This window comes from Populus nigra, chromosome 6 (assembly GCF_951802175.1).
Source record: "Populus nigra chromosome 6, ddPopNigr1.1, whole genome shotgun sequence".
NCBI classification, from domain to species: domain Eukaryota; kingdom Viridiplantae; phylum Streptophyta; class Magnoliopsida; order Malpighiales; family Salicaceae; genus Populus; species Populus nigra.
Window position 1 is genome coordinate 7,947,166 of NC_084857.1, and position 283,284 is coordinate 8,230,449.

Genomic DNA, 283,284 nt, shown 5'->3' on the forward strand with positions numbered 1-283,284 from the left:
TTTAGCTAGTAACAAAAACACGTCGTTTAGTTCGTTGCAACATTCCAGGCCACGCTAGAAAAATAACAACTAATTGTCCGATCATTTCCTTTTTGTTTTTTAATTAATATAGATATTCGAATGAGTTTATATATATCTTAATTAATTTTATAAATTTTTAAATTAATAATTATATAAATTTTTAATAACTACTCGTGTCTTTTAAATATTGCACGAGCAAAGTGGGAGGGATATGAAATTTAGAAGTGTTCAAGTTGTTCCGATCACTTCACTCTTGATTTTTCAAAATATGAAAAGCAATGGCTTGATTTTTCAGCATTTTTGGTTCATTTTCTGTACTCCCGAGTTTGGTGGTTATTAATTGTTTGAGTTTATTGCTGGAAAGGAATGTAACCCTTCTTTTTTTTTTAATCAAGTGATGTATTCATAGAGTAGCTAATTAGGCGCACCAAGGAGTTTAATTTTAGCTCCGGGTCTTAATTTTTTATTTTTTTTCTTTTATGATTCATTGATCTCGAATTGACAGTATGGTTCATTTTCTCCATGGTGTCTGAAATCTGCAACTCTTCAGAACAACAGGGCCTTAAACTCCAGAATTTGTGCTTCCCTAGGCCGAGAGCTATAAATGCAATCAAAACTTTTGCATGTGAAGTTGGGCCCTTGAGGCCCAAATGTTGCTACAGAGAGCATGCTATTGCCATCAAAAGCCACCATGGCAAAATTCCTTCTTTAAATGCTGACGTGGTATTCCAGACTCCAGCCTCCATTACAATCCCAAGGTGTTGGTTCCACTGAGTTTATTTCCCAGATCTTTCCCTGAAAGTTTGAATGAAAGCAATTGCCAAGCCCTTGAATGCTCTAGGTCTCTCATCTCTCAATACTCAATGGCCTGTAAACTCAACTCCAGAAAATTGTAACCGGCCCAATAAAATCTATATTTGTTATTAAATTTCTTAACATTGTTATTAAATTTGATGTAATAGTTTAAACTTTAAAAATCTCATTCTAATTATTTGATTTGATTAGTCTGGATTTTAAATAAAATTGTATGAAAATTGCGTGACATAACCTCATCTAGGTTTGAATAAAAAAAAAATTTAAAAAAATATTAGGTGTACTTGAGTTAACTTACTAAATTCATTAACTGGAATTATAATGAATTAATGTTTATATTTTACTTTATAAAAAAAATAAAAAAAAATCTTGGGCTGTTACAATAAAGCCTGAGATAAAAATATTGGCATTAATTTTTTTAATTTTTCAGCTAGGCCTGTATTAATTTTTCAGGGGAGATCTAATACAAAACATTGGCATTGCCAGTGTTCGAACTCGCAACCTTCAGACTCAAAACTCACACACAAACCAACAGAATTACGATAAAAATACGGTGGTTATATTAATTGTTAATAAAAACACTGTCATAAACACTTGTAAATAGAACTTTCATTCAGCATTTTTTTCATGAGTTTAAATATGGTTTAGTATGTCTTTCTTGAAAAAATGCTGTTTAATACTGTGTGAAACCGAAGATCCCAGCAATGAAGTTTTTGTTCGTGTTGTTTATTTCATACCCCTCCTCTTTCAATTTACTAGTGAACTCTGGCTAACAAATCAAATAGCTTCTATTTTTCATGGACTGGGAGGACCAAGATACTTAACAACATCAAACAAGTTTCAGTTCCCATCTTGCAAAACTCTGTCAGCTGGTTCTCCACAATCCTTTTCTCAATTGGCTTCAATACTTCCTCCTCCATCAAGCTTTGGTGACCGAAACTTTTTCAAGAAACAAGTGAACGGGGGTGGGTTCAAGGTAGAAAGCAAGAGGGTTGCTCATTTGAGACCTAAAAATCGCACCATGGAAAAGGAGGTTGCAAGTGTGGAGGCCACCGTGCCCAGAGTTGGTGTGGTGGTGTTCGTTTTGAAGGGCAAATCTGTGCTCTTGGGCCGCCGGCGCGCCAACATTTGTGACTCTGCTTTTGCTCTCCCTGGTGGCCACCTCGAGTTCGGCAAGTCTTTCCATCAGTAATAGAATTTGGTGAGGCATTCATATCTTATATTCGTTCAAAAACTGGCAAACTAATTCACAGATACTCTGTGGAAAACCATCTAATTAGCTCATCTTTTAGGTCTTGATGAAATGCCAAGAGTACTTCACATTGCAATGCATCTATTTACATCGAGAATATCAATGCATCTTGTTCTCGGAACATGTTCAGCAATAAAATCATTTACACTATCAATTTGTATGGTTTAATTTTAAAGTGAGAGCTTTGAAGCGTGTGCTGCAAGAGAAGTGAAGGAGGAAACAAACATGTTTGGATATCAACAACATGGAGATCCTTAAAGTTACCAACAAACTTCTCCATAAAAAACCAAAGTCGTCACATTATATTATAATTCTTTTGTGAGCAGTCCTGGCCAATTGCCTCAAAATATTGAGCCTAACAAGTGTGATGGTTGGGATTGGTACGAATAAGATAGCCTCTCTAAGCCATTGTTTTGGCCATTAGAAAAGTTGTTGCCAGATGGCTTCAATCCGTTCCCGATTGGATAGTTTTTATTAGAGACACACTCACTTGCTATTGGCTTGAGTATTTGGATTTGAATCCTCTAGCACTGGTCATAACGTAATTCAAGTGAAATTGTCAAAGATATATTTACTTTAAAAAATATTAAATTAATATTTTTTAAAATATTTTTTTATTATTATTTTAATATACTAATTTCAAAATAATAAAAAATATTTTAAAAAATTTTAAAATAAAAAAAAAACTCTGCATCACAGTATCAAATACAACAAAAAAACTGATAGCATTGTTGGAAATGGGTGAAAACTTGTTTGAATCAAAGCTACTAAAAAAGCCATTTCTTCCTGCCAATTGGAGTTTCATCTATCATAAATCTACTAGTATAGCTGAACTCAGATTTCAGATCAAACTCAAAACGAGGGACTACCATATATGTTTCTTAAGGTCGGTTAGTGCTGGATATGCAATCCTATGCACTGTGAAAGTACTTGACATGTTTCAGGGGTTGCAGATTAAGCTAAATGATTCTATTTTCCAATATTTGTTTTTGATGGTGAAGTTAGACTGTTTATTTGCATAAACTTTTGATAATTCAGTGCAGACTGTTAGATGGATTCAAGAAATTTCAATAATGTCAATAGTTGGAGTGTTTTTTTTCCTGGTTTCTCACATATTTGCTATTTATATCAATGCTCGCTGTTGCTTTGTTCAGTACTCATCACCATGTTCAACGTTTAATCAGATTTAAAAGGTGGGGTTTAACGAAAAAAATAAAATAAAATAAAAGACGGGGACCAAATTAACCTTCTTGGGTTATGATATGTACTAATAAAAAAAACCTGCCGGAGACCGGGACATGACATGTATTAATTTAGACAACCAGATCCAGCGGAGGAAATTTAATGGATGTTGAGTATCTGGTATCCATGCATTCATTCCAGAAAATTCCGACAAGTGCTTGCCCACAAGGGTGATCTGTGGAGGGTGATAAAGCAAACATGGAAATCTTGGGATGCCACTAGCCAGATTACTGCACAAGTGCTTGCCCCCGCCATTGTTGATTACTCGCTCGGATGCGATCACCTTGATGGTTATTCTGCAAGTAAATAGCAGACTAGGACATGGGTTGGTTCAGTACTGTAGTGTAATGTGATTGAAACTATAATTTATTTCAATTATAATTTTAATTAAAGGTGTTAAATTAATTAATATAAATTATAGTTTTACATGAATTTACTTTTCTTGAAAAACATTATTTTCGAAATCATAAATGTAAAGTTATTACAATGCAAAACACCCATGTAATATTCCAATGCCAGGCGCAGGCAGCACGAGTTTTGAAAGGTCACTTTCTGATAACTTGGTTGGTCCTTCAGATGCACAGAGAGTTTTCATTTTCGTAGTCACCATAGCTTTTAGACATGCTTGCATATCTGCATTCGTTCAATTTACAAGATTATCAGTTACGCCTGAGTCTGTGAAATCAAGATTGCCTGAGTACGTTGGTTGATTGTTATTAGAAAATAATATAAATTATATTATGAGATTTTACCTAAAAGTTTAAGCTTATAGATTAAGATGGTTTTTTGACATGGTATCAGAGTCTTGATAACTAAGCGGTCACGAGTTCGAATCTCATCATCCCTATTTATTTGATAAAAATTAAGCACAAGGTAAAGTAAGTTTGTGCAAGTTTCAAGTCCAAAGAGTTTTAATTTGAGAGGGTATGTTAGAGAATAATATAAATTTTATTATAAGACCTCACCTAACAGTTTAAGCTTTTAGATTGAGATGGTTCTTTGACAATTATGATCTCTGCTCGTGTTTGTTTTTATTATTATAAAACAATTAGTTAATTAGTCGGATTTAAAACCTCCACGCTAGAATCTTTGTATCTTTTTGAAATCTATGAGTCTAACCTACAAGATAATAAAAAACAGTGGGCTAAATTAAAATTCTCTCCAACCCGTATTAAATATTTTAAGGGAGCAAAGCACAGGCACAGAGACTGAAACACCAATGGAAGAAGGCAATCAAATCACCAGTTTATCAGGCCAGTCTATTTGGCATTAATTCATATATAATCTATGTCCCGTAATGTTTTGGTTGTTTAGCTATATTCTTTTGTTTATACCAGTATCAGTTATTTTATTCTACTCGAGTCCATCCTGGGACAACCAAACCCTGCTTTTAAACGATAGATGGTTATTATAAGGAAATTGTGATTAAGGATCTAAATCTTTATTAGATTTCGTTCAAGCTGTTGGGTTATAGATCATGGTTAGTTGATCCGTGGCTCCGGTCGGTCCCATGAAATCGAAACAAAACAAAAGACGGGAAATTGCTATATCAAACCATAAAACTGAAGGTCCAGTGCTATTAATCCCGCAGAGAAAAAAGAAAAACCTAGGCATGTGGTTTTGCAAAATGTTCAACGTGCATGATCGGTGGACTAATCATGCAACCTAAAAATTCAACAAGATTTGACTTTGAAAATACTCTACTTCACATGTGGAACATATCGTGCAAGTATGTGAGACAAAATTCTCAGGTGTCTTTATGCAGCGCCGAGGGATCTTCTTACACCCCAATCCCAAAATTCGACGCCGAAAGATAATCGTGGAAGCCACCCTAGCTAGCTATCGCATTCTTTATTGGCCCGGCGGCTATCGCCATGATATTAGATGATCTTTGACAACGATACTTAATAACGCTAGCTCTTGGTGAATGCACAATTAATCATCATCATCATGTGAAGGTACTTGGTGGATTCTAGTTGGATCTTATGCAAGTCTGTTTGTATAAAGCTGAATCTGTGATTTTATTATGCTGCCTTCTGTACTGTCCCATTTTTGCAGACAATATTATTCCATAACACTCCAATTCTCTAAAGAATGCATGTGAGCTATCATTGACTCAGCGTTCTGCATCATTGTAAATAATGTATATTGTATACAGAATTAACAACCCTTGCCAATTATTTACGTTTTCTTTTAAAGCTGACGGCAAAAGCATAGGTTTAACGGTGGCATACACCTTCCAAAATGAAAATTCTAAAATTGAAAAAAAAAAAGAGAGGTTTAGTTCTCACAAACCTTCTACATTCTTTAATTTGTTCCGAACTTATGCAATCAAAATTCAAAAGTTTTAGTGATATATTTCCCGGGATTTTATAAAAAAAACAAGAAAAAATATTAATTTTATATTTTTTCCAAGTAAAATGCTTTGAAAAAATAAATAAAAAAAGCTACAGCCTCTCAAGAGCTCACTAAAACCATCAAATCAACTGGAAAAGCACTTCTTTTGCACCGAAAACGCCACACCAAACCAATACCGTTTGACAACAGTACATTGTATAGTTTGGCAATTGATCAGGGAGAGCTGTACTTCTCGGTTTATAGGCGGTATCAAAGAGTCAGGGTAAAAAAAAAAAGGCTTCATTAAACCTTAGAAACTCTTTAGCTAACAAAAGTTACTGCTTGTTACATGGCCAGCTACCACTACACGTCTGACTTAAATAGTCATTTCCTCCAGCCTAAAGACCGAGAGAAAAAAGAGATTAGGATACAGAAAACACAATGGTGGCTAGTAGTGGCTGGCTCTCATGGGTATGTGTGCATCGTGCCTTGGTGCGAGTGGTAGCAGCAGAAAGGACTAAAGCCGCATGGTTGGGAATTGGGATGGTCCTGGTGGGTACGGTAGGTGTGGCTTTGCCTGTCCTTAAAAAACTGTTTCCAACACAATTCAGAGTAATCAGCCGAGCCCCCCTCTCTATCTACCCCACACTCCCTCCTTATTTCTAGCTTCAACATCCACGCATTGATTAAGAAATAACACGAACCATTGTCTCCTCACGGTTCCACTATTTTCCCCTACCAATTTCAAAATCTTCTCTCATGTCCATCTCCATCTCCCCTTTCACCCTGTTCTTGTCTCCAAGCTCCTCCATTTCTTTGTTTCCTGCTCTTGTTAGGTGGGGCTGTTCACCTTCCCTTTGTCAGGATTCTCTTTGCTAGTCCCTCTTAGTCCAACGAGGCTGACAAAAATAAAGATATGAAATACAAAGTAAACAAATAAATCACCCTACATAACCACTAGATAGAAGCAAACTTATGCCAAAATCTAGTGTCTCTTCTTTTTATCTTTACCTCTTTCTCTCCTTAGTCCATACTGATCTTTCCTTGTTCTTTAGCTTTTCTTTCCCAGATGAAGACAATAATGGCCAAGACTCCACATGACTCTTCTTTCTCTTTCTCCAGGAGACACTTCAACTGGAGAAAGAAAGTTGTTGAGGATGAAGAAGATGATGAGGAAATCTTAACTTTCAACTCCTCCTCGCATTGTGAGGAGTTGGAAAATGACCAGGAGCTTAGAATCACAATGCCTGCTGCAGGTACAACTCAATCAGTACTGAGGAAAAAAACACTTCCGATTTTGGCATTTTCTAAGCTCCGATCAGCTCTTACTGTTTTCAGTAAGAGCCGGTCAGCCTATCACTCAGGTTTAGGCACCAGAGTTGTAGGTACCCTTTTCGGGTATCGTCGTGGACATGTTCATTTTGCGTTTCAAGAAGATGCAAAACAGAATCCAGCTCTCTTGATTGAGCTAGCAACACCAACAAGTGTACTGGTCCGAGAAATGGCTTCTGGGTTGGTTAGGATTGCATTAGAATGCGAAAAGAAGGCGGGGAAGAAAGCAGGAAAGTTGCTAGAGGAGCCTTTATGGAGGACTTACTGTAACGGTAAGAAATGTGGGTATGCATCGAGACGTGAATGTAGGCCTGAAGATTGGAAGGTTTTGAAGGCCGTGGAGCCAGTTTCAATGGGAGCTGGTGTTTTACCAGGGAATGGAGCAGCAGGGTCCGAAATAGGGGAGCTCATGTACATGAGAGCCAGGTTTGAGAGAGTTGTGGGGTCAAAAGACTCGGAGGCATTTTACATGATGAATCCTGATGGGTCTGGAGGTCCTGAACTTAGTATTTATTTGCTTAGAGTTTAATTAGGCTGTGCCTGTGGATCTTATTGGTAGTATCAGCATCGACTTGGTATCCTTAAGCTCTCTGTTGTTTTAGTTTATCAAGTCGGTGAAAAAAAATACGGAGGGTTTCCGCTCCTTGCGTTTTTTTTCTCATTTTCTACATTTTGGGAAGGGGAAATGTTACACATGTATCATGCTTTAGAGATCCTAAGCGATGAGAGCAGAGCGGTGGTATGGTAGGTGTTGCTGGGTATATCCATGTATAGATTTTTCTCTTTTTGAACTCTTTTTTTTTTTGTTTTTATGGTGGAAACAAGATGCAAATGAAGGTTGTGGTTTTTCCTTTTCGAAGCACCCGTTACATACCATCTTCCACTTCGCAGAATACAGGGCACTACCCCTGTTCGGTCGGAATATAACCTTGGTTAATTAGTTTTGTTACGCATTAATTGTAAAATTGTTTCATTAGGGTACAGCATTTTGCTTGTTTGAAGAATTTAAGTTTAGCCGTAGGATGTCATCATCTAATAATAATTTACGTTTCTTTTGTTAGGAAGGTAAAACATTGAAAGATACTGGCTTCCTTCGAAACAGTTTTGGGTGAACTTTTGAAAATGCAACTCCTTGCCCTGTTTAATGTCCAGGGAGAGAGTGCATCTGCTAGCATTAAAGGCTCGACAACATGTTGGGTGGTTGGGAAACTCGGTCCGTTGAAGCCACTGATTATGAAAGGGGGGGTCTTGACTATTAGAAGTATTTGTAAGCGCCCATGAAACTGAGCTTGTAGCTAGATAACCAATGAGCTTGTGGTATTCTTGCAGAGTAAGAGAAGAGAGGTCATTGGCGAGTTCCATCTTCCTAATATATAGAAGAAAGTGAGCTTATATAGATGCCAAGGGCGTAGCTTAAAACAAAAGGGAAATGGTATTCGAGTTCGCCCAATTTTGAATGAAAATATTATTCTTGCTTTGAATTGGATCAAGAAGAACATATAGAAAGCAAAGCCTTGATACAGATCCGTTTTAAAAATCTTGGAATCATGAAAATGACTTTGTTTCCGAGCCCATGGGATATTATATATCATCAATGGGAATCTACATTTGCAAGATATTTCTACTTGGCTAATCCCATTGGCTTTGTGAATCTTGAGCCATGCTGAGTAGCCTGAATCTCATCTAATGGGTGTAGTCAAAGGAATTGAACATATTCGTGTCCAAATATATTCATAGGTTGTGTATTTCGAGGGCGAAATGCTGGAAAGCCAGCATAATACCAAATGTTCTTCATGTTTTACCTAATGCAATGTGATTAAACCGAAATCAAAACCAAAGCAAAACACTTACCTCGGGAAGCGTACATAAAATCTTGGAATGTAGAGAAGGGTGCCCGGTTTAGAAGAACTTGTTTTTAAAAATAAAGGATTTGGTGTTTCGAAACATGGCAACATTTCAAATGGTCTCCTTTGTCTCTAGGAACGGTCAATAACACACGGGGTGGTCCTTGGACATGGATCTGCTGAAATGAAGCCCTCATGTCTTGCTTTACGTGAGGATTTTTCAGACTGTCTGGGCCTCAGAGTCTATCCAGATTATGATAGCGTGGGCTTTAGGGTCTGAAGCCTATTCTGTTTACCCGGGCTAACAAGTAGATACAGTCCACATAAAACGGGCCCGTTTCTTCTTCTTCTTCTTCTTGTTTATTTTAATTTTACCACTTATTATATATGTAAATTTATATTCAAACAAATTTAATAGATAATGCGTTTGTTGAAACGAAATGCAGATAATTCTTCCAGGAGGTAGAAGCCATATAATAAAATCGCCATATACTTCCCATCGCTCAATTCCCAAGAATGTTCACCTTCGCATGAATATGCCATGATAGAATCAATTTCAAGCTCTTTTCAAATACATGTTAGATGCCTCTTTCCCTGCCCACGCAGCTACCTCCTCCGTCTTGGCCTCTTCTAAAGAATATATATGTGTGTGTGTTTGTGAATCACAATCAGACTCAGAGAGAGAGAAAAAAAAAAGAGTGCTCGTGTGGCATTAATTACAACAAGTATCAACGGGGAGAATTTCAAAAATCACTCTTGCAGATTGTTGGAAAAGAGCTCAATAGTTTTCCAGGTTTCTTATGACAATTATACTCGAACACAAGCACTTTAACGTCTCCTGGAACAAATGATGATGGTGCTTAGGCTCTTATGACTTTGTCCATTTTTCCATGGTCAGTCAAAGGAGCTAATTAAGCTCTAAAAACCTTGCATGTTGCTCTCGTATATTTTTGTTGGAGGGAGAGTTGTGTTTGAATGGACAAGACTCACATGCAAGAAGGAGACTGGTCAGTACACATAAATATATTTATTTTTTCATTAATTATAATCAGCTTAGCCTCTTCAGTGCCAGTGGTCATGTAGCTCAACTTGTAATAGAATCCTCGCTCGTGTTCACGCTTCTTCTTTGTAATAATAATATAAAAAAAAAAACTTGGCCTCTTCAGTCAAAAATCTAGTATGCTCTACAGGTGTTGTCACATGTGCAAATCAACATTGAATTATGTGAAATTTAATTACAACCGGAGACACGGGAACTAATGTCGCCATTAATGTTGTTGTTCATGACAAACATGGATTGAACATCTGAAAGGCAACTTAGCACAATCTTTGGCTTTTTTTTCCAAAATTCATGATTGTTATGACCCTCAATTTCAATAAATTGTGGCTGATGTCAGCTCCAGCCTTCCTCTCGTAAACATGTTTCCTTGCAAGAACACTTTAAATACCCACTTTTTGTAATTTAAAAAGTATTTTTAAAAAAATTTAAATTTTTTTATTTTTTTAAATTAATATTTTTTTAATATTTTCAAATCATTTTGATACTGGTGTAAAAAATAATTTTTTAAAAATAAAAAAATATTATTTAAAAATATTTTTAAGTGAAAAATATTTTAAAAAAACAACCGCAGTCATTCTTTTAAAGACGCTTGAAGCACTAATTAAATTACCTTGCTGTGACCAAGTTTGCACCTCCACAAAACAATATTACTTAGGCACCGTTTGGGAACGCGGCTGCGGCGGCGTTCCCAAAAAATTTGAATTTTTTGTTTTTTTTTTTACTAAAATTTAATATGGTTTATGCGTTTTGGATCGTTTTGATGTGCTGATGTCAAAAATAATTTTTAAAAAATAAAAAAACATCGTTGGTATGCATTTTGACAAGAAAAGTTATTTGAAAAGCACCCGCAACCACACTGCCAAACACGCTCTTAGCTGGAAAGAAATAGATTCATAAAAAGTAATTAAAAAAAAAGGGGTTGGAATTCGGTTTGCATATTTAATTGTATATGGAGATCTGGGTTTTGCTTCAAAGCTGTAAAAGTGCAGACAATTTCCTAATGTCAAGCAAACCTTGTTGCAAGAACTGCATTTAAATTATATTTCTTTAATTAGTTTAACAATGAACCCGTTTGTACACTTGGAATTGGGATACATGCTTCATTCCTTGGATAATTGTTAGTGGCCAAGTGCACTCCATTTATCTGTTTTCTGGACCCGAAGGAAGCTAGAAACACATATTTGATCAATCATGATCTAAACCTTTGGACAATTTAGATACCCAGTACCATTAATTGAAAAACTATTCTCAGATATATTCATAATGATTACATATGAAACATTATTATATATATATAATTGTTGGATTGTCAAATATGGTCTTGGTTGCATGCTCTCAAGCGGCCCCGACTAATTAAGTTAGATTGTCAGTAGCCTCGGTTGCTCTCAAGCCTCAACTTGATGGTTGCCTGCAAGTAACAGATTCATGCATGTGACATACACGAGAGATATTAGAGATCATTGGAAAAGTAATGCTCTTTCATTTTTTACAGAAATCACGACTGATCAGGAATGGTGAAAAGCTGAGAAAGGTTGTGAATGCAAATTGAAAATTGGATAACATGGTAGGCCCAAGTTAAAATTGAAAAGGAAGCCAAGATAAATTAAACTATAAAAACTTGTCTCCTTGTGCTGAAAAGTTGAAACTAGCTAGCTTCAAAACACCCCTTTCTCTCAAGGCATTGACAAATTGCTGTCTCCCTAGCTTTTCGTGAATTTAGACCCACGACTTCACGGGCCACACAAGGTCAACCGTGGAAATTTCCATGGTTATCTCGATCTGGCCATATTTTAAGAACAAATCGGAAAACAAGAAAATATTTTCATATGTAGTTGGTGACCTCGCATTACATGTCTTATTTGGATTTACATTGCAAATGGCTTGATACGTGTTAATTTCATTTGGATGGCCATGGATATTGCAATGCTTTATGGAATTTTTTTTTCAGTTTAATATGAGTGTCCGGACTAGTTTACGTGCATCTCGATTAATTTCACAGACTCTGAAGCTAATGATCATGTAAGCCTCCAGTAGTCATTATATAAGTAATCACAGAATTCAAACCTAAAATCACAAAAAGAATAAATCTTTTAATCCCAAACTCGTATTATTGTGCCACCATCTAGACAGTTGCTTTATGGGTTGTTACTCGGCACAGGAAGTGGCTTCTTGTCCCACTCTTCTTCTTCTTTTTTTTTTTTGTTTCATTCTATCTGACAGTCATCTTTTTTGGGTCTAATTAAGTTCCCTTTATTTTAGTATCATGGAATGCAGAGGCGGCATTCCGTGCAATAATTTGTGTATCTGCTCTTCATTTTAATAAGAGCTGGTCAGAAATTTAAATACTATATATCATAATATATTATGCTGAAGGTGACAAACTAGTATACCTTGGGAGAGACTCTTATATTCATTAGACGGGGATTATTGGCTTCGAAGATTGAATTTCAAGGCAGTGCCTTGCACGAGACATTTTAATTTGAGGATATTAAGACGCAAGAATCTTATTGAATGATTAAAAATACGAAGCAATTGATCATGTCACTGGCATGATCAGATCCATATATACACAGTACTATGCTTCAAATGGCAAAATCAAAGCCATAAACATGACATCAAAAAGCAAGGGATTGATTGTTAGCTAAATATGAGCCCAACATCGGGATCTTTTACCCCATAATGTTGGTTCTTATTGCTTTAATTAATCAAAACCTCTAAAATTAATTAGTACCTAAACTTTGTTAATAAAATGATTAGGAAGCTTAGCTTTCCACATTGAACAGGGGAGTCAAGAGATGTGGACCATGCCCACGCGGTATTATCTTAAAGACTGTTTTTTTAAAAAAATATATAAATAACAAAGCGACTTTCAATTAATTTTAGGTAGCGTTTGAGGACTTCTTCATCTGCAGTTTACCCAGTAAGTAAAGCAGCTAGCTCAAATTAGGGGGAGAAAAAGGAGCTAGATCCAATTTCTGGCTTTTGTGAATGACAGGGAGTCGGTGAGAGAGAGATCCCATGAACAGTTTGACCCAGACTACGTAACCAAGTCTAAAGAAGTTGCAGAAAACAACTTCAACAAAAACCAGAACATACTGAAATCATCCCACTTTTATAAATTACAAAACTAACAAACTTGAAAAAGAAAGGTAAACTATTTTCTTGATTCATATTGAAATGAATACTACATGTCAACAAATAAATAATTTTCTTCTGTATTATAAATTCAGCCTATACAGTATAAAACTAACTAGATTTTTTTCTATATATAAAAAAAAAACATTAAGAATCAGCTCCCTTATGGCCTGATCATCTTATTAGGCTTCCTATCCCACATCCAAAAACCTTTACAACCCTGTAACCAAGACAATTTCAAGAACCCAAGAAGAAGAAGAGGAGGAGGAGGACGAAGAAGAAGAAGAATAAGAATTACTAAGAATAAAAAATTACCGGCTGCAGGTTACTTAATTATGTATTGAATTGTGTCTCTTGGATGGACCAGAAGGTGGAATAGGGACACCTTTAGGCAAGAAGTTGAATACATGGTTCCGGTGTCCAAAACTTGTCTCGTACAATCTCCGGTAAGGCTTTACATTCTCCGATTCCTTCAACGTATCTTTGTCCCCCATTAGAGTAGCGCCCGGTCTTGTGGCGGAACAAGAAGTAACAAGAAGGAAAATGATAAAGAGAAGATATGTGATGCTAACAAATGAAAGATGTTTAGCTTGAAAAGAAGAAGAAAGGAAACCCATCGAAGGTGCTTTTTTTTTTAAAAAAAAATCTACTATGTAGGGTTTTAGCAAGGAAGGGAAGATGAGTTGCGATATGTTTTCACCTTGAGAGGATTATATAGAGAGAGAGATGGAGAAATTCTCCTTAATATGGCGCGTGTATCAAATTTATATGGCGCGTGTATCAAAATTTCACCTAACACACATGTGTACGAACACACGCGGGAAAGGTAGGGAATATTGTACAGGGTAGGAAAGAGAGCTCAGCTAGCTAGCTCGACAGGAGAAGTGAAATGCACGCTAACGACTAAGGGACTTTTCACTTTTGATTTTTTGAATGTCAACGGTTTAAAATAAATAATATTCAAAAATACTTGGATAAAAGATCTTGCTTTTGCAATTTGTAAAGGTAGATGTTTATTTATTCTTAATTAATATCATGGCAAATAGAAACACTTTAATTAATCTCTTTGGAGTTAGTTATGGGCTGCAATAAAATTATTTATCTCCACATATCCTCTAGCCAGTCACAATGATAGCATTGCTTTGGAAGGGAATTAATGATAGCATTGCTTAATTTATATGGCGCGTGTATCAAAATTTCCCCACCTTCTATTGATTTGGTTCGATGAATTTAATCCTCAAATAGTATACTGACAGTATAATTTAGGTTATATTCAGAGAGATTTGTGATGGGATGGACAGCTTTATGGATATATATATATATATATATATATATATATGGTAGTCATAATAAAATCCTTATTGCTGCCTACTTCCGTTGATAAGTACTTGACAGAAGCTCGTACAGAACAAATCAAGAGTTTTTTTTGTTTGTTTTATAGGAGATGAAGCAATCCATCGGAAATTAAATTAAATTAAATATCACCTGTCCATCTATCCTCTGTATGTTTGTGTCCCACGAAAGCCACTTTGGAATTGCTGGTGAATTATTAATTTCTCGTTTTAAATTCTTAGTCATATATAGTAAATAAAAAAACCATGATTTATTAAATTAAAAATCATGTTTGTGTCCCACGAAAGCCACGAAAACCGTACGTTCATGCAGCAAGCGCGTTTAATTAAGGTCTCCCTAAAGAAATGGGTTGTTGATTAATTCATCATTTAATTAATTTCTTTAATAATGCAAGTGAATAAGTTAATGATTAATTGTCAATAAATACAGAGTGACTTGTAATCTTTTGCGTGCGAAACTCTTGTAAGAAAACACCGTCAAATGTCAATGGGGTCCATTCTAATCCTCCAGTAAACCACCGTATTCAATCTGAAAATGATATACGTACAGGCATCTGTACATTTTTTTATATAAAATCTCAGTGCCAGCTGTTCACAGCATACTATTATTGACACTTAAACATTATTAAATCAATATAGTTAAGTCCAAAGGAGCACAATTTGTGTTGATTTAACTTGTTTTGACAAAAAAAAAAAAACTCTAGTCTGGTAATTAAGTCATACGGGGAACAAAATTAAGTACCACGAAGACAAGAACGTGACGTGGAACGCCCACTGAAGAGTTCAACGTGTATATATGGCATGATATTGTCAAGTTTAGCAGGCCAAATCCTATATATTTCAAAAATTAATTCGAAGTCTAATGTTGAGTGTCAACGTGATCGAGCTGATTATGCCGAATCAGAGAAAAAAAAAAGGTAAAAAAGTACACTGCATGGCCGACTGAGACCGACATGTACACAACACAGGGCAGGCAGGTAAACGTTAACGTAGTCATAAGATTATGGGTATTGAGTTGTTGAATATTGAAATATATTCTAAACAAGTGTCAAGTTTTTATGGTTTGGTGAGTGCTGTGACCTTCAAGGCGGCGGCGGCGGCTGCTGCCTCTGCCTTTCTCTTTCTAGTACGTGAAGCCACACAGACGACGGTCATGTAGATGTATGTCTCTTGAAGCAGCCGTATAAATTGGGCACTGATTTCCTAGATTTTTTAGTTTTTAGTTTTTTGGCTATATATTTTCGAATGAGCTTTTCCGTCGTCTTTCTGTAGACCGTTTATGAGCATTATGTAAATTGTATTTTTAAAAATTTTAATTTTTTTATTAAAATTTAATATAAATTATATATTTTTAATTGTTTTAATATACTGATGTTAAAAATAATTTTTAAAAAATAAAAAAAATTATTTACATACATTTGAACAAGAAAAGTTATTTGAAAAGCAATCGCTACCACACTACGAAACATACTCTAAATCCATCTTTTCAATCTCACGAGCCACGAAGGTAAAATACTCCGCGAGGTTAATTATATTATATTTATAGTAGTTCTATATTATATTTTTTAAAAGTTTTTTTAATTAAAATATTTTTCTATTCTTAAAATCCTTAACATCAACTATCAAAACAATTAAAAAAATATTAATTTTTTATATTTCAAAGCAAAACATAATTTAAAAAAACATATTGGACTAAAAAAAACTCTCTTGATATATAGTTCAATCTAGATCCTGTAGGCTGGTTGTTTTTTAATCATGCGACGCGTTCGTGTATGTTGGACAGTTGGAGACTTGGAGTCTATAAAAACGAGTAATTATGAGTGACCGTTAGGGTACCCACTTCGTGACCAAATTTCCTAGAAGAATGAAGATCGAGTTCTCGATCAATTGATCAGTTTCCAGGAAAAACATTTAAGAGAAAATAAGGATAATTGACGAGAGGGCGATTTATGATGTCATTCTTGCTGATAAATTGCAGCATTTAAGATGTACAGATGATCTGATTCCATGCGGGGACCAAAATCCCATCAAGACCGCATGCCACGAGGCTTGATGTACAAATTATGATGTGCCTAGGTCGCATGCAGTACATTGTTTTTTCTATTAATTTACACTAATCAATCTAATTAATAAGCTTTTAAAAGAATTATAAGTGGATGTCATTAATTAATCTAATAATTAGAATACATTATTTCTCTATGTTCAACAATATTACTATTGCTGGTCGCATGGCATGAAATTTAATGTCATTTAAGGATGAACTTGGAGAGTTCTATTTATTTTATTTTATTTTATTTTTAGAATAATCAACGTATGAACTTCAGTTTCAAAGAATGTGGTTCAGCAGGGACTAGAAGGAAAATTCTCAATTACTCTTATCCCTTTGAGTCTAGTTATCAAAACAGATTTCTTTCCTTTTTGGTAACCGACTCATCAGAAAGCCACTGCGGCTTTGGGCGAACCGACTTTTGAGCTGAGCCTAAGCCAAGCCAAGTAGTTCGGCAATGCAGAAAATTCGTGGCTTTTCCTTTGCATAGTCAAAAATTCTCTGCTAAACTTCAAAGGTCAAAACTGAAAATTTCTTAGGCAAACCTTGTGCTGACCAGGAGTGACACGCAGTTTCGGACCCTGGAATTAATGGTAGCTTGCGTGGGTCTCGTAGAGAGCAAGTTGCTGTGCAAATTGACCTGTTTTTGGATTTTTTTTCTGTGTTTTCAAAGTTTTTTTGAAATTTTTTTTTGAAATAATTTTTTTATTGTTTTAATATGTTGATATTAAAAATAAAATTTAAAAATAAAAAATATTATTTTAATATATTTCCAAATAAAAAAACTTTTAAAAAACAATCATTATTTTAATTTCATTAAATTAATGTTTAATGAAGTAATTAATTGCCTTGGAGATACACGGCATGCATGTTTATCCTCCAAGCAGCATCAATTTTTTTTTCTTTGTTTTTTTTTTCCTTGCGGCAAATTCCAGGAAAGGAAAGCAGAGTGCAAAATGCCTATCCTCTAATTCCAGCAAGGAGACAAACTCTAAAGTTACATGGTGTTTTTGTTTACAGAGTACTTCGGTGGAACCAGAAGTACTAATTAAAATAGAATAAAATATTATCTTTTAATTTGATCATTTTGATGATTAATTTTCAAATATTAACTTTTTAGAATCTCGTCAGTGACCTGCGGATTATTCCATTTGCGTTTTGATTTATTTTTTTTGGTTAATTTTAAGTTTTCAGTGATGTCCTTTAATTTCTGCAATTGATCAAATTTCTGCTACTTTGACTTCAAACTTGAGAATTGAAAATATTTGTGATGAACCACCTAATTCACAAAATTTAAAGTTTGGTGAAAGCAGTGTAAATGGGCCAAACTACAAGTTGCATTCCCCCCTGATACTTAATTATTATTATTCAGATGACATCATGTCATAGGAAAGGGAACCAGGACTTGCTGAATTAATGGTTTAAGCTATAGTTGGCTTGACTGTCGACTCCAAGCGGTCAATAAAAAAAATCAAAAATGAGTTTTGCGGCTTTGAATTTAACATAAATTGAAAAGTGATGAACATGATTCATCACTATGTTTTAATATTGAATTACAAAATATTTATTTTTAAAAATTATAATAGTCACGTAATCGATTACTCGATTTATATCAAGCACCTTTTAAACTTGGATAACGTATCTCAAGTCTAGATGTTAGGCAAGCACCTAACACCTTGTGGGCTCGGGTTGCGTAACTGAGCCTAGATGGTGGGCTCAAGTAGGACATTGAGCCTGAGTGTTGGGTGAGTGCCTAGCAACCTTTGAGATTGGATGGTGCACCTGAGCCTCGCTACTAGAGTTGTGCCCGGCCTCCATAAACCCTAACTTTTTTTTAGCCCACTAATATGGTTCAATGTTCATGGGCTCAACTGGTGTTTTAAGTCCAACCACTTTTTTCCTCGTTAATGCACATGTAAAAAATATTTTTTCTTATCAATTCATCAACAAGACATATCTTTCCTCACCAATGCATTTGTAAGGGATTTTGTTTTTTTGTTAATTTTACGGGTAAAATGACTATTTAGCTCTTCTACTCAAGAAAAAAAAAAGGTTAATTGGCTATAAAATATCACTTCAACTATCTAGGTAAAAAAATCAAAATTTTACATTAAAAAATACATCTATATTGACTTGACTCTCCAAGGGTCCTCAAATCCCTCAAAAAATGATTTTTTTATAGGTATTTAGAATCACTTATTAAAGATATTTTTATTATTTTAAAGAAGAGAGTTATTTGAATAAATATTTTGATTAACCCATAATTCAATCGCTAGAAAAACCTTAAACTAAACATATTAAATTTTAAAACATAAAAAAATCAATATTAAAAAAAACTCTCTCAAAGTCCGTAATAAAAAAACGATTCTAATTAATTGATGTCAAAAATCCATTCGTGAATGTCTTGATAGTTAAATATGCCATGTGGATCACTTGGTTGCACCTAGTTAACTAATTAAGATGAAAGTTAACGAGGTAGTGTTCGTCCAATAATGCCTCGGAGAACTTAAGGAAAGATGAAGTGCAAATGTCCTCATCGCATTATCAACAACGGGATTACTGCAAGTTTTGTTTACATTTCAAGCATGGAACCTATCTGATCTCCCTATGCAATTTCTTTTTCTACTTGTGATAAGAATGTACTTGAGTTTGTTATGTTTCACCGTTTGAGCACGGAATCTTGTAGCCCCATAGATGCTAGAAGGAAGACATCTGCTCAGCAACATCAACTCTTGACAAGTCTGCTGATTTTGAACCAGAGATTCAGATGAACTTCGGAATCTCACATGTCAAGCCCATGCTGAAGAGGTCCAAGACCACTAAGTTTTGCAGGCCATGCCACTCTAGGCCCTCAAGGGCTCTTCCAATTGGGTTGTTAGACAAGACCATTTCTTCCCAATAATACATCTCCTGAAGTGACTTGGTCAATCCATGAGAAAACCCATTGTTTATCGTTGGTAGGTTCCCTTCGAGCTGATTGTTGCTCAAATCTAGCTTTAGGAGTGGAGTCAGATCCCCAAGAGGCAAAGGGAAAGGCAAAGGCAAAGACCACTAAAATTATCAGAAATCCTCCCATGAAACCAGTTTGCAGCAAAGACTAGCCTCTTCAACTTGATCAAGTTACCAACAGTTCTTGGTAATTCACCACTCAAATTATTTTCTAGTAGCCCTAAAGACTGGAGCCTAATTAGGCTACCGAGGCTGGTCGGAACTTTTCCAATGAGACCAGGGTTTGTACGAAACTCTAGTGTTTCCAAGTTTCCTGCAAGTTTTTCCCAGTTCTTGCCGAGGATAGTTATTAGATGTTTGTGGGGGGAGAAACAAAGCATTTTAAAGAAAGTTAAGAGACTTTAGGTGCGTTTTAAAAAGATTTTAAAAAATATTATTTTAATATATTTTTAAATAAAAAATATTTTAAAAACTGGTTTGGGCACTTACCTGAATAGAAACTATTCCATCCCACCAAAAATGTACACAATGACAAATCCAAACACTACCGTGGGCCTCTCTCATTGGTCACCATATAAAACCCCAGCAAAATTACCAAAAAACCGCACAAATCAAAACTGTAGAGATATTATTATTATTATTTTTATTATTATCCGCTCGAACCCGATTATCATCACAATCAAAAACCTAAAAACCCTAGTCCCTCTCTCCTCCCTGGAGTTCAAAAAATTCGGGCCTTTTCTCTCAAATAGATAGATACATGCGCGGGTTCACGTAAAGGTGGGAATTGTAAGTGGAAAAAAGAAAAAAAAGAGACAAATTGAATCGATTAGATTATGGAAGCAGCAGAGAACAGTAACAACACAGCGTCAACGTCGAGATCCAGTTCGACGGCGGATTCTTATATAGGTAGTTTGATTAGCCTGACATCAAAGAGCGAGATCAGATACGAGGGTATTCTTTACAATATCAACACTGATGAGTCCAGTATTGGATTGAAAAACGGTACCGTTTTCTAATCTTGTCTGGCAAGATTTTTGGGGGTTTTATTTTTATTTAATTTTAGTGATATTTTGTGGGTTCTAAATATTCTGCTGATTTGGTAGCTGATTTGACTTGGTCTCACTGTTTGACCAGTGGTTCTTTTTATTTTTTGGATGCAAAAAACATATAAAAAAAATTGAGTTGTTAACGATGTTGTGTTAGATTTTATAGTAAGTTGCTAGCGGTAATTCTATCAATTAAACTTATGTATTAGCTTCGATGGATCTTCGTCAGGCCGAGAAAAAAAGAAAGAGAAGCTTGCGATTTGATGGGTGTTTGGGTCAATTTATGTAGGTTCGTGTGAATCATGCACCGAAACACATTTTTTTTTTTGTTTTTTTACAATGCCGTGAAATGTTTGCTGTAGGGTAGTTGTGTAAACAAAAGTTACTGCAGGTGGTAATAATGTGTTTTGGTTTTTGTTTCCCTAAGTTTACCAGGGAGATAGTTTTTGGGTGATCATTTTGATGTTGCAACCTGTTTCGTTTATATATATGGTTATTTTGATGTTGCTTTGTTGTGGTGCATGTAAATTGTTCTGTTTTCATGTTGGCAGTGCGGTCGTTTGGAACAGAAGGGCGGAAAAAGGATGGTCCACAAATCCTTCCCAGTGATAAAGTTTATGAATACATATTGTTCCGCGGAAGTGACATCAAGGTATCTAATATTGTAAATACATGTGAGAGTGACTATTAACAAAATTTCAATCAAGCTTGAGAAAGAAACATTACTGTTCTGTGTCTTGGTTGTGTGGCTGTCATTAAAGATCCGTTCTTTTATTCTTGGTGAAATAAAATTACAGCAAAGTTCTTTATGTTTTGATTACCTGTCCGATGATGTTATAGCCAAATAGTTATCGCTGCTTTTTATTGGTGATACCTGCGTGTAATGAAAATCTCAAGTTTGTGTTTAATGACTGTTTAGTTTCTAAATTGTAAGTATCGTTGCACCATTGCTCCAATCACTGATGGCACTAGCTGTTTATGCCTTTATGGTCCTATGTGCTCACTGTTTCTACCTCAAGTAATATGGCTTGATCACGAGGGATGTCTACTATTTGATGGGTTGGAGTGGGATTTACAAGTTGGCATCCCATGTATTATGTTAGGAATTGATAATAGATTGAAAGATGATGCTGAAGTCTGTAGGGACTTAGTTTTTTTTCGAGTTGGTTGCCCAATTCTGTTCCACTTAGACTGATTCTTCATCGATAATTACTGTTTTGTCAAGATCCTAACCGACTCTAATAGGTACTCTTGGATCTCGGATGAGTAATCCTGTTAAAGAATTTCACTACTGTTTTCAAGTAATACTGTTCCTAGTTTATATCCTGGGAAAGGTCTTAACGTAACTTCCAGTTAAAATGAAAACTGTCACCTTTCATATAAAAAATCACGTGTCCAGTGATCAAAGGTTAAATAAAAGTTTCATTTTTATCTTTGATGAATTGTGAAAGTATTCAAATGGTGAGAAAGCTTTCCATATCATCTGTCCTTGCAATTGTCGGGTTGATATGTGGGTCTCCCTTTCATGAAAAGAACATGATACTCAAAAGATTTTTTCAGTTATCTCTCATGTAGCAACTCACAACTGGCTGTCTCTGCTATTTGGGGAAATATAAAAGAAAAAAGGGTTTTACATTCTTGTCCTTTATGGTTTTCTGGATCACTTAAAGGCTGACATGTTTCTTTGATTTGATAGAGCTTCCGTATCGCTTTGATGAGCAATATTTGCTGTTTTTAAACCTGGATGTTTACTTTTTATGTTAATTGCAGGACTTACAGGTCAAGTCTTCACCACCAGTTCAGCCTGCACCACATATAAACAATGACCCAGCAATCATACAGGTAAATGGAAGTGAGATTTTAAGTTGTGATGCATCAATCCTATCCCTCTCTCTTGAAAAGCTTTGTCTCTTTTGCAGTCTCATTATCCTCGTCCTTTCGCCACCTCCACTGGTTTTCCTTCAGCTGTTAGTGGGTCTTTAACTGATCTTGGATCCCATAATGGACCAGGGGGACAACCTGCTACGAATTTCCAAGGCGGGATGCCTTTATATCAACCTGGAGGGAGCTTAGGAACTTGGGGAGCTTCACCTCCTCCTCCAAATGCAAATGGTAGTGGCCTTGCTATGCCAATGTATTGGCCAGGTTTCTATGCCCCCCCAAATGGGCTTCCACATTTACACCAACAATCTTTGCTTCGACCACCACCTGGACTGGCAATGCCTTCTTCCATGCAGCAACCGATGCAATACCCCAATTTCAATACTTCTTTACTCACTGGAGTCTCAAATTTACCTGGTCCGAACTTGCCAGTCTCAACCTTGCCATCTTCAAACTTACCGATTTCAACCTTGCCAGCTTCTTTGCCAGATGTTCTACCTCCTCTACTTCCTGGCATCGCTAGTTCCCTTAATTTCACATCCCATTCTGCAGTGCCATCAACTTTGCCTTCATCTGTACCTCTAATGCCCTCTGCCTCTCTGCCTTCTGAAACATTACCCAGTTTGATGCCTGATAAGATTCCTAGTTCTGCACTTCCTACAACCAATTTAGGCGCTAGTTTGCCAGTGCTATCTCCTTTGACAACTTCCAGCCCAGATTTAAACACCATCGCACCACCAATCTCCAACAAGCTTAGTTCAATTCCTGGCCCAACAATGCCTTATCAAAGCACTGCACAATCTGCACCCTCTGGTGTTTTGGCATCCAATTCTCTTCGCACAGAAATACCAACACCAATTCCTTCTTTGGTAACCCCTGGCCAGCTATTGCAGTCAGGATCACCGATTGTTCCTTCTACTCAGCCTGTGCAAACAGCCCATAAAGATGTGGAGGTTGTTAAAGTATCACCAGTACCAGAACCATCTGTACCAGTCACCACAGAAGCTCAGCCACCAATACTCCCATTGCCTTTTCCTACACGTGCTAGCCATAAGGTGCGCTTCCCGTACATGCATTCATACAGAAATACAATTACTGTAGATATTAATATATATATGTGCATGCATGCCAATTAACTTTATATGCTCCACAGTTGATACATGTGTAACCAACTCCACTCTGAAGTTTCTAGTTAAGCTTCTTGTTTTGGAGGTGATGTCAATGCTTTTATCTATGAATATTTGAATGAGATCAACTTATCATATGGAAGGATTTGCTGCAACAGTTCAAAGTGCTATAACCTTTCATCCTTACTGGAACAAGTTGTTTATGAACCCCATAGTTTTGGGGAAGTCAAGTTAATGAGCACCGCAGAATAATTTTCATACCCTTCCATTAGCTATAAAGAATCCTCTAAAGCACCTCATCTTGTTGAATTCCTTCATCATCTTCACAGTTTGCAAATGGTTTTCAGTAGGCTAGTTGTATGGCCTGTTACATTAGAATTTTATTAATTACAGGTTTCTTTGGAGACCTAACTATATGCTTGATCATTACATATTGTGTTGGCTCTTTTTGGGAGTGCTTTGTTTCCTTTGGATGCAATAGCTTAACTGCTTGAATTAGGGGGTTCTAACACATCTCTACTCTGTTTTCTTTCCTAGCCAAATGGGGCTACTTTTCATGCCCGCCATGGTTACCATGGACGCGGAAGAGGAAGAGGATATGGGGTAATTCTTGATTTATATTTCCTTTCATTCCTGAAGAGCAATATACCTTTCCAGATTTTTGTGGTCATGACATAAGGTCTTTTATTGTTCGGCTGATTGACTCTTTTTGCGAGGACAATGTCTTCATAGTGAATTTTTAGTTGATGTCATCAATGTACCAAGCGTTTGACTTCATGGAATTTGAACATCTCTTGTGCAGAGTTCACGACCACTGACAAAATTCACTGAGGATTTTGATTTTATGGCAATGAATGAGAAGTTCAAGAAGGATGAAGTTTGGGGCCACCTTGGCAAGAATAACAACAAATCTCATTCAAAGGATAGAGAAGATGGGGATGTCAGTGGTGAAGATGATTTTCAAGATGAAGATGAGGATGAACTAGCTAAGGTTGAGGCTAAGGTAATACTGCATTCTCATGTGTTGCACTTATGCTGAATATATCTTTTGTTTAAGAAAGTTATTACTCCACCCACACTTTATTATACTTTGTTCCTGCAGCCTGTGTATAACAAGGATGACTTTTTTGATACCATCTCATGTAATGCGCGCGATCTTGAATCGCAAAATGGAAGGACAAGATTCTCGGAGCAAATGAAATTAGACACAGAGGTGAATTGATCTTGGTTCCTGACCCTTACAAGAATTTGCGGAGTCTTATTCTAAATTTTGTTTGTTTGATTATGCAGACATTTGGTGACTTTTCAAGGTATCGGGGAGGACGAGGTGGTCGTGGTCCTCCACGTGGTGGTCGTTTTCATGGATCTTATTATGGAAGGGGGAATGGGTATGGCTATGTTGGGAGGGGCAGGGGCCGGGGCTGGGGCCGGGCCGGGCCTGATCGTGCTTCTTAGTTAGCATTTGGTATTTTGAAATGTTATAGCCAGGTCCTTGTGCTCATGAAGCAACAAAACTAATTTAGGGCTATGCTCTAGGGATTGTGGTTTTCCTTATTGTTTAGAGAATAAGAAGGTAGGATATGCTCGATGTCTATTGGTGTTCCCATTGCCTAACAGTCCTTTAGTGAAAGCTAATTAAACAGCAGTTTATATTAACTTTGAAGGTCACTTAGTTTAACTTTTGGGGATACCTTGTGCTTGTTTAATTTGCGTTTGCATTATTAATGGCTCTCTAATGGTCTTGATTATTGATAAGCCCTTTTTTTGTTTCGTTTTTCCTAAATGAAAGCTCACATGTTTATAATTTGGGTTTAAGCCTACAGATCAGTCAGTTTTGTGAGCAATAGTGATGAACAGAACAATGAACAAAAGAAATCTCTTAAGCCTATAGCAGCGGTAAGCTATATTTTAGTTTCGTTTATAAAGGTGATATATTTCTTAAGCTGGTGACATCTGAAGATTAAGAAGGACCACATTGAGGAGTGCTGAGTTTACTTCATGGTTCAAGCAGGAGCCAGGGCGGACAACATTTTAGCTTGCTTGGGCAATTCGCTTGCTTGGGCAATTCACTCGCTGCTAAGCCAGGGCAGGTCTGACTTAAACGACACTTTCATCTAGTGGTGTCGTCTTTCCATGCCTTGAAAGTTGCAAGGCATGGATCGGCATTCAACCTGTACACGTGTGGTTGAGTCATTCAACCTTTGTACATGTTTTACCAACCGTCTAAATAGCATTTGTGCTTGGTAGAGATTTGTCTAACCTGGTCACATGCATCTTGTTCTCTTTTTTCTTTCCCTTTTTTTTTTTAATAAAAAACGTTAGACGTTAATTAAGTGTGTTTTTGACTTTGTGATTGTATTTGTGGCTGTGGCTAAAAAAAAAATAGGTTAAAAAAATATTTTTGGTTGTGGTTTTTTTAAAAAGTAGGTTTAAAAAAATATATTTTATTAAATCTATTGATATATTGATTTTTGCATACAAAATAAATAAAAGCATCTCTCCAGTTTATTTTAATCACAAAATTATGATTTGAAATGTAATTATGTGAATTTCATTATAAAAAATAAAAGTAATTTGATTAACTAAACTAATTTTTGACATGGTTAGAGAACAAAAAAGAGCTTTTACAATACTCCTAGCTCGTTGAACATCATGCATGCGTGTTTCCATCCATGCTGTCTATATTTTAATTAAATTTTAGTTAAAATAATTAAAAAATATTATTACATTCATGCTCTTTTAAAATTATTTTAGCTAACTAAAAAAAAAAATGTTGTTGTTGTAAATCAACATCAACAATACTCCCTAAAATTAACAACGGTCAATGCAAGAGAGAAATGATAGCCTTCAAATTAACATCAGTGCTTGTACTTGGATTGTCAGCACAAACTGCAATAATTTTTTGTCTTTACTCCGTGTTAAAATGATGAGGTGATTTAATTGCTTGCTGAAGAAAAGAATTATCAATGGTACAAAACCTGAAACTTTCAAGTATCAGTGATTCAATTTGCTTCACAATTCCAGGAGATTACCTGGTCAATCATAGGCACAAGTCCACTGGCCTTGGCCGGCAGAAAACAACCAGGAAGGACAAGCTCCTACTCAGATCAAAAACACAGTTGGACCATAATTTGGGAAATTCAAAGCAATCAGGTTCAGAAGAAAAAAACATCGAGCGGAACCTAGGATTTAAGATTAATAAATATCAAACAGAAATCGAGTCACCAACATGAATACTAAAACATCCAAGAGAGCAAAGGACATTGAGCTCTAACAATCAAGAAACCTTGTGTATGTCCATCTGGACCCTAGGATCCTTAAATCCAGAACAACCTGCAATTGCTAAAATGAGATCTTTCAAAAAAAATTTGGACTTTAAAGTACTTGTCTAAGGCTCTAAAATAGATGTACACTTACCACAAATGAACTTAGCTTAGCGGGTTAAGCACATAAGTAGAACAAGAGAAACATATAGTAGTGAACTCAGGATCGGATTTTTGTTTCTGTAGGACCAAGAACATGGAATTAGACATGGGGAGCAGGTTCCATAGGAGCCTAAAATTGCTGAGTTTAGAAATATTTCTTTTAACAGGTCGACATGCCTCGTGATTAGATAGTCCTCCCTGAAACGTCATCATAAAAACTTTGTCAAGAGGGGAAACTATGACACAATTTGCAGTTACAAATTTGTTTTTCATCGTATATGTTTCGGACTGCCATGATGGAATCATTTGGGAACAGTCTAAAAATCAGCATTTATTCACCAAACAAGCTCCAAGTAACAATACAATTTGCTGGGTCTCAAAGGAAATGCGAAAAACTAGTGCTCGTTAATGTTTCTCAAAAAGAGACGCCCATGGATGTCTAGCTGAGGAGTTGTGGGATCCTCGTTTAGACCTCTGAAGAAAAAGTCCATATTTGTCAGAAATCAAGGTTACCTGCACAAAGAGAGGAAAGAGCATAAAGATAAACGCCTTCATCATCTTATGAACAAGAAAAGATAAACTTCCAAATATGAAATCAAACTCTTGAATTGTCTTTACCCAGAAAAAAATATAACCCATTTGACTTCTAGAGAACCCCATTACCGTGGGCCTTTCATTTGCCTGCCATCTTGTCCAATATTTGCCGAGCAAGTGCGACTGCGCTATCACCACGGATCCAGATGAACTGTACGATCGCCATCGTTGAACTGTTGATGTTGATTGGTAGGAAACTTGAAGCCAAGAACAAAAGAGAAAACCCAGATGCAATGTACATTTTTTCCCCGCAATCTTCTCCTCTCTCGCGCTTTCTCTAAAAGTCAATTGAGGAGTGCTACAGTACTCGCTATATATAGCGAGTACTGTTCATTTTGCTAGTATAACTAGCCAAATAGAGAGCAACAATGTTCAACTTTTTTCCACTGTCACTAGCTATTAGAGCTAAGGATTGGGTTTAGCTAGCAAGGGTGTGGATGCTCCAGTGAGTTATTATCCAGAGTTTTTGGCTGTTGGAAGAAGCTGCCAAGGACATAAGCCAGATAAATGCAAAGCCGGCCCAAAGCAGATCCTATCCTAGGGTGTGTACAAAGAAACACACTCGGCCGTTTTGACTTCCGTTCCTCTTTTGTCTGTTACAAAATTCTAGTGCGATGCAATAACATTTTCTTGGCAAATGAACAAGAATTTAAGGTATAGTTTATAACTATTTTGCTGTTTTATTGAAGGATTGGCGTGTGGAGAATCATCAGCAGCCAACGTTTTATTTTCAATTACAATAACCAAAGGAAAAATAAAAAAGAAGGTATTACATGGATGTAATCTGACGTTCCCTCTCTTCCAGTTATTCCATAAAACAGAATAAATGCTAATTACTATGCATGGAGCGATTTTGCAGTAGTATTTTAGCACACCACACAATTATTATAGCTAGCAGCTATGCTGAAGCTACTTGCAAGTAGCAACAAGGACTTTTCTAGGTGGCAAAGATGGCCTCCTTCCATGAAGCAAAGCCATGTTATCAAGGAAAAGGACATCACCCTTTTCCCACTTGAATTGGATGCTCTCTTCTTCAATGATTTGCCCACACCTTTTCACAAAATTTTCTGGTATCTCTGTTCCATCTGCTAACATAGCCGAGCTGGACTCCTTACCATGCATGCCAACGACTGTGTTGAACCACATTCTCCTCCCTTTTCTTCCATCAAACACTTTCGTTAATGATCGAGGACCCAGTATTGTCTTCACTCCTCCATTAGGCAGCCACTCCATGTCCATCCCTAGAGCCTTAGCCCTGTCACACATTTTTTATGATCGTGTTCCGAGTGTATTACACAAAACGGTATCATTTGGAAATTTGTTAAGAAAATAACAAAGATAATGTAGATGTGCATACCTTCTCTCAGCCTCTGCCTTGTCTGATGTTCCGAAAGCATCCTCCCAACCTCTACCTCTCATCGATGATGTATCGTCTTTGCTAAGAGCTGTGAAAGTGTACTTCAGTCCTTTTGCCTCAACTTCTTCCACTGCTTCAGGGAACTCTTCTAGCATCCTTTCTGTAACTCTAAAGCTTGGAACAAAGGGTGTCTGTCCACCTTCTGGTGGGGGTATTTCACAGAAAAGCACCACTTTCTTCGGAGATTCTTTTATCTGTCAAAGTTAGACATGGTAAATGTCGAAAACACAGCACAAGATTCCAATGATACAATTCATATAGATAGTCATGGAAAATTTCTCCTTGGATTTATTGTGTTTAGTGTTTACAAAACCAAAAGACATTGAGGGAGTCGGGATAAGGTTGAGTTTGGCTAGGATGGATCAAAGTGGAGTAACTGTTAATCTTATATAAAACCTTTCCTAAACTGTGGCAATATTTAACTTACCAAAACCATTTCATGGTGGTAGTATATGAATTCCGACAGGGGTCCCTCATTGGCAGTCCATATGCGTTTGTACACTTGTGTCCGTGGCGCAGGCCCTATGTAACGAATGTCATCCCAGCCAAAGGCCTCAATAATATCATTGAAGTCCTCAGCATTCTTCACATCAAAACCTCGAAGCAGAACAGCACTGTTTTTTATGAGCATTTGCTCAAACCAGTCCTTGTTCTGCTTTAGAGCTGAGATTAATGACTCTGTGTCACTCTTGTTGGGTTCCGGGGGTTGCAGCACTAGTGGCATGGTTTCACCATCCACCACTTTCTGGCCCTCACATTTTCCTACCTTGAAGTCCTTGTAAGAGATTTCCATTTTTTTCTCTCTTCTCCTGTTCTTTGTTAATTTGCTTCCTCTTAATTAATCTTCACTTCAAAATGGGGCGCTTATATATAGCATCATGCTGGAGTTGTATTAATCGTAATGTTGTACAGGGAATCACGATTAGTTGGCAGTTTCCCAACTAATGGAGATTCTTTCATGTCGTTTTGCGAGTGAAAGCTATCTTATTATTGGAGAAAAACTTATGGCTTTAGTCCTACATTAGTTGTTCAATTCCTGAGATTCATTTGGTCTTCTTACCCGTATGATTGTTTCTTGGAGTTTCCGTTTTGTTTTGGAATACAGACAATCAATGTTGTAAATACCTCGAAGACAACAATGTTCTAGCATTCAGGAATCTACAGATTGGTTAGATATACATGGGAGCAGACAACAACGTAATTATAACGATGAAAACAATGAAGATCCCCATCTGAATGGAAATACCGTCCTTCCATTCCATGTAAAAAACAAGCGATATGCTTCTTGCATTTTACTTGGAAGAACAAGGTTTAAGTGCTAAAATGTGGCCACCTGGAATCTGGGGTCCATTAACCATTAATCTTCACATATGGTTTGTGAGCATACTAAAATTCCTGTCTCGCCAGATCTGATTGGCCATTCTTTTTCTTTCCTTCACATCCCTTCTGGTAAGGAGGGTCAAAATTGAAAAAGAAGAGCACAAAGTGTAAAGAAGAGCGGCATTTTAAAAAATATGGCAAAAGATTCTACTTCTAAAAAACACTAACTTTGATTTTTCTCCCATCACTATGGTTAAAATCTCCGGAATAACAAGCAACGTATCACCTTTTTCTTAGGAAAAATTAGGGTAGATCTAATTAAAAAAAAAGAAGAGCACACACAGATATGTTTGGTATTATAATGGGTGTTACGATTGTGATTTGAAAAAAGTTATTTGATAAAAAAGTACTATTTGGTTAAAACTGTGATTGAAATTGAGGTTAAACAAAAAGTAGTTTAATGTATTTGGTTAAAAGAATACTTTTTAAATTGAGGTTATATATATATTGATGGTTTTTAATTTAAATATGATAAATTTAACTAATACTATTACATCATGAAATAAATAATATTGATATCAAATATTTTTATTGTTCTATTAAACTATGTGCAATTTCATCACGTACGCAATCTATCCAATAAAGACTATATTTTCCATGGTTTCTTAAGCGCACAACAACATCAGGTAAAATATCATCAAGAATAAAATTGAAATTGCGATCAAATTCTGCAAATGCTACGTTATCAAATGATCTTCTTCTAATTTTTTTTAAATAAAACATAATTAAAAATAAAAATAAAAATTGAATTTTTTTTAACTGGATCAGACCCGACAAGAACAAAATTGGGATTGCGATCAAATTCTGTAAATGCTACATCATCAAGCGATCTCCTTCTAATTTTTCAAATAAAACATAATTCAAAAAAATAATTTTTTTTTATTGGGTCAGATCTGGTTCAATACATTTAGTTTTAGACCGGACCTGGTCGAACTGGAAACACTCTACTGTTCACGTGAACAGCGAAGAGCCACACACCACTTTCATATGAACAATGGAGTGCACTCTCAACTGTTCACTTATGTGAACAGTGAAAAGTGCAGCTCTTCACTTTAAAAAAATACAGCAAGAAGCATGAAAACATTGCTTGCGTAAAACTGCAGGTGAGACATTAGATTTTCGTGGGTCCCATGGCCAAAACACAGCTGCTGAAGATAACCAAACATTATGTTATTGAGTTTGACAAAAAACACAGAAGCTAACGCAGAGCCAAACACTCTCTAAGAATATTTTTCAAATTGAGGTTATAAAATAATTAAAAAGATATTTATTAATATTGATGATTTTTAATTTAAATATTGTAGATTTAATTACTGCTATTACATTATGAAATAAATAATACTTATATAAAATATTTTTTATTGTTCCATTAAACTATCTACAATTCCATCACGTACAAAATCCATCCGACAAGGACTACAGTTTCCTTGGTTTCTTAAGCGCGTAAGAACACCAGGTAAAATATCATCAAGAACAAAATTGGGATTGCGATCAAATTCTTCAAATGTTACGTCATAAAGCGATCTCCTTTTAATTTATGTAGTGTCATTAAATAATATTAAACACTAGTTTTTTTTGAATAAAACACAATTAAAAATAAAAATAACAATTCATTTTTTTTTAATTGGGTCGCACCCAGTTCAATGCATTTAGCTTTGAACCGGACCCGATCCAGTCGGAACATTGAAGAGTATCTCTACTGTTCACGTGAACAGTGAAGAGTGAATTTTCACTCTTCACTGTGGAGGCAGAAAGGAGAACACGGGCACGAAGCAATTGTAAATAACTTTTCACAAACTGAGGTTCGACCTCAGTTTTCGAGTGGGATCCACAAGAAAAAAAGTATGGTTAGTATTAACCAAGTATTTTAAATCAATGTTCGCTTTCAACCGCTACCGTAGCCGTAGTGCCCAACTGTCACTTACTCTTATACTCTTATAGGCCACACATAGGCTTGATTTTCTGATGTAATAGTTGTCATTAGGTCTTAGAAGAATACTAATTCAACATCAAATTCTGGGGTTATATCCCTAAGGATCAAATTGCACCAATTCTTGTTCGTACATGAAGCAAACAGTATCAAGAACCAGGTTGGTTGACAAATGAATTTTGGCATCAACAACACTTTCATACCTATTAGAAACTCTATCGAAAGCTATCAGAATAGTATAATAAACAAGGCCTGAATAAGTTTTTGGGTTTAGTAGCAGTCAACAAACAACATAACAAAACTTTGATTAAAAAAATGCAAGTTTTAATCTTGTAATGAGTAGAGGAAAAATAAAATAAAATTAATTGAAGTTATAAGACAAGAAAAAAGAGGCTAGTTCTAGTATTGTTTGTCCTGCTCTAAAAGCATACCAGGTTTGCATTGCACCGTCAAGTTTTCCTGAAAGGTAAAACAACAATTAGTTGAAAAAATACATATTATTAGAGATAGAGAAAGGATACAATAAATACATGGAGGAGGAGGATTGCTCCTCACCAGAGTGGTCTTTTTTTTGTTTTGTAAGAGGGAGTCGCCACCTAGTATTATGGTCACTAGGAAACCTAACTGGTCTTTTAGAGATTCTAAGGTAAGGGACTGGTTGCGTAAAGGGATTAGCACCCCTAGTACGCCCTACCTAAGGTAAGCTACTTAGTGTTTGGTTTGCTTTATAATCTGCTATGGTGTTGGTGTTTTCTAATCCCATCAGTTTTTCTAGGTTTGATTCAAACTAAATTTATTAAGATAGAAATCCAAGGAAGTTCCATGTGCTTTAAAAGCTCATTTTCCCCTTAGTTTTTCAAGAGTTTGCAACTCATAAATCGCAAGGAGGAGGGATAAAAATTTAGAAATCTAGGGTGCTTTAAAAACCTATTTTTTTTGTCTTAGTGTTTTATAATCTCACAGCTCGTAAACCGTGGAGTAAAAAATTGAAATGTCCTCGATTATAATCAAGGCTTCTTTCAAGGATTTGTGCGGATTTATTATTCCTAGAAAATTATTTTGGATATTTATCACTCCGGGTTTCTTTATCCAAATATTAACAGTGAATAATAACAAATTATTCTCAATAATATTTTGGATATTCGTCCTTTAGGGATTTCTTTATCCAAACATTAGGGGTGAATAATAGATGAATTCCCCCCTTTAAAATAAGATTTTTTATATTTTTTGGAATATTGGTCAATACCCTTTGAAGTTTTACAAACATGTTGTAAAATCCAGAAATGCAAGAAAATAATTTTTGTTGTGTTTAAGAAATCCATGCGAAAACACATTTTCAAAACTTCCAATATTTTTTGTATAAAAAAAAGAACGTTCAAAACATGTTAGGGTATTGGCCGTATGCAACACACAAGAAAACATTTTTTAAAAAAAAACCACAAGCATCGCAACTAAATACAAGAATTGCAATAAAAGGTAACCAATCATCACATATATTCTAAAATTTACAAGAAAGCTTAAAGCAATTAAAAAAAAATCATAACTGGAAAGAAATAAAATTGAATTTAGTGACAGTGTTCATTCCCATAAACCCATTTTAGTGACAGTGTTCATACCCACAAATCCCTTTCTTTGACAAAACTAAAACCTGCTTTAAATCCCCCATGCAGACAGCAAGAAAGAAAGAAAGAAAGAAAAAGCATGCTCTATTCATGTACATAGAAAAAAAAAAAACCATGGCCGGCTAATCTCTCAAGAAGCGGGAAAAAAAAACAAACATAAAAGGGAGCTGATGATGAAGAAACAACAGCTCCCCTCCCACGGTTTCTTATGAACTAGAAAGAAAAAACGAAACAAGGAACCCGCAACTCTAACACAAAAAAATCTAAACTCACAGCCATGGGAAGAAACAGAAGACAAGCATTCATTTTATGGCAAAAAGGAAATAGAAAACAAAAGTGAAAAGCCAGAAGACAAAACAGTTGTTTAAACATCAAAACAAATACCTGCAGGTCTCGCTGAAATGGTTTACTGCAACAACTGAAATAAAAACCAAGCGCACGTTGCTTTCAAAGTTTATAGCAAAACCCCCTCTCCGTCTTGTCTTTTTTTCTCCTCTTCCCTCACAGTAACTCAAGAATGCAAGAAAGAAACTCTCTCTGTTTTTCTGCGTTTTTTTTCTACTGCCTCTCTCTTGCATTTTTCTTGTCTATCTTTTCCTATCCTCTGTCCCGTTCTCTCCTTTTCTCTTATTTTTCTGCTCCCTTTTTTTGCTCTCTTTCTGCTACCTCTTGCTAGGTCATTAGAGGGGTTTATATATAGTCTAACATATCTCTATTTAGGAAAAATCCAATGCATTAATTCTAGGATGCAAATCCCTGCTGATGTGCAGTAAAAAAAACGCAAAAAGGAAACTGAAATATTCTTATTCCTATTCTGATTTTCAACACTTAATTTCCATTGATCAAAGGGTGGTACATCTCCTTTCTTTCCTTCCATAGTTGGGACCATAAGGCACCAGTTGTTTCCTTTGAAATGAATCAATAAAACGTGGTCTCAAGCTCTCCAATCAGCAAGACAAACATGGAAATAGCAGGAAATTTGCAGAGGAAAAAAAGGAAAGAAATCAGATGGGTAAGGGTGAATGCAGGGTCTTATTTTCCTTATTCGGTGTGGTAAAAATCCTGTCATTTATGATGATTCAACCCCCCTTTCCAACTTTCAATATCATTTTTCAATTCAATCCCTCATTTTAACACTTTTCGATTCAGTCCTTGGTAAAAAAAAAATCCTTCAAATCAGTCCCGCGAACTTGGGCTATATCCTTCCCGCGGCAGAATTTTCTGCCCTCACGTTAGATATTCAAATGGGAGTATCTTGAGCTTCTAATATCGAAATCAAGTGATTCAAAAGCCCAAATTCATCTACGCGTCTAGGAATAAAACTTTGATGAAGAAGTCGAAGTGAGATAAAATCTTTTTATAGAACAGAATCTAGCAGTAATTTGGTTGGTCAAAAGGTTTTTGATCTGACAATATTGAGCATCCAAATCTGCTCTAAGAAAAATGATCCCTAGGACCTAATAAAGGTGTACGCCAATTTTTCAACATGTAATGAGTGACAGGGTATACCTAGGATGGTCAGATATCGTACGAAACTGAGTCAGAATCAGAGCCTAAGTTGGAACAAAAAAATTGCGACAACAGCAGAACTATTTTTTTAGTGCAAATTCTGAGGGATTTATTCAACCTTAAAGATCAGATAAAAAGAACGAATTTAGCATTATGAAGACTCCTGATCAACCTAAGAAAACCTGATGATTTTGGTAGTAAAGGGGAAGGATAAAAAAAGAAGAAAACAGCTCAAACAAGGTTTCAAAACACAAAATATTTCTTTATGTGCGTTTTGTCAATCTTCTGGCGAATATGAGCTAAACTCTTACACTCTGTTCAAAAGAGGTATACATCGTCTCCAACACGTAAGGTCCAAAATTGAGTAACAACACTCCACTGTTCCAGTCGAATTGAGTTTTGTCCAAAGCTAAATGTATTGAACCGGGTCCGACCCAGTTAAAAAAAAGTTCAATTTTTATTTTTATTTTTAATTGTGTTTTATTCGAAAAATTAGAAGGAGATCGCTGATGACGTAACAATTGCAGAATTTTATCGCAAACCCAATTTTGTTCTTGATGATATTTTACCTGATGTTGTTGCGCGCTTAAGAAACCAAGAAAACTGTAGTTCTTGTCGGATGAATTTCGTACGTGATGAAATTGTAGATCGTTTAATGGAACAATAAAAAATATTTGATATCAGTATTATTTATTTCATGATGTAATAGCAGTAGTTAAATCTACAATATTAATTATTTTATAACCTCAATTTGAAAAGAATTTTTTTAACCAAATACATTAAACTACTTTTTGTTCAACCTTAATTTCAACTATAGTTTTAACCAAGTATATATAAATACCAAACCAACCTCAACCAAAAATACTTTTTTGTAAAACAATTTTTTTCAAACTATAATCACAAAAACTATCATAGTACCAAACACACTTGAACCTCAAGGGACGCAGTTAAACGTGTTTCTTCATAGAGCTTTACAAAATCGTCTTCATTCTAAACAGGTCATAAATTGCAGCAGTGTTTCGACTAATATTGTATATATATATATTTTTGGATTCGAGGAAATCCCATCTTCCGGAAAGCGTACTTTGTGGGTCCAAGTGAGCGAGTAAAATCCCGGCTATTCCAGGCTCTTACAAGAGCCAATATTGTATATTGTTAATACATTAATCAAAACCAAACCATTTGACCATGGAAATCTTTGCAAGAAGACCTTACGAAAATATAGGAACTTGACCTTGAACTTTCCATCAATATGAATGGAACTCATGCATACATGGCTCAGAGAGAAAAACTCGAGCCATCACTGTTTCTTTCTTTCCTTCTCTTTTTTTCTTTTTTTGTTTGTTGACGATTATTCAGCTTCTATTATTCTTCAGAATTAACATTTTATGGACTTTTATACAAGGTTTCCATAGTTGAAAATATGGATTGTGGAAAAATGATACCACATTAATGGAGGAAATTGATGCTGGTCTTTCCTTTAGGCCATTCGTCAGAAATTACTGATCTTTGAACGTTTGACAAACCTCATATTAGTCCTGCAACCATGTAGAGCTTCTCGTGATTAGATAGCCCTCCCTTGAAACGTCATCATAAAAACTTTGTCAATAGTGGAAACTATGACACAATTTACAGTTACAAATTTGTTTTTCATCGTATATGTTTCGGACTTCCATGATGGAATCATTTGGGAACAGTCTAAAAATCAGCATTTATTCACCAAACAAGCTCCAAGTAACAATACAATTTGCTGGGTCTCAAAGGAAATGCGAAAAACTAGTGCTCGTTAATGTTTCTCAAAAAGGGATTCCCATGGATGTGTAGCTGAGAAGTTGCCAAGGACATAAGCCAGAGAAATGCGAAGCCGGCCCAAAGCAGATCCTATCCTAGGGTGTGTACAAAGAAACACACTCGGCCGTTTTGACTTCCGTTCCTCTTTTGTCTGTTACAAAATTGTAGTGCGATGCAATACCATTTTCTTGGCAAATGAACAAGAATTTAAGGTATAGTTTATAACTCTTTTGCTGTTTTATTGAAGGATTGGCGTGTGGAGAATCATCAGCAGCAAACGTTTTATTTTCAATTACAATAACCAAAGGAAAAAGAAAAATGAAGGAATTACATGGACGTAATCTTACGTTCCTTCTCTTCCAGTTATTCCATAAAGCAGAATAAATGCTAATTACTATGCATGGGGCGATTTTGCAGTAGTATTTTAGCGCACCACACAATTACTATAGCTAGCAGCTAAGCTGAAGCTACTTGCAAATAGCAACAAGGACTTTTCTAGGTGGCAAAGACGGCCTCCTTCCATGAAGCAAAGCCATGTTATCAAGGAAAAGGACATCACCTTTTTCCCACTTGAATTGGATGCTCTCTTCTTCAATGATTTGCCCACACCTTTTCACAAAATTTTCTGGTATCTCTGTTCCATCTGCTAACATAGCCGAGCTGGACTCCTTACCATGCATGCCAACGACTGTGTTGAACCACATTCTCCTCCCTTTTCTTCCATCAAACACTTTCGTTAATGATGGAGGACCCAGTATTGTCTTCACTCCTCCATTAGGCAGCCACTCCATGTCCATCCCTACAGCCTTAGCCCTGTCACACATTTTTTATGATCGTGTTCCGAGTGTATTACACAAAACGGTATCATTTGGAAATTTGTTAAGAAAATAACAAAGATAATGTAGATGTGCATACCTTCTCTCAGCCTCTGCCTTGTCTGATGTTCCGAAAGCATCCTCCCAACCTCTACCTCTCATCGATGATGTATCGTCTTTGCTAGGAGCTGTGAAAGTGTACTTCAGTCCTTTTGCCTCAACTTCTTCCACTGCTTCAGGGAACTCTTCTAGCATCCTTTCTGTAACTCTAAAGCTTGGAACAAAGGGTGTCTGTCCACCTTCTGGTGGGGGTATTTCACAGAAAAACACCACTTTCTTCGGAGATTCTTTTATCTGTCAAAGTTAGACATGGTAAATGTAGAAAACACAGCACAAGATTCCAATGATACAATTCATATAGATAGTCATGGAAAATTTCTCCTTGGATTTATTGTGTTTAGTGTTTACAAAACCAAAAGACATTGAGGGAGTCAGGAGATTAGATTGAGTTTGGCTAGATGGATCAAAGTTGGGTAACTTTTAATCTTATACAAAACCTTTCCTAAACTGTGGCAATATTTAACTTACATGAACCATTTCATGGTGGTAGAATATGAATTCCGACAGGGGTCCCTCATTGGCAGTCCATATGCGTTTGTACACTTGTGTCCGTGGCGCAGGCCCTATGTAACGCATGTCATCCCAGCCAAAGGCCTCAATAATATCATTGAAGTCCTCAGCATTCTTCACATCAAAACCTCGAAGCAGAACAGCACTGTTTTTTATGAGCATTTGCTCAAACCAGTGCTTGTTCTGCTTTAGAACTGAGATTAATGACTCTGTGTCACTCTTGTTGGGTTCTGGGGGTTGCAGCACTAGTGGCATGGTTTCACCATCCACCACTTTCTGGCCCTCACATTTTCCTACCTTGAAGTCCTTGTAAGAGATTTCCATTTTTTTCTCTCTTCTCCTGTTCTTTGTTAATTTGCTTCCTCTTAATTAATCTTCACTTCAAAATGGGGCGCTTATATATAGCATCATGCTGGAGTTGTATTAATCGTAATGTTGTACAGGGAATCACGATTAGTTGGCAGTTTCCCAACTAATGGAGATTCTTTCATGTCGTTTTGCGAGTGAAAGCTATCTTATTATTGGAGAAAAACCTATGGCTTTAGTCCTACATGAGTTGTTCAATTCCTGATATTCATTTGGTCTTCTAACCCGTATGATCTAAGATCAAGAATTGTTTTAGTTTCGAGTTTATTTTGTGTTTATAAACTGATTTTTGGATAATTTAAGATTATACACAAGGTTTTTTAAGGTGTTAATGATGTTTTAATTATGGGTATTCTGGATAAATAAATGGATTGAAAATTAGGTTTCTACATTCAAAAAACACTAACTTTGATTTTTCTCTCATCACTGTGATTAAAAATCTCCGGAATAACAAGCAACGAGTCACCTTTTTCTTAGAAAAAATTAAGGTAGATCTAATTAAAAAAACGCTTAGGCTTGATTTCCTGATGCTAATAGTTGTCATTAGGTCATAGAAGAATACTAATTAAGCATCAAATTCTGGGGTTATATCCCTAAGGATCAAATTGTACCAAATCTTGTTCGTACATAAGCAAACGATGTCAAGAAGCTGGTTGACCAACGAATTTTGGCATCAACAATACTTGCACACCCTTTAGAACCTCTATCGAAAGCTATCAGAATAGTATAATGAACAAGGTCTGAATAAGTTTCTGGGTTTAGTAGCAGACAACAAACAACAGAACAAAACTTTGATTAAAAAAATGCAAGTTTTAATCTTATGGTGAGAAGAGGCAAAAAATAAAATAAAAATTAATTGAAGTTATAAGACAAGAAAGAAGAGGCTAGTTCTAGGATTGTTTGTCCTGCTCTGAAAGCATACCAGGTTTGCATTGCACCGTCAAGTTTTCCTGAAAGGTAAAACAACAATTAGTTTAAAAAATAGAGGTCAACTGTTCTTCTTCATGATCTACATGCGTCGATTAATGCCGGCTGTCCTTGTATGCAATTTCTGTCTCGAGCATTTGGCACCATTTGAATGGATATAGCAGGTGGCATCTCCATCGTCTTCGTCACTAGGATCCTTGATTTAACCCGCCAGGCAATGCTCCTGTCACAGAAACTATGTCCCCACCTCAAAGCCTGGCCCTTTCTTTTTCTTGGTTAATTAAACCCATGTCTTGTCATAAGCTGAAAGGGTAGCTTAGCTTCATTAGCAAATAGCTTTTAACATCCACTTCCGGTTGTAAATTTGATTACCTTAGTTAATTATAAGAGGGGAGAGCATCCATCGGTTTCAGCCCCAAATATACAATTAAACCGCGCCTTGCAAGGTTGTAATTTTTAGTAACGGATATTTATATTTTTTAGAGTATTTTTTTTAGAAATATATTAGAATAATATTTTTTATTTTAAAAAATTTATTTTTAATATCATCATATTAAAATAATCTAAAGCTAAAAATTATTTTTTTTAAAAAAATAAAACACTACCTTCGAGACCAACGGCACAGACGTGATGTTAATTGCGACTGGGACAGTTCAACTTCAATATATTAATTATTTTAGGTTATCTGTTGAAATAAAAAATTAAAATTGAAGCGGATATCTTTTTAAGAAAAAATTAATAAACCAACCTTTCTAGTCCCAAGGTCGTCTATATTTTTTGTTCTTATTTTTTATTATTTTTTTACAGTTAAATTAATACCCTCACTCTTATTTTTTAAATTATTAAATTTTACTTTTTTAAAATAGTAATTGATGTTTTTTTTTTAATTTTAAAGAGATTGTTGTGATTTATCTTTAAATTTTATCCTCTTATATTTGATATAGATAAGTTGCTTTTGTATGATGCTTTTATAAGAAGAAAAATCATTTATTCTTAGTAATCAAAATTAACCTTTAAGATAATATAAATAAAAAAATATAAGATAAAAATGACAATCAAAGTAAAATATTGCATTCGTGTTCATCTTTTGCTTTTACTTAGAATATCATCCTTTTGTTTTAATATTTGATTAGTGTTAATAACTCTTATTTGTTTATTGGTATATATATTATTTAGTTTATTTTATCAAGTATAAATACCATCTTTATCTTTTTTAATTTAAAAAAACTATGATATAAAAAAATTAACATTTATGTATTTTTTTCTTACATTAAGAATTAACCTAAATTCTAATATGCATTATATTGTGCAAGTCATGCCATTAGTATGAACAAGTAATTTTATGGTGTTAATGAGTAACCAATATCTTCTTATTAGTTATTTCATTAGACATATTTGAAATAGCAGCTACCCAAGCCTGCGTGTTAAGAAGACTACTATACTTATATTATATTATATGTGTATTTCTTGAATATCTATATCATGAAATTATTTTATATAATTTAAGTATGATAAGTTATGTAAATTTTATTTTTAGTATTATTAAAAAAAAGTTTTTAAAATCAATTTTAATACAAATTGATTAATATATAATATATTTAACTAGCAAAATTGGGAGTTAAGATTTTTTTATATCTCATCAATATTTTAATATCTTTAAAGAGTTTTATATAAGTTAGATATCATTAATTATGTATGTGTTATTTTAAAACGCAAGATTTTATAATATAAATATATTTGAATATTTGAATTTATTATATATATATATATATATATATATATATATATATATATATATATATATATATATAAAACACGGCAGCGTAATCGGCTAATGTTTTACTAATAAATTAAAACATAAACAAGGCCGCGAGTCATAACAACTACATTTAAATTACAATCATTGATGTTAAGCAAGATCCTACATTTAATATCCGATAATTGCCTTTGAATTTGACCTTTATATATATATATATATATATATATATATATATATATATATATATATATATGAAATTATCATCAGGACAGTTGCCAGGTTTCTGTTCAGCAAAATTAAGCAAGATCCTATATCAAGCAAAAACAGAATTGAAAACATCCCCTCATTTCTAATCTATTCATCATACGGTAAATTCTTGTGCTTGCAAGCTGCAACAAGTTTCGATTTTCCATAATGTCTAAGAATTTTGTATCCAACAGCCAGCCACTGAGATAAACTCTAATACACTTATACTAAATGTTTATATGTATATCAACAAGTTTTTGATTTTCCATAATACTTTTAAGAATTTTTTTCAGTCCTTTTAGAAGGGAAAAGACTGGAAAAAGAAGAAGCCATGTGAGACAAATATCATGAAACTCCTACACTTACTGACATTGGTGTTTCGTCCAAGCCTATGGACTTGGATGGGTGCGAGAAATCCTTTGAATTCACTGGCAACGAACTTGCTCTTGAGTTAAAGTTTAATGAATGATTGGCTTGAAACTTGTGCAGGATTTGAGTGGCAGCAGCAGCAGGCGCTTCCACAAAGCCACTACATGGATCATAACGAATCCCAGGAGATATTGCTGTGCATCTTGTTTAAGTTATCCACAAGTTCCGAGACCATGGGCTACAGATGGGCCGATTTCACCGTTCGTATAAATAACTTCGGAAATCTCTGATTTCTTCTGCTCTAGGTAATAGGACAGCAGAATATAAGTCGACAACCTAGGCCACTTTCAAATGCAGCACTAACAGCAGCCATTTTCCCATGCTTCTGAGTCCATCGTGCAATCACAGTTGCTTTGGTAACCTAATAGGAGTATAGGACTGTAAAACAAATTTAAATCAGGGCCAGGGTTGCACCAACAAATTAACTACCTCCAGCTTATTGCTGAGAATTCTGAGAAAGATACCCGTAAAGAATAAAACTCTGATATGAGAAGAGAGTTTGTTGGCTACTTTTTGTCTTCTGAGGATTTATCAGTGCATTGATCTGAATCAAGTGGTTTTGGTTCCGGATATATATGCCAAAAGTAGTAAAAAATTTAATTCTCAACAGCAGATACTCATAATTATTTAGAAACCAGTGGTGATGAAATGACGAGAACCGCTATTCAGAAAACAAAGATAATGGACGGCAACAAGTCTAGAAAACCAGAATGCTTTCAGACTGCCGGCAGCCAGTCTTTCAAAGTACTTGGCCATTTAGCCATCACAAGCTGATTTAACCTGTAACTGATACTTTAAAAAATATTACCAATTGATATGAATTATAAAGTGCTCTCTCATGACCATCAAACACAGCTGACTAGGTTAATTTCATGTCTAGAAAATTAGGAATCTACTGCCAAAACTTATAAGAGTGAGTGTTTCGTCTCAGTAAAGCAATGCATGCATAAGCTACCAGAATCTCTACTGCCACATGAATGCTGATAAAAGAAAAATAAAGTGACTATTCAGCACCGCTCACAACCAGGGGCGGAACCAGGGGGAGGCGGGTAGGGCCCGGGCCCCTGCAAAATATTTTATATTTTTATATTTTTGTGTTTAAATATAGAAAAAGCAGTTGACAGATTAAATGTCTACTGTAGACTTAGAACGAGGCCTTCAACTGCTTATATTTTTAACCTTTTCTATTATATAATTCCAGCTCCGTCCCTGGTCACGCCCCCTAATTATTTGTTCTTGCTCCGCCCCTGCTCACAACAGCAACCGTTCTGGGGTGATCAGTACTATACTTTGAAAGCATGTAATTAGGGCGCGTTTGTTAACGTGGTGCACGTTGCCAAACGCATCCTAAGACAGCGCTCTTGAACTTGTCGATGGTTTTCATCAAGGGATGCAGTTAAACGTGTTTCTTCACAGAGCTTTACAATATCGTCTTCATCCTAAACAGGTTCCTAAAAAGAAGAAAAATTATATTGTATCAAAAACAAATATTGTAGCTTCTTCAGAGGTCAATTTTCTGTAGGCATCACAAAGAATTCAACATGCAGACCAACCTCCTCTCGTACTTTAATTGCATATATATGTATAACTGCAGCATCTTGAATGGGATCTTCGTTACGTGAAATATATAATTCCAAGCTTGTAAATTAACTAGTGATTGTCTAAATTGAAATATCTTATCTTTGAAAAAAATTAAAGCTATCAACTATACAGTACTGCTGTAATGATCTTTATAGGATGAACACATAATTTATGAAAATCAAATATTTCTCTAATTGTACATGTCCAGCAATGCATATGACATTTTTGGCGAGGACTTGACAATTTGTGGTTACGGATACGTTAAATTCATTATCTAAAACTATTTATTCATTCTTTTAATATTCAAATGAGTAAAAAATATTGTGCAAATTTGATTTTAAATTATAAACTTCAAAGTATATATTATTAATCATTAAATCTTAATATTTATTCTTAAAAAATTTCATAGTTCTGATATTTTCAATGGAATGTGAATGTTCTATTTTATTAAAACTAGTTAACGATGCAATGTAAGATTAGAGAAACTCATGTGCAAGATAGAAGATAACAAAATAAAACTTTAATTATAACGATTAGAGAACCATAGATATTTAAACACCAGCTTTTTGGTCAATGAAATAAGAGAGTACAAAAAAACATCAACTTTTTTAAGCAACAAATAATTCCGAACAGTCTCAAGATTCAAGTAGTGTTTGAATTAATGATGAAGAGATTTGAGTTGAAATGTGTTTTTTTAAATTTTAATTTTTTTTTGTTAAAAATTATTTTTTTATGTTTTAAAATTATTTTGATGTGTTGATTTTAAAAATAATTTTTAAAAAAATAAAAAAAATCATTATAATGCATTTCTAATCGAAAGTACTTTGAACCACAACTGCTATCACAATCTCAAACAGACTATTATTAAAAATCAACTAGTCAGTTGTGGCTCGCTGACTTAAAATAAAATAAAATAAAATAATAATCATTAATATTTAAAAAACCAAAAGATAATTCTCTCATAACAAAATATTATTAAGTGTTTTTTTCCTTTTTTTTTTTCAAATTATATATATTTTTTATTTCAATTGCATCCTTCAACGTTATATTTATTGGAGATTAAACTTTATAATTTTTTTTTTAATTTTTTTATGATGTTATCACAATCTTATGATTCATACTATGAGTCTCACTAGTTAATTCGATTGATTAAAGTTTTTCTTTTATGTTTTTTCTAATTGACTTTTTTTTTAATTTTATATTTTAATATTAGGTTGATTTAAATTTAGACTTCATAATTTATTTCAATTTGTTTTCTATAAGGTTATCATCATTTCATAACTCAAGTAACGAATTTAGTAAATTAATCCAGATTTATTCGTGTTTTTTTTATCCTTTTTTAATTTATTTTTCAATTTCAATTACATTTTTTAATATTAAGTTTATTGGGGATTACATTTTTTATCCTTTTTTAATTGTTTTCTATAAGGTTATCATCATTTCATAACTCAAGTAACGAATTTGGTAAATTAATCCAGATTCATTCATGTTTTTTTATCTTTTTTTAATTGATTTTTCAATTTCAATTACATTTTTTAATATTAAGTTTATTGGGGATTGTTCTTTATAATTTGTTTTAATTCTTCATTAATTTATCTCGATTTCATGATCTGGATCATAATTTTAACATGTTAACTCAAGTTGATCTAAATAATTTTATTATTATTATTTCATCATCCAATTATATTTACTATAAATTAAGTTTTATAATTTGTTTTGATTTATTTTTTATATACTTGTTATAATCAAATGACGTGACATGCAAATTAACATGTTAACCAAAATCAATTTAATATATTGTAATCTTAATATTTATAAAAAATATTATTTTAAATATTTATTTTAAATCAAATTAAATTTTCACTAATAATTTAAATTGTTTTGAACCATTCAAATAAAAAAAAAATATATCATTTCAATCACCACATAAATAGTTTTTTTCAATGCAACCGCAGAATGGTGGATTTCAATAGGCTCCTAGGTCCCAAATTCCAAGTCAGTAAATGTTTCTCCAGTTCCAACGGCTATTCCATTAATAAGTAAAGTGCAAATTTACCTTATCCAAATCAACGTATTAATGATCATATTTGTTAAACCTGACATTTTATCTTATCTGAAAAATTCATCAAAACTGATTTAAATTAAATTAAAAAAATATTAATTTCATGCAATCCACTGATATTAGATTTACTCGTAACTAAGTTCAAACCTAATTGAATAAACATTAAAATAAAATTTAGTAAAAAATAAAGCAATATCACTTTAATAAAAATAATTAACCATTACTCAATAATTCAGAATATTGGTCTCGCAACTCTCGGCAAGCTATCTAGGGAATGTTTGGAAACGCGGGATGTGACTGTGTTTTAAAAAATTTTGATTTTTTTTATATTAAAATTTAATATAAATTATATGTTTTGGATCGTTTTGATAAGTTGATGTTAAAAATAATTTTTAAAAAATAAAAAAAAATCATTAACATATATTTTAGCATAAAAAATTATTTAACAAGCACCTATAACCATACTGCCGTACATGCTATTAATAATATTATATCCAAATTTTGTTTTAAAAAAAATAGTATACCTTTGGCCTCTTTCTAATAGAGAAATACAAAGGGCATGCCAGTAACACTATAGATCCAGTACTCAAGTGTCGGTGGAGACTTCTGTCTCTGAATGTTCGAAAATGGCAACCTCAGTTTCTTCATCGCTAGTCCCACTTCTCTTCTTTGCAAGAATCTCGGGTCTTTTGGCTGCAGCTTTAGTCATTTATTGGGCTCTTGTTTTCAAGTCTAGCTTTCTACCTCAATCTACCTCTCAAGAAGACCTCGTTTATGCAGTATGCACTTTCCTTCCTTCATCCTGTCTCACATTTCTTAACCACAGAGAAAAAGCATTTCTTGAACTTCAGTTATATTGATGGCTTTCTTTCTTTTCTTATGTTCTTTTTACAGGTTCTCCATCCTTTGCTAATGGTGATTGGTTTCATTCTCATCAGTGGAGAAGGTAATTTTGGCATTAATTTACCCATGATCTGTACTAATTGATGGATAGAAGCTTAATTAGCTTGACTTATTATAATATGGAAGTGGTCTACAAAATGGAGGTTGATTCTTGCTTTTGTTGCTCCTTCCTCTTCCTCTTCTTTTTTGGTACTTTCAGCAATCTTGGTACATAGATGGTTGCCTGGTTCAAGGGGTTTCAAGAAATCAGTGCATTTGTGTCTTCAAGGACTGGCTTTGGCTTGTGGGATTTTTGGGATATGGACAAAGTTTCATGGCAACGATGGGATTGTGGCAAATTTCTTTAGTTTGCATTCCTGGATGGGTTTAATCTGCATATCCTTGTTCGGAGCTCAGGTTTGTTCTTCACTCCTGAATTTTTTACTCTTTTTTTTTTTTTTCCTTTTCTTGCTCATTTGGAAATTGAATTATTAGTGATGTTGTTTGTGGTGAGGGTCGTCATTTCCTGTAATCATCACTAGATAAGGTCATTGTCGCCGTGGACCCTCACGTGTACATTCCCTTAATTCAAATTGGAAAAGCAACTAAGCTACATTATTATTGATGATTCAGTTATTTATTAGTATAAGCAATGTTATTATGTTTTACTAACTAATGACAAAGCATTTTGTAATTCAATAACGTTACCCTTTCGGAAATGGATGCTTTTGAGGGAGAAGCATGCGGTGGAATCATTGTCTTTTTATGCTTTTGGGCTACGAGAAACTCAGTGATTTTGGACCAGAAGGAAGCCCAATAATTGTCCCACCATGACAGCCAGACGAAGTACCTATGTTTATTTTCTTCTTGAAGAACGTCAGTCTTCTCCTAATACTGCTTTTGACCGCCTTTGACTGGACAAAAGAGGTGTCCGAAGTCTGATCTGAGAATACTCTTGATCATAAAATTAAAAAAGAAGAGAAAAATCCCAGTTAAAATCCTTGGACTTTAAGTGGATTGAAGTTTGGCCAAATAGTTTCAAATCTTGATTGGTTCTGCAGCAGTGAACATCAGAAATGCAGCAAAACGAGGGATGAAAATGGCCCCAATGAGTCAGTCATAAGAGTAACTATTGACTAATGATTGTTTCGTGGCGTCGTTGTTTCGATTTGTTCAAGAATGAAATTGGTGCGCGGAACCATCCAGGGCCTGCTTTCATGTATTGGAAATACTATTCATTTAGTTGGCTAATGTTGTGAATTAAAGATTTTCTGCTGGTTTCAATATGCAGTGGTTGATGGGTTTCATGAGCTTTTGGCACCGAGGCGAAATGCGAACAGTGAGGATAAGAGTGTTACCATGGCACGTCTTTCTGGGTCTCTACACATATGGGTTAGCCGTGGCAACAGCAGAAACAGGACTACTAGAAAAGATTACATTCTTGCAAACAAAGAAAGATGCATCCAAACACTCCTCGGAATCCATGGTTGTCAATAGCTTAGGACTGAGTTTAGCTTTGCTGAGTGGCATTATAATATTAGCCGCAGTTTCTCCCAAGTTTCAAAGGGAACTCGTGTACTCTGAATCAAAGAAAATGATGACAATATGATGTGCTGGGCGCTTAGTGATGTTTTATGTACATAGTGCAAATTAAGTGCCTGTTATTGATAGCGGTGAAGATAATGTCTTGCATCTATTTTCTAATTACGGAATAATAAAGTGAAACAAATTGAGTGCAAACACTGATACAACGTTGTGGATCACCACATTGCTTTTTTTTGTTTCCCGGTTGTGCACAAAAACTAAGTGAATAAAGGAGAAGAGGGGGGAGCAAAGAAAATTTCGTTGGAGCCACGCCATGATTTCACCGGTGGCATGCGCTACCATAAAAGGAAGGACTCAATGAGATGATTTTGGCAGCCCAGGCAGGGCCTGCACGCGCCACCTCAATACTTTGGCCTTTTTGCTCGTTGACGTGTGTAACTTACACGTCAAATAATATTTTTTTGCTCCCGTTTCATTTATTTCATTTTAATTTAGTCCTATATTTCACATAATTGTTTTATTTGGTCTCCAATTCTTTGATAACTCTTTAATTTAATCCCAAATTTCTTCTTACTCTAGGCTAATTAAGGCTGTACCAAGTAAAAGAAGGAGATATATTGTACCAAGTAAAAGAAGGAGATATATTGCAAACCAAGGTTAACCAGCAGTATCGATACAATATGATTTTTTTTAAAAAAAATATATCCCTAATTCTTTTATCGCTTTTCAATTTAGTTTCTTTGATAACTTTTTAATTTGATCCCAAATTTTATCCCAGCGGAGGTTCATTAAAACCCAAGAAAAATAAGAGATAAGAAAAGTTTGTTTAATTGAGTTTGGATCGTGAATTTCACGGTTAATCTAGATTGACTAGGTCGATATAATATGATAATTTTTTAAAAAAAATTTATCCCCAACTCTTCAATTTGATATATTTAATAACTTTTCAATTTAGTTATAAATTTCATCTAACACAATGCTAATTAAGGTCCAACTAGAAAAAAAATAAAGGATATAATTAGAAAATGACATATTGATTAACTAGATTATCTTTTTAGATTGTAAATTTCACGATGATATTTAAAAAAAAATTATTTTTAATTTTTTTAAAACTTTTCAATTTAATTTTTAAATTTCATTAAATATGAAGCCAATTAAGGCTCAACAAGGGAGAAACAAGAAAAAGAAGAAGAAAAAGAAAAATGGTGTAATTGAGGAGCTCATTGTAGCTGTGTTTGATATACTTGATTTGATATAATATATTGTCGGAGCCAGATTTGTCGGAGCCAGATTGCTATTTGAACGGGGCTACTGGTTTACCTTTTAACACGCTAGATGAAACGAAAGACACCAACGTTTTTTTATTTTTGCATTTATTAAATATATGGTGTTTGAATAATTTTATCCAACACTCGGGTCAAGTTTTTAATTCGGATGTCAAAATTTTTCATGGCATGCATCAAAAAAGGAAAGGTAAAAGACAGAGGGCAGGTAAATTTTTGTTTGGTGCTATATTACTGGGCCGATGCTGTTGCTGTTGCTGTTGCTGTTGCTGATAAAAGAAGAGAGAGACGCAGACCTACCAAAGCAGTACAGTTAAAAGAAGAGGAAGGAACTCCAGCATCCAATTTCGCAAACTTATCTAATGCTTTGATCATTTCATTTCCAGCATTAAAAAAAAATGTTCTATTCTACTGCTACTGCTACTGCTACTGCTACTGCTACTGCTACGGGCGCTCCTTCCTCTCTCTTCCTCCGCACAGCCGTCGCTCCGTCACTCCTACTCCTACGACGCCGTAATCTTTCAGTTCTGAGATCCGAAAACCCTATCAAACACCTCCGCCTCTCCGCTTCACTCACCGACACGCACCCCCACTTCTCCTGGTCCTCTCCTCCACCTCCAACTGACGATGACTACTTCAGAGGCTGGGCCTTTCCCGAATCCCCTCCACAAAGCAACAACAACAAGAAAGGTTTTTCTCCTCTTCTTTTTACCTTTTTGCTTTTCCTTCAATTTCACTTTAGTTTAAGTTTTTATTCAATATGGATTTCTAGGGTTGCCGAAAATTGTAATTATTGCTGGGATTGGGACCTGTGTTACTGTTCTGTTTGCTGCCATTGCATATTTCTTGCTCTCTAGAAAAGGTCGGCCTCCTCACTGCTTATATTATGCCAATTTCGTGTTGCTTCGGTGCTTTATATATATATATATATTAATATAATCTACTGTTATTACAGGATTCGAGTTCCGATTTCATAGTCCAAGTTCAACTGAGACCACCGTATATGATAAAATTGAAACTAATATGTCTGACGAAAATGCTGCTGCTGCTTCTGACGCAGCCATGGAGGGTGTATCTGATGCCACCGGCATAACTCTCCATAAGGGTACATTAAATCATGTCTCCTCTCGAGTGTTTCGTTGCTCTTCAGTTCTGTTAATGGCATTGCTCATTTCTAGGGTTTTGCGAACTTTATTTTAGTAGAAAAGAAGCAAGCGTTATCTGCAATATACAAATTGGTTTGTGTTGTTATCATAATGGGTCTATAATTGAAGCTTATTGTGAAGATATTTCTCCTTTCATGTCTTTCCATTGTCTTTTATTTCCTTTTTCTAAAACGAAAATGTTGCAATGTTGGTCAAATTCCTCTGAAATGTTTTGATTTTGGTTCTTGAATGTATCCATTTGTCTTGTACTTCAGAACCTGCAGAGAAGCTTGAACGTGTGAAAGTGTCGGTTTATGTGGATTCTAACCAACTGGAAACTCTATTGGCGTTAAAGAAACTGAAGGTTTGTTTTCAGAGACTTTTTATGCAATTAGAAAAGCTTGTTTCTTACAAAGACTCGTTGTGTTATTCTCAATTTAACATATGAAGTTGTACAAAGTCATTTGATTTACTTCAATCTTGCTGTCTCTACTTCGAATGCCTAAACAAACCTTGAGAGGCATATGCCAAACCCTTTAAAAATTCTATCTCCTGGCTGATTGGGAGGAGTGTAGGGATAGAACTTATGGATGTGCACCTCAGATGAATACCATAGAGATATATGATCTGCCAGAGTTGGATAGAAAATTACTTCATTGTCAAGTAGATGTCCACAATTGCTAAAGCATATTTCTACTATATTATAATCGTTGTAATCTTGTGATTCTGGTAATCTATGGATTGTATTCTTTCAACCCTAAGTTCTGCAACTTCATTGCGGTTTTTTATTTTTTTAAATCTTCGAGGCCTTATGTCCAGTTCTGAGCATGAATTTCTTGACTGTAATTAAGGTACACAGATCATTGAAGATGATGTAGCGGCTGATGAATTATGCACTAGGAGGGAATATGCAAGATGGTTACTCCGTCTAAATTCAATGTTGGAAAGGTAGCAACCTGTCTATGCGTCTGATGGAATTATAATTGTGAATGCTTTTTGCAAGTCTGCCTCAGCAGCTTTTTTTTGGTTTTAGGAATCAGAAGCATAGAATTGTTCCATCCATATCACTTTCTGGTTCAGTAATAGCTGCATTTGATGATTTGGGCGTTGAAGATCCAGATTTTGAATCCATCCAAGGTAAGGCTTAATCTTGATTTTTGTTTCTAATCAAAGATTGATTTTGTTGTTAAGGAGTTCTAAAACACTTGTTTCTGGGTTGCAAAAAGCCCTTGCTGAGTCTGGCATCATACCCAGCAAGCTATCAGGGACGAATTCCTGTGCTGACAGTTCTGATGATAGAAGCTTCTGCTTTTACCCCGAGAGGTATGGAACATGCACTAAACCATACATTTTTCCATCTTTTCCACATGAGTCTTCTCTTCTTCCTCTTCTAAGAACTGGTCCTTTTCTTTTACCCTTTCTTCTTAATATAACGTGTCTGGAGGTGCAGGTTTATTTCTCGGCAGGATCTGATCAACTGGAAAGCTCAATTAGAGTATGGTTTTTTACCAGGAATAACAGAACAGGTTTCAAATTTGATTCTTAGATTTATTAAATTGCTTAAAACGAAGTAAAAATGAGCTTGGTATTTTCACCAGCCTTTCATGTCTATTAAAACCTGACTTGTCTACAGTCCAGATGTCAAAGACTAAAGTATATTATATGGATGTAAAGGAGATAAGCTCAGATGCAACACCTGAACTTCTTACCGACATGTTGGCCGGGGACAAGAGCATCATCAGAAAAGTTTTTGGTATCTTCCCCGTCTCTTTCCCCTCCCCTTATTTCTGTTCCTGTGACTATAATTAGAGTTTTTTTAGCCTTCTAACTTTTTGACAACATAAAACTCAAGTTATTAAATGCATTCTGTTGAGTACCTTATACAAGACCCACATGCACGTGTATATTTAACTCCTCCCCTGTGGATTACCACCACACAGAAAAAGAAACCTTAGGCTTGTACAAGTCTCTGTAGGATTCAGAGTTTAGCGATTTCAAAGCAAATGCTCATGTCATAGAATTACATATGAAGATTATGATTCCTTGTTCAAATCTGCACAGGACAGAGCAGGCGGTTTCAACCAAATAAACCTTTAACAAAGGCACAAGCAGCAGTTGCTCTGATAAGTGGCAGGATGTCTGAAGCAGTTTACAATGAAATATTGAGGCTGGAAGCAGAGAAGTCTTTAAGGCAAGCTGCAGTGAAAGAAATTAGTAATGAATTTCTTGAGAGAGGAGATATAAAAGGGTTTTGGGATGAGAAGATGAATGAAGAAAAAATCCGAGGTTTTGAGGTTGAGAAGCTTTATATTGCCGCTTTACATGATTTGGAAGAGGAGAAAATTGTACAGGTGAAAACTTACGAAGAGTATTTGAAGGAGAAGGCAGCTATGGATTGTCAGAGGCAACTGCTGCTCCATCTGAAGGAAGAGGTTGATGAGATGTCAGAAAGGCTTGCATCTGAGAGGTCTGTGTATGTAGCTGAGCAGTGTAATCTGCAGGAATTGCTTAGTAAATTACAGTTTAAGCAGGAAGTGATGCTTGATACAAAATCTATACTGGAAGCTGAAATTGAAGCTCTTCGAATCCTCAGGTAAGTACTACAATTCAGTCTTCATCTTGATTGTCTTTATACTCATTTGCTGTATGGCTGTTGTTGTAATAATTTTCTGAAGCTGTTCTGGATTTATAGCTTCTCTTTTTAACACAGAACTAATTCTTCTACTAGAGGATATAATCAATGCTATCATTATTCACCACTGATTTGGTTGTTTTCAACTTGGAATTTGCTCTGTCAGTATGAGAAGTAATGGCATCTGTGATGAATTGGAAGTCTGCTTTCCATCATGGCATGCAGAGCTGGAAGTGGATGTCTAAGAAATCTATTGATAAACATGATGTATTTTCTACTATTTCAAACAATAATCAGTTGCTAACCTTAACTGATACCTGTTTTCATCTTGGATCTGATGCTATATTCAATGAAGATCGTCTAAGAAATCATGCTATTCCAAATTATTCTATTTTTTGTGATGGCATAATTTTGCACTGAATAAACCTTTTTTTTTCTTTTCCCGTGTTTGGTAATCTCCCTTTCTGTTAATTTTATGATATGTTCACGGTTCTCCTTTTCTAATGACTGGAAGCAATTAGTGCAGATCTTGGGTAGAAGATGAGGCAAGGAAAAGCCAAGCCCGAGCTAGAGTTCTGGAGGAGGTTGGACGAAGGTGGAAATGGGACAATCAAGACTGAACATACCAGTGCCTTGGCAGGACTTCCAATAATTACCCCCATGTATTTTCATGTAGGGTTGTATAAGATACCGCGGATGTGAAAATTGATTGGTGAATTGTTATGGGGGATTTTGGTTTCTCTTCTTCTTTGTAATATAGTCACCATGTATGTTGCTACTTCTGGATGAATTAATCAAGCAATTTGAGAATAGATGAGATACTAGGGGATATATCAGGAGCATTTCTTCCTCCAATTTGTTTCCATTTGGTGGCTAGCCTTTAATAGTTTGTTTAACCCGAGAGTCGATGCCAGTTAGAGATGTAGTGATAAATGCCTCAGGTTGGGACGGCCGCTGTTTCCATGCTTGTCTGTATGATGACTGTTCTTGATGAATGAATTCAAAATGTATTCTCTATCTGCTCTTCGAGAATACCAAATTGAAACGAAAGGTTGGAAGAGTGTTTTCATCAATGGTGTTCATCTGAAGAATATGCAGAAAAACAAGTTTTCATAATACACCTTTCGTAGTTCCATGTATGGGGAAGGCTAGGAAATCTCCAGGACAATTAGTAATGTGCCATAGAAAGTTTCCAACGAAACCCTTTAAGTTGAAGATGCTGCAAGCTCCTATCAATTCTTTGGACGGCGAACGAATCATGGAAATGCTATGATTACAGGAAGAAAGTTGACATCAGGACAGGAGCTCACATCTCTGTGCTCACTGCCCTGGCTGTGCTCGACTTCACATTCTTGTCAATTTACCCCAAGCATGCCCACCAAGAAAGTGCTGGCATCAAGTGATTAAGCCATCAAGTTAGGGCAAACTAGTAATTTGGGGAAGATGAGTGCTTTTGCATGACTTACTGAACTCAATTACCGAAAGCTTTCCAAAAAAGTCATTGCTGCCCATGCACTTGAGTTGGCGCTGCAAATTGCAATGCTATCCACTCCACTTTCCCTTGTCTATGTGCGTGTTTCCACCATAAGGCAAAAGCCAAGATTTGTGGTTCAATCTGGGCTTCACTCATGCTCAGCTCTTCAGTATTCAACCATGCTTTGGCTCCAGTTTCTTTGCCCATTTTCTTCATAACACCATACCTGGTATGCCTTCTTTTACCCCGCCCTCAATTTTGTTTTTTCCTCTGTAAATGCAAATGTAGATTTTTCCTTTTTCCTTTTTGTTAGTAAGAGACTACTTAATTTGTCTTCTCCAGAATGAGGTGCCTAAACAGACCCCATGTGGTTATAATTATATTATTTTCAGGAGACCACAAAAAAAAAAAAAGCAAAAATAATGAGAGCCCATTCTTCTGGATTGGCTTGGTCTTTTTGGATGATAATTTGGCTGCTACAGTGTTAGACAGTGGTGACCACTCATTTCTCATGCTGCAGAAAAGGGATATTTGCTCGTGTTTTTGTTTTGCTTCATTTTTTTTTTGGGCTTCTTCGATTTACACCAACAAATTCCTCGGCCAACAATGGATATTGATGAGTGCTAGCGTTTCTGTCAAATTTGTCTGCTCCTGAATTTGCCAGCTCACCCTCTTGATAGAATTTTGTTTTGTTGGATTCATTTGCATTATTTTGTCAATGGTGCTTAATTCATGACTAGAAAGCGAAGACAAATAGATTGCTGTACGAAGATGTTGCTTTGTGAGCTTATCATATCCCGGAGTTTCCCCCAAATATGCCATAAAAAAAAATCCAAAATGAGAGTAAAAGGTCGAAGGAACCCATGAATTTCACCAAATAAACCAAAACTTTTTAGCTAGAGATAAGAAATTCTAGAGAAAAGCCAAAAAAGGGCAAAGTGTGAAATGATCAATCATTCACAAAAAAGTTTGCCTCACTTTTTATATGCTTGGCTAACTTCTTACATATGCTCCAGTCCATTAAGCAAACAGATGGGAATTAAATTTCAACCTTGCTTCTACAAACCCACTTGTTCTATCTTTCCCCTTCCTCCTGTTTCAATCCCAAGAAGAGGAGATCCACCGATCTCCATGCCCTTTGAACTAGACCCGCTTCTTAATATTATGTCCTTACTCCACTCCTAAGTACCTGTGCTGATCCCTTGCCTTAAATCAAAGATTTTTACTTTCTGCCAACGAAGCATCCAATGTCTAGGAAGCATGGCTTTATCTGGAGTAAATCCATCTTTCTTAAATTACACCAATTAAACTGTGGTCACTCCTCCAATGAAAGCGACTATCCAGAAAAGGTCAAGTTCAATCGGATGGTTAGGATTTTCTGATGCATAGTTTGATCTTTGAGTTTTGATCAACTTGAAGCTAGCTAGGGTTTTTAACTGGACAGACAAACACCTAAGTATTGCCTGCTAATAGCAGCCAACAGAATCATTTATTAGGAGGCTTGAAAAAAAAAAAAAAAAAGACCCCACAGCTCTCTTCATATTTAACATCTTTTTTCTTTTTTAAACTTATACAACAATTAGATGTGATACGTAGGTAAGAAACTAGATGCGTTAGGGGTGGGCTCAAGTAGTTGCTAAAAAATTTACAGTGGTGGTTGTCTCTTTCAGGTTGTTTTCTGGTTTTCTTAACTCTATATATATTCCTATGAAACGAAATGGTAAAATGATATACCAACCAAATTTTTGCGATTTGTTAACATCCTTCTGGAGCAAAACTGGCCACTAGTTATACTGGTGGTTGCTGTAGCTCTTAGCAAGACAGTTGGATGGAATTCTGCTTATCAGGAACTCTTCGTGGACAAACAAGTCGTTGTTTGAGAGGTCCGTAAACCTGATAAGATGATAATGCAGATTTTCCTAGAAACTATATAGATAAAGCCACTGAATTTGCAAATAATTATAAGTTTGGTAATCTGGGTTTTATACAGGCTTTGCACTGGTGTTTCTTATTAAGCGCTATTGGCTGTTGCAGAGTCTGGGTAGCTCTTGGTGCATTTCCGGAGACATGATGGCTTGAATTCTCAGTTATGGAGATAGGGAGACATGGGTGGAGAGTTGCTTTGGGATTGGTTTGTTTCTATAGATGAGTGGAAGGTTAGGATTCTGCTACCGACAATACCTACATGATAGTCAGGTTAGGCTTCCTGGTTGCTGCTTCAGTTGCAGCCTTTGCAGCTAAACAGCTTCATGTAAAAACTGCAAAGTCAACAGACTCTTCAGCCAAGCGTTCAGGTAACAAATTCTACAAGTTTTAGTCATAATTTTGTCTTTTATCAGAAAGCTGAAAGAGTGCATCTATGCTGATATCTACATAAACACATAATATAAGACATGAAGTTAATGTATTGTAGATAGAAAAACTTAAAAGACTTCTTTTCTATGCTGATATGCTTACATGCTTCTTGCATTTCGTGGTTACTCTCTGGTCGAATTGAAACTCAGAAAATGGTGAAGCAAGCATTGAGCAACATCAAATCAAAGGAGATGACAGAGAACAGTTTACATATTTTGATGATAGCATTAAAGAGAAGGATGTAAGTGTATACACAAACTTAAATCAATTTTTTATCTCAATTTAGACCACATAAGTATGTGAGGTGATGTTTTCCATTATTTTCTTTGAATTAATGTGCAATATATATTGCAGGTGGAGGAAGAAGAAGAGGAAGAAGAGGTCAAATTGATTAATAGCATATTTAACCATGCTCAAGGTACTCCACCTGGTATGGAAGATGAAGATATTCTACCTGAATTCGAAGATCTTCTGTCTGGGGAAATCGATTATCCATTACCTGGGGAAAAGTTTGACCAAGCAGAGAAGGACAAAATTTATGAAACTGAGATGGCAAACAATGCAAGTGAGCTGGAATGTTTGCGCAACCTAGTAAGAGAATTGGAGGAGAGAGAGGTAAAGCTTGAAGGTGAATTGCTCGAGTACTATGGGTTGAAGGAACAGGAATCAGACGTCGTTGAATTGCAAAGGCAGCTCAAAATTAAGACCGTTGAGATTGACATGCTAAATATTACCATCAATTCCCTGCAAGCTGAGAGGAAGAAGCTTCAAGAAGAGATTTCGCATGGAGCTTCTTCCAAGAAGGAATTGGAATTGGCAAGGAACAAGATAAAGGAGTTTCAGAGGCAAATTCAGCTTGATGCTAACCAGACGAAGGGCCAGTTGTTATTGCTCAAACAACAAGTTTCTGGTCTTCAGGCAAAAGAGCAAGAAGCTGTGAAAAAGGATGCAGAGGTTGAAAAGAGGCTGAAGGCTGTGAAGGAGTTGGAGGTAGAAGTTGTGGAACTTAAGAGGAAGAACAAAGAGCTTCAACATGAAAAGAGAGAGTTGATTATTAAGCTGGGTGCTGCTGAAGCTAAATTAACATCCCTCTCCAATTTGTCAGAGGTAAGAGCCGTAGTTTTCGCTCAAGAAATTCTTAAGCACATTCTTGAGGTTTTTCCATCTTTTTTACTCGGTACATTCTGAGGGTGGATGGTGGCGTATTGTTTATGCTCGCCTTTCATTTCAAGAGAGATGCTGCCGTCTTATCCAATCTGTAAAGCGCAACATGTTTCCTTTTGACAATGGGTTCAGTAGTGCATAAATATTCTGGAGAATTGAGGAACAATTAAACATGCTAGGTGTTTGGGCTATATTTTCTCCTAATCACCTTTGTAGTTAACATCTTTTCTCTAGTAACTGCTACGCAGTAAAGGATATTTAGTTTCGGCAAGTTTGAGATACGAAGTAGAACAAAATATAGTATTCATAGATATTTTGGAAAAGCTTATTTCTAGAATATAGTTAAACATATTCAGTGGACAGAATAATTAAGTTTTTGTTTTATATCTTAAACTTATGATCTGCGTTTGTTTAAATGATTACTTGAATTTTCCTCTCTGTGCTTTGTCTAATGGTGCTGCAGACAGAAATGGTTGCCAAGGTAAGAGAGGAGGTCAATAATTTAAAGCACGCAAATGAAGACCTGTTAAAACAAGTGGAAGGACTTCAAATGAACAGGTTTAGTGAAGTTGAAGAGCTAGTGTACCTTCGTTGGGTCAATGCATGCTTGAGGTATGAGCTCCGGAACTACCAAACACCTTCAGGAAAAGTTTCAGCTCGTGATCTCAATAAAAGTCTGAGCCCCAAGTCCCAAGAGAGGGCTAAACAACTACTGTTAGAATATGCCGGATCAGAACGAGGACAAGGAGACACAGATATGGAAAGCAACTATTCTCACCCATCTTCTCCTGGAAGTGAGGACTTTGACAATACTTCCATTGACAGTTCTTCTAGCAGATACAGTTTCAGTAAGAAACCTAATTTAATTCAAAAACTGAAGAAATGGGGCAGAAGCAAGGATGATTCAAGTGCCTTTTCTTCACCGTCCAGATCCTTCTCAGGAGTATCTCCAAGCAGGTCTAGCATGAGCCACCGACCAAGGGGTCCGTTGGAATCCTTGATGATAAGGAATGCAAGTGATACTGTAGCCATCACTTCATTTGGAAAGATGGATCAGGATGCTCCTGACTCTCCTGGTGACTCACTAAATTCCGTTGCTTCATCTTTCCAAGTAATGTCTAAATCGGTGGAAGGAGTTTTAGATGAGAAGTATCCTGCCTATAAAGACAGACACAAGTTGGCCTTAGAAAGGGAGAAGCATATTAAGGAAAAAGCAGAAAAAGCAAGAGCAGTGAAGTTTAGTGACAGTTCAAATTTTCAGTTTGGAACCAAGGGGGAGAAAGTTATACCCATAACTTTGCCAGCTAAACTTTCCCAAATAAAAGAGAAACCAGTTGCCTCTGGTGAGTCAAGTGAACAATCTAGTGATGGTAAGGATGTTGATTTGCAGACAGTAAGCAAGATGAAACTTGCCCACACCGAGAAGAGGGCTCCTAGGGTGCCGCGGCCTCCTCCTAAATCATCTGCTGGTGCTCCAGTTGCTACAAATGCCAATCCTTCAGGTGGAGTGCCACCTTCACCACCTCCTCCACCAGGTGCACCACCACCACCACCTCCTCCACCTGGTGGACCACCTCGTCCACCGCCTCCACCTGGAAGCTTGCCAAGAGGAGCAGGAAGTGGTGATAAAGTTCACCGGGCTCCGGAACTAGTAGAATTTTATCAGAGTTTGATGAAACGCGAGGCAAAGAAGGATACATCATCTTTGATTTCTTCAACATCTAATGTATCAGATGCTCGCAGCAACATGATAGGGGAAATTGAGAACAGATCGTCTTTCCTGTTGGCTGTGCGTTAAATATTTGCCTTTATTTTTGTTTTCCTTCTTATTTTTCTCATAAAATAGTCTCACTGCCCTGATCTGCTAATGCAAAATTCCATGTGCTGGATCCAGGTGAAAGCAGATGTAGAAACTCAAGGTGATTTCGTCCAGTCATTGGCAACTGAAGTTCGAGCAGCTTCCTTCTCCACCATAGATGACTTGGTGGCCTTTGTAAACTGGCTCGATGAGGAATTATCTTTCTTGGTATGTCGTTTACTTCCTAGTGGCAAAAATTTGGTAGTTATCTATCAGAGCTAACGACTTTTTAAAATAAGAAAAGGGATGAGGGATCTCATGCGGTTCAAGCGCAAAGATATTTTCAGGAAATATGGAACACATATACATGCCACATTCAAATCATCACGCTGAACCCTTAGTAATATAGCTTTTAATACTATTATCTCATTCAGAATTTTCTTTTAGCAATAACTCACCTCCAGAAAAGCTACGAACTCTTTGCTTCCTTCAGTGCTTTAACTGGCACAATGGAAGAATAAAGAGAAACTTCACCTGCCAAATAGTTCAAGACTCTGATCATATCAATTCATTTTTTTATTTTTTTATTTCTTTAGGTTGATGAACGAGCAGTTCTCAAGCACTTTGATTGGCCTGAAAGTAAAGCTGATGCATTGAGAGAAGCAGCTTTTGAGTACCAGGATCTCATGAAATTGGAGAGGCAAGTAACCTCTTTTGTTGATGATCCCAACCTCCCATGTGAAGCTGCTTTAAAAAAGATGTACAAATTGCTCGAAAAGTAAGTACATTCTTCTTCTCATGCTTGTTAAATAGATTATAGAACTCTTGAGAAGATTGGAAACTTACTACCATATTTTGTGTATGGCATTTCAAATAATAAATAGTATTCCCCTAGGAGTTGTCGTGGTGGCCTGATATCTTCTACCATAATAAACTGTTAGGAGATAGTTTCTTCTTTCAACTGGCCTAATTTCCCGTCTTATTTTTCTTTTATTCTTTGCCAGAGTGGAAAACAGCGTATATGCACTATTGCGTACAAGAGACATGGCTGTTTCACGATACAGAGAGTTTGGGATCCCAACTAATTGGTTATTAGATTCAGGAGTTGTTGGCAAGGTATGCTTAAAACGAGAAGATATAAATTTTGATGTATGTATACATGGAATTAGTTACGAAAATGTTTGTGTTCTCTCTATCTTTTGGCTCATAGAATCACGTTTTCCTCAACAGTTGCATATTTAACAGGTTATATTTTATTTATCTGTTGATAGATATGATGAGCAAGTTTAAGACCAAAACTCATATATGCCGATGATTCAGCAAGACACATTTTGTCTTGTTAAAAATATGGCCTTGAAGACAGCTTTATGCCATTGCTGTGACAGCCTTTTTTTTAGCGATGGATACAAAATTTACTCGTGATACGAGAATAATTTATGTTTGTATCAAGTATCCATAAAAATGCAGATCATTCAAGGGAAAAACTTCCATTGTTTTAATACCGAAGTTGGTCACGTAACATCTTTCTCATTGCAGATCAAGCTCTCATCCGTGCAGTTGGCAAGAAAGTACATGAAGCGTGTTGCATCAGAACTAGATACAATGAGTGGACCTGAGAAAGAACCAAACAGAGAGTTTTTGGTGCTGCAAGGTGTTCGTTTCGCTTTCCGTGTTCATCAGGTATATTTTATCTCCATGTTAAAATTGAATACTAGAATGCAAATTATCCGGATGGTGATTAGATGGAAACTGTATGGTACTGCCAGGGTGGTAGCAAATTATCTCTGGTGTCTATATTTCCATAGCATTTAATCACAGGTTAACCTTATAACATTGAAATGCAAGTTTCTTATCAATCTGCAAATTTGTCTCTTGACGTGGATCTATTTCCAGTTTGCTGGAGGCTTTGATGCAGAGAGCATGAAGGCTTTTGAAGAACTGAGGAGCCGTGTACGTTCACAAATGGGAGAAGAGAATAAGATGGAAGGGTCATAATTTTCTGTTGTATATTGCGTCATCTCATTTCATGTCCTCTTAGAACATCATATAGATTGGATATTGTAGAAAAAACCAGTCCAGCTTGAGCCAACAAAGGTTAAAGTTACTTTATACAGGGAAATATTTATAAATTTTATTGTCCTTCGACCGTCTCAAGTTTAGTTTGGGGAAAAAAAACGCAGGAAAACGGATTTCAGGGTAGCATAGCGTTGTTAAGATGCTATGAAGTCGACATGGGCTGAATAGCTGGAAGTAGTAAAAAAGGATTTGTAATTGCTCAAGACTTTTGGCAAGTGAATAATCACAGTTTCAACTTCACCTCGTTACAGAAACTTGAAACCAAAAAATATAAGCACCAGTGTATCCTGGGCATTAGACTTGTTTGGTTAAATTTTCAGTTAACGAGGGAGTGATATTTGTTAATGGTTTCTCAGTCGAGACTCACATAAGATTTCTGTTTTCTGTACTGCGAGTTTATCAATTAACATTGTCCTGCTTTAGAAGCTAAGGTAATGAACTCTATGGCGTCTCAAAGACATTGAAAATCCACGGTAATGAAATATTAGGTGCAAGTTCGCATCTCGGTGGGAAGTAAAGAGGCGATATTGTGTACTTTGCTCTCCGAGGAAGGAAACTGTTACAGAGAATCCCTCGTAAACCCTGTGAGGTATTTTTTTACCTCTTCAAATATGACCGTCATGCAAAATATCGTATAAAAAGATTTTGGTTTGGATTCATAGATAATTGGCAAAATGGGTAACGGGTAAATTTCTCTTTGAGTTTTAAAATTCAAGATGCTTATAAATAAGACAAGTGTATTATTTAATTAATTAATCTCTTAATTTAAGTAATTTGATCTATTTTTTATAATCAAAGTATCTAGTAACTTGATATGAAAAGACCAGAGGATTGGTAACTAGTAGCAAGTGATGTCTGGTAAGTCAAGTAACCGGTAGCTAGTATTTACAAAATGTATCATTTGATAAGCGTAAGGATTTTCCGATGATAAAGTCAATAACTTTATTGAAAGAGAAAATGCAATAATATTTTAAAGAGAGATGCTCTGAAAATATATATATGCAGTAGAGAATGGATGCTCTGAAAATATATATGCAGTAGAGAATGAAAAAATTATGAACCTTTAACTTGAAGGATTCATGGTGTATTTATAGCTCATGAATTTTGTCCTTTTATGGAGAGAATGAGTTAGAGTGTAATTTTATTTTTGTGATATTTTAAATTGTATTCTACTCAAAATAATACATATTAGAACAATAGAAAATATTAAGGGACCTGCATGGGGTTTCGAAAAAATCTCTAACAAATATTGGGCTCGAGCCAATTAGAGGTGAGAAACATGTCCAGATGAACTGCCTGGACCCAAGCATGCTGAGCTCGGGGCGATTCCACAGGGTGCTAGGGTGCACGCCCAGCATGGGATCGGGCTTCATGCCCGAGCCCATGTCCCTCTAGGGATTTGGGCTCGGGCAGGAGTCAGATCCCAAGCTCCTTAGGTGTTGGGTTCAAGCTACCACACTCGAGCCTGCTTATTTATCCCTCTGCTGTACTTTGGGTTCGGAATATTAAGCCTAAGCCTAAAGAGTGCTCATGTTGGGTTTATTTTGAGGAAATTTTTTTGGTCCATCTTAGAGGTGTTTGAATTCATTTTATTTAAATCCACCAGCAGACCCTAACTTTTTGTGGTATTAATCCATAAAAACTTATAAAATTACCTTATTACCATGACGTGTTCATCGAATTTTCTTTATATAAGAATAGGAGTTGAAACCTCGAGTAATAAACTAGAGAACCCGTGTGTGGATATGCATCATATTTTAAAAAATTTCTAAGTATGTAGAAGGGAATCATGGAAGAACTCATACTTGGAAAAAAATTTAAGAAGGTGAGTTAAGATATAAAAGACTTCATACTTAGAAAAAAATTTAAGTGGTTGGTGGAAACCTATGGAAGATAAGCCTATACTTAGAAAAAATTTTAAAGAGCTGAGGAGAACTTAAGAAGAGTGGTGGAAATCCATGGAGGGTAACTCTTGGTTATACCCATACTTAGAAGAATTTCTAAATAGGGAAGAGGACAAATCCATTGAAGATGGTATTATTGCACTAGAAAAACCAAGTTCATCCCTTGAAAAGTGGTTGCACTCGAGTATGAGAGGTATGTGGCTTCTCTAGATGGCATGAGGCATGAAAGCCCTTAATTAAAGAAAGAAAGATCTCACCAAATAGTAAAAGATTTGTAGCCTCTCTTATGATGGCGTGGGGGTTTGAGAGCTCATAAAAGGTTTGAGACCTCCCTTGTGATGGTGTGGGAGCTTAAGAGCCCCTCATTGAAGAATGATCAATGGTGTATAAAAGATATATAACCATTCTAGGATGGCATGAGACATGAGAGCTCCAAACCGGAGAGTGGTGCCAGTTTGAGACTGTATTGAAGAAGCGGAAGATCCAAAATCAACCCCTTGTGAATTGGTGAGAGGCCCTTAGACATCACCTAGAGAATAGGGATCCAAGATCAACCCCTAGCGAATTGGTGAGAGGCCTCTAAGAATCATTTAGAGAATGAGAGATCCCATTTTAACCCCTAACAAATTGGTGAGAGGTGTCTAGGCATCACGTGAAGAATAGGGGATTCTAAATCAACCCCTAACGAATTGGTGAGAGGCCTCCAAGCATCACCTGGAGAATAGAAATCTTAGATCAACCCCTGACGAGTTGATGAGAGACCCCTAAGGAGATCAAGTCAATCCCTTCCTTAGAAAGTATCCGGAAGCCCCTACTGAAAATCAGTAGATATGGAATATATGTCAAAGATACATTATTTTTATTTCAAAAATAAACTTACATTCCTATTGAGGATTATGCATCCTAAGATGATCTGAGTAATATGTACAAGGAAGGTTCTTAGAAGTAACATGTCTTGGAGGTGGCATCAAGGTGTTTGCTTTAACTGCCCTAATAACTTCAAATGAGTGATTCATAGGATACATCAAATGACCATGAGTTAATCTCTCATGGTTTTTCCTATAACTTTCATTTCTATTAAGAGAATGATTTCACCTTGAAGGTTATTGGTTATCCATGTAATAAGAGGGGGCTCATGTCATACAAAATCAACCTCTTCCACCAGTATATAATTTTTCATAACTTGTTTCACCTTGAGCAAACTTTTGACTGGTAAGGCATAAACTTTTATCCAAAAAGTATTTCTCTTTTATCCCTTTTATCAAAGTCTTTAAAGCTACTGGCTCAAGCAATTCTCTCACCTTGAGTATTTCCTCATTAAACCTTTTTAAATATGCACATGTATTCTCGCCTTCTTGTTAGGTAACATCAAATAGTTTTGTGGAGCTTTTCTTGGTGGGTAAGTTGGTGCTAAGGCGTGCCACTAGCTTAGCACATAGGTCATTGAACCCATCAATAGAACTTAGCTCTAAATTATTGTACCATATGTGCAGACCTCCAAAAAGTTATGGGGAGGATTTTGTATATTGAGTCCCTGACAAACTCTACAACTGTTGGTTGAATGATGAATTTAAATGTTGTTTTCAAAGGCTACAACTGTTGATGTACACTTTCATGCACTCAAAGCTGGACCCAATGTGCAATAGTTGTAGGTAAAGAGCAATAATCAGATTTATTCCAAAGGGTAAATGACCCCGAAACCAATAGCCACCATCAGATAAAATCTGTTATCGATGCTCCACACATCAATCTTGGACAGTCAAGAACAAAAGCAAGAATACATGACAAGTAGTCTTTTGCAGTCACACTATCGCATTGTGATTACAAGACTTCTGTCAAAGAACTTTGCACCTCCCACCTTACCTTGAATTTTTGTTGGGAGACAGATTACACGTCTCTGGTCCCCTGCTTCAACCAACAATTCAGATCCTCCTCTATACTGCATTTATCAGGAAAGCATAAAAAATTATGTTAATGTTACTAAACAAACTGATTAAACAAAAAAGGAGCAAAAAGATCTTTTTGCAACTATCCCACCAAAAAAAACAGGATACACTGTTGATGATGCCTAAATCAGCGAATTGAGTAAAATTTGTGAATTTTTCGCAATAAAACAATGAATTCATACTTTTCATTATTGGAATTAAAGCTACTTAACACTTGTGCAATAAATCTGCAGTTCAAATAAGGATCTTCTTTTCCATTTTAAAGGCTCATGGCTTTTATTCAAGGCGCCAATCAAATCTGCTAACTACAATTGCAGAACTAACATGAATTCAATTTACAAAACTAAGCTCAGATTATTATTATATTTCAAGAGATACAAGTAGATTTCTGTATCCTCTTAATTACAATGACTTAAATGCCAGAATATCGTACTAATTCTAAGAGATTAATCCATCCTAGGAGTTCATTCTATTTATCCTCTTAATTACAATGACTTAAATGCCATAATATCTAACAAATTCTGGAAGTGCATGAAGCTACTCGTGTCTCCCTTGGAATAATTTCCCAGGCATATGAATTTCTCTTTTTTCGACCAAGACTCAAAAGAACTGCAATTATAGAAAACACTTTCTGAACTATGATAAAAGATTTCACAAGGACCTTCCGACCTATAATATGGAAAAAAAAGGGAGGTTTTTCCAGCCATTTAACTACTATTGCAAACTGAAGTAACAAACAAATTTGGACAGTTTGTGAAACATGATAAAGATCTTTGGAAAAAAAAACATATGAAGGAAAGGGATATACTTGGTATAGCTTGATCTCTGACTTGTCAAAACCTGGCATGAAAAGCGTAACTGATTTTTCAGCTGCGTCAAACTTTACTGGTGGTGCCATGCTATTGCTGTGACTTGCTGGCAAGGAAAATAAAGTTCTTGCATCATGACCAACAGTGTTTAGCATGACTGAATTCCATTCAGGAGGGTAACCTATTGAGAGATGTGGAATGAAAGCAAAAGGCAAGGGCAAAAAGTTTTTCTTGACTCCTTCCAATGATTCTTCATTGAAACGTGGTGAAGAAATTCCAATTGCACCAGAAACTTGCGCACCAGCTTGGAGGGTACAGCCCCAATAACGCAAAGCAGCATTCACTGATGTTGGAATGTTAGGGTCCATCACAAGATAGCATCCAAATCTAGATGGTTCATAAAAAGCAGAAGATCCTTGCTGCAGTATAATCAACACAAAATGCTATCAAGTTTGTGTAGAAATGGAGAAGCAAGAAGCGTGAATCACATTTACCATTAACATTGTTTCCAAACTGTCCCATATTTCAGCACTCGTTTTCCTGTTCAAATTATATTTGCTACCACTTAAACTCAATGCTTCATCAACAAGGCTCACGAGTGAAGGACCAGCCAATCTCCCAAGATCAGTCTTCTCGGCCAAATTCCTCAGATATTTCAAATACAATCTGAGCACAGTTATGTTGTTCAATACAGACAGAAATATGAGAGAGAGTTGAGTTGGGGAGGTTAGAAATTCAACTAACCTTGCTTTACTAGCTGCTCCTATCACTCGAAGAGTTTCATCAGTGCTGACTCCATCATATACTATTATGTCAAATTTATCTCTGTTGGTCTGGTTAACATTTAATGATCCTACAAGCCCTGCAAGAGCATATACTGCAAAAATAGAATCCATTGCAGGAAGCACACCAAGCTCTTCTCCAACCACCTTCACATTATGATAAAAGATACAGAACATTCAGTGGGAAGAGCACTATTTGATGACTATGATACAGCACAAGCATATTGAGAGAGCCACTACATACCTACCCCTTCGAGAACTCCTTGAGTCATCTTAAGACGAGAATCGGCTTGCTTCAGCCGATCAAGAGGCTCAAGAAGCATCTGCAGATATCAGAGCAATTATCAATGCACCTGCACCATTTACATTAAAAGTTTGAAGTTCCATAAAGAAACAAGAAAAAAGAAGTGAAAAAACACACTTTACTGGTTTCCAGCCTAACAGCCCAAAGGTTGTCACTGCACTCGGTAGGAGAAGTTCCAATCTTATAGTTCAGTAGATATTCAGCAGAGGGATCTTGGGTCTGTATCACCAAGCATGTCCGAAGCCCAGACATTGCATAATGCTGAATGAAAATGGGCAAAACAAAGCAAAAAAAAAGAAAAAGAAAATTAAGAGCCCACCATAACTTGCACAAATTGCGTAAAAAATAAAAACAAAAACTATGCAAAGAAAATAAAACCAATGTTTAAACTTCTACATTCCCATCATACTATCCAGTCTAAACTAGTAAGAAGAAATACGGTGTATTAACTATCTTCAAATTAATCTACAGTAGAAAACAGTGACCAAAAGGAAATTCCATCTGGAAAAAACTTTGGTTTATTTTTCTTAAAGTCTCCTAGATATCATTCATCTACTTTGATTCAATCACATTACATTCCAGTCTACCACATCACAAGCATGCATTTGATTCAGACAGTTCAAAATCATAAAAGTATTGTCTCTTCGATAAATTATTAAAAACTGCGAACAGATATCATAAGGCCATAGTTCCATCATAATGCCCTTCCCTTAACTATAAATTTCAGACTTTTAACCCATGAAAAAAACACTAAGTAAATTTTAACAAAACTGATTGAATACGGCAAAAGAGATTGAAACAAATTGACTTAAGTTGAATAGCAAGAATTCAAGGAAAGAAGAACCTGGGCAGCGAAAATTGCAGAGGTAGTCTTTCCAGAGCCACCTTTGCCTATAAAAGTGACCAACTTTGATGAAGAATTTTGATCATCATTATCATTCAAAGAAGCAGCAGTAATGGATGGAGGAGTAGCTGTTGTTCTTCTAAGCATCTTGATTTTACAAGTTCGTTCTAAAAGAGAGAAACCAGAATCTGGGTTTGCAAATAGCAAAGGTGAGGAAGAAAAAGTAGCCATCTTTTGCAAATTCTGGGCAAATTTCAGCGGGTCTTATCGAATGGGTCAGTGACTCGGTGTTTTTGAAGGTGGAGGAGCCGGTATCTTGTCCTGTTTGGCTTTCGTTGTTAATTAGTTAGTGAGGTAGCTAGGCATTTCATCGTATTTTTTCTTATAAATATATAAAAATGGTATTTTTAAAAAATAATTATTTTTACCATAAAAAATCTAAACTATTTAAAAACACTAAAAAAAATAATTTTAAGTAAATAAATAATACAAAAAATCACAAAACACAATTTCAACTTAAAAAACAAACATGTAACACTTTTATATTTAGGTGTTGAAATGGGATAAGAAAATAATATAAAAAATTGATTGTAAGAAACATGTTAATTGGTACTGAGTCAATTGAAATAACTGTCAAATTCATGATCATGATAAACATGTAAGAAAGTTAATTGATTTCTTGTTATTTAAATAACCTGATAAAAAAAACTATAAAGCTTTTTTTATATAAAAAACAGTGTTAGTTTTTTGAACCTGTAATCCAAGTCACTAGACCCAAAGCATTTAATTTGAAAAAATCATGAAATTCAATTCTTAATCAATTAAATATTGAAGGATAAAATTAAAAAATAAAATTTTAATTATACAAAAATATTTAAAAATAACAATTAAAAGAATGAGAATCAAATTAAAATACAAAATAAATTTTATATTTAACTAAATGATAAAAAAAAATAACTTAGTAAAAGGATAAAAAAAACTAAGGATCAAAATTGATATAAAAAATAATATTGTAATTAAAGGGTTAAATTGAAAAGAATAATAATTTTTACAAAAGAACAGAGAAAAAAATAAAAATAAAAACAATAAATATCGAATTGAAAAACATAATACGATCAATTTGAGTTGAAAAATGAAATTGAAAACCACTAAAATTTTTACAAGAAGGCCAAGAAAAAAAATAGAAATTCAAAGAAAAAGGACTGCATTGAAAGATATAATATCCGGTAAAGTAGAATTGAATGATGAACCTGGAAATAAATAAAAGTTTTATAAAAAATCCAAGACTAAAAATTAGAAATAAAAAAATAATAAAAACCAGAGTTGAAATACCAACAACAAAAAGGATCATATTATAATTTTGGGAGAAGATAGAGAGAAAAAAGAAAAGTTCACCAGCAATATATGTCGCACCAACAAAAAAAGAATACAATTATACTTTCAATGACATGATAGAATTGCATTTTTGGATGTTGAGAGACTTCGCACGCGTCGCTCGAAGGACATGAACGCCTCCCACTCGCCTGTCTTTCTGTTTTTTATTTACTTAACTAAATATTGTATTGTTCATAAGTAGACATGATAATTACAGCAACAAAAAAAACATTTAAAAGAAGAAAAAGAAGAAGAAAACACCCTTTTTCTTGGTCTTAAATATTTTACTATTTTATGTATATTTTAATTGTTTATTATTTTTATATTTTATCAAATATCAAATTATCTCTCAGTTTAAATTAAAATAATTAATAAAATCATTATAAAAATACTAAAAATATCTCTTTACACCAAATTTATTCAAGATGTTATGCCCAGCATCATTCTCCATCTAGCCATCGATTTGAATGACGTGACATTTTTTTCTTAACAGTTACATATGTTTATTAATTATACTTTATTTGATTTTAAGTTTTAACTAACTATTAATTCATATAAAACAAAAATAAAAAACTTTCTTTCGTGTCATATTTTATTTGGAAAAATTACATTGAGCACTCCAATGTTTAATATTTTTTTTCCTATGCAATCAATTTTTTAAATATTAATATTTTTTCCTGGATCAAAGTAAATTTTTTAAATAAACAAAATAATATTAATATCTCCTTATATATTAAAACCTTAAAATTAATCATTTCCATACCACTTATCGTCCCTCTTCCACCTCACCTTTTTCTCCCTGAAAAAAACTCATCCCCTCATCTCACTATCCAAAAATTGATTTTCTCCTTGTTTCTCACTCATAGTCAAGAACCAACTTGTAGTGTAGTTCGTATTTTTCTCAAACGATGTTTTGATGTTTTAAATCGAAAAAACAAATACTTGAATTGTAGCCCTGATAGGCTTAATAAGTTGATACAAAAAATTAACAACGATATTAAATAAAAAATTAAATTAAAAAATCACGATAACTCTAAAAAAAAATTAAAAATATATAATTGGATAAAAAACAGACAAAAAAAATCAGAATCAAGTAAATCTAAGGTAGTGTTATATATATAAAAAGCTAACTCATGTTAACCTGTAAAATACATGACTTGGGTCATGAGATTGGGTTAATATGATAGAAAATAAATTTAAAAAAACCACAAAACCCTTTTTTTATTTTAAAAAACTAATATTGAACAATGAAATCTAGAAAAAAAATAATAAAATAAAAAATAAATAAGAAAATCGGTTTTCATTAACTTTTCAAACTCGTAATCTAGTTTATTAAACCGGAAATACCATAATCCAACACATAAGTGGATTCAATTAAAATCATGAAAATATTTTCATTGAAGATAATTGAATAGAAATCGAAACTAAATCATTATCAAAAAGAAAATACAAAAAAAAACCCTAATTCTAATTATTATAGAGAGACATTATCGTACCATTTTAGATTTTAGTTATAGAAATCAAGATCGACTTGTCTAGGCTTTCTATCAGGAATTTGTTTTTTCCTTTTTGCAAAACATTCGATCCTCTCTGTGCGTATTAACGTGATAGTTTATTTATTATTTATTGTACATTCTGTTGGGTTCGTACGCGGTTAAGAATCATATTTCAGGTCAGTTTTTGGTTTGGGTCAACACGTATCGGCCCAATAACTCTGGAACACGGGCTGGGACATAGTCTAGCTTTGTTTTTGTTTTTTTTTTTTGAATTCCTAGTGTTATTTTTTGGGTGAGGTAATTAGGTGATATTCAATTTAGATTAGATAGTTCCTCCTAGAAAATGTAAAATAAAATAAATTGGGTTGAAAAATTGATGGACAACATCCCACCTTATATTGGATCTCACTGTAATAACATTATATATGTCATGTGCATGTAAATTGTCTCATCGTACTAGATAGGTGGCTTGCAGGTTAAAAACAAATGCCTATGTAATGATAATACTTTTAAAACAATAAGAAAACTTTGGGATTTAAATAATTAATTCAAATAAATTTAATAAACTTAATTAATTTAATAACATGATTATAAAAAAATTAATAAAAAAATGACTAATAAAAAAATATAACTCTGCCAATATTATGAAAAGAGAACTTATAAATAATCTTAAAATATCTTAATGATATTATTTGATAACAAAGAAAAAATTAAAAAGAAATGAGATAACCTCATAAAAAAAAGTTAAAAATTTTGAAGCTCAATTATTAGTAAATCAAACGATGATAAGGTAGTTGATAAAAATTCAATTTTAAAAGAGGATAAAAAACCTGATTTGAGTCAGCATGGCAAATTCATAGCTTAATTATGAGATCGAGATAACCTTATACAAAGTAAATTGAAAAAAACAATGAAATTGATTGGAAAAAAAATCGATAAAGAACATAAAAAAACCTTGACTTAATCAACCTGAGTTAACTTGACTAACCCGTGATCTATGATATAAGATCGAGACAATTTCAAAAAAAAGGAAGCTGCGAAAATTACAAAGATGAAGGTCCAATAACTTAAAGTTAAATGATGAAAACAAATCAACTTTAAAAAAAGAACCTAAAAATAAGACCGTGGTCAAACTGAGTTAATCTTCAAAGTTCATGGCTTGAGTTATGAGACCGGTTTACCTTGTAGTAGACATACCCAAAAAAATCACGAAACAAAATTTTCAATTATCCTAAATTAAAAAATAAAATAAATAAGAATTAAAAGAATATGGATCAAATTTGGTATAAAAATTAAATGGAATAAAAAAATGAGAGATACAATTGAAAAATAAAATAAAACAAGAGAAGGATAAAAAAAATAAAAAAATAGCAATTGAAATAATGAGGACCAAATTGAATATAAAAATAAAATGAAATAAAATGTTGAGGCATGAAATTGAAATAAATAAATAAATCAATAAAATAATATAAAAATAACAATAAAAAATAAGGACCAAATTAGATACAAAAATTAAATTAAATTAAATATTAATGGACAAAATTGAAAAAAAAATCAACTTTAAAAGGCATTAAAAATAAAATAAATAACAATTAAAAAATATAAATATAAACTGATATGATATATTTAATTTTTAAAAAGAATGGTATGAAATATGAGATGAGAGGGAAGAAAAAATAAAAGATCCACCAAAGCCTAACCACAACTCCTCCATACACACACACACACACACACACACACACACACACACATGATCATCGGGAAAGAAGGTGACACTACGCTTTCAAAGTCATCGTTGGATGCGACTTTTGATTGCCAGGAAATGCAGCACTTCAAAAATACATGTGCCTCCATCTTGCTGCTTGTGTTATGCACGTGACAGCTATTTTTTATTTTTAATTATATTTATATTTGTTAAAAAACTGTATTGTTTCTTATTTAAATTAATTATAATTAAAAATCATCAGGGAAACACAAAAATGTCTCTTAATGTCAGTTTTATTTTTAATGGTAGTTTTGTTATTATATTATGCAACCAAAGCATAAAAAATCTTATATCCGTGTTAAAAAACCTCTGACCCAATTTTATTTTTTATGCTTCTAAAAATACTTAAGTCATTGCAGTGCGTGTTAAAAATACAAAAAGAATAATATATCCGTGTTCAACATCACAGTGACAAATAAACCTTATAGAAAAGATAATTTTGCTCCCAACGACCAATTCTTTGTTGTAAAGGTAAACTATTATAATCCACATTCAGGTCACAAGACACGCACGGAGCACTTAATTTTTTTTTTAATACGTGCGATGCAGTTTTTTTATTTTGTCAACACTCTAAACTCCATTGCCTCCTATATTTTAAAAATATTTTAAACAATATTATATTTTTTAATTTTAAATTAATATTTTTTAGTATTTTTAAATTATTTTAATGCATTAATATCAAAAATAATTTTTAAAAAATAATAATAATAAATATTATTTTAATATATTTTCAAATAAAAATTACTTTAAAAAGTAATTATAAACATACTTTTAAAATACACTCAAAAAATTAGGTTAACACACCATCAAGAAATTATGGTTGAAATTGGGATGAAAATTATAGAGTCGGGTAAACATATCCCGACCACCCTTGATTGCCTGAAAACAATATCTCGCTAGATTGGTAGCCAAAGAGACAATTCTAACTAAAATCGACAGGAAATAAGGGAGAGCCCAAACGAGATTTCACCATCTCTGAGTCTTCTTTTTTTAAAAACCACCAAACGCCGTCCAATTCCGCAGGATCTTTGCCATCCTTTTCACTCCGGATCATCTCCATCAATCACCCACAAACATGAAAGATATGTTATGGTAGATGTACCACCATACAGTCAATGTTTTAGCATGTACGATTTTATTTTGAACTCTTAGATTAATATGTCATAAAAAATAAATTATACACATAATTTCCAGACCATGCATATATCTACCTGGGGACATATAATTGGATGCCTCTAGCTAATTGGCATCTTTGACAGCCGGAAATGAAATACTTGGCAAGGGACTGGCCCTAGGTGACCTTGGCATCTGAGACAGTTGATTCCCATGACCATCATAGAATATCACACCTGAAAATTCCGGTGGCTGACATTTCTCTCCCATCAAGATTGATTTTTGCCACAGCCCACCTTCTTCCAATCCCCCAGCTTCCTCTTTAATTCCAATTCCGGGTACCGTAGCGTCTTCATCATCAGCACCATCTTTTTTCCTGTCCATGAATGGAATTGCCTTGTTACTAATTTTTGGCCCGAGTTTCTTAGGCGATGCTAATGGTGATTTATTAGGCGTTGCACATTTGGAATTGCTTGTTGCAGCGCATGAGTACTGATGCTTCTGCTGGGTGCGCCATATGCTATGTTTGGCACATAGTGCCACAAGAACAGAAACTGAGATAAACAAGCCAATTGCAAGTGGGACGGACCCTTCTATGTGATGACCGACATGATCAGCCATGAGTACACGTACCATGTTTCATAGAAATGGTTGTGGAAAAATGAAAATGGCTCCTAGCTTGCTAGAGTTGTTGCATGTTCTTGTTGGCGATGATGATTGGCATATATATACACATAGAGAGAGGGAGGCGAAGTAAACTATTATTAGCCGGTGGAAGGTGAGGAGAGACGACTTTTTAATATTTCGTAGTGCCATAAATGTCTTTAAACCTACAAAGGCTTGTCTACGTGTTTGTTGGGAGTCTTAGCACACTAATAATTAATATGTATGAAAAGTCATCTTGCATATTCATATTCAGATGATTCACATTGGCAGCTTGGTTATTTATTAATTGCAAGTGAAGGTTCATATATATCATTTATCACTGAATATATCTTATAAATTGCCCACTATCTAGTGCATTTAATTACTTCTTGCAATATTGTAAGGGAGTAGTTCAGTCAGCGCTAACGTATGAGGCCGACTTGCAAAGAAATGAAAGCTATGTGGGTACTGACCATTTCTGCTTCTTGATTTAAAGTCGACGTTATAGGAAAAAAAATTTGTTAGGGATCATTTAATTAGGAAATCAATAGGAAGGGCTTCAAAAATTAATTAATGTCTCTTACATGCATGTCAAATTAAGTCAAATATACATTGATTCATGTTTATATCCATTACACTCACCTTATCTATTAGGTTCGAGTCTTCTGATTGCTAATATAATAATCACTGAAAGTTTACATGGTCATTAATTTTAGAGCTCGTGGGATTAGTCGAGGTGCGCGTAAACTGACCCGAAAACCCACGCTAATAAAAAAACAAAAAACTACACAATTTGAATGTAAATGCCCTTTAACGAGTAAGACATAAAATGATTGAGTTTAATGCTTTTTCATTAAAATTATAAATTCTGGAGATTTAACAATACAGAGAAGCAATATTATTTTAAGCACCTACAAAACAGTTGTTTTTTTTTAAAAAAAAAAACCAATCATAAAAACATTATGTAAAGAGGATCACTGAAAGATGGTTCTATTTCTTAGTCTTTCTTACTATAACAAAATCAAGAGATCAAATTTTTTTTTAAAAAAAAAAACTCAATTATTCAAGATTGATTAGTCAAATACTATAAATTTACTAATAATTGATTGAGCCACACCACAATACCGTTTCCTTGTTTCCAAATAAACTGTGGTTTATAATCTATATGCATCTACTGATCGCAGATAGAATTAGTCAAATGCTCCTCTATTGTATTAAAGACGTGTTCGTCATGCCATTGGCAGCTAGCTAGACAATTAAATGAATTAATTGGAACGAAGATTAATTATGATAAATATCGTGCGTATGATCATTAATATCATTATCATTTGATTGATCATCACCATATTATATAATTAAATTTCAGTTCTTTTAAGTTCCGAACCTGTGTGGCAAACAAGATGTCACGTATGATTAGTCGTCACCTTCTATATATATGTCAGGCGTGGTGTTCCATGCATGTATCAAAATATGGTGTTGGTATCTCAAAAAAATTCTTGATGTTTTAAGTTTCTAGATGAATGTTACGTGGGCAGCCGATTTCTATATACTGGTTTGTGCTATGGGGTTAGTGCACCTTCAACTTCATGCTTAACTTACAAAACCTGTGGGCTAACCATCTGTTATACAAAGTGATATCATTTTCAATTTGTGCTTCTACTTTTTGTGTCTATTTTCATTTGAGACATAGTTTTTAATCTTGATTTGATTTGCCTCTAGCTAGTGTGGCATCCAATTTATGTGTAATTGGGTGTATTTTTCTCCAAAAAAAAAAAACAATTCAATCAAATATCCCAACTCAGTTTTCCATATATAAAATCTTAGTTATTAGATAGTTGGTTTCTTGTAAATTCATTCAATGTTATCAGTGATCGATAGTTTTGGAATTAATATTTCATAACGAATAACATTACTTTGGACGTCCAATTAAGTGTTTCATAATTTAATTTATAGTTTCAATCAACTATTCATTAATGAGTTAGGTAGCCTATTATTCCATTAATGTAATGAAGAATTACCTGTGTATTGATGACTTGCTTGACAGTGGACCTGGATTCTGTACCTCAACAGTTTCTGTCCTGCCAACACTTGTGAAAGCACTGTGTTGTCGAAAAAACAATAAAGCAAATCAATATGGTTTTTTAAAATGTTTTTTTATTTAAAAATATATTAAAATAATATTTTTTATTTTTAAAATTTATTTTTTATATTATTGTATTAAAACTATTTGAAAATATTAAAAAATTTAATTTGAAATAGGGAAAAAATTAAAACATATATATTTTTAAAATACTTTCAAAATATAAAAATTAATAGACTCTAACTAAATTAAAATACTTTATAATTGTGTTTCGCAAACATGGAAGCCAGAATCCTGATAATAATTTTGTCTATCTTACTTGCAAAGGAATATAATTTTGCATATATGGGAACGAACAAATGCATGAAACTCATGTTGATTAGTTTAGATTATGCCAATTTGCTTGTGAATTTTGCCAATAGCATCAATGAAAAACATTATATTAAAAAATCATCTTAATAAAATAAAATTTTAAATAATATAAATATAGTTTTTTTGTTTATATGCATTCCAATAATAAAAAAACTATTTAGAAGAGTCAATTATTTTTTATTATATTTTAAATTAAATTAATTTTAATATAATTATATAATATTGGCCAACGGATATAAAACAAATAAACAAAATGTTGGCCAATAGAAAAAGTGTACTTTTATTTATTTTTGTTTTTTCTACATAAAAATATAGAAATCACAATTCTTATATTAAATAACTATTTTAGCTATTTATTTATTTGACTGGTTAAAATATTTAAAAACAAATATAACAGTTAAAAATATAATTTTTTTTATTTTATCTATATTTTTTAGTTGTCCCGTTAAAGATGCTCTAAGGTCCTGATCAATTTTATAGTTAAGTGATGTTATATATTCTCGTAATTTAGATGGAGTTATCAATATTTCAAATTGTTGTTAAGTACAATGTTATGGAGTTTCCATTCCTTAAAGGAAACACCCGTACAAAAGCAGGCTGCATTCCTTTCTCATTTTTTATAACTACGATAGATGTTGTTTTTAAAAAAGTTGTTTGTTTTAAAAAATATTAACATAATATTTTTTTATTAAAATATTAAAATAATCTAAAATATTAAAAAAAAATATAATTAAACCACGATGCTAAAAAAAAAATCAGAGTATTTCATCATTAAGTACACTTTACATCCTTTTCTTTTTGTTGGCTATTTTGACCTTTTAGCCTTTACGTTTTTTTTTCTTTGATTGGCTTATTGCCACTTCTCCTTTTAAGGTTTTTCACACTTTATGTTTATTAAAATGTTCTTTTGGTTAATTTATTTTTTTCATTCTAGATTAGAGTATTTTTGAAGTACTGAGATTAAAAATATCTTTTTAATTCAATCAAATATTGGCTAGGATTGATAAAAAAAAAATTACTTCTTATAATATAACTTAATATATCAAAGGTTTTTTTATAGTTAAGGGTTATAACCTTAGTGCTTGAAAAGCCTAGTTTCTTTCTTTATAGTTTAGAGCTATAAACTTTAGAAATTAAGGAATCCTAATTTTTTACTCATGTTATATGTTGCATCAATTAGAATCAAATCATGTTGGCATGTTTGATATATATAATCAGGTAAATATTTTATCTTTATAATTTTTTTTAATTATTATTGTTAATGACTTTTTTTATTTACATAAATGATTATTAATTTATTTAATTAGATGATTGCATAAGCTATATATATCAACTCTAAAAACCCATGATTTAAACGATAAATACAAAAAAAAAAAACTGAATAAACACACACCATAAAAAATATTATGAAATGCCGAACATATCAAGAAAATATAAGAAATGAACACTTGCCAATATGATGGAAACATATATAAAAAAAGATTAAAAAAAAAGTTTTGAGTGAATCCGGTTGCCATTCTAGGTGAACAAATTAAACACATGACATAACACATGAAATTGGGATGACCCCATAAATAGTAAAGCGGAAAAATTCCGGCAAAAAAAATATTTGAAAACAAATGCTTTGAAAAAAGACCAAAGTCAACTTGGGTTAATCTTTCAGATCTATGACCCAGGTGATGAGACCAGGGTGACACCATTAAAAGTAAACCTGAAAAAAAAAATAAGCAAGATTCTTGACCAAACAAATATTAGCAGATAAAATTGAGAAAAAAAGTCAATAAAAAAAATGTAAAACTAGCAATTAAAAGGATTAAGACTGAATTCAATACAAAAACAAACTGAAATTAAATGTTAATGAAAAATTTAAATGAAATTAAATGTTTAGGGATGTAATTGAAAAAAATAAATCAATTAAGAAAATGATTTTAAAAAATAACAATTAAAAAAATTGGCACCAAACTTGACATAAAAATTCAATGAAAAGAAATGCTCAAGGATGGTGTTATTACCCATTTTTGGATCCCCATAAAAAAAGATTAAATATCAAAAGTAAAAATATATATATATTTAGAAGAAAACAAAAAAATAATAGCAGTGAGAAGAGGATGCCGGGGCGCTCAAAAAATAGTTAAAGATTGGTTAAGAAAGTTCAAAAATAAAAATAAAAATAAAAATTGACAATATATTTTTGGCTGATAAAGGCTTTATTGATAAAATAATTTAATTTGAGAAAGAAAAATCCAAAATCAGATATTTAAGAACTCAATTAAATTTTGTTGAAAGATTATTTGAGTTTATGAAGGATTTGATTGTAATAAAAATTGATTTTTAAGGCTTTAATTGGAAGAAATTAAACTTGAAAGTCAATTTGGTCAAACATTGAAAGAATTAATAGTTTGGGGACTTAATTGAACTTAAAATTAGTTTAATTAATGAAATAAGGGGCTTAATTGAAGAAATACCAAAGTTTGGGGCTGATTTGGGTAAAAATTGAAAAAATTAAAGTACAAGGATCATTTTTTACATGGCGCCGAAATTCAGGGGCCAATTGTATTTGATCCAGGAGCACAATTGCAAATAGCCATTTTAGTCAAGAAAACGGCGCCGTTTCAAAGGACACTATTCGTCTTCTTCAGCGGACCAGAGCAGGAAGAAGACAAGCAGCCCCGCGCCCCACGATGCATCTCCATTACCATTGTAACGGTCCTGCGAGTCCTTTCATTTGCCGGGCGATCGCATGGCATTCTCTGGCTTTATAAAAAGCCAGAGAAAGGCCACGCGAGGGAGAGGAACAAAAAACAGGGGGGGAACGAACAACAGAAAAACAGAGGAGACACACACAGAAAGAATGAACAGAGGAATCAACAAAAAAAAACAGAAGGAGAGGGAGAACGAGAAAAAAAACGGAGGCAGAAAAACAGGGGAAAGCACACAGACAGAGGCCATTTCACACAAAAACGAACAACACGGGAGACACACAGGAGGAAGCGAAAACGCAACAAGGGGGGTTTTCCAGAAGAACGAAGACACAGAGCAAAACCCAGGGGGGACGAGCGTACTGGACCAGGAAGAAGAACAACGAAACAGAGGAAACCAAAAAAAAAAAAATAGTAAACCCAGAAAAAGGATAGAGACACGAACAGAGGACCAACAAAACACCAGTGCATTCGGCTTCGTCTCCAGGTAAGTCTCTACTTCTCTTCTTTGCATTATAACAAACCAGGCTGGTTGGGTCTGTATATATATATAATTTAAATTTATTTTATTAGTTTATTCATTGACGTAGAGTTATGAATATTAAAAAAAAATTTAGGCTACATAATATCTACTAATAACTAATTAAAAATATTCGTAATTAAATATGCACTGACGCCAGAGTCAGAAATATTACAAGCAAACTATCATAACATAAACCAATAAACTTTTAGCAATTTAAAACAAAACTAGCAATGTAGCCTGTCATAGGCAGGACATTTAAGAGGTCATGATATCTTTCATTTTGCGTAACCAGTCTCATACCATAAAATCTCTGTTGACCAGTTAGGGTTTTTAATGATCATAATACTAGATGACAACTCTTTAAACAAAACATTTTTCTATTTAAGAACATGATGCTAAAAATCTGTTCTTTAACATTGATTTTTTAAAGATCGCTGCGATGTTGGGTGCGACAGATGAAATTGAAGAAAAAAAATATATCAAAAAAATAATTGAAAATAAAAGCAATTAAAAAAATAATGACAATAATTGATAAAAAAACTAACAAAAGCAAACAACCAGGGATGAAAATGAAAATAAAAACCAATTAAAAACAATCAAAGTAAATAAAACAATTCCAATTAAAAGAAGAATGATTGAATCAAAAGAAAAAAGAAATTCAAGGGTAGGTATAATTTTTGCATGATCAATATGAAATCTAAAGAAGAAAGAGAAGGAAATGAAAGAAAGAAAAAAAGTCAATTGGCGCCAAATCAGATCTCACTACTATACAAACATCACTCAGGGAGGAAGATGACGTTGAAATACATCAAATGATGTGGCGAAAGCTTGATTTCAACCATCGTCATCAGAGAGTAACAAATTTGCATAGTAAGGGTACTTGCGTAATTTAACTGTTCATGGTAAAATTAAAATTACCATACGATCCTTGGACCAAAGGTTTATGATAAAAGGATAATTTCATTGTAGCTTTAGACATGTTTCATTATGGATGAGCTATAGTGAAAAACCCACGTGGTTTAGTATTTTACTTAATTTTTAAAAATGTAGAAGAGCCACAATTATTTCTATTCTTAGGGGAATAACTTGAAGTTACTAAATATGCTGAAAAATTAGAGAAATATGAATTATATGTGAAATCTAAATGACAACATGAAGTCCATGAACATGTTGAGATTAAATTAACTAAAGAAAAACTAGAACAAGTTGCTAGAATTACTCAGGAGGCTAAAGTTGATATCAAAAAAGAATTAAGTGTGGATATATTTTCCAAACCAAAAGTATCCATGTTGAATCAATCTTCTAAAACTACCAATTTAATTGGTGGTAAAGACTTTGTTGTTAGGGATGACTAGACATGTCAACTAAAGTTTTTATCATCTCAAAAAAATGATTTCATATGACCTTGATTTCTTAGATCTCAAGGAGTTTTGTTTGGATTTTAAAATTCTACATGAATATATCTTTGTTGAAATTGGATATAAGGTATATGAAGTAAGCTACCCCATGAACAAATTGGTTACAAAGTTACATTTGACATATTTATTTCTTTAGCACGGTTGAGTTCAATTATTAATAGTTAAATTGAAAGCGAGTTTTTTACAAGTAGAAGGGACTAAATAGGATATTTATTCATTATTTTTGACTTACTTATTTTTATTATATTATTTCCTTGATTGTTAAGATTTTTCAGATCTCAAAGAGTTCTAAAAGAGTTCAACGTACAATTAAAAAAATAAATATAACTTTTGATCTGATTATTAGATTAAGCTAATATTTTAATAAAAGATTCTAAAATCTGTTTTTCCTACCCAAATACAATTTCATAATCATCAAAAGGTCAAAAAGATCTTAAAATAAGTCAAGGTGTTTTTTAATTATAATATTTTTCTTCTATTTAAACAGCCTTATAAACTCTTTTTTTTTGGATCGAAGATTATTAAATTAAATATTTTTTTGAATATATCAAAGTTTTTTCTATTAATTTAGAGCGTTAGAAACAATTTTGTTTCTCTGTAATCTAGAACTATAAAGAATAAGGAACTATAGTTTTTTAGGCAGTGTTTGGGAACGCGACTGCGGCTGCATTCCTAAAAAATTAAAAGTTTTTTTTTGCTAAAATTTAATATGATCTGTACATTTTGGATCGTTTTGATGTGCTGATATCAAAAATAATTTTTTAAAAATAAAAAAATATCATTGGCATGTATTTTAATATAAAAAATTATTTAAAAAACACCCACAATCACACTACCAAACACGCTCCTACTCCTACTCATGGTATACGGTCGCGTCACTTGTTCACTTCAAGATATAACAGCCTGATTAGCTGTCGTATAACTCTATTATGTCCCTGCACGATTGAGAGAGTCCAAAACTCCACTACTAAAACAACTTTGTTTGGCTTATAAAGTTTTCAAGGTATTAAATGCTTTAATTATAGATTTTGTAATATTTGTTTTCCTTACAAACCTTAGCTTTGTTATCTATTTAAAGGTATATATTCATGTAACCCACAAGTTAATTAAATTTTGAATTATTACCATATAAATTAGTATAATTATTAATTATCTTCATTAACTTTCATTTAATTTGAAATTACCTTTAATATTAAAATGTACAATTTCTTATTGAAAGTAATTTTTCAGAATTGTATGTATGGGAAATTGTGACTTTCTTTAATCCCAGTCCTTTTTATCTGCTGGTCTTGCGAGGAGCGAGGTTGAAGGCTCGAAACCTTGGAGGCTGGAACCCTTGTGGGAGATTTGAAACTGTGATTCATTGCGCGCATTGGATGAGAGGCCACTGCTAATCCCATCAAAAAGCTGGATTTATCTATCCCATTTATTTTAAAATAATATAAAAATGCAAGTTCTGGTTACCGCGAATCAAATAATTGTGTATATATATGCATGGCTACATGGAAGTAGATGGAGTAAATTCTCCTGTTCGTGCTCAATATATCTCCAGGAAGTACTCTAACCTTGTAGATTTTAGTGTCATCCAATTTTATGCTTGCAAACTGACTGATATATAAGTGTCTACATTAAGATTATACTGAAACAAATTCTAAAAAAAGAGAAAGATTACATTGAAAACGTAATGTTTTTTGATTGAATAAAGGTATTGAAAGTTTATTTGCTTGAATTATACACGATGGTGGAAAAATTGATTGCATGTGATATACTACAAGCGTGAAACACAAAATCTTTGGAGTTCTCAATCCGATGAGATGAGATTTGAGTTAATAAGTCACTTTGCACTTTTCTCCTTTTGAGGGGAAAAAAATCACTATTAGCTCGCAATTCTAAATTAAACAAGTATTTGCATGAACTCTAAGTAACTTTGGGAGGACGATCCAACCGTAAGAAAAAGACTCATTAATCGTGATGTTGTTTCTAATTTTTTTAAAAAAGTGATACATCTTTATTTGATGATTAATCCTATATATTTATGATGATATCTGAAATTTAAATCTCAATATATACATGACAAAGATTTTTGTAAAATTGTATATGTCATGTCTACGCGTGAAAGATGCAATTAATGTTTATATAAAAAATCAAACGACTCTACACTCATGTTCTAACCATCAAAAAGAAAACATACGAAGCTGCACTAATTCCCTTGCCTCAAGTTGGGCTGTAAAGCTCACATAATAAAGCTCTGGTCATCGGGAGCAGGAATAGTCGTCACTGCATAATGGTCTCTTCATGGGGTGCTCATGATTTATTTTTTTTTTGTATTTGTTAATCGACCGTGGACGTGGAGTGCTTTTTTTCTCTTTCTTTTTTTGAATAAAGATGATGTACATTTGGTTATGGTTACACCTCCATGGATGTGGAAAATCCAAATTGTGTGCGCAAATGATTAGCCACATAATTCTCGATGCATATTCCATGGATGTGAAAAATCAAGCTTGACTTACGTGGATGGAAGTGTTAGAGAATAATATAAATTATATTATGAGACCTCACCTAACAGCTTAAGCTTTTAGATGAGATGGTTCTTTGATATGGTATCAGAGCCTTGATGACCAAGTGGTCACGAGTTCGAATCTCACCATCCCTATTTATTTGATAAAAATTAAGCATAAGGTAAAGTGGGCATGTGCAAGTTGAAAGCCCAAAGGGCTTTCACTTGAGGGTGTGTGTTAGAGAATAATATAAATCATATCCTGAAAACTCATATAATAACTTAAACTTTTAGGTGAGATGGTTCTTTGACAGCAAGTGGATCCAACTAATATTAGGGAGTGAAGCACAGACCATATATATACAAAGAAACATATCCAAGATGCCTATAACATATACCCTGGAACTGGAAGAAATTAACGCGCAGGACTGGTTCTTGGCGATGATGACTGAGCGGTGTGGATTTTAAGAAATTTGAATTAAATAAAAGGAATGTTTTTTTTTACGATGATAACAAGAGATCCAATTCGGTATTGCAATTTGCACATATAGGTCCAAAATTATTCAGTTGTGAACCAAGCTCCTCCCATCGAGCTTGGAGTATGACAAATATGCAAAGAAAATCAAAGAAAAATAAAGGGTAACAAAAAGAATTTTTCTAGAAGATATCTTTGTCTGCGTATCCTTTTCAATCATCAAATCATGTAAGAACCACAATTCGTTTGTAAATTTTGGAATTATCTATATAATAATTTGTGATTTCCAATTGTATCCTCATCACTGCCAATATGAATGCTTTCCATTGACAAGTTACCCTCCCGGACTCCCAATTAAGCAAGCACCCAGACAATTAAGTCGGCTCCTCTTCCATTGCTTCATAGGCCTCGAGAGTCGAGAACATATATAGAACACATGCAAGCTGGAGAATAGTCATCGAACCTATTTACTCTAAATTTCGACGTTGTTGCAGTAATTACAATTAACTTCCACCAAATGGAAATAGAGCAACCCGAGTACACACACACATTACTTTTAGGTTCCTTTAAGTAAAAGAAAAAAAAAGAGAGATAGAGACTAAAAGTTGATCAGTCGGGAGTACTTAACAGTTGGAGCAGTACAATTCAATGGGAAAAGGAAAAAAAAATCTAATAATTAGTAATAATGGCCTATGATACTTACATAGGTACTATTTCGGAACTCCATCACACAATCAGTTATGTTTTCTTATTTGAAAAGAAAAGAAAAGGAAAGGAAAAGAAGAAAAAGGAATCTCGGGTGCTCTCATTTTACATATCCTTGCCTTTCTTCACCACTGATTTTTACAAACAAACATATATATATATATATATATATATATATATATATATATATATATGTATGTATGTATGTATATATATATATATATATGTATGTATGTATGTATATATATATATGTATGTATGTATATATATATATATGTATGTATGTATATACATACATATATATAAATGTATGTATGTATATATATGTATATACATATATATATATATGTATGTATATACATACATATATATATATATAGAGAGAGAGAGAGAGAGAGGAATAAGAGGATTAGAATATTGATATGTAGTGTATATATACATTAGGTTTTTTTTTAATGGTATTTGAGAGTATAATAGTTGTTGTGTTTTAAAATATTTTTTTATTCGGAAAAATATCAAAATAATATATTTTTATTTTTTAAAAAATATTTTTGATATTAGCATATTAAAATAATTTAAAAATACTAAAAAAATAAATTTAAAATAAAATAATTTTTTTTTTTTAAAATACTTTTAAAACATAAACATAAAAAGGTAAAAACAAACTATATCTTAATCTTCAAGGAAAAGAAAGGAAAGCTTTAAGCAAATTACCAATCCCGTTAATAAGATAGTATCATTATCATTATGGTGTCGAACTACTTTAGGTTAATATCTTCTTCTCCCATGCCGTGCCGTCACAGCTACTCGTGTTTCCTACTTTCCTTGATATCTCATAAAACAAACAATTAATAGATATAATAATTAGTTGTCACTTTTATCAAATCGAGCATCATCATGGCAATCATGAACTTAAACCTACAAAATCTCTGTATCATCCCTTTCTGGAGATATAATGATAATATACTTAATACATGTACAAGCTCGAATTCACAATATCATACACCATGATCCATGAAATCTGCAATTTTATGGCTTCATGAGTGATCACAAGAAAATCAGGTGAAGCAGCAAAAGTTATAACAAGTAATTACATCATACAAGTACTCATGAAACCTCTCTCAAACCATCAATGGTGCAATGGGTTAGGACCGCTGGGGACGAGGCGCTTTTCGACACCATAACGTGGATCAATCTCACTTCGAGCTCGTTTCTTGTGCCCCTCTTCCTCAGGCATAGGTTGTTGGTGATGTTTTTGAAATGGGGTGAAGTCGAATTTCCTAGCAACAACTTTTCTGTTGAGGAAAGGGCGATAAGAGAATGTTGATGATTTGCTTATGCTGTTGATTTGGTCTTTGGTGCTGTTGATCTTGGACTTGAAATTACACAATTCATGAAACACTAGCAAGAGAAGGGAGAGCCAAAAAACGACGCATAGAGTGTGAAAAATTCTCAAGGCCATGGAGGAAGAGTAGGAGGAGAAGGGTTTGAAGAGGAAGCATGGAGCAAGAAATGATCAGGAGCGAAAGGGAGGAAAGAATTAGTTTCTAGATGAGGAAATTCTAGAAATTTGACAGCTTGAAAATGTAGGAGAGCACTGAAAGTTTTGCGTGTTCTTTTTTCACCTTTCATGAGAGATTTGCTTGCACCTTTTCATGCTAATTTATTGCTGAAAGAGAAAGGAGAGGAGGGGTAGACCCTTTCTCAATGAGAGTTCCTTATAAATCAAGCATCAAAAAGGAGTCATTATAAGTACAATTGTCAAACCGCGAATTATATCACGTTTGATTATGTTTGTCTTTCAACCGCTTAAAACCAAATATAGAGCTAGTGTATATATATATATATATATATATATATATGCGCTAGGACCTGTCTAGCTAGTCTCGCTCTCTCTCTAGAAGCATGATTGTGTGGAAGGGAAGATCCACACGGGGTTTGAGTGAATTGCAACTAAATAAAGGGGTGGGGAATATGCAATCCACATTTTCCATGGCTAAAGCAATGTGGGTACTGTTTGCAAAAAGTAAGGGACAAAGCAACAGATATCGAACTGTGTACAATAATGTTATGTTCAAATTCCATGTGTATACAATTAAGTTCTCAAAAAATAAAATAAATAATACATGTATAAATATGAGCGTAAATTAGTATAATCTTACAATCTAAAAAATTGGAAATCTATTCTATATTCTGCCAAAAAAATAAAAAACATGCTGGGACATTAGCAAAATTTGGTAATGCTTGTTTTCTAGGTGATGTTTGGCATTGCAATTTTCAAACCATGTTTTTAATTTTAAAATAATTTTGTGTTTTTTTGAATCACTTTAATATGTTCATGTAAAAAATAAATTTTAAAATTATTATTTTAATTTATTTTTAAATAAAAAATATTTAAAAAATTAACCTTTACTAATTCCAAAAGAGATAGTAACTTGGTCATGTGGCTGGAAAATAGGAAGATACCCAGTGATCTGTGCCTTTCAATTATTAATTAGTGGAAGTTCAACACAATATTGAGGTTCATTTTTGTATTACAGTTCAATTGAATTTTTAAAATCTTTTGAATTTTTTTAATTTTAAATTATTTTTTTATATGATTATTTTGATATCAAAAATAATTTTTTTAAAATAATTTTTTAATATATTTCAAAACAATGCTTTAAAAAACAATAAAAAATACACTAAAAAAATAAAAAATCCTTTACTTTCTTCCTCGCAATCAAAATCCTCACAGTATATGTGGGGTACTTGCCAATTGCTACATGGCAACAGCAGTTGCTGCCTCCCTGTGGATAACAGGAATTGCAATATTAATTCTACAGGACAGTTTTTAAATTGGAGGAGCCTAGCCCCTTTTAAAATTATTATGACATGAACTTAACATTTTGATTGTACACTTATCCCAATTGAAATCAATTCATTAATTTATATATCATTTATCATATCATGAGTTAGTAAAATGAATTCCGTAATATTAAAACAAAGAATTCGGCAAACTTATTATTTCTAGCATTATTTGAAAACCCTCAAAGGATCAAGTGGGATCGAATGATAAAACAAAGATTTATTTAGCTCGATGTATAAAGCTTAAAATTAATCTATTATAATTTTGAAGGATGTAGTTTAATTGGTTAGACTCTAAGTTTGTTTTCTAAACATCATCAATTCTAGTTTCACAAACCTTATAACTACTGGAGGCTTATATGAACATTAACTTCAAGGTCTGTGGGATTAGTCAATGTACACGCAAGCTGGTTCAAACATCCTTGTTAATAAAAAAAACCTATTATTAGTTTTTTCTTTTATTAAGATAACATACACACACGTACATGTCTTATTCATAAAAATTTCTAAAATTTTATTTTTGATATAAGCGTGATAAAGATCATTATGTTTATAGATGAGAAAAGCATAATATTTTTTTTATTGGGTGTGTGAAAACAGATAATTAAACCAATATATGCCAATTTATAAAAAATAGAAGAAGCATAAATCTTAAAGCATTAATTAATCTTATGTTAGTGAACTAAGATAACTAAATTAATTTAAGGTTTTTATATGTTATAATAAGGTAATTTTACATTTTTTTTTCACATGGACATATGGAGCCAGGTTAAAAATATTCCACGTACGCAACAAGATTTCAGTTAGGAAAAATTGGGTCTTTTCACTAAGATTTGGACAAAAAAACGTCAAATATAATTTAGCCTGAGGTAATATCACCGGCGATGAGAGGAAGGTAACTTTTTGTCCGGGAAACCACAAAATAAAATGTGATTCAAGCAATGTTTGACATGTGAACTCACATGTGGTAACTTTTAAGGGTTTTCAATGTTGATATAATTTAGTTTATTATTTTTACTCTTTTATCCTAAAAAGTGGAGATTTTTATTCTTTTCTTTTCTTTTCAACAGTGATAATTAACTATAATTAGGTGAATCTAAATTTGTGAATATTTTCATTAACCAGAACCCATATTTTTTTTTTCAAAAAAGTTTATGAAATCACATCCAACGCATATCATGGAAAACTGCTACTGAGCTATTTGAACTAAAGATTAATTTTATGTTGCGCTGTTATATAATTTAAATTCATCGATGTAAATAAAATAAAATGATATTTTATATTAATTTAAAATGAGAAATCGTTACTTTCTTCCCATCCATTATGATAACTATTCATAATAAAACCTTTTTTTCCATGAATAGAGAAGCAATTCACCGAAAATATTTAAAAATCTTATCACTAAAAAACTTTAAAATTTGTCATCGTAAGTATTTACATGCACGTGACATATATAATGTTATTACAGTGAGATCCAATATTATTAGGTGGGAGGTTGTCCATCAATTTTTCAACCCAATTAATTTTATTTTATTTTATTTTTTCTAAGAGGAATTATCTAATCTAAATTGAATATCACCTAATTACCTCACCCAAAAAATAACACTAGGAATTCAAAAAAAGAAAAAGAAAAAAAAAAAACAAAGCTAGACTATGTCCCAGCCCGTGTTCCAGAGTTATTGGGCCGACACGTGTTGACCCAAACCAAAAACCGACCTGAAATATGATTCTTAACCGCGTACGAACCCAACAGAATGTACAATAAATAGTAAATAAACTACCGCGTTTACACACACAGAGAGGATCGAATGTTTTGCAAAAAGGAAAAAACAAATTCCTGATAGAAAGCCTAGACAAGTCGATCTTGATTTCTATAACCAAAATCTAAAATGGTACGCTAATGTCTCTCTATAATACTCAGAATTAGGGTTTCTTTTTGTATTTTCTTTTCGTTAATGATTTGAATTTAGGGTTTCGATTTCTATTCTATCATTGTAAACTCGTTCCTCGATGAAAAAATTTTCATGATTTTAATTGAATTCACTTATGAGCTTGATTTTTTTTTCCTTACGATTCTAACTTGTTTTTTGTTGATCTATTGCAGTCTTCGCTTGCGGCAGCTAGAGCAGATAATTTTTACTACCCGCCGGAATGGTCCCCGAAGAAGGTACCGAAACCGGGCTCTATCGTATTGTAAATTAGTTAATTTCTGAGCAGAGAGGGATTCTGACATTGATTTTTCTTTTTTTTCCCCTTTCAGGGTGGGTTGAACAAATTTCATGGGCAACATGCTTTGAGAGAGAGAGCAAGAAAGCTGGACCAGGGTATTTTGATTATAAGGTATGCATTGTGGTTTTGTCTCGAATTTTCATATTTTATGCACACATTTAGCAGAGGAAGTTGCCGATTCTAGTACGGGTTAGGATTGAAGAAATTCCATCAGTAAAAGATGTAATTTGACTGGAAAATGGAGAATATGTATGCTAAATCAAATGTTAGTTGTTTCTCTGCTCTAGTAACAGATCATGGGGTTAACTGAATAACTGAGGAAAGCATGGATATAGAGCATTTCAGGTTAAAGAAATAATCTTGATTGGAAAATCCCCTTTTTTGTGTTGTTATCGCAATATATTCAAGATTTTTTCTTAGTCTAAATTCATCTAACTTGATGAAAGTTTGACAATGTTTCATATGAAATACGGAATTTTTGTAACCGTGAAAAGTAATAAATATATGGTGATGTTTGATTTGGGTTTATGGTGATGACTGGAGAGGGTGAAAATGAGAGCAAAACATAAAAAAAGATACTGTTGCCGAAGTTCTTTTTCAACAGTTTTTAACTGCTGATCACAAATTGATCACTATGCAGATGAAAAGCCTATATAAGAGGTATTTTAAATGTTTCTTAACTAGCTGCCCAATTTCCACTACCTTTAATTGTATGGCGTAATTTTCTTGCTTTTCAGGTTTGAAATGCCCTTCAATATATGGTGTGGTGGTTGCAATTCTATGATTGCAAAGGGTGTTCGGTTCAACGCAGAGAAAAAGCAAGTGGGAAATTATTATTCTACAAAGGTAACTCTTAACAACTGATTCCAAATGCTTCTGATAATTTTGCATGGAAAACTAGAAGCACAACAAAGGAGCACAGTCTATGATCTGCACGTGTGCAACATACACACTTGCAATCATTAGCACACATATGTTCCTGCATCTGTACACACACACACACACACACACACACACACACACACACACACAGACCCTGCTGATATGTTATTCTCGCATACGCTTGATTTTAGTCCACGAAGGACATGCCATCTCCTAGCACCAAACAAGTTTATTCCATGGTGGTGTCTTGTATGTGTGAAAATGGTTCATTTACTTGCTTGTGCACTCCTGCATGTGTGCTTGTACCACACACATAGGATACCGAGTCTGTTGGCATGCTGTCCTGTTTATAGTTGTTTTTAAATCCTCAGAAAAGCTCATCTTCCAATCAATTTTGAAAGCTGCTGGTCGACTTGATTCTGTGTGTTATTTTTATATAATTTTTATAAATCTCTTTTCTTAATGGCTTGTTCTTGCTTTCTTCAGATATGGAGCTTTACCATGAAATCTGCATGCTGCAAACATGAAATTGTTATCCAGACAGATCCAAAAAATTGTGAGTATGTGATTCTTAGCGGGGCTCAACGAAAAAATGAGGAGTTTGATATTGAGGATGCAGAAACATTTGCTCTCCCTGCTGATGAAGGTTGGTATTTACTCTGATGAAATTACAATACTGCTTTGCAAGTCTGCATGGAATACCAGTCCGTCATTTCTTATTGGCCATGCAAACATAAACCTTTTTTCCTTGACCCAACATCTTGACTTCATTCTTTTTTTCCAGAGAGAGGCAAGCTTGCTGATCCATTTTACCGTCTTGAACATCAGGAAGAGGATTTGCAGAAGAAGAAAGAAGCTGAACCCATTCTAGTTCGTCTTCAGCGAGTATCAGATGCCAGGCATTTAGATGACTATTCCCTCAACAAGGCTCTTCGTGCCCAAATGAGGAGTCAAAAGAAAAGAGTTGCTGAAGAAGAGGCCACTTCCAAGAAAATGGGTCTTGGGATACGCTTGCTTCCGACAACTGAAGAAGATGCTGCCTCTGCAGCTCATGTGAAGTTCTCTTCCAAGTTTGACAAAAATAGGAAGGATAAGCGAGCATTGATCAGTGCTGATTCAATTTTTTCTGGGTCATCTGGTTCTTCCATGTCCAATAAGAAACGTTTGGAGCTAGAATCCAAGAGAAGGAAAATCAGTGCCTCTGCAGCCTCTAATTTGCTAACGGGGGGATTCAAGCCATCATCGTGGTCACAGGGTACTGTTTCTGGCAGCAGGCATAAGCAAAATTCCGTGAGTGCCAGACTTTTTTAGCGATGGTTCCCCGATGTTATGAAAGAGCCGATTCTTTTCATCTTAAGGCTTTAGATCACCTTGTTTGGATAGGACTTTTATTTTTTGGGCCATCCTTTGCCTGGTGTAAATGGCTCTGGATCTTTGTACATACGAACTTACTGCCTGGCTTGTCTTTTTCCCTCCCCTGGCCCCTCTTGTCTAGGGATCCGTATATTGGATGTATAACCAGTGTCGTGTGCACTTGTTTCAATAGTGAAATGAAATGACAGTGTTATCAAAAGATTTCTGGCTGTCTTCCCTCTCCCACCTCATTTGTTTTACGATCAACTAGCGTATATTTCATTTTTATTGCATTTCTAATGGTTATTAATCCGTGTCATCCTTCCCAAAATGATTCGTTGTATACCTGTAAATTGTAATTTGAGGCCATTGTCATATTCTTTCTTCATTTGTCTTGGAAAGGGTAGGGAAGCCAATGTAGTAAGAGATTTTGAAACTCTTGCTTACTTCATTGGTTCATTTAATTGGCCATCTCCGTGCCTCAAAATGTTTAAAAGCTTTCTCTCTCCCCTGTTTGTGTTCAGTTGTGGGCACACCTGAACATGTTTCAAACAAACAGCTGCTCTGGGGTAGATCATGTCAAAAAGAGTAATCGGCCATTGATAAAATACGCAGTCAATACTTTTCACTGATTTGGAGGGTAAGTTAAAATCTAAAAGAATCTAGGAAACCACAAAACATGAGATCACGCACAGAGCCATTTCATACCATTCCTTTTCCTGCATGCCACGCCCGAAGGCCCATATTTTAGTAGAATTTCTTCCATTTCCTCTCAATGAAATAAGTTAGCAAAGAAAACTAAAAATCAAACAGGGACGATGACTTCCTTCTATCATCCAATACATACTACTCTCCCTGTGCACTACCCTATAATTGACAAAGGAAGATTTTTTGTCAGGCAGCAGTGTAGGGATACTTTCAAACAACAGTTTCTGTCCAGTTTTCTGTGCGCTTTTATTCCCTCCAAGATTTGGTAACTGTATAGTTTACAGAATCCCTAAATGCAGATGTGCGTAGACACCGGATCAGGACAATAAACACTGCACGGACTCAATTCATAAATTCCGGATCATCAACTTTGCACAGTAGTGCTGCAAAAATAAAAGAAGCAAGCAAACGAAGCAGACAGATATCATCATTTTAAATCTCTCCATCCATAATCTACTCTGCACACTTCTTTTTGGCTTATTTACCCACTCTCCCCCTCAACCAAAAGAAAGAAAAGAAATGATCCTGCACAAGCACGATTCTTTGTCACAGAACAGCAATTAATGCAGCTTTAGCACCGTAACCGGCAACAAGGCTATGCTACACGGACTGTAAGCAGTGCACCTAACACTACTATAAGATCACGCAACTGAGCCAAAAGAATCAGATAAAATCAAGTGACCCTTATAAAAAAAATACTCCATACAGTGATATGCCAGGTACGTGCTGTCAGTGATTGCTGTTGACTTTACTAGCCTATCATTCGTCTCCAATTCAATTTAACAGAATGAGGAGGCTTCTTTCTTTTTGGCTTCACGCATAAACAACACCACATACTTTCTCTTCTCACAGTTCTCTCCAATAATGGATGCTTATGGATAATGGAATTTGCAGATGGCAGAGGTCCTCTCTTTTCCGGGCTTTTTGCTTCAACAGGATCGCCTGATGAGCTGTCTCTTTCCTTGGCGTGCTTATTCGATCAATATTATGGTGCACCACTTTTCATCGTTAGTAATTTTTCATGTTTGATTTATACATTTATTTAATTATATTACTCCATTCTAATTATATGATCATCTTTGTTTTTGTAGAGTTTTCCCATATACTAGTATGGTTTAATTTATAACTATGTTAAACTCCCAGAAGAATATTGTCAGGAGATCAACCAGCAGCTTACAGAAGTACTTCAGGTTGGTTCGATCGATCTTCATTGTTTATTAGTTTGTCTATCTCTCCCTTCTCTCATGTTTCATGTTTAATTTTACATGCAATTAGATAATAGCTTTTGAAGTAGCAGGGATTAATTAATTGCAGAAATGATAACATCACCAATAAATTATGTTAATTGATTTAATATCATGATTTTATTGCATTTTGCACGAATCAGATTTATTATTAATTATCGTATTGTTTAAATCTTGAATTTAAAAATAGACGTGTAATATGATGTTTGCCTCACATATTAGATACTTGAATACCCATGGTTCCTTGCAATTTATATGGTATTTTTAATCTAGGATTAATAAAATTTCACCGTGTATAATATGGAAGTATTAAAAAAAACGAATTAATAAAAAATGATTGATTTCATAATTTAAATATAATCCAACCATGAGTGGTACTGTCAAATTATAATTAAGCCATGTTATCCTTAGTCTCAATTGACATACAAACTAATCCAAAGTTAATTTAACTATCAAACAAAAAAAATCATAGATTAGTTATGTTAATTCATTTTTAGAGTCTCCATGTTATCCTTTTCAAATACATTTTTAATAGATGGAATCGGGAAAAAAAATTATAAGAAAGAAAAACATAAACATAAATATTATTAAATTAAATACAAACAAATAATTGTTTTCGTACTCCATTCCAAGAAATTATAGCTCAGAACACCAACAGTGTAAAAAATCTTCCAAACAATAATCGATTCTTTCAATAATATAAATCAATAAAGAAGCAAGTTGTATTACCATTTCTCATTAATAAATTATTCAAGATTGTCAATTAATATCAGTCTTCTCCGACCAATTAAAAATTAACAGCCTTCCGATCTTTATTAAAAAAAAAAACAATTATGAAGGGAATAAAAAAATATCAATAAACAAACACCTGGATGGGAGCAAAATTAGATAATCTAAAACCATAAAGATCCATTAAATAGCTAGACAATTTTTCTTATTATCAATCTTTCAGTAGACAAGCAAAGAAACTGTGGAGGACGGAGAGTTACCGCATGCATCTTGACCAGTCGTTATTATTATTATTATTATATTAACTACTAGCTAGCTAGATAGCAGCCAATGAACAGGCAACTAACTGCATCCTCGCAATATTTAGCAGCAGGCTTTTAATTTATTAGTCGTGGTAGCTGGTACGCGTACGGGAGCCACCCGCTGCCAATACCGCTTACACAACACTATTTGCTACCTTTAATGATAATCTGAGGAGACGACGACGGCGTAACAATTACTGCTTTAAATGCTCTGATCTGGGCAACCTGAATTCACTTTTCCTAATTTGTCACTTGTTTACTCTCTCGAACTAAACGTGGATATTATATTACTGTTCATAATTTCACTAGCACTCTCGCTATCATTGTCATTACACACACTCAAGCCAGTTTAAATGACTTCGATTAATTCTGTTTATATATATATATATATATATATATATATATATATATATATATATATATATCCTCCAAGTAAAAGTTATTGAGAACTATAAAGAACATATATCCATCCATGGGATTCCAAGTGACTGGATCAATGAAAGTTTAAGATCTATTAAATGATATCTATATTTTTCACAAACATTCATTTTCTATTTGAATTTTCTTATATAATTTAATTCATAATAAATTTTACATCGAACTCACAAATGCTTGTATTTTTTAATTATGCCAAGATCATTAAAGGAAAATTAAAGCGAAATCGTTGTCTTTCGTTATCTGGAGATTTAATTGGTATGAGCTACTACTTTACCTTTTCTGCTATTGGTTTAAGCCTGTATGGTGTTCGTTATAGGAGTTCTTTGTTCAGGCAAAAATGTTTCTTGAACTGCAACTATCTGCATAATTGCTTGTTGTGTCCTTTATTTTTATTTTTATTTTATTTTATAATAATCAAGTGTATTAATTAAAAAATAGTCATTTAAAAGATAATTTCTGAAAAATTAAATCATTGTTTAGAGGAAAATGAAATGATTGCATTACAAATTAGAGAAGAGTAGAACAAAAAAAAGCATAGATAAATTAAATTAGTTATGTATATTTGTCCATATTCGAATACTATATGTCCTACGAATGAGATTGTTACTAGTTTAGCTAAAATTAGACTCACTATACTTTAGCCAAAACAACAGTCCATGCAAGATCAAATAGAAACTGAAATCTCAATTTGACTGCACATTGTTAAAAACTAGATCAATTTTTATGAGTCAAACACTCTACGCTATGCAAATAAAAAAGATATTTCAAGCCTGAAACTGAAATCTATCTTTCACTAAAAAAACCACTAATATATTAATAAATTCAGAGTCGGAGGGATGCACAGTTTACTCCCCACCATTATAAGAATTTGCCCAAAATTACCAAGTACTAGAACAATTGAATAACAAATGATTTTAAGTCTCTCGTTCTACAGCACAAAATGAAAATCTGTATTGCTCTACTGGTAAAAACCAGCGTCTAGGAAGAAAGTCACATGTAGAAAGTTAATTTTGAACGATCACCACATAACTATCTGTATTTTGGGTGGATCTATTTTAAGCTATGCAATAAATTTAAAATGACTAGACCCTCCAAAAACAAGTTTGTCAATAAAAAAACTATACAATTTGAATTTGAACGAGTAGTTATCATCCTTGTTTGAATCTTCCGATTTGAAAGGTGCATTCCTTCTAGAATAATATATAAACTTTCTGCCTGTTCCTACTAAAAAAAGAATAATCCCCGATGCAAATAAAGCTTTCATGTCCATATTCCATTTAACTAATACTGAAATAGACATGAGAATTATAATTTTAAAAGCCCATCTCCCACCCAAAAATCCTCTCAGGAAAGATGTAGTCTTATCATCTCCCACCTTAAATCTGACACAATTTGTAATTGCATCTGATACTATTTTATTATCAGAGAATGGTAATCCATTCGCAAAACTGTCTATGTTGCCTCTGCCTCTGCGTAGCTTGCTGCTGCTGTTTTGGTGCAGTACTGTTCCTCTTTTCTCCTCGCTGGATATTTCATTCTTTAGAGCTTTTAAATGGTATCGATCTCCTGGCACCCCTGCTGCTGTTTTGATGCAGTACTGTTCCTCTTTTCTCCTTTAGAGCTTTTAAATGGTATCGATCTCCTGGCATATCGGGGGTGGGGTGTGTGTGTGTGTGTGTGTGTGGGGGGGGGGGGGGCTCGGGGGGGTATAATTGAGTTTTCACCAAGTTGGTAACCTATAATATATGGATTATGTTGTGTGAATTTGTGTTGACTAAAGTAACATATTTCACTGTGAAAATGATATATAGTTAATGTATTTATCATGACTACTTGATTTACTTGAGCATTGTTGTGCTAGCCTTGGACAGTAAACAAGTCTTCCTCAAGTGTACTTAATGCTCGAATGTGTGTGATTTTAGAGCTTCGTTACTTTATCATTCATCAGCTATGATACATATGTTGAATCATGAATTATTGATTGTTAGTAGTTAGTCGAAATATCTATATACATAGTTACAGTATCATTCTAAATGATGTGCAACCAAAATTCTGGCCAGTAAGGCTCCATTTTGTACTTTTCTATTTTCTTCAAACAATATGCATTATATATAGATCAACAAACTCATTATTTGTAGAACCCAGATCATGTCGTGCCATTCCAAGCTCATCTAGCATGAACATTGATGATCTATCTATACATAACAACTGAAGAATTGCATAATTCAAGTAAACATTAAGCTCTGAACAGCTGTGTCTACCAATTAATGAGATATTACTTTCATGTCAGTGGAAAGAACACTATGTTGCTTGTTTATATGATTCAATAGTTTAGATTTCTTCATGTTGCACTATAAGCAAGATCCAGATACAAAAGGTCATAAAGTTACTGGTTTCAGTAATCGCATCTAAGTAAGACCTTTTTTGATATGGAATTTAAAATCCATTTCTTCACAGTTCTGCTTCTTTCAATCATACTACTAGTCATGATACTGATCGCTGGAGCCTAATTGCTGAAAGAAATGGAAATCTGGCAAGGTACAAATGAAAATATATTTACCTAGGAGCCATTTGGCCGTGTTAAATTATTAATGCACTTGATGAAATGGTTCTAGAATAGAAGCTCTATGAAGATGCTGGATATATGCAGACTTCGAAGAGATGGAATTCTAATCTAGAGTGAGTCGACCGGTGAAAATTGTGGCTGATATTAGCTTTGTACAGAAGTAACAAACGATCTAGAATATTTATCTAGATATGGAGGTAGTAAATCTAGAATGATAGGCAGCTGTTAAACACTTGTGCAAGAGTGCCTTAAGTCGGTGAAACCTTGCTACAAACAGCCCGGGCACCCATTAGTTATAAATAAAAGCTTCTGCCTTGTATACTACAAAGTCGTAGTAACTTGAGTTCTTCTTTCTATCCCACGGTTCTTCAATTTATTTCTCAATCCTTTTTATTCACAACTAAATTAACTAAACACCTAAACTATCACACTACTTTCAACTTAACCCATAAACACTAAAATCTTTCTACTAAATCCCCCAACTACTCCCTAAGATCCTGAAGAGCAACTCTGCTCATTCTACACTATAAAATCCTATCAGGCTGTACCCCATATTGCTTCCTGGAAATTGCAAGATCCCGAAATAAACACCATATAAAGGCTTTTGGTTACCTGGGAACCACACTTGAGGTTTTCTCTTACCCGTGAACCAATGCTGCTCTCCAAAAAAGCTTTCGTTAGACCACTATATATGCGCGCCTTTTTCATTCCCAGCAAAAAAATAAATGCTGCCTCGTTCTTTAACTAGCTAGTATATATATAGAAGATAATAAATAGGTAATGTATCTAATTTAGTGTTTAGTGGCAATTGGTGTTTTGTCAAAATCTCCAGTTACTGAGAGAATTCTTTGGGGGATAAATCGTCACCATTTGTTACTCTAAGAAACATCAAAGTCCAAAAATGGACAACATTATTGAACATTGTGTTTAGCCCAGCTATGTAAGTTGAAATTTGTGGGAATTCTATCTTTACAGATGATTCCATTTCACCCCAGATTAGACATAAATATATAGAATAAAAAGCGTCTGAAATATTTACGCATGCATGCTTATTCAACTTTTCCCTGGATTTTTCTCTCTCGGCAACTGCTATTTGTCAACTTCATAACTTTGAAGTGATTTAAATTTTTGTACAAGAGAAAAGCAGGATCTACGTTGCGATTTTGCTGTAAATATTGTCGTCTTCACGAACATAGAAATTATGCTGATAAAAATCCCCCGAAAAATATCATGTATTCTATAGGCTGAACTTTCATGTAGCCTTTGCTTATTTTCTGATTCTAGCTATACTTGATTTCTGATTCGAGCTATATATAGTTCAACTATGCTGAACTCGTTTAGCACTGTTTAGTAGCCTTTTTGGACAATTATCTCATAGCTGCAGGAAGATTAACAAAATATAGCAAATACAATGAATACTGACACGAAATACACAAACACGTTGCTAACAAAAACGAATGTGAAGACTTACACCTACATCTGTTAAAAAAAATTAGGGGAAGAGGTATTAGGGGAAGAGGTGGGTAGGGAAGCATGGTGGAAGACTATTCATTATATCATATTACTCTTTCAAGAGAAGAAATCTTATGGACTTGTACTTAGATTATAATGCTTTTCATAACACATTTATATTGTTTATAAAAAGTTCTAGATATTGAATAATCATATCATTGATTTTCTACAAACCTAAAATAACCAAAACCTAAAATAACTAAAATCACTTTGAATGTAGGTTTCAAAATTAATTCTAACACAAAATGCACATACACATTGCTAACAAAAACGAAAGTGAAGACTTACTCATACATCAACCCAATTTGTAGAAATGCTTACGATCTCTGAAAGAAATTATAAAGTTTTTCATTCTCCTTCCACCATTTAGAAAAGGATTCAATGGACATGAGTTCAACTCTCTAAGCAAACCTTGTCGGTTCAACTAACACAAGGTTTTAGATACTTCAATATAAGCGATCATAGTCTCTGGCAAAAATGTGACTGGAGGAGAATTGGTTTCCATTGTCAATTGTGGTGGTGGTCTTGAGAATTGAAATGGGATTTTGCTCATTGGGATTTGGCATGTTCATGAAAGCTGAATTAGGGCTTTCCTCAACATGGGCGTTTAATGTTGTCATGATCATTGTACTTAAGTTTGGTTCTAGGGCATGCGGGGTGGTCATGAAATTTGCATTAGGGTTTTGTGCTTGAACATTACCTGATGGTAGCTTCATGTTTGGCAGTGCATTATATTTATACTGGACTCTACCATTTGTCACGTCCCACTTCAGAGGAAACCCTGAAAACTCATCCTTCAAAGTAGCCCCACTTGGAACCTCAACACTCTCAGAAAAATCGAAAATCGAAGATGATCTTGGTGAATTTGTGATCCCAAAAAATTTGTCAATGATGCTGACATGATCCATTTGATGTGGCAGCAAGTGATGATGATTGTTGGATTCTTCTTCTTCATCAACTACCTTCACAGAAGAATTAATTTCTTGGCGTCCAGAAGCCAAATTTTCACCATATTCGAGGGTACTAGAGTACCCAAACTTTTCCAAATTGTCAGGGTTTGCTTGAGAAGACTGACTTGACTTGTTTATGCCTTTGTTCTTCATTTTCTCTCTTGTTCGATCCCTTGCCCTTGCTCTTGCTTTCTCCCTAGAATCTCTATCAACAGGATTAAAAACTGGTTTGTGCACTTTTTTGCTCCTTTTCTCTTTAGGTTTGCTCACTAATGAGTCACTCTTTGCCTCCATCACTCTCCTGTCTCCATTAGTGTCAGGTGTCAGCTTGATACCTGATACAACTTCACTCTCAGAAGTGGAAGAAACACTCTTGCCAGCACTAGTACTACTGCATTTTCTCACTTTTGGAACAGTATCTGTGAGCTCCTTGATCGCGGCCTTTGATTTTGTAAATAGCCACTCGATAGTTTTGCTTGCTTTATCGAAGCCGAGCATGTCTTGGAGATCAAAGAACTTTCTGGCAATTTGAAGTGATAACCTCATCCTTCGGTCTCTCGGCCCTTGAGCAGTATGGATCTTACTATGCCTGTCCTTCTTCCCTGTTCGCCGTTGACGAATTGGCTGCTTTGAAGTATTAACATTACCTTTCATCTTGCTATTAGTGAACTTTCTTGTACTTTCATCGTTTGAAGCTACTGGGTTAATCTCCTGAGTCTCAACTGCCAAAACATGAGTATTAGACCCAAAAACTCCCGGCTGCTGCTGCTGCTGCTGTTGTTGTGATAAGAGCTCACCTACCAGCAAATCATCATCATCGAGAAAGAGATCAGGGAAGTGCTGCAAGAACGACGTTGGAGAATAGTCTTCTATTGAGCTAGGGTTTTCTGGGTCAGCTAAAGTGCTTGCTATCATGGTAGGGTTTTCGTATTGAAAGGGATTGAAACTGCTACTTGAAGAAAACATAGCAGAACAGTACTATTTCTTTTGAAGAGCTATTTTTGGAGTGCTTTTAGCGTTTCTAAAATTGGAGCAAGATTGAAGGAAAATTAGCCCAAGGAACCTCTGTTTATGGGTGATAAAACTTTATCTTCATCTCTTTCCGAAATATAGAACAGTAGAAGTAGTAGTAGTGCAATTTGTGATTGTTGCTACGGTACACAGAAATGATACAGATAATAGGAGCTAGCTTTGATAGTGATTAAGTGTACGAAACTGAAGAGCCAGCCCACATTTCATTGGCAACAATTCACGTGGGCACAGGTGGTTGCCTGATAGGAACCGTTCTTGTTCTTTCTTTTTCAGAGAAAGATAAAAATAGATTGAAAGGTGAGGAAGTTTTTTGAGGAGCTTATGAGAGTAGCAGAGTAGAGTAGACAATAGACATGGCCACCTCTAGGAAACCTAGCTAGGGAGAGAGAGGGAAGAAGGACAAGTAATGATATCTGTGAAGCAGCAGAGTGAGAGCTAGGCATGTAAAAATGAGCCAAAGTTACTTTTACCACCATGGATGGGCAAAATTTTCTTTTGACTGGGAGACCAAATGTCACTTTCATTTCTCTGACTGTATCTTGTATTGTTGAATTTATTTTTTTTAAGAAAAAAAAGACCAAAAACAAGGTACGATTCTTTTGTGATTATTTACCTGAGCTTATCCCAGCTATTTTAATTTGTTTCCAAATGTTAATCCACAATTATCTTGTTCTTCAATTGTCAAGCGCCTTCCACCTGCCAAAGAATAATCTTGAAATTACTTAGGTTTGTTTAAACAGTATACAAACAAATACCAACCAGGCATCAATTGTTATGGATCTTTTAACATCATTTGGTTCTATCATATACCAAATTTGTTCAATATCAGAGAGATTTTAAATCCTATGATACCACTCCCATCCAGATCTCCTCCAACCCTTTTTTGTTATCCTTCCTTACAAACAACTCAATCACTTCTTCTAACAAGAATCTAATCTATGATGTCTTATAAATCATCTTAAATATCATTTTATTACTGATATATCAACATGTTTTATATATATTATTTTTGTTTAAAAATTATGTTTAAAAAAATCAAAAGTAGAATGATAACTTGATATTTTTGGGCTCAACGACTACACATTGAGCCCACACATATACATGTTTGGCTTGTTAAGCCTGACATCTTATGATCAGCAACTCGCCAAGCCCAAGTGGATACTAAACTGTTGATTTTTTTAGGTCCTGTATTGGGCCAAAAGACTCCGCTTGTCTTTTTTTTCTTGTGACCCTTAATATAAAATATTATGGTCAAGGATACTCATCTCTCTATATCTCTAAGTGTATAAAAATCTTCAAAATAACATATTAATTATCCCTCATTAATGATGGATCTTAGAGAATAGAAATAAATGAGAAATTTACCACAACAGAAGTAAATCATATACAAATACTTGAAAAAAAAACTATTGGATCATAAAAATATGTAATTTAATGTCTCAAGGATGGTCAACTTAAGTGCAACTCCAAAATAATGGACCAGCTGCTCTATGGTGGTGCCAAACCATTCCAATCTTCTATTTGGATAAAACTAAGCCCACCAAAAATGCAACTTTTTCTTTGGCTCCTTGTCCAAGACAAAGTAACCACAAGAGATTTTCTATTTCAGCATGACTACCTAACCCTTCAAGAGTCAAGATGCGCTTTCTGTAATAAAAGCCTGGAATCTACAAGTAACCTCTTTATTCACTGCCACTTCACTTGGAATATATGGATGAAATTGCTTGCTAATCGGGGTGTTTGTAGTGTTTTTCCAAAATCTTTTGATGATATGTGCTACCAATGATCCTCTATGGTTAAAGGCGAGCAGCAGAATCTCTCATGGGAGCTTCTTTTCTCTTGTGTTGTTTGGAATCTTTGGCTTCACCAAAATGATGTTATTTTTAATGACACTGCCCCAACTTTCAAATCTGTTTCTCCATGGTGCGCCAAAGTATTGCTTTATGGTTGAGGCTTGATTCCAACTCTTTAAACCTTAATTTAGAGAATGTTTAGTCGGGAGAAGTTGGTTTCTTAGGTTTTTGTTTTGTTCCTATTTTGTTGCTCTCCCTTGTTTCATGCAACAGTTTTAATGCTTTCCTTTTCTCTACTTGTTCATCTAATGTAAGTTAAGCTATTATCTTTGTAGTTTTTTTTCTTAATAAAATTTCGACTATTAAAAAAAAAAAAAAGGATGGTCAACTTAATATTCACCATTATGATCATAAATAATTCAATCTTCACATTATTAAAACTACCTTCACAACGTGGGGTCTTTCCTTACACAGTGTAAAGTGAAACGTGCTCCTTTCTTTACGCGTCTTTGATTTTATAAGTCGGCCTTAGGTTACTTAAAGCCACCCCAAGCAGCTTGATCAAATAAGCCAAGAAATTGTACTGGAAGGGGAAAAAAAAGCTAAATGTTAGAACTTATTAAATCTAATCCTTCAAGGAAACGGTGAAAGAAAAAAGACAATACTAAACTATGCATATAGCATGGTCGACTATTCTATTTCTCGAAAAGAAATTAAAGGCTGTGGTCAAATATTCATATATGATTTATATCAGGGTTTCGTGCCTACTGTAATCGTTTCGCATGACAGGATCAAATTAATTGAAACGTTGTAGATGGAGAAAGAATCCTTGAAATATTAACTTCTGGACATTAAAATTTTTTTTATAAGCAATAGATTGAATTAAAACGTCAAAAAAAGAGGCAAAAAAGAGACAAAAGCAAATATTGTGCAAAATCTAAGAATAAAAAAAATCATCTTGCGAAAAAATAGTTGTTAAAAAGTCATAGTTAGCAACTCAATTTCATTTGAGTCCCTTTAATCCCAACAAGAGCATAGAAAAAACTCGGCACCAAGTCTTTAGGATTGCGAACCGTCAACATTTCATTTCATCATATGAGATTCAGGGGGAGATCAAGAAATGAGAGTTCTAGCACTCTTGTTATTTGACCATGAAACCAAACCATCAATAAAGATTAAAAAATCAATAGCACAATAAAAAAAATCAGAGAATAAAGTTTTTATCCACGCACATAATCTAGTTAGAATTAGAAGAAAGATGGCATCATAATTATGTTGTTTATGATTGAAGAGTGTAATTGATTTTGAAGAAGCCAAATATAAACCAAAGTACTTTCCTGAACAGGAGAGATTCCCATTGATGAAATAAGGCTACTATATTTTTTGGGCAGCACCAAGATAAACCTCATCAATCAATAAATTTCGACCAAATGCACCATAAATTATGGCAATAAATAAATAGGTGATCCACAGATTCCTCGGACGCCAAACAAAGCGGACAAAGTGCATCACTAGCTTCAAGAATGCCTCGTCTAACCAAGATTACTTCTCTAGTATTTTGAAGGAACCAATTCTTTCCATACACCATGAAAAGAATTACATGAATAATAGGCCTTCACATCGATGTATGAGATGAAGATGCTCCAGCAGGCATACCTAAGTACTTAAATGGCAGCCCCTCTTTTCTACACTAGATTGTTTGTAGTGGAAGAAATAATAGCATCATCAACATCAATTTTAATAATTAATCTTTTATGGAAATTAACCTTCAGTCCATAGATTAATTCAAAACATTGTGGAACTCTTTTCATGCTTTGAAGGGAAGAAAAATTGTATGCACTAGAGATGAGTGTGTTATCAACAAATTAAAGATGAGTAGTATTCATTTGATCCTAACCAAAACAGATATCCTCAATCAGTCCCAAATCACAACCTTTTTTTAGCATTTTGTTGAGTTCCTCAACAGCTTTATTGAAATGAAACAACAATCAGGAGTCTCTTTATCGCAAGCCTTCTTTCCATATAGAGTTCTTCCATTGGAGAGCCATTCATAAGAATATAATTTTTTTATGTCAAAATATATTGGTGGATCCATTTCTTTTTAGCATAAACCAAATCCTAAACATGTCATAACATAATCTTGAAAGGATTAAGACCCCTGATTAGTTTTATCTATCATCAAATGAGTAGGTATTATGATCAAAAATGAATTTAAAAAGATTACATAAGGAGTAAAAAAGAGATTTGTTCAGAAAGCCCTAGCAATACGACTAGTCAAGTTTCTCCTAAACAAGGTGACTTTTTTACCTAATAAAAATAATTTTAGCAAATCACAATCACTTATACAGTTACCAGACACTTTCATATGACATGTGAGGTGTCTTGCCATTACGATCATAAGGAAAAATAGTTTCGCTAAAGTCTTTAATGCCTAATAAGACACCATAGTCTTGAAATGCTGGCTTTGAATTCCTCTTTGCATTAATTTATTATGATCAATTGACTCCTCATTTATTCGCACTATCATGCATGTTAACTCAAAAAAAAAAAAAAAACAAATTGTTTCCAAAAAGGTGAACACATGAATGACTTAAGATATAATGGAAAATGATGTGTCCACTTGTAAGAGGAAGGAAAAGGAGTCATTTCTCTTCCTTTCATTCACCATCATAACACATCTCTATTTATAATTTATATTTCTGCGCAGCCTCCCATGGCCGGCCCTAGGCAGAATACAAGAAGGAGACGCTAGCTACATATATACGACTTATTTTTTGTGGATACATTTCCGCAAGTACATTATCTGTTTTCTTTTTGTTAAAACCGGAAATGATTTATTTGTTTTTGTTTTTGTTCTTCAACATGTAAGAAATTGATGACCAGCTGTCAAAATAAAAATAGTATAATGGTTTTTAAGAATTGTGATAGTGATTTTGGTTATGATTTTTTAATTAAAAAATCAAAAACAAATAAATTAATTCTATGCCTTTTGTTTCTAGACATTCAAAACTAAGCATCCGAAAACAAAACAGAAGAGCTGGAACCATAAATACTGCTGAGGGAACGCCGAGTGTTTCCAGTTTTTTTTATTTATTTATTTCTCCCCAGCTAGTTTACGAGTCCACATCACTGAATGACCTGAAGGCATATAAACTCCACTAATCACTATTGCTTCCACACACTCACAAAGACACCAACTATTAATCAATAAGTGAAGCACCTCTCTAGACTCTAGCTATATAACTTGGATTGGCTCTTGGAATTGCATATAATATGAATCCTGTTTGTGATTTGACCACTTTTATATATATATATATCGATTGGGACTGATGAATTCAAAGTGAGTCGCTAGGTTTCTTTCTTCGCATGATGGCTAGTTAATTGGATAAGATTTCTGTAACATTTATTTAGGTACCAGTTACTATCATTTCTGTTTTTTATTTTTTTATTTATTTTCTTGAATTTTTAAATTCTTTTAAAAAATGAGAGTTTGTTTGATTGCAAGTTTTTTATTGTAGTTTTTTTAAAATGCATCTAATTTCAATCAAATGTTTGAGTTATTTTGAGTTCGTGTCTAATCCTTAGATTTCTCAAGCTCAAGATTTAGGTGTCCACGACCCGACCTCTGGAAACCATAGACTTAATCTCAGTACAATACCATAAAATTAATTTTGTATTTAGTCTCAACTGATCAATCCTCAAAGTTCTGAACTTGACCCCTTGGCTTGATTGTGTGCTCTTTGAACTCAGTCTCAGTCCTTGGTGGCCCGAACCATGTCCCATTCTTAAATCTTTGACGCCCCAGGCATGATTCACATCTATTTTCCAACTCTTGAACCCGATCTAACTTCGAAAACATGTGCTAAAAGAGTATAAACTAGTTTTGAAAAAATTTTAAAACCCTTTTTTTTCAGAACTTCTTGTTATTTTTTTTTTTTTGAAAACAGAAAACAAAAATAAATAAGTTTTCATTTCTTGTTTTGAAAATTTAAAAAAAAAATGGAGAACGATATCAAATAAGCCCTTAGTTCTTCTGTTTTATTATTATTATTAATTGTTTGACCTTTTGATCTATGGAATCCTACTCTCTTTAGCAATCATGCTCTGCCCAGGAGGCTAGCACAAAAACCACTGAAAATCAAGCTTTGCAGTAAATCTCCATCACAACCCCACAGTTAAAGGTAGCAGGCTGAAAACCCTTTTTGATTTTAGAATAACTCATGGATCCCTTAGAACACAAGACGTCAGCCCTCTGTTTTCCCGATCGAGAAGCAATAAGATACACAGCTAAAAGAGGATATGAGCAGATCAAATTCTAGTTATAAAGGTCATTTGAGCAAAGTATTTCTTAATTAAGCTCTAGCCCGAAAAAAGAAAAACAAAGAAAGAACGAAAGAAAGAAAGGTCTAGCTAGCTGCAGCTTTTATGGTGTGCATATTCTGCAATAATTAGTCCACCCCAGAAATTCCCCACCGAAGTTCAAAGACCACGACACCACGCACACCATTCCTTACTCCAGCCCCTCCCAGATGCTCACAAAAATAGCAGTTCCAGCTTGATTTCCACGTGGCAATTCCCTGTGGGCTGGTAAAATGGCCAGGAAAAAATCATTTTGTCCAAATATCGTACTCACAAATTTGCGCGCGCAGGTAGATGACTAGTCGGATGGTAAATCCAAATCATGATTTCCTAACCAGTTTAATCCCACAAATTGATTGTCACGCGAAACAATGTAAAAAAAAAAAGAAGGCATCTGGCGCCCCCCCACCTCCCATGAGCTCTCTAGTCTCTCCTCTCTCTTCAACTTTGTACATCCCCCGTTTACAATAGAGTTAAATATAGATATAATCCTTGTAATTAACAAAAGTAATCAATTATTACTTGAAGTATTATTAACATGTTGATTGGCAGGAAAAAAATAGAAATTTTGATAAGAATCGAATGAATTTTTAGAGCAAAAAACTAAATCGAGGATATTTCAATATGGAGTAAATATTTATTTTTAATATTATATAAACTAATTTTATTATTTAAAAAAACATAATTAACAGTTCATTTGGTATTATGAAATATTTTAATATTATTTTGATTGTTTTTTAAAATATTTTTTACTTAAAAATAAATTGAAATAATATTTTTTTTATTTTTAAAAAATTATTTTTAACATCAACATATCAAAATAATATAAAAATACACAGAAAATAATTTAAAATGAAAAACAAATCAAATCTTTACAAAAACTATTTTTTAACTACGAAAACAAATAAGGTATAAATATTATCAATGCCATAAAACTTTCCATCACTAAGAAAAAAAAACACAAATGCCATTTTAATTACAGTATAAGCCCATTTAAAGCCAAATTTAATTGAACTAGGTAATATATGGTTATTATCTTAAAATAGAAGACATGAAGACAAAAAAAAAACAGATATAAAATTATGTTTGATAGTAATGTACAGAACTAAATAATTGTTTATGTATTATGTTTGCTATTGGTGGGCAAAACAAAATAAAATATAAAAAAAAATTAATTTACTCTTAATATGTATTGTTATCAAACTTATATATTTTAAAAAAATAATTAGATATTATTTTTTCTATTTTATTTTTATATTGAGTGTTGAAATTAATAATATTATAATAAACCTAGTTATAAAATTAGGACTAACTTGACTAGTTGATCTCAAGCTTAGACTAATCCGAGTTTAAGAAAAAAATAGAGAAATGATTAACTCAACCTGACTTGGTAAAAAACCTAGGTCAACCCGGGATAAAACACAAGTCAAAAACCTGTGGACTTTTTTGGGAAAAAAATTGGTCAAAACAACGCTGCTTTGATTATTTTTTAACAAAAATTTAGGTCAGTCGGGTTGACTTTCCTAACTCGTGATCTGAACCTTACCTCGGGTTGATTTCTAAATTGAGTTTTAAAACTATAATAATGATTATTTTTATCCACATACTGACTCAAGTCAACCCGTGTTGAGCCTCTCGGCCTATGACCTAAACCTTGTCTCAGTCGACTCCTGAATCAAGTTTTAAAACTATGATAATAACAATTTTTATTATTAAATTAACCTTCTTGATCCGTAACCCGGGTCTTATCTTGGGTTGACTTCTCGAATCAAGTTTTAAAATTGTGATAATAACCATTTTTATTTTATGTTGACCCAAGTCTACCCTTGAGTCGGGTTTTAAAATTATGATAATAAATATTTTTTTCATTTCGTTAACTTGGGTCAACGATCAACCCCCCTTATAACATAGACCTTGCCCCGATTCTATTTTCAAATCGAATTTAAAATTATGATAAAAATAATTTTGATTCTTATACCGACTTAGATCAACTCAACCCATGATTTAGAGTTTGATAAGTAACTCGAGCTTTATTTCGGATCAATCTCTAAGATGAGTTTTAAAACTATAATAATAACAATTTTTATCCTGAATAATTTTAAAATTATAAGTTTTTTATAATAATATTTTAAAAATAATAAATAATAAATATTATTAGTTGAAACACATCACCTCTTATATCATGTATTAAAAATATAAAGTTATTTTAAAAACATATTTATAAAAAGTTAAAATATAAAAACAAAAAGGATTGGGGAGGCGAGGAAAATTAAGAAAACTTTTCCAAATTTAAAAACAATTTCAAATTTCAAATTAAAATTTTTTTTCCCATATTTAATTTTCGAAATAGAAATTAATCCGAAGTAAAGCTCGAGTTACAATTTTAAAAATAGATTTATATCACTGTCTCTATCTCCGAAACAGTAACGGAACGACACCTTGCAGTACGGCCATTTAATTCTTCTCTCTCTCACGGACACAACACACAGAGTTACAGAACATAATGTTGTCTCTCGCCCTCTTCTTCCTTCCCTTCCTCGCCTTCGTAGATCTCTCCACCTCTACTACAGAATACCTAAAACTCTCTTTGCACAACAAAACACCATTTTCTACCCCACTCAAATCCCTCTCTTCAGACATCCACCATCTATCTCTTCTCCACCAACGCCGCTGCCACGACCACCACCGCACCTTCCTCAAATCCCCCTTAATATCCGGAGCTTCCTCCGGTTCTGGCCAATACTTCCTGTCCCTCCGCCTCGGCTCTCCACCTCAAACCCTCCTTCTCGTTGCAGATACCAGCAGCGACCTCACTTGGGTTACATGCTCTGCTTGCAAAACTAACTGCTCCTCCCACAAACCCGGATCCACATTCCTCGCTCGCCACTCCCCACATTCTCCCCGTCTCACTGTCTCAGCTCTCTGTGTCAACTCGTCCCTCAACCTGACCCCAATCCCTGCAACCACACTAGCCTTCACAGCTCTTGTAGATACGAGTACGTCTACTCTGATGGGTCCAAAACTTCTGGGTTTCTCTCTAAAGAAACCACCACCTTGAATACAAGCTCCGGGAGAGCAATGAAGCTCAGGAGCCTAGCATTCGGGTGCGGGTTTCATGTCTCGGGTCCGAGTGTACCGGGTCGAGTTTTAATGGAGCCCATGAAGTGATGGGCTTGGTCAGTGGGCTGATTTCGTTCTCTTCTCAGTTAGGCCGTCTTTTTTGTCACAGTTTTTCTTATTGCCTTATGGATTACACACTCTCTCCTCTTCCAACCAGCTATCTCACGATCGCGACGTCGTTTCCTTGAAGAAGGATAACCAAAGCAGAATAAGGCTATAAGCTACACGCCGTTGTTGACTAACCCTGTAGTAGCCCCCACTTCTTACTACATTGCCGTCAAGGGAGTGTTTAACGGTGTGAAATTAACTATTGACCCTCCTGTTTGGTTAATCGATGGGTTAGGTAACGGCGGGACGGTTATAAGATTAGGAAATGAGAATAGATGGATCATCAAATCTAAAAAGGAAAAGTGATTAGGATAATTGGAGAAAAAAATATTTTTTTAAATAAGATAAATAATATATCTCAATTTTATGAAAAAACAAAATAGGGTAAAAAATAATTTTAAAAAAATCATTATCAATCCGAGTTAACATAATAAATTTCTAATCTTAGTAATTAAGGCTGAGCAAACTTAAGATATCATGTCAAACTTATGGTTCAGATTATAAAATTAGAATAACTTGATAAAAAAAAATAAAGGTAATTGTAAAGTATTTTTTTAATAAAAAAATTATGTTAACTTTTTCAATTTGTAATCGGAGTCAATAGACCCGCAATACCCTATTTAAAAGACTCTTAAAATCCAATTCTCAATCAATCAAATATTGAATGATGGAATTGAAGAATAAATTTTAATTAAAAAAAAAAATAGCAATTGAAAAAATAATTATCAAAATTGCAATATAAAATAAAATTTATATTTGAATAAAGGGTGAAATGGAAAAGAAAAATCAATTTAGCTAGAGGACAAAAAAAATCAAAATAACAAGTAAAGAATTAACATAAAAAAATAAAAATAATTTTTTGATTGAAAGGGTGGAATTGAAAGAATAATAACTTTTACAAAAGATTTAGAAAAAAAATTAAAATCAAAACAATAAGGATCAAATTGAAAAACATGATAACATCAATTTGGAATGAAAAATGAGATTAAAATCACCAAAACTTTTACAGAAGAGTAAATGAAAGAAAATTAGAAATAAAAAAAATAAGGATAAAATTATATATATATATATATATATATATAAAACAAATTGAAATGGAATGATGAAATTAAAAACAAATAAAATTTCTACAAAAAAGCTAAGAAAAAAATTAAAAATTAAAAAAAATAAGAACTAAAGTTGAAATATCAAAAACAAAAAGGGTTAAACTATAATTTTCAAGGGAGGAGAGAGAAATTAAAATTTTTTTTTCCAAATTTAAAAACAATATCACTAAGTTTAGAACTACAATATTTTCCAAGGTCATTTAGTATTTTTAATGTGCTTCACTTCGAAAAAAGAAAAGTTTTTAAAACATAACAATACCAAACAAACTCATAATATATAAACTTTGAGTTAAAGAATGTGTTTATAATAATTTCAGTTAAAATTATTTTTTTATTGTAACTTATTTTTAACCCCTAGTTTTTCTGTATTTTTAAAAATTATATTTTCAGTCCAATTTAATTTTTAATATTTAATTTAATTATGATAATAAAAAATAAAAAGAGTTCAAGGAGTGAATTGGGACGTAAGAGACAACAAGGGACAAAAAGATAATAAGGAAAGAATATACAAAAGAGGAAAAGAAAAGAAAAATCAAAGAATCAAGAAAAAATTAGAAAAATATTGAAAGAGATCAAACAAGTTAAGAAGATGTAATTTAATTATTTAGAAGTCCAAAATCAAGAAGGAAATAATATAATTTCCTAACAATATTGAAAGAGATTTTTTCTACCTCTTTTATTTCGTTGTAATGTCCCCTCTACAGTTTACATTTTGATTCATTACAAACATCAATGGGAAAAAAAATAAAAAAATATCTTATGCTATCTATTTAGATTTTTTTCTCCGTTTATATTAACTCATTAAGAAATGGATGTGTTATTCGAAATTTAATAAAAAAAATTAATATTGAATGGTTAAAGAAATTGAATGTATTATTAGTAGTACATGAAATATCTATATCTCTATGTTTTTTTTGAAGGCACCAAGAACAGCATTCCTGGTTAAATCTTGTCAACTCTGCTAACCAGGATGACTACCACGACCATCACCACCATAAGATAGAGTGATAAAAGTTATTTTTTTGATTTATATAGGTGTTCGGGTCAATTTGCGCGCACCACAACTAATCTCACGGTCCACTGAACATCCTGTAAACCCAGTGAGTATGTAAGATATCGCGGGGGTAACAGGCATGCACAGTAAAATTCAAACCCAGGTGCAGAGGAAGAGAACAAGCTCCTACCACCGCTAGGCCAAGACCTCAAGTGTTAGAGGTTACCTTTTAAGTTAACACTTTTGCACCCTTGTTTAGATTTTTTTTTATTCTTTTGAGCACACTAAACTAATATAAAAAAGTATTTTTTTTAAGATTATTAAAAATAATCTGATCTAAATTAAAACATAAACCGGGTGTAAAAGTATCATTTATTATCAACAAAAAACATATATATATATATATATATATATATATATATATATATATATATATATATATATATATATATATATATTCACCGACAAAAAATCACTCATATACTTATATATAATTTCTATTCAAAATCACTTTTAATATAAATTTCACCAAATACTCTTTGTTTATTTTTTAAACTCAGCATCACATAAATAATAATCATAACCAAATACCCATCAATTTTTATTAATACAATTGAATCCGATTAAGGACTGCATCGATAAGCTAGATCAATGATTAACAATTTGAACCAATCCAAATGCCACGCAGTTAGTTTTTTTTTAAAAATAAAAATAAAATTGATTTGGTGCTAAACCATAACCATCTAAAAGCATAAAAATATTTATAAATTTAATATTCGAGATGGTATGAAAACCTGGAATATATATAAAAAAATCATATGAGAAAATCTGATTATTTTTACGTATAAGCATAATTTAAGCACTGACTATAAAATATGTTGCCAATTTATAGTTTTGGAGGGGATGCTGTGTCATTCAACTAAAAGGAGCCAGTGAAGATGAGTGTGAATGATATGTCGTTTACTGGACCGGACTTATACTTGGCGGGGCCGCTGGCCTATTCTGTATACTGGACCTTCGCTCTTTTTATGGGCTTCCAGCTTGGTTATGGATTTCTGTTTTTACCGTGTTTCTTCTTTCGTTGTTTTATCTTTACATGACACTAGAACTTAATGAACTGAAGTCTCTCTATCTCTCTGAATAATAATTCAAGCTAATTAAAGCAATATATTTTTACTACTTTTTTTTTAAAAAAAAAAACGATATGGAGAAATAGTTTAATCTACAGAAACTAGCACAGTTTCATATGAATTTCTAAGCAAAAAAAAAGAGTTGAAGAATTTTTTATTTTATTTTATTTTTTTTGCGCGCGCGCGATTGCAGGTTTGACTCAAGAGTTCCAACCCATTGCATGCAACAGGTCGTCGTAGATCCATTTTTTAAAGTAGATGATGAAAGCCGAACAAACTAAGCTCTCAGGTGAGCTATTCCAAACGCATCAGCTAGGAGATCAAGGCGTAAATCCGTTGAGGGATTTTGCCAAAATGACAGTACTATCATATGAAGAGCATGGCAAGGAAATATAATATATAATCATTTTACAAAAAGATTCATGCAACCATAGCTCTGTGCACACTTAAAAAAGAAAATTAAGAGGGAGATTTCTAATCAGAGAAATAATAAATAATGGCAGAAGAATAATTCTTTGGAAGTTCAAATTCAAACACCTTAATTTTCATATATATATCTAGCTAGAGAGGATACCGAGCATAACTTAATTTTGGTAGATTAACGATAATTGTATAGTTCCCAGAATTTGTAGTTCTAACCTTTTAGTTAGTGTTTTTCGTTTTCTTTTTCTTTCAGTCACTCATTTATTATATATAATGATGAGAGGAAGGATAAATTAAGGTCTTAACAGTTGGTTTTTTTTTTTATATCAAAACTAAATATATTTTTAGACCAATTTTCACCTCAACTAATATTGAATATAAGATTGAAAAAACACCCCCACATCAGCGTTGAAATGAATTTTCATGAATGCTAGTTCAAGATTTAAATTTATAAAATAAAATAAAAATTCTTTAACCATTAAATTAACCCCTTGAGATCGATTTCTTAACAACGCTTATAAAATACGCATTGATTTTTGATGCAAGAGACACGCCGCGCATGCGGACTCTGTGATTAGGTTAACGTAATGTAAAGATTGTATATTAATTTAAACAAAAAATATGATGATTTTGCATAAAAAGAAATGGAAGGAAAAAATTGTTAAGCGGCGTGACCCTTGTAATTTCCGCATCCAGGTTCAGGGACGCCCGCATCAATATCCCTTGTTGCAGATAAAGCGACAGCAAGGCCTCATTGTTAATAAACCCACAACTAACCACAGGAAGTTTTCCTGTTCCAGCAGTATTTAGACTCTTTTTGTTATTAATTCAGGCTGGGTCCAGCTTAATCTCATTAATGGTGGATAAAAGAGAACGTTCAACAGGGGATGATGATGATAATGAAATGATTACTCAATTGCTAATTCTTATTCAACAATCAAAGGAAAAGGTTTCGAAATGCTTTCCCAACACACGAGAATTTGGTTTAGTCAACATGCTCATCTACTTGCTTAATTAAAGCTTATATTGTTAATAACCAGTTTGATTCCCACATCTTAAGTACTGGCTAGATCATTAATATTATTTTGTACCTTGCTTCAAGCTTCTTCCATTTGAGCTCATTCGATTTAGTGGGACTGATCAGCTCACCTTTCGGCTCTGGGAAAATGATAATCAGGCCATTTGTTTTTGTTCTTACGTTTGGCGGTGGAAGGTATAATTGGATGGAGATGCGCACTGTCCCACTTTGAGGACACATTCCTTGGCAATATGGGTATGATTTTTGACTCTGGAAAAGAAATGGGACTTGTAAAATATCTCCTACCAGACACTGGAAAACACCTTGTTCATCCATGATTAAGACAGCTTGTGCTGTTAAGGGATGCTAAAGAAGTTTGAATTTTGTGAGATTTTGAGAAAGAACGCTTTAATTAGATTCTATTTGGTCCCATGGAAAGATCTTCTTGACTCAAAGCCAAAAACTGTTGTTGGGTTATTTTTTATGCAGCAGACTACTTTGATTTTTTTTTCCTTACACTTTTTCAAGGACATAAGAATCTAATGACCTGTGCCATTGCGATTCCTTCCACTAATACTGTTCTTTGATGTCTTTTTACTTTTTAGGCTGCTTTAAATTGACATTTTCGCCGCTGTCTTTTTTTTAAAAAAAAAACGATGAAAATCTCTGTTATATTGTTTGGTAATGGTACTGCTTTTAGTAGTCTCAATTTCAAAGGTGCTGGAATGCGAGTCCGAACTTGTCTGTTTGGATATTGAATACGTGGATGGAGTTGTTTTTTATTTGGAAATAAATTAAAATATATATTTTTTAATTTTTTAAAAATTATTTTTATATCAATTTATCGCAATGATTTAAAAATATAAAAAAATAATTAAAAATTAAAAATTAAAAAAAATTTTAAAATATTTTTGAAACTAAAAACAAACTACAATAACCGATGCTCACATGAAGCTATAGTAGCATAGGTTCGTGGCAGTGGACTTTATGAAAAAGTTGACAGATAAATTTGAAAGCTGAATTTTTTTTAACAGCATGGAACCAGGCTTTGAGTCGCCTCATTGTGTTTCCTGCTCTAATTACTCTCATGGAACCTCTCTGAGCTATGTATATGCAATTGTACAGACATATACTTTTACATGCATGAAAGTGCTTTTCGGAACGTCTGACTCTTTAGCTCAACACTAGTAGCTTGGCTTGTGATGTTGTCGCTGCTTTAGCGAGTGGAAATATTTAATTTCAGAAAATTAATCACCCCACCCAAAAAAAATAAAATCAAGTGAATTTGAATAGAGAAAAGGCAAGATTTTTAGGGTTGAATTTTACGACCTTATCTGCTTGCGGCTCTAGCGATAAGAGGGACTGTACGTTACCTTTCGAAGATCCCAAATGAGTTTTTGCTGAGAGTTCGAAAGGGGAAACGGACCAAGTTGGACTGCAAAGTGAGTTCACTAGCTGAGTAAAGTTATGTTTAATATATTTTTCTAAATTGATTTAAGTTGTTTTTCATCTTTTAATTCAAAGAAAAAGTATGAATATGTTTAGATGGACGTACATTATTTTTTAGCTTGAATCAAAAGTTTGTTAGGAATTTTGTCAAAGTTTTTAATTTAATAAAAAATTTAAATCTCTAACTCTTAACTTATATTATAACTTAATACTCGATTCATTATTTAAAAAATTGTCTTGAATCATTTTAAAAAAAAATATTTCTAATTTAAGGTCTTAATTTTAACTTAATTATTTTTATCATATAAATTATTTATGAAGAATAACTTTTAGATTATAATTCAAAATCAAAAGTTATAATTCAAGAATCATGTTAAATGGACTCTAAATCAACCATGCACAAGAGTTCTAACTAGGAATGGAAAGGAAGAGAATACACATCTATAAGAGTTGGAGAGCATTATTGTGTGCTAAAGATTAATTTGTTGTTGGAATATACATTTTCAATTCCATCGCACCACAAACTAGGGAGGCTCTAAAGAGCAAGCCGGAGCTTGCCCACCTGTTCAGATTTCTCCTGGAACCTAGGGTCAATAAAAAAAAAGAAAAAGAAAGAAAGAAAAGAAACTTATTCATTAACTTGGTGCCGGACATTAACCCGACCCGGAATTAGCTGGAGCAGACTTATTGATGTTTAAAAAATTGGATTTGAAATTGCTCTACCCTACTTAACCCGACCCGGAATACATTGATAACCTTACAATTTTAAAAAAACTACATCTATACATATATATAAACACTCCTGGCATCTCCTTCCTCTAAACCCTCTCACTCTCCGCGTCATAACAGTTGCAGCTCCAGCGACGCAGCAACTCCAATGTAGCTACTCCAGCTCCAACAGTAGGAGATCCAGTTCTAGCATCAACAGAACTAGTAGCAATCCACTGATTTTGTTCGATTTTATATAATAATTTTGGGTTTGGATTCAAGTTCAACCATAAATAGTTGAAAACCCTATCATGAATACCATTACCATTAAGTATAACTCCGAAAAGCACAAGTTTTTAACTCTGCAAAGCTCCCCTCTTCGTGCTTATAGGCTGTGCAAGAGTTTTTATTTTTTTTTAATATGGTTCTTAAACTTTTTATTTATTTATTATTAATTAAAGATTAATTAATTTTAATTTCTTATGAGAGGATAGGATTAAAAAAAAAAGACCGAAATGAAAAATATGCCAAGCATGGATAGAGTGCTATAAGTTTCGTAAAATATACACTTTGATCCTTGAACTTTAAAAATCATGCAAATTATTTAATTTTAGCATCTCAATATTTTTTCAATTTAATTTTGATATGAGAGTTTATTTTTTTTATTTTTTAATTCCTAGTTGAGATAAGTTACCAGATTCCAACGACAAAGAGAGAAAAGTATCGTTAATATAGATTTAGACTACCAGAAAGGATGATATTTGTGTCAAATGGTTCTATTTGATGAGAGGAGTTCATATTATATGTTTTTTTAACTTATTTTTTTTATATATTAATGATTTTTTTATGGTTTTTTTCTCTATTTTTTTAATCTATGTTGAAATTAATACCCCTTCTCATTTTTATTTTGTTTGGAGAGCCTATTTTAAATGACAATTATTCTTTTAGTTGTGCATTTAAATTAAAAGAGTTTTTCTGATTTATCTATAATTTTTTTATATCTTATATGGATGAACTTTATTTTTTAGAATAAAAAATTTATTTTCAAATAATATTTCTAATTATATATGCAGCCTTGCATGATGTTATTTTTTATTTGATTAGTTTAATTTGTGTCTCTATTTCTATTATTATTTGCTTGAATTAAAAAATATTTTAATAAATAAATTTAGTAAATACAACCGGATAAATATCTTGTCTTTTAAAATTAAATATCTTGATCCAAACCTATATCTTGATTTTTCAAGTTTTATTTTTAGTTATCATTAATGATTATTTATTTATTTATTTGTACACAATTCTCGATTTATTTGATTACATAAATATATATAAAAAATTATTTATTAGAAAGATGATTGTGTTTGACTCAAATATAAATTTCACACCCGCTGGCCGCTGCCCTCCATTTGATGGACCACTCATCTTGGACCATAACGATAGAACAGTCGAGGATATTATAGCATCTTTGTGAACCTGAGCATCCAATTATTGCTGTGATTCTTGACTCTCCAACTCCTTGTGAGCAATGGTCCACAAGAGATGGTTTAATTGATGGGTGTATGATTAGTTTCATAAAAATATAATTTGGCCTAGGCTGTTCCGATACCATAATATTAGAGTCGAGTTCTTGATTCTCTACTCCATGGGTTATGGGCCTCATGGCTCATTAGCCATATGTGTTTCGTAGCTCTCATTTCACCATGTTGCACAACACACACACACACACTTTTTCAATATTTGAGGATGCCATTATTTAAAAAGAAATAAAACTTCGAGGGAACTATTATTTATACAAATATAACAAGTTGAATTTGGATAAATATGTTAACAGCAATGTTTAAAATTGAAGTAGGGAGGAATTTAGTCATGAAATGTGAAATCAGTGTGAGAATACTTTATTATTAACAGAAAAAAAAAAAGAAAAACCATATCAATTTACTTAGGGAAAACAACAATGTCGTCCCTGATTTATTACCCACTCCTCAGTTTCATCCCAAAACAAAATATTTATCAACTGAGTCCTTAATTAATGTTTCATACATTTCTCAATTGAGTTTCCCTGTTAGTGCTTGTTAGTATCTCCCATCTAATACTACATGCATTTCATGCAATAAAACTTATTTTAGCAGAGAAATTGAAAGAAAGATTACTGGACACACGAATAGAAGTATCCATTATTAGGAATTCAATCAATATATAAAAACTCTTATTTTGGGATGGAATTAATTAAAATTACATAACACGATAATGATTAATTTGAGATTAATTTCTACAGATTTTTAACATTTAATTAATTAAAACTCTTCTAATGACTACGTACTGAATGGAGATAGATTAATCGATGGTACTATATAAACTATTAAAATAAAATTAATCAAATATCGTGTTCTAAAAATAAAATAAAATCCAGCCAGGTGGCTGTAAAACTAATTGAATATCGCATTCCTTCCAATTTAATTACCAACTTAACATTAGAAATGGAGGTGACTATTACTAGCAGTCATTTACCACAAAGGCGAACTTCGCGAGAAGCTCCAAGGAATTTGGGAAACGGAAAACCGTCTTTCTTCAACACTTGATGAGGACAATATTGTACATGCCTTCAGATTTTATGTAGACCAAGAATACACAAATTATATATATGCAGTCATGATGAGCATGAAATCAAAATCTTCTTGAAGAAAATATTGTTACGACTAGTCGTGGAAAGAACTCAAAGTTTTCTTGTGTCTTGTGACAAAAAATTATGGCGCATGCACGCAAAATATTTTCACCACTTCAAAGTGTTGTGGAGCTGTGTTCGAGTTTGCTACCTACTTGATCTCAATTTGACTATTTGGACCACTTTAGAGGGATTTATGATCATGATCTGTAGCCAGCTGCTTAGTGGAGTGCAAGCATGTATGATCCTTGCGCACAATTTGGTTATATACTACCCCTTTGTTGTAATTTAAAGGGTTCGCTTTAATTCGATGTTAATTTCCTTCCAAGTTCCTAACTATTCTTACCGAACAATTAAACTCGAAAACTTCGAATGAACTATATATACTAGCTACTTAGGGCTTTTTATTACAACCCACGTTTCTTAATTTCATTGCATGGGGGGGATTAAAGCGTTGCTTCATCGTCAATCAAGGGTATCTAACTGTCTAGCCCAAGCTCGTCAACTTATTAAAAAAAAAATTGAGGAGTTTAGACTGGTTAATTATATTTAAAGATGGCAATATTGCCTCGTGTTGAAGTCATATTTTGCTCCACCTACATCCAATTCAAACATCTAAATACATTACTTGCCTTCAATTTTAACCCAGTCATGTCGGATAGATGAAGGACTGTCTCTATCCAACGGGTTTCAACTAGATAGTAGATCCTAGTCAATTTTACAAAAAATCAAATTTAAGCTTAAAAATCAAATTATATCCCCATCTGTAGTCATAGATTAGATTCTAAGTTTTAAATCTATTCATAAAACTATAAAAAAACCTCAAAGCATCATGAGATAAAAAGTCCAACACCATGAAAAAATTAAAAAAATGAGGTGAGATGATGGGTGAGTGAACCCCTCACATGCCTCTGTATATGACTCCAATCAAATCAAGTTGGATTTTATCTGTCTTCAAATCAAATTGAATGTAATTGAATTGGATGATAATTAGTAAATGCTTGATGGATGAGATGAAATTATCATTAATTAATTAGGATAGATACAAAAATAATATTCAATAATTATCTTGGTAATTACTAGTTTGATTATACGTGTTAGCTGCAGGATGGAGCATTTTTTGTCTCAATACAAAAGAATATGTGGGCACTGGGTAACGTTTCAATGAAAAAATTTAATTGCAAACTAAAATAATAATAATTGCATTCAATAATATAAATCAAAAATTATATATACCAACAAATTATAAAAATATGTTGATTATAACTAAGAAATTATGTAAAGTGAGATAAATATATTATTTATTAGAAAAAAAGTTAAATTATATTATTTAAATTTAAAATTGGGTTTCAAAAGTTTTAATTAACTTGAATAAATAAAATTAAATGTGATCTTATCTTAGTATTAACTCAATGTTAAAATTTATTTTTAACATTACAAGAACGCATATAAAGTTAATCAAGATAAAATAATTGATTTTATATCAACTTAATAAAATATTTAATTGGAAATAAAAAATTACAAACCCAGACTAAATTTAACTCTTGGCTAGTTCATTCAAATCAAATATGATGTCAAAATTAGAGAATTCATATATATAAAGTTTTACTTTTCACAATAGGAAATTTAAATACAGCCAATTGAGTGAGCATAGATACCACCTTGATCAAATTATTCAATTGAAAAACTAAATACATCTATTAATTCAAGAAATTGCCCTTCGTGGCTAGCCAATAAATATCCTTTTTTTTTTTTTTTTTTTGCTTTGATTGCGTACATGTTGCAAATATTGGAAAAGATATTATAACTAAGGTTTTAATTTTTCTCCTTTAGTTTTGGTTGGTATATTGGTATGATATGCTAATAGACGGGTGAATCATTGGTGCCAGATGTGAATGAATTCAAACAACACTCATCATCATAAACCAAAAGGCCCTTCTACGCTAAGGCAAAGATGGAGGAGAAGCACGAGCACTAATGTCTTGAGGGACAAACGTCATGATAGGGTGGGATTGATGTCATCATAAACCCCACGCAAAGGGGCGTCTCATGGGTTGTGTGTTAGTGCGTGGTGCAGCTATCATCGAATGTTTGAATGGGCTACTTAAAAAAATACCACATCATTTTAAAAAATATACGGGTTCTTACAAAAGATGAAGAGTATATAAAGGAAATGGGGACCAGAGCAGCCATGCGTGTGACCACACTGGGTCCAAAAATACTAAAAACCCTTCTCCAAGCTTTCCTTGCCCTAGCGAATTGTAACACAATATGAAAGGGAGAGTAGTGGCTGCTGCCTGGTGACTAAAGGAGTAGCCAGAGAAAGAAGATAAAGCAGTTAACCAAAAGAGGCATTAGGAAAGATCAGCTTGCTGGTAGTTGGTCTGCAATGGGATTTATTCGTTTTTTTTTTAACATATATGTGTTTTTTAACTCTGTAATTAACCAAAAGCCAATTTTAAATTGAAATAAAAGTTAATCTAAAAGAATGATCTTTTCCTCGATATCTTGCTCAGACTATTATTGTGTTGAAAAAGGAAATAAAAGGAAGGTTGGTTAAATGATTTTTGCTCTACTTTTTATTAGCCAGGCTACTTATTTGACTGTGTAATTACCCCAGCCTTCCAGGTCGACTGCATTGAACCATTACATTTTGTGTTTGCATTCGTGCTCTTTTTTACATGAACCCATGATGGTCCAAAAGAAGTATTGAACTTGTTTAGGCCCAACCAGCTGAAACCAGTGGCTGCAAAAATTAGAGCTCGTGGCATAGGATAAAGACACAACAGTGAGTGATTAGAAGCTGATCTAGATAGCTGTGCCCACACATCTCAAAAGTGATTAGAAACATCTATTATTCCATCGTGCTTTTGGCATTTGAAAGTTGTAATTGAGAAATGTTACCAACAACATATAATTACAAAGTTTTATCTTTGTACTCCAAGCAAACAAATCGCATTTTGAGACATAAAATGGGATTAATTTTCGACAATGGACAGTGATGATATCAAGCACTCACTCAACCAATACACCTCCAGAATTAAAATAAAGAAATTAAACCATCTAACTCATGAGTAGCCTCAGCAATGCCAAACAAAATCTTTTATCCAACTAGCTAGTTTATAACAAACTCGAGGCCTGAGATTCCCTATATGTATAATGGACTTTGTGTAAATGAAACCTAGAAAAGAAAAGGCACTATTTCGGCTGGTATTATTTTCTCAGAACTGAAATCCTTGTAGTATAAATATATACGGTACTGTGTTTTTTTTTGTCTTAAACAAAACAGTAATGTGGATGCGTTGTACATGTATATGAAAAGGAAAAGAAGCTGCAGCCACTCAAGACTGTAAGAAGGGAAAATTGAAGCTCATAAGTCATAGCTATAGAAACTTTCTTTCCAAAACGCCCAAGTGAAAAGGAGCCACCCTGCCCGGCCCCATTGATCACTATCAAAATATACAGGCGCTCTAATATTCTCCTACACCTACCAAAACTGAAAAGGGCACCTCTAAATTCCAAAAGGACCGGTGAGAGCCATGAATACATGTAACTGAAACCAAAAACCTTATGGAGTGGAGAGCAAACCTAGCTAGACAGAGAGAGAAAGAGGTGGAGTGTGTTCCAAGACACAATGATTACATGGCCTCGGGGAAGCAGAAAGGGTGGGGTGGAAATAGCGAAGAGTATGGAAGGGCGTGGGGCTTGACCGATCGAGGTAATTAATCAGAAAATTAAGTGGGATAGCCTTAAAAAATCACTGCTCCTAATTGAGTAGTACTGCTAGTAGTAAAGTTAATTTCCATAAAAATTAAAAATCATGAAAAAAAGCAAAGGGTTTATATATAGAGCTAGCTAAGCCTTTTATCATGATGATACTATCAGGCTTTTCGGTTTTTGGTCGGTCGACAATCTGTGTGTTGTGTGTTTGTTTTTGTGTTTCCCATCTCCCCCCACTCTCTCTCACTGCGCTCACAGAGTGTAATAATACAGTTTGAACCAATCACAAAGCAACCAAACAATGGTATTTTTCATGGGCTGGAGGGGTGTGTGTGTGTCTATATATATATATATATATATATATATATATATATATATATATATATATATTACATACTTTGTGTATAAAACAAACAAAAAGATATCCCCACCCCCACCCCTGATAGCTACAGAGATGGATGGATGAATAGAGAATGCCGTAAGAAGAAAGGAAAGGAGACTAGCAGTACTTACAGACTCTATATATTTAGAGTGGTGGGAGAGAGAAAAATGTTAAGAGAGGTGCAGATCAGCACAGAAGTAGAGCATAAAACAACAAAGGAACCAAAAAGATACCCATCAAAGCACCAAAGAAAAAGAAAGCTTATATAGTTGAAGCTTAGGATAGAAAGGGTCATCACCACATCCTTCTCACAAAGCCTGTGCCATCAAAAAGAAAACTTACCCAAGTGAGAGATATTGAGCGATTCATTCATTTGATAGAGAGAGAAGCCTGAAACTTTCTTTCTTTGCCTTTTCTTACCTTCTCCACCACCACAAGAGATAAGAGTTTAGAGCACTGAAAAGGATCCATATATCCATCTCAGTACACCATAAAATATCAAAGAGATTATAATTAAGGTCTGTCTCTCCTTGTGTTATCTTTTGCTTCTTGTTTCTCTTTCACTTCTTCTCCCTATTGAAAGTATATATAACCCATTACTCTCCATCTCCTCTTTAACCTATATCTCCACAGCAACAAGGAAGTGACCCATATGATTACAACTTCAAAGCAATAGAATTCTCAATCTTTTTTCTTCCTCTATAGAGTGAAAAGGAGAGAGATATGTGTGGACTTAAAGAGGAAGATCAAGGAGAGTGTTCTCAAACCATCCATAACCTACAAAACTACCAAGAGCAGCTACTTCTACAATACCACCAACAAATGCAACAGCACCAACAACAACAAAGCAGTGATATCTATGGAGGAGCTAGAGGATCAGGATTTATTTTCCCTGAAGTTTCACCTATCTTACCATGGCCTCTCCCCCCTGTTCACTCTTTCAACCAGGCGCACTTCACGCCAAACCACCCAGTTCGTGATCATGACCCATTTCTTATCCCTCCTCCAGTACCATCCTCATACGGGGGTTTATTCAATAGAAGAGCTCCTTCCCTTCAGTTTGCTTATGATGGTACCCCAAGTGATCATCTTCGGATCATATCTGACACTCTTGGACCGGTGGTTCAACCCGGTTCAGCTCCTTTCGGTTTACAAGCTGAGTTGAGCAAGATGACTGCTCAAGAAATTATGGATGCTAAGGCTCTTGCTGCTTCTAAGAGTCACAGTGAAGCTGAGAGGAGAAGAAGAGAGAGAATCAACAACCACCTAGCTAAGCTACGCAGTTTGCTACCCAGCACCACCAAAGTAAGTGCCGTAGTGGATCATCGTCAAATTTTGAAAACCTACGCAAAATGTTACGTTGACGATGAAATATCGGACCCTATCTCTCTCTCTCTCTCTCTCTCTCTCTATATATATATATATATATATATATATATATATATATATATATATATATCAAACCCTTAAATAAAACTATATGCTCTTTATTTATATTAAATGCAGAAATATGGAGTGTCAATTATCTATTTCCTGTTTGTTTTGCAGTACAACTAATAGTAGTTTTTTTTTTTTTGAAGATCTCTGTCAAACTTGCTAAAGATTCTAGTTAGATGACTGGTCTGATAATATGCCCACCAGAACATGTGTGGAACTCACTTTAGATATAAGAAAGGCAGTTACATTTTTTCTTGGTTAGCTTATCCTTTTGTTTTCATCTTTAGAACACTGCTACTATTGTTTTTTCTTTTCTCTGTGTATTCCGCTTCTGGGACTTGCGCTAGTTCCGAGGAAAGAAAAAGCAAAACTAAAAGGGAATAAACGTTAATGTCGCTAAATTGATATGATAAAGAGGAACAAAAGAGCAGTTGAAAAGCTTCCATGGAAATTTCTTGCCGGTTACCAGTCAAAGTAATTAAGTAGAGAATGAAAAGATATAAAGACAGACAAAACTAGCATTCTTGTCAGTCACTTATAGATAGCCCGTGCCCTAATCCTCTTTCAAAACCCCACCATTAGAAAAACCTACTTTCATGCCTGCCTGAATCATCCTAAGAGAATAAAAACTTCATAACCACATCTCTTCTTTTCAAACACCGAAAGACAGTTTTTGCATGTAATAATTTATTTTTACTACTTTCTCTTTTAAGTTTTAACCTACAAAAGATCGTTAATTATAGCTTGATTTCGTGCTTTAATTTTTTGTTTGTTTTTGATGAGTACCAACTTTACCATGCATGAAACGTCTGATTATGTTCCCTTGCTTGTCACAGACAGACAAAGCTTCACTGCTAGCAGAAGTGATCCAACATGTTAAAGAACTAAAACGCCAGACTACTTTGATAGCCGAAACAAGTCCAGTACCAACAGAAATGGATGAGCTAACAGTGGATACGGCTGATGAAGATGGTAAGTTTGTGATCAAAGCATCACTTTGCTGTGAAGACAGGCCTGATCTCTTGCCTGACCTAATAAAGACCTTGAAAGCTTTACGTTTAAGAACATTAAAAGCTGAGATCACAACACTTGGTGGACGTGTAAAGAATGTTTTGTTTATTAGTGGTGAAGAAGATTCATCAAGTGATAGCAATGATCAACATCAGCAGCAGGAACCACTACAATATTCTATAAGTTCGATTCAGGAAGCATTGAAAGCAGTTATGGAGAAGACTGGAGGTGATGAGTCTTCCTCGGGAAGTGTTAAGAGACAGAGAACCAATATCAATCTCCTTGAACAACAACAACAACAACAACAGCACAGGTCTCTATAATTTTACTAAGAGATCAGTACCTTACTCTTCTAATGCCTCTCCCTTCTTTTTTTCTTTGCTTGTGGGTGTGTTTTTTTGGTGTGTTTGGTGTAGTTTTTGCCAGTTAACAAAGAAGGCAATGATGGTATATTGGTGTGTGTTTTTGGACTTACATCACTACAAAATATAGTATACGTAGATAGTGAGAGAATTAAAGAGGGCGTGGATTATATGGGTTGGTACGTTCTTGGTGGGGTTACCTTCCCATTTTGCTGTCGGGTGGTTGTGCTGAGAAAAAGGAATGGGAGAGAAATCACACAGAGAGGATCGAGAAGGGCAAGCACTAGCCAACAAAGAAAATATTGGCAGAGAGGAGGATGCATGTACTAAAAGTTGTATTCAAACCATGGGATCAAAGGAAGCTATATATGGTCCATATATATTTTTCCTTGTTAGGATTTAATATAAGGTTTCTCTTCCAACGAAAAAGATCTTTTGGTTGCTAACAAATTAAATTAACCAGTTTATATTCTTTCTTTCTGTCGTCAGTTTCGTGGAATTTATGGATCGTCATATATATAAATGATGGATGGGTGACGATTTTGTTCCCGCCATGCTCTACGGACGTCCCTCCTGACAGCCACCACAACCTTCTTCTTCTTCCTGTCAGTACATTGTCGCATCAGTCTTCCCCCGATCTTGTTTAAATTTCTCAAGTGGAAGGGGAAAATAAAACGGAAAAAATTGAAAAACCCTAGCTAGTGCGGCATTCATGTCCTGTGGGTTACAAGATGAGTAGTAAGTTAATGAACTTATCATTTAGCCATATATGTAGGGAAAAGTACATGCACTTGGTACGTAATACTAACGTGTTTGACTTCCATCTATCTTCTCCTACTGTGTTTTTCTTTCAACTCTTCAACTGTTGTTGTTAATTTAATGAAGTTTATGAAACTACTTGTGCTAGTTACAATGGTCGAATGGTTTGTCTCCAATTATGGCTAATTAAGCTCAACTACTTGAATGGGTAATGGAGGAATTAATGTAGAGAGTTTTTGTTGCCCCCCTTTTCTATAACTTTTGCTACCACATCCAATATCAAAGAGTCTATATATATGACGTAAGAGTGTTAGTCCACATGTATAGAGTTTCAGTTTCAAATATTATAATTTCGAATTTTCTATATGAGCATTACTAGCGAAAACATGCATAGCTCAAGAATCATTGCCCTAATAAGCAAGGCATGCAAGAATAATAGTTACATACCGTAATAATTTGTTGGGTTGGCTCCCCTTATGTATGATCGATTTATCATCTGTGAAATCTAAGTCATTGGTTTTGAGTATCGATGGTTAAGAGATTTCAGTCCTATAAACTACTTAATGTTTCTTTTAATTGATTTTTTTTCCATAAACACGTACGGTACATCTCATGCATGAAAGAGATAAACACAAAAAGGGAAAAAAATGTCACTTTGAAGAGAGAAAGGGAAACACCTCGTTTTTTTTCATTAGAAGATATCCCCGGCCGTTTGAATGATCAGAGCTTAAAAACATATTAAAAAAAAACATAAATCATATGGGGATCCATAAAATTATAGAAAGAAGCTTAAGTAACATAAAATTGCATGTTAGAAGAGTTTAGAGAGATTGAGAGAGAGATTTATTAGGTCATTTTCTCTTACTAAATTAAATTCACTTCCTTTTATATATCAAAATTAACCAAATCCACCTTTTATACACTATCAGAATTGAGGCATGTTTTGTAAGTATAATTAGATTTCTTTTTCAGAGAACCCTATATATATATATATATCTCTATAAACGGGCACTTTTGTGAAATGGTGTTACTGTAAATTTTCTCGTTTTTGTGTGTAACTAAATTATGATGTAACCCATTTAATATAATTATAAATAAAAATCTAACCCATATGCACCAATGTTGTTTTGCAGCTGTGTGGAAATTAAGTGGCTTTTTCACGAAGTAAAATGCTGTGGGTCTGATCCATTTTTCAACATAATTAGAAGTTAGATTATTTAACCTTGGAGATTTTAAAGATGGCATAATATATAGCTATATATGAACAGCCAAAAAAATTAACTATTAAAATGGCTTTTTCTCTATTAATTTTGGGTCTTCAATGGAATAAATATATGGAATACTAAAATTTTCTTTGTCAAAATAAAAATGCATTTCTATGTGTTTTTCGAGGAAAGCTATAAAATAATGGAAATTTTACTATTCAAAATTCTATATTTAGCTCTTTCAAATAACAATTTTATTCAAAATTCTATCTCGTTGGGGCAAGAGCCGGGTTGAACGCCCGCACAAGAAGACAGTTCATTATCCAATTTAAACAGCAATAACATAAATAATTATCACAAGAATAATTTTTTAAATGTGTAAAATGATTTTCAATTAGGATATTTAGTCTGTTAATAAATTGAGAGGTAAATTGTTAGTAAAGAAGAGAAAATAACTAGCATACTAGCCGCGATCAAATTATTTAGATATGGTTTTTGAGAATGAAAAAGGGAAAAAAAATGAATGGGAGGTTAAATTAATTTCATCCCCCAAAGGGTAAAATTAATTAATTTAACAATCTACTTGTTGGCATTTGGAGGATAAACATTACGTACCTGCATATTTAAGGGAATTAGCCCCTACCAATCCAAGTGTTAAACAAGACAGCAACATAGAATATGAATGCAGCTTAATTTGCATATTAAAAAGAAAATCATGTCAATGGTGGGAAGACATTGTACAGGCAAAGACACTTGCAAAACACCAACATAGCAATCGATTATACTTCCTTTTTCATGTCTTGACGGTCCAAAATTGTAAATTAGTGACCCAGTCGTCCAAGCTTATAAGAATTAATTAACAATGCACGTTTTATAAGTTAAAATGCGATTTTGATAACACTAATGACTAATTAGGGTTAAACCTGCTCGCTTGTAAATCTTATTACTGTAGATGTGAACAAAAGTTTAGTATTCCACTATTTCTATTTTAGCTAACCTTTTATGTCTGTTTTTTTTCCCTGCTACAAATAGAGTTTCGGATCTGTACATGAACACGAATAAATTAAAAGGAGATCATTAAGTTTTATGGAGATTAAAGGATTCTTGGGTTATCAATCACTTCACTAGATTTTAGGATTATTGTATTAATAACTTTTAAAAATATTTTTTTATAAAAATATTTTTACAACCAGTATATCAAAACAATTTAAAATTATAAAAAATATATTTTTTAAATACGAAAACAAATATACCTGTACAATTGTTTCTTGCTACAAACAAGATGTGTTCAGAAGACCCAGGTTGAACTTGGAGCCCTGTTCTGTTTGTTTTGGTATAGCTTGCCCACCAGAGTAAGGTGAAAATTGAAAATAGTTAACTATGGCCCATGCAGGTTTCGAACCTGCGACCTTCGCGTTATTAGCACGACGCTCTAACCAACTGAGCTAATAGGCCTTGTCGAAGTTAATTTGGATATATACATATATATAATTATTTTATAAATGAGAGAGTGGTTATTTAATCAGCCAATTGACAGTCATAGCTGAGGGGGAGGTGCTTTGGCGGTAAAAGGATCTGATCATCTGCATGGGAGGAGTTGATTCCGGGATCGAGTTAAAATGTTGCTTCAAGTTGTAGTTTGAGCCCCCCACACGCACAGAAGTACCCCTTAGTAAGCATTTTTTTTTCTTCTTCTTCTTCTTTTTAATGATTTTGTATTTTAGGATGTGTGGAGCTTTAATGACTGGAGATGAAGAAAGCACAGAAGTTCTACCATGTTGTGTTGTATTCAATTTTTTATCAAATTTTGTTTGCTACTTGCAGGTGATTTGGTAGTTCTTGGTTGGTGGGGCTTGTTTTCAAATTACAGGTATCATCACCCCTTTCTGTTTACAGAAACCTCAATAGTTTGAAGTTGGTATTGATTTTTCATGTTATTGCTTATTGTAAGAATCGAACGACTCCCCTTACAGTATTGCAGAGCGCTTTGCCTTTCTAGTCTGCACAAAGTGGTATAATCCAGTAATTCATAAGCATTCTTGATTTCTTTTAATGGAGGACCAAGTTCATCATGAAGATGAGCATCGGATCAGTGGAATATGCAACCCTTAGGACATCGGTGGACACTTATGAAAGCTCCTGTTATTGGTTTCCAGATCTTGCTTTTCATGCGCCTGGAGGTATCATAGGTATTAAAAGAGTGCCTTGTGATGTATTATTAATCTAATTTTTCCAAGTTAGGCTCGCATTAAAATCATCTTTCCTTTTTATCCCCTTCATTTTCAGGGAACATCACCTGGTGCTGAACATTTTCCATGTCTGATCCTTTGCTCCACCTTTTTTGATTCAAGGAGCTGGGGTTTTGCTGTATATAGATTGGTGGAGAAAATTGTTTTCTTGCTAAACAATGGAGCTGGTTCTGGTAGATACTTCGCCGTCACATCAAATGCTCAAGATTATTTTGGATTTTTTCACAATGGATCCAGGTAAGGTTTTTCTTGGTAAACGTAAAATTTGAATGGCCCTGGTGAACCAGTAATTGCCAGCACTGAATTGCTGGATTTATGAAGCAGTAATCATTGCTTATGACAGGTTACTCGGGTGGTGGTCAATCGATGAAGGTAGTAGGAAGGAGCGGGCTAGAATTTATTGTGCTGGAGGTTCAGGGTATGTTTTCTATGCTACAACCTAGTGTCTTTTTATTAGAATTTTTTACATTCATTGGCGCAACCAGAGAGGCATAATAATTTCTCTGAAGTTTCCAAGGACATCTATGTCCAGTATTGCCTGCCCTTCCTTTTACCTTATAGGTCTTGAGATGAATTCATTGAAACCCCATTTAACATATTCAGAGTGGCATCATAAACGGGACACACTTTGTATCACATGAACAAAGCTGGACATGCACACACATATCTCGAGATAATGGAAGATATGGTCATGAAATATGCTAAAAGAATGAGGAGAAATTGCATTAGCAATTGTTTTATGAACAGCACAATCACGAGGAGTACAGAAGATATCTGTTGCATACATTCTCTTGTTGCTAGCTAGTTAAATGTCAAGAACACTTGCAGTGTTTTTAACTTTTAAGGGTTTGCTAAGCTAGGCAGTTAAATTCTAACTCCTACTCTCACGGGTCTTTTCCTCTTCCAGTCTTTCAAGGTTTCAAAATGTGCATTGGTATGTCAAAGGATATGTTAGTCCAACCAATCGACTTTTGGTATCAGTGCTCTGTATTATGCTATGGAAATGAATGCTTTCATCTGTGGCGCAATAGGATTGGAAGGTCCCATTCCATCATCTGGTGATACGGGGCCATGATCCTGGAATCACACCATTACACTCGAAAATATTCAAATCTTTTAAGGGTTTCTTTTTACAAAAGATTGTTACAATCTCTTCTTTTGTGCATTATTATGCTAGATTGCTAAAATGCTGATCACATACTGAGATAACACGCACCGCATTTTTCATTCATACAGGCTATTTATTCAATTAAAGGTTTTTTGTTGTCATTTGTAGTAAAACCATTTAAAATCTGTATGTGAAGACAATTTGCTAAAATCTGCCAACGTGTGGTTGCCGGGCTTGGTGGTGAATAATGTGTATGGTGGGGGGTGGGTGGCTCTGGGAGGGTTGTCCCTTCCCAGACCCAACCACCACCACAGGTATAGTCGTCCCACAACTACCCAAGCCCTGCAATCATTCTTTGTGACCATTATGTGAAACCTTCAAAATTAAATTTGCAACTGTGACTTAAAACCATGAGTGCATTTTCCATGCAGGCAAGTTCTGCACTGCCCTTTGCAAAAGTTTTGAAGGCACCGCCTTCATACTAGTTCAGATTCAACCAGATGTCAACTGACATTCGGTCACAAGCACTGTTTGACCATGGAAAATTGGCTTGGCCAAATGTCAGCCATGAGCTGCCGGCGCTCAGGTCACCCCTAACTAAATGTTGGTCACTCTTGACTGGCATCCATATAAAGGCCGGTGCCGTTTCTTACTAGAGAAGCTGCCTTGCCTTGCAATTTCTTAACATAATTTGTGCTTCCAGTAGATAATTAATATAGTGCAGTGTACATACTGTGCATACTTTATTTGTAGGTCACAGAAGTTATGGCAAGTTATATCTTTTATAACCTTTCCTTCTATCTTTATTACTCGGATACAACACTTTCCCAGCAGAAATTGTGAAGAAGCAGCCCAAATCTGAACTTGTTCATGAGGTTCAAACAGTTTTGCCTGTTCAATAAGGCCCAAGTTTAAGATTGTTTGTATCTATCCACGCTCTGCTGCAACTTAATTCTGCTCTTTCTTCATAAAAAATACAACTTTAACTCTTCAATTCTTTTGTATCATCATATTCGGAGATTACAAGCTTTACTCATTGAGCAAACAGAAATTACAGAATTTAGCCAGAAGTATAGAAGGCTTCAATTAGTTTTTAGAACAGTCTAGTTGTCTTTTATGCTCACACTAATCTTTGTTGTGCCATCCATGCTCTCAATGCTGTATTTTGGCTTTCCCTGTGCTGATTTAATGAATCTATCAGGACAAAATTCTATGTAGAATTTGTTTCAAAGGACAAATTAATGTCGTCCTGCTTCCAAGCAGGCATCGTGCCCTTTTCAGGTATGGGGATCCACCTTTCTCTTACCAATATTTGTTGATACTTCAAACAGTACACTTCTCTGAATGAAAAATAAAAAGAAATAAGATTATTGATGAGAAAGCTTTTCATTGAGGATGAAGCTTTGCCTTCAAAATTGTTATTCATGCCATGCACAGGTAAAAGAACTCTGAATTGCTTGTTTAAAAAAAAAGAACGAAAGACCTGTTTATATGTATTTATTCCTTTTGTTAATATCTTCTTGAATTTGTGTTCAGCACATGCTGCCAGAAGAGTAAAAGTTCCCCAATCTGCCTCGTCACCAATGAGGTGCAGTTGTCTGTATATGACGTGTAGTTCCAATTGTATCCATGACATGTGTATATGTGAAGGAAAGATTCCTTGCTGCTTGTGGTTTTAGATGAAGCACGCACTGAGAAGCTACAATTTTGGCGTCCTCTATTCACATGTAACAGTAGTTGTCTCATTTTCCAGGAACTGTAAATATTCTGACAGATTTGATGAACTATGAAAGTAAATTTTTTTAGAGCCTTTTTCTTGTTTTTGGGTGTGGTATAAGGTGCTCCAAATGGATGCCGTATGTATGTCTGAATACATGTAGTTGCTTTAGCTGTAACATCTCCAACTGAAAATCATCACCAGAAGTAAATCAAGAGAAGCATAGATCATGATTCATGTGAATCAAGTATTATTCAGTTTTTGGTCCGTCTAGTTTTCTGCAATTACATTCAGGTGAATGGCACAGCAATTGAAAACTCACCTGCAGATTTCACTTCTGCACTGCCAGTATGCTTGTTTAAAGGATATTTGATGAGTCGGGAAAAACATAGTTTCGAGGAGAAATTTTACTCTTTTTTTTTTTCCTGGGGTTACAAGGAGACTCGAATCCTTGTCAGTTTATGTTTTTGTGTGCCAGTTGCTGCCACAAAATGACAGAAATGACACTTTGAAAAAACCAACAGAGCATGCCAATTTATCTATAAAAAATCACCTGATCTGACCCGCTACATCATTTGAATGCGATGCCACTTGAATAAAAGATAATAATAGGTAAATAGAGGTTAATCCATTACTGTTTGAGCAAATCATGGGAAATCCAGGTGAAACAGACAATCAAAGGGTATTGACGCACAACATTATTGAATCACTTCTCTTCACACACAAGTATCTGTGCCATTCTTCTACAAGACCCTATATTCCAGCAAAAAGACTGATCTTTTCGTCACACAAACAAACACGAGGTTCTGATATAGCCAGCGATTCAATCACATGATTTGGAGTAGCATTTCCATTGCTGCCTACATCCTTATTACTGTCCTTCAATTTGAGAGCAAAATCATTGAAACATTCATCCAAGGTACGGAAAGGTTCATCGGGATATAGAGTGCCCACTTCAACATCATCAAGGCCATTGATTGAAAAATTAAACTGACAACCCTTGATGAATATATCGTGTGTGAATGATGCAACTACACTTTCTGGTATGATATTCTCTGTCAAATGAAAAAAAAAATTATAACTTCTAGCACCATTTTATTACTTGTAATATTTAAAATTAAATATGTATATACTAATAAGATCATGGAAATTCAGAAACAGAAAATTAGAAGAAAGACCTGCAGCAATAGCAAGGAGGTCATGTTCAGTGACTGTAACTCGAGGGAGGGTTCTTCCAATTTTCTTTTCCCACAAAGAAGCAAGCTCATTCATGTTATAGAAATTGTTGGAAGGTCGAAAATGGACTGACTTGTTGATAGTTCTCACATCATCCACAGTTTTCATTGTAAATTTCCCAATATCAGTGCCAGCAACAAAGTAAGCTGCAAGAATCATGATACATAGTTATTCTTATTTCATTACTGAACACAAGCCCCCGTATTTTATTTTCATGAAATCCACTACAACTATTAGATTTATTTTTCGCCATTACAAGCTCTTAGTCAAATTCTATTTATCATTTTTTTTTGGCTTATTTCACGAAAAGTGGGTAATTGCATTTTGCCGAGCTCCATAAAAAAATCTTGTGAACTCTCACCTAAATAACATCGTTGTTAGGTTTTTATTGTCATCATGACATATCCCTTGAGGGTTTTTAAAAAAAAACATTAATGTCAGGTTAGTTTGTGTATATTTCAATTAATTTTATGGATTCTGAAATTAACAATTATATAAACCTTCAGTAGCCCTAAAATTTATAAAACCGGCTCCGGTGAACTCTAAAAAATAAATATAGAATCTATCCAGTTGAGTTAAATCTTTTTTTAGAAATTTCTAGAGGGTTTAATACCACTAATAAGTGAATATATTTTTCATGTTATCATTGCAGATCTGAAGAAACGTAGTAAGATTTTGAATCTAATTGTATGTACGAGTGCATCAGGGAATAGATAGTTTCCTTAAGATATGGTTTTGAGAATAATTATTGATGACAAGTTATAGTAGATTTTTTTATTGTTGTTATTGGCTTTAATGATAAGTTAGGCGAGGCTTTTTTAGCTGTTCTATATTAGTCGTCAGAATATCCTCGCCAAGAAAGGAAACTAAATCCATTCCGGTGGCCGGAAAAACAAAAGTCGCAGACCGACGTACCTTTAACGGTACCATCTCCGTAGATCTTGAAGTGTTCCAAAGGAGGCAGAGCATGAGCAGGGTGTTTGTTATCATAGTAAGGCCAAGAAGCAATTGAATTGCAACAGATATAGGTGTAGGGAATGCCATACTCCTCGACCAACCGTCTAATTTCACGTTTCTCTTTGTACATTTGCAGCCCTGGCTCCACTGGATCAGCCCTCACCACATCATGCCCAAATTCTGATGGCAAAAATCTCTGCAACATGAATAAACACCCGATTAGTAATGAATTTTACTCCTTATATTTTCCTCTCTCGAAATTATTTTTATTCTATATATCATAATGAAAACTGGATCACCTTAGATAAATATTATTTCTACCTTGATGGTGCCGACGGCCTTGATAGCTTCTACCAGGGCAAGTTGGTCCAGTACATTCCCCCCTCCTACTGCTGATATTACAACATCAATCTCGTGAACTTTAAGTATTTTCTCCATGTATTTCCTGTCACTAATCAGCCCCTGTGATCAAAAGAAGAAAAATAAGCAGAGAGGTATAAGATAATTAATCAAAGAAATTTAATATTTTTCACTTTAAATGGAACCTATGAGACATACCTGCAAGATGATGGCTCCTTTGTCATGAAGAGATCTGAGAACTTCGGCCTTGGAAGGGCATGTAGCAACACCTGGCCGGACAAGAACATAGGTTGGTCGATCGGAGTCTAAGCTGGCTTCGGCCACGAATTGACCGATAAAACCGGTTGCTCCGGCAATGAGGACTCGACTCTTGATTGGAGGGGAAGCTGCTGAAACAGTCATGCTTGCTTCTTTTTATATAAATAATCTCTTCTCTTTTTTTTTACTATCAGAGATTTATAAACATAAAAGAAGGGTTTTAATTGACCCCTGTGGTCTGTAGAGAAACACAGAAAGGAATAATTCCTGGTCTCTGATAAACAGAAGGTCTGTCAATGTTGTGACATGAGAATGCACCTGCTATGATACATTTATATAGGGAAGTGGCTGGCGGGGCTCTATTTTTTTATATTAAAAAAAAAAAAGGGCATGGTAATATAATTAAAAATGATTCCTGTTTTCTTGGAATCTTTGGTTCAGCTACTACTCAACCGTCCATCTTAGCCTGATTTTTTATGGAATGTTGTAGGTAGATTTTTTTCATGAGATGAAATTAAAAATAAATTTTAAAAAATAAAAGAAATATTATTTTTTTATTTATAAATATATTAAAATAATATTTTTTATTTTTTAAAATTTATTTTTGATATTATTACACAAAAATTAATTTAAAATAAAAAATAATAATATTTTTCAAAAACGGTGCCTGCTGACTTTTCAAATGATGGCAAGCACCTCACCAAGGCCCATTAGTATCCTCGAAGCGTGGTTGACTATTAGCTAGTGAGTGATCATCTCTTCTTTGAGTCTTGACTGGTAGCGAAACATGTGCATGGAGTGATCTGGTGCAGGTGGACTCCAGCCCTCGGTCTTGGAAACGTCGGTTGCTTTCAGGCAATCGCTGAGAACAGAGTTTAAAACCAATCAAAGGCTTCCACGACAAATTTGCAAAAAAAAAAAAAAACTTATCAAGTTTTAAGTAAAAGTGAAGTATCATTGTATCATTACAATGTAGCAAGTATTAATTTTATTTTTTACTCAGTTTTATTTTTAAATGTGAGATTAGTTTTGTTTGGAGTTTCTAACTATTCTTTTTAATAAATATATTTTTGGAGAATCAAATTTGTATTTTTATCCTTATAAAAATATAATAATATTTTAATCACTAAACCACTATTGATACGTTATAACTAGATTCTAATCCACTGGTAATAATTCTTACTAATTTCTAATCACTGACTAACTATTATCGTTGATGCCGCTAGTGATTTTCCCTTCACATTTTACGGCAGACTCTTTTTTATTTTTTTAACGTGGCAATCATCATAGAATCATTTTTCTATGACAGAAATTAGTTGAGTCCGTCTTTTTTATTTAGTCCAAGACAGACAAACTATCCATGTTGGAACTAATTAAGGAACTAAGGATAATCATAGTCATTAAGTTTTTATCTTGTCTGATTTTATTTTATTTTATTTTTGTACATTCCATAGTGGTGCTACTCGTTGGTACTTTGTTAGTAATAAACGTTGATTTACATGGAAAAAAAGAAGAAAGTAATCATGATACCATACGAGGATGTACGTTTTCTTTGGGTTTTCCTTCCTTTTCAGCTGGGAAAAGTGCAAATATACTTCCTTTGGAACTAAAATACTGTATGCTCGCCATGCCAATAAAATATTGCTCGGGATAGCATGATATTTAACTTGTTGCCATGTATGATTTTGTCCTTAATTTCCTCGTTTGTCAGTTTCGTGGACAGTTGTTTTCAATCAAGCTTTGGTTGGTGATTAGATAGCTCTCTACGACAGCGATAAAGCTGATAAATTTTTTTTTTTAGGTGTATGTTATTTAAAAATATATTAAAATGATATTTTTGTTTTATTTTTAAAATTATTATTTTATATTAATACATCAAAATAATTTAAAATAAAAATAAAATTTTTAATAACATAAGTAAACCGCAATGACAAAAAGTGCCATGACACTTCAACAGTTCAACAGCCGCGGCTGCTCACCGAGGGGGGTTCTTCCTTAATCTCCTTGAAAAAGGGAATTCCAAATGCGTAGAGACCAAATTCCCGGTGAGGACAAGTGATGACAGGCAAATGATTAATTAATGTAATTTTATATAAAATCACTTGAAATCAAATTCTCAGCAACTTTGTTGATTATGTATTCATGATGTAATCATGATGATTCCATCAAAATCAAAACATGGTTTTTCTATTAAGGGTATGTTTGGTAGTCCAATTAAATATTATTTTTGAAAATTTTTGATTTTTTTGATTTTATTATTTTGATGCATTAAGAATAAATTTAAAAAATAAAAAATATATTTTTATGTATTTCTAAAACAAAAATATTAAAAAATATCATCTACAACACTCTCAAACAAACCTTGAGAGCATGCTTATTTTTGCAACCTCATTACGCTTCTTAAAAATCTTGAATTTTATTTTTGTTTTAAATTATTTTTTTGTGTGGATATTATTTTGAAAAGTAACGGATATCACAGTAATAAACAATATAAAAGTGTGTGTTTGTTACCGTGGCACAAGATGTTTTTTATAGGTATTTTCACTTAAAAATATATTTAAATAGTTTTTTTATATTTGTTATTACTGATATTAGTACATTAAGATCATTAAAAAATACAAAAAATAACACTAATTTAATACTTTTTAAAAATTAACACACGTTAAATCACATCCAATCATAATTTCAAATATAAAAACAAACATCACTTGCAACCAAGAATCTAGAAATATACACGAAGACTGAGACTTTATATCCAACAAACTAAGTTAGGCATGGTTTTTCGTCCTTTAATTTCACATATTTTTGTTAGGCCTGCATCGGTTGAAGGTGCTGGATGAAATTTCAGTATAAATTCAAAGAACTCTCATCCTAGTTCAAAAATACATGTAATCTTGACAGTGTATAGTCTATTCAATAAAGAGACGGAACACGTATCAACTGGGCGATGCATGTCTCTGGCTGGATATAACATACAAGTCATGCTCAACATTTTCTCCGTACATATATCAATTATTCTCCCCTCGGATGCCTGTCCTGTTAACACCTCTAGTGGGGTCGAGTGAATTGTGATATTTTATTATTATTATTATTAATATGAGTTTATATATATTTTAATTAATTTTTTAAGTGTTGAAATAAACTTTTAATAATTTTAAAATTTTCAATAGATATAAAATACAAGTCTTGTATTTTGATTGTGTTATATTCAACATTAAAAAATATTAAAAAACATTTGTTTTAATAAATTAGCTTTCGTGTTTATAATTAATGATTGATTTTTTAATATTTATTCTAGTAAGAAGATAGATTTGATTTATCACAAATCGTTTTCTTGTATGTTTGATGTGAAGTAGTTGTGTTTGAAAAGAGTTTTTAATAAAAATATAAATGACTTGGTATTAGCAATAACAATTACGTGCTAAGATAAAAATAAATAAAAAGAATAATTAATATAAAATGCTTCCATGTACATCTATTTTTTATTTATACTATGAAGATTTTTATATTTTAATTTTTAATTAAACATGTTTTGAATTTATCAGTTCACGTATTTTTATGATTTATTATACAAAACATAAAAAAAATATTATAATTATTTCATTATTTCTACTTTAGAAATTAACTTAAAATTCTATTTATGGAGCAGTACAAGCAAGTTGCTCCAGTATCTGGATAGCTCTTTAAAATTTATTTATTCATATATTTATTTTAACTTGTTTTATTAGGTGTAAATAAAGATCACATACATTAAAATTTAACTTGATATCTTGCCTGTGTACATGCGGGTTTTAAAAAGCTAGCAAGACATAAAAGAATTTTATTTTAAAAAAAAGAAAAACAACGCAGGATGGTTGCCGTCTCAGACCACGCGCAATAAAAGTATGGTGAGCCAAGCATTCACCTGGTCACATGTGTCCTGGAGCCTGGACCACTCACGTGACACGAGTCCTTATTTAAATCGATCATCGTATCTACACAGCGAATATGGCTGACGACCGTAGATGGGTTTCTAATTCACACCACAAAACAAAAAAAAAAAGGGACCCATTTCTAATTACGAAGATGCCAGTGTTGAATGTACAAAATTGATTTGGACCTGTTTAATTAAAGCTGATACGGTCACCGTCACCCGCAAAAACAAACCATTTCAAGCCGGCTTCTAAACTTGTAATTGAACATGCGTTCCCTTGCTGACTTGCATTGATGAAGGTTTTATCCCACGATGACTGCCATATAATATTTAACGTGTTTGGCAGTATGGTTGTGAGTGCTTTTCAAATAGCTTTTCGTGCTAAAATACATGTCAATGATGTTTTTTCATTTTTTAAAAATTATTTTTGACATCAGCACATCAAAACGATCCAAAAAGTACAAACCGCACTCAATTTTAACAAAAAAAAATTCAAAATTTGATAAAACACAATTACAAACGCAATGTCAAACGGTGTCTTAATATACAACATCCAATGACACTGGAACAATACCGGTACCGGGTGTCATTTTTCTCACTAGTCATCATACTCTTTTTCTTTTCAATCACATCCTACATATCAAAGTGCTTGATTAAGTATAAAAAACAATTGAAAAGAGGAGCAATCCTTCTTTTCTTTTTTTAATAATGGTCCTTTTCATTTTCACGTGTAAAAATTCATTTCGGTCCTTAAAGATTCAACTTATTAATATCTTGTCACTTTTGATCCTGAAGTTTACCTGTGTAGAGTTTTAGTACAGGAGTTTAAAAGAGGAAAGAGAAAGTCACAAAAAAATAAGTCAAAGAAGTCGATTTGTCAGTTTCCAATTAAAAAAAATTTGATATTGATGTTAGTGGATTCACCTCTCCGACAAAAAATAAAGGTCATTTTCATTTTCACGTGAGAAAAATCAACTTGGTCCAGGAAGATTCAATTTACAATCAATTTAGTCAATGAATTTTAGAGAGGGATAGAGAAAGTTGTTAAAAAAAAACAAGAAAGAAAGAGGTTGGTTTGCCACATCTCTTTCAAGAAAAGTGACGTTAAAGTGGTTTACAATTTTTTTTTTACTTAAAAAAATAAATAAATAAAGTTTGTAAATAGATTTCTAAAAAGTTTTTTTTTTCAATATCATGTAGTATTATGAAAAAAGATTGAAAAACACTTTTTAGTATTTCGTTATGTCATAAAAAATTAGCTGGAAAATAACTTATTAATATTTTTTTTCAAGTTTATTAAAATAATAAGGAATAAATCTTACAAATTAAAAAATTAAATGAGAAAGAAATTGAAAGAAATTCTAATTTCATAAATTATCTCAAATAAAATAAATAACAATCAAAATAATAGAGATTAAATCTAACAGATAATAAAGTTGAAAGATAATGAAATTAAAAAAATATTATTTCATAAATTATTTCAAATAAAATAAATAACAATCAAAATAATAAGAACTAAATCTGATAGATAGAAAATTTCAATTAAGAAAATAATAAAAGGAAAGCAAATAACAATCATAAAAATAAGGATCAAAGTTGATATAAAAATTAAATTAAATCAAATTCTAATTGATAAAATTAAAAAAAAAAGATTCAAAACAAAATATATAACTATCAAAAGTTTAAGATTAAATTTGATATAGTTACCAAATAACATTATATTTTTAATTTTTTCACAACTTATAAAAAATGTTTTCCGTTAAAAATAAAAAAAAACACTTTCTATCAACTAAGTTAATTTTGTTTTTGGTTAAAAAATATTTTTTATTGGTTAATTTTTTTAATAATAAATAAATACAAAAAAATTTAGAAAGGAATTTTCGGTAAACAAATTTACATGAAACGTCACCTAAACGCTACATGTATATCTATACGTACGTACGGTGTCTGTCATATCCCCTTGGCTGCACTGCAGCAGGCCTACACGATGACAAAAGTCTGATGTGATGGTTGCCGCATCCCATTCATTCGCGCTCCATACGATTCAGATCAAAACCCACATCTCACCGGCTGATAAACCACAACAAGTAAATGAAGTGAACTCAAAGCCATCCCCTACACCTGAGTTGCACTGAATTCATTTTAGTGCAATAATTTAAAAAACCGGCGCTTCATTTTTACAGCGAGAAATGCGATAAAAATTGTTTTTTTGAGGTGTTCGTTATTTAAAAATAAATTAAAATTATTTTATTTTATTTTTAAAATTATTTTTTTATATTAATACATAAAAATAATTTTAAAAAAAAATTAATAACATAATTAAACCACGATGACAAAAGGTGTCATGGGGTATATTTGACAGTGCAATAAAAAAAATTGAAAAATTTTGATTTATTATTTTGATTTTTTTTTATTTTGATATATTGATATTAAAAATGAATTTTAAAAAATAAAAAATATATATTTTTATGCATTTCTAAACAAAAAAATATATTAAAAAATATCATCTACCACACTTTCAAACTTGAGAGCATGTTTATTTTTGCAGCCCAGCCACACTTCTCAAAAATATTAAATTTTATTTTTATTTTAAATTATTTTTTGTATGGATATTATTTTAAAAATCAACAACTACCATAATAATACACATTAAAATTTAACTTGATATCTTATTGCATATTGATTATGTTTGGCTTGAAGATGTTGTGTTTTTTTTTAAGATACAATATTTTTTTATCACAAATTAAATTTTAAAAGCTACAAAAATATATTTTTTATCTGAAAAAATAAAAACTATCTCTCATCCAAACACGTACCAAGAAGGGTTTTAATTTTTTAAAAAGCTAGCAAGATATAAAAGAATTTTATTTTTAAAAAAAGAAATAAAAACAACGCAGGATGGTTGTCGTCTCGAACCACGCGCAATAAAAGTAGCTGATAAAAACAATCAGACACAATAAGACTACGCTTTTGATTAGGCAATAGAGTATGGTGGGCCAAGCATTCACCTGCTCACATGTGTCCTGGAGCGTGCACTATTCATGTGACACGAGTCCTTATTTAAATCGATCATCATATCTACACAGCGGATATGGTTGGCGACGGTAGATGTAGATCAATTTCTGATTCACACCAAAAAAAAACTATCAATTTCTAATTACCAAGATGCCAAAGATATGTGGAATGTACAAAATTGATTCGGACCTGTTTAAGTAAATAAGCCGGTAAGGTCATTGTCGCCCGCAAGAACAAACTATTTCAAGAAAAGATGGCTTTGAATAGCTTAGTAATAAAAGTTTGGGATTAAAAAATTTGTTTTCTTTGTGGTTTTAGATTCGAGTCATGTAGTTGTTCATATGATAATAACTGAAAGTTTACATAGTCATTAATTTTAGAGCTTGTAAAATTAAGTAAGGTATGCATAAACTGCTTCGAACATTCATGTTAAACTAAAAAAATAAGACAGTGTCTAGACTTGTAATTGCACATTCATCCCCTCCCCTTGTTGACCTGCATGAATGAAGGTTTTATCCCCCTGTCCCACGATGGCTGCCATGTAATATGAAACAATACTCTGTAGCTTTCATTATTCCCCACGCCTTTTGTTTGCATTATACTAATATTTTATTTTCCTTTTCTCGTGATTTACTTGTATTTTTTTAAAAAAATAAATGGTTTTTTAAAAAATTATTTTAACTGTTTTTTTAATATTAAACTAGTTAAGAATTTAACTTTATTATTTTAAAAAGTACTGTAAATTATTACAATATTTTTCTATATAATTTTTTATGATTTTTTTTCAAAATAGTTATTTTTCAGGTTTTTTATATTGAACTGGTTGAAAATTTAGTTTTATAGTTTTTTAATAAAAAAACATTGCAGATTATTACAGTATTTTTCCCACATGGTTTTTCTTTTGATACAATATTTCTCCACATGTTTTTTTTTCAATTATCTTTGTTGAATTGTTTTTTAATACTGAGCTGATTAAGATTTAACTTTAGCTTTCTCTACGTGTTTTTTTTTTCTCAAAATTATTTTTTTTTGTGTTTTTCATAATTATTTTTGTCAATTTTATTTTTTTAATATTGAGCTGATTGAGAATTTAGCTCTGTAGTTTTTTCTTTTAAACACTATTGATTGCTACAGTGTTTCCCCGCATAGTTTTTTTTTCATTTTTTTTTCTATAATTATCTTTGTCAATTTTAGTTTTTTTCATATTGCGCTGGTTGATAATTTAGTTTTGTAGCTTTTTTCTTGGAAAAAAACATTGTGAATTGCTACAGTGTTTCCCCACAATTCTTTTTATCGATTTTTTTCCAAAATTATCTTTGTCGAATTTATTTTTTTTATACTGAACTTGTTGAAAATCTAACTTTGTAGTTTTTTTCTTTAAAACAGCGTTGATTGCTAAAGTGTTTTCCCACGTGATTTTTTTTGTTATAATTTTTTTCAAAACTGTCTTTATCGATTTTATTATTTTTAATATTGAGCTGGTTGAAAATCTCATGAAACACTATAGATTGCTACAGTGTTTTCCTGCGTTGTTTTTTTTTCTTTCGTTTTTTATGATTTTTCTAAAATTATCTTTACTGAATTTATTTTTTTAATATTGAGTTGATTGAGAATTACAATTGTATATTTCATTACAAAACACTATAGATTGTTGCAGTGTTTCCTTACACGATTTTTTTTCCTTTTGTTTTTTATGATTTTTTCTCAAAATTATCCCTGTCTATTTTATTTTTTTAATATTCAGCTGATTGAGAATTCAGCTTTGTAGTTTAATTATTCTTGAAAACATTGTGGGTTGTAATAGTATTTCTCAAAGTATTTTTTTTAAAATTATGATTTTATTTATAAATCCATGACAACGTACAAGTATATCATAAGCATGCGGCAACGTGTAGGCATAGCAACTAGTATCGTTCTATACCGATTGTCATTTTTCTCACTGGTCATCAAACTCTTGTTTTTTTTCCGATCACATCCTAACATATCAAAGTGCTTGATTACAGTATAACAAACAATTGAAAAGAGGAACGATTCTTTTTTTTTTTTTTTTTAAATAATGGTCCTTTTCATTTTCATGTGAAAAACATCATTTCGGTCCGTAAAGATTTAACTACCAATGTCTGGTCACTTTTCGATCCTGAACTTCACTTGCATAAAGTTTTAGTACACGAGTCCGAGAAAGGAAAAGGAAACTCGCTAAAAAAAAAAAAGAAGGTGAAAGAAGTTTTTTTCTCGGTTTAATTTTAGATTTTTGGACTAATTGAATACTAGTGAGTTTAATATGGTTTACAGGATATCTAACTTGTATCCGAAGAGAAATTTCAATGGAGTTTAATGGGAGAAGACTTGAATCAAAGCGAGTTTTTTTTTTTTTGAATCTAGACCCTATTTTACTTACTGAAAAATAATTTTATTTTAAAAAATGATTTTTTTAAAAATAAATTCTTGAAAGAGAGATTATTTTTTGATGTTTGGTAATATCATTAAAAAAACTAAAAAATATTTTCCAGTATTTGGTTATATCATAAAAAAATAGTTGAAAAATAACTTATTAATATTTTTTCATGTTTATTAAAATAATAAGAAACAAATCTTACAAATTAAAAAGTTAAATGAAAAAGAAATTGAAAAAAAAATCTAATTTTATAAACTATCTTAAATAAAATAAATAATAATTAAAATAATAGAGATTAAACCTAACAAATAAAAAAGTTGAAAAAGTTGAAAAATAATAAAATTTATAAATTATTTCAAATAAAATAAATGAGATTTAAAAAAATAAGAATAAAATCTAATAGATAAAAAATTTCAATTAAGAAAATAATAAGAAAAAATAAATAAAAATTATAAAAATAAAAACCAAAGTTGATATAAAAAATAAATTAAATCAAATTTTAAGAAATAAAATAAAATAAAATTCAAAACAAAATCTATAGTAATTAAAAATTTAAGAATTAAATTTGATATAATCAATAAATAACATGACATTTTTATTTTTTCATAACTTCTAAAATATATTTTCCACTCAAAATAATTTTTTTTCCATAAATACTAAACTACTTTTATTTTTAATTAAAAAATATTTTTCATTAGCTAACTTTTATAATAACATTTCCAGGAAATCACATGAAACGTAACCTAAACGCTACATGTATATCTATACGTACGTACGGTGTCTGTCACATCCCCTTGGCTGCACTGCAGCAGGCCTTCACGATGACAAAAGTCTGATGTGATTGTTGCAGCATCCCATTCATTCGCGCTCCCAACGATTCAGATCAAGACCCACATCTCACCGTTGATAAAGTGGGACAACAGCAAGTACTGAAGTGAACTCAAAGCCATCCCCTATACCTGAGTTACACTGAATTCATTTTAGTGCAATAATTAAAAAAACCGGTGCTTCATTTTTATTGCAATTTCAAAAGACAAACCTCTTACCAGTAATCAAGTAATGTTTCTTTTTTCTAATTCCCTCTCTTTTTTTTTTACTTACATCGTACATAAACTACAGTAGAAGCACGGTTTCATATCTCAATCGACGCAAACTATCATTAAATTTTTTTTTGAAAAATTAAAATTAGCAGTAAGAAACAGGAGTACCTCTGAAATGCCCTTCTTTTGTTTCCAATAATAATAATAATAAAAAAAGCAGACAGAGAGAGAAGCAAAACAGAGAAAAGAAAGACCGTTCCCTTGTGATCTTGAATCTCTCTTGATTATCCGATTATTCTTGTACTGCTCTCTCATGGCCGGGTAATTTCCTTTTTACCTCTTTTTGATGCAAGAATCGCATTAAAGATTCATAACCTCTGTGCTACTTCTTGTTTCTGACTTGGGTTGGTTTTTTATAGAGTTACGAGTCAATGGCATTTTTAGTGATTTTCTTATTTTGTTGATATTGATCGGTTGTTTGGTATATAAGATCACCTTGGTTCTGTCAATATAGGTCTTTGTATGTGGTGTGATGTCGATTTGGTTGGTTTGTTTCTAGCCTTCTAGGTTTTTTGGCTGGTGGAGCTGACTATTACAGCTCACCGAGTTTATCTGAACTTAATAATTAGTTTAATTTGACGAAGGGATTCAAATGGAAATCTTTTTCTTTTTACTGTCAGTTGTTATCCGTGTTTGCGTCGTGGGTGAATGCAGTTTAATTACAACTGCTGTGTGTGTATTACGACCCCTTTTTTAGTTAATCGTGATTATTATTGTGTGTTGAGTGTTGGTGTCCATTGATGGCGGGGTTATAGAAATTACATTTTTATTTTTGTTAATAACGAAGCTGGGAAGAGAAAAAAAGTAATCTTGGTGCTAAGATTATTTCAGCTGAACAAGTCCTTTTCTTTTCTTTTCAATTTTGTCTGCTTCGCTGATTGTTTCAGTACTTGTATGCTAACTGCACTTGCAGCTAAGATTAGCCAGTATCTTACCAGGTTATAATTTATTATAGGTTCAGAGACTAGTGCATGTTCTCAATAATCTTTGGTTTCAGCATTTTGCTACTGCTCTTGGTTTTGATTCATTTTCTTTAATTTATCCAGGCCATGGCTGGTGGATGGTAATAGATTTGCTACAAAAATCAAGAGTGCATCAGGTGCAAGTAATCTTGAAAGAGTTGAATGGAAGAGTGATCCTTGCAAGACGTGTCCTAATTGTCATCACGTTATTGACAACAGTGATGTATGTTCCTAATTACTCTCATACCTCTTTATGGTTATGTAATGATAATATATAGAGCTTCACCATTAAGAACATGTCTTTTTGGTGATATTGATTCTAATAAGGTGGACTAGATCTATTATCACATATTCTACATATGGAAATATTGCTCAAATTGTATAAATTTTTGAAGCACTTGATAGCTTATAATTCATTTATTGCAATGCTTTTTAAGTCATGAATCTCTTATATATATATATATATATGCTCAGTGTTGTCAGAAATTAGAATGCACTCTATGTGTAGCTGGAAACATTATTTTCTTTTCACGCAGACACAATATATCATGTAGTACCCATCAATATTCTAATTTATCATTTCTTGTAATTGTGTTTCTTCTCTCATGTTTTGTTAAGTTAGTCTGCCTCAATGAAGTGATTTGACACATACATGTTTATTGTAGACGGACTTGACATTCTCTTGTTTTAGAAGCTCAACTGGATTTTTATTTGATTACAAGTAATTAAAACACGTGAATAGTGTGGGTGAAGTTAACCTTCCAAATTCTTGAAATAAAATTGTTTCACAGTAATTTTTTCTTTCAATTTTTCACCTTTCAACGTTATATCAAATTCATATTTTACATGTTTGGATATTATTTTTTCCAATGTTAGAAGTTAAAAGTGTTCATAGGTGCTTGTATGCCTAGAAACTAAAGTTTCACTAATGTTTGTGCATATGTATGAAAAAATTATATCTCAGTGAAATTGACATTTTTTTTTGGGGGGGTGCATAGCCCTTGTTCTTGGATTATAAATCCGAATTGATACGAGGACTTTCTTCTTCTCCATAAGGGTGTCAATGCAACACCACCAGTAGCAACCATCCACAAAAAAAGCAATAATATGCACCATTTTATGGCAATTTGATCATATTATTAATGATGCACTGGGTTTAAGTTTTGCATGAAACTTCAAACTCTTATACACATGAAAAAACAAGTTTTCTGAATTGGGAGTAGGTTGGTCAGGGTTCAGGATTTACCGTGGTGTGATTCTACATTAAATGAATGGAATAGCACAAGATGCTCAGAATGGATTTGTAAAGTTAAATTGAATCCATGATGTTTCTCATACAAATTTTTATGCTCTGTCTATCACTCTCTGTTTGTTTTCCATGTTTTTCCTTGGTGTTACTGATTATAGCTAGTGTCCAGAATATTCTTTCTTTGCAACTTTTTTTTTTTTTCATAAAGTTAATTTGTGTCAAACTACCTCGAAACCTTTCTAAACATGTAGAATGACTGAATGTTTGCAGGTTGTTCAAGAGTGGCCTGGATTACCCAGAGGGGTGAAATTTGATCCATCCGATCAAGAAGTTATTTGGCATTTACTTGCAAAAGTTAGTGATGGTGGCATAAAACCTCATCCTTTTATAAAAGAATTCATCCCAACTGTTGATAATGATGATGGAATCTGCTATACCCATCCTCAGAATCTTCCAGGTTGGTGTGATGCTAGCTTGATTTTCAACTTTGATCCTTTAAGTCTTACCAGTTTTAGCTCTAAAAAAAAATAAAAAAAAATTCAGGTGTTAAGCAAGATGGCAGTATATCCCACTTCTTTCATAGAGCAATCAAAGCATACAATACTGGGACTCGAAAGCGTCGAAAGATTCAAGGTGATAATTTTGGTGATGTCCGCTGGCACAAGACTGGCAGGACCAAACCAGTGATCTTGGATGGCATTCAGAAAGGGTGTAAAAAGATTATGGTTCTTTACACGAGTACTGTCAGAGGAGGCAAAGCTGAGAAAACTAATTGGGTGATGCATCAATATCACCTTGGAACAGGTGAGGATGAGAGGGATGGGGAGTATGTAGTTTCCAAAATATTTTATCAGCAACAACAAGCGAACAAGGGAGAAAAACCTGAAGAAGATTTATCTGAAATTGTTGATGACGTGGTTGCAAAAGTAGATCCAGTCACTCCCAAGTCTGTAACTCCTGACCCTCCTCGTGCTGAAAGGCGACGTCAAGATTTTGAGATGGGACAAGAATCTACTAACATATGCACAGATCCCTGTGCTCAGGTAAAGTGTACCCTTTTGATCTCTTTTATCCAGTACCTAGAGGCTTAAAGGTATCTTTTTTGGTTTCTTTTCCATGAAAAAGTTCAGATTTGAACACTCTGAATTTTGGAGCATAAGCTCTGCTGTCTGCATTTTGTTTTTCACAATGAAGAAATGCAGGCTTGAGGAATTCATATTCTGGGTGCATGCTTTTTGCAACACTGCAACTGGCCTGTCACAATAATTTTAGTTGCATGATTAAATTGTGCCAGTTGATTATCCTTTGGATATTTTAGCCAGATTCGCTGTGATACTAGACAACTTTTCCCTACAGCAATGCGAGAAAGATAAATTTCACAAAGGCACAAATACACAACTAGACTCACCAAAGAAAAAAGTCAACATGTTGAATTAAATTACAAAACCTGCTGTTGTTTGTACTTGTTAAATTCATGACATGCAGCAGTACTCAAAGAAATATGGTGTCCAGTGACTGATAGACTTGGAGAGTTTTCAATAAGCATTTTGCAATCACAGGAAGTGATTTCCCTTGCACTTTAAAACAGTTGTTCACGAGATAAAGGTATTCTGACATATGTTCCTTGTGTTTCTCCTTAGCAACCTGGGATTGAATGTTTAGAAGAAGAGGTTAATCTTCTACATGAAAACCCCAGTTACGTTGACCAACTAGAGACAGAAAATAATGTTAATCACATGGTGGGTGATAATGATAATTGTGCTGGGGAAGAACGAAAATGGTGGGACAGCGAGTCACAACAGTTGTTGGATTCACAACAACTTGTGGAAGGGCTATCTTTGTGCGCTGAGTTTCTTCAGAGCCAATCTCCAGATAGGGGTGGACATGGGACTGAAGCAAATGGCAAAACCGGTCTTTCTGATTATGCCCTGTTAGGGCCAGAGTATTTAAAGAAAGATCTAGTGGAGTGCCAGAATCTGGAACTTGATCAAGCAAACATAGAACTTGATACGCCTCCAGAATTCAGACTAAGCCAGCTTGTATGTTTTCTTCTCCACTGTTTTCTCTTGTCTTCTGTTTGAAATAATATATCTTGTTATTGCTTCAGAATTTTCGGTAATGGTGATGTGGTTCTTAAATGCTTTCTGAAGGAATTTGGATCACAGGATAGCTTTACTGCGTGGGGTTGAACGGTAATGGTGATGTGGTTCTTAAATGCTTTCTGAAGGAATTTGGATCACAGGATAGCTTTACTGCGTGGGGTTGAAGTCAAGGTGGCTGACTAAACATTGCTGTGCAATTTCAATCCCGATCGTGGAAGGGGGATCATTCTATGCTTGACTTTTTTTTATACTTTGCCCTTTAACTCTACAAGGGTGCATTTTGAAGCTATAATATTTTGCAGGATGACTTCACTGTCATTCATGTTGGCGAAATTAGTGTTATTATAACCTATGCTGTAACTGTAACCACATAGTTTCTATGAGGTAGATTAAAGTTATTCTCTCTTTTTTAAGAGCTTGGAGCAGAAGTCTTAGCACTCTCAATCTGAATCTAGTTCCAAGGCTTGACGCTAATGAATTCAAATACCCGTTAGAAAATTAAATCGTCAAAGGGTAATCAACATGCACCACTGGTGACCTTTGCATGGGTTTCATTCTAGATAATGGTTCTGATTTTGCAGCCTTGTTTTGCATGTTGGTGGTGTCGACTCGTCGCCTGTGTTGAATACAGTGCTGAACTAAGTGTTACTTTAAAGGCATGATAAGTTGCGTCCACTAAGCTGGAAAGGAACTAAAATGTCAATCTGAAAGTGAGGGTACAAACCCGGCCTGCATCAAAACTTTTATATTTATATATAAAAGTTTTAAGTAAAATAAATAAATAAATTAATTTTGGAACTGAGTCCATCAAGTCCAAAGGGAAACTGGTCTATCAAGTGCAATGAAGCCTAGTTCATAAAAACTCGACAAGTTTGTGGTAGTGGATGGACAATTGGACACTGGGCAGCTGGACATGGCATTTTGCTGCAGGCTAGTCTGTCAAGATCCTGTTTTTTAGTTTTTATTGTTTGGATGGTGGTGCTGTTTTGAGCTACTAAGGTGCAAAAGTCGAAAACGAGTGGACCATAAAATTGTTGGAGGGTTTCGTGGCGTGTAAACACCAAGGAAAACACAAATGTTATGATTGAACGAGTCAATGAGAGTGAAACAGGTTGGAATACATTCATGAACTTGTTAAAGCATTACAGATTGTACAAGGTTGGCCTGAAAATGGCTTGAGAGAGACTGCCGGGCCAAACCTTATCATCTGTTTAAAGCTCATCGGCACAGTTGTTTTGTATACGGGCAGCATGGATGGTTGCTTGTGGGGAAGCTGGAAAGAGACCCATCCAAACAACTGCCTTGGCAGGCAGCTTGGCAGTATGTTGTGGGGGAACTGGTATATATTGCCGCTTTAAGTAGGGTACCTGCCTGTTTAGTATAGAAGCCAAAACTGCTCGTGGAAAAAGCATGAGAAATAGGGCACAGGTGTTCTTCTGAGGGTCCAGTGCTTGTGTTAGGGTTTACTCTCTCTTCTGGTGATCAAAGAAAAAGACAGATAGCTAGGGCCTCCACACCCTGGCCAGTTTGGGGCGCAAATGCATGCCATTTATTTCGTCTAGAACCATGTCTGTACCTTGCACGTTCATGCATTTGGTTCCAGCTACATTAATTACAAATTTGAAGCAAGAGCACATTAATTATGATGATATTGTTGGGTATACGACCAAAGTCCCACATTGGCTAGAAATGGGGAGGATCATGGGTATATAAGGATGGACAAATATCTCTATTGGTATGAGGCCTTTTGGGTATAGCCCAAGAGCAAATCCATGAGGGCTTAGGCCCAAAGTGGACAATATCATACCAATGTGGAGAAAAGTGGTGTCCATAGTCCTTACAAGTGGTATCAGAGCCAGGCCCCGGAGTTAGCCATGATGGATGAATCCTCGGAATGCCGAACAGAAGGTGGTGGGCCCCCAATCACGATGTAATCCATGGATCAGCTCTATTGGATAGGCGTGGTGCTCTCTTCATGGACGTGTCCTGATCCCAACACGGTGAAGAGGAGTTGACCTAGAAAGAGCAAACTCTCAAGTCAGGTAGTGCTCTCCGGATGCTTCATGGACGTGTCCTGACCCCAACACGGTGAAGTAGAGAATGAAGAATCCTGGTTGGTTGAGAGTGGACGGATGAATGATCGGTTTGAGGGGAGGCTCGGTGGTCCTTTGTTCGAGGGGAGGATTGTTGGGTATACGACCAAAGTCCCACATTGGCTAGAAATGGGGAGGATCATGGGCATATAAGGATGGACAAATATCTTCATTGGTATGAGGCCTTTTGGGTATAGCCCAAGAGCAAATCCATGAGGGCTTAGGCCTAAAGTGGACAATATCATACCAATGTGGAGATAAGTGGTGTCCATAGTCCTTTCAAGGCTTGATATTGAATAGATATTGAATTTATACAATATTTTAAATATAGAAAATCTTTTTTTAAGACAAAACTGTAAGAACACATGGTCAAATTTGATACAACACTGACACCAAATACAAGTACAAGCACAATCTCACGTTGATAATAACAATCATTGCGAGACATTTTATGGTGGTATAAAAATAATTAATAGTATTTTATTAGTTATCTCATAAACTTTATTTAATTTTAAGAAAAAATTAAACACAAAAAAGATAGAAAAAATAAAATACTTGACACAAAAAAAAAATTAAGAATATAAAATTCATAACCCAATAAAATAATAAGAATATATTTATATGAAGTTTTTCTCTTCTTTTTATATTTATATTTTTCTTTAAAATAAATAATAAAAAACAACTAATAAAATATCACTTATTACTTCCATATTATATAGAGAACGATAAAATGTCAGGTAGCAAGGTCTTCCAGTTTGTTCTAAAAACGAATGCACCCAAGAATAGCTCCTGTTTTTCTGAGCGATCTGTCGTCTAGAAACCCAACTACACAAGTGGACGACAGGAAAACGACTTACAATTAATTTGCCAGTCAATCTATCCGAAGGACAAAATGTTTGGTAATTGGCAATGCACCGTGTAAATTCCCCTGACTTGTTCGTAGTTAATTGATAGCATGAGCTCAAAATGGACTTTCTAAACTGAGTTGAGGGGCCTTACGACTTTATTTGAATAATTTCAAAATGGCCCGCCACTCATAGTGTAGGAGCCCTGAGGGGGGGCGAGAGAGGCAGACCAAGAGCTAGGCTTCATTCAAGAGAAGAACTGCCGCTAACACCGAAAAAACCGGGGGCGGCGGCTGTCCCCTGGCCCGGTCCGGCCCTAGCTAAGCTAGCTTTCTTTGAATTGGTGACTGGTGATTGAAAAAGAATCGGACATGGAAGGTGGAGGTGGGGTTTAAGATTAGGAGGGTGCACGTGGGCTTCATAAAAGCTGCTTTATGACCAATCAACCTGGTGTCCTCTCTCTCTCTCTCTCTCTCTCTCTCTCTCACGGAGTGAGGGGTGGCTCCTCCTTATGTGGCCGCTTTGGAACAATATTTTTTTTTATACCACTTCCAAAGCCCCCTTCGTGATACCACTTCCAGCTTTGGAACGACGATGCATTGGCTGGTTAAAAAGTTTGACCTTTTATTGAGTTTGATTTTAACTTTAACAGAAATGGGTAAAAGAACACGTAAAGGAAACGGATTGCAAACTAAAATAACATTTTTTTTTAATTTCAAATCCGAAAAGAAGGGCTGTTGAAATTATGTTTTTTTTTTAAAAAAATTAATTTATATTTTCATGTTCTTAAATTATTTTAATGTGGTGACGTAAAAGATAATTTTTAAAAAATAAATAAATAATTTTTTTAATATATTTATAAATTAAAAAACATAAAAATATGATAAACAATCTCACACGTCACTTATCAAACTCAATGCCACAAAAAATGCATTTCTCTTACACGTGTTATCCACCTCATGATAATCGTACACAGGTTACAGTTTCTGTGCATCTGAGCAGTGAGCTGAGAGAGGCTGAACAAAATCCAGCCTTCACTCGTACCGTTACTGTTGGATGCAACCACTCCTCATCTTTTACCGTACACGTGTCGCACGTGAGTATGGGCTGTACCCCAACAATGAGTTTTGACCACAAAGCACCGTTTGTTTTCTCGGCCAATCGCATTTTTGTTTATTTTTTAATTCTTAAATTATTTTAGTATATTAATATCAAAAATAAAATTTAAAAATAAATTTTTTTATAAAAAGCAACCTTACAATAATCTCAAGAAACTACAAAAATACCCGTTCATTTTATAATAATAGTGGTGGTTTTTTTTTTTCAAAAGAGCTAAACTAAATAAATAGTTTATTTATTCTATCATATACACCACTGTTGTCTGGTTGTAGACAAGAAAATCAAAGGCAAGATCAGGACAGAGACAGGTGAACAAACTTCAATAATTATATAAAAATGGGTTACTATCAGTTATCACAACTTCTCATAAAAAAAAGGGACTCGTTGGTTTTTTTTTTTTTTGAAAAAATAATGAGATTTAATTTTAAAATACACAAAGAGATACAAGTTTTGGATCAGAATCAATTATGAGTCATTTTTTTTAATGTTTAATTAAACAATTGCTGGGCTACGTGACATTGTTTTGTATATACAATAATAGAAGAAAACAAGTCAAATAATACATGATGATTAAATAGGAAGGCCTACCATCACAGCTAAACCTCACTTCCAATGGTTAATGGACCTACTACATCTACCAGCTGATTGCATCTGAAGTTGCTTTATCTTGGACCGTCCAAAGCTACAAAAAGATGTGTATCTTTTTTTGTGCTTGAAGATGTGAGAGTAACTCTCAAATCTAATCATTTTTTTTTTTTTAAAAAAAGTAAAAGTCAAATTGACGTCCAATCTCTTTAAATATAACCCTTTCGCTAATTACTCGATATTAATTCCACACCCCCGTCATCTTTATTATAACGAAGTTTTGGTTGTGGATTACGTACGTGTTCATACACTTTGGGACACGAGGAATACAACTTCAGGTGCATCATATCTCCTTCATCTGAATTATGAACTTTACACGATCTTAAGTTACATATTCTAGCATCAGCTGCCTAATTCTAACATGTGTGTGTGTGTAGGTAATAGTAATTATGGTTAAGACAAGAAAATATATAGAGAGGATCCCGGCCCCCACTCTCCTTCTCCAGAGATGCATACGGAGCAACTCTTCTTACACGAATCTATCTGTGCCTCAAGAGATTCAGACGCATGAAGTGTCAAGCATGAGAAAGGAAGTAATTGGGTTAATCAAAGAAAATAAAACTTGAGAAAGAACACGTATCTGAAGTGGCTGTGTCATTCATGCCAAAGCAAAAGGAAAATATATAAAGAGCAAAAGAAAGGGAACTAAAAGGATTAGCCAGACCAGTACTAAATTATAAGGCAAAGCTGATCAAGAACATGCATGCTAATTGCCACGAGGAAAAATAATAGTACAAGACTAAGAAATTAAACTAAAAAGAATAGAGAAACAACATCAAGAATTGCAATAATTTGTTAGATGATATACCAAAGCTTTGATCCATACTATCCCATGTATACATTATCTATGCCTCATAATTAAGGCCAAGCCATAAGAAAATTTGTCAAGAACTCTCCCATAAGAATGGCAGCCCTGCCGCAGCTATTTACACTCCACCAAGAAAAAAAAAGAGAGATCCCCACCAAAACTATGGCTAGCTAGGAGCAGTTGACAGTGTTAATCATGCCAGCATACTAACATGACCACACATCTCCTTATTATGTAAAGCCTAGCCCTTTGTTCTCTAAGGACAGCACCTAGTCCTTTGCTTGATATCCTTCTCTTCGAGCTTCCCATGCTAGCACTATTAATCTTCATCTCCACTGAACTTTATTTATTTTTTCTTTTTTTTTTGGAGGGGGGCACTGAATTGAATGGCAAATGATTTTTTGAGCTGCAAGTTTGTGAGTTGGCTTGAAATGGAAGTGCAAGAAGGGGAGATTGTTTATATAGTAAGATGGGTGTGGTCCTAGCTAACACTGGTCTAGTAAAGAGCCAACGATGGGGCATGAAAGGGCTCGCTGTGCCCCTGAACCCTCCAGACAATAATACCATACATCTAGGCCCCGCAGCCCCAGTTGGGACCATATCCAAAGACTCCCTAGTAAAATGATAACAAGAATCCAAACAAGTCCTTTCTCTCTTTCCTCTTCTCTTGCCTTGCCATGCATGCTCCATAATCTACACTATATCCTAACCTGTGTAGGCAAAGAGGCACCACCCACCTGCTTCAGTAAGGTGACAAATTTCTTAGCTGACGGGCTGCTTTTCAATTTGTAAATGATGATGTGATCATAGTTTGACAAAGAATTCTACTACTCCTACTTAATTTCTCTTTTATAAATTGTATTTTGTTGTTGTTGTTGTTGGATCCACCTAAAAAGGTAATAGAAGAGAGTTGAATCGTACATCACAATGCAGTATAAAGTGCCCTTTCAGCATGTTTAAAGGCTATAACGAGCTCATTTTTGAGACTCGTTTCAGTATAACAATATAATTTAAGAATTTCACGGCAAACACAAATTCAACGACTTATGAATAGAAACAATGTAATAATTATTTTACCGTTCCAAGATAAAATTATTGAACTAGTAAGGTGGTAATTTCTTTTTATAATATTTATTAATTATTATTATATTGATAAATAATAAGTTAATTTATTAATATTTTCAAGTACAATGAAATGACTAATTTGTTCTTAAAAAAATTTAAACTTACATCCAAAAGTTTTTTATATTTTTTCATCCTCGTTTTTTTAGTTATAATCAAATTGATTAAGAGATAATTTAACATTTTAATAAAAATAATATATAATTTATTAACTAAAAATAGTTGATGTGTATAAAGCATGCACTAACATGCGGATAGCCTCAATCTTTAGACTGTTCTTGAGGTCTCATAAAATGGAAAAATTTCACCTTTAAGGTGGCATTGAAAGCATCCCGATATACTATTCCTGGTGGTTAGGTGCATCGGTTTGACTTTAGCAGGTTTTTTTTTCTTCCTCTCTCTTTTCTCTTTATTCTTCTTGAGTTTTGTGACGAATGCGAAAACATAAAGGTGTTATGTCATTTGTATTTTTTTTATCTAATTTAATCATTATTATTTTAATTGCTATTTATTTTTTATATATATATTTTTCAATTCCATTTCTCATTATCTGGTTTCATTTAATTTTTATATCAAATTTAGTTTTTATTCTTTTGGTTGTTTTTTTTATCTTTTTATTAATTGAATTGTATTTTTAATTTCATCATTTAATATTTGATTTTAATTTTTTATGTTAAATTTGGTCTCTATTTTTTTCATTTCTATTTGTTTTTTTAATCTTCTTTTAATTGCATTTTTTTTCAATTCAATCCCTCGGTATTTTATTGATTAAGAATTTTGCTTCGTTATTTTTTAGAGTTTATTTTCTATGAGTTTATTTTTGAGCTCATAATTAACTTAGATCACAAGTTTTAAAAGTTAACACAAGTTGACTTTGGTTTTTTGGGTAATTTTTAAAATTATTTTTTTTTAATTTTGTTCTTCAATATTTAATTTATTAAGAATTGATCTTCGTGCTCTTTTTTTTGTATTTTTCTTTCAATGAGGTTATCTCAATCCTATGTCTATAATAGCGAGGTTAATGAGTTAACCTGAGTTAACTCTTGTAGTTTTTCTTCAATCCTTTTTTTTATTTTATTTTTTTAGCTTCGCTTTTCAATATTAAATTGTTTGATAATTGAGTTTTATAATTTTATTTAATTTGCTTTCGAAGAGATTACCCTGATGTTACAACTAGAACCAAATTACGAATTTAGCATTCTAACTCAAATGGGACCGGGTAGGTTTTTTTATTGGTTTTATTTTTTTGTATTATTAAACCGAGTTGAGTCAATGAATCAAGTCTCAAATTTCTTTTGCCTTTTAAAACATTTATATAATTTTAACCTTTTTTTTACATTAAAAAAAAAATTTGAATCGAACTTGTAACATAGCACGAGCATAAATGTCTAAATCCTCTCATACGTGGACATGGGAACATATGATACACGGGTGTTGTCACCCTCCATGGATAATTTAACGCATTAAATTTTTTTTTCTCTCTTTCGATGTTTACCTAAATTAATGTTAGTTCTGGACCTTTCTTGCATTATCTAGAGGATTTTGGATGAGGGATGAGAGACTTGTCTGCTTATATCTACGTGTTTTGGCTGTACGTCCATGTGTACGAGGGATGGCCATACGCTTCCTTTTACATGCAATGAAGAACCATTACGGTATTTCATCAGAGAGAAGGAGTAGAACTCAATTGAATCGAGTCCTTTTTTCTTTCAGTACAAAATAGTGTTAAGTATGCTTTGATTTTAATTTTATTTTTCTCGGTAGGGGGAAGGGGTGTGGAGCTGCTGTGCTCGTGATTATCATGCGCGTTACTGTTGTTAAATGAAAGGGTAGCATTGCATCAAACATTGTAGATCAACGGTTTAATTGAAAGAATGCTAGATAGAGGACTAATGTAGCACTTTGCCTGAATAGAATTACCAGTGAATTGAATAACGGCCACACATATATGTTTTTTTTTATTTTTTTGTAATAGTTGAAATCATGTTAGGTTGTTAACCTTGCAGGAGACCAGATGAGAATAGGATCTCACCGACATTTTAAGTCCAGATATCTGATGGGAATTTGAATCCAATTCTCATACCTGGTTTGAAATCTTGCTCAAATATTTGACAGGGTGGTCGTATTGGGTGCATGGAAAACCAACTAGCTAGCTAAATAAATAGCTGTAGTGCTCACACTTGCATGGGCATCCAAATCACATGATTCCATTTTGCTGTGAAATAAAATCAAGGAGGACAAATTCAAAATCTCCCAGGAACCTCCAATCCCCAGTAAAAAGCAAAAAGAAGCAAGAGCAAGTCAAGAAACTGAGATTTCAAGGTTATATGGCCAAGATTCCACCATAAGCATACACTGCCAGCCTTGATAAAATTAATGTAATTAGATCGCACAAAACCCAATTGAGTGAATGATTAAATTAAGGACTAAGTTAGACTTGAAATCCAAAAGCAAGCCACCGCTCGCTCTTGGTGATCTCGTGTTCCTCCCATTTTTCACTAAGGCACACCAACTTCCATTAACCCTCATATATTCTGATAAATATCATAACTCTAATCTCTGATCTCTTTGAACAGCTAGAAGTTGTCGATGTCGATTTAAGAGCCCATCAGTAAGTTGTTGGTTCTTACAAACTCTCCTTAGAACCTGGACAAGATCATATTTAGATGCTATATGTAGTGCTTATCTTGGATATACAACACATGAGCCTAGTTGTTTCAATGATTTGGGTGATCATAGGATGATTAGTAAATATGTCATAAATATCTTTTGAGATTCCTCAGTCCAACTGTAAATATTTGTGTCTCGTCATATCAGTTGAGTTCATGTTTTAGACAAGGTATCATCAACATACTAAACCTTGCAGGTTCGAAATATTCTGCACACCATATACACTCATAATCTTTATATAATATGTATGTGATAGTCCGTTATGTCATGACTGCATGCAATGAAAACAGCTATTTAAAACCATGGACTCAACTAAATTAGATACAATTATTAATGGTGATTGATTAAATATTCTAATTGCACTGTAAACAAAGAGTTACAGGTGTTGTTTAAGTGTTTTTTGCTGGGCTTGTTGTACTATATACATACATAAAAACAGCCTTGTTGTGCTGAACAAGGTGGTCAGATTTGCACGTGAAGGTCTCGTGATTTACAATAACATTGCCTGTGATGGACTCAACATCAATATTATTTCTTATCTTCGTTCAATAAGCTTTGAAACCATAGTACTACTTTATATTAATATCTGGTCCACCACCATATGTATTATTCTACTTTGACGTGCTTATTTATTTATTTATTTATCAAGCAACTTTCTTCTCCCTCATGTTGCTGTACGTACTTGATTTCTCCTCACCTTGAAGTTAGTTTAATTCCTTCAATCAATCATTCAAATGGCCATAACTTAGCATGGACTCAACAATATACTCCAATTTAAACAAAACAAGAAATAAAAATAAAAACCGATCATATGTAATGGTTGTATTTTCTCGAGCAATTCAAATTCTGACGTAAACTTAGGAAGTTTGCAAGAAACCCTCTGTGTAATTATAAGCCAAATATCATTGAATCAATTATGTACGAACATGTATTTAACATGCGATAGCTAGTGTCTTTGCTTAGTTGACTAACCAGGCCAGCCAGGTTATTGCTGTCCGTTCTAAAATTAGATGATTTTAGCATGTTGGATGACTCAATTGCCTGCCCAGTCTTAGCTAGCCAATGCCACTATCACGTAAGAATATTTAGGGAAATGTTTCCGATCACAACTGGAAATTAAATCTCATATTGCTTGAAGAATGAACAAATTAAGAGCTAAAGTTGAAGAATAATGTTCGAACAGTATAGACATGAATAACTTAATCAAGTGATGCTACCATTAATACATGCAGCTACATAGATTTTCATAAGTTTACTTATTATTAGTGTCTATTAATTTGAAGTTGTGTTGTGATTTTTACTTGTATGTTTTTTGGTAAATAATTTGTGAACCTTTTTTCTTTTTTTTATCCCATGCAAAAAACCTTCTTCGACTGGCAGCATGCATGTGACCTGAAAAACAAATGAGGAATCTTATTCTTTTAAAAAGTTCATATACAGATGATTCGACTCGGAACGATGTTAGTGGGCTAAGGAGTGGGAGCATAGCAATGTGATCAAGTGCCAGTGGCAATATATGTGCCATCAAGAAACTAAATTTGTGGACCTTTTCTCCTCAGCTTCTCTCTCTGTTTTTTTTTATTATTATTCGCAGCAGCTGTCGTTGACCGGGACTTCTGAGTTCGATCTGTTCTGGGAGAGTCAGTGCTGTTCAACATGGATGAGCATAGCCCCAGTATTCTTTGCAGGCCTTGGTGTCTTCAAGCTGCGAAAAGGTAAGGCCCATAAAAAGCCAGCTTGAGTACAGAACCCTTTCAGTAAAGGAGCTAAAAGTTAGTCAAACTCGAGAATGAAAACTTTTAATTGAATGTTTCTTATTTTACTAGGAGCTGGGAGCTAACTGTTCCTAATTTCCTACACAACGTAGTACTCAAAATCCCATAAAAACAATAATTTGACGAACCTTAACAGAATTGGCATAGGCCCGATCTGAAGCTGTCAAAAGCGGTGATAAAAGAAAGAAATTGAAAAGGTCGATGCTCAATAGCAGTATCTACTTTTCTCTATAATCATCAATACTGAGAACGCACGTTCACTTCCCATTTCTTTAAACTATAAAGCAAGCATCATGATTCAGTTTTTCTATGGAAAAATACATTCAAAATGCCGTGCCCAGATCGTGTCTGAATATTCAAGTACTTGAGCAGGTATAGTGAAGACTTTAGAATGCTTCACAGCAGTTGCACTTCATTTAATCAAATCCTTTCTATAAAATTTATCATTCCCGAAGGAGCTTACACGTGCGGTCAAAAGATTACAAGTACGTTTCTCCAAAGATTCCAGCTAAGTTCATCTTTGAACTTGATTTTCTATTTCACCAAAGTAGTCACATATAATAATGCAGATACAAGGTTTAATTAAAAATCTATGTACAGTTCTCATTCTTCTGTTGGAATCCACCGGTTCCACCATGGGCTCTTCCTTCGTTGGTTAAGCTCATCCATGCTCTCATTCAATGTTTTTAAGATCTTCCTTTGCAGCCGAAGAACCTAAGCAAGAGCATTCTTTTTAGGGCTTGCCTTCTTTTTCGGCTCTTGTATTTCCTAAAAATAAAGAACTGCAATTGTCAAAGGTTTTTCAGTGAACAATCAAGTTGAGATTAATTTTTCTTTTAGTTCAGAAACAAACTCTGAGTTCTTGAAGTTGAGCTTCTGTGAAGCCGCCCTCCTTCTCTGTTCCCGATTTTGCCATTAGCTGAATAACCCACCTGGCAGCTTCTCCATAATCCTGTTGGGTTGCTCGAAATAATTGCAGCCTGAGATTCTGCATGAGGGACAAAATTAATAGTCCTTCCCTATCAAAGTAAGGATGAGCTAAACCTCCTTTTGCACTTATTCTTTGTCCTGCTTTATATCGGACCATCAAAGTTAGAAGTTCCCATCCTATCCCACCATCTAAATCCAATAACTCAAAACCCCTTCGAAGATCAGAGCTGGCACGTGTCTCTAAGCTTTTCCTCCATGCAATTAGGTCAAAATCACATCGTTTTAAATGACGGTTGAACTGTATGAGCCACTATCAGAACGTAGTCCAGGAAAAGCCTGTAAGAAGAGGTGTTAAAAGTTGAAAACAGCTAAAAATTCGATCACAATTAGTCCAAACTGGCCATATGTTATGATTGACCAAATTAACCACACGAAGAAGCATGAATTGCTAATATTTTTCTATTTCAAGGGCTAATGCTTAAAGGAGAGTTTCTCACAAGCAGTTTGACCAGCTGAAAATTTGAATATTTCACAAGCAGCTTCTTCAATTTTGATCAATTGAAAGTGGCATTATAAATAAGAACATTTCAAACAGTTTCTTGTTGTCATATTTTAAAATAGTAAATCAATGCAACACTGAACCAATGCTAACCTAAATGCAAAATTCGTTTCCCTTTCCCTCAGAGACAGCATCCACTAAGTTTTATTTTTACCCATCATTTACGGTTCCAGTACTCTTGTTGCAAATGTCTGTGCATGGATCTGCAGTTCTTGAACTGTTTATATGAAAGTCACTGCTTAATGACTCTAGGTACAAACTGATGCGTGGTAATCAAAGTATTCAGCACTTGAACATGGTAACTATAATTTCTCAGCAATTTTCACTCACCATTTGTAGGAAGATCAGACCATATCAAATCTATCAGGCAAGTTCATCTGTTTATCAAAAGCATCAGAAGACAGATTAATTCACTGAGAGAGGATTCCAGGCTCATGACAATCAAATTAGGGGATATTGTGGTTGGTATTTGCACCTGCCAAAGCACTGGGGAAAGTGCAGTTGCCACTGGAGCTGAGGGTGCGGATGGAGTTTGTGTGCTCATGATGTATTGCTCTGGTACAGCGTATCTGAGAAAGGATGGATCGTGAATAAAATATGATAACCAGGAGAGATTGGAAAGCAGAAATCATGTGAAGAAATTAGATGCTGTATGTCAATTGCACCTATGGATATCAAACAATGATGCAAAATTGAAGAACCATCTGAACATTAAAAAAATTAGTTAACAATGCCTGTTTCTGATTGTGAAGTGTCGTGGCGATAGACAGAAAGAGTACATAAAGGAATTCAAATGTTACATAAAACATGAGAAAAGGAAAGCTCCTCTTGGGAATTTGAAGAATGAAATTCCAGAAATATGAAATGGACGACAAGCATGATTCAGACTGAATTGATCAACAAATGAGTCTCTGTACAAATTCCAGTTACTCATGAAGAAGTTGGAGATTCAACCTATCATATAGTTAACCTTCATAAAATTATCAACAAATTATCTTGTAGCTGTTGTTGCATTGCGAGAAAGAATTGTAGCTCATTGTGAGAAAGAAAGTACCTCCGGTCCAAAAGAAATTCTTTTGGAATATAATTGATTCCCACTCGCAAATCCGCTGCAGCTCCAAGATCAATGGTCTTAAATGTACGAGACCCTGCTCCAGTTTTACATGAAAATATGAATCATTTGATCTTAGATTTAATTTGACCTTTTATGTTTAGAAGAAATCTTGATGTCATTACGTTCAGAAAAAATAATGTTCTGCGGTTTAATATCCCTATGCACAATTCCTGTTGAGTGAAGACCATCCAGCACAAATAAAAGTTGTGTCATGATAGTTTGAATGATTCTGTTATCCCTCTCCAGCCCCTTAGGCAAGTCCTGAGCCTCTCCTAGTATCATTGTTTCTACCTGACCATGTACGTAATATTACTTAAATTGGTGCTGATTATCTGAATAAGCTACGATTTAAAATTGAAGCACCTTAGTGCAATCAAGTCCAAACCAACTATATCCAAGAATCAGTTAAGAGGAGAAAACATGATAATTTTCCTTTTCAGGATGCGAAATACAATGATATTAAACCCCGGTTATGACATTACATCAACAATAGGAAAACCTTATACCAACTAAAGACTGAGAGTTGTTGCGGGTCAATGGGAAGGATCAGTCTTTGACTTAGGCAATTGCAACTACAAAGTTCTCAAAGACAGCCCTCCAAAGCATAAAACATTAAAATCTAAGTGATGAGTTAATAAATGAAGAAGGCAACTGAGAGAATGTACCAACATTATAGGGGAACTCTTTACTCTGCATAAAATCATAAAGTGTGGCCTCTCCTTCATACCGCCATATGAGCCAATTTTCAGCTCCTTTCTTTGAAGAACTCTGAAAGCAGTTCCATATTGGCAATTCAAGTCACCAGAAAAGAAACAGAATGTAAAACAGCACGAGCTATCAGCTTGATTTTCTTAATTCTTGAGATAAAGATACCGTTAATTTATATGGTAGTAGCAGTCGTAATAGAGCAACACCTCAAGAAATCCGTACACAAAAACAGCACAGCCGTTTGCACAAGCTCTTCAAACTCGTTCATTCATCCAAATTTCCACTGCCCCGTATTCAGTAGCCTTTTTCAATACTTTAAGTCACCTTCCTTCTGATAAGGCAACTTAAAAACCACAAATTAATGTGCTATGTTCATTTCCTTGAGGCATTCTTAAACATTGACAGCTAAGGTGCATATGCAGCACTCACAAACCATTAGCAAAACATCAAAAGCACCAAAAGAATTGATTTATTAGTTTTCCCTTTTAATCATCCGATCGTCTCAAGAAACAATCAGTGGAAAAACCCTCTACAAACATCTGATGTTTGCAGAGGGTTTGAAGGTATGAATATATTAGCTTAGACAGGATAACTAATAAAGAAGGGGCAGAAATTGGTTAAATTAATGTGATGGAACAATTTTGTAATATCTAACCACTACAATTTTAGTCAAAATACCAAATTAGACACAATGAGACAATTTATTCCAGAGTCAATTTCTGTAAAAAACAAATAAATCAAAGTAAGTTGTTGACAACAAAGAACAATTTCATTAAACACTTTATACCTTGGAAGAAGGCTTCTTTGTCAACGAAGCCCTATAAAGTATAAACTACTCCAAAAGCTCCCTCGCCCAACTTCTTCCCCAAAACGAAGTCATCCTGTCACCACAAACCAACCCAATAACCACAAGTTACATGCAATCAGAAAAACACAACAATCATCCAGAAAAAGCAGCAAAACCAATCACAACTTGCACTAACCTTCTTAAAAGTGGGCCTAAACAATCTCTCAGCAAAAGCAAGAAAAAACATGTCAAAGAACCCAGGCGCCACACCAGGAGTGGCCCAAAGGTAAGACAAAGTACCCAGAGCCAAAGCAGCACCAGGAACTGTAAGTGTCAACCCACTTGGCTTTGGCAAAGTGCTTCTGTATATGATATCACCACACTCCATAACTGTACATGGTAATCCGACATCTACACCCAAAAAAAGAATGTGAACTGCATCCAAGAACTCACCTCCTGATGATGCAACAACTGCAAGTGTTTTCGGTTTTGAAGTTATGGTTGTTATTGAATAGGGTTTGAGGTTAAGTTTTTTCCCAAGAAATGGAGATGGGGGTTTTGGCTTGTGAGTGCTGTGGAGTTTGATGGGCACACTGTACTTCCTGATGCCACAGTGGCCATGACTGTACAGAGAAAAGGTTTTACTTGAGTCTCTGCATCAAGTATCGAGTCACTGGTTTCCCTTGAATCATCTTCTTCAAATTTTGACCACTGGTCTCTCTCCTTTCTTTCTTCATTTTTTTTACCTTCGATTTTTTGAGCTTGCTTTTATAGTGACAAGTATCAGAGGTATTTTTGTGTGGATAGTAAGTTAGTAACGGTTTGGTGTGGGAGGATGGAAAAGGCAGAAGGGCAACCTACACCACAGATGACACGTGGAAAATCCTCAATTTAGAAGTGGATCGACTATGTTTATTTCATGTAAAATATGTTTCAGTAATTTATTTTTCTTATTTTCTTGTACTTGGTCCCCTTGAAAACATTTGATTATTAAAAAATCATTTATTTTATCATCAAAGGAGAAAATAAATTGAAACAAAAGAAAGCAGCTTATAGTTATCAGAGATGAAAACATTTTATGAAATTATCTTTGCCCATGGACTCCACCATTAGTTAATTATTGTTTTTTTTCCCCTTTGTAACTCTTATTTTCATATAGATAAACTATCAAATAATTATTTTCAAGTAGCTTTTATTTGCATGGTTAAGAAATTAAATGTAATATATTTTTTAAAACAAATTATTTTTATATAAAAAATATTTTTAAAACAAATTATTTTACATGAAGTAAGTCATAGTTAACTCGAAAATACCAGAAAAAGATATTTGGTTTCTACAAGGCTGGTGAAAGACAAGCCCAACCCCTGGCGTTTCTCCTTGTCCTTTTGGGTCTATCTACCTGAGCAGTCCAAGTCTGCTAGGGTGCCAGAGAAGATCGAGGCCTAATTTACTAAAGGGCCGAGCCCATATATAAAGGGCAAAGCAAGAAATAAGCCCACGTCCATGAAAACTGAAACGAGCCCGGTTCAAAGTATGGTTGAATTCTTTGTTACATCGGCATCGTGATTGGTCTTATTTTTTGAGACTAGGAAAACGAGAGTTCAGAGTTGCGTAGGCACGGAGTATGTCGAAGGATTGCAGGGTGGGGCGGTGCCAATCTGTTTGCTTCCATATTCTAAACCTTTTATATCAATATTTGGGGTCCATTATTGCCTTTGAATTGCCCTTTTGTGCTGTTCTCAGAACTGATCCGTGCCAATTGCCATTTCTTTGATTAATCCTCTTCAACCACACACGTTCAATTCCCTATATAGCAAGATCCCCACTGTAATGTTTTTTCTAGCAAAATGCAGCAGCGTCCATCAATGGTGGAGGTAAACTTACGTGAACCTCAAATTCAATCCACGTGAATTCAAACATTTTTCTTTTTCCCATGTCTCTAATTACCAGTACAATGCGCGGCTGCCTGCATCGAGAGTAGAAGGTATACACTCATCCTGCATACTTTTAACCTGTTCATTCAGAGCTTCTAGAAGAACAAATCAATAACCGTATGGTACGCCTGGGCTCGAATGAAAATCCGGATGGAAGCCAATTTTATTTACGCGCTGGATAGTTGATTGAGCATGACGACCTCTCATAACTTTGATCTTATATACCCCGTGAGCCTCATTTCAAGCATTGCGGGATGGGCGGTGCACAAGTGATATAAACCCCGTGGTCATTATATTCTCAATAAAAAAGAAAAAGAAAAAATAGAGTAGTTCAAACAATCTGACCTCTGCGTACTAGATTCACTGTTTAACATGTTAAACAAATAGGAAAACCCTGCCCGGAATCAATTAGAGACAGCAGGAAAAGGAGGGTTCAATTTCTCTTTATTTTCCTTGCCTGAAACTGGAAAGCTTTGGTTGATCAGCAAATCAACAAAAAGAAGAAAAGAAAAGGTTCCAAAAACTGGTTTTAAATTAAACAACTTAAAGATTCTAGCCAAAACAATGCCATCCATTACCTACGACAGTCTAAGGCCCACATCGATGGTGACAATTTTTATCAGCGGACAAACATTAATCAAACACTGTAGAAAGTGGACACATCTTATTGGTATTTAGCAATACCTCTTTCACTTTCCACTCCTATTATCCTATACAAAAAGCAATAATTCCAAAACCCCCTTGAAAACCATTTTCCATGATAAAACCCACCGCAACCGCAACCGCAACCGCCACCGCCACCTTTCCCTAACCATGCAACCAACCACCACCGGCCATTAATCCCCATGACATCCAACCAAAGATCTCACTTTTCCTCTACAATTTTTAAAGCAATCCAACACTCCTTTTTCCACAAAATCACAGCCGTTAACTTCCCCTTAACGGCCGTAACCCCCCAATGGTCTTAACTCTTGCATAGACCAGACAAAAATTCCCTCGTAAACTTTTGTCCTGACACCCTGACAATGAATACTCTCCCTCTCTCAAACACACACAAACATAAATCCTCAACCTCTGATCAAGATTTCAGCACCATCTCTAGCTATCACAAAACAATGTTGAATGACGATAAAGATCATAAGGGGCCCATAAATAATCCAATGGACACGGTCTTTTAGAGTCCAGCCTAAGCCACGGCTTGCCCTTACCACTCCAATGTAACAAACTAACCGGGCCAGGATGCAAATCCCTACACAACCCTTCAAGATTATCACCGCCTAGCCCGTGTTGATTCCATCTATGCTCAACACCCTCCACGTCACCAGCAAAAACAAGCAGAAAAGGAGGCAACGAACCCAGCTCGTAAATCCTATACTTCTTCTGTACTTTCATCCAGTACTCTAATCTTTCCGTGTATTTCCCTTCTCTCCATTTCCCTAAATCTATCACCATCACCCCCGTGTTGAAATAGCACGCTCTCCTCCCTCTCAACGACGCCGCACACGCTGAATTGGACCAAAATCGAGAATTAAAATAATTCGTAAAATTCGCGTGGCAGTATTCTGGTGCACCAAGTACGTGTGCACCTAAATTGATGTTCCATAACTTTGCCACGTCATCAACCAAGATTAAATCAGAATCGAAGTAAATGATTCTCCGCACGGACATCGGTAAAAGATCTGCGAGGTAGATACGCGCGTAATTCAACGGTTGATCGAGGGCCCGGCGAATGGAGGAGGAGATTTTACCTTTGACTAGGTCAGTGTTGAAGTGGTAGAGGTGGAAGGTTTGGTAAGGGAATGTGGAGGTGATTGTGCGTCGGAGGTCTGCACGACGGTGAGTGGCGATGAAGTGGAAGACTACATTTTCAGGACAGGCGGCGTGTTGGAGGACCGATAGGACTCCAGCGACTGAGCCGCGGAGATAGGTGGCATCGAGTGTCATTGCAATGTGAATAATGGAAGGATCGTGGTGGTTGTTGAGTGATGAAAGCCACGTCGTTTTGGGACATTCTCTGCCGTTTCGAAATGCTGGTGCTTCTCTAAAAGCGGGGAGTTCTGCGCTTGGTAAGCCGTGTACGGAAAAGACGACGGCGTTTAGGAAGAGAAAGATGGAGAGGAGTGACATGGTGTTTGAAACTTTGAATCTTGGTTGATAATAGTAGAGTATAGTTGGAAGAGGAGATGGTGATATGAGAGAGTGGTTCGGGGGTAGTTTAGGTATCTTCAGTGAGAATGTAGGATGTGTGGGCTAAAGCCAGGCTGGCAAAGACGCGTCTCCCTTGTTTTTGTTTGTGATTGAGGGTCAGGGACCAGGGGTTTTCATCCCGTGCTAGTTATGGCACCGTATGGACTAGCTGCCTTATTTTGAAAGCCGTATCATTTGATGGATATTTGATCTTGAATTCTTGATATCCTTCACCCTTTATTTATTTAATCAGCCTTGCATGCTGAGAGAATCTACTTCGTGGACATGTTAGATTGAAAAGAAAGCTAGATGTATGTATGGATGGATGGGCATTAAGAAATTCTTTAAAATTAGAATTCGACTAAACATAAAAAAAAAAAATCAAACGAACCCATCATTATTTAATTTATTTATTTATTTGGTATTCGATTTCTTTGTTTATATGTTTTTAATTTTTGTTAGGTCTGAAAATGAATTTGTATAATTCAATCTTGATTTGTATCATTTGTATTAACCAAATCTAACAAATTACAGATTGCATATATACTTAGTCATCATGTAAATATAAATGAATATCAAAACCACATTAAAGATGTGTTTGTTTTTAAAAACTGATTTCCAAAAAATTACATTCCAAAAATTATTGTATTGTTTGTTATTAAAAAAGTTGATTATAGAAAAATACTTTTCAATCAAAAGAAAATTTGGCTTGATTTTCAGGAAACTGTTTTCATTTTATTTTGGACGGAAAACACTTTCCGGAAGTTGTGAAAATTTTAAAAATGTCATATTATTTGTTGATTATATCAAATTTGGTCCTCAAACTTTTGATTGTTATATATATTTTGTTTTGAATATTTGTTTTTCAATTTCATCCCTTATAATTTAATTTTTATATTAATTTTGGTCCTTATTTTTATAATTGTTATTTACTTTTCCCTTATTATTTTTTAATTTAAATTTTTTATCTATCAAATTTGGTCCTCATTCTTTTGATTATTACTTATTTTATTTGAAATAATTTATGAAATGTTAATTATTATAATTTCATTTTTTATTTTTTAGATTTGATCTCTGATATTTTGATTATTATTTATTTTATTTGAGATAATTTATGAAATTATATTATTTTTTTCAATTTTATTCTCATTTAACTTTTTAATTTGTAAGATTTGTTACTCATTATTTTAATAAACTTAAAAAAAATAAAACATTAATAAGTTATTTTCGAGCTCATTTTTCATGACATAACCAAACACTGGAAAGTGTTTTCCAACTTATTTTCTATTACACTACCAAACATCGAAAAATAATTTACTTTTACAGAATTCACTTTCTTAAAATTTATTTTTTAAAAAAAAATTATTTTCCAGTAAATAAATATAGCTTAAAAAATACCAGAAATACATGGGTTAGATATTCTATTAACCCTCCTTTGATATGAATCGGGTTTTTTTGGTTCGTTTGGGCGTTGCTGTCCTTTGATACTCATCGGATTACATGGGCTGTAAATAGACGGTGAAGATTTATGATGTTTGTGGGACTTAAGTACTAGGCTGTAAAGTAAAATTAGGCATCCAAACCAAGACATAAGGTTGTACGAGAGATGTTATATTGTTTGTTTTTTAAAATGTTTTTTATTTAAAAATTTATTAGAATATTTTTTTATTTTTAAAAATTATTTTTAATATTAATATATTAAACCAATTTAAATAAAATATTTTAAATAAAACAAAATTCAATTTTTCAATGAAACGGGTGTTACGATTACAAACGGCTCCGGAAATTACTCAAATCAGTTACCGTTTGTTTATTTTAATATCAATAATCCACGTTAATTTATTGGACAGTGACTTCACATGATGTCTCAGGAGTAGTGAGCCGTGGGTAGGTCAATCTAGGCTGTGTATAGGGATAGAAGCACAAGCCTAATCCAAGGATACTTGCCCGAAGAGTTTCTTACTGGACTTTATTAGACCATTAGATTTTTATTTCTTTTGAGACCTGAGAGGGAAAACGTTGTTGGATCCTGAGAATCATACCTTCATCGATTTGATCCGGTGAATTTAATGCCTTTTAATGCTTCTGGATTCTAGCTTCTGATGCTATTTTACCCCGCTATCCCTCGACCTGGGGTTTTTTTAATAAATAAATTAAATATATAAAATTAATGGAATAAAATCGAAGTAAAACAAATATCTTGCAATGTTGCTTTTATTATAAAAAATATATAAGAATAAATATTTAGAACAACCACCATTTAAAAATAAAATTCAATTATATAAAGCATGAATTAGAGAAATATCTTTAGAAATTAAATACATACAAAATATTTAAAAAATAACCACTATTTTTTAAAAAATAAACTAAACAAAAAGTGAGAGAAATTAGATATTAATTTAAATATAAATTACAAGTTATTTTAAAAACCACGTATAAAAAAATAATTTTCTTAAAAACACCAAAATTATAAAAAAAAAACTAGGGTTCGTTGGGTCCAGCTCATTTCTAAGAGCCCACACGGAGGCTATAATATTTTTTTAAAAAAATAAGTCTAGTCGCTTGACTTTTGCCCAAATTCAAGATGATATCATAGCTAAAAAATCATGGCTAAAGTGTTTTTTTATCTAAAAACTCATTTTCAATCTATTTTTTACCACGAATACATGGAAAATACCCTGAGTACCTTAATAAATCCATCAATAACTTTAAAAAATCATCCCAAAACTCAAAATCAATCCTGAAGTTGAAATCTTCTCGAGTTCAAATATGTTTTTTAAGCACTTTCATGATAAAAAAAAAAAAACACCTACATTAAACTTCTATTGTCAAATAAAATCATTTAACACAAAGATCGACTATTTTGGTTGTCGGAATCGGTGTCGATGATATTTTTATCTATGTACCACATTCAGCGATCTCATTATTCTCTTTCAAACCATGGACTAGAAAAATATAAATTAAATTAATTTTTGTACTAAAATTGAATTGAATAAATATTGAGGAACTGGAAAAGTATAACATGTAAAGTTTGAGTGCTAGAGTGAATCTTTTATGGTAATTTTAAAATCATCATCCATTTATACAGTATTTTTCACTTTAGTTCCTTGTCTTTTAATTTTATCATTGGCCAATATATTTGATTTAATTGTCTTTTAATTTGACCAGGAAAAGATGCAATAGTGTAAAAAAAATGTTAGCGGCCAAACAAAAACATAATAAGTCCATAGTAAAATGTAATAGGATGAACAATACACATATACAATAAAAACTCCATATCATTTAATGTTTTTTATAATACAATTAGAAGATAGTTAATGAATGATATAAAAGATGTTTAAGAGTGTAGTTATGATTACAGTATCTTTACAAGGTGTTTTTTATTTAGAAATATATGAAATTATTTTTTTTTACTTTTTTTAATACTAACATGTCAAAATAAAAAAAAACACTAAAAAAATAATTTAAAGTAAAAAAAAATTATAAATTTATAAATCATGGTTTTCACTGAAAAAAAAAACACGTACATGGCAGTCTTAACACTGCTTGGACAATAAATGAGTTAGATTTGCAAATTAAATACCAACTTAGAGTGGGTGGTGGAAATTATAACATTGCCCCCTCTCTTCAGTTTTTTTTTTTTTTTCCAATAAACTTAAAAATGTACATGCTTCGCGCGTGTATTTCAATACCGACATATTTATCTCATGCATGCATGTGTGTGATACAAAAGTATAAATTTATGGTTATGTTCAGATTGAGTTGAGGTCAATTTTTTAAATATTTATATTATATTTATTATCTAATAAATAAAATAATCATTCAAAAAACTCTTTTTTTAAAAAAATTTAATGTCTTTAAAAAGTATTTCTTTTTCATTTCAGGAGGAGGGCATAGACTTCGAGCAAATGTGAAACTTTCTTACTACCTAATCTCCAAGATAATTTCTTGACGTTGATCTAATTAATTTTTTAATCAAGTTTGACTAGGTGTGTTTTAAAACTCAATTAAATACTTTTGATCTTTGAATCATGTGTTTTCTAAATTAATCAGAAGAATGGATGGAGTTTGATAACTATACCGTAGGTTTTTTGTATTGTTTTAAATTTATTGATCGAGCCTGTGCTATAAAAAATATTTAAACTTTAAATATAACATTTCTTGTCTCGATAAAACTACACTAAATTTAGCAAACACGTATTCACGTGTGGTTTGTCCATTTAGATGGATCGTACTTGCAAGGCGACGACTTGAAGTGGAAGAACTGTTAATGGCAACTATACATGTGTGTGGGGGCCTCAGCTTCTGTATTCGACGTAAAATTGGATTTCCAGCGTATAAAATATCTTTCAATTGGATCCGGGCCTCCCATCCGTATCTATTAGTGTTTTTTCTTTCTAATTTACTTAGCTTTCTGTATTAAGTCACTAAACATTCACAATAATGTTAGACGGAAAAGGACCGGTGTTGAGGATTAAATTTGTTCAGGACTACAATTGAAGAATGATACATAGGCTGGGGACTTGTATGAAATTCCTTCTTTTAACTTTCTAAAGCATGATTTGATGACTAGATTGCTTTTTTTTTAAAAAAAATGACATCCAGGTTTTTATTTTTTTATTTTTCTATCTTTGTTTTTTAATTATTATCAAATTATTTAAAAAGTAACTTGGTATTTAAATAAATATAAAATATTATTTAAAAACTAAAAGTAGCTAGCATGTGTAATGCTTGTGCTAGAAAGTACGACACGCTCGTGTTTTTTAGGCGGCGTGTGAGGTGCCTTCTAGCGGCTAAATGCTATTTTTTTGCAACAATATTAGAAGTATTCCAGTATCTTTTTTCTACTTGTCAAACGCATTTACACGACAATACGGTAGTTGAATTTCAATGAATTTTCTTATTTTTCCTCCCCCCTCTCTCCCCCCTTAGGGTTTGTGTCTACTCTTCAAAAAAAAAAAAATATCTCCTATCAATTTATATTTGTATTGATTTTGGTATTAATTTTTTTTATTGATATTTATTTTTATTTTAATACGTTTTAAAGTTGATTCTATAATTATATTTTTTTTGTTCATTTAAAAATATTATCATCACTTAGGTTTTTTTTTTTTTTCATGCCAGGAAACCTTTAACTTAGCCTGCGATGTAGCTAGAGTCTTATCTAATATATATATATATATATATATATATATATATATATATATATATATATATATATATTTATAACAAATGAGTCCCTGAGAAAATAATTGCCTATTTTAAAAGTAATGATATGCATATTGAAACTAAACATCAATTAAAAAGCCGCGGGGATGTCTGTTTGTGCGTGGTTTCCGAATGATTCCATGTCTAGTGATGGGTCTGATCAACCACCGCCAAACGAACAGAGGAGACAAATTAATCGACGCTTGTCAGTCACGAGTGGAACAGTAGTAGAAACATAAACACGCCACCAGAAGAGACAGCGATTGAACACATCATCCATCACCCAAGCATCACTCGTGAACACATGGAATGAATAAGACATAATTTGTTTTCTCAAAAATATTTTTTATAAATTTTTTTTATATAAAATATTATTTTTTTGAGGTTTTATAATATCATGAAAAATAAATTAAAAAAATATTTTTTATTTTTTAATTATATCATGAAAAATAAGCTATAATTTAATAATATTTTTTTTCAAGTCTATTAAAATAATAAAAAATAAATTTTACAAATTTAAAAGTTCAATGAAAATGAAATTAAAAAAAAATTAATTCATAAATTATCTCAAATAAAATAAATAACAATTAAGATAATAGAGATTAAATCTAACAGATAAAAAAAATTAAAAGATGATAAAATTAAAATAACAATAATTACAATTTCATAAATTATTTCAAATAAAAATAAGTAACAATCAAAAGAACAAGGACCAAATTTAATAGATAAAAAAATTCAATTAAAATAATAATAAGAGAAAAGTAAATAACAATCATGAAAATAAAAACCAAAATTAATATAAAAATCAAATTAAATCAAATTCTAAAGGGTGAAATTAAAAAAAAAAGAATTCAAAATAAAAAATATAACAATCAAAAATTTTAAAACTAAATTTTTTTATAATCAGCAAATAATATGATATTTCTAGATTTTTTACACTTGAAAGTGTTTTTTTTATTGATCAATTTGTTTAATAACAAATAAATTTAAAAAAATTTAAAAATAATTTCTAAAAAGTTACAAACGATTTATAAATAATAAATTCAATTCGAAATCACGAAGCGGCACTTGCACTGCAGGATGCTTCTTTTATTACTCTCTACAAACAGTATTAAATACACAAAAGTACAAGACTTTGACGAAGGAGAGTTTAAGCTGATTGGTTAAGAAAATTTATAATGCACCATGTTGGCGTAACTAATATTGATACAGAGAGTACATTTTAAAAATTACTTGAAAAAATTAATTTGTTTAACAGGGTTTTATTTATACAGGATCAATGTATTTCAAATAATAATTAAAGCTCCATTTTGGGGCGGGGATGAGGTGGGCTTTAACGCCCACATTCACCCATCCTTGTTTGGTTTGGTTGGCCCAGTTTTGTTTTTGCGAGAGACTGGCAGATTTTTTATTTTTTTTTAATTTTAAATTAATATTTTTTTTGGTATTTTCATATCATTTTGATGTACTGATATAAAAAATAATTTTTAAAAAATATAAAAATATTTTAATATATTTTTAAGTAAAAAATATTTTTAAAAAAATTAAAGTTGATATATTAATGAAAATTATATATTTTTCTACAGTCACCTTCACTGCTGTAACTACAAGTCTATAACTAGTACTAAAAGTCTTTTTAGAGTTTAATTTCAATGTCAAACACGTAGACATGGATATTTATTTTTGTGTTAAGTCGTGTTATAAAAAATTATTATTTTTTTATTTTAATTTTTTTTGTGGTTTTTATTGTAAACTAAGTTTTGAAAAATAAAAAATATATAAAAATATTATTTAAAAATTATTCTTACAATGTTAATGACTATCGAAGGGCTGCTTGGCTTAGATTTCTAACTTTTTTTTTTTATTTAAAAAAAGGGTTAAATAAAATAAAAAAACAAGTGAGAAAACTAAGACAAACAGGCACTGAATATCATTGCCAGTGCTGAGGTGGCGTGGCTGGAAACGAAGGCGACTTGTGCATTAATAACCCGGACCAACCAGAGATGACCCCTTGCATCAAAGATAACCAGAGATGACCCCTTGCATCAAAGATAACCAGAGATGACCCCTTGCATCAAAGATAGCCTATACACACGAGGCTTGTAGCTCCGTGGTCTTGGCAGGCTTTGCCCTGCCTGAGTGTCCTGATTCGAGCTCTTGTATGTATCCAGTACATGAGGGTTTAACTGCTGTGGTCAATTTGTGTGACTTGTTCCATCCCCGTCCCGAGTTCGACCTTTTATGTGTACGTCTGTCACCCCAGCGGTGCCTTACCTGCTCCTGAGCTTGCAGGATATCCAGCGGGCTGTAAGGAATAGTCGTGATGCGCGTAAACTGGTCCGGACATAAAAAAAAAATAGCCTATTCATAAGGTAAGTTTCAGCTGGGAACCACTTCATCTCTGTCCCTACTTAACTTTCCCATCACATCCAGTGTCAGTCCAAATTCGCCGATTGCCGGCCATCTCCTCTCTCTCTCTCTTTCTAAGAGGGACAGATGACAATCTCTTCTCAACGATAGTTCCTGCAGCCAGCCCTGATTAACCCCCCCTCCATTTGCTCAACATTTTGGAGGTTCAGGGAATGATATTTGGGAGGGAGGGAGGTACAACTGTTATTTTTTTAATATATTAAAATAATCTTTTCTATTTTTTACAATTTATTTTTGAAATATAAAAATATTAATTTTAATTTTTTTTTTATTTTAACATAAGAAGAAAAAGAAAGAGGAGCATGTTCAACTCAAATTGAACCGGTAATCAATTTGTTAACGAGAAACGTCTCAAATATACATACACCATCATCACCTGCTCTTATTTTAACTTGGTCGTTACTTATTCCAACTAATTTTGACACTTCTTTAACAAAATTCATTCTCCTGGGACCAAATCTCCCTTTTCTTTTTGTTACTTTTACTTACTTTCATCCATCAAGAAGATTTTCAATATCTCCACCAATCTAGAAGTTCAAATTTAGCTAAAAAAAATAAAAAATAAAAAATAAAAATCCAGCTCAATTTCGTCCCTTCCCCCACTTCACTCCCTACTAATCTCGCCACCCAAGATCCTTTTCCCTCTCTTAAACACCTTTTTTACGCTCCTCCATGTCTAAACAACAGCCAACAAACAACATTAACCAACAAAAAAACACCGAACGATATCATTTCCGACCAAATCTCTCTTTTTCTCACACATACCATGTCTCTCCTCCTCTTCATCTTCTCTCTCCCTCTCCTCCTCTCCCCTTCCCTCTCCTTTCCCTTTGGTAGTAAGTAGTACTCATTCCTCCCCTCCTCTTTCTCTCTCTCTCTAACTACTTTAACTAACTTTCAGGGGTTTTTTTAACTGCCTTTTTTTTTCCCGATTTTACTACAGATGCTTCATACTTCATAGACTGTGGCGGTTCTACAAACACAACCGATCCATTCAACACAATATGGCTTTCCGACCGTTACTTCACTGGAGGAGCCATCTCTGTAGTGTCGGAGCCACTCCACTTCCGCTATCCTCAAGAAAAAAATCTTCGCTTCTTCCCCCTCTCTTCCGGTAAAAAAAACTGCTACATTTTGCCTCTCCCTAGCGGCCGTTACTACTTCCGTTCGTTCACTGTCTACGACAACTACGATGGCAAGTCCCACGCTCCTTCATTCGACGCATCCGTCGAGGGTACTCTCGTCTTTTCCTGGCGTTCTCCTTGGCCGGAGAACCTCGCTCGTGACGGCGCGTACTCCGATCTCTTCGCGTTTGTCAAAGACGGTGAAGCGGATGTTTGTTTTTACAGTATTGCCACTGACCCTCCCGTCATTGGATCCCTTGAAGTCCGTCAAATCGATCCGTCATCTTACGATTCCGCAACAATCGGCGATAAGTTCATCCTCGTTAATTACGGCCGTTTATCCTGCGGGTCCAACCAGTGGGGCCCAGGGTTCAGCAACGACACTGATGATTTCGGCCGAGTATGGCAGTCCGACTCCGTACTCCGAACTCTAAACACGACAAAAATAATCCACTCCCTCTCCACACGAGAAACCATAACCGGGACCAATCAGCCACCGAATTTTTTTCCTGCGAAGCTTTACCAAACGGCGGTTACTGGAAATGGAATACTCGAGTACGAGCTGTCGGTCGATGCGAAATTGGATTATGTGTTGTGGTTTCATTTCGCAGAGATTGATTCAAGTGTGAAGCAGAAAGCGGAGAGAGTGTTTGATGTGGTGGTGAATGAGAAGAATGTGAAGAGGGTCGACGTTTTCGAGGAAGTTGGGAGTTTTGCAGCTTATAGTTTGAGTTATACAGTGCATAATTTGAGCAGTACTGTGTTGACTGTGAAGTTTGTGCCAGTGATTGGCGCTCCGATTGTTTGTGGAATTGAGAATTATGCTTTGATTCCTAATGATCTCTCCACCGCGCCGGAGCAAGGTACGTGTGTGATTTTGGAGTGATTGGTTTTTTTGAATTAGAAATTAGCAACTGTGAATGTGTTTTTGTTTCGGTAGTGGTGGCCATGAGAGCATTGAAAGAGTCGTTGAGAGTTCCTGATAGAATGGGATGGAATGGGGATCCTTGTGCTCCTACTAGCTGGGATGCCTGGGAAGGAGTTACATGCCATCCCAACAAAGATGAAACTGCACTCGTGATATCGCAAATGTAAGAAAGCGCGCTTTTATCCATGCCTTGATGCATTCGAGAGATTGTATTCCTTGAATATTCTTTGTTTCAGAATATGAGTCTTAATCTCATGTTAATAATTATAATTATTACTTGGGTTATTTTATTCAGTGATCTTGGAAGTCAAGGCTTGAAAGGGACTATAAGTGAGCAGATTACTCTTTTGTCGAACTTGGTAACCCTGTAAGTATCAGCATCCAATTCCTTACACGCTGGAGATGATTGACTTCATTTGGTTAAATCTAGCAGACAATTTTGGCATGTTGCCGATAGATGCATGGAATGAGCGCGTCTTTTCTCAACATTCTACTGCAATGCCGGGATTCATTAGGTTTATTTTTTAAAGTGACATGTTTTCTTGTAGATCTCTAACAACTTGTTTCCAGCTTTTGCACTTGTCCTTCCAACCACCTTCATTTTCATTCTGCTCTTCACTGGTGCAGATACTAGTTTTAATTATCATGACCGATCAATTTCTATCAGAAAATTTATTAAATTTTTTTTTTAGGATTTCTTTTGAGTGAACTACATTTAACTATAGGATTTTTTGCTAAGCGAACTCCATTTTATAGCTTTAATTAATTCGAAAGGATCCTTACTTCTCGATAAAATAACAAATTAATTGTCTTCCAGTTGATCTCGTATGCAAACATGCAACCCGTAGCATCATTATTGTTGTCTCTGCAGAGTCCATCAAATTTAGTCACCTATTCCTGAGTAGATAATCTAAACGTTTGAACATTCTTGACTTTTGCTTTTATTTGCAAATTGTTTACGTCATGGCCCCTGCCTTGCTTGCCTCAAAATTTGTTCTAAAATTTTAGTGACTCGTGCATAAATTTTTTTAAACTTGGATTGACACTTCTGTGGTTTCTTGTGCTTATACTGTTGCTCATCCATTGTAATTAACCACTCTCTTTTAAATCTTCAGGAATTTGAGTACTAATTCTTTGGGAGGAACTCTACCATCCAGACTAGGTCAACAATCTCTTGTACGGCTGTAAGTTTTACAGCATTTATATGCCTTATATCAGTTGATGTTTTGTGGTCCTCCTTTTTAATATGTATGGCAAACTCTGGTCTCATATAAGCTAAAAGTTTTTTTATAGTGCATTTCATGATTTAGTACCTCTAATTTAATTATATGTTTCCTAAATGACCCCAACTAGTTTGGGATTAAGGCTTTGTTGCGTTGTTGATTATTTTGATAAATAAAGAGAAATTGATTAGAGCATGTGTTCCCAGTGCATTTTGTTTCATCAAGTGCCCGCCCAAGAAGGTTTTGAGAACCCCCTTTGAGAGGGAGGACTGTCTCTTTGCCAGCTCATCTAGAAGGCTTCCTTTTCCTAAGACATTGGATGTGCACACTCATTCAAGTCTATATTTTAGAACTAATTCATTCATGAAAAGAAGCGTACCTCGTGTGGGGAAAGGGAAAAAAATACTATCGAGTCCTCTCATTCTCGTGCTCTAAGTGTTCCTTTTCTGGTTTACATGGTGCGTGTCCTGTTTTTGTTTTAATTAAACTTCCTATGGAGTATCTCTTCTTTGAGTTTGGAAAACGTTTTCTATTCTGTTATATATTTATCCTTGTTTCTCCCTTTTGTCTTAAAATATTAATTTATCAGCTTGGTCAGTTCACGTAATTTATTCAGCTTTATAGTTTAGCACAAACTTTTAAGTCTTCTGTGACCGAAGTTAGAGTCTGATTTAAATGATGTCCCACCGTCCTTTTCAAGTCTACACTATGAAACTTATCTAACAACCACTATGAACTTACTCTGGCATTCCATTATGTTATACCTTATCACTTCTGATTTTTACTTTGTAGGGACTTGTCAAACAATCAATTTTCAGGTCCTATACCAGAAAGTCTAGCTTTGGCAACTCATCTGCAACTTGTGTAAGTAGTTTTCTTGCACTAATACATACTGGAGGCATTTTTCATAAACATGTGTGAACACTCACACACAAAATAATACAGACGTACACAGACACAGACACAGACACACACACACACACACACAGAGCAAGTTTGTTTGATATTTGGATTTTGAAGCTAAAATTTGCTGTTCTTCTTCGTTTCAAGTTTTATTGTCAACTCCTTGGGTTTAAATGTGGTAGTGTTTGACCCATTTCTGTCCTGCATGCCTTGATGTTAGCAATTATCATATATACCAGTAGGGAGAAGATTTTCATGCTTTTAATGAATGGTATAGTGTCATAAGTTGAAAAAAAAATTCATGAAATTTTTTTACTAAATATTAGTTTCTGTGGATTTTTTTATTTGACCTCATGTTTAGATAAATGATACCACTCCTTTTGAAATTCAGCAAGAATTGAGTTGGAGTATCTGTTTTGTATTTAGTTTGTTAAGAAATTTAATCCGGATGTAGAAGATGGATATTTTACCTTTTAAATTCAAATGTGATGTTTTGATGTATTCACCATAGAAGAGATTGACCAACTTCCAGATGTAAATAGAAATGAACCCTTCTTATCATTAAAACTTCACGTTCAGTTTCCTTGGAATTAGTTTAGAACGAATTGAAAAAACTTATTTCATGCTAGTTTTGTATAACTGTGAATTGAAAACATTAACTCTGGTATGCACACTTGCCATCAAATGCTTATGCCTGAAATGGTGCGGAAAACCCCATCAAATGAAACCAAATCACTTGACACATTGGTGGTAACATATACTAGTTGTCCTCATCATCCAAGAATAAAGTGCTTTCTTTTGTAATTCAATCTAAGACTTGGCTTAATCCATTGTTCATGTGCATTTTTACTTGCACATTGAACAATAGGGTAAGACAGCACATGCTGCATTGTTAGAAGCATATAAAGGGAAGTTAAAAATAGTAGCTGAAAACTGCTGTTGAGAATATAATGTAGTGTTAGTTTTTTGGACTTTGCTGGGTACTGGAGAGATGGATTTGATCACTATATTTGACAGCTCTTCTAGTAGATTTTCCTCTTTACCTTTGTTGATAAAGAAATCAAGGCTCTTTTACTATTTCCCCCAACATCAAGTGGTCAAGATGAAGTATAATGTGGTTCTCATGAGCAGTATATAATACCAAGCAATTATTCATGCAACTATTTATGGAAGTAATTTTTTTAACAGAACTGCCATATACATTCCTAAGTTGTTTTCTGATAGTATTCATGTTCATTTCTGGGAGGATGTCTCATTCTCTGTGTAGTTGTTCTCTTTTACCTTCATTTTTTTTTTCTGTCTTCATTGCAATGCTTCCACATTGCCAGTTCTTGGAGGCTGGTAGGCAATTGAACTTATAATGAAATCTATACTGTCACATTTCAATCCCAGATTCCTTTTCTCTGCGTTGGTTTAATGAATAATCACATCTTAAAGGATTGCAATTTCTCTATATTTGAAAAGAATTTTTTTATCTTTTTCAGAAAAGCTGACTGGGAAAAAGTTGTTTCTTGCTCCCAATTCTGTCACTACTATAAAATGCTGAACTTTTCTCTGGTGTCAAAAATCATATGATATCAAGCCAACACTGAAGCAAAACAAGATAGAAGCTCTATTTTAGCTTGAAATCTACTCATTAAAATCTATTTTGCATTTCCAATTAGACTGCCTCTTTACATATTGCTCTTTCAATTTTCTTCTTTTCATTTTTTAGGAAGTACCAATTCCACCTGTTCACAAACCTTCCTCCTCTCCCCTAAAAGAAACTAGAGTTTTTTTGTTGCAACCACTTCATGAGCTCCATTGTGGATACTTCCCTCGGTATATTAGTTTTTACAACTTTTGCTTATTGGTAGGTGTGCTACATTGTTTTCCTTTTTGTTTTATTTGATAAGCAAATTGATTGAAGAAACACCAAATGGTAACTATTTAAATACCCACAGCATTTGCCTTAGAAATCCAAATGGTTAATAATTCTTTGATTACCTATTATATTCCATTATTGTATTCCCTCGACATCTCTTTGTTTCCAGGATGTTGAATGGTAACTCATTGGAAGGGCGGGTACCAGAGGAACTTTATTCAATTGGTGTGCATGGTGGAGCTATTGAGTATGCTTCCTTTCTAACTTTCATGATTCTTTTAGTTTATTATATTATTAATTTTCTAGCAATAAAATGTTTGGCTGGACTGTCGTGCAATTGCATTTGAACCTATGTGAAATATCCTTAAATCTCTTGATTCTACCTTACTTATTTAATTTGTTAAGATATGTCAAATATTTTATGTTCACCTCAAATCCTCTGGAGTATGAAATTGAAAGACTTCTAATGCTATTTGACTTATTGCCTAAATACCTTGCTCTTTAGAGGACTACATTTACCAAAATAGTAAGCATATACTGTAGGTCCATAGTCTTTAGTTGTCTGTGATATTGCATTATGAGATCGTACTGGATTCATGTTGTCTTAGTCTGTGCAAGAGAGTTGCCTGTCGTTGATTGATGGTTCACAAATCATAATTTCTTGTTTTTCAATCATTTGATTATCTAGCAAGATGGGCAATCATAATATGTAACAATTCAATTCACATATTCTTCAACCCTGAATGACTAGTCTGTTGGTTGCGTGTGTTATTCCTTTTTAGCCATATCCTTCCAAAAAATTTGTTATCCACATGAATTTCACCTATGCTATTATTGAAAAGGCGATGCATACCCCTGTTTCGCTGTCACTTTCTCATTACTTAGGGAAGTCCTATCCACCCACTCTCCCATTTTGATGTGAGATCTCATTTCAGTTCAAGTTGGCAATGGTGATTAGTATTTCATATTAATTTATGAAGTATAGATTACTCTTTGCAGCATCAAAAGATGCTAACAGACAACTCCTTACTTTCAGTTGCTGAATGTTTGGCTCCTATTTGCTATTTCTATTTCTTTTTCCTTTTTTGGAGATTAACGTTGCTTAAGATGGAAATTGAATCAATGCCTCACCCCTGTTACCTTTCAAAAGTACCCATGAGCCAGTGGTCATTTTGTTATTTTATTCCCTGATGAATTAATGTCTCTTTAACAACTCATTACCGGAAAAACACTTTGTTTTACAGTCTATCAGATAACAAAGGGTTGTGTGGAGTACCATCTTTGCCACAATGCTCTCTTTTCTGGGATAATGGTCGCTTGTCCACTGGTGGTAAAATTGCTATAGGCTTATCCTGCCTAGGATTTGTTTGTTTGCTTGTATTGGGATACCTAATCTGCATCAGGAGGCGTAGACATGATTATGAATTTGCTCCACCTCACGATCTAATGTGTAAGTATTTTTCAAGGATGTTCAAGTTTGTCATCTTCTAGTTTCATTACATGCATTATGCTATGGCTGTCAGCTGGTCTGATAGGTCATCTGGCACGATATGTTGTTGAATTTTAAGGCATGCATTACACGGAGCATATTAGGTATCACTCTTATAGAGGCCAGTCAAATTTGATTAGATATCACTCTTATAGAAGCCAGTCAAATTCGAGTCCGCACTCCACCTTTGGACCTTATTTTGACTTCCTTTTATTGTAGAATAGTTTGAAACCATTGATCATTTGGAATTATCTATTCCTGATAAAAACCTCTTAAAATTCCTATGTTAACACCCACTTGGAGATGTTATTTTAGAATTAGAATTAAAAAAAAAAACTTTTATGGATTAAATTAGGATCTGGAATCAGGGACTAGGATTATACTTGAAGCAGTATATAATATATTAAACTGCAAAAGGAGTTCAGCAAGGATTGGGACTTGGGAGTGAGATGTCATTCAAAGCACAAACCTCCATATAGGAGAAAGGTTGCATGTACCCACCACTGATAAATTTTTAGTCAGTGAACTTCTGCTGCTAGATAATGTTGTTACTGTATTGTAGTCCGTACTTTTGTTTGCCTAGATCCCAGAGTTTTAGTTAGAGATATAAAACCAGTGCATTTAGTTTTCATCCTTCGATGGCTTTTTTCACAATATGAGTAACACGTCCCACTTAGAATCCGTCCCAATGTGACTTGTCTTCCAGAGTCTTGAGAAATCCATCCAAACAAGCAATGGTGTCTTATGCCCCATGATATAAATCATCTCATCATCAAAGGAGTTTCATCCTTGTTAGGCAAGGAAGCTCAACTTTCCTCTCACACTTGTCTCTATCTGAAATATCTTTACCTCCTAACTCAATCCACATAGATCTTAATTGTTTGTAAGTAGCACAGTGTGTAGTAGCAATAGTACTATCACTATCACCTTCAATTTGACTTTATTAGCTGTCATTACAAGCGCTTTCTCATCCTCGGTTATTTCCATTTTATATTCGATGTTATCATACCTAGCCAAAAAGAAAAGGTAAAAAGAGGAGATATTTTTTCCGGAGTTTCACTCGTCAGTAACAATAATACTATCACCTTCAATTTGGCTTTATTAGCTGTCATCACAGATGCTTTCTCATCCTCACTTAACTCCGTTTTAAATGTAATATTATCATACCTAACCAAAAAGAAAAGGGAGGAGGAGATATTTTTTCCGTAGTTTCATTCTGGTCTGACTTCAACCTTTCTGAAAGTTGACTCCAAAACTGTAGTTGCTGCTATGAAAGAATTGGGGAGCCATTCAGTTTGCATGTGACAACTAAGTGCTCTCTATCAAATTTGTCATTTTTGTTTCATTAGCTAGTTGGTTAGGTATCATGCATTCTTTCCTGTGTCTTGATTGGCATTAGAAATTCAATTCATACAATTGTATTCTCCCAGCAATGGCTGCCAAGAGAAACAGGTACCAGAGGCAGAAGTCCTTGATGCTTCTTGAAATGGAGAGCCAACATGCCAAAGGATTGTCATCGCCTCATGGTCCCCATTAACAGTCTTTTAGAAAAGATGGTATTGATCTTGATATTCTTCAGCTCACTAAGAGAGCATAGAGAGGGGACCCTGGATGCAGCTATTGCAGAATGCTCTAGTAGATGTGAGCGGCATCTACTCCACAAAGAGGACTTCGTCTATTTGGAATCTTTCAACAATGGAAACAAGATGGGGTCTTGTAAAGTCACACTGTCTATACAATGCAATGTATCTGAGATTATTTTTTTTTTTTTTTACTGACAAAACAAACTGGATAAGCCATCCTGATGTATCATACCGGCTTTGCAGCATTTTATGAGAACATGCTGTGAGTTCATCTTCAATTTATGAAAAGGACATTACACATTTATACCAATTGGTCCCAGTTTTGGTAGCGTCGGATGATAAACTCTTTGGCTGATTATTTTCAGCTGAAGCATTGTTAATTCATCTGTTTTGGACTGGCATTTCCATCCTGTAATATCTGCGACAAATTTACACAAAGTTGTTTCTGGTATTCACCTTGGCTAAGCTATCCATCGTTCAGATGGGTTGTGCGTGCTTCTTAAAGATCTTCTTTCTCCACTCCAGGCAAAAACTTTCAATAATGTTACTGTTTTCTGATGGCTGTGCCGTTTCCATGAGAAATTCTTGAACTGTTGACTCTCTTGTAGAGCTGGTGGCTATGACGTGTAACGCTGTTTATCTGTGTTATAGCAGAAATCACCGTTGATCAAACCTTAAATTCCTATTTGTTTATTTTTATTAAGCGATGTATAATTTAAACTCAGATGACACGTGTATATCTTCTTTGCGAGAATGATTCTTAAATTAAAAATAAACAAAATACGATCACACACACACACCACTTCAGAGCAATCTATGTGTGTGGATGAACTTGACTGTTTTCTCATTGTAAAAAACTCAAGCTTTCATGTGTGAAATTGTGATCAGTGTCCTTTAATGTTCGATTAACATGTATTTTCAGGATACTTGTCAAGAGTCATTTAATGTTCTTAACGTCTCCTTTTTTTATTTGAAATTTATCATAAACAATTAAAAAAACGTTACCATGTAAGAGTAGCACTTATTTAACGATTATTTTTAAAGTATTTTTTGTTAATTTAAAATAAAAAAAATAAAAATTTTAAATTTTTTTTAAAAGACAATAACAAAAACTCTTGATAGCCACGAGATGATTGCTAGCTAACAGCTGAAGAAAGAGGGATGGAAGGTCTCGGGGATGCGTAGGAACGATTATTAATATATTATTATTATCATTAATATTCATCGTATTAGTAGTACAAGCTTGAGATTTCACTGTCGTCAATGATATCTTCGACGCGGTTTTAAGAAAATATGTGGTTGCAGAAGTGCTGTCCTGTTGAGAATCGTACGTCCCAGTTCACAAATAAAAACTGCGGGAATCTCTGATGGTTTCACATATATCATATGTTATGTGCCCAAGATGTCAAAAAGCCTTAACTTTGGACTTTGAAGCCTCGCATCACATCAGCACTTCTGCTATATCATCTCAAGCTTAGACCCCACGTTAGTGTTCACCTGTCACCTTCCTTCCTGGTTGTTTTTTTGCTCGGCTACTTATGCTCCTTGAAAAAGAATCCGATGAGCCTAGCTTCATCAGGTCTTCACTCCTTTTTATTTTTTTATACAGAGTGTGTGTATATATATATATTCATTCCCTTTCGAGAGACAGAGCCGCATCAAGTGACCTAATCTTTTCCCTTTTTATGGTAGAATTCGACAACAAATCCTTGAGAATTCAAATGATTCTCTCTTAACACAATATTATAGCACGTTTAAGTTGAATACTCTACACACCTAAGCAAAGCACCATGGTGATTAAGCCCTGTATAGTTGGGGACTGTATATCTTAATGCAGGTGTGCGTAGCTGATACGACCGTGAGAGGTGTCAATGTTGTTTTCAATCCCACCCTCCCTCCCTGACGAGTTGATGTTTCCACACTTGATTCCAACTGGGGTTTCGAAAATTGACTATATATAACTAATAATTCAAATATAATTAATTGAGGGTAGACTAATCATTGCTTAATTATACCTGGCTAGCTGTGCAAGTACTTGTGGTATGTATGGAGTTGATTTTGTTGATCGCTGGTACTGTGCTAACTAATTATCATGGACCTCTCAAGATATTATTAAATATCGAAGAATTACTTTATCCGCTTCTCAAAATATTAAAAGGAAACAAATTCATAGCATATTCGTTAGTTTTTATGTTTGTTTTTGACATAATAAATCAGATACTTGTTGTGATATTTGAATAATCATAGCATATGATAAGACTTTATTGAAAAAAGGCTTGAGGCCCCAGCTTTCCCGTGTGCCCGAAACAATGAAGGAACCCATCAAAAGACACCGCCCAAGCTGCTTATGATCAATCCCCATTTATACACACCTCACAGAAAAATCAACCACGCGGACTTGACTTAGATGCTACTAGATACGGGCCACGCTATATTCAAAATTAGGCCTGCACAGGTTTTTTTCAATGTAAAAAAAAAAATATTAAGGTAAAAAAAATAAAAACTAGGTCATTGAATTTATTAAGTTTAATAAAATTAGCTATTTAAATAATACAGATTAAAAAATATAAAAACAATAAATAAATTGACAAAAAAATTAACATATATAAAAAAATCCAAAAACACCAACCCAAGCCTCTCTAAGCTAAACTACAAAACTTAATTATATAACAACATGTAAATTAAAGGTGAAAATAAAAAAATTTAAAAATAATAACAAAAAAAATTTAGATTAACTCGTTGATTCCATGACCTGATATTCATAATGTGCTCTAAAAAATAAAAAAAATCGATTGATCCCGAATAACAATAATTAATGACCTTGATTTAAAAACAACATATAACACTACTTCTCTTAAATCCATATTAATTCATCCAATTTCAAAGAATCACACCCATGCCAGGATCACGTAGCTCTATAAGATCCAAAACAGCCGCTAGTATATATGTTTATTTTTATTTTGAATGTAAACGCATGCATAGAGGTCCACAATTTCTACAAATTTGTAAGAAAAAAAAACATTTTTTAAAAATGAGTTGACTTGGTTGACCTCGGTTTATGGACGAGAAGAAGGCTCCTCTCCCCTGACACCCACCGCCTAACTAAATGACTTTGTACAAACACAGACACATACCTGAATATTAAAATCTCAATCTACTAAATTAATTATTCCCCACGTAGTGAAAATTTAGCCTGTGATTGAGTGATCTGTCCTGAAAGTCCACATGAGCTTGCACATAAATAGCAGTGAAATCTTCTTATATTGATTAATTGAGATCATCCTGCTTTTACTTAATTTTAAATGAAATAATACTTCATTTAAAGCCTTGTTTGTTTACTGGAAATAGTTTTTTTTAGAAAGTGAATTCTGAAAAAATAAATTCCAGAAAAGTGAATTATTTTCTGATGTTTGGTAGTGTAATGAAAAATAAATTGGAAAACACTTTTCAGTATTTGGTTATGTCATGAAAAATGAGCTGGAAAATAACTTATTAATGTTTTATTTTTCTCAAATTTATTAAAATATTAAGGAACAAATCTTACAAATTAAAAAGTTGAATGATAATAAAATTGAAAAAAAATATAATTTCATAAATTATCTCAAATAAAATAAATAATAATCAAAATAGTAGAGATCAAATCTAAAAAATAAAAAAAATGAAAGATGAAGAAATTAAAATAATAATAATAAACATTTCATAAATTATTTCAAATAAAATAAGTAACAATCAAAAGAATGATGATCAAATTTGATAGATAAAAAATTTCAATAAAAAATAATAAAGAAAAAGCAAATAATAATTATAAAAATGAATACCAAAGTTAATATAAAAATTAAATTTTAAGAGATGAAATTGAAAAATAAATATTCAAAAAAATATATATATAGCAGTCAAAAGTTTGAGGATCAAATTTGATATAATCAGTAAATAATATGACATTTCTAAATTTTTCACAACTTCCGGAAAATATTTTTCACTCAAATTTTCAGAAAAATACTTTTTTGAAAACCAAGCTAAATTTTTCTTTGACTAGAAAATATTTTTCATTGATCAACTTTTTAATAACAAACAAACACAAAAAAATTTTAAAAATTATTTATCAAAAATTATTTTTCAGAAAACAAACATAATCTGAATTAAAATATATTATACTTTGACAACTAGGGCTACTAGTTGCTAGCAGAATAAGACGCAACTGGCTTGAATGCTTATCTGCAGCAGAAGAAAACAAGAACGCTGTTGTTTTTAGGTATACCAAGTAGAAACCAGCGAGCTGCTACCAAGTGGACGCCTTTATATTTTTGACTTCGTACGTAAATGTTTAGTTTATGCGTGCCATGTCGGCAACACTATACCTTATATTCTGCTTGAGTTTTAATTTCCACTGATAAAATAAAACAAGGAGGGCCCAATATTCTTGAGTTGGAGATAGCAGCTCTGTACGTATTTAGCATCGCATTGGATCGATTTTATGCATGTGATTTAAAGGGTAATTAATTTATTAAAACACTGTTTAGGTCAGATACGTCCACCTCACTTGTTTATTTATTAATTAATTAGCTAACCCATGCACAAAACCAACAAGGATTATTAGGGGCCCAGGAGAAATTATGCGGGACTTAACCCAATTTATAACCCCAATTAAGGACAGGAAAGTTATTTTCTTTAGTGTTTTTATTTGTTCTTCTGTAATATGTTTCACTTGATATTTTGTCCTTCTTAATTAAGCCAATAAAAATAAATCTGTCCCTGGTTTCATAAAATGAAGAGATAATCAGGAGAAATTAAAATGCATGCATGGCTAATTAATCAATCAATCAGAGGAGTCGCAGTACTAGTCTCCAAAAGCGAGAAAACGATTCCTGAATGAGACCGTCGTCTGAACTATTTAAAGAGTTGATTTTGACCAGGTAAAACCGAATGAGACCCTGTCAATACATGCAGTTGGCACGTTCAATTAAACTCTATAAATATTGACTTCATAACTCTCTTTCGCTTGTTTTGCCGTAAAAAAAGTGATAAAACCTGTAGGGTCCTAAATTTAAAACCTAACTCTGCCCATGAGATTAAAATTTGATTTTTTTATTTAAAATTATTTTTACATATATTTAAGTCATTTTTATATGCTAGGGTAAAAATTAATTTAAAAAAATGTATTTTTAAATTAAAAAACATTATAATCGTATCGCCTGCGCTCCCGTAACATCCCCTCTTGTTTGCGGGGGCTAAGCTAACTGTAGCTTAATGGAAGAACATGCTAGCAATTAATGAATACTGTGAAGCAACAGAAGAGATAACGGACGATGGAGGGAGAGAGAGCACAAATGGGTGCCTTATCTTCTCAGAAACCACCCCTTACCTGCTAAGGGCTCTCTCTGACACACACCACATCTCAACCAATGGGAAGAGTTATGTGGCATGCAGAGGTGGTGGGCCCCGTTAAATTAATTGTTTTTACGTATCGTTTTAATATATATTGATAATAAAAATATATATTATTTTAATATATTTTTAATTCAAATATATTTTAAAAAATTAACAGCTTCTTCAGTTGAAAAATAAAAATAAAAACACTGCAACATATAAACAGTCAACAAAAGCAACTTCTAGTGTTTACATGATGTGGGCTCCATACCCTGCCCCACTTTACAGCCTAGCCTATTAGCTGCTCTAGCTGTACCCATTTTTGGTTTACCTAGAAACAATTGTTTCCGCCTAGTTGCAGTGTCTGTTTGAAAATTACGATAGAAGTGATTTTAAGAGTGTTTTTTTTATTAATTTAAAATTATTAAAATAATAATTTTTTTATTTAAAATTTATTTTCAAAATCATATATGATTTTAAAATATAAAAAATCAATTTAAAACTCAAAAACATAAAAAAAAAAAAATAATTGCAATTGTACCACAGTGCGAACACCACTGCTCAACTAGGACTCCCAGTACAAAAATATTTCCCTGCAGGCTCTAGAACTAGAATAATTCCTTTTTGACCAAGTTTTTAACGTTCGACCATGGGTAGATTTAAGAATAAGAAGAAAAAATAAATGAATAACACGAGGAGGTTCGTTCAAGCACGGTTTCATGACTAGCCCTTGACATGTCGTCTGCTGGGGAAATAAAATGACTAGTAGTTGAGAAAGAAACTACCACAGGAGTAGAAATCATGGTCACCCCTGCGTTCTAGAGTTATGAGACGAAGATCACGTGGATTGACCCGAAAAGAAGGGTCATTGTCCACGTCGGTAGAGAATCAAAGCAACGGTCAAAGATACCATGATTAATATCACGACCCTCCTATCTGTTTAATTAATTATTGATGTTTCTTCTCCTAACTTTTGTTGTTATTCTAATTTTTGCAATGTGTGCGCGTGTGAACATGTGAAACAAACAAACAAACAAAACAAGTTGGAGGAATATTAAAGGAATAAACAAAAGCCCAAATAAATTATTTAGTTATACTTTGCCCAAATTACTGTAGTTTTTCTTAATGCAAATTTTATGTGGTGCTAACTCACCCTTTTTTTTTATTATTATTAATGCAGATAATTAGAGGTTATCTACTTAATTAATCTTTCAGTTTGATGCAAGTGGCAAAAGCTGGAGGCTGGGGATTAGGTACTGGATGAGTTACTTTATGCTCGATGCAAGGGGGCAATAGTCCATGACACGTATGCATCAACTTCATTATAAATTATCTTGTTATTAAAGAAAAGATACGAGAATCTTAATACCAGTCTTCAAAAGATGCGAGCGTAAATATAATTATGGTTGTTTGTATAGTATTTTTTATTTAAAAATATATTAAAATAATATTTTTTTATTTTTAAAAAATTATTTTTTGATCTCAGCGCATTAAATAATTTAAAAATACAATAATAATAATAATAATTTGAAACAAAAAAATAAAAAAATTTAATTTTTTTAGAAAACACTTTTAAAACGTGAAAACAAACAGAACCAGTGTAGGAGTGTGTTTTTTAATTGTGTCTAGGAATTTATTTTGAAAAAAAACATTAAATTAATATTTATTTTAATTTTAATTTTATCTGTTTTTCTAAAAAATCTCCAATGTTGTATTGTCTAATAAATCTTATGTTTATGATTTATGCATCATATTATTTGATTTGGATGTTTGATGTTATTAAAACTCTGAAACGATATTTATTATTATTTTTAAATAAATTGATGGGAAAATATTAATAATAGGTCATTTAATATATCAAATGAGTATAAAACAAAAAATCATAAAAACATTTTTATATTAAAAAATTAAAAAACCAAGAATGGAATAGTGTTTCGGTTCAAATTCAAATTTGATTTTTACGCATTTCATTGACTGAAAACCAAGACCGTATACTTATCCCTATACACCAAACAACAACAGTAATGAACGGTTGTCGAGGTTGGGTAATTGCCTATCAATTAGTCAGGGAATTTCTCATGAAAACATCGGCATATAGAGTATGTCTTTTTTTTTGTTAATTAATTAGTGTTTAATTCTTTATAGTAAAATTTCAGTTTTTTGAGCCCATCTTCAAGATGATCAGCTGTTTAAGAACTTCACGTCGAGTGGTGCTTATTTCCTCTTTCAACAAAAGTAAAAAATGACCTCAATTCTCCTTTCCTCCTCCAACATTCCAAGAGCCACAGCCTCAGATTTCTTGATGCAGTGATGTCATCAAGTACATACAAACTCAAGCTTGCGGGCATCAAATCACTATATGCATGCATACATTCCTGTCTGCCCCATTTTGACATTCCTAATCAGTAACAACCAAGAACATAATTAATGGTTAGTAGCTTAATCTAAATCCCAAAGCAGATTAAGCATGCATCCAAATCAAAGATTCCCTGCATGCGTTGTGATCCCATCACATACGTGTATCGTCTTTATTTCAGTTTTTAATTAAACTAACATGGCATGGCATGGGTTCGGTGGGTATGATGTGGCGTCGGTCGGTCGACATCCTAAGTACTCATCTCCGACTGAAAGCCCTAGGGAGTGGGAAAATGGTAACATGTCATTCACATATATGTTATGTTTCATTTAAGATAATCACAAACGTTATATTTTTCTTTTTTTATCCTGGAGATAGATCATGAACACGTGCTCTTCTTGCTTTTGAGGCATATTAGGCGCTAACCCAATTGGGATTGCTGACATATGAGTAAGTTAGATCCTCTTTTATCTCTTTCTCTTTATCATCAAATGTTGTTTGGTTGTCTTCTGATAAGGGTGCGACGTATTTTTTATTTTGATTTTTTTTAAATGAGGATATAATTATATATCTGAGGAGATGAACCCAAGTCCGTTAATTTATAATGAGAAAAGTGAGGATTTAGTGTACTTCTAATAGGCTTACATAAGATTCAAGAAAGCAGCAAATTAAAATTATTTATTCATATTCAAAAAGGAAAGCGTTTATCGGATGTGAAAAGGATCTTCGGGATAAGCATGGTCAGATAATTAAGAGGGAAAAAATAATCATGGTAGACAAAATGGCCCATTAATTACTAAAAGCAGCCAAATAGATGGATTTGATAATGATCAAGAAGAGGTAATATTTAGAACATAATCAAGATGCGCTAATCATGTCCTTAATGGAATTAAGATCTTGAAGAGTGTTTTACCAGATTGTCCAGTGGAATTAAACAAGTGATAACAGGAAGATAACATTGATTAATCTCTTTAAGCTAATCCGGCAAATTAAAAAAAAAAAAAGTAGCCATATTAACTATAGTAGCTAGTCAGGCTTCATTGTCATGTTCTATATGTGCAGGCGTATTTAACTTTTTTTTTTTTTTTTGGTGGCCATTCATGTGATCAAGTAGGCTGCCAAGTCAGCCTAATCTGGGTACCTGGATTATCATAGACTTGATAGTAAGATACAAACATGATCAATAATCAATTAAAGAGGAGAGGATATGATTACTGATGACATGATTGTAATTCTTTTTTAATGTAATGATGGCAAATTTGCAATTCTTTTTTTTTAAAAAAATATCCTAGTTAGATTTTTTCAGCTGCCTTTTCTTCTTCACAGTCTCTATTTTTTTTATCTTTATTCTTTTATGATATTTTTATTAGTCTTTTCTTTACATTTTGTGTAGAAAAAAATATTTTTTATTCTTTCCACTTAGGATATTTATTACTATAGATTTATCTATTTATACCATTTTCTTTTTCTTATCTTCACTCTTTTATAATTTCTTTTATTATAATTACTCAGTTTTTTTAACACCTTTTTTTTTAAAAAAAACATCATACAAAAAATAAAAGAAAATGGTGTCTTAGTGTGATAATTATAACATTGTCATATTTTCTACTATGTAAAAATTAACTTGAGATCTTAAATGTTTTTATTCTCACATGTGATCTTTATTTTATTTTATTATTTATAAATATCGGTCTTTTGATTCATAATTATAATTTTTATTCGATATCAAAAAATATATTAACAACATTCACATATTCATTCTTTTGTGTTAAAAAAAATAATTATGCTCGTGGTGAGGCGAGTCGAATAGACACGTCAAGACTTTATTTTCATTGCATTTATTGACATGTATTGTTCCTTATTTATTTAATTAAATTCATGGATATGCATAGGCCTTTTGATTTGCCATTTAGTTTTTTTAAAAAAGATATATATATATTAAAAAAACTTATACATTTATTTTTTTATAAAATAAAATTTATCCAACCAGCAATCACAACAAATTTAAGGGCAAATAGCTATTTCTTGGTGAATAGAGAGAGTATATATATATATATATATATATATAGAACAATTCTAAGAACTTAGAAATTGAAACTAGCGTTGTATATGGTGAAGTTAAATGAAAAAGAAAAAACCACCATCTCTCTCTCTCTCTCTCTCTAAAAAGAAGAATATAAAATAAAATTAAGTCCACCAAGTCGTACAAAAAATTCATGAGATTAATCCTGTGAATTGATTGGTTCTTAAGTTGCTAGGCGATCTCAGTAATTGGTTAGGGGTACTGACAATTTTTAAATAAGAGCACATCATCACGGGCATGGCACGCCAACAACCCACCGTAAGATCATCTCCTTACCTTTTTGTTTTTTCTTTCGTTTCCTGTACCCACCTGCTTCCTCCAACTAAACTCGTCCACCCCTGGATTTGAGTAACTATACTAATCATTTCCACTGTCCGGACAACTTACGATGTAAGGAGGAAAAACCTTAATTGGTAGACTAGGTCTACGCAGTTCATGGGTGACCCGCACAACTGCGCTGAAATTGTCAAATGATATATCAGATCAATCCAATAAATGTAGATTGGTAGTGTACGTTACAGATAATCTATTTTGGATTTATTGGAATTATTTTTTTTATTTTTTAAACATTATTTTTAATATCAATTTATTAAAATGAAAAAAATAAAAATAAAAATTAACAAACAAACGGGAGCTTCATCTCTATCGCAAGAGTTATTATGCTCTCTCTCTCTGTGTGACAACCCTCCGTTTTATTCACACGTGCCCACTTGTAAAAGAGCGGCAATATAACAGAGAGACAGCTTTTTCGCATCACCACACGGGAATACCGTACATCTATTAAAAAAACCACTGTATTTTTGACGCCTTAAAACTGGTAATGCTACTATAATTTCCTGTTAATTTAATCTTTGATTGGTGGAATAATGAAATCAAGTGGACTCTCTAATTGGGACCCACTTAGAAACCAAAAGAAACAGAACCACAGCCAACGGTAAAATGTTATGTTCAACTCGCCACGTGGGCCCACCGGGGACCCATCCGTACAAAAGCACCTATATTTACCACTCCTCATGTTCTTTGTTTCTCTACAATGTATCGTGGGGCTAGCCAGAATCTCCTGCCCACAAAAATATATCAAATCCTGGGTCTCGCAAAAGATGTATTTTTCTTTAACCCTTGGATTAAAAAACGGGGCACCCCCAACTTGTAAGGTGCTAGTCGTATAGATAAATGAGGGCTAAATGAAAAGTTAAGAATAAAAAAAATATTAATTTGATTTTTTAATGCTTGTTTTACACACTCATGCAAAGCAAAATATCAAGATATCATTCATTACTCTTGTAAAAATGATATTTTTATATATCTTCCAAAAATATTAAATCCTTACAAAACATTATTCATTTCAATAAAAAAATTTCACTAGTTTTTTTGCTTTGATGTTTTCTAAATCTATATTTTTTCAGTTTGTTTTTTTATGAAATTATCATTATCTTATTATTCGTGTCATGAATTTGACAAATTTATCTCGATTGACTCGAGTTATTTTCAATCTCGCCTATTAATATGAGATTGATTGATAATTGTTCGAGTTGTTTTTAAACCCGATAAGTTAACCATGTCACATCGAGTTGTTAACATTGTTATGTGTCAAATATATTAAAATATAATTGATTTTTCTAAATGGTGTTTTATCATTATAGTGTGTATAAGGGCAAAAAAAAAAAAAAATCTATATTTATACTGTTAAAAAGAATCATATTAACAATATGTTTTCTATTCTAAATAAAATCTTCCATTGGAGATGCTATAAGCTGAGGTAAAAACCAAACAAGAGGAAACCCACTTGGTGGCAGAAAATGTCAAGTGTTGGTTGGGCAAATTGATGGAAAGATGATATTAACGAAGGAGGTTTTTGATTAGAGAGATACTGTGGACTGTGGTGAACCTAGCCAATACGACAAACCAAGGTTGGAAGAGAAGGAATCAAACCAGGCAACGTATGAAATGATCCCCCCCTTCTGGGAGTTTCTTGTTGGGCGAGCCTCTGTCCTTCGTGTCTATCCATTCCCTTGCCTTGGTAACTACAAGTAATAGCAGCAGCATTGAGCTTGCAAGGCCCACTAGCTAGCACACCGAGCTAGCCGAACCGAACCCTATCTCTATCTCATTCTCAATGTGTATATCTAGATTCCAACTGGCGTGATAAAAACAACAAGAAATAATAGACAAGATTTTTTTGATGGAATGCAAGTAGCAGTCGGGTGATTATCAGATAAGATATAAGCTAGCGCTATGACCTGGTACGTGTAAAAACAATATCAATAGGGAGAAAGAGGAGACCATGCTTGGTGGTCAGCAGTAGCAGCGAAGCTCAGGGGGAATGAACTCAACTAAAAACACGGTCCCCAGTCATGTGAACCCCATCAACTTGTTGGCATGGGTCCCACTCTACATACGCAGCCCACAACACGCACATACTTGGTCATGACCCTAAACCTAAAGCTCCCTCTAGCATGAATGAATCTTCCTCGTGACTTACCACCATCTTGGGTTGACCCAACTCTCCCGAATCTCCCCCCTATTTTCCTAAACTACACCCGCCCAAACCCACCCCACCCCACCCTAATTTCTTTAACTCATAAAATAAAAGTAATAAACAATTAACTAGCCAACCCACTCCTCTAGCATCTCTATATATATAATCTCTAATCCTCCTACACAACCCAGTTCATGCCTCTCTCTTTAGTCAACAAAAACACCTCATCTCTCTCTCTCCCCTTTTCCTTCTCTCTTGCTCCTCCCTCTTTTACAACAACAACTACAACAACAGGAGGGGAAAAAAAATGGATAGAAGCTGCATAGATGAAAGCACAACTAGTAGTACTGATAACTCCATATCCATTACACCAACTTCCCTCCCTCCCTTCCCACCACCTGCTACCACTACAAAATCACCACCCGAGTCACTTTGCCGTGTTGGGAGCGGCAATAGTAGTGTTATTCTTGATTCGGAATCAGGTGTCGAAGCTGAGTCGAGAAAACTCCCTTCTTCTAAATACAAAGGTGTTGTCCCCCAACCAAATGGTCGTTGGGGTGCACAGATTTACGAGAAGCACCAGCGTGTGTGGCTCGGGACATTCAATGAAGAAAATGAAGCAGCAAGAGCCTATGATATTGCTGCTCAGAGATTCCGTGGAAGGGATGCCGTGACTAACTTCAAGCAAGTTAACGAGACCGAAGATGATGAAATAGAGGCTGCTTTCCTGAACGCTCATTCGAAAGCTGAAATCGTTGACATGTTGAGGAAACACACGTACAGCGATGAGCTAGAGCAAAGCAAAAGGAACCACAGGAGTAACAATGGGGTAAATGGGAAGCAATACAAGAATACAGCAAGCTATGAGAATAATAGTTATGATCATGGTTGTGGTCGGGTGTTGAAAGCGCGTGAACAGCTCTTTGAGAAAGCTGTGACTCCAAGTGATGTTGGGAAATTGAATCGGCTTGTGATACCAAAACAACATGCGGAAAAGCATTTTCCTTTGCAAAGTACATCAAGCAATAGTACTAAAGGTGTATTGCTCAACTTGGAAGATGTGGGCGGCAAAGTGTGGAGGTTTCGTTATTCTTATTGGAATAGTAGCCAAAGTTATGTTTTGACAAAAGGATGGAGCCGATTTGTTAAAGAAAAGAACTTGAAAGCTGGTGACATTGTTTGCTTTCAAAGATCAACTGGACCTGATAAGCAGCTTTACATTGATTGGAAAGCAAGAAGCGGGTCCAACCAGGTCCAACCGGTTCAGATGGTGAGGTTGTTTGGGGTTAATATTTTTAATGTACCTGGGATGGAAAATGGGTGTGATGGGAAGAGATCAATAAGGGATATGGAGCTTTTGTCAATAGATCATCAGTATAGTAAGAAACAAAGGATCGTTGGAGCCTTGTAACATTTTGTAATTTTGTTTTTAGTTTCTTGGTTTTACTTTTGTGTTTTTCTCTTCTTGGCATTTTGTGAATTTTAGGAAGGTTAGGAGGGGGGGGGATTGGGGGATGAGGAGGGGTCAGGAGGTGTAGCCGCTGCTGCTGCAAGTTGCAAAAGGCTAATTGTATATTATATTATAATTACAAGGCAAAAAGCTGAATAAAGCTTGAAATTAGGCACAGCAAAGTTTTAAAGACGGAAGTTTAGAAATGGATAACTGTAAATCTGTTTCTGTTCACATTGCCTTTTATATATATATATATATATATATATATATATATATATATATATATATATATATATATATATATATATATATATATATGCGCTTCATGGGACACGAGAGAGAGAACAGGTGTGGATATCACCTTTATCCTAAAAAAATATCAGGCTAATTGGCTGATTATCATTATCGCATCTTGTCGAAATTAAAAAAGTGTTTCACTTTACCCCTAATCTCATTACATGTTCACACACGCTTCTAGCCTGCCTTTGTGGCACAAAAAAATGACGGAGATTTGTGGAACAAGTAGAAGACAACTCATCTTTGATTTGCCAGGAAGGACAACTAAGCTGGCGAGCGGCAAAACCTTCTACTTGTGGAACATATGCTTTTCTGGAAGCATTGCGGAGATCTTGAGGGTGATGTTTTATTTTGTTTCAAACATGATTTGCAGCTACTTTCAAGTTCGAGCCTGCTTTGTGTAGTATCCTATATTATGGTTTCTTAAGTGTTTTTGAAGAATTCAAAAACATTGATTTTTATTCCCCCCCCCCCCCCCTCATAATAATGACAAATAAAAAAAAAATGCCATGGATCAAAACTCTGAAAACCATGTAGTTCAAAATTCTGGCTCACAATTTCATAAAACGCTAATCTGATTAATATATCGACTGGATGAAATTCATTACAATCGGATATTTCAAAAATCAAATATAGTTAAACCAATTTGATTTATAGTATACTTGTGTGATGAATATTGTTTTTTAAGATGTTTTTTAATTGTAAATATATTAAAATACTATTTTTTTTATTTTTATTTTTGATATCATCATATTCAAATAATAATAAAATAATAAAAATTATTGGTTTGAAATTAAAATAAAAAATCATTTTTTAAAAAAATATAGTTGTACCATCGCAATACAAAATTTCAAAATTTTTTAAGAGTGTTTGAAAGTGTGGTAGCAGTTGCTTTTCAAAGTTCTTTTCATTCCAAAACATATTAAAATAATATATTTTTTTATTATTTAAAAATTATTTTTGATATTAGCACATTAAAATGATTTAAATACATAAAAAATATATTAATTTAAAATAAATAAATAAAATTATTATTTTTTTAAGACACTTTCAAAACACACTCTAATTCCAAATGAAAAATTAACACGGCTCTTGTTTTGTACACGCTCGAGAAATTACATATTCATGACAAGGACAGGAGTTACTGAGAAGGTGCTCCAAATGGATTGCTATGCATTTTTTATAACCCAGTTTCATGATTTAAAAATGCTAGCAGTATTTGGATTATTATATATTAGTTTAAATCATCTAGTTGCTAATATAATAATTACTAGAAAATTATATAATTATTAATTTTAAAACTTGTAAAATTAATCAAGATACACATAAACTAATCTGAACACTCATATTATCTTCCTTGTCACAAGATGGATATAGAGTGTGGAGTTACTGAGAAGTGCTCCAAATGGATTGCTATGCATTTTTTATAGCCCGGTTTTATGATTTAAAAATGCTAGCAGTATTTAGATTATTGTGCATTAGTTTAAATCATGTGGTTGCTAATATAATGATTGCTAAAACCTTATATAATCATTAATTTTAAAATTTATAAAATTAATTAAGATACATATAAATTAATCTGGACACTCATATTATATAGGGTGTGGCATTAGACAGAATAAAGGTGACAAATTGGATGTATAATTCTTTTCAAATCCCAACCTTTACCCTGATTTTGGCATATTAATATTTGTTCGGAGATGGCAACTTAAACCCCTCAATATTGGCCCAGCCCAGTGATTTCTTAAGGTCTCTGTAATTAAAGAAGAGCTTTGGCATTACTAAATGTATTGAAAAACGTCAAATCATGAGCAATGTCAACAACATTATTGTAGTCAAATCTGGGATTTTTAAAAGAAATAAATGGGATACTGTACTTTTATGCAAAACACCCTCTGAACCACGCAAGATCATTGACATTTCCATAACTTAATTAAGAATTTCAAAGATATTAGTCAGATTTGATTCCAAGTCTTCTTACAGCTAAAGATCATGCTAATCTGCTTGCAGTTTCCTCTGGCAGGATTAGTATTTTCCTGCCATTTTCTTCCCACGTTCCGGAAATATGTGATTCAGCTAATTTCTTGCATGCTAATGAATCTCAAATCAATAAATCCGCATCTAGCTAGCTCCACAAATTTATATAACATCATGAGGAAAACTGGACCAAGGGTTGCTCTTCATTTTCCACGGATTAACATGGAACCGGAGCACTTACCAAACCCAATTAAAATTAATTTAGAAATAAGACTTGAACTTAGGAATATATATATTTCTCCATTCTGAATCTCCAGTGCGTATCCTTAGAGGGTAGTGCAAGCCCCCCCTTAGCACTTGCACTGAGCTTAATTTGTGGCTTCACAATGGAAATCAACTTTAATAAAGTGGGCATTCAACCATTCTGGATATTAGCGACAACCATAGTTTTCCTTCCATGCCTGACGGATTCGTTTTTCTTCTTCTACTTTTCTTTCAGATATGGACATGGAAAGCCAAACATTCGTGACTGTCTTGTCATCATTAAATTCAGTTGAAAAATTCAAATTCTTTTTTGCTAATTTACACACGGGTTTTGAAATATATCTTTAAAAAATAATCTTGCCATAATTGACTGGGAATCTCAAAGATTTTAGTCTCGGAATTGCTGGTTTTTTTCGGCACGTAGCTGCACTAATTAATTTCTACAATCAATCCCCAAGACTTTGTCTTAAGATGCCAACGAAAGTTGAGACATGGACTTTGTCTACAAACATAAATGACAAGCTCATTTTCTATACTTGCGTTTCTTCTATCATAGCATAGAAATCACTCGAGAAATTTCTTTTATACCATGCCCGGACAATTAAAAAATACATATTTCTGCTTTTGTTGGCCTGACTAGTGCGGTTAGTGAAGTAAACTGCAAAAAACTTGCACCCACAAAAAAAGAGAGAAGAAAACCCAATGAAACTACACTTGTCATCTAAATATCGAATGCTACCAAGCGAAAGTGAAATTTCTTTGAATTTGCTATCGACACATTTTCTATCAAAAAATGGGAAAGAAAGGTCCTAAGGGACTCGATGGTTAAGACTTCAGATTCCTGGTTGAAGGTATCGGATTCAAATTCTGGAACCTTGAACTTCAATCTAGCAATTCAGAGGCAGGAGGCGAAAGTACAGCTGACCTCGTGATGAACCAAAAAAAAAAAAGTCTTTCTAAATGCAGACACACCTGGGCTTCAACCCATTATCTATAACTTGGCCCAGATTAGCTCTCAGATTTTCATGGTTGAAGGAATCCAAATATCGCACATTTGGGCTTCATAACAAAACACCTAAAACTGGATCAGACCATATCAAAATGGGTTAAAAGACCAACCATCTGACCCATTAACCCATAACCCAGCTCCACTCTCTCCCTCCCTCCCAGGTTTGTCTTGATTTCTCTCTCCACACTCTCTGTCCGCTGTAGAGAATGGATTTTGCTGCTACTCTCTCCCCCTCCTCCTCCTCCTCCTCCTCCTCCTCATCATCATCATGGTCAAATCCAACTCTTTTCAGGGGGGGCTTGCTTTCCTTTTCTCCCCCAACCGGTAAAATTCTCAAACTTTGATTCATTTGTACTAAGTTCACTCTACAGAGATGCAGTTCTCCTTCTAAATACCTTTTCAAATCACTAAATCCAGGAAAAAAAGCACAAACTCTCAGACGACTCGTCGTGTTCTCAAAGAGAGTTTCACCTCTAGAAGAGGCCATGAGAACCAGGAGGTACACCATTTAGAATTTGAAGTGTTAACTGTGTTATGATTATTTGCTTGCTTTCTTGATTGTTTTTGCTGTGTTTTATTTAATTTCCGTAGAGAACAAGAGCTTCAAAAGACGACTAAGTTTAGAAAAGGCCGCCATTGAGGTGAGGAAGCGTATCGCCACGGTTGTCAGTGCCTGGTGATATTCCAAAGCTTCCATCAAATGAGTTGCCAGAGATTTCAAGTGAGCATCAGATTCATGACTCTGAATGGATTGTTAAAATGAGGGCTGCTTGCGAGCTTGCTGCTCACGTTTTGGAGAATGCTGGTAAATTTATGACTATATACTAGACGACTTGTCTAGTAATGTTTAAGTCTATGTTGTGTTATTTAGTTATACAATGTTAACTAAATTCACGTGGGATGGGATCCATTTTTTATGCTAGTGAACATTTTCTATGATGCAAGGCTAGAGTTTTTTACGTTTGTCGTCACTATGCTTGCGTGGTGAATTTTGGTGTTAGATCAAAATGTCCCATTTCTTACTATACTTAGAATTTTAGTTGATTTTTCTGACTGCAAAATTTAATCTGTTAGCATTTCTGATGCATTGTGTCGACTGCAGGGTGTTTCCAGTTTTCATATGCTTGTCACGCTGGACGAATCATTTTCTGGAAAGCAAATTTCTATCCATCAAATCATAATAACAAATTTCTTCAACTTCCACGGAACAGTCAAAGCGTTTGCTTGACTGGTGTGGCCAGTTGTCAATTGACTTGTTTTCTAGGTGTTATGAATGGGCATGCTTTGATGGGAATTTTCGCAAATGACTTTATGCTTGCTTAGCAATGCAAACACTTTTGCAACTCTGATCTACAGTTTCCAAATTTAATTTTTGTTTCTGGGAAGAAATGTACTCATAAAGGCTTTTAAGAGGTAGGATTTCGATCCTCGGGTAACATAGTGTGGTTATCTTATTTAGGGCAGGCAGGTATTTTAATCTTTCCACTTCCTCTCCCTTGAACACTTTCGAAGTTTTGTTGTTCTTGTGAACAGAAATTCTCTAACTTCCATGCATTGAAATGGATTGTTCTCTTGCTTTATGCTCTTAAGGTATAATAGAACTGGATCAGGGAAATAAAGGCTCTCATTTTCCCCTGACATTTCTTTAAGAAATGGTTCCTTTTTTATATAATTTCAGAGGATTTTATTTTATTTTATTTTTATCATAGTGTGTGTGTGTGTGTGTGTGTGTGTGTGTATTATCGCTTGGGTCTGTTTATTCTTAGTGATACCTGAGATTTGTAAGATTCTATGGTTTTGATATGGCCTTTTCTTGTTTGTACATCTCTATCAGCCATCAGTTACAACGAACGAGATTGACAAAGCAGTGTGCCAAATGATCATCGATGCTGGTGATGCTGGTGCTTATCCTTCACCTCTTGGTTATGGAGGATTCCAAAATAGACTGTGCACATCAGTTAATGAGTGCATGTGTCATGGAATACCCGTCAGCTACAGGTCTGTTTGTTGCTGCTTGTATGACACGCATGTAGATCGTTGCTAAATAATTGTCTCTGTGCAGGATGATGACATGATAAACATTACATTGATGTGACTGTCTTCTTAAATGCAGGTTCCTGATTCATCATTTTATCATCAACGAGGAACTTAAATGTAAGTTCCTCGTCCATCATTTTATCATCAATTAGGTTGGTTGTTTATCATGGAGACACTTCAAAAACATTTCTGTGGGAATGTCAGCGATGGACATAAGCGTCCCCTGAAGGTAAATTATATTTTGTAAAAGTAAGAATATCAGCTTTCTCTTTGTTGATAGCTTTGCAAATTGTGATTATGGTTATTTGACTATATTTATTAAGTCTTTAAAGTTGGAGATTGGCAACTGATTCCTGCTTTGCCATTTCTGTCAAAGAAATTTGCACATCCCTTTATGGAGATACTATATTAGATATATCTTTTTTTTTCCTTCCTGTTTTGCATTAGCTGGAAAAGTGATTCAGGCATCATTTATACGTCTTGCTGCTGGTGACTGAGGAATGTTTGGAAAGAGGGATAGCTGTTTGCAAAGATGGTGCTAGTTTCAAGAAAATTGGAAAGAGAATGAGGTATCATTTCTCCTTTTCTTATTTTTGTTGGATTCAGAAGAGAACAATTTTATTGTGGCTGTGGTACCACATCAGAGTCATGGTGGGATGTTCATTCTCACAGTTTGATACTCAAATAAAACAGCAATACCTAAATCTACTTGCTTCAGATCGGATGGTTTGTTACCAAGTGTTATGGTTGGGTTCAGACTGATCAACTGTAATGGGTTTATTTTTGTATAGAAGATGGAAGCTGTATGGAAATTTATGAAAAACTCAAAAGTTGTGAAGTTACTGGCTGATCAATTTCATTCATCAATACTATTTTTATCAATCATTAATGGTATAATAACAGATTTTGCGTGGATGTATTTGCTGAAATACCACCTGAACTCAACTTATTTGTGACCAATCCCATAGGTGGTTAGGATAAAAAATTCCTTCTTGTATATTTGTTATTTCATGGCGGCTGAAACCTTTTATAACACTATGCTTGGATTATTGTCTCAGTAAGCATGCTGAAAAATATGGTTTTGGCGTAGTGGAGCATTTTGTCGGGCATGGTGTAGGGACTGTTTCATTCTGAACCATTAATTTTACACAATCGTAAGTATCTCTTGACAACAACATCTTACTGTTTTACTCTTTTTTATTTATTTGTTTGTTTGTTTTAAGCTCCAAGGAGTTAAAGTTGGAACTTTTTGTATACGGCTCAGTATTTACCTCTGCACTGTGCATTGAACCAATAACTCAAGAGGCTATGAGAGTCATGGGCAGTAGCAGCAGTCTATCATCCTTGCTTTATGAGCCGGTTCTGGACTAATTTCTCACAGCTCTATTACTGGTTGAATATCAAGCTACAAATTCAAATGAATTCAACCAAGCCTCGATCTGAACTATTTGGGTCCATTATTCTCCCTTTTTTGTTTCTTTTTCCCTATTGTTAATCCATTTTAATTTCTCCAATGTTTTAAAAAAATTCATTGACCTATTATTTATTATCCAGGGATTTACAAATGGAATCCTCCAAATGCATCATATTTGTATAATTCACAGATGAACTGAATTTTCTGTCTGCAAAGCTTCCTCGTAGTTTAGTTGATGATCTTTTTCGTATGGTGTTGAATTTTCATCCTAAGAGATCAGCTAAATCTAGTCTAATTGTCTGACAGGCAATGACGGACCTGGTGCCATGGTTGAAGGTGAAACATTTACCATTGGTGAGTTCATTTTTTGGAGTTGCCTGGCTGTATATGACAACTCTGTCCTGTAATCCTTGCTTTAGTTTTTAGTCCTTGCTCTCCACCTTCCATCTCTCTTAATTCTTCCATCGAAGCAGGTCTTTCATCATCATTCTCCTACAAAAAGAGAGAGGAGGCGATGGCTCCTTCAATCTTTTTTTCAATTGAAAACATTTAAGAAACACCCCGGAATCTTTAAAAATTCATTTCTAGCATTAAATCATCATTTTATTAGCTAACACCGAATAATCAACCCCATTCAAAAAAAAATCTTGATGACTGATATATTTTGTTCAACAAGATAGAAGGGAAAAAAGCTATACAAAATTCATCCAGAGTTTTATTATTGTAAAGTGGTTGTTTGTCAACCTTTTCTTTTATTCATTATAAAATACAAGGAAAATAAATTTTTTAATCGAGATATTTAATTTCCAAACTCAAGGGGCTAAAAATGAAAATTTTAAAAAAATCTCAAATACAACGAGGAAAAAGGTGTTGACACGATTTTTCTTAAGTATTATTTTTTGTTTGTTTTAATTTTGGTCCTTTTTTTTAATCTTTCTCGAACAGTAAATTTAGATTATTTTTTTCCTTTAAATCGAATGGTAGAATATTATTTTGAGATCGTGAATTGAAAATAAAAATATTTGATGACCCCAGGTAAAAAAAAAGGGGGGTCAGGATTGACATTATATTTTAAAAAAAACAGGAGGCCTGTTATTATTTACTAGTTTTAATTTTGATCCATTGATTTCTAATTTTTTTGCAAACAACAATATCTATTTTTTTATGTGAGATCAAGCACATCTTGATATTATGATTTTTTTAAAATACAATATGAAAAATAAATTAAAACAAATTATCAGTTCTAAATTTCAAATAATACAATATTAAATAATAAAATTAAAAAAATAATGCTCGAAAATGACTAAAAAAAATCAAAACATTGTGTAAATCCACCGTGTTTCAACTCAAAGATGACAATGTTATCACAGTGAAACACCGACCTTTTTTGTAGGTTTTTGTTAATCGTATGTGGATGGGCTCCCCCCCAAACCAGCCAAGCAGGAGAGAGCCGCAGTTCCTGCTATAAATAAGCCTAGCTGGATCTATACAAAAAAAAAAAAAAAAAACATGGTAACGATCTCATATTTTTTTCTAATAACATTAATAAAAAATAAATATTTCTTATACAATATTAATGGTGATAAAAATATGGTAAATCCTCATAAGACTTTTATATACACAAGAGTGTAGGGAGATGAATATCATTAACATTAACATTTTAAGTTAAAAATCATAAGAATAAATAAATAAAGTCATATGACCCCATATGAGGTCTATAATGATTGCAAGATCCATAGCCATTTAGGCTTAACACGATGCCAAGCCCACAGGCGGTGAGCTTGACAGCTCATCAGATTTATATTCACTTGTGCTCAATATATATTTGAACTCAAAGATATTGTCAAACCCATGTTTGCTTGTGCTCAACGTGTAGCTGAACCCAAGAATATTGAGTCTGATAGTTCACTAGATTCATATTTGCTTGGGCTCACTATATACCCAGGAATATTAGATCTAGTAACTTGCCGGATCTATATCCACTTGGACTCTGCTCTTAACCACATTCAACAATATTGGATCTAGAAGCGAGCTAAATTCATATCATTTAACCTAACATTAGGTTAGATGACATGTGCTCTGCATTTAACACCATGCCTTGGATCTTCTAAAAAAAAAGAACATGCCTTGATCTTGAGAAAAATATTCAGGCTGAAAATTATATGTTGATCCTCATGTTTTTTTTATATATAAAAAATTAAGTGTATTAATTAAAAGGTGATAATTTAAAAGACGACCCTAGGAAATTTGAATGGCTTTATAGGAAAATAAAATGTTCCCGTAACAAATGATACAGAAGAAAACAGAAAAAAAACAAAAAAATAATAACAGGAAAGAGAGATTCCTAGGACGTTGAGAACGATAAAACCCAACAGTAGTAAAAAAAAACAACCAGAATATAAAACATAAGATAAAACCCAACAGTAGTATCCTATGGGACGTTGAGAACGATACTCAAAATGCTGTCTATAGATAGATAGATAGATGATTTCATAAATATACAATTAATACTCAGTAAAACTTTCCTAGGAAGATACAATCATACACGGATAGATGCAAAGCAAATTAGTGCTTTGCCTCTCTCTCTCTCTCTCTCTCTATATATATATATATATAGAGAGAGAGAGAGAGGGGGGGGGGGTCTAGTAGCCTGCAATTATGTACAGTTTATTCTGAATTGAATCATTTAAATACAAACCAATATATAGTCTCAAATTTACCTAGCATGATATGTCATGTCATGTTGTTCGGATTTAAGGAAAGTTCAGTCTTTACAGAAAGGCTAATCGGTAAAAACTAACCTATTTTCTGTGTAAAAAAAAAAAAAAAACTTGGTCTCTAACCTTATTTTTTAAGTCTGATTTTTGTCCCCAACCTTTTCTTTCTCAAAATGTCAACCCATGGATATGTCAAGTTTTATCCAACACGACTTGCATGTGTCCCAAGGATTCCCCAGGCCTGTGGTCTCAATTAAAAAAAATAATCTTAGAAATATAATCAAGATTTATTCTTCATATATCAAATTTTATAAATCTCAGAATCGCTGAAGGTTTACATGGTCATTAACTTCAGGGCACGTAAAATTAGTTGAGGTACGCATAAGCGGCCCAAACATTAATATTAATAAAAAAATAATTAAAAATAATTTTAAAAAAAGAAAAAATCCAATCGCAAATTCACCATCGAAACTACCATTGTTGTAGGAAATTTCGCTCTCAAATTAAATCCATGTTACTAGCTGCCGCACCTACACTATAATTGAAGACAAGTACCTCAAGCCTTATTGCTCAAAGTTCAGCTTTCAATGAATTGGATACGTACGTTTTTTAATACGTGAAACCAGAATAATGTGGCCACACATCCATGCATTAATTGCTATTATATATATAATGTCAGTATCTCTTGGAAATATTATTTAATAGATATTCATAACATAGAGTTTGTTTGATATGTATTATAATTCTCCTAGGGATGCTCGTGTTCTACTGTCTTTCAGTCAAGCCTGTATGTATTGTTATGATTCCTGGATCATGGGTTTTACTGGCTTGCGAGACGGTCTCAGCAATTTAGTTACTGTTACTGTTTTGAAGTGAGTTTTCGTGCGTCCAAGGGAGTGTTTTGCTGCTGACTTCGGGTGACACCAATTTCTTTTTTATTAATGGGATTTTCTTAAGGCTGTTGTCAGGGTTTGGTTTTCCTATAGCTCCGTACGTAGCCAATTTAATTCTTCATTGGCTTTCTCTTTGATTATTAATGGTCTGTAATTAATCTGCTCTTTCTAGTTCATTTTGATAAATATGGATTGTAATATTCATGCAAAAAATCTATAAAGTGGACGTTATTTGTGGAGTGATGGACACAAAAGAAATTTACTTAAGGTTTTTTGACATATATATATATATATATGTATATGTATATATATATGCAGATTAATGTTTTTTTCTTTTTAATTTATACTTAATAGTCTGGTCTGTGATATTTTATTGACATGGTATTTATCTATTTTAATTTATAGAAACTATGCAACGCATGGATACAGGCTTTACCGTCAAAAAAACATTATGATACTCAATATGTATAAATCGAAGAAGAAGAATTAAAATGAGGGTCTTTAATTATTTCTTATAAATATGTGCCGTGCGTGCTCATATTTTTGTTAAGATATGGAGGGAACCTTGCTGTCAATTGACGAGGAGTGATTTTCTGATTAAAGAAGTGGAGTGACCAAAAATCAAATTAAAAATAGTCTAACACCTTTACTGCATGTTTGGTAATGTCAGTTGATATTAATTTTTAAAGTGTTTTTTTTAATGTATGAAAATAATATTTTTATTATTTTTTAAAATTTATTTTTAACATTATTATATTAAAACAATATAAAAATTTTAAAAAACTATCAATGACAAACAAATATATACAGAATAACCCATGTATGCATGGATGAAAGATCTGAGACAAAACATGAGGGAATAATTTAAACATAAAGAAAGGGATAACAAGTCCAGACAAAAAAAACTGATGATGATGAATAGTGCAAAAAGCCTAGGCATCTAGGGCATGCATTGACACATTATTAGGGTTAAAAGCGGCAAGAACAGAGGCCTGAAAATTGCGTCGTGGTGATCTGTTTGTGGTTCATCTGAAAAGGAAAAAAAGGTAGCTCTTTGGGTGAAACCCCAAAAACAGTAAAATTCAGTGGTCCCTCGCTACTCTCTTTCTCTCACTGACAAAAGAGGCTCGATCAAAGTGTTTGTAGTGGTAGTCGAAGCTCGGAGGGACTGAACCCATATGGGATATGACTCTCTTTCTCTCTGCGTTGTATGAATATGTGACAGAGAAGAGAAAGAGAGAGTACGCAATATCTGTGGCATATGCCAAGCCGTGAATAGTAGAATATGTGACTACTGTAGATGTCTGCTCTTATCTGCACTCACCACTGAATTTACTCACTTGACTACCTTTGATGATTCTGGCCAGACCACGTCTGATGACCCCCCTCTCTCTCTATTTTATTCGCATAAAAAAAGTTGGAAAAAAAAGGGCTTCTTTAATAAGACAATCGAGCTAACACTTTTAACATTAAATACTGCCTACCTAGCTTTCACTGTACTGTTTGTCCTCATCCTCTCTCTCTCCCACGGATGAGCAACACACTAAAATAGTCATGACTGGCAAATTATGGAAATTCTTACCCAAAAAAAAAACTCTAAATAATTCTATATATATATATATATATATATATATATAGACGTTCACTGTTATCATAATGTTAATCTTCCATATTATTAATTTCGTCCTCTTGATCTTCTTCTTCATCAATATCATGACACATGTCCACGGTATGCGCAGCATGGCCATCACCAAAAGCACGCACATGGTCTTTAAGGGACCTCTTATGCTTAAAATCAGACCCGCATATGCAGAACCAAAGCTTACCACAATTCTTCTCATGTGTCCTCCAGTCTCCTCTAACTGCAAAAGGTTTGCCACATTTTCGGCATCCAAATGGTTTTGCACCATGCTTTCTTTTGTAATGTGTTTGTAGAGTCTTGAAGTCCTTCAATGGCCTTGATCTTGGGTGCTCTATGTTGTTCTTGCATCCTTCAGCGCAGCAATAACATGGCAGTCTTAGCGTAGAAGAAGCTTGTTTTGGTCCTTTTAGTGAATCGGGTCCCTTTCGATATTGTGATCCATGCCCCCACATATGCATCTGATATATTAAAATGCAAATTAAGTAGTAGAAATGAAGCAAAATGAGACCAGAATGCAATCATAAAAAATAAAATTAATAAAATAAAAATTGACCCAACAAAACAGAAAAAGAAATTGCAACAGGAGGAAGGTATAATATATATTTATAGCTACATATACCTATATATGTAAGCGTGTGATACTAAATCAATAAATGAGAAACATGTCAACATATCATAACGAATTAAACCTGCATGTTGTTGTATCTATTGAATGTTTTATTGCAGACAGAGCAAGTGAACTGGGTCGGGCCGACAAGGATTTGAGCTGGGGAAGGAATCCAGTACTGTCCTTCAACTAGAGAGCCAATGTGATTATCTGGGTGGTTGCTGGTCCTAGCTCCGGCTGTTGGAGGACCAATATGGAGAGCTATTGTTACACCACTTTCAAAATTACTAGGGTTTTCTTGAATATTCCTAGGATGGATTGAAGAACGGCGATGATTTGGGTGTCTAGTAATGTGTTGTTGTCCAGGAGGGCTAAGAGAAAGAAAGAGGGACTCCTCATCTCCTTGGTCATCAGCTTCTATATAGGCACTTTCAATAGAGGATATGTAGGCGAAGGAGGGAGTTTGCATGGCGATTTGATGTTTATTAGATGAGGGAGGCGGTGCGAGAGAGAGAGAGATTTTTGCTCTGTGTTGCGAGGATTAGTTGGAACAAGAAAGGCAAATATAGAAAGCAATGAGGTGGGTATTTTGGGTTTTTTATTCTGTCGATTTGCGAGGAACCGTTTTACTTTAAGGTCTTATATGTGTTGAAAAAATTAGAAAAGGGGGAATATTCTAATAATTTTTTTATGTTCCTCAATCTATAATAATTAATAACATTTCATTAGTTATTCATTTATATTTATTTTATAAAAAGAAATTGAAAATTACTCCATAAGGTTTAAATTACAAGTGTTGGATACATGCATGTGATACTGCACGATCTGATAATCTCATAAGTAATGTTACAGATAAATTTTTGGATAGATTTTAATATATAAGGTTTCTAAAATTTTATTTGAAATTTTTAGTTTGTTTTAATTAGTTCTGTCAAACTTTCAATATTATGCTAACTTTTCTCTTCCCTCTGTTTTTTTCAATTCCTTTAGTAATAGGATTAGGAGGCATGTAAGATTCAATTTCATTCATCAAGTTTATAGAATATCTTAATTTTATTTGTTTTTATCTTAAAACGAAAAATTAAACTCGATTGAGAAAAGATGAAGATTTGGCATATGAAAAAATGCAATTATCCCATTTAGGAAACACTATAACCAATGAAGAACAGATCACAAATTACCGCGTAATTTAGCAAACAAATTATAGTAATAGTTTAAGATCCAGTGAAAGATTGCCCCGCTTGTAAGGTGCAACTGTGCATTAACAAAAAACTAAGAGAGAGAGATAAGAGCGATCAGGAAAACACTGTGGATCTAGACTACTTTTACTCGATGTGTTTCCTAAAAATTTTGCTCAATCTCGCGATAAACTTGGCAAGGCTCTAGAGATGGGTAGTTGTTCTTTCTTGCCATAAAGTCTCTCCTTATTTGCGGTGTCTGTGGTGTTGTTGGTCTCTTTCTTCTACAGCTAGTGGGTGTGTCATGATTGTGCATTAAATGCACACCCATTTGCCAGGTCCTTTGCCTTCTACTGTGCGTTGGGAGAGTGGAAATTGTTTTTGGTTGGATTTGACATTCTGTTTGTTCTGGCGAGATTCTTTGGTTTGCTGCTGCCTCTTCTCTCTTTTCCCTGTTCTGGTTTCGTTGCAATGTTGCCGGATAAGCCTCTGTTTCTTTTCTGGTTTAGTTGGCTTATTAATCTCTGTCTACATTGGTAGTTTCTATGCTTTTCATGTCAATTGTTTGTGTGGTTGATTGGGAGACTTGTGGTAGGGGGGTTTGATTGTTGTTTTCCTCTTTTTTGGGATTGGATCGGCATGGGTTTGCGAGGGACTATATAACTGTTTTGTTTCTAAGGGGTTATACTCTTATAAAAAACTATCCAGCCTCTCTATTTCTCTTCTTTCTATGTCCCGCGTCGTTCTACCATGGTGATTAATTTCTTACATTTCCAGTCTTCACTTTTGCATTGCTTTCACTGGCTCTTTTGTTTTGTTTATTATCTGTTTCATTTTGGATTTGTTGATGCTTTGTTCTTTTATGATTTGGTTCTCTCAGGGCTTTGGATTTTGGCTTGGGAAGGATTGTTGGCCTTGGTTGGTTGTCTGTGAGGTTGTCCTCTCTAGGTTTGTTAGTTGCCTTTCTAGATTTATCCAGACTGTTTTTTCAGCCTCCTTTTGGTTTGTTACTTGCAATTCGGGTTGTGATTTTGCTTTGTTGACCTTCTTCTGTTGCTTTTGATCTCTTTTTCTAAGCTTTGCTGTTGTTGTCGTCCTCTGTGTTGGTTTTAGCTTTGAAAAAAAGAAAAAGAAAAGTATCTTCATGTCAATCATGTTTGTTTGCATTTGATCTTTTCTTGATTGTGTGTGGACATTGGTTAGAGCCTGTGTGCTTTTCATGTACAATAGAAGTGTTTGCTTTGCAGGTTATGTTCTTATTGGGATTCCAAGCCGTATACTGTGTTGGGGGCTTTCTTCCGTGTTCTATTCTTGAGAGGCTCTAGATTAGATGCAATTGTTGATAGATGAGCATTCCAAAATTTTCCCTTGAAATAAACACACCTTGGGATTTTGCAGAGGGTTCCAAGTTCTAGATGTTGCATGTTGAGGTTCTCTTTGTCAAGACATTGAAAAATAGGTTTCAAGGAAGGGTGTGAAATCCCAAAGAGGGAAGCACATGAATTATGATATAATATTATAATGGACATAGACATGTGGTGGAAAACACCCCTTTGCATGATTGGTTCAGGGATTCTTTGGAAGAAAATAGAATGGAGATTTCGGTTAATAGTTATTACTTCCAGGGGGTGAAGAGTTAGCACAAAGGTTCGTGCCTGTGGTGTTCGCATCTGATGGATTGATTGAAGGGTTTTATGATCCTGATGCTTATAATCCCGAAGAGGGTAAATTCAGAACGGGTCTTCGATTTGATCCAGAGCGAACGAGGCAAGGTTACACCGATTAAGTTTGATTATCCAAGATACCCTAGGGCCTATTAGGTTTTGAACCCATTCTTTACCTTTCCTTTTTGAGTTCTTTTTTGCAAAAACTTTAGACCAATTTCATTATTTGCTCCACCTAATTCAGTATGGATTGTGGACCAAGTGAATCCAGATATCCATCTTTAGAGGCCACCGTAAAGGAAGCAATATTGCTCAAAAGATTGACAAAGCGACTTAAATATAAAACCAGCCCTTCAGTTCTTGAGAGGCAAACTAAATTTTGTTGATGCAGTCTACTTCTTTTTCATGGTTCTCAGCTTCACCGCTTCCGTGGTTGAGGAATGGTAACAGATGGACGAGAAGTTCCAGGAATTGTAGTCCTGAGCAGCCCGGGATTTACAAGTAAAGCGCAGCATAATTTGGTGTGCAAGATGGAAAAAATCTAAAAATCGTATTGGAGCCCAGCAAGAGAGCCCACCAAAAGTTTTGATCCAAATCGCATCAACGAAATTATTGGATCGTTTAGAACCCAAGACCCGCATCTTCAATGGTGTCCTGGTAGGAAGATAGTGGAATTCACAGTTAATGACTTGGATTTTGTAATGAAAAATCCTCACCAAGATCATTGAGAGCCATTAGCTAGGCAGTGGACACTTTAATCACGTGATTATTTGATACTGTTATGTTTGAAATGCTAATTGAGATATTTACAATTATGGTTGGTTTATTCCATATATATATATAGACAATGTTTGCGCAAATTAAAATAGTTTGAATGGCTAATTGAGATATTTAAGATTATGGTTGGTTTATCTCGTGTGTGTGTGTGTGTGTGTGTGTGTGTGTATATATTGTAGCAATACTAATTCATCTTTTGTTTAGTTTGTTCTTTGGAACTCATTATAGTAAAAGTTACGATGGTGATTATCTGTTCAAGAGGTTAAAGATAATATCATGCTTTTTTTTTTCTCGAAATGGCATTGTATATATATATGGTTTTAGAAAGAGATTATTTTGATTTAAATACTTGGATTTGGTGGTTAAGAAGATAATTTTTTTTATTTCTTGTGTTCAAATTCCAGGATTAAAATTCAAAAGGATTTATTCTTCTAAATGCTCTAAAACAAAGTATAATTAATGACGCCTCTTTAGAATTTTCTAAAAAAAATATTTATTTTTGGTTAATGCATTCTTTCCTTAAAAAAAGGAAAAGGATATTTTTGTAAGTGAATTCACACTAACATGGCTCGTGTAATAATAATTCTGAAGTTTTAAAAGACCAATCCTAGAAAACGAAAAACAAGAACAAGGTTTTAAAAGATCACCGCATGTAGCGGAGGAAGTTGATGTTAAAGTAATTCTGATCAAACATAAAAGGAGGCTAGAATTCTCAATAAGATGTTTATTATGAATGCTTTTGGTTAACCTAAATACAAAGGAATTATATATAGGTTAAACTGAAAATACTATTCTACCCTTAATAAATAAAACTAGATAAATATTACTTAACATCTCCCCTCAAACTCACGATGCGGCATCTACAAGCATCGAGAGTTTGCCAACTAGAAAACGAAAATGAGATATGGAATGTGTCTTGGTAAAGAAATCTGCAATCTGCAAGGAAGAATGAACAAAAGGCAACGTAATGGTGCCATACTTGAGATGATGACGAGTAAGATGACAATCGATCTCAATGTGCTTAGTTCGCTCATAAAAACCGAGTTGTGAGCAATCTGAATAGAACTCTGGTTGTCACAATTCATAGGAGTAGGATGAGAAAAGAAAACTCTCATATCAGCAAGTAACCAACGTAACCAAACAATCTCTTTGGTAGTAGATGTCATGACAGAAGCTGAAGGAAAGTCGAAATACCAGATTTTGCAGAAGCGGAAGACAAAATATCACTCCAAATTTTTTTTGCGGAAACTTAACTCAAATACCAAATTGCAGAAACTGAAGAGAAGACGAAATACCAAAACAATTGCAGAGACAGAACAGAAATACCAAATTGCAGAAGCTGATACCAAATTGCAGAAACTGAGGAGAAGACGAAATACCAAAACAATTGCAGAGACAGATAGAAATACCAAATTGCAGAAGCTGATTCCAAATTGCAGAAACTGAAGAGAAGACGAAATACCAAAACAATTGCAGAGACAGAACATAAATACCAAATTGCAGAAGCTAATACCAAATTGCAGAGACTGATGAGAAGACGAAATACCAAAACAATTGCAGAGGCAAAACAGAAATACCAAATTGCAGAAGCTAAAAATCTAAAATAAAGTTTCAGATATTAATTCTTCAGCCGCAAGCACAAAACTTGATCTTCATCCTCCATTTTTTAATAGGTCAAACAACTCATGTCTGATGTTTTGAAAAATGAATCTGAAGTTAAGCTTCATAAGAATGCATTGAGCGTGTTGGAACATCCTACAGGGAATGAAGTGGATGATGATAACAATTTTGATACGAGCAATGGCTCTGACATTGGTGAACATGATTTCTACAAGGGCAGCGAGTTCCATAAAATTAACAAGCCAAGGGTTCGATCAACTAGGCTCTGATACCATGTTAAAGTAATTCTGATCAAACATAAAAGGAGGCTAGAATTCTCAATAAGATGTTTACTATGAATGCTTTTGGTTAACTTAAATACAAAGAAATTATATATAGGTTAAACTGAAAATACTATTCTATCCTTAATAAATAAAACTAGATAAATATTACTTAACAGTTGACACTTCTGCTGGTGTTGGCGTGTTTGGGAACGAAGGAGACAGACATCCGGCAGAGGAGGAGAGGTATTGAAGATTAAAGATGCATTGAATAGCGTACCGACACGATGCTAAGAACTCCTTCGTCTCTCTCTCTCTCTGCTCCAAAATGCTCGATTTCCGAGCTCCTGATCTTTTCCCCTACTTCTCTCTGCCTTTTCTTCTGCTGTGCATAAACATTATATCTGTCCCTCTCCTTCTCCCAGCAAAAGTGAGAGTGCATGATAATGATTTTCAGTACGTAGACATGGAGCAATGTTAACTGTAGAACGGAAGGCGTGACTCTCTCTCCCTCGCCAGCCACCACTTTTGTCGTTTAAAGAGACATTGATCGAGACGAAGGGTAATACATGTTCAACGAGCAAATATTAGCTTTGAAGGACCAAAAATACAACTACATAAAAGTGCTTGATACCTATAAATGCATGTATTATAAATGACAAAAATCAGCATGCGTGCGTAGGGGATTAAGAGAGAAGACTGTAGCTCAGTCATGGCCATGCTTTGTCGTATTTGGTGTGCTTGTAAAATAACTGTACGAATGATGCAAGTAAGATTGCCAAATATCCGTCTTGAATGAGAGAGGAAAACTTGGAAAAAGGTCAATGGAGCCCCTGTGAGCCTTCATAACCGCCCTCTAGACGACTCGCTTGCATAGTGCTGCAAAGGCTACTCCCATCTCTGCCCCTCTCACTTCTCCTCTTTAGTTATAGCCTAAAGAATTTGGTCATGATTGGTTTTCTCACCTGATTATTGTATCTGAATTTCACCTGGCTTTGGTCTCCGAGAAGATTTGGTAAGAATTATTTTTTTTGTGCGCGATGCTAATGTGTGGAATTAATAGGGTTTGAAACCGCGCTGATTGCATAACAAATATAACGATGATGACGACTTGGAGCGTAATTGCGGTAGTTTTTTAAAATATTTTTCATGTTGAAATGCATTAAAATGATATTTTTTATTTTTTAAAAAAATATTTTTAAAATTAATATATCAAAATATTCCAAAACAAAAAAAAATTAATTTTTAATAAAAAAAATTTGAATTTTATGAAAAAGCCCCGTTTCAAACACACACGTTCGAGGGTGTTTGAATGGGAGGTAGCTTGTGCTTTTTGAAATAAAAAACATGTTTTTATAGCTTTTAGAGATGTGGTATATGCTTAAAAGATATTGTACCTTTGATAAAAAACCACCCCACCTCCTCCAAGCCAAACACACCCGAAACAGTGAAGGTACAGAGCCCAACAAACTCAATACTGGCAACATCAGGCACCCAAAAAGGACCCCAGCCCCGGAAGCGGAATCCCTTGTTATTTATTTGAAAATATTACTACTTCACCACGTCCTTCCAGAGTCGAGCAAAAAAAAGGGCTTTTATAGACATCCTCGCGACAGGAAACTGATCATGGGCTTTTCATAAGGACCAGTTACCAAAGGGCCCAATGCATCGCGCATGAGGTGGGCTCCTAAATCTTGTATCGACAAAGATCCGAGGCCTTTCGATGAGCAATCAGTGTCGTTCCATGACGTGGAATCGGGTAATGATAAATTGTTAATAGACGCACCAAACTCGGACCAACAATGAGAAGACAGTTTACCCTCCACAACAAAGGTAAAAGGGCTGCATTAGAGATAATTATATCATCATAAATACTATAATTATCAGTGTTTAATTTATTTATTTAGTCACAAGGATAGCATAAACGCCCACGCTGCTATACGACCACCACACAACACGATTACACGTGGAAAAGCAGCCGTGTAGTCGCGGGACAGGGAACGTGGTCCATCCCAGGCGGGTGCTTGAAGCACGCGCTGGAGGAGCGGTTCGGGAAAATAATGGTCAATGAAAAGCAGAAAAACGAGGAAAGGGTAAAGCAGGTGAAGACTGGCCCTCACAGAGCGTGAAAAGCCGCATTAATGAGAAGGATCGCCTGATATGTCCACAGGTCCAAGCAGACGCGGCATCGTCAGTGTGTATGCACGCCCGCTCAGGTTCTGCTCGCAGGATTCTCGTTTCTTCCTCAACAACCCCTCCTTCCTTGGAATATTCCATTGATACCAGAGAATATCAACAACTCTTCTCGTTTAAATGAAAATAAAATATCCATATGAATATTTTAAATGAAAACATTTTAAAATATAATATCTCCTGTACTTTTAAACACTCGTACAGCTCTTTTGTTATCTTTTGCCTTGAGTTAATAATATCCACTCCATTTTTCTTCCTGAAGATTTTTCTTGCATTTTAGCAGCAAAAAAGAAGAAGAAGAAGAAGAAGAAGCAGCTCTGGTGTCCATTGAAAAGCCAAGTGCGACGGTACAAAAATACAGTGTCATATTAATTAATAATAACAAGATGGTGCATAAAAAGTAATGTTAACTCATGCATCAAATGGGTGTGAGAAGCAAATTTCTTCTCGTCGTTTATACCATATATAATACATTTCTCTTTTCGTTCCATGTGTAAAACGATGGTTGCAGCACTGTTCGTTGCATTATTAATGAAGTGTGAATAAAACGATGGATTGTATTTTTTATCGCTAAATTTAGTTTTCTTTTTACATATTCAGTGGTTGAATTGTAACAAAAAAGGATCTTTCCTGACTATAATCTTATACTGTTATACATACGCAAAAACTACAATATACGTATATTTCATGGAAGAGCCAATTTAGGAAGAAAATGGGACAGAAAGAAGGAAAAGACAGGTCCGTTTTGATCTTATCAGAAAGTATAGAAAGGACAAAAAAGCTGACATAATTGCCAGCAATGGAGACGAAAACGGAATCGCACCCTCGAATATTCAACCCCTCCCTCCCTCCCTCCCTCCCTCCCTTTCCTTATCTTAATTTCTCTCTCTCTAAACAAGGCAAATAAATATATTTATACATCGCATATCCAAGATTCGTTCTGTACGCGACGCCCCGACCTCGATCTCCCTACCTTCGCAACTTTTCCCCCCTCCCCTCCTTCTCTCTTATTGCAACCTAATTCCTTACAACAACCTAGCTAATCCCGCATTATTTATCTTAATCATCCATCAATCTTTCTCTGTTAGTCTCGATACCAGTATTACCCTTCTTTCTCTCGCTACGCTCTACTGCGTGTCTATGTGTGTGTGTATAAAAAGGAGTGTATTTTTCTTTTTCTTGGCTGTCATTTTGATTCCATTTTGTGATTCTACTTAGATCCCATATTCTTGTCTCAGTGTTCTTCTCTCCCTTTCTTCTTGTTTTTTTCGGATCTATCTATGCTCTGTAACCAGATCACCCCACCTGTACATCTACTTATAATCTATCTACCCCACTACCTCCATCATCATCAGCCTTAACAGGAATAATAACGGGAAGTAAAAAAGGAACTGCCTTTTCTCAAGACTGGATAGATAGATATTTGAACAGATTAAAAATAATGGATTTTGCAGAGAAAATGCAACGGTGTCATGAATATGTAGAAGCATTAGAAGAAGAAAGACGCAAGATTCAAGTGTTTGAACGCGAGCTTCCTTTGTGTCTAGAGCTTGTTACTCAAGGTTTGTGCTTCTTTTAACTCAATTTCTCTTGAACATTTCTTGGTGGGTTAGAGAAAGATTGGAAATTTGAAGTTTATATGTTTGCTGTAGCGATCGAGGCATGTAAGAGGGAGTTATCAGGGACAACTGAGGATCATAATATGCATGGACAATCGGAATGCTCTGAGCAGACATCGAGTGAAGGGCCTGTTTTGGAGGAATTCATTCCTATTAAGAGAACTCACTTTTCTGATGACGATGATAATGATAATAATCATGATGATGATCATCATCAAGAACAACAATCACAGAATAATAATAAGAGAAACAAGAGTAACAGCAGCATCAGCAACAACGATCACAAGAAGAAATCCGATTGGCTTAGATCTGTCCAGTTGTGGAATCAATCCCCAGATCCACCTCAAAAACAGGTAATATAATGGCCACCGCCCTTTTGAGTTAGGAGAATGATACGAAAAAAGAAGAGGGTTTTATTTTGTGTGTTTGATTCTTGCAGGATTTGCCAAGAAAGGCAGCGGTGACAGAAGTGAAAAGAAATGGGGCTGGAGGTGCATTCCAGCCATTTCACAGAGAGAAAAGTGTTGGGAAGAGTAGTAATCAGGCAATCTCTAAGGCACCGCCTTCAGTGCCGGCTTCTGCAACAAGTTCAATAGCGGGTGCTGTGACAGGAGGAACTGGTGGTGGAGGCAATACAAAGGAAGACAAAGAAAAGGGAAATCAAAGAAAGCAAAGAAGATGTTGGTCACCTGAGCTGCATAGAAGGTTCTTACATTCTCTTCAACAGCTTGGTGGCTCACATGGTGAGTGAATGGTTCCTTTTTAGGGGAGATTATGGTTTTGTTGTTTTATTGTGGTATGGAATTGAATTGTGTTTTGATAAGTGGTTTGGATTTAATGCAATGTAGCTGCAACTCCAAAGCAAATAAGGGAGCTCATGAAGGTGGATGGACTTACTAATGATGAAGTCAAGAGTCATTTACAGGTTGATACCTATGATTACGCATGTACTGTTATTTATGAAATTAATCTTCAATTAGAAAAACGGCATACGGTTATCAAAATCTGTTAGGTTTACAATCTGAATCACCATAGCTTAGTTTATGATACAGGCTGTTTCCGCTTACAACATTAGAAAAAAGTTGGAGTTGGACAGAAAGCATGTCTGAATGCTAGTGGTAAAAGTGAACTTGTAATTGGGTTCATAGACGAGATTGTCTATTATTTGCGTAGGAATTCTGAATTTGGTAAAGTATAAATTTGTCCCCACAGTTTCAAGATAAGGATCTCCGTATACAGAATTAGAATGAAGTACGTATATGTTTAATACAAAACTTCTTTAACAATACCCCTTTGGTTATGGCAGCTATATGAAGGCCAGCCAATTTCGGTTATATTTGTATGATGTATGTGAAAGCAAACAAAGTATTGATCCTTGTTGTGTTTCATTTGTTTCAGAAATACCGTTTGCATACAAGAAGACCAAGCCCTACAATCCACAATAACAGCAGTCAACAGGCACCACAATTTGTAGTTGTTGGTGGCATCTGGGTTCCACCGACTGATTATGCAGCAGTGGCTGCCACAACAACAGCGGGAGAACCTTCCACTATTTCCGCGGCCAATGGAATTTATGCACCAATAGCCGCACCACCACCCGCTGTCCCACAAAATCGACAGCATACACAATCTGAGCACTTGCAGTCAGAAGGTAGGGGCAGTCATGGTGAAGGGGGGGGTGCTCATTCTAATAATTCCCCCGCTACATCTTCCTCCACGCATACTACCACGACATCCCCAGTGTTTTGAGTATCATTGCGTGAGTGTTGTAAAGTTAAAATAAAAATAAGATGAGAGTGGTGTAAAATTTTTGTAACCAAAGACTAGATCAAAGGCCTCTATATGTGACATAGACATCGTTCGGAGTTTTCTTGTGCAACTTGTTTTTCTGGATGTATTTTTCCTTGCCATTTTTTTATTTTTTTTGGCAACTCGTTAGCCCAAATTTTGAATAATGATCCGTGTACTTTACCACACTGAGATTTCCAAAATATCGGGGACGCAGACAAATAAGCCAGATTTGTAATTTAGAGATCAGAAGGCAATGCAGCAGGCAGGGAAAACAACGCAAAGGCTTGACACATGCATGTTTAAGCATTTCTCACTTCACCATACGAATTTCGGTGATTTTTATAAATAATTTTGAATGAAAAATATATTGAAATGATATTTTTGTATTTTTAGTTTTAGTTTTTCACACCAATATAATAAAATCATTAAAAACACATAAAAAATATTAATTTAATGATTTTTCATGAAAAAAACAATTTAAAAATTACCATCTTCACAAAGCAAATACATAACGAAGCCAATTTTTTTACCAGTTTTCTTCGAAGAGCTGAATGATTTTCTCCATCTGACCTGTCTCTAAAAACAACCAGATTCTTCCATGATAATGCTTGGTAATTAACAGGATGGTCAACTTATGTTGTGAGGACCACTTTGTTTTACGAAGAAGACAATGAGGATCCCTTTAATTAATTCCTCTCGCTACAAGTTCAAGCTTAATCGCGGAAATGAAACAATTTTCTTTCAATTTTTTCACTTATTGAAAAACGTAGGGAGGTCCTCGGCACAAGAAAAGGAATATATGTTGACTTGTAAGAAGTCTTCCCTTTCAAGAAACACCAGTAATTACAAGTTGGATGCGCAATAATAATAATAATAATAATATCTCTGATTGTTGTGCATCGTAAATGCCAGTTCTTCCTCCAACAGTAACAGGAAAATGCAGCACAGCCCACATTACGTAGTTTTTCCCCCTCTCTTTCATACTAGAGGGATAAAATGTGAAAAGAAGAGAATGTGATAAGCACAGTGCCATGCTTTCTGCATCATTTGCGCAAAATTTTACCTTATTATATAAAAGCAAGTGCTAAATATATACGTTCAAATATAGAACCGAAGGTAATTATGATAGAGATCCAACTTTTTTGATTGTAAAGCCGTAATTTTTTAAACAAATTTGCAGTTCAAATTGCATCCATGTCTCCAGGTCTTGTATTCGAATAACAATTTATATATATATATATATATATATATATATATATATATATATATATAAAAACAAACAGAAGAAAATTGAATCGATATTGAAAGGTTCCACGCAAGAGTTTTAGGTCTAAGGAGAGAGTAATCCTAACTTATCCAAAATTAGTGTCATGGAAGAATATTTTACTCTTCAACCGAAAGCAAGGGGCGCACAATGAGATAACTATTCAAGAAAAGGTTTCCACTTTCCAGCATTGCTCGAATTGGGATTGGCATGAAAACGAGAAACATAAAGGAGCGGAAAAGTGTCGTGAGATGCAAGGATTCGTAAAGCCTTACAAAAAGATCTTGCTTGCCTGCCAAGCCGGCTAGCGATGTGAATCACAGTGGTATTATTCAAACAATTCTGCAAGTTTAGTCAACCACAGTACCACTATAATATTAAACGTGTTTTTGGTTGCTTGAGGATTGATTGGAGAAAATAATATTGCATGGTGTGATTTGTGCTCTATGTGGGCATATTTTATGGGGATATATACTACTTGTCCTAACATATTCCACGACTAACGCAAGATCAGAAGGTAATTTGTTTTTGTAATACGTCCTTGCTTACATGATATATATAGTGATATGATCGCACTAATTTTAGATCCGACGGCTAAAGAATAATTTGATTTCTGGTTAGAATATGATATTGACTTATCAACGTTAATATTTCTAATGTGAAATTGTGTTTTCTCTGCCCTCGCGTGAATAAATCTACGCGAGATGGTGTTTCAAATAAAAACTTGAAATGTGCATATTATAATTCATGACGATGACCTTGTTGTCCCAGTATATTCTCTGTTTGTTTAAATTATCTTCAGGCAAGGTGAAGATATTCTGATACCTAAGAATCTTACCTTGTCCAAGATTCCATGTCAATTAACAATAACAAATGTTAATTTAATAAAGAGGTTGGATTAGGTACACGCGGGACCGACCAAGCATACATTTCTTCCCAGATAGAACTTCCCTGCTGTACATTTTTGGTCATTTCCATCTCTTTATTGGTCTGTATGATCATGTATAGTGTTCACTGTTTAAATCAACGGGTAGTGATATCTTATTATTTGAGCGTGGATTCTGGGCATATTGTATAAAGATAGACGTGAATCCATGGGACTTGGAGTTAGAACCTGCAGAAGAATATATACAGTACATGCCAAGAAGGCGGTGGGGATGGTCTCTGGCAGAAAGCGTCTCTTCAGTGAATCTTAAGGCCAAATGACTCTTGCAGTTTCTTAAAACTAATAAAGTCATTTCTTGGTTTATGTGGCGAAGTGGAGCTATAATGGGACCTTGGAATATTCCAATGACCTAACTGAGAAATCAGAACAATGTCATTTCTTAATCAGTAATATTAAAAGCATTTTTATCACCTGTGTCACCTCTCTCTACAAAAAACAAACAAAACTCCATGCTCATACTTTTAGAACTAGCTAGCTACATGACACACGCTGTGTTGCCGGCTATAAAATTGTTTACTAACATAAAAAGATATGTTTATCCAGCACTAGAGTTTTAAAAGAAGTTTAAAAAACCTAATATTCGAACAATTGAAAGAAATTATATGTGCTGTTATAGCAGTTACTACAAAAACAAACCATGAAATAAATATCTTATATTTATATTTAATTAATTTAATTTAATTCTAGAATAATTTTTTAAAAAAAACTAAATTTAACAAAGAAAAAAACAAGATGATATTAGAGAATAAAATAAAAAATACAAGCAATCTTAAACTCATGTCAATCTCTCAAACTTGTTGGTCATTATATTTTATACTCAAGCTCAGTAGAAAAGTTCGACACCCGATCAATTTATAGTTGAATGATAAAATCAATTAATTTAATTAAAAATAAAATCTCTTTTATAAAAAATTAAATTTAACAAAGAGAAAAAAAAAACTCAAGGTTAAAAATCTCATAGAAAGCGAAAGCAAACACTAAAAAATGAAACTAAGATATTAAACTTAAAAAAAAAAAAGCAAGAATTAGCCTCTCAAATCCTTGGTTGTATTAAATTTTAGACCAAAACTCAATTAAAAAACTTAATATACAACCAATTTAGTGTTGCACGACTCAAAAAATATGATATGCTCTCTTCTCCGTCGTTAAAAAGAAAAGGAAAGGAAAAGGGACGGGGACAATGGCACAAAAAAGAGCCAATAAAAAGCTCGTTTTTTTTTTTTTTGTGATTACTTTTTAGACAGTGACACGGCTGAATATTTAAGCAGACAGAGGGAAACACCTAGCCAATGGAGGCATTTGAATGTCAAACTGCCTTCAGCTGAATATTATTCGCTTCCTCTTGATTTAGTGGGTACAAAAACAAAAACAAAAACAAAAAAAGTAGTTTTCATTATTCTGCATTTGTATTGGACTTTCAAATATTAAACTCCCAATCCTTCCTTGCTTGTTGAATGTCAAGAATAATATTTTTATAAATATTAATTTATTATCAAATATATCTAAAAAATAAAAAATTATTTTAAACATCAGCATATCAAAATAATATATATATATATATAAATTTTAAACAAAAAAATTAAAATTTTAAAAATATATGGTCAGGCATGTTTTAAAACGCTTTTTTTAGAGGGTGTTTGAGACAATGATAAATGCTATTTTTCAAGGTTTTTTTTTAAAAAAAATATATCAAAATAATATTTTTTTTATTATTTAAAATTATTTTTTATATTGACACATAAAAAAATAAAAGATAAAAAAAATTAATTTTGAAAAAATCAAAACTTTTTTTAAAAATTATTACAAACAAGAGTTTCTGTGTAGCACAAAAGCTTGTAGAAATGCTGGTAAAAATATATTTTATTGTACACAACCGACGTGGCGTCACAACAAGCAAGATGTCAATAATGATAACTTTTGAAATGGCCTTGAATTCTAGACAATGCCAGTAAGAGTTAATTTTGTTGCGGTAGTTATACATACTATTTAAAACCCGGTAAATTTTTAAACTGGATGGCCGGTGTGTGTTAATTTTACGGGGTTCTCAACGCCCTGCGCTGTGATGAGTGATGATTTTTTTTTTATTTTTTTTAATCGCAAGAGCCAAATAAAATGGCAGGTGCTGGCTATTAACAAATGGAGCAAAGCCATCGCATCAACATGCATTAATGGAATACAGTTGATGTGTATTTGAATATTTATATAATATACTTGCATGTCATTCTCGAAGCTTCATGGCTAAAGATGGCTCTGCTTTATACTTTGATTAAGGTTGGTCGCTTGGATATTATTTTTTTTGCCATACGAGGGACCCGATAATTCCTGACTGCGTAGCATAACATGGAACAGGTCACATTCTCATCTCCAAATGCTTTTTTCGATCTTGGAATTGGACCTCAGACTTCTTTTAATGGAAATGTAGAAAACGTCTCAAATCTTAATGAAAAGGGTTTTTTTTTTTAGTTTAATGTGGGTATTCGGGCCAGCTTACGTGTGCCTCGACTAATCTCACGGGTCCTGAAGTTAACGATCATGTAAGCCTCCAGTAATCATCATATAAGCAATCAAGGCTCGAATCTAAAACAAAAAAAAAAAACAAACTTCTTAATTCTAATCTTTAATTATTAGAATACCATCTCGACAGTTACTTCCTACTTTTAATATAAGATGCATGCGCTTGCGCTTGTGCTTATGGGCATTCCCGTTGACACCTTTTGTTGGTCCATTGGCCTTTCCGTGTAAGCACCTTTTGTCGGTCCATTGGCCTTTCCGTGTGAGCCTAAGGACGGACTGTGTATGAAAAAAAAATTAATAAATAGATCTGAAACCAGAAAGAAAAACGAACAAGGAGGCCTGCAATTTGTTTAATCCCCCTGCTTTCCCGCATTTATCACAGCATTTGATCCCCTGAAAACGAAAATAGCACAAAATAAACCACTAACTAATATGCCTCTCTCTTTTTTTTACAGGTTGCGGGTCTAGTTATCAGATACATATGAACAGCTGTGCCATCTATAATGGTTTCCATCATGAACAGCTGTGCACAACAGTAGGTATTTTATTACATCTCTTCATGCCATTGAAAAAATACTTATGTTTTGATGAATGACAAGACAGCACAATTTCAGAGAAAGTACAAAAGCATATCAAAATCTTTCCAGTTGAAACACACCAGTGATCCGAACGTACGAACAGTACGAACTGGGAAGAAAAAACCCAGTTTCCGTATGATATAATCACAACTGTTTCCATACCATCTTAGGTTGGCAGTATTGCTATATTGAACATTAATCTGGCATGTTCTTAGAATGAATACATTGCACAAGTCATTTTCTCTTCATCTTTACAAACAATATTCAGGATTCTGAAACAAGTACGCAATACACAACAAAGAAACCAAAAATAGATTTACTAAACATTCCCCGCGTGAATTTTAAAAATTTCAAGGTGCTAAAATTTTGTGTATTAAAGATAAGGAATTTTATGTTGCCTTCTTTTTTCTTCAAATTAAAAACAAGAAAAAAATTTTTTTATCAATTTTTTCGTTTTCTAATGGAACTTGACTCGAGTAAATTGGTTGAACAGATTTTCATTTTCCATTTTCTTCCTTCGCGGCCTTGCCTAATATGAAATGGTACCAGCTTATGGGCAGAGAACTGATGACAATCAACTTTTTCCAGCATAATTAGGCTGTCTTTGATAAACCAAGAAATGGATTCAAGAAGAGGCTCCTTAACTTCCAGAACTCAATTGGGAACAAGTTTACACGTATAAAATAACATTTTTTTATATCACATTCTATACAATAGATTTTACACGTATAGTTCATCCCTCTCTCCTTTTGTTGTTCTTTTCAAATTCTTCCTCTGTGTTGTGCAAGAATTTCAATTTAGGATCGCTAACTATAGTAATTCCCATATCGTGTTTGCAGTATCCAAATTTATGTATACACCCCCATCCTGATTTTATTTCAATGGAAACTGACGAGGTTAGATAAAAGAAAGCAAACCTTGAATGATTGTGGCAAGAAACCCTTTGCTATCGAGGTCTCCATTTTTCATTGGTGCAATGAACCTAGAAAATAAAGACAAGAAGTTGATAAAAAAATGTTATCAGAAAGCATATAAATGAAGCAGCAAAAATCAAGGAACAGGTTGAATACTTGGCCTGCACCAACTTTGCAAGCTGAACTGCATCTTCTAGTCCTGAAACCAAAGTAAATTTTGGCAGAAGCTGTTTTATGACGAGTGTGATAACAATGTTGGCACGTTCCTTCTCAAGAAAATCCTTGTTGTATACACAGTGAGGCTCATAGTAGAGTGTTAATTGATCTTGTGGAGAATTGATGAGGTATCTGAGTGCATAGCATACAAAACACCAGAATGTTAGTACGTACTAAAATAGATACTAAACCAGGGGCAATGCAAGTAATTAGTAGTTCTCTTCAAGCACGAAAACCTCTAATCCCTTCTCATGATGCTGCCAAGGAGGACCTAAAACTGGCCCTGCAGGAGCTTTAACTCCGACTTTAGAACCAGTTTTAGCTTTAATTTCAAAACTCTGACCAGGTTCTAGATATGTGATCTGAAAGATCTGAGGTTTGTTTGTGTTTGAATGTGGAGATGCCTTAAATCATCATCACTAAGAAAAGACAGCTTATTTTGTATCATAGCATTGCATGTCCGGCTGCAAAGCTTCAAACTGGTTTAAAAGTAATAGTGCATAGCTTGGTCATAACAATGTCAAGAAGAAGGTTCAGAGTAGAGAGAACACATGCACTGGCAAGACTTAGAAGCCTAAACACCATCCTGTTTATGCGACATAACCATAGTTTTCTAATCTGAAAATGGAACCATAAGCCATGCTCTGCTAATCTGACAATAGAAAAGACTCCAATCAGGAAAAGTTACTCTATGCTTTTGGCAAGTGTTTAGGCTGCCTCGATTGACAAGCATGCATATGTGCAGGAATGCACGCACGCATGAAGGCACTCTTGGCAAGCAGGCATGCGATACACAAAGACGTGCAGACAAAGAGGAACAACCTGGAATTTATTTTCACTGAAATAGCGAAGAGTAACCTTCCAATTCTCTAGCTTGTCTTCTTGCACGGTCAATTTTTAAAGCACTAGAAACAAGACACTCTTCTTACAAGCAAAGAAAAATCATACTTTCTTCCAAGAGAATGGGATAATGATGTAATGCTTTGGATGGGCATAAAGATTTCATAGAAGACCCCGTATTGAGAGGGGAAAAAACGTCACTTAAAACAGATATCAGTTAAGTCCATGTAGATGCTTTGCAAGCCTCTGTGCTGATCTCTTTTTCTCTCTTGATCACACAGTAGATAATGTTCATGTCCTATTTGAATAAATTGCTTGTACGCAAGATATAAGCTTGTACAATAGATAAAGGCAGAAATGAGGGATAAAATTTGCAATCGAGAAAAACTTAAATTACTAAAAATGGATGCGGCAAAGGCTTAGCAGTTGGATGATCGAGAAAGTGTCTTTAAGTGGCAATGATCATCTAGGCTTTGAGAGATCTATAGGCAATCCACTTCAGGAAGATCACTGAGCTGCATTAACGTTGTAACCAAATTCCAACAATCACAATCATTCCCACAATGAATTACAGAGGAAAACAATTGTAAAATGCCATCCCACATAAATCTTAATGGATAATGGACTCCAAAATGTGTATACTGGAATAACCAGAAGGCAAACTGCACGAGGTCAAAATTAAGCAGGCAATAAGCACTTAACATAATAATTCAAAGATTAGGAGTAGTACCTGGAAGTTCTTAAGGACCTCCTTGGCAGCATCATAAAGCCCGGGGATTCCAAAATCCAAGTTACCCACCAGGAAGATGTCGACCAAAACATTAGCCTCACCCACCTCTCATAAACAACTATTCCCCTAAAATTAAAAGAAAGAGATGGATAATATTGTTAACAAGAATAAAACTGGAAAAAAAAAAAAACCAACCATGCGGAAGGTAAGGGATTCCCAGATGAAGGAGACCGAAAATGTCACCTCCAAGTAAGTGAGCATGAACACATCAGTGGCAGCGGCAGCAGAAGTGGACCCAACTGTGCTCTCTTCTTCAGAGACGGGGTAACTTGAATGATCTTATCAGGACGGGTGGGTGAGAATAGCTTAAATGGAGAAAGGGGTCTGGCTGTTCTTCTATAAGGATTATAGAAAAGAAAGTAACAATTGCGTTGATGAAGAGCGATGAGAAGAGAATTTAAGGAGGGTTGAGGCAGGGTAACGAGTGTTGTTTAGATTAGTGAAGTTTTTTTTTTCCCCTCCGCTTAGCTGTTTCTTCCCGCGAATTCTTCCATTAAATTTACTTTCTTTCGTGAATGGCTAACGACTCTTCTCAATCGCATGGGTTTGTTTCTGCCACGTGGCTAGCAATCACCCATCATTTTTTAACAGGTGCTTGTTTGCCATTGTTAAGTTTTTAAAATATAGTTATCTTCTTTCTTTTTTAAAATTGTTTTTTGAATTTTTTTAATTACACATATCAAAGATACTAGTGTTTTAGGTAATTATATTTCAATGTTTTTGTTATACCATTGATTTTATTAAAATGATGTCTTTATATATATTATCATTTTATTTAACTTTTATTTTGGTTTTTTGAAATTAAGAGTCACTCTTATAAAAAAAATATTTATACACGTCATGTACATCTAAGAAGTCAAATATCACTTTATATATTTTATAGTTGTAGTAGATAGGAAGGGACTATCATTGACGTGTAGCTTAAAATTACCATATGATTTATTTTTTCCTTTTCATTTAAAAGAAAAGAGAGAGTTTAAAATTACTCGAAACCTAGATTTTATGGGAAGGGCAGATGATTCGGTTCAAAGCCCTAGCTCCTCCCAGATATATTGGATTTTAAATATTATTTTATTCATTTACTAATTAGTTTTTTCGTTTTAGAAGATAAGGCCATCGATGATTTACTGCACGGAGCAACACCCAAGCAATCGTCAAGGCAAGGGGCCACTCATTTAAAACGCTCAGACCACAAAGCAAGCATGCAAGCACCAAGTTCCTTGATCCAGGAAAATTGCTGCTCGGTTTTCAAATAAGGCAAAAGTGGTGAGAAAGAATGGCTGTGTGCAACTCAAGCCCAAGAAGGCTCACCACCAGACAAATGGGTATGGCAACCATCCTTCCATTGAACCAAAGATGATCTGGTTTCAAGATGAAAGAAATACCACATGCACTGACTAGTGGCGAAAGGCTAACCTGAGCTCGAATGTTTTTACAGACGAGCCTATGCGAGCTGCTGTTCTTTATTGACTCTTTTTTTTTCTTTGCATTACTCGGAATCTCACATACTACTCCGAAGATAAAACCAACAGTGGCCCCTGATTGTTCCATAAAGACGCGAACACAGCTTTGCACCTCACAACGCAAAATCAAGCATTAACACAGCTTTTGATTTCTGAACCCACGGATAAAATGGAAATAAAGTTCATGCACACTTGCACAATTCTAATCTAAGAGAGAGAGAACCGCCCAGTGACAATCTTATAACCAATAATAAACACTACACAAACACCTTTGTTCAAACAACTCAACCACCTTTGGCATTGAGCCCATACCAAAAAAAAAAAAAAACCCCTTCTCGCCTTATACTCATTAAAGGCGAGGACGTCAAGAAGTTTGTTTACCTTCGCATCCACAAAAACAAGAAGACCAGTCTTAGAGGTACTATACAATGACTCTCTGCACATTAACTACAATTTGAAGGCAAGTTCCCTCTCCCATTTTTTAGGCTTAAAGGGCACAATCTCCACAATTTTGGTACCTTGGGGTGATGGCAGCTCATCCCCATGAGGAATCTTTTCATGCCAAACAAACTCGTTCTCATGTTCGAATTTCCTAAGTGTATTTGCAACAATTTCAATTTCATTCTTAAAAACAGCTTTCCATAAATCCTCCCCTGGCGTTTTCTGTTTTGAACTGATCAGTGCATCACAAAGAACTCCAACAGAAACACCAACTTGGCCGTCGTTCCTTAAACCTTCTGCGAGGTGTTTTTTACTTCGTAACTCATGTAGTGCTTTGCAAGATGATATAAATTCCTAAACAAAACATAGAAAGCATCCATTAACAATTAGCAAATCCACGTAACAGGAATATACCCCTTAAGAGGATTTTCAGTTAACTTCGGCTATTTTGTCTCCTTCCTCCAGCCACTTGCCAATATTTCTGTGCGAGCTAGTTATTTTTTGATGAAAAACAGACCATATAGGACTAAAAAGGTTTATGGTTTCCACCAAGATGCATATGTATACTCATCGAACAATGCAAACAATCTTGACACTACCATGCACAACATACATACCAAAAACCGTGATGAAATTGTCTTGCCTTCTCCAGTCCCTGAGTGTATAGCACTTGTGGCTTCACTGAGCAATTCCACAACACCATAGTGCAGCTTTGCCAGAACACCGAAACCAGTATTACCTTTTTCCTCCGCCCTCCTTGTATACACCGCCTATCACATTGTCATACAATCAGTTATCAATATGCAAACTTTTATCGACTGATGAAATTAATTATAAAGAAAAACTCCACGAATAGATGACAAGTAAAGTGCAAACTAATGGATTGGTGGGATCAATGGGCCACACTTGAATCCCATGATCTGATGCTCAAGATTTCTTGTAGTCTATTCTCATGTAATTCGTGTGAAATGACCTCTAAAAAAAAGGAGCTAACCTGGGCCTCAGCCAAACAAATGAAACTCATAGCAGCAGACAAAGCCGAGGAAGCTTCTGAAGGTCTTTCTGCAGATATTGGTGACTGTAAAGATGGAATAACATCATGAGCCAGGTAATGAAAAACTCCAGCAGCTTCTCTGAAAATGAAGGCTGATTGCTTCAAATCTACAACAATAAAAAAGGTAGTGAATAGAATATCAATCAACAGAGTCATGCAGATGTGATAAGTAGTGGTCAGCAATACCCACCTGTTGACAGAAACTCCGAGGCCCTCTCCCGTAGTGTCGCTCCATAGAGGAAATGGATCATAACAAGCTCAAATCGCAAATTATCGATTTGAAAAAACTTTGGACCTCTAAGGTCAAAGAAAGATGACGAGCTAGTAGCACTACTCCATCGTATCTTGAGTTGTGAAGTCCACTGAACCATCTGGCTGTTGCTGCTAATCAAATCAGCATGAGAAATGAAATTTACCAGTAATGGTAAATAGTGTTCCAGTCTGAGACGTTCCTGAGATATTTTCAACAAGTTATCAACTCAGAATAATATGTGAAATGCTACAGAGACTACGACAACTGTAAAATACATGCAAATTGAATCATTTAATTCTATTACAACTACATTTTTACTGGATCATATAACATCAAACGGATTCAAAACCAAACTGACAAATTCAGGATCTCCAATATGGCTCTTAACTACAATATCACTAGGAGATATTAAGATTGCTTTTATGCTTGAGTTCATTCATCGAAGACACAGGGAACACAACAGTCATCACTTTGAAGAAAGTTTGGCAATTAGATAACACACAAAAGGAAGGGCTAGTTTCACACAATACAGAAGACAAAAACGTCCATTTTGCTTAGCCAGACTCTCATTCAGAAATTAATAGATTACCTGCTCGCAACGAGAAGTCAATCCACCGGATATTTCTCTAGCAATAGCCTCGGTGATGTAACTAGTCTGATTAATAGACTCCTCAATTACCCTGCGCTTGGAGCTTAACTCTTTCAGATGCTCTAGTGTAGCAGAATCACGTGCAGCGATTACATCTTCAAAAACAATCTGTTTCCATGGCCAACACATTTTAAAAAACAGATTATAACTTAAACCCGCATTTTTGTGCAGCCATTAGATATCGCGATGGCTCGAAATCTAGAAATATAGAAGCAAAGTATAGAATAAAACAAATGCAAATACATCTACAAAAATTTAATCCATGCTAAAATCATTTCCAGGGAACCCTTTTCATTTCTTGAAGCAGCATCATCAGTATCAAAGCAAGTTGATTTTTCCTGAAATCAATGAAATTCAATTTTCATAAAATCTAAAATGTCCGGTTATTTAATTCATGTCCCTTTCCAGTCTAGTTGCTTTTCACTCCCTACGCATCAAGCTAGCATTTCAGTTTTCTAACCCAGTCAAGCCACGAAATAAGGAAAACCACCCTGACATGAAGTTATCGAGAACCAATAATTGGCATCACCAGTGATTCACATGATGAAAATTGAAAAGGAGGAAACCCATTTACTTATTCCAATCAAGAAACAAACCAAAACTAAATCCCAGTAAAAACCCACGTGATATAATAAACAAAAAGGATCAATCAAGAGAGAGAAAGAGAGTACCTTTTTGGTTTTAAGCTTGGCCAGGTCTCGATATTGAAGCATCATCTTTGAAAGCACTCAAGAAAACAAAAACCGAGATAAGGAAAAACAAAAGACTAGAAACAAGACACAAATACTTAAATTATCTTTCTTGTGCGTTACCCAAAAAACCAGCTTGGGATTTAACAGCTATGCTATGACAGGCATTACTGTAGCATCATCTCTATATATAAAAGAGAGTATGATGGACTTATAACTGAAAAGTCGTTGTCAAGGAAGGCGTTATCATTATTATTGATATTTGTTTCCTTCTCTTATAAGATTACAAGTAATATCTGGGAAGAAATCTGGTGAGTCTGCCCCCAAAGTCTTCCGCGGAATTGTAGTTATAAAGTCTTCGGCTCTTACTAATAACAACTACCTTGTTTTTTTTATAAATTTTTAAAATATAACTACACTATTATTATTGTTATTAACATATAAAATCCTCGGGTTATACCAATTCTCTACCGCTAGGATCTTATTAGTATTCACATTGCATTATTTTATTATGTTTTTTCCTGACAAGATCCTGATGATGGCGTGGAAACATTAATCTAATAATCCAATTCCTTAGACTTTTTTTTTTAACAATATCAATATCTTTAAACAGCTTTCTTTACACCAAAACCATTTTCTTGGAAATTAAGCAGGCCAGTGTATATTTGGGAGTGTGATTACGTGTATTTTTTAAAGTATTTTTAGTATTGAAATGTATCAAAATAATATTTTTTTTATTATTTTTTATATCAACATATCATAACAATCCAAAATATAAAAAAATAATTAATTTTTAACAAAAAAAATTAAACCGCATTCCTAAACTGGGTTTAAATGGAAGGAGAGAAGACAAGAATTTTAAGAAAACGTTTAATGAATGTAACCAATATTGTTGTAGTTTGTAGGTAAATAAGTAAGAAAAATATTTATATTTTGCATTGAAAAAATATTTATATAGTAAATTAAATAAAATTAAATAAAAATTCATGGTTGATGAAATTAAATAAAAATTATGGTCGATGAGCTTTTTTAATTTAATTTTTTAGTGTAAGTATTGTATTTTGATGTTATAAATATTCATGTAATAATATTAGAAAGCCGAGATCATCCATTATAGCTTTTATTTAATTTATTATAAAATAAAAACTCGTATTTATTATAAGCAAATGGTTTTTTTTTAAAAAAAACTAGGAATTGTTTGATTTCTGTATTCAGTTACAAATTATACCTGCAATAACTAGATTAATACAATTGAAGATGTGAAGACAAGATTGAAATATAGGGGCAAATTGAATAATTCACCTTTCATTCAATCTATTAACTAAATATTATATATCTAAGCAGTGTTTAGTCTATACATGGTGTGATTTAAAACTGAAACACGTATTGCTTTAAGAGGAAACTGTCTTGTTTTTCAAACAAATTACACTGCACCGGGCTTTTAACCAAAAACACAATGGCTTATCCCGTTAAGTGTTTTAGGTCATGTTTATTTTTGTGATTTATAAGTGTGTTTTTTTAAAAAAATTAGTTTTTTATTTTTTTATTTTAAATTAATATTTTTTGATATTTTTAGATTATTTTAATGCGTTGATGTCAAAAATAATTTTAAAAAATAAAAAATATATTATTTTAATATATTTTTAAGTAAAATATATTTTAAAAAACAACCATAACCACACTCTTAAACATGTTATTCTAGTCAAAATAATAGCTTTCTCTGTTAATTTTTTTAATCACACACATTAAAGATGATAGTGTTTTACATAATTCTATTTTGAAATTTTCTTATATACTATTGATCTTATGAGAATGATGTGTCTACATGTATATGTAATATCATTCTATTTATTTTTATTTTTATTTTTATTTTTATTTTTATCAAAGCTCCTTGTACTTTAAGAATCACTCTTGTAAAAAAGATGTATGCATGATTTGTAATTCTAAGATGTCATGTGTCACTTAATGTAAATAAAATATATTTTTTAGAACATCAGTAATATATTACAGTACTTGTTAATTATTTATCATATCAAAAAAATCAACCAAGCACTGTTTATCTGCTTTAAATAATTATAAGCACGATATAATAACTAGTTATCGAATACGCCAACACGGCCTTTACTTCACAGCGTGGTACCGAAAGCACGATAATACCAAACACAACTTAATAATCTCAACTTGGCTATTTTCTTCTATTTTCGGCAATCTTGGCTTATTAACACCTTCTTTTTAAAACCGTGGTGAAATGTCACAAAAAAATAACAAGATAGTATATTTTACATGTGTCGTGAAAGGGATATTTGATATTTATAACTTGTCATTACTATTAATTTTTATTATATATATAAAATAAAATTTAATGGTTAGAAGAGAAAAGAGAGAGAGACAAAAAACAAAAAAAACTCTTAAAGCTAATTACTACATCATCAATATTATCAAAAAAAATTTAATAAAATAAATCAAAAAATTACCAACGCAAATGCACCATACTTGTTGTCTAAAAATGGTGGGCAGGTGGCTCGCTTGTTTTTGTAGAAAGCATAACCCACATAGGTTATTGTTAGCCATTTTTTTTTGGCATTGTTGAATTTGTTTTGAGATTTTTTTATGGTAATAATAGTATTGTAATTAGAGCTTTAGTATGTTTTTAATTTTTTTTTCTTTCTCTCATCTCTCATGCCTATTTTATATTTTATAGAAAAAAAATACTATTCCAATTAGCTATAAATATAATATTTTTCAATCATAACATATACAGAGTGTGTAATTTCCCAGTGCTGACAAGTGCGAGGCCTAATGTTTCTAAGAATTCTTCTCAAGTTACATTGCTGTAGAAAAGAGGACTTTATTGTTCCTTTTAACGCTGATTGCATCAGAGGTTGCTTTCTACTGAAAAGGAAAAGGCAAATATGTTTGTTTTGGATGATCAGTGTTATAATCCAACAAAGATATGACAATCTCTTGACACTGTGACTGTATCCTTTGTTTGTTCATTAATTTGTGTGGCATGCTTGCTTTGCTGATGGAGGTGGTACAAACATAGTTTTAAAGTTGGGTTCGGTCTAATAGGTCAACTCAGGATCCAGTTAATCCGAGAGTAGAATCGAGTTGAATTTTAAAAAAATAAAAAAGTAAAAAATCCAGTTAATTTGACATGTTAACCCGGTAATCTAGCAAGACTTGATCAAAAATCCAGTTGCAGTCTGTTAACTATTTTTTTAAACCAAAACAATGTTATTTTAATTTATAAAAAAATTAGGGTTGACTCGGATTTTAAAAGAGCGTTTGGAAATGCGGGTTGGCCGTGTTTTCCAAAAAAATTAATTTTTGTTTTTGCTAAAAATTAATATTTTTTAATATTTTAAATCGTTTTGTTGTGCTGATCTAAAAAAATAAAAAAATATTATTTTAATATATTTTAAAATAAAAAAATATTTAAAAAAACAAACTCCATCATACTCATAAACAGGTTCTAAAACAGGTCGATCACCGTGCTGGTTTTAAAAACTCTAGCTACAAGTCTTGCATGTTAGAGCATTTTTAATGATCACAAACCGGGTATCGAATGGGCATGTAATGCCCTTGTATCATGCAATGCCTAAATTAAAATAGATGACCTGTGCAATGAATAACATTGCATATTATTAATACAAACTATCAAGTTTGAAAGCAAAAAAAAATTGGGATCAGGGGATTTTTTCTAAGCGGTTAAATTGCTTGTAGATTAGCGTAATATTATTAAAATGTTTTTTTAAATATTCAGAATAGCTATGCTTTAAATGGTTAGTGAAAAAATAAACTCATAATATGTTATTAAAAAATTCAAGTTAGGCATGAAAGTTAGAATTAATATTTAGAAAATTTCCATGAACTTATTTTTGTAATTGTTAAAAACTTATTTTGTATAGTGATATTTTAAAAATTATTAAAACTAAAAATTGTGGTGTCTTTATGAATTATTAAGACTATCAAAATTATGTTAGTAACAAACTTGTCTATTTAGTAATATGAGTTATGTTGATTTGATATTTATTTTATTTAAGTTTGATTTGAGTAAAATGTTAGAATTGTTTTTGAGATATTTCTAAAACTGTTTTTCAACATTCCAACGAAAAGATTAATTTGATTGGATATTTTTTTAACAAATATATATCTAAATTTAGATTTTTTAATAAAAAATAATATGAGACGGATCTATTTATATTTTTTAAAATGTTTATGTTTCATGTCATTTAAAATAAATATAAGGATCCTTATAACAACAATAAATTTTTTTATAACAAAAAAAAAATTATGAATTAAAGACAAAATAGTTAAGATGCTAATTCAACTTATACGAGTATTCAAAATAATATAATATAATTTAAATTTGTTTGTGAATTGAATTTCAATTTTAGATTTGAATAAAATGTAAAACAAGAATCAAGACAAAATATTTTAAGGCTTGATATTACTTCTAATTCAAGAATGTTGGAGAGTGTAATAATTGTTATTTTTTAAAATATTTTTTATTTAAAAATATATTAAAATAATATTTTTTTTATTTTAAAAAATTATTTATAATACCAGTATGCTGAAACAGTCCAAGAATATAAAAAATAATTTTTTATAAAATACTATTTAGAATGTAATTTCAAACCGAACTTTAATGTAGAAAAAAATAGATGAAAATCTACAAAACAAAGACACGAAGCCATCTCCAGTCTTGACTCTTGTCTTGTCCAAGTAGCCATGACCACTTTTTGTTTAAAATGTGTTTATTTTATAGTTCAAAAAATGTTTTTAATTTTTTTTGAAATAATTTTATAATAATTTTAGATTATTTTGATGTGATAATATAAAAAATATGATTTAAAAAAAATATAATTTTAATTAATTATTTTTTAAAAATAACCACAAGTATAATTTTAAATACTATATAAAAAGACATTTGAGATTATAATGCATAATAATTTTTAAAACAGCTTATCACTTAAAAATATAATAATTTTTTTAAAATTTTTTATTTTTAATACCAACACTTAAAACCTTAAAAAAACAAAAAAATTATTAATTTAGTATTTTTTTAAGTTTAAAATACTTTTAAAATATATCTAAAACAAAAATAGAAGTGGAGTCACTAAATTAAAAAAATAAAAATAAATAAATAAATCAAGATATTAATAAATAATCCACTCATTAATTGTAATTTTTCTGTTTCGATTCACTGATAACTCAGCCTCTCCAGTCTTTAGTCTTCAGTTTGTTCAGCAACGCAAACGACCTCAACTCTGATTCGCTCACTCTCCTACGCAACCGTTGGAATGGCGGAGAAACAGTTGATCGTGGCCGTTGAAGGCACTGCTGCCATGGGCCCTTTCTGGTCGATCATCGTTTCTGATTACCTTGAAAAGATCATCAGGTACGTGCGGCACTTTCTTTGAAAAAAAAGTTTGAAACTGTGAGTTAGGGTTTTGCTTTGAATTTTTTATTCAACGGCCCAATCACTCTGTGCAGGTGTTACTGTGGTAGCGAATTGTTAGGGCAGGTAAGTAAAAATCTTATCTTGTCAAATTTTAACTTCATAGACTTGGACAGTGATAAATGTTGTAACTTTAGAATTAAATTAATTGTAAACACTGGTTTGTGATTTGATTATTGAAAGAACATTCTTGCTGATTCGATTCCGAAAGATAGGAAAGGTGTCTTCCGGTTTTAGGGCTAGTTACCTTGCTCAATTTACATTGGTTTGAATGAATCTTAGAATGTTATCACTTTGTAGGCCTGAGCAATGGCAATCAATCCGACGAGATGCTTCGTTTGAACTTATGTTTCCTTTTGATGCTTGTTTTGTTATTTTTTCTTCTTTTTTTTTCTGTAAATTTCAGATTTTACTGACAATTGTTCCGTGTCTTTCTTCTGTTCAAATACAGAAGGTCCCTACTTCCATTGTTGAGCTCTCAATTGTCACGTTTAATTCTCATGGATCATATTCTGGTTTGTGTTTTTCTTGATTGATTCATATTATGCGGTCTTTTTCTTGGCCAATGGGTTATTCCATGTTAACGCTGGACTACTTTTTCGAGGAACAAGGCTGATTTCATGTTATTGCTGGCTTCTTCTTCTTGCATTTGCTGAGAGGATTTTTTTGGCAGAAGAAGCTTATACGAGATTTTGTTGATTTGAATTTCAAGTAATTAGAAATCTTTGAACTAATTCCGTTCTGCAATTCTGGAGTTGCAGTTGAAACTTGAAGGCCCGATTTCTAAAGAGATTCATATGCATGTACTTGATGTTTGTATATCAAACTTCCAGCTTCTACTCTGCACTTAATTTATATGAACTATTTTAAGTCTCTTTAGTTTTTTCTATATCCAAAAAGTCATAAAAACTGTCTGAGATGTGTTTAATTTGGGAAATATAGTTATCTAGTAAAGAGATTCTTGTATTACCGTTGTTTATTGCAAAATATTCAAAGCTTGAGTTACACCAATCTCACAATATGCATAGCAGCAGTGGTTATTTCTTCTCTGTGATATGGCTACATGAATTTGAAACATGATTTCCTTCTTCTCCTATTCTCTACTATAACGGGATAACTAACAGAGTATCCACTTCTTTGTGAAGCTTGCCTAGTACAACGGAGTGGCTGGACAAGAGATGTTGATATCTTCTTACAGTGGCTATCGGCAATTCCCTTTGCTGGTGGTGGTTTCAATGATGCTGCAATTGCAGAAGGGCTTTCTGAAGCTCTAATGGTATGCCGTGCTCCTATTCTACTCTTTTTTTTTGGTTTTTAAAGTTTAACACTTTCTGTTTCCAGTTAATGGTTATTGTGTTTCATGATATACCCTGAACAGAAGCTTATTATTGTAATAGTTCTGCTTCCTTTTCCTTCCCTGTAAGAGGGAAAGCGCAGAAGAAGCGTGAGGTCCCTTTTCATTAGAAATTTGAGTTTTTTACTATTTTATTTAATAATGTAAGCCATGGTGTGGGGAGATTGACACTGATGTAAGGTTTCATGCATGGCTACTCAATCTAACAGACATAAATATGGATTGGGTTTGGCTTTCATCAATACAAAGTGTTGGAAAAAAAAGTGGGTTTGCTATATCAAAATTTTTGTCAGGTTTCTTATCAAAAAGGAAAATATTATTGTTAATTCAATACTGTTATTTATTATGGAGCATGGTTAAAGTGGTTCCTAGAGGAGTTTCTTTAGATGACATTTAATGGATTGGAATTGGAATGCTTGTCTTGTTTTTCATTTTCTGTTTAGGGGGATGCCCTCTTGTTATTATCCTTTTTCTGCCCTTCTAATAGAATTTCATTATTGATTTTCATTCTTTTCAGTATTTGTCAAATCACATCTTTTTTATATTGCGGGGAACAGCTGCAGGAGCTCTTAGAATAGTCTTTTTGTAACTGTTGATGGGAGTGGAATGCTATTGTGTTGATTTTCAAAGGAAGATGTCTTATTTACTTCCAGCACTATTCATTGTTTTCCTGCCATTTTTTATCAAAAAAGAAAGAAAGAACAGATTTACTTCCATGGTTACTATCATGATTTCAACCAATTTTCGTTTTGGATTTCTTCTTTTGTTTGTTGCATCTTCATGTTGAACTATCATCCCTTTAATACGGTGCTCTTTTGCTTGAAGAAATCTCAACGTTTTTTTTTCCTTTCGCAAATTACATTGGCTGCACCTGTAGTGCTATACTTGTACTGAGCATCTTCTTGTTTTTGAAGCTACTTGTCAGCCCCCAACAGCACACCCAAATAGATAGATGACAGCAGCCATGAAATTTTAAAACCAAAAGTTTGCCTTGCAACCAGATAGCATGAAAAATTGTGAAAAGAGGAAACAAAAGGGTGATTAGTGTATTGACAACCATCTTCAATGGCATTGAATTTAATTTATACTTCTTCAATTGTTAGGCTCTGCTCTGGACCCTCTCATATGCACATTTTTTTTATTCAAATGTTTAAAGTAGTGCAACAGTCCTACTTTGTCCCAATTGCTTTAGAGGATTGGTAATAAACATATATTTGTGGCTTTACCCAAACTTTCACTGTGTTGAGCCAATGGCTAGTGCAATGAAATGAGGCAGACCTGACCCAAGTCCTGGTCTTGTCAGGGCGTAAATGCAGGACTTGAGCCCCTTGCAACATGCAAGGCGATTGGTAACCTTTTTTTATCAATGGCTCTTTAACTTTGGTACATGCTATTATATGCATGTTCTGTTGTTTAATGAAGAATATTATATTGCCTAAATGACCATTCACCAGATTGCTAAGCTAAGTAGGAGATGTTTGACCATCTTTTGTGACCCTTGTTTGTTTCCTGCATGTGCATTTGATGACATACTTTGATACATAATTGGATAGTTATTGCAACTTGCAAGAGCATTTTCTCTTATTGCTGTTAATCTTAATGTTGGTTTGCACAAAGGAGTCAGTGACAGGTTTATTCATGAAACCTGTTTATTTTGTTACTCTCATCGAGGAATTTTTTTTTCACTTCAATTGCAAAGTATATTCCCTAGGCTTATGCCTAATTGTATTATTCAGATGTTCCCTATTGATCCAAATGGAAGCCAAACTCAATCAAATATAGACGAGCAAAGGAACTGTATTCTTATTGCTGCAAGTAACCCACACCCATTGCCCACACCAGTATATCGTCCACAAATACAAAATTTGGAGCAGACTGAAAATATTGATGCACAGAATGAAAGTCGTCTATCTGATGCAGAGACAGTTGCTAAATCGTTTCCTCAGGTACATTGATATTGTTTTCTTACCCAATCTACTGGTGCTCTCTATTTTTGAAATTTACTGGTATGTGAAAACTGATCCCTAGTTTCATTGCAGTGCTCGGTTTCTCTTTCAATCATTTGTCCAAAACAGCTTCCAAAACTTAGGTCAATCTACAATGCTGTAAGGATGAGGCTTTTTTGTGGTCTCTTTTCTTTTGTATTGATGCTAGCAAAAGCACATTTATGGCACTGTTGCTTCTTGCATGGAGCGAAGATAATGAAAATAATTTGGGGGATGGGGTTTGGAATACCCTTGCACAGCATGCTTTGCTCTTCTGAAATTGGTGGAATTCACTAATGTTTATCTGGGGCACGCTATTTAACACACACTTTACAATGTAGGGGAAGCGCAACAGCCGAGCAGCAGATCCACCTGTTGACAGTGTAAAAAATCCTCATTTTCTTGTGTTAATCTCGGAGAACTTTATGGAGGCTCGTGCTGCATTGAGTCTTCCTGGAGTTACAAGTTTGACTTCTAATCAAACTCCTGTAAAAGTGGATATTGCTTCAGTTACTTCTGTAACTGGGCCAGCTCCAACTTCTATTCTGTCAGGTTGTTCATGCTGTCTGGTCTGCTTTTTTATTATTGAGTGTGATTGAATATTGGCATGACTTGTTAAGTTATTTTGCTTGGTGTTTTTCTCTTCTGAAGCACCTCACCTAACATGATTTTTGTACAAGAGAGAAAGAAAGATATAACAATCAGATCAATCAACATTTTCTACCCAGTGCATGTTTAACCCCCTGTAACATTGGTTCTCATGTAGAAGCTCTTAGTTTGTTATCCCTCAAAATTTTCATCTCCTTAATGTTAAAGATACATTGTTGTGATGAGAGGCTTCAAGTACATCTCCTCTCATAGGTCTTAGGATTTCGGCAAGATTCAAGCCTGTACCTGCTTTTTCCCATGAAGTCCTGAGATATTTGTTGTGGAAGATGATATCTTCTTAGTGCTAATTTATTGATTCTTATTGCACTTGAAACATCAGAAATAAACCATAAGAAAATGGCCAGTTTTTTCCTTAGGCATTTAGGTATTCAGGTATTGACCACTTGATTTAGGCTTATTTGGCTACTTCCAATATTAAATTCGTTGTTTGATATTTTTCCTGGTGGAAGACTTACTTTCTTTCAAAACTTCAGTGAATGGATCTATCACAAAACGACCAACAATTTCAGTTGGAAATGTTCCCACTGCAACTGTGAAAGTTGTAAGTCTAGTGAATCCTTTAATCTTGTTTTTGCTCTCTTATTAAAGGGAAATAAAGTTGTTTCTATGATAGCATTGATTCTGTGCATTATGGGCATGGTTAAGAGCTTTTGTGATTTTATATTTGCAGGAGCCAAGTAATATAACTTCCATGGCAAATGGACCTACTTTTCCCCATAATCCTTCTGTTCCACGCCCTGCATCTCAAGGAGTTCCAATCTTGCAGACTTCTTCGCCATCTACTACTACTCAAGATATGGCAACAAGTGGTGATGATGTGCAGGACTTGAAACCAAATGTCAGTGTGATGACTCAGTCTGCACGTCCTGGGCCTCCTGCTGCAGCAAATGTGAGCATTCTGAACAATATCTCTCAAGCACGGCAAGTGATGAACTCTGCAGGCTTAAGTGGAGGAACTTCTTTAGGTCTCCCATCAATAAATCAAACTTCTGTGGCCATGCATATGTCAAATATGATTTCGAGTGGAATGGCATCTTCTGTGCCTGCTGCTCCAACTGTATTTTCATCTGGGCAACCAGGTGTCTCTTCGATAACAGGGCCAGGGACTCTTACTGGGACAACGCAAATTGGGCCAAACTCTGGTCTTGGATCATTCACTTCTGCTACTTCTAATATGTCTGGAAATTCAAACCTTGGGAGGATTTCACAACCAATGGGTAATCTTCAAGCAGGTGTTAGCATTGGTCAATCAGCACCAGGCATGAGCCAAGGAAATATTTCAGGAGCACAAATGGTACAAAGTGGGATGGGTGCAAACCCAAACACAATGAGCAGTCTGGGTCCATCAGGTGTCTCTTTTGGTTTGAACACGATGATTCCTACCCCTGGAATGTCTCAACAAGTACAATCCGGGATGCAGCCTCTTGGTGCAAACAATAACTCAGCCGATAATTTGTCAATGTCACAACAAACAGCAGGGGGCTTGCAACCAGCACAATCGAAATATGTCAAAGTCTGGGAGGTAAGTTTGCTTGCTTCTTTGGGATAACTAAGTGTACATAAATTGTTATTCAAGATTATAGTGGATTTGCAAGCCAGTGATGAAAGTATTTCACTCTTATTTTCAAGTAAAGAACATAATTTTTATTGCCTTTTGTCAAAAAGTTGTTTATTCTAAACATATGGACTTTTGGCATGAACTGGTTCATAGTATGTACAATAGTGCCTTCTGGAAAGTTTGCCCATTACACAAATTTTCACCAAATGATGGACAAATCTGTCATGATCCTTGAATCAGGTGGTCATGGGTGGGGTTGGGGTGTAACCTATGTTCAGAAGTCACTAATCTGATGAAAATTTATACGTTACCCTTTGCTTCTTCTTCTTCTTTTATGGTACGGGGAATGGGTGAAAAATCATTAGAGCCCTTCTAACTGCTGTTATTCTATGTGAAACAAAAATCAGACTTGTATCATCCTTTTTGGATGAGGATAACTCTTAAAGTTCTTCATTTCCCTTTTTGCTGACTAATATTGATTCTGAAAGTCAAAGCACCATAACCTTAATACTCCAAAGCCAGTAGAAAAATGATTCCAATGCCATCATTGAGGATATAACCTCTGCTATCAGTTAAGGCATATAAACCCTTTGATTTCCCCTTTCTTGCTGAACACCTCAAACTAAAATTTGTTGATAGTTTCTAATTAATCACGACTACCTGAGTCTCATCTTGTTAGATTTGGTAATAGTTTGCTGACACCCTCGAGTGGGTAATGAGACAGCTAAAACAATCCAAAATGTAATGGGAATGTTTGATCATGTATGGAATAGCAAGTATGAAATCACTTAACTGTCCTTTGGATGATAAAATAGTTGATTAGATTTTGCTTAATTTCTTTCTTCTTCTTCATTATTATTGTTTTCAAAATTATTGTATTTAACTCACTTGAAAAGTTTTCTTCAATATCAGTGTAGATTTTTTGAACTGTCAAGCAGGTGTCTTTATGAACTCATTAATTTAGTAATTTCTTTTGAACATTTGAACTTCATACAGGGAAACTTGTCTGGGCAACGGCAAGGGCAGCCTGTCTTTATCACCAGATTAGAAGTATGTTTGAAATGGCTTAGAAATCTCCACTTAATACATAATGCTGTTTCAGTCTCCTTTTAATAGTAACTAATCTTGGTACATTTGACATAGTTTTACACATGGACCTTATACTTTTTTCCTTTGATGCAGGGTTATAGGAGTGCTTCGGCCTCTGAGACGTAAGTTTAGGCATAGTAATATAGTCGAAGTAGAAAAACAATCTACACTGTCCACTTCCTAAAGTCTTTTACATCTTTGATTTACATTTTTGGGAACAACTTTTAAATTATCTTTGGTTGTTCCAAAAGATGCATTGATTTTATATTTGTTGGCTGTATATTAATACAAGTCACAAATTAACTGTACACAGTTTTTAGATAAAATAAAATCGTATCAACTAACTAAAAAGAATTACAAAAACACGATGGGACTAATTCTATTCAGGTTTACATTTGAGAAAATCATCACATGGTCATCAAATGAGTTGTCTGGGACTGCGAGTTTTACTCTGAAGGTAGATGGTCCTTCATACCACTGCCCTTTAGCTATATGTCCCAGCATCTTGTTACTGACAGGTTTAGTTTTGAGGGTATTTTGTCTATCTAATCATCCAACCATGTTAAAAACACTATTGGCAATGGGACATGTTTAGTTTTGAGAGTTACCTAAATCTCAGCCTCATTGATCAGGGTACATATTGCTCAAGTGCTAAGGATCAGACTTTAGTATTAAAATCAAAACTGTATTCTAAGTAAAACTTATAGTTGGATAAGTTGTATTAAAATTGAATGTTTTATTTATTCATGAATAGACAGAATATTTGTGAGATTTCATTCGATTGTTTAAGATAGATGACTCCAACTTCTAAACTTTTGATCTAGACCTTTCAAACTATGAAGTTTTTGAGTGTTTGTGTGATCATTTGATTTTATCTCTCATTGTTTAATATTTTTAGATTCCCTTGTTAGCACACATATTTGTCAAGATGAACTGATTTAGTTTTTCTGTGTGCTTCTCAGGCTTGCAGCAAACTGGCCACCGACAATGCAAATAGTTCGGCTTATATCTCAGGACCACATGAATAACAAGTAATTGCATCTTACTTGAGATTTTCAGCATGTCTCTTTGGCATTTATTTGTTGTATTTATGTTTTATTTTTTTTAATTTGGTTTATTTTGACAAAGGCAATATGTCGGAAAGGCTGATTTTCTAGTTTTTCGGGCCATGAATCAGCATGGATTTCTTGGACAACTCCAAGAGAAGAAGCTTGTAAGTTGTCTGGTTTCATTAATTTCTTTTTCTGGATTAGTAGGTAGCCCAATGCTTTCCAATTTCATATTTTCTTGAAAAGTTTCTGTCAATTCTTATGTCATCCATCAGTTCTCCCTTCTGCATTCAATGTTAACTTCAGTGATATAACTTTTTTGTTTGGATCTTGATGCTCACCATTCATTGCATGCTACTACTTTCCTGGTTGAAATTTGCTTGTATTAAAGTGAATTGGAACCAAAGACAAAAAGATAATGAAGACACTTTCTGTATATTATTTTTTCTCTAAGCAGAAACTTAGAAGAGTGGAATCGCAGGATTAGAAGTTGCCCTTTTTAAACAGAGTTGCCAAATTAGTTCATGAGAAACAAGTAGCAAATCAATGCCATGCTTCACGTATTGTTTTTAACAACCCTTCATTGCATTCTTCCACCCTCTCCTATTTCTCCCCTTTCATATTGTTCTTTAAAAAATGCCTGCTTAGGCACTCTGATTTTGTTAAGCCATATCAGGGGTATGATAGTAGTTGCACAGATGCTATCAAGTCAAGCTTAGGATGTTCACATATTTTAATTGTTTTCAACCTGATCTCTTGAGTGAAATTTTGCACTCACTACTTTTGAGGGTGAATCATGAATGCGTGGATGTCATCGAAAGTTGTTGTTATTCTACTGTAGAATGGATATAGTTGTAGGAATGTGGGGACCTATTTCCTTGCTTACACATGGTTGAAAGTCCTTTTATCTTGTCAGCTTGGTTGTCTGACAGGCATGGAATTTTGCAGTTTATTAATGTTCAAATAATTTAAACCCTTTTTTTAATTGAAATAATAGAAACCTCTATGAAGCTGCTCCTTTAATGAAGTTCTGTAAACTCTTATAACTAATTACATTTTTAGCTCAATCGAACCTTCTAAAACTCTCATGTTAACAACTCTTAAGAGGATGACTGTCCTAATTCTTCCAACAACAAAAAAAATGAATGAATGAAAAACAGTTAGTTACAAATTCTTGTATTTCTATTTTATTTAAGATTTAATTAGTTCAGGATAGTGCTTCATTTCTCATGGAAAAAACATGTCTATTTGATGTGTTTTGTTCTCACTTTGATTTTGTCGTTCTTAATTTCCCTAGTGTGCAGTAATCCAGTTACCATCTCAGACATTGCTTCTCTCTGTTTCTGACAAAGCCTGCCGCTTGATAGGGATGCTTTTTCCTGGGGTAAGATGTATTTGCACTTATATTTCTCAGTACCTCGAAATTCTTTTAGAACTACCTGTCACAAAAATTAGCTACATATTTGTTTTGGGGGCATGCACGTCAATGTGCCTTTTCCTTTTTAATTGTTGTTAAGACATGATTAAGCCATCAAAATGAGGCGATGAATCAACCGTTTACCTGTATCCCTTGCATTATAACTTAATGTAAACTATGTGGAACCAGGATATGGTTGTGTTTAAGCCACAAATATCCAGTCAGCAGCAGCAGCAGCAGATGCAGATGCAGATGCAACGGCAGCAGCAGCAGCTGCTGCAGCAGCAGCAGCAACAACAACAACATCCACAACTGCTGCAGCAGCAGCAGCAGCAACAGCAACATCAGCAGCAGCTTCCACAATTGCAACAACAGCAGCTCTCGCAGCAGCAGCAGCAGCAGCAGCATCAGCTTCCGCAATTGCAGCAACAGCAAATATCTGGAACAGGAATGGGTCAAACTTATGTTCAAGGTCCAGGTCGTCCACAATTAGTTTCTCAAGGACAAGTTTCTTCACAAGGGCCAGCAAACATGCCTGGAGGAGGCTTTATGAGTTGATAAGAACTCCAATTCAGTAGGGAGCGGAATGCACCTTTGTAACAGAGAACGATTCTATCACTCACATAGATAATTCATTGATAATGTTCTTTGTCAAGGCTGATGTGTAGTAGCAGAAACCTTCATGAACTTAATCTTTGAAAAAGTTGCCTGGCTTCCACTTCATATATTGACGCAAGTTTTCACGCTTGTGATAGAGATTTTCTTCATTGCTAGTCATTTCTGCTATTCTAGAAAGTAAATTATTGTTAAGATTTTAATTTGGAGCTTCATTTTCCTATTGTTTATTGCTTCCTGATTATTTCGTGTTGTTACTGAAGTGAATTGATCAGTAGCAATTAACATATGCCTCATGGGATGGACACGTACATTTCCAAATTTAATTGTTAGAACTCCTGGACCTCTATGACAGTACTCGATACAAAAGAAATCTACTTCTCAACCCTTGAGGCATGTTTACTCAAGTTCTCCTTGTTAGCTGGTTAGCCTCGCAAATTGTACCTTTCCGGTATTGTAGCTTGTTTAAAATTCGAGTATAGTTTCGCTGCTTTCATTTATTTAACTTTTATTATCATTTATATCTTTATAATATTATTTAAATCAAAGGTAAAATATTTGACTAAAATTAGGTTATTTTACCTTTTACATTTTTATGATAGTTGTTTTTGAAAGACATTTTTACAAATTTTAGCAGTAACATCATTATGGACTGCATCAAATGGAGTTGTCGGGATAACATTTCTTTTGATATTTATTTCTTTTCCTTCAAGTTATTTTTTTCTTATCTTCAAAACATTAAAGAACACAAAAATCCTCAAAATTTCATTATATATATTTATTTATTTTTATTTTCAAGATAACAAATCCTCGTAAATTGTTTTGAATTATTTTTTTCTCCAAGTTGATTTTTTTTATATGCTAAACATTAAAGATTGCTCAAATATTCTTAAAACTTCATTAATGTTTTTTTTTATTTGTATATACAAATTGCATAATGTACCCATCTCGCTGTTTTTTTTTTTTTTTTACATATGGTATAATATAATTAGCTAATAACTGGATTCATGATACTTATTGCCATTATCATTTATCATTTTGTGAAATGTATCTGTCTTATTATTATACATGGAAAAATGAATAGACAAAATTTAATTTCACAGCAAAAATTAGTTGGTTTGAAGGTATTTTAAGGTATTGTTTGATATTGTGATCTAATTATATTTTTAAATTTTTTTAGTTTTAAATTAATTTTTTTTATGTTTTTGGATCATATTGATATGATAAATTTTGATATATTTTTAAATAAAAAAATATTTTAAAAAATAAATACCATAATATCAGACAGACCCTGAGTCTCTAACCATTAAACCATAAAGGAAGCAAAAAAATATTAAGACAAAATAATGTTTAACCGAGAAGTTTAGAAGAAATGGAAAAGAATGACAATACTAAAAATTTGTAAAACCTATGTAACAAAACTTTTGCTCATAAGAGTGCCAAAACGACGTGTTTTCATGCTTATACATTCCGTACACGAGTTTTTCTTTTTCTTTTTTCTTTTTCTGAGATGTTTTGTCTGCACAAGTCACAACCCAACTCCACCACCAGTTTGTTTTGCCCCTATTTTTTTTTTCGAAGAAAAGGAAAGGAAAAAAAACAGGGTCCATTTCTCGTTTCGGGAAGGGAGAGGGAGAAGGGGGCGACAATGGTGACTGCGATTTGTGGGAGAATAGCTCTCTCACCCAATCACGTCTTTAACCTTAAACCCGGTACTTATTACTCTTTCTTCCCTTAACTACTTTTATTTTACTCGAATTTATTTCTCTAAATTCAATTTTATAACGACCATCAGTTATTACTTTTGGCTACGGTTTACGAGCTGTATTTCTTGCTGCTATTTGTTTATCTACTTGTACAAGAACAAACACCATGCTAGCTAGCTGGTCGTTGCAGTTTGTTACTCTCCAGCTGCTTTTGTTTTCTTTCGTGTTGAATAATTAATAATTAATTAAGAAGGGACAGAGGATATCAGTTTTCTGAGTTTTGGTGGGGATTTTGAATTCAAATTTCGGTAAATCTCATTTCATCTCTTTTATCAATCCTGGTTTCCGGCGAGATGTTCGTGTTTTAACTGGTGGTATTGAGTAGAGTGGTAGTTGGGTCTCGGGTGGGGTGTCTTTAGGACATAAACTTGGTTGCCAGTATTTATTATTTTTCCGTTTTTTTTTTTGAGTAGGTGACAAGAACTCTGTTTGTAGAGGACCATGTGCCAGCCGTGGGATTCTCATGTCCATATCAGCAACAGTCTCAGGCAAAGGAGGAGGAGGAGGGATATTGGAGAAGCCCGTTATCGAGAGAACCACTCCTGGTCGCGAATCTGAGTTTGATTTGAGGTACGTACCAGCACCACTTTTCTTCCCCCCCTCTTTTTTTTTTTTTTTATGAGATCTTAGATTAAAACTCAATGCTTCCTTTTCGAGCATACGAGGAGAGATAAGTTTGATATCTGATGACCCCGAGTCAGGTGCATTCCTGTGGGAACAATTCAGGTTGATGAAAGTTGGAAAATATATATATTATTTTTTTATCATTTTAAATTTAATTACAAATTCGGGTTACCCTTTACTTGAACACAGTGGTGTTGATTTATTATTTCTTATTTGCACTGTCTATCGATCTCCAATCATTCACTTGAGTAAATATTGTTTATCTTCAAATAATCTTCAGGAAATCAAAGAAAATGGCACCACCTTATCGTGTGATACTGCACAATGACAATTACAATAAACGTGAATATGTTGTTCAAGTTCTGATGAAAGTTATCCCCGGGATGACCCTTGACAATGCTGTTAACATTATGCAAGAAGCACACTACAATGGCTTGTCAGTGGTGATTATTTGCACTCAGGCTGATGCTGAAGAGCACTGCATGCAGCTGAGGGGCAATGGACTTCTGAGTTCAATCGAACCTGCCAGCGGTGGATGCTGAGGGCTGTCTTGATGAAATTACATGGTTTCCTGTTAAAAGTGTCATTAAAGCAATAGATGTATATAACAAAGCAGTGCCCATATTTAACGTATCGGTCTCGTCCATGTTCAGATGCAATTGGCAGGATTCGCTAATTTTGAATAAAAAGAGACTGATCTGCAGCTGTTACATTAACTGCAATCTGTGGTTGTCATCCATGTCGTAAACAGGATGTTGTGCTGAACACACTATTCCCCAAAGCTTTATCACATTTGATTTTCTCGAACTATATTGAACTAGCAGTACTGTTTTGTTTTCAATATATCGTGACCCGTTCCATTTAATAACCTGATTGTTACCAAACGAGCACTCACAAAACATCTCTTGTTCCTCCCTTTGGATCCTTCATTATTTTTTTGGCTGCAGAAATCTAATTTGAACCTCTTCTAATTGGAGCCATCGTGGCGGTGATGTCACTGAACCTTTTGATCAAAGGCACCCGCATGCCACAGCACCATTGCACAACTAGCTGCAGCACCGAGTATAGAATCTTCACTGTCTTATATTCATTCTGGGTTTTATTAGACAAATTTCCCAAATATTATCTGCTTTAACATATCAACAGGAAACCTTCAAATTGCATGCAGAAAATCAACTGCGTGCAGGAAGATTTGGTGCCTCGTACTTCATTCAAGTAAAGATATATCAAGATCCAACAAAGTATCATTTAAGTAGAGTATATAACACGCCATTGATTTTGACAATCAAACATGCTACTGCTCTTCGAATCAGGAATTTCTGTTTTGAGCAATTGCTCTTGTAAATAATCTTGTCATGTCCTTCGAGAACGATCACCTTCTTGATGTTTGAAAGTTATACCTAACCAGTTTCAATCCCTGAATGCAAGCAGTCACAAACAGATCCATTGTTAGAGTATTGAATAGTACAGATTAAAATGCAAATTTCTTTCACCTATTAACCAGCGTCATGCCTGTGTAGCCACTTGAAGCCATTGTTCTCAGAGTTCTATTTGTTAATTGATAGAAAGGCATTCCAATTTAATGACAAAGCCCATCATAAACTAGTTCTTGCATCCTGTTCTGACAGGTAAATTTTGCATCTACGTTTGCTGCAGTCTTTTTTCATGACTCTGTGTGTGTGCATGTGCAAGCAAGGGGCCTGCACATTTCTGTGTGAGGGTGATTCCTGGAGTGGAAATATTTTCTCACACTAGTGAAAATATTACCACCCAACCAATTCTTAAAGGGTGTTTAAGAGTATGATAACAGTTGCTTTTCAAAGTACCTTTCGCTCAGAAAAACATCAAAATGATGTTTTTTTTTATTTTTTAAAATTTATTTTTGATATCAGCACATCAAAATGATTTAAAAACACAAAAAAAAATTAATTTGAAGCAAAAAAAAATCATGAAAAACAGTTGGAAACTCACTCCCAAACACCCCTTAAATATTCTGTTGGACAACATTTTTTTCTGCATTTCCTTCTCTTTTTCCAATAAATATATTATAGAGCTTGCCCTTGTACCCCAGCTCCCACCCCTCCTCTTCTCATCTTATACACCATGAATGAGGTATCTAAGTGAATTGAAAGTACTTACTGCTAGTTAGATGATGGATCTACTCAACCGTTGATAGGAAGGATTGGATTCCAAAAATAATAAAAAGAACTCCACCTGACAATGCAACCTGAATGGCAAAAAGGCACAGCATTGACATCAAAGATTGCTTGCATACATAATGTAGAGAAAAACATTCTGAATATGCTATGAAGAAAAATGCAGAGATCTATAATTACTATTTTCTCAGATATTTGAGATGCCAAGCTCTTTCCACCAACAACAGCGGCAGTAGTACACAATGCTTGCCCTCTGAAGAAAAGGAAAAACAATCAATCACAATAAACTTGGTGGTATATATAGTAAGTTCAAACAAGAAAAATAGCATGACTCCAAGAAATGCATGGAGAAAAACTATAACTTACACAATTCCACCAAGAACTACACCTAATGGGTTCTCATCAGCAGCCAAGCCAATGGTGGCTATCTGAAAAGCAATCGAACATGGTGCAAAATAAGAATGAAGCACCATCACCATGAGAATAAATTAATAGGTTGTATGAGTCCTGAAGGTGATTCTTACCTGGCTCTTGTCACCCCATTCACCAAAGAATGTAATGGAAAATGCCTGCAGAACACGCATGATAAAACTGGTTATCCCAAAGGTCAAATAAGATTTTCTTTTCCTGGACCAACAGTAGTACTTCAGAGTTCCAAATCTAATAGTTCAAAAAGATAAAAAAAAAGGCATTACTTTCAAGAGTATTGGCGAGAACAACTGTGAAAGAAATGGCCGCCTCTGCTTTTTCAACTCATCATCGTCCTGGAAATAAAACAGTTAAAAAGTTTGAAACCAACAAGCATAGCATATTCAAGGAACAAAGTTAGAAACATTCAGCTATGAAACTAAATTGCTGGTACACATAACCAATCCAGGCATGACTCATGACTGAGTCATTTGTCTCATGAAATATAGGAAATGTCCAGTTAATGATTCCATTTATTATCAATCCAGATGTTTGAAGATTAATGAAAAATGTATATTAGACATGCCACATTCTGGTACCAACACCTGATAGCACATAAGCTGCACCCCAGCCTACTATTACTTTGAAATTCAGATATAAGCAGCTCTGTGGTCCATGTTTAGAGATGCCACACAATGGGCAATTACTTGCATTAAATACAGAAAGGAAATAATAATAATAATAATAAAACCTCCACCAGCTAAATACACATAAATCCAATCCGCTCTAGGACAATAAGATACCTAACAACAAAAGACATATATTCTCTTACTGACTGCACATTTCTGTTCATTTTTTGAGGAAAGGAAATATTGTAATTGTTTGACTAAATTCTTTCCAAAGGACAGCAACCAAAAACAACAATAAAGTGGAGTTGACGCTATAGCGTGGATAAAAGCTAGGATTCTTAAACCCTAAAGTTACAAACCCAAGCTATAGAGAAATTTAGAGAATAAACTCTGGTATTTTATAAAGTCTGAATAATAATCTTAATCTTCCAAAAATAAACTAGACATCCTTATTTTTATTAGTTCTAGATGTAAAATCCTTTATCGAAAAAGGATTCCTATATAAAACTTACCTAACTAATAGAATCCATCCAGCATAGATTCCTAACTAGTAAAAATCTTAATTAAATTGAAAGTCCTAATCTAAATAGGAAAAAGAATCCAAATATAACAAAGTAAATAAGACAATCTTGCACAATAACTCCCGAGCCTTCTTTGAAGGCCTTCCCGATCTTCGATGACTATGAAATTTTAACCTTATAGGCAACAAGGTCTTTAGAATTATGCTTGTTTTACTAGACTGAGTGCTGAACTCTTCTAGAACTCTTCAAAACCTGGAAAATCTTAACAATTTAGGAAATAATACAATAAACATTATTATGCCAAGAATATTGAACAAAGTGCCCCCACATCAAGAGTCAACCCAAACCCAAATAGAAGGGGAAAAAAAGAGCAAGGTCAGTACAGAAGACTATTGCCTTCACGATCAGATAAGCAAGTAAGAAGTGCTAGTTATCCAGTACACAGAGCACAGTTATTATACCTTGCTACCACCTTTGGTGGTTCCTGTGTTAGCTTTCCAATCAGCATCCTAATGATAAAACAGAGGCAAAGTGAACTACCATTCCAGTTAAATGTAAATATCATCAGAGGGAAGGAACAAACCAATTTAGCTTCAACTTCTGCCAATTCTTCAGCCTCCCTGTTCAAAACAATAGAAATAAATTCCAATGACAACAAATTGTGAAGCTGGAGAAGAGTGAAAAGGAAAGCTAACAAAGAAAGAAGATCAAACCCTTACCCTTTGTCATTAAATCCATCCCACAATGACCAAAACCCAAATCCAAAAAACAGTATTGTTGTTATGTGATGAGTCCAAGTACGAGAGATCTAGATCAGCAAACATGGATGAAAACTCAATTAACAAATGCAAAAGAAAGTAACAAGGCAGTCTCACTTAACAACTTTAAATAGATACGTGCACTTAAACAAATACTGCAGAACAGATATATGACTAGAGAAAGGTGAGCGGTAGGGGAGGGGGTGTTAATAAGCTATGTTTGTCAATGCTAATTATGGACTTATCGAGTAATATAACCAAAGACAGCCTGGAGAGCTAACTATACACGAACTACAGCTTACAACAGGCTATACATAGGCTTTTCTTGTGTACTACCAGGAAATTTGTGTCCCAAGGAAGACATCGAGGATGCAAAATATATCAATTACTTGTTTAAGAAGTTCAATTGCATCTAACAGAAATGTAATTGCTCCACCACAACATCAAAAAAGGGCACCCCAATAGAAACACAAAATTAACCAACAAACAAAACTATCCAGGCTTCAAACAGACTGCTTACCAGATTTGGAGCAGCCCAGCCAACGATAGCAGAAAGGATAGTCATCACCTAAAAATCAACAAATATTATAATTAACAATTGGGCACTCGGAAAGGGCAATTTTGTCAAATCTACAATCAAGCACGAAAAAAACAAGAGAAAACACTTACAATCAAAGCTGCCAAGCAACCTGACAAAACAAGTCTTCTTGGGTGACGCATGGCCAAGATCTAGAAACAAGCAGCACAAGTAAGGCAAGCAGGTACAAAATGCGAGAGAATTATAAATAACTAGTTATAGGGAAATCGTGATAGAAATTCTAGCTTTTAATCAGAAGACTATGCAAAAGGGATATTGGAGAAAGCATACATGACAGAATGATGCCTGATTCTCTATACTAAGTAAACTACGGAGCATAAAAGACACTCTCGAACAGAAACTATGAAATCCTCAAGTGAAATGAGCAGTGAAAACTTAAAAAACACCATCATTGGCCACTTAAGCAAAGAATGTCATTTTGGAACAAGTCAAATGAGATTTTGAATCCTTCTCCGTGTATCTATCATCACAATTTTTTTTTGTGGCAGCTTTTACTAAAAGTGAAGGCAGTATGCATGATGCAAATTGGCTGTAAACTACAATCATTGTCTTTTTTCAACTTCTCTTGTGCTCACTTGGTTCAAAACATAAGCTTTGGAGAGCTCAAAAATGTATGAATAATTACAAATATAAAGGCTGTTAAATTGGATTGATTTTTTATATTCGTACTGCCAGAAAGTTATCAAAGATACTCATTTTCCAAACTCCAACTTGTCCATAAATACAGCAAGTCCTTGAAACTATGTAACTTGCTAGTAAATTTGATTTAACCTTGCTTCGTACTTTTGGTACCATCAAGCATATATTTTAAATTTTCTTTACCATTATCGTTTTCTTTATTTTTTGTTGGTATTTTCAGAATTCTATGACCATAACTGCAAAGGCCATCCCAGTGGTTGAAAGCAACTAAAGGTTACCAAGTTTAAATGAGACACGGAAGAAGCAGGTGGATGGGGATAGGCAAGAGTAATGAAGAAAACAAAACATGCAAGTTTTTTCGGTTTTTCAACAGAAAAGCATCATCGACAGCGAACGTAAATAAGTTGCTGAAACTCCATCTTACAGACACAGTCTCAGTTATTTCAACATGGCGATAAACAACCCAGGCAGGTACTTTGTGGAGAAAACAATACCCACCAGATCCTATAAAGTAACGTACCAAAAAAGAAGAAGGGGAAAGGTACGGTAATGATAATCTAAACAACAAAAGAAGAATTAATCCCTGATCTAACGGTCCTGTGAGCAACAGAACCTTTCAAACTCTAAGAGAATTTATCCCTTTATCAAATTTAAAAACCACTATCCATATTAAATTATATCATAAGCATATTCCTTTTTCTTTAATTAAAAAAAATAGCATTACTTTCCACACATTAATCATCGTTTAATAAAATTCAACGCACAAAGCTTTTCCCAAAAAATTATCTCTCTCTCAAGAAATTCCCACTTGACCATAAGGAAAAAAGAGAGAGGCAACTTTCTGTAATTTATATCCTTAAAAAAATACAGGTTCAGAATTAATTTAGGTAATAGATCAAGAAAATACACCAAATTCCTTGGAGAATAAATAAATAACACTAACCGCAGCAGCAAAAAAAGTCTTGTCGCCGATCTCCGATAGCACAGTCATTGCAAGGGACTTAGTGAAACCCTTGGTTAAGCAAAAAGAAAGAATGAAAGAAGATCTGTGATTAACAAGTTCTAAATCCAGGTTACAACGAAATCAACAGAGATTAATATTTACTTCACGGACTAATTACCTGAGCAACCGAGGTCATGTTTTCCAGTAAAAGATAAACAAGATTTCCTGACAATAAGAGAAACTTGAGCTGCTGTGGGAAATTTCTTCGAAGACACAGTTGTCGTTGAAATTTCGTGTGAAGGGTTAGTTCTGGTTAGTATAAGCCTATAAGGAGCGTGAGTTTCAGTTCCTGTTGAGAAGGAAAGATGCTTTTTGTCTGGGGCTTTAACACGCGGCAGCTGTTGTTGTGTTGTGATTGGACGGACATCTGGTATTTGAGGATGTTAGGGTTGCAATTTATAGTTTCGGAAATCAGCGCGTGACCTCAGTCATAAATCACTCTTTATTTTTATAAGATAAATTAAATGATCTTTATACTCTTGAGAACTAATTAGTTAGTTATTTTTTGTCTGTTTTAAATTTATTTATTATTTTATTTTAAGAAGTAGAAAAGGAAGAAATAGATAATATGAAAGGATTAATGAACACAAAACATATTTTTCGAAATAAAATAAATTCTGAACTAAGATGATTTTATGCTACAAACACGTTTATTTGGGTTTTTATTTTGTTTTTTTAAAGTGAAAAAAATAGTATTTAAATTTAATTTTTTTCAATTTTTCTAGTAACGTGGTGGTCAGAAGCTCAGCAGAAGGTGTAAGGGCTGCTTCTATTTTAAAATAGTATCATTAAATAGTATCTTGGCGAGATTCACAAGGAAGTCCATATTCGACCGAGTGGTCAAGTAATAAATGTTCTTAAATTGCCACCGCAGGTTGGAATCCTGCTATTGTTGTTTTCCCAATATTCTTAAACTTCATTGTGGTAAAGCTTTGAAAGTTTTTGATCTTTCATTTCTGGGAGGGGGAGGATCGTCATTAGCTTTTTTGGTAGTCTTTTTTTTTTCCTTTAATATTTTGGATTTTGAAGAAAGCCCGTAGGAATAAAAGTTTAGAATTTTGGGTAATTTTTATCATTTGATTTTTCATGATTTAAGTTATTCAGCTGAGCCAAGCGGTTTTATTAGTTTTGCTTGATTATTGTAATTTTTAAGAAATTTGGATCATTTATCATTATTTATAAATCTGAAATGATTTAAACCCTTCTTCATTTCATTTTGATCAGCTAACGATAGTTGGTAAAATTATAGGACTTGCGCAGTAGATTGTTGGACTGAGGGGTCAACAAGTACAGATAATAATATAGAATCCAGTTAAAATCTCGAGAGGTTATTGTTCATGTAATTATTATCATCTATTTTTCAATGTTAAATTATTTGAACGGCTCAATAAATATATTTATCGACCATTAAAATAAATTTAAATTAAAAATAAAGTCTAGCTTTATCAGATCAGAATAATAAATCAAAAAAACTATAATTTTTGATATGACCGTTGTATTACCCTTAAATTTTCACAGGAGTTTATGAGCATCGTTTTTTCTATAGTAGCCATTGCTTCACGACATGGACCGTCAGATATTTAGATATCAAAAATCTTGTCAGGACCCCGAGTTTTATCAGTTTTGATATCAAAAATCTTATTGTTTCAAAATCGATCGATTGATCTCACTGACTACTACGAACCAATCGACTAATTAAGTTAGATAATTGAAGTCTCATTTTGTCGCGCTTTAAAAGCGCAATATTTACTAAATGTCTCTATTTTAAAACGCGATAACTATCTTGTTGCAATTAGAAAAAAGCAACATTTAATAAATATCAAACTTCTAAAGTATGATAACATAAAAATATACTATTTTATCAAAACTTTTTGCTCTTACATTAATTTGCATATTGCTTTGATTTTGTATGCTAATTTTCTATTTTGTCCTTCAAATCCTGTAAGCCAGGCAATGGATCGATGAACGGAAGAGTGAAGATGACACATTTCCACGTCGAGTTTCCTATTTTCTCGAATGAAAAATTATGGTAGTATTTAAGTTGTCTAATGTACAAAAGTCAACACTTCCGATAAATTCTCAAAATAAAAAATGAGAAGAAGAAGAAGAAGAAGAATTGCCATCACTTATAAAGGTGATAATTTTTTATTCGGTTCGGTTTTTATTTAAAAAACAACCAAACTGAAAAAAAGACCCGAAACTGGCCTAAACTAACCGGTTTCAGTTCAGTTTTTTATCTAAAAAACCAGAAAAACCTATATGTGTTTTTTGAGCTTTTAATGGATTTCTGATGGGCTTGCAATTAATGTTGATATTGTCTCATTTTCTTTGAAGATTCCAAATATATTTAATTTTTTTACCCCTGAATATTCAATTGTATTAAATTGTTATTATCAATTTTATGTTTATTAAGTTTTTTGGCCATTGAATATTCATTTATAAGAAATTATTAATGTCAATCTTGTGTTTAATATATTTTTACCTTCCTGATATTTTTCTATTTTCGAAAAGTTTAAATAACACACACTCACGATCATACACCAATAAGTTAAAATCCAAATTACAAACTATTGTCTTCAAAGGACTTAACGAAAAAACAACAAATAACATTATCATAAAACACTCCAAGCTAAAAAAAAAATTCTTCATGTACATATTGTTTCGATAAAAAAGCACTTCAAGAGCATTGCACTTTGATTCTTGAAATTCATAATCTAGAATTATAACATGATAAATTAAATCAGAAGATATAAAAATAAAAAATAGTATTTATACCATACGTTTTCAATAAATGTATCACAATTTATGAACTAATTATCATCCGTTGTTAAATGTAACTTTCCACCAAATTCTACAAAATAAAAAATTAAACATGTTAGAATAAAAATATGTTAATTAATAAATCATAAAATAAAAGGTGTAAGTTTTTAAGAAACATTACCTGATTCAAGATTTTTGTAGGTTTCAAAATCATTCATCAAGGTTGTATTATTAATTGGAATTGGACCATAATGCAACCAATTTTGACAACAAATAAATATTTGAACTGTTGCTGGAGATAAAGAACTTCGAAATTGGTTGAGTATACGACCGCCCGTGTTAAAGGCTAATTCGGAAGCCACTGTGGATATAAGAATGACTAGAACATGTTGTGCAGCTTTCAAAAATACCTTATATTTTGAAACATTAATCTTCTACCAACCCAAAATATCTAATTTATCAACATTAGGATCCTCAGAACCATCAATCAAATACCTCTCAACCTCATTTCTATTTTCTACACTATCTTCCTCCTGCAATTGCATTTTGAATCAAACTAAAGTGTTAACATCTACCTCCATGTCATCAATAATATCATTAACATTGTTTATGTCTATTATTATTCACTACTTCATCGGCTTTCAAATAAAACTCATAAAAGCCCATCAAATTATCTTTCATTTTTTTTTATTAGCAATTGTGCTTTGTCATAATCATGCAACTCATTAAAATAAAATTTCACATATTTCAACTTAAGATGTGGATCCAAAACATTAGCTACATATAATAAAAAATTTTGATTTGCTTCAAAACCTCAATTCTTCTCAAACTTAATTATTATGTTTATCGTCATTTCACTCAAAAGATTATCTCTACTTTTACACAATTGCAATAAGTTTGTATGCATGTAAATTAATTAATTGAAGAAATAATTTAATGTGACATGCAATAAGTCAAAAAATTTCAATGTAACCATGTAAAAGATCTTTAAAAACTTTAGCAAAGTTCTAGCATTTTCTTAATCCTTCAAATTAGGTGGTGTATGTTTTTTTTACTTCCATTAAAGTCTCAAAATAAAAAAAAAAGAAGAAGAAGAAATGCCATCACTTGATTCACTTCTGTGCGACAGAGCTTGAGCACTGAACCCAATTTTAATGGTAAAAGAAAATTTATTGTGGTTGTATCTGTTACGATGGTGTCTGCAACTTGCAAGCTCGTTTTTCCTAAGGAAATTTGAGCGAAGAAGACTAACATAAAATTCCGAGGGGAGCACCCTTCTAAAGAAGCAGAAGTCTTTATTTATTTTTCTACACCTACATAAAATTAGCATAATCTTCGACGATATATATCACAGTAGTTTTCGTTTAATGTGTATAGTCGAATCTTTCCTTTCAATCATCTGGATTCTCTCATTAAAGGGAGACTTGAGAGCAATAGAAGATTATCTTTCATTGCAAAATACAAAAATGGTGGGTTTTCCCTTAAATCAAAAGGAAACATACAAGCTCAGCTCCTGACGATGGAGAATTTTTACTTTCTAGGTAGTAGCCGATGTGTCCTTTCTCTCTCTTTTTTTCTTTTCTTTTTTGTGAGAAATACTGTTGGGTTTCTTTTTCAGCCTGCGCTTAAATAGTCACATTTGGAGCTTAGACGATCCTCGGAATCTGTACCTGTACTCGGCCTCAGGCCCTGTTTTAACTGATGAAAACTATTTTCTTCGGAAAACATCCCGCAAAGGAAAGGCCCAGAATAAAAAAACGATATACTTTCTTATTGATATGCGATGTACCTTTCCGTCTCCAAAAGCCAACGGGGACACTTCACAGGAGAAGAACATGACAACGGGCAGACTGTGCATAACAAGTAGCCTTATGCCCTTATCCCTTTAATCATTGTACCCGAAACCATGGCCCTTTAACAAAGAAACTCCTTCAAAGGCAATGATTTTAGGATTGATCTAAATCACCAGCCAACCAACAAAAACTCCCTGTTATTGGCTCCAAGTCTACAAATCCCACAATCCCTGAGATGGTCCCAGTTTCAAAGAGAAAAGGAAAGGTACTGGGGCTGTGCATAGTTAACTTCTCTGATTCCAAGAGAGTATTTTTATCACAGCACCCGATGTACTCAGCCAAAAAATGTCTCTTCATGATTACAGACTCATTATGTTTATCAGACATGTTACTCTTTCCAAATTGGCATTAGCACTTTAACCAGTGGATGGTGGGCACTCATGTCACTTTAAATATACAAACAGATTCCCCATTGCAATTGAATTTCTTACTGACAGGACTAGAAAATCCAAGGGAAAGCTCCTTAACCAAACCCCAGGTTAATTTCTTTTTCTTATTTATACCAATTACACTCGGCTGTTTATAGATACTTGCTCTGTCTTTTAATTCTACGAATTCAAATATATAAAATCCAAAGAATCTGATATATTTGTTTTAAAGAGTGGCCTATGCCAGTATGAAGGTGTATTTTTAAAATTATTTGAAAATAAAATTTTGTCCCGGTTAATACACATTCATATGTAAAGAAAATCCAACCATTAAAAAAAATATCATATTTGAGTCACCAAACCACTACTTATATTAGCTGATGATTTTCATCACTCAAGTCCCATATTGAAGGGGTAGCTATTCTTGGCTGTGACTATGGTTTCAACTTCTCCTTCCAAGGTGAGCAGAACCAGTTATACCCTTGTTTCCCATATACTTGCATGCTTATTATTGCGAAAAAATGTAACCATTTTTCTTTTCCATTCTTGAAATCTAAACAGGAAGATCAGTCCATGAGCAAATGGACAGAAGGCGACCCTGCTCGCCGAGCCAAATGGTGGTACTCAACTTTCCACTCTGTCACAGCCATGATCGGTGCAGGTGTTCTCAGTCTGCCCTACGCCATGGCTTACTTAGGCTGGTATGTTTGTCAGTGCTGTAACACAGCTTAACAGATTCTTATTTAATACGCGCAGTAAATAAGACAAATAATTATATTTCTGTTCTTGATCAGGGGTCCAGGGATAATGGTCTTAGCGTTATCCTGGTGCATGACCTTGAACACAATGTGGCAAATGATCCAACTCCATGAATGTGTTCCCGGGACTCGCTTTGATCGCTACATCGACCTAGGTCGACATGCCTTCGGGCCGAAATTGGGACCATGGATTGTCCTACCTCAGCAACTGATTGTTCAAGTTGGTTGTGATATTGTGTACATGGTCACAGGGGGAAAGTGTTTAAAGAAGTTCATGGAGATGACCTGCGCCTCTTGCACACCAATAAGGCAGTCTTACTGGATTTTGATCTTTGGTGGCATTCATTTCTTCTTGTCCCAGCTTCCTAATTTCAATTCTGTTGCTGGCGTTTCACTAGCTGCAGCAGTCATGTCACTCAGGTACTTGGTTTAAATTTTTTATCTCCTTACGCCTTGCTTATAACCAGAACATAACCGTGGTAATTCTGTGATACCGCGTGTTTTATTTTCATATTAGAAGTTATTTTTTAAAAAATTATTTTTAATATCAGTATATTAAAATAATCTGAATATAAAAAAAATAGTTTGAAATAAAAAAAATCAAATTTTGCCTTGCACAGTGTCATGCTAATCGACTCTGTGTCATTCCAATTAGAACATTTTGGCTCAACTGTTCGTTAATTAGAGTTAATTAGAGTGACAAACAATTTCTTAACACAAAGATGAAAGGCACCATCCATTTAAAATAAAGGAATTTTACTTGAACTATAACTGTCAATTAACGAGCAAGAATATTCTTTCCCAAAATTGAAGAAAAATTAGATAAACTACTAGTTGAAAAGCCTTGCACACTGCTGACTTGGTTAGCTTGTAAACTAATCTGTAAGTAGAATTTCGTTTTGGCGCAATATGAACACACCAAAAGACCTCATGTGAAGAGATTTTCAAGAACTTGAACCGTAGTCATTTGGCAATGTTTCAAGAGACCAAAGATTAAGATACAAAAAGAACTTAACAATGGTTAAAAAATGACACAGCTATAGATAATCAAGCATTTTTTTCCCTTTTTTGATGATACATAACCTAGTCATATGTCACTCTTTTCTTTTCCTTTTTTATTTTTTTTTCTCATCCCGACTTCCATCGGCCTACGAATTTGAAACAAAATGGAAAAATATGAAATTCTTTCAGCTAATATCTAGACCCAGTAGTATTAGATAGTATTTCATTTTACTCTCCTATTAATAGCTGTGGTTTCATCCATAAGTCATTGATTCTGGTATTGAATCTCTATGATTTACCATACACAAGGTATGACTAGGAGATCTATATTGTTTTTGCATGGTTTACTGGAGGAGCATGACTTCGAACAATTGTGACGATTCTAGTCATGCCTTATCAGATTCATTGGCATCAGATTGCGTAGCTTATCGAGTATGCAATAAATTTGTGGCTAGAATTGGACAATTGCCACACTCGCTAGCTATTGTATTAGCATTTGCCGATTTACTATGGATCAATGACTAGTAGAAAGTTATGCGTTTCTGATCTTTGTCCCTCAAAAGGGCCTTTGCTTAAAGCTATTCATTGCTTTTGGTAGGGTAACTCGGATCCCTTTTTGTATCGAATATATCAGTCTCATTGATTACTTTTTGAGTGACAGCCATTATGAGGATAAGTTGATCAATCTTGCGGAAGGAAATGGGTTTAGACTTTAGACTCGGAGGCTTTTTTATGCGTTTGGTGGAACTTTGGTGACAAAAAAACTTGAAAAATGACGCAAAGGCAAGCTAATTCATCTACATAATTTACAATCAGATCGATGTTGATGTAAAGCAGAACGCATACAGATTACTATCAAAGTCAAAAGATGAAACCAAACAGGAAAACATGCTTAGTGGACATCAAGACATGAACTTTGTATACCTTTTCATTCCTATTATTCTTAGGTTGAATTTGGAAAAAAAGTTTTAATTTCTGATCGTAAGGGCACCAATCATGCAAAAACTACAGGTTCTTGATTGATTTACATTGTGCAGTGCTGTCTTACTCCATTGAGTTTCTGATTGCAGTTATTCAACCATAGCATGGGCAGGTTCTTTGGCTCATGGCCAGATTGATAATGTGAGCTATGCTTACAAAAGCACCAGCGCAGCTGACTACATGTTTCGTGTCTTCAATGCACTGGGAGAAATTTCTTTTGCATTTGCTGGCCATGCAGTTGTTCTTGAAATCCAAGCAACAATTCCATCAACTCCTGAGAAGCCTTCCAAAATACCAATGTGGAAAGGTGCACTGGGTGCTTACTTTATCAATGCAATTTGCTATTTTCCTGTTGCCCTTATAGGGTATTGGGCATTTGGACAAGATGTTGATGATAATGTGCTTACTGATCTCAAAAGACCCGCATGGCTCATCGCCTCCGCTAATTTAATGGTGGTAGTTCATGTCATTGGTAGCTACCAGGTATAAGAGACTATATTCATGAAATTGACAGCATACATGTGTTCACATTCTCAAAAACACACACACACGCACGCACATGTTCTGCTGGACCTAACAGAAACCTTTTCTAGGTCTATGCTATGCCTGTTTTTGACATGCTAGAGAGGATGATGATGAAAAGACTCAATTTCCCACCAGGAATTGCACTAAGACTCATAACTCGCTCTACTTACGTTGGTGAGATTCGTTATTTTTCTGGCATTAAATTAACATATGCATCTTCCAATTATCTCAAGTTTGCTGCTGCTTGACTCTTAATTTTGTTATCCGTTGAATTTACAAACTATGCATGTCCCTGATATTTGGCAGCATTTACACTATTTGTTGGAGTCACCTTCCCATTCTTTGGAGATCTTCTTGGTTTCTTTGGTGGATTTGGTTTTGCCCCCACTTCATATTTTGTAAGCCTCTCTTAGGGTAATTGCGATAATCACTAGATTACTTTCAGAATCAGACAAGATAATCTATCCATTCTGGGCTTTCTTGCAGCTCCCTTGCGTGATGTGGCTACTAATCAAGAAACCCAAGAGATTCAGCACCAAATGGTTTATAAATTGGGTAAGCAGAACAATCCAGAATGTCATGTCATGCCATGCCTTTCCTAATTAAAGCAACAAATTGACCAGTGAATTATTTATTAATTAATAGCAGTAATTCTTTTTGTCTTCAGGCTTGCATATTCGTCGGAGTGTTCATCATGATAGCATCCACGATTGGTGGGTTCCGGAATATCGTTACCGATTCCTCCACCTATAGGTTCTATACATGAATAATGGCAAAATGTATCTGAACGAGTTTGCAAGACTTATTTTTCTTACTTATCAGCTGCTTGCTAGCGCTGCCTTTGTTGTGGGATAATCGCCACTATAAAGTACACCAACTTTTAATAAGTTTACCATTTTTTTTTTAAATTTCAATCAAGTATTTTTTTGTTCCGTTTTTATCAATTGCTCCATTTTTTTTTGATGATGTGCCCTTTATTTGAATATTTACCATACAAAAATAGAGAAGAGCAAACTAATTTGAGTAAGAAAGTTCCCTCCAAGAATGAAAAGGTGAAGCTACAATTTAGTAGCATGGGATAAAGGACACATTAACAAATAATGGATGAAAAATACTTGATTGCTAGTTTTAAAAGTTAATATATTCAAATGAAATAAATTAAAATTCATGTACTTGATTAAAAAAATTAAAAGTTGGTGTGCTTGTTATCAAATTCACCCTTTGTTATATTAAAGGGGTGTTAGGGATTATATAGATTGTTTTTTAAATTACATCAAAATATTTTTTATATTAATATATTAAAATCATTAAAACAACACTAAAAAATTATCAATTTAGCGAGTGTTTGACGCTATGGTTGGGCAACACTAAAAAAATGTGATTTTTTTTATATCTTGCTTTAAATTACTTGTTGGAAGTGTTTTTTTATCGTTTTAATATCCTAATATCAAAAATAAATTTTAAAAAATAAAAATATATTATTTTACTGTAATTATATAAAAAAAACATTTTAAAAAACTATCTTTATATCTGCACCAAACCCCTGCTTAATGTTTTTCCAAACCAAAAGCACAAGCAAAATCTATGCGACACGCTCTCTAAGCAAGCAACTATTTAAATAACAAAGCCCACCAAAATACTGTACTGCTCTGTGGTGTCATATTCAGCAAACAGACTGTAATTTCCTCCTAGATTCTTAACATCATCATCGTGTATTTTGACAATTATGACTGGATTTTATTTTTAACCCGGAGAAGTAGCATCCGATTGACTTGATTTTACCCTGTCATCATCCTTCCGATTAACTAAATGAAGGAGAAGGAAGAGTTATAGCAAATCAGCTCAGCCATTGAAGGTACTGGAGAAGGATTTATGAAAAGTGAGACCAACGATTGTGCATGTCCACGGTCCACCCGTTGATGAGTGGTCTCGTGTCGTTGTAGAAGTGACCTGCCTGCACTTAAGCCAGCCCCTTGGATGACTCTGAAAACACTTTTGATTTAACTGGAGACCACTTCACTGATTAAGGATTAACTCTCACCTAACTCTTCATACACCAATGCTCCCCTCTCGTTCTCTCCCAACGTGGTTACCAAAAGTGATCACTAGCTAGTCTAATGGAAGAAGTAGCTTTCCGATAGTGACGGATGCAGGGCGGCGCAAGGAGGGATGCTATTATCAATAGAAGTAGCTTTCCGATAGTGATGGATGCAGGGCGGCGCAAGGAGGGATGCTATTATCAATAGAAGGAGCTCAGGATAACTTAGGCAAGATTTGTTTTTGTTGAAAATAGTTCCTTTTTTAAAAGTGGTTTTTGTTAAAATAGATTCACGAAGAATAAATTATTTTATGAAATTTTATAATATCATAAAAATAAATTGAAAAATATCATTTATTGTTTGGTTATATCATAAAAAATAAGGTAAAAAATAATTTTTTAATATTTTTTTTTTATTTTTGTGTTTATTAAAGAATAAGAACTAAATAATTAATTGATTATTAAATTAAAAAAAAAACTCATAAGTTAATTAAGAAAAGGACAGGAGAAAAAAAAACAGTTAAAATAATAAAGAATAAAATTGATATAAAAATCAAAATTTAAGATATGAATTTAAAAAAATATTCAAAACAAAATATATATCAATAAAAAGATTGATGATTGAATTTGATATAATCAACAAATAACATAATATTTTTTTAAAAAAATTACAACTTCTAGAAAATATATTCCATCCAGAAAATAAATAAAAATATTTTTTTCTAAAAATCAACCCAAGTTTTTCTTTATCTAAAAAATATTTTTTATTTACCGGTTTTCTAATAATAAAAAACATGAAAAAATTTTAAAACAATTACTTTTTACTAATTCTCATGACTTCTATCTATACTAAAGTTGAAAGTTGTTTTGGATATATTTGTGTGTGAATCGAGATAAATTCTTTCTCATTTTATTTTAAAGGTGTATATCCCACGTTGACATAGTATATTAAGAAAAAAAATTAAATATTTTTTTCTTAATGATAATTTCAAGATTTGAACATGAAAAATTAAGGAAGAAACCTCTTTAATCATCAAACTAATTCCCTAAGATTTCCATTACATCAATGAGTATAAATATAATCTCATTTGATTAAATTGAAAAACAAAGCTTTCATATTAAATTTAATGAATATTTTCTGAAACTTATTCATTGAAAAATCCTATACATTATTGAATAACAGAATTAATCTAGAAAATTCAAAGAATTTTTTTATAAAATTGGAATTACAAAAATAAAAAAAATTTCTTTGGTGCGTTTATGACTTTGAAAATCACGCTAACTCGATACCACATCTGCTTTAGGAAAGAGAAAAAAAAATGATAGATGTAAGAAAAATAAGATGAGAACACAGAGAAAAAAAAAAAACATGTTAGAACTTTTCAAAAGCCGATCTGGCTTTTGTTTACAATTTTTTTTTGGGATCCTGAGGAAACAAATCACCAAGTTACTGAATAATAATTAAATGACACGGAATGATTGAACCGATGCTCAATCGGATCATGTTTTCATGGATATTATGCTTCTAAAGATGCTAATTGAAGGAGTGCAAAATTTCAGGACTCTCTTTTCGAAAGAGAGGCGGGGGGAGACGACTTGAAGACAACCTTTTGACCCACAAAAGCTACAATGTAGGCCCAAAAAGTTTTCCTTCGGGTCGTTCAATGATGTGGTCTAGCGAACCAAAATCATAGAGCCCATTAGTGGTCAAAAGAGTAAAGCAGTGGACATCTAAAAGCATCATCGTATAGATGAGTCACAGACACCAATTAATCATGCTAATCGCAATGAAACCCTAATTACCATAATTAAATCCTCAAATTCTTGCGCACAGACTGGGCTTAAAAGACATGTCTCTTTCACTGGACCCACGGAGATTAACAAAAAAATGCAAAGCCAATGAAACCACGAAACAAAACACCCTGTCAAAGACAACACAAAAAACATAGAATACTCCTCTCTTTAAAATTTATCCTTCGAATCCCTTCTCACTCAAAGCTTCTCTCTCCCTGCTTGTCTTTAATTTCCTCAGCAAGCCAAACGTGAACCCCTTCCTTTTTATATGCATCACACAAGCAAGCACAAGCATTCCTTGACTCCTCTCGCTTTGCAGTCTTGTCCTGCCGCTCTCTGTCATTATTGTCCCAAATGGGGCTTCTCTTTTACGTTATCTTCTCTTTGTTTTTCGCTTCACCACCTGTTTCCTCCTCTCGAATTCTAACACCACAGCCTTCCAAAACGACAGTCCTTGATGTCGCCGCCTCCATTCAAAGAACCAAAAACATTTTCTCTTCTGGCCCTAAAATGTCACCGTTTAACCAGCAGGAGAAAGAAACTACCTCGTCAGAACTAACAGTAGAGCTGCTTTCTAGAACTTCCATTCAAAGAACCACACACACTGACTACAACTCGCTAACCTTATCTCGCCTCCAGCGTGACTCTGCCCGAGTCAAATCTCTCGTGACTCGTTTAGATCTAGCCATCAATTCAATTTCCTCGTCAGATCTTAAACCACTTGAGACTGATTCAGAATTCAGATCTGAGGATCTACAGAGCCCGATTATATCTGGCACGAGTCAAGGAAGTGGTGAGTACTTCTCCCGAGTTGGAATCGGAAAACCACCAAGTCAAGCTTATTTAATACTCGACACTGGTAGTGACGTTAACTGGGTACAATGCGCACCCTGCGCTGATTGTTATCAGCAAGCGGACCCCATCTTTGAGCCGGCTTCATCGGCTTCCTTCTCAACTCTATCTTGCAACACCAGGCAATGCAGGTCCCTCGACGTATCAGAATGCCGGAATGACACGTGTCTCTACGAGGTTTCGTATGGGGACGGGTCTTACACCGTTGGTGATTTTGTTACTGAGACTATTACTCTTGGCTCGGCCCCAGTTGATAACGTGGCTATCGGCTGTGGACATAATAATGAAGGATTGTTTGTAGGAGCCGCTGGCTTGCTAGGGCTCGGCGGCGGCTCGTTGTCCTTCCCTTCTCAGATCAATGCGACGTCATTTTCTTATTGCCTCGTGGATCGCGATTCCGAGTCTGCTTCAACTCTCGAGTTCAACTCAACTCTCCCTCCTAACGCTGTTGCTGCTCCGTTGCTCCGGAACCACCATCTTGATACCTTTTATTACGTTGGATTAACGGGACTGAGTGTAGGTGGGGAGTTGGTTTCGATTCCTGAATCGGCGTTTCAAATTGATGAGTCGGGGAATGGAGGGGTAATTGTTGACTCGGGAACGGCCATTACTCGGTTGCAAACGGACGTTTACAACTCTCTGCGCGATGCCTTTGTAAAGAGAACGAGGGACTTGCCGTCGGCTAATGGGATAGCGTTGTTTGACACGTGTTATGATTTGTCTTCTAAAGGGAACGTGGAGGTGCCGAGGGTGTCGTTTCATTTTCCTGATGGAAAGGAGTTACCGTTACCGGCGAAAAACTACTTGGTTCCGCTAGACTCGGAAGGAACGTTTTGTTTTGCTTTTGCACCGACGGCTTCGTCTTTGTCAATTATTGGGAACGTGCAGCAGCAGGGGACACGTGTCGTTTATGATCTGGTTAACCATCTAGTTGGGTTCGTGCCTAATAAATGCTAGTGTTGTTTTTAACAGCTAGAGAAGTTTGAAACTTGAAGGAAGTAGGTCATCGACAATGTCAGTGTTGACTAATGTTTATGGTTGAGGTTTTTTTCTTACTGTTTCAGTTGACCCGTGGTAAGTGTTCAAGAGGGGGTTTTACCGCTTTGGAGAGATGGGAAAGCTTCATAAAGTACAAAAAAAGTGATATAGAGTGAGAGGATGTTAATTAATGACCAATGGGTGACCGTTGCCCTCTTGTCATTTTGTGTTATTTGAAAGAATCATGCAATGAGGAGATATATAGTATTAATTTAGTGTTTTTTTTGTGATGTTTTTTAGTCATTTTTTATGGTTTTTATATACTAATATTAATATATATATATATATATATTAATGTATTTTTAATTGAAAAATACTTCAAAAAACATAATACACCGTCACCTAACACACTAAAAAAACGTTGGCTATATAAGTTTCATTCATTTTCATGGCTTGATAAAATAACTGTTACCCTTGTAGTTTCTTTTTTCCTTTTTTTTTTAGAGGGTGATCTGATCCATGGTGCATTTGAATTTTTATTTATTTATTTGTTTTGGTGCAGGGGATGTTTTCGTTCTGTTTCAGCTTTTAGGTATTGTTCACGTAGTATAGTACTACTTTATTGATTGACGAGTATTTTATGGGTGGGGGAACAGCTCACGTGCTTTTTCATGGCATTTGTGCCTTAGGTGACAGGGAAACTTGAGTCTTTGGCCTGGGCCTGGGATTTTTTTTTATTGAAAATTTTTAGTCATTTTTTATGGTTTTTATATACTAATATTAATATATATAAATATTTTAATATATTTTTAATTAAAAAATACTTTAAAAAACATTATACACTGTCACCAACCACACTAAAAAAACGTTGGCTATAAGTTTCTTTCATTTTTCATGGCTTGATAAAATATGCTGTTACACTTGCATTTTCTTTTCTCCTTTTTTTTAAAGGGAGTGATCTGATCCATGGTGCATTTGAATTTCTATTTATTTATTTGTTTTGGTGCAGGAGATGTTTTATATGCCCCTTTGTTTTTTTTTTAAGTTGTTTTTAAAAGATTTGAATTTTTTTATATTTTTAGTGTTTTTAGATTATTTTAATGTGGTGTGTTGAGGTTAAAAGTAATTTTTAAAAAATAAAAAATTAATATTTTAATATATTTTTAAATAAAAAAATATTAAAAAAAAAACATATCTTATTCCAAAGATGTTATATTACAGTACTACTTTATTGATCGACGAGTATTATTTGGGTGGGGCCGTGGGGGAACAGCTTCACATGCTTTTTCATGGCATTTGTGCCTTATTTGACAGGGAAACTTGAGTCTTTGACCTGGGGCCTGGGATTTTTGTTTGTGCGTGCGTGATTAGATGCGTATCAGCTCGCGAGCCATGACACCTTTCCACGCGAAAAAGGACAAGTTTAGCAGTTGATACGGTGTTTTCACGTCAAAATTAAGAGTGGGTTTAGTTTTATAGTAGGTAATTGGTTAAAAAAAAATTATAAAAAATATTTTTAATTAGTTTGATTTAGAAAATATATGTTTAATTGAATTTAAAATTTAATAAAAAGTAGTTTAATGTATTTTGTTAACGATATTTTTTAAATTGAGGTTATAAAATAACTAAAAAAACATATATTAATATTAATAGTTTTTAATTGAAATATTATACATTTAACTACTGCTATTATATCATGAAATAAATAATATTTTATATGAAATATTTTTTATTATTTCATTAAACTATTTGCAATTCCATCACATACGAAATCCATCCGACAAGTACTATAGTTTCCATGGCTTCTTGAGCGTGCAACATCAGGTAAAATATTATCAGAAACAAAATTGAGATTGCGTTCAAATTATACAAATATTACGTCATCATGCGATCTCCTAATATAATTATGTAGTGTCATTGAATAATGGTAAACACAGTATCTAATAATTTTTTTGAATTTTTTTATTTTACTGAGTAGGACTTAGATACCGGACATTTAGGTTTGGGTCGGACCCAGTCCAACCATGAACAGTGGAGAAGCTCTCTAATGTTTAAATGAACAGTAGAGAGCTTATAGAAGACGAAGGTGAAGGAGAAGGACAAGGGGAAGGGGAAGGGGAAGAGGAGTAACTGGCGGTGGAAACGACGGAAGCCGGTGGTGAGCTAAGGGAGCTGCCGTGAATTGTGCTTTTGTTTCTGGTGTTCTTCTTCGGACAGTGCTGAATGCAGCATACAAAGCAGAAAGAGAGGGGAAGAGGAAGAGCAGTGGCTGGCAGTGAAAAGGACGGAGGTCGGTGGTAAGCCGAGGGAGCTGTCGTGAACTGTGCTCTGTTTCTGGTCTTCTTCTTCAGACAGTGATGAATGCAGCATATGGAGCAGAAAGAGAGGGGAAGAGGAAGAGCAGTGGCTGGCAGTGAAAAAGACGGAGGTCGGTGGTAAGCCGAGGGAGCTGCCGTGAACTGTGCTCTGTTTCTAGTCTTCTTCTTCAGACAGTGATGAATGCAGCATATGGAGCAGAAAGAGAGGGGAAAAGGAAAAGCAGTGGCTGGCATTGGAAACGACGGAGATCGGTGGTGAGCCAAAGGAGTTGTCGTGAACTGTGCTTTGTTACTAGTCTTCTTCTTTGGACAATAGTGAATGCAAAATATGAAGGAGAAGGAGAGGAGAAGTGGATGGCGGTGGGTTGAGGGAGTTGCTCTCCACTATGCTCTGTTTATGTTTTAGCCGCCTTCTTCTTCTTCTTTGGTGTCTCTGTAAAATATTATGTTTATAAACACAGTTGTAATAAACAGGAGAAACGTAGCATTGTGAAAAGTATGCAGTTTCTGTTTCAACAAAACAGAGTTTTGAACTCAGATAATGGTAGGGCCCATGCATGAAAATTGCGGCTCATTTTGTAACTAAACGATATGTTGCAACTGTTAACAAAAAAAAAACACTACAGCCAACGCTAAGCGAAACGGGCTCCAAGGGTTGATTGCAGGTAAAGTTTTAAAAGCGTGTTTGACAGTGTGGTTGCGGGTGCTTTTCAAATAGCTTTTCGTGCCGAAATGCATGCCAATGATGTTTTTTTATTTTTTTAAAAATCATTTTTGATATCAGCACATCAAAACAATCTAAAAAATACAAACCACACTTAATTTTAACAAAAAAAAAATTTAAATTTTTTAAAAACGCAGTTGCAACCGTGTTCCCAAACGCTGCGTAGTGTTATAGCTTGAAGCGTTCCCTGGTTTACCAACCAGATTTCGTTGGTTAACATCGTGGATTTCTTTGAAGGATCTCATCAGTGTCCTTTGATGGAACTAGGCCTGTTCAGCTAGTATTGTCGAAAGGCCAAATGAAAAGAGAGAGAATAACAGGGGTGGTTTTTTTAAAACACTGTTTTACACTTTTATTTATAAGTTTATTAAAATAATATTTTTTATTATTTTTAAAAAGTTATTTTTGATATTAGTATATTAAAATGATTGAAAATATAAAAAAAATGTTTTTAAAAAATAAATAAAATTTTCACGCGCTTACATTCTATGGCATACATTTTGAAGAATTCAAAGGATACTACTTCACATTAAACAAAAGGAGCAATACATGCAGTGGACTCGAATCGACTGCTTGTCGCCGTGCTAATGCAACCATTTATTGGGCCAGGCTTGTTGAAATTTACCCGAAACATCGATGATATTAAATTTGTCCCGAAGTTTGTGGGGCCTGAAATGCCTTCTTTAGAACTTTGAACCGTGTATAAATATATTTTGGAAAATTACTTAAAACATCATCTATTTTACAATTACTTTCTGAAAAATCACATTTTAAATCTTAAACTTTATAAGCATCCTAACACATACTCAGAAAAAAAATCATTAAAAAATATTTTATTATTTATAAAATTGCTATTATTTTTCATTTAATAACTAAAAAATCATTATATTAAATATTATAAATTTCCCATTAAATAAAAAAACATTGGCCACAAAACCTTAGCTATCATTCCACCCATCATCTTCCCCTAAACACCAAACATAGCTGCAACCTTCCCTTCATATTTACCCCTTGCCAGCCGCCTTCCAACCATGCATGGCTTGTTGAATGACTTGGAAAAACAAAAATAAATCAAGCAAGTCATCACAATATTTGTCATATTAACAATGGACGAGACACAAACAACCTGTAATTTATCATATCAAATTGATAGAATTGAGACACGTACAATTGACAACTCAGTCATCTAAAATCAATTAATCACGGGATTTATTCTTTCTAAACGGTGGTTGATGAACGTGTTGAGATCGTAAAGCAAAATAGGGAGTATTGAGATTTGTAAATTATAGTTTTGGATACTACTTAAAAATATTTAATTTATTATCATAAAGGTATTCTCAATAAAATATAATCAATAAAAACATAGAATTATACATGTTTAAAATTATAAGCATGTAGAATAACAACTAAAAAAAACATACTTTCAACTAAAAAATTAATAATAATAGAATTTTAGCATGTATATTAAATATATATTTAAATTGACAATTAATATAAAATAAAAAATCATAGCATGCATGCATGTTGATAATAAAATTAATTATATTTAAGTTAAAATAAGAAGAATAATTACTTGTTGAAGTATTTTAAAGCAATAAATCTTTTGTTATTGTTAATGATGAATTTTTTATTCTTAAACTTTATTACTCATTACTTGTATAACTAGGATATTTGTAATATATCTTTTAAAATTCCAACACCACCACTTTAATTTATATACACTTCTAAACAAGATTTTTGAACCACAAATTATGTAATTCAAATATCTCTCAACAAAATAAATTTAAACTTTAGATTTTGAAAGAAAAATCAAAGCATAAAAAAAAACACTAAAAATAAGGTGAGGAGAAGCATGTAACAATATAAAAAATTTAAGTTGAAAACTTTTCCTTCCCTTTTCTTTTTATAGTGAGCTTTGAAAGTTAAAAAATTAATAAAAATTAATTTTTATTATTATCGGTTTTTGATTAGCTATTATAAATCAACAATTACATTTAAAAATCAAGAGTTATTTGAGTAGTAAAACCAAATAATTTTTTAGATTAATTTTGTATTGATCTATAATTTATTTAATTAAAAGAATTTTCCAACAAGATTTGGTATTGATTGTGAGGTTCTCTGTAGATCATAATTTTTTTAAGACTAGGCTTCAATAAATGGGGGTTATAATTTTGCGATTGACTCGTAAAGGAGTGAGTTGCAAGTTAAAGCCTAAAGGATCACTGGTTACTGGTTGATTTCAACATGTCAAAAGGTTCATCTTGCATACCAGAAATTTCATCTAGCTTCCAAAGACTCTTTCCCGCCCTCCCCCGCCCCATTAACCTAGATACATTTAGGCAAAATGTGACCAAAGAATTGACTTTGACAACGATGTCAACAATGTGGATAAGGTTGATGTTACTACTTTTTGTCTGGTTTGATAGACTAACAGCACTAGCAATGGGGTTTGGAGGCACTGAAGAAGAATCGGGCCTTAAAACATAT

At 33.9% G+C, this 283,284-nt stretch overlaps 27 protein-coding genes, 4 long non-coding RNA genes, 1 other non-coding gene and 3 pseudogenes across 56 annotated transcripts; 19 read left to right on the plus strand and 16 right to left on the minus strand.

Annotated features, from left to right (window-relative positions):
• Positions 1–6,267: 6,267 nt before the first annotated feature.
• Positions 6,268–7,856, plus strand: LOC133696869 (protein MIZU-KUSSEI 1). Its single transcript, XM_062119155.1, has one exon. The coding sequence runs from the start codon at positions 6,735–6,737 to the stop codon at positions 7,524–7,526; it is 792 nt and encodes a 263-aa protein (XP_061975139.1). The 5' UTR covers positions 6,268–6,734; the 3' UTR covers positions 7,527–7,856.
• Positions 7,857–20,023: 12,167 nt separating this feature from the next.
• On the plus strand, positions 20,024–25,097 carry LOC133697090 (protein decapping 5-like). Its single transcript, XM_062119438.1, has 8 exons — positions 20,024–20,389; positions 20,985–21,085; positions 22,204–22,275; positions 22,353–23,369; positions 23,979–24,044; positions 24,244–24,444; positions 24,544–24,654; positions 24,732–25,097. Exons 1-8 carry the CDS (start codon positions 20,221–20,223, stop codon positions 24,894–24,896), a joined length of 1,902 nt encoding a protein of 633 aa, XP_061975422.1. The 5' UTR covers positions 20,024–20,220; the 3' UTR covers positions 24,897–25,097.
• A 2,074-nt stretch (positions 25,098–27,171) lies between these two features.
• LOC133695623 (uncharacterized) lies at positions 27,172–28,120 on the minus strand. Its single transcript, XR_009842505.1, has 2 exons — positions 27,485–28,120; positions 27,172–27,379 (listed from the first exon to the last, which is right to left on the minus strand). It is a non-coding gene; the product is annotated as an uncharacterized LOC133695623 (long non-coding RNA).
• A 189-nt stretch (positions 28,121–28,309) lies between these two features.
• LOC133696692 (clavaminate synthase-like protein At3g21360) lies at positions 28,310–29,670 on the minus strand. The gene is made up of 3 exons (XM_062118959.1): positions 29,305–29,670; positions 28,818–29,071; positions 28,310–28,715 (listed from the first exon to the last, which is right to left on the minus strand). The coding sequence occupies exons 1-3, from the start codon at positions 29,668–29,670 to the stop codon at positions 28,370–28,372; spliced, it is 966 nt and encodes a 321-aa protein (XP_061974943.1). The 3' UTR covers positions 28,310–28,369.
• Positions 29,671–37,576: 7,906 nt separating this feature from the next.
• Positions 37,577–38,878, minus strand: LOC133696858 (clavaminate synthase-like protein At3g21360). The gene is made up of 3 exons (XM_062119144.1): positions 38,513–38,878; positions 38,025–38,278; positions 37,577–37,922 (listed from the first exon to the last, which is right to left on the minus strand). Exons 1-3 carry the CDS (start codon positions 38,876–38,878, stop codon positions 37,577–37,579), a joined length of 966 nt encoding a protein of 321 aa, XP_061975128.1.
• A 7,561-nt stretch (positions 38,879–46,439) lies between these two features.
• LOC133696214 (probable transmembrane ascorbate ferrireductase 4) lies at positions 46,440–48,546 on the plus strand. Its single transcript, XM_062118328.1, has 4 exons — positions 46,440–46,703; positions 46,819–46,870; positions 47,027–47,223; positions 48,098–48,546. Exons 1-4 carry the CDS (start codon positions 46,551–46,553, stop codon positions 48,413–48,415), a joined length of 720 nt encoding a protein of 239 aa, XP_061974312.1. The 5' UTR covers positions 46,440–46,550; the 3' UTR covers positions 48,416–48,546.
• A 1,343-nt stretch (positions 48,547–49,889) lies between these two features.
• Positions 49,890–54,242, plus strand: LOC133697752 (uncharacterized). 2 transcript variants are annotated; one of them, XM_062120508.1, is made up of 11 exons: positions 49,890–50,324; positions 50,407–50,496; positions 50,590–50,739; positions 51,055–51,143; positions 51,639–51,727; positions 51,813–51,916; positions 52,006–52,102; positions 52,230–52,305; positions 52,418–52,532; positions 52,841–53,372; positions 53,933–54,242. In XM_062120508.1, exons 1-11 carry the CDS (start codon positions 50,033–50,035, stop codon positions 53,946–53,948), a joined length of 1,650 nt encoding a protein of 549 aa, XP_061976492.1. In that variant the 5' UTR covers positions 49,890–50,032; the 3' UTR covers positions 53,949–54,242. The 2 variants fall into 2 exon arrangements, with proteins under 2 accessions (XP_061976492.1, XP_061976491.1); XM_062120507.1 differs by having other exon boundaries at positions 49,891–50,324; positions 53,938–54,242.
• LOC133697753 (uncharacterized) lies at positions 52,840–55,292 on the minus strand. The gene is made up of 2 exons (XR_009842924.1): positions 54,878–55,292; positions 52,840–54,800 (listed from the first exon to the last, which is right to left on the minus strand). It is a non-coding gene; the product is annotated as an uncharacterized LOC133697753 (long non-coding RNA).
• Positions 55,293–56,602: 1,310 nt separating this feature from the next.
• Positions 56,603–62,341, plus strand: LOC133697751 (protein CHUP1, chloroplastic-like). Of its 2 annotated transcripts, XM_062120506.1 has the most exons (10): positions 56,603–56,768; positions 56,920–57,179; positions 57,390–57,481; positions 57,595–58,347; positions 58,868–60,193; positions 60,299–60,430; positions 60,799–60,980; positions 61,207–61,318; positions 61,739–61,882; positions 62,096–62,341. In XM_062120506.1, exons 2-10 carry the CDS (start codon positions 57,071–57,073, stop codon positions 62,195–62,197), a joined length of 2,952 nt encoding a protein of 983 aa, XP_061976490.1. In that variant the 5' UTR covers positions 56,603–56,768; positions 56,920–57,070; the 3' UTR covers positions 62,198–62,341. The 2 variants fall into 2 exon arrangements, with proteins under 2 accessions (XP_061976490.1, XP_061976489.1); XM_062120505.1 differs by lacking the exon at positions 56,603–56,768 and having other exon boundaries at positions 56,775–57,179.
• A 3,487-nt stretch (positions 62,342–65,828) lies between these two features.
• Positions 65,829–69,213, minus strand: LOC133696381 (uncharacterized protein At1g26090, chloroplastic). Its single transcript, XM_062118560.1, has 7 exons — positions 68,868–69,213; positions 68,141–68,284; positions 67,968–68,042; positions 67,682–67,866; positions 67,432–67,603; positions 66,937–67,356; positions 65,829–66,121 (listed from the first exon to the last, which is right to left on the minus strand). The coding sequence occupies exons 1-7, from the start codon at positions 69,096–69,098 to the stop codon at positions 65,990–65,992; spliced, it is 1,359 nt and encodes a 452-aa protein (XP_061974544.1). The 5' UTR covers positions 69,099–69,213; the 3' UTR covers positions 65,829–65,989.
• Positions 69,214–74,292: 5,079 nt separating this feature from the next.
• On the minus strand, positions 74,293–75,361 carry LOC133698010 (uncharacterized). Its single transcript, XM_062120866.1, has one exon. The coding sequence runs from the start codon at positions 75,249–75,251 to the stop codon at positions 74,742–74,744; it is 510 nt and encodes a 169-aa protein (XP_061976850.1). The 5' UTR covers positions 75,252–75,361; the 3' UTR covers positions 74,293–74,741.
• Positions 75,362–90,637: 15,276 nt separating this feature from the next.
• Positions 90,638–93,560, plus strand: LOC133696264 (uncharacterized). The gene is made up of 6 exons (XM_062118404.1): positions 90,638–90,768; positions 90,981–91,043; positions 91,137–91,216; positions 91,843–91,951; positions 92,474–92,633; positions 92,772–93,560. The coding sequence occupies exons 1-6, from the start codon at positions 90,766–90,768 to the stop codon at positions 93,296–93,298; spliced, it is 942 nt and encodes a 313-aa protein (XP_061974388.1). The 5' UTR covers positions 90,638–90,765; the 3' UTR covers positions 93,299–93,560.
• Positions 93,561–101,285: 7,725 nt separating this feature from the next.
• On the minus strand, positions 101,286–102,755 carry LOC133696601 (transcription factor TCP12-like). The gene has a single exon (XM_062118825.1). It carries the CDS (start codon positions 102,753–102,755, stop codon positions 101,286–101,288), a length of 1,470 nt encoding a protein of 489 aa, XP_061974809.1.
• An 8,721-nt stretch (positions 102,756–111,476) lies between these two features.
• Positions 111,477–112,578, plus strand: LOC133696032 (aspartic proteinase NANA, chloroplast-like; annotated as a pseudogene).
• A 13,277-nt stretch (positions 112,579–125,855) lies between these two features.
• LOC133696011 (transcription factor bHLH30-like) lies at positions 125,856–129,032 on the plus strand. Of its 2 annotated transcripts, XM_062118013.1 has the most exons (3): positions 125,856–126,311; positions 126,427–127,098; positions 128,067–129,032. In XM_062118013.1, the coding sequence occupies exons 2-3, from the start codon at positions 126,517–126,519 to the stop codon at positions 128,562–128,564; spliced, it is 1,080 nt and encodes a 359-aa protein (XP_061973997.1). In that variant the 5' UTR covers positions 125,856–126,311; positions 126,427–126,516; the 3' UTR covers positions 128,565–129,032. The 2 variants fall into 2 exon arrangements, with proteins under 2 accessions (XP_061973997.1, XP_061973995.1); XM_062118011.1 differs by having other exon boundaries at positions 125,856–127,098.
• A 2,916-nt stretch (positions 129,033–131,948) lies between these two features.
• On the minus strand, positions 131,949–132,022 carry TRNAI-AAU (transfer RNA isoleucine (anticodon AAU)). The gene has a single exon. It is a non-coding gene; the product is annotated as a tRNA-Ile (tRNA).
• Positions 132,023–132,126: 104 nt separating this feature from the next.
• On the plus strand, positions 132,127–135,734 carry LOC133697222 (uncharacterized). Of its 3 annotated transcripts, XR_009842844.1 has the most exons (6): positions 132,127–132,239; positions 132,392–132,437; positions 132,541–132,756; positions 132,854–133,053; positions 133,160–133,234; positions 134,356–135,734. It is a non-coding gene; the product is annotated as an uncharacterized LOC133697222 (long non-coding RNA). The 3 variants fall into 3 exon arrangements; XR_009842845.1 differs by having other exon boundaries at positions 132,519–132,756; positions 133,160–135,734; XR_009842843.1 differs by having other exon boundaries at positions 133,160–135,734.
• Positions 135,735–136,247: 513 nt separating this feature from the next.
• Positions 136,248–138,771, minus strand: LOC133697221 (leucoanthocyanidin reductase-like). The gene is made up of 5 exons (XM_062119658.1): positions 138,393–138,771; positions 138,156–138,296; positions 137,793–138,030; positions 136,820–137,023; positions 136,248–136,696 (listed from the first exon to the last, which is right to left on the minus strand). The coding sequence occupies exons 1-5, from the start codon at positions 138,594–138,596 to the stop codon at positions 136,395–136,397; spliced, it is 1,089 nt and encodes a 362-aa protein (XP_061975642.1). The 5' UTR covers positions 138,597–138,771; the 3' UTR covers positions 136,248–136,394.
• A 10,062-nt stretch (positions 138,772–148,833) lies between these two features.
• LOC133697601 (SUPPRESSOR OF GAMMA RESPONSE 1-like) lies at positions 148,834–153,601 on the plus strand. Of its 4 annotated transcripts, none has more exons than XM_062120265.1 (6): positions 148,834–149,136; positions 149,922–150,060; positions 151,357–151,543; positions 151,630–152,129; positions 152,727–153,125; positions 153,252–153,341. In XM_062120265.1, the coding sequence occupies exons 1-6, from the start codon at positions 149,129–149,131 to the stop codon at positions 153,273–153,275; spliced, it is 1,257 nt and encodes a 418-aa protein (XP_061976249.1). In that variant the 5' UTR covers positions 148,834–149,128; the 3' UTR covers positions 153,276–153,341. The 4 variants fall into 4 exon arrangements, with proteins under 4 accessions (XP_061976249.1, XP_061976248.1, XP_061976246.1 ...); XM_062120264.1 differs by having other exon boundaries at positions 148,835–149,136; positions 153,329–153,601; XM_062120262.1 differs by having other exon boundaries at positions 148,836–149,136; positions 153,237–153,601.
• Positions 153,602–158,672: 5,071 nt separating this feature from the next.
• LOC133695687 (small polypeptide DEVIL 4-like) lies at positions 158,673–159,528 on the minus strand. Its single transcript, XM_062117611.1, has one exon. It carries the CDS (start codon positions 159,026–159,028, stop codon positions 158,888–158,890), a length of 141 nt encoding a protein of 46 aa, XP_061973595.1. The 5' UTR covers positions 159,029–159,528; the 3' UTR covers positions 158,673–158,887.
• A 5,148-nt stretch (positions 159,529–164,676) lies between these two features.
• On the minus strand, positions 164,677–169,166 carry LOC133695784 (serine/threonine-protein kinase STN7, chloroplastic-like; annotated as a pseudogene).
• A 1,645-nt stretch (positions 169,167–170,811) lies between these two features.
• Positions 170,812–172,565, minus strand: LOC133697885 (probable galacturonosyltransferase-like 3). Its single transcript, XM_062120707.1, has one exon. It carries the CDS (start codon positions 172,422–172,424, stop codon positions 171,396–171,398), a length of 1,029 nt encoding a protein of 342 aa, XP_061976691.1. The 5' UTR covers positions 172,425–172,565; the 3' UTR covers positions 170,812–171,395.
• An 8,135-nt stretch (positions 172,566–180,700) lies between these two features.
• LOC133697666 (receptor-like protein 4) lies at positions 180,701–189,546 on the plus strand. 4 transcript variants are annotated; one of them, XM_062120379.1, is made up of 9 exons: positions 180,716–180,958; positions 181,066–182,109; positions 182,187–182,337; positions 182,470–182,541; positions 183,290–183,358; positions 184,190–184,261; positions 186,334–186,411; positions 187,409–187,614; positions 189,084–189,546. In XM_062120379.1, exons 1-9 carry the CDS (start codon positions 180,889–180,891, stop codon positions 189,188–189,190), a joined length of 1,869 nt encoding a protein of 622 aa, XP_061976363.1. In that variant the 5' UTR covers positions 180,716–180,888; the 3' UTR covers positions 189,191–189,546. The 4 variants fall into 4 exon arrangements, with proteins under 4 accessions (XP_061976364.1, XP_061976366.1, XP_061976365.1 ...); XM_062120381.1 differs by lacking the exon at positions 187,409–187,614 and having other exon boundaries at positions 180,709–180,958; XM_062120380.1 differs by lacking the exons at positions 186,334–186,411; positions 187,409–187,614; positions 189,084–189,546 and adding an exon at positions 186,015–186,327 and having other exon boundaries at positions 180,701–180,958; positions 183,290–183,350.
• Positions 189,547–201,698: 12,152 nt separating this feature from the next.
• On the plus strand, positions 201,699–203,205 carry LOC133696138 (AP2/ERF and B3 domain-containing transcription repressor RAV2-like). Its single transcript, XM_062118200.1, has one exon. It carries the CDS (start codon positions 201,829–201,831, stop codon positions 202,930–202,932), a length of 1,104 nt encoding a protein of 367 aa, XP_061974184.1. The 5' UTR covers positions 201,699–201,828; the 3' UTR covers positions 202,933–203,205.
• A 4,075-nt stretch (positions 203,206–207,280) lies between these two features.
• On the plus strand, positions 207,281–210,423 carry LOC133696697 (methionine aminopeptidase 1B, chloroplastic-like; annotated as a pseudogene).
• A 4,818-nt stretch (positions 210,424–215,241) lies between these two features.
• LOC133696698 (zinc finger protein WIP6) lies at positions 215,242–216,300 on the minus strand. Its single transcript, XM_062118965.1, has 2 exons — positions 215,914–216,300; positions 215,242–215,682 (listed from the first exon to the last, which is right to left on the minus strand). Exons 1-2 carry the CDS (start codon positions 216,298–216,300, stop codon positions 215,242–215,244), a joined length of 828 nt encoding a protein of 275 aa, XP_061974949.1.
• Positions 216,301–217,075: 775 nt separating this feature from the next.
• LOC133695770 (uncharacterized) lies at positions 217,076–218,523 on the plus strand. 2 transcript variants are annotated; one of them, XR_009842535.1, is made up of 3 exons: positions 217,076–217,762; positions 217,890–217,957; positions 218,257–218,523. It is a non-coding gene; the product is annotated as an uncharacterized LOC133695770 (long non-coding RNA). The 2 variants fall into 2 exon arrangements; XR_009842536.1 differs by having other exon boundaries at positions 217,076–217,957.
• Positions 218,524–224,434: 5,911 nt separating this feature from the next.
• LOC133695909 (transcription factor HHO3-like) lies at positions 224,435–227,021 on the plus strand. Its single transcript, XM_062117883.1, has 5 exons — positions 224,435–225,085; positions 225,176–225,495; positions 225,582–225,885; positions 225,991–226,067; positions 226,541–227,021. Exons 1-5 carry the CDS (start codon positions 224,965–224,967, stop codon positions 226,889–226,891), a joined length of 1,173 nt encoding a protein of 390 aa, XP_061973867.1. The 5' UTR covers positions 224,435–224,964; the 3' UTR covers positions 226,892–227,021.
• A 4,764-nt stretch (positions 227,022–231,785) lies between these two features.
• LOC133696690 (uncharacterized) lies at positions 231,786–235,551 on the minus strand. Of its 9 annotated transcripts, none has more exons than XR_009842721.1 (6): positions 235,179–235,490; positions 234,936–235,061; positions 233,306–233,497; positions 233,153–233,217; positions 231,890–232,050; positions 231,786–231,854 (listed from the first exon to the last, which is right to left on the minus strand). XR_009842721.1 is itself a non-coding variant. In XM_062118951.1 (6 exons), exons 1-5 carry the CDS (start codon positions 235,202–235,204, stop codon positions 231,923–231,925), a joined length of 420 nt encoding a protein of 139 aa, XP_061974935.1. In that variant the 5' UTR covers positions 235,205–235,493; the 3' UTR covers positions 231,786–231,854; positions 231,890–231,922. The 9 variants fall into 9 exon arrangements, 7 of the variants coding, with proteins under 7 accessions (XP_061974935.1, XP_061974939.1, XP_061974937.1 ...); XM_062118951.1 differs by having other exon boundaries at positions 231,890–231,933; positions 235,179–235,493; XR_009842722.1 differs by having other exon boundaries at positions 231,786–232,050; positions 233,306–234,720; positions 235,179–235,551.
• Positions 235,552–236,666: 1,115 nt separating this feature from the next.
• LOC133696304 (uncharacterized) lies at positions 236,667–239,871 on the minus strand. Its single transcript, XM_062118460.1, has 6 exons — positions 239,527–239,871; positions 238,796–238,963; positions 238,144–238,405; positions 237,894–238,060; positions 237,517–237,669; positions 236,667–237,253 (listed from the first exon to the last, which is right to left on the minus strand). Exons 1-6 carry the CDS (start codon positions 239,569–239,571, stop codon positions 236,906–236,908), a joined length of 1,143 nt encoding a protein of 380 aa, XP_061974444.1. The 5' UTR covers positions 239,572–239,871; the 3' UTR covers positions 236,667–236,905.
• A 4,863-nt stretch (positions 239,872–244,734) lies between these two features.
• LOC133697554 (mediator of RNA polymerase II transcription subunit 25-like) lies at positions 244,735–254,947 on the plus strand. 5 transcript variants are annotated; one of them, XM_062120188.1, is made up of 15 exons: positions 244,735–244,948; positions 245,044–245,074; positions 245,460–245,523; positions 246,154–246,284; positions 248,099–248,308; positions 248,402–248,467; positions 248,689–248,899; positions 249,490–249,557; positions 249,687–250,538; positions 251,571–251,624; positions 251,757–251,785; positions 252,626–252,694; positions 252,792–252,876; positions 254,010–254,096; positions 254,319–254,947. In XM_062120188.1, exons 1-15 carry the CDS (start codon positions 244,851–244,853, stop codon positions 254,685–254,687), a joined length of 2,424 nt encoding a protein of 807 aa, XP_061976172.1. In that variant the 5' UTR covers positions 244,735–244,850; the 3' UTR covers positions 254,688–254,947. The 5 variants fall into 5 exon arrangements, with proteins under 5 accessions (XP_061976172.1, XP_061976173.1, XP_061976171.1 ...); XM_062120189.1 differs by lacking the exon at positions 245,460–245,523 and having other exon boundaries at positions 244,838–244,948; XM_062120187.1 differs by lacking the exons at positions 244,735–244,948; positions 245,044–245,074 and having other exon boundaries at positions 245,087–245,523.
• A 1,335-nt stretch (positions 254,948–256,282) lies between these two features.
• LOC133697404 (ATP-dependent Clp protease adapter protein CLPS1, chloroplastic-like) lies at positions 256,283–257,944 on the plus strand. The gene is made up of 3 exons (XM_062119917.1): positions 256,283–256,456; positions 256,924–257,080; positions 257,415–257,944. Exons 1-3 carry the CDS (start codon positions 256,393–256,395, stop codon positions 257,674–257,676), a joined length of 483 nt encoding a protein of 160 aa, XP_061975901.1. The 5' UTR covers positions 256,283–256,392; the 3' UTR covers positions 257,677–257,944.
• A 371-nt stretch (positions 257,945–258,315) lies between these two features.
• LOC133697403 (GDT1-like protein 4) lies at positions 258,316–264,209 on the minus strand. Its single transcript, XM_062119916.1, has 13 exons — positions 263,965–264,209; positions 263,787–263,855; positions 262,276–262,335; positions 262,127–262,174; positions 261,568–261,656; positions 261,432–261,468; positions 261,310–261,357; positions 259,986–260,054; positions 259,815–259,859; positions 259,657–259,718; positions 259,471–259,543; positions 259,274–259,361; positions 258,316–258,551 (listed from the first exon to the last, which is right to left on the minus strand). Exons 1-12 carry the CDS (start codon positions 263,980–263,982, stop codon positions 259,293–259,295), a joined length of 687 nt encoding a protein of 228 aa, XP_061975900.1. The 5' UTR covers positions 263,983–264,209; the 3' UTR covers positions 258,316–258,551; positions 259,274–259,292.
• A 4,779-nt stretch (positions 264,210–268,988) lies between these two features.
• LOC133696215 (lysine histidine transporter-like 6) lies at positions 268,989–273,033 on the plus strand. Its single transcript, XM_062118329.1, has 8 exons — positions 268,989–269,287; positions 269,389–269,528; positions 269,622–270,005; positions 271,658–272,051; positions 272,162–272,267; positions 272,400–272,491; positions 272,580–272,648; positions 272,761–273,033. The coding sequence occupies exons 1-8, from the start codon at positions 269,264–269,266 to the stop codon at positions 272,857–272,859; spliced, it is 1,308 nt and encodes a 435-aa protein (XP_061974313.1). The 5' UTR covers positions 268,989–269,263; the 3' UTR covers positions 272,860–273,033.
• Positions 273,034–276,066: 3,033 nt separating this feature from the next.
• Positions 276,067–278,030, plus strand: LOC133697485 (protein ASPARTIC PROTEASE IN GUARD CELL 1-like). The gene has a single exon (XM_062120072.1). It carries the CDS (start codon positions 276,280–276,282, stop codon positions 277,732–277,734), a length of 1,455 nt encoding a protein of 484 aa, XP_061976056.1. The 5' UTR covers positions 276,067–276,279; the 3' UTR covers positions 277,735–278,030.
• The last annotated feature ends 5,254 nt before the right edge of the window (positions 278,031–283,284 follow it).

Bases quoted from the DNA above. Each gene is read 5' to 3' on its own strand.
- LOC133697885 (XM_062120707.1), bottom strand. From the start codon at position 172,424: ATGTCACTCCTCTCCATCTTTCTCTTCCTAAACGCCGTCGTCTTTTCC.
- LOC133696264 (XM_062118404.1), top strand. The intron at 91,217-91,842 runs GTATGCATTGTG...CTTGCTTTTCAG, and splicing joins CAGGGTATTTTGATTATAAG to GTTTGAAATGCCCTTCAATA. The intron at 91,952-92,473 runs GTAACTCTTAAC...TGCTTTCTTCAG, and splicing joins GAAATTATTATTCTACAAAG to ATATGGAGCTTTACCATGAA.
- LOC133696601 (XM_062118825.1), bottom strand. From the start codon at position 102,755: ATGTTTTCTTCAAGTAGCAGTTTCAATCCCTTTCAATACGAAAACCCT.
- LOC133696858 (XM_062119144.1), bottom strand. From the start codon at position 38,878: ATGGAAATCTCTTACAAGGACTTCAAGGTAGGAAAATGTGAGGGCCAG. The intron at 38,279-38,512 runs GTAAGTTAAATA...TAACTTTGACAG, and splicing joins ACCACCATGAAATGGTTCAT to ATAAAAGAATCTCCGAAGAA. The intron at 37,923-38,024 runs GTATGCACATCT...AATGTGTGACAG, and splicing joins AAGGCAGAGGCTGAGAGAAG to GGCTAAGGCTGTAGGGATGG.
- LOC133697752 (XM_062120507.1), top strand. From the start codon at position 50,033: ATGTTCTATTCTACTGCTACTGCTACTGCTACTGCTACTGCTACTGCT. The intron at 50,497-50,589 runs GTCGGCCTCCTC...CTGTTATTACAG, and splicing joins TTTCTTGCTCTCTAGAAAAG to GATTCGAGTTCCGATTTCAT. The intron at 51,917-52,005 runs GTAAGGCTTAAT...GGTTGCAAAAAG, and splicing joins AGATTTTGAATCCATCCAAG to CCCTTGCTGAGTCTGGCATC.
- LOC133696215 (XM_062118329.1), top strand. From the start codon at position 269,264: ATGGTTTCAACTTCTCCTTCCAAG. The intron at 272,052-272,161 runs GTATAAGAGACT...AACCTTTTCTAG, and splicing joins ATGTCATTGGTAGCTACCAG to GTCTATGCTATGCCTGTTTT. The intron at 272,268-272,399 runs GTGAGATTCGTT...GATATTTGGCAG, and splicing joins AACTCGCTCTACTTACGTTG to CATTTACACTATTTGTTGGA.
- LOC133696869 (XM_062119155.1), top strand. From the start codon at position 6,735: ATGAAGACAATAATGGCCAAGACTCCACATGACTCTTCTTTCTCTTTC.
- LOC133697404 (XM_062119917.1), top strand. From the start codon at position 256,393: ATGGTGACTGCGATTTGTGGGAGAATAGCTCTCTCACCCAATCACGTC. The intron at 256,457-256,923 runs GTACTTATTACT...TTTTTTGAGTAG, and splicing joins CGTCTTTAACCTTAAACCCG to GTGACAAGAACTCTGTTTGT. The intron at 257,081-257,414 runs GTACGTACCAGC...AATAATCTTCAG, and splicing joins GAATCTGAGTTTGATTTGAG to GAAATCAAAGAAAATGGCAC.
- LOC133696214 (XM_062118328.1), top strand. From the start codon at position 46,551: ATGGCAACCTCAGTTTCTTCATCGCTAGTCCCACTTCTCTTCTTTGCA. The intron at 46,704-46,818 runs GTATGCACTTTC...TTCTTTTTACAG, and splicing joins AAGAAGACCTCGTTTATGCA to GTTCTCCATCCTTTGCTAAT. The intron at 47,224-48,097 runs GTTTGTTCTTCA...TTCAATATGCAG, and splicing joins TATCCTTGTTCGGAGCTCAG to TGGTTGATGGGTTTCATGAG.
- LOC133696138 (XM_062118200.1), top strand. From the start codon at position 201,829: ATGGATAGAAGCTGCATAGATGAAAGCACAACTAGTAGTACTGATAAC.
- LOC133697601 (XM_062120262.1), top strand. The intron at 151,544-151,629 runs GTTGGTGTGATG...AAAAAAATTCAG, and splicing joins CCATCCTCAGAATCTTCCAG to GTGTTAAGCAAGATGGCAGT. The intron at 152,130-152,726 runs GTAAAGTGTACC...GTTTCTCCTTAG, and splicing joins GCACAGATCCCTGTGCTCAG to CAACCTGGGATTGAATGTTT.
- LOC133696011 (XM_062118011.1), top strand. From the start codon at position 126,517: ATGTGTGGACTTAAAGAGGAAGATCAAGGAGAGTGTTCTCAAACCATC. The intron at 127,099-128,066 runs GTAAGTGCCGTA...TGCTTGTCACAG, and splicing joins TGCTACCCAGCACCACCAAA to ACAGACAAAGCTTCACTGCT.
- LOC133696692 (XM_062118959.1), bottom strand. From the start codon at position 29,670: ATGGAAATCTCTTACAAGGACTTCAAGGTAGGAAAATGTGAGGGCCAG. The intron at 29,072-29,304 runs GTAAGTTAAATA...TAACTTTGACAG, and splicing joins ACCACCATGAAATGGTTTTG to ATAAAAGAATCTCCGAAGAA. The intron at 28,716-28,817 runs GTATGCACATCT...AATGTGTGACAG, and splicing joins AAGGCAGAGGCTGAGAGAAG to GGCTAAGGCTCTAGGGATGG.
- LOC133696381 (XM_062118560.1), bottom strand. From the start codon at position 69,098: ATGGCTACTTTTTCTTCCTCACCTTTGCTATTTGCAAACCCAGATTCT. The intron at 67,357-67,431 runs GTAAATGTGATT...ATTATACTGCAG, and splicing joins GTTTGGAAACAATGTTAATG to CAAGGATCTTCTGCTTTTTA. The intron at 66,122-66,936 runs GTATATCCCTTT...TGATAAATGCAG, and splicing joins CAGAGATCAAGCTATACCAA to TATAGAGGAGGATCTGAATT.
- LOC133696304 (XM_062118460.1), bottom strand. From the start codon at position 239,571: ATGATGCTTCAATATCGAGACCTGGCCAAGCTTAAAACCAAAAAG. The intron at 238,406-238,795 runs GTAATCTATTAA...AAAATATCTCAG, and splicing joins TGACTTCTCGTTGCGAGCAG to GAACGTCTCAGACTGGAACA. The intron at 237,254-237,516 runs GTATGTATGTTG...TGTTTTGTTTAG, and splicing joins CAATTTCATCACGGTTTTTG to GAATTTATATCATCTTGCAA.
- LOC133696690 (XM_062118948.1), bottom strand. From the start codon at position 235,204: ATGTGTTCATGCTCACTTACTTGGAG. The intron at 235,062-235,178 runs GTGACATTTTCG...TTTTAATTTTAG, and splicing joins TCATGCTCACTTACTTGGAG to GGGAATAGTTGTTTATGAGA. The intron at 233,218-233,305 runs GTATTCAACCTG...TTTATTTTCTAG, and splicing joins GCAAAGTTGGTGCAGGCCAA to GTTCATTGCACCAATGAAAA.
- LOC133697751 (XM_062120506.1), top strand. From the start codon at position 57,071: ATGATAGTCAGGTTAGGCTTCCTGGTTGCTGCTTCAGTTGCAGCCTTT. The intron at 60,431-60,798 runs GTATGTCGTTTA...TTATTTCTTTAG, and splicing joins ATGAGGAATTATCTTTCTTG to GTTGATGAACGAGCAGTTCT. The intron at 60,981-61,206 runs GTAAGTACATTC...ATTCTTTGCCAG, and splicing joins ATGTACAAATTGCTCGAAAA to AGTGGAAAACAGCGTATATG.
- LOC133695687 (XM_062117611.1), bottom strand. From the start codon at position 159,028: ATGAAGATTAATAGTGCTAGCATGGGAAGCTCGAAGAGAAGGATATCA.
- LOC133698010 (XM_062120866.1), bottom strand. From the start codon at position 75,251: ATGGTACGTGTACTCATGGCTGATCATGTCGGTCATCACATAGAAGGG.
- LOC133696698 (XM_062118965.1), bottom strand. From the start codon at position 216,300: ATGCAAACTCCCTCCTTCGCCTACATATCCTCTATTGAAAGTGCCTAT. The intron at 215,683-215,913 runs GTTTAATTCGTT...TTAATATATCAG, and splicing joins ATAGATACAACAACATGCAG to ATGCATATGTGGGGGCATGG.
- LOC133697485 (XM_062120072.1), top strand. From the start codon at position 276,280: ATGGGGCTTCTCTTTTACGTTATCTTCTCTTTGTTTTTCGCTTCACCA.
- LOC133695909 (XM_062117883.1), top strand. From the start codon at position 224,965: ATGGATTTTGCAGAGAAAATGCAACGGTGTCATGAATATGTAGAAGCA. The intron at 225,086-225,175 runs GTTTGTGCTTCT...TGTTTGCTGTAG, and splicing joins TCTAGAGCTTGTTACTCAAG to CGATCGAGGCATGTAAGAGG. The intron at 225,886-225,990 runs GTGAGTGAATGG...AATGCAATGTAG, and splicing joins ACAGCTTGGTGGCTCACATG to CTGCAACTCCAAAGCAAATA.
- LOC133697403 (XM_062119916.1), bottom strand. The intron at 262,175-262,275 runs GTAAGTGTTTTC...GTTGATTTTTAG, and splicing joins GTTGCTTGGCAGCTTTGATT to GTGATGACTATCCTTTCTGC. The intron at 259,362-259,470 runs GTAATTATAGAT...TTTGCCATTCAG, and splicing joins CTCAAATATCTGAGAAAATA to GTTGCATTGTCAGGTGGAGT.
- LOC133697221 (XM_062119658.1), bottom strand. From the start codon at position 138,596: ATGACTGTTTCAGCAGCTTCCCCTCCAATCAAGAGTCGAGTCCTCATT. The intron at 138,297-138,392 runs GTATGTCTCATA...TTTTGATCACAG, and splicing joins AAGGAGCCATCATCTTGCAG to GGGCTGATTAGTGACAGGAA. The intron at 137,024-137,792 runs GTACGTCGGTCT...TGATTCTTGCAG, and splicing joins CGGAGATGGTACCGTTAAAG to CTTACTTTGTTGCTGGCACT.
- LOC133697666 (XM_062120379.1), top strand. From the start codon at position 180,889: ATGTCTCTCCTCCTCTTCATCTTCTCTCTCCCTCTCCTCCTCTCCCCT. The intron at 183,359-184,189 runs GTAAGTTTTACA...TTTACTTTGTAG, and splicing joins CAACAATCTCTTGTACGGCT to GGACTTGTCAAACAATCAAT. The intron at 187,615-189,083 runs GTAAGTATTTTT...GTATTCTCCCAG, and splicing joins TCCACCTCACGATCTAATGT to CAATGGCTGCCAAGAGAAAC.
- LOC133697090 (XM_062119438.1), top strand. From the start codon at position 20,221: ATGGAAGCAGCAGAGAACAGTAACAACACAGCGTCAACGTCGAGATCC. The intron at 20,390-20,984 runs GTACCGTTTTCT...TCATGTTGGCAG, and splicing joins CAGTATTGGATTGAAAAACG to TGCGGTCGTTTGGAACAGAA. The intron at 23,370-23,978 runs GTGCGCTTCCCG...TTTCTTTCCTAG, and splicing joins CTACACGTGCTAGCCATAAG to CCAAATGGGGCTACTTTTCA.
- LOC133697554 (XM_062120187.1), top strand. From the start codon at position 245,280: ATGAATCTTAGAATGTTATCACTTTGTAGGCCTGAGCAATGGCAATCA. The intron at 245,524-246,153 runs GTTTGTGTTTTT...TTCTTTGTGAAG, and splicing joins TTCTCATGGATCATATTCTG to CTTGCCTAGTACAACGGAGT. The intron at 249,558-249,686 runs GTAAGTCTAGTG...TTATATTTGCAG, and splicing joins CCACTGCAACTGTGAAAGTT to GAGCCAAGTAATATAACTTC.